This window comes from Pinus tabuliformis, chromosome 7 (assembly GCF_031772625.1).
Source record: "Pinus tabuliformis cultivar Carrire ecotype Pingquan chromosome 7, CPIR1, whole genome shotgun sequence".
Classification (NCBI taxonomy): domain Eukaryota; kingdom Viridiplantae; phylum Streptophyta; class Pinopsida; order Pinales; family Pinaceae; genus Pinus; species Pinus tabuliformis.
This window is the reverse complement of record NC_142293.1, coordinates 630,472,204-630,760,561: the sequence shown is the minus strand read 5'-3', so window position 1 is coordinate 630,760,561 and position 288,358 is coordinate 630,472,204. Positions and strand designations below refer to the sequence as shown.

The 288,358-nt window shown below is 34.8% G+C and overlaps 2 protein-coding genes across 2 annotated transcripts; both read left to right on the top strand.

The window, feature by feature from the left end:
* The first annotated feature begins 229,417 nt into the window (after positions 1-229,417).
* LOC149249018 (uncharacterized) lies at positions 229,418-230,185 on the top strand. The gene has a single exon (XM_089451672.1). It carries the CDS (start codon positions 229,418-229,420, stop codon positions 230,183-230,185), a length of 768 nt encoding a protein of 255 aa, XP_089307798.1.
* Positions 230,186-245,280: 15,095 nt separating this feature from the next.
* LOC149249017 (uncharacterized) lies at positions 245,281-249,158 on the top strand. The gene is made up of 3 exons (XM_089456157.1): positions 245,281-245,571; positions 247,285-247,414; positions 247,541-249,158. The coding sequence occupies exons 1-3, from the start codon at positions 245,409-245,411 to the stop codon at positions 248,871-248,873; spliced, it is 1,626 nt and encodes a 541-aa protein (XP_089312283.1). The 5' UTR covers positions 245,281-245,408; the 3' UTR covers positions 248,874-249,158.
* The last annotated feature ends 39,200 nt before the right edge of the window (positions 249,159-288,358 follow it).

Below are 288,358 nucleotides of genomic sequence, written 5' to 3'. Positions count from 1 at the left end.
CAAGCCAACCACGCTCGACGTGCAAATGACATTGGATTTGGAGGAGCCCAGGTCGGTTGATTGAGATTGCGCCTGATAGATAGAAGTAGAATCGACAAGGGATTAAGCCGTGATTTAAGGGGATTTGGAATCCATTGACCACCATGGTGGAGAAAGCAACGAATCGACAGGCAGGCTAGTGCAGTTTTGATGGGGACGCGTGTCTACTTCTCGAGCATTCATGTTGATGCTGAACAAGGAATTCCAAGCACACAGGCGGCAGGCGAATCGACATAGGCAGGAGAGGAACTGAATAGGCATTGAGGTCGAAGGGCTAAAGCCATGAACAGAGATAGTGAACAGGGATTCAAAGAGAGAGAATGAAGAGTCCAAGCGACCAAGAGAGACAGTGAACAGTGAACCCTGAGAGGAGGACTATGCACAGAGAGTAGTAAAGCCAAACAGAGGAGACAGAGGGCCAGGCTGACCATAGGCAGAATTGAGCACCAGAGAGCTTGAAGAATCAAGCCTTCCCATAGAGGAATCTGTCTGGATTGAGCATCACAGTTGGCTCTTTCCACTGTAGACCAAGGGTCACAGAGCTAGTAGGAAGAACAAGAGTCTGTGTACTCCGAGTGGCTTGGGGAATCCAGGAACCACCCTACCAAGCAAACTTTGCTTCAGGAGAAGTCATATTGAGTCCCTGCATTGTAATTTCTCTGTTGAAAGACACAATAAAAGAAGGCCACCATTGAAGCTAGACTAGAGACGTAGCCCTGGAGAATAGGGTGAACTCCTTATTAAAATTGTTTGTGTCTCTGTGCTGCTTACTGTATTTCTCTGTTGTCTTTCCATTTATTGTCTGTGTATTGGAAATCTGATCAATCCATTGTTTCAATAACATAGAACACACACCAGCACATGGGTTTGTAATACCTTTTGTTTAATAAATCTTCACTGAGGTCACTCATAGGGTGATTATCAGATCAAGTGGTATCAGAGCTCAAATTAGGAGAAGGAGAGTTGGTGGAAACTAATCCTGAAATTGGGAGAGTCTATTCTCGGAAGACAATGGCAGAAGAAGGTTGTGTAGGGCCAGACTCTCAATTCATAGAAAGTTTCCTAGCTAGAAAGTCCATGGTGGAAGAAATGTATAGGGAATTTAGAAAGCATAAGGGTGAAGATTCATCAGGCTCTAAGAAAGATAAAGAAGAAGATGAATCTCATTCCCATGACCACTCCAAAGGAAAGGGGAAAGAAGAAAGCTTCCCTACACCTCCTAGTAGCCCTGTGCATAATAAGAAAGCATCTTTGATTAAGTTAGATGTTAAATTTGATTTGCCTATATATGATGGACAACTAAATGCTGAAAAGTTGGACAATTGGATAAGACAAATTGATGTGTATTGCAGAGTGCAAAATATAGACTCAGACAAGAGTAAGATTCAGCTAGCAAGCCTTCGCCTAGGGGGCACTGCCTTGGTATGGTGGGAAGGCAGAACCCAAGCTGATATGAGGAAGCATGGTAAGACCATATCTGTCTGGAGTGAATTTTTTATTGCAATCAAAAAGCAGTTCTATCCATTGGCTTACATGCAACAAGCCATGATGAGATGGCAAACTCTTCGGCAGTTGAAAGGGAAAAGTGTACAAGGGTATACTCAAGAGTTCCGAAAGAGAGAATTGATGTTGGGTATTTCATTAGACTCACCAGAAACTCTTTTGAAGTACATTGGTGGTCTACATAGCTACATGAGGCATACCATCCTCATGTTTAATCCCACTAGTATAGATGAGGTATCTACACAAGCTACTCATATAGAAGTTAGAGGAAGGAATGGAAATCCAAAGTTTGGGGACCATCCCAACCCACTGTAAGCAAGAGCAAGGATAAAAGAAAGTAAAAGTGGAAAGAAAGGAAGGCTAACACTGCACGGAAAGGCAAAGCCTCATGCACCCATTGTAAAAAGGAGGGGCATGATGATGAGCACTGTTGGATTCTCCATCCAGAGCTGAGACCTAAGAAGTCCGAGGGCGAGAAGAAGAAGACTGCTACAGCTATTCAGAAAGATTTGGGTTCAGACTTGGGAGATGAAACAATCGTTGCAGCCACAGGTATAAAAGGTTATCTGCTTTAGAGAATGCTGAAATCAGGAAGCGGGTGCAGGAGTTGCTCGAGAAAGGGTTCATCAGGAATAGCACATCACCATGTGGGTCACCAATTTTTTTGGTGAGAAAGAAAGATGGCTCGTGGAGAATGTGCATTGATTATCGAGCACTAAATAAAATAATGATCAAAAATTGTTATCCCCTTCCTCGCATAGATGATCTTTTAGATCAATTGAAGGAAGTTGTTTATTTCACCAAGTTGGATTTGCACAGTGGATACCATCAGGTCAGAGTTGCAGAGCAAGATGCATGGAAGACTGCTTTCAAAACAAAGAAGGGATTGTATAAATGGTTGGTTATGCCTTTTGGCTTGACCAATGCCCCTGCTACTTTCATGAGATTAATAAATGATGTACTCAGACCTTTTCTTAATGATTTTGTTATTGTGTATCTGGATGACATTCTGATTTTTAATAAAACGTGGCAAGAACATTTAAATCATGTTAAGCAGACATTAGATGTTTTGAAAAGAGAGAAACTTTATGTTAAACTCTCCAAATGTGAATTTGGCAAAACCTCTCTAAATTATTTGGGTCATATAGTAGGGGGGTGAATTGGAAATAGATCCCTCTAAGGTGGCAGTCATTGTAAACTGGCCTAAACCCAAGTCTACTATAGAAGTGAGAAGCTTCTTAGGAGCATCACAATATTGGAGGAAGTTCATTTCAAATTTTTCCTCAATTGCAGCTCCCTTGCATGCTTTGACAGGATTGAACAAGGTGTTTCAGTGGGGAGGCAAACAACAGGAAGCCTTCGACACCTTGAAAGAAAAAATTAGTACAGCACCTGTACTAGCACTGCCAGATCTACAAAGACCATTTGATATCCAAACTGATGCCAATGACTATGCCATGGGAGCAGTGTTGACACAACACGGTAAACCCATATGTTATCATTCTGAGACTTTTAATCCTACAGTAGTTAACTATCCTACATATGATAAAGAATTGTATGCATTAGTTCAGAGTGTGAAAAAGTGGAAACATTACTTAATTGGCAAAGAAATAGTAATACATACTGATCATCTGCCACTTCAATATCTACACTCCCAAACTAAGTTGCAACAATCAAGACATTATAGATGGATGGGTTTTCTACAATCAGATATAAAAAGGGCATACATAACAATGTTGCAGACATGTTATCTAGACCCATTATAAATGCATCTACCATACTTAAGCATAATTCTGTGCTACATGAAGGCTACATAGAACAATATTCTCCAGATATGGAGTTTAAAGATGTATATGCAACTTTGAGTCAAGGAAAAAGAGTATAAGAATTGGACTATCATGTGAAGGACCGACACTTATATCATTGTGGGAAACTCTGCATTCCACAAACTGAGAAAGCAAAGATAATTAGGGAAGCACACACTTCTCTAATATCAGGTCACTTTGGGGTAAGTAAAACAGTTGCACAGCTGCAAAGGTTTTGTTATTGGCCAAGAATGAGTGAGACAGTTTCTAGATATGTAAAGGGGTGTGCTATGTGTGCTGAAAGCAAGCCCAACAACAGAAAACTAGGCTTGTACACTCCATTGCCAGTTCCTTCTCACCCTTGGGAAAGAATTTCCATGGATTTTGTAGGAGGACTGCCCAAATCTAGGAAACGTCATGATTATCTATATGCTCTTGTGGATAGGTTCAGCAAAATGTGTATTTTGATACCCTATAGTAAACAGATTATAGCTAAACAAACTACAAAATTATTCTTTGAACATGTATGTGTTCATTTTGGATTACCCACTTCCATTATATCTGATCGAGACAATCGATTTGTGGGAAATTTTTGGTCCAATTTTTGGGAACTAATGGACACCAAATTAAAGAAAAGAACATATTTTCATCCACAAACAAATGGCCAGACAGAAGTAGTTAACAGGACAATGATCTAGTTACTAAGAGGATATTACTGCAAACACCCTAAGCTTTTGGATGAACACTTGTGTTATGTGCAACATGCTTACAATAGAGCCAAACACTCCTCTACCCAGAGATCTCCTTTTGAGACCTGCTTTGGTTTCATACCAAGGTCTCCCTTGGATTTTGTCTTTGGTAAAGATACCATGGTTGATGGACACAGTGATGTGGACAAAGCAACTAGGTTCATTGAATAGATCCAGGAGATCCATCGGGCAGTATAGGAACAACTGGAAAAGAGCCAGGCCAAGTACAAGGCTAGGCATGATAAGCATCGGATGGAGCATAGTTTTCAAGTTGGAGACCAATTCTAGCTGTATATCAACAAGGATAGGATGCAAGATGAAGGTAAGAAGCTAAAACCTATCAGGTATTGACCCTTTAGGATACTTGAGAAGATTGGTGAAAATGCTTTTCACCTTGATCTGCTAGCTTACATGCACATCTACTCAGTCGTGATCGTAGATTGCTTGAGGTTGTTTGAACCATCAATGATTGAGGGCCCTAAAGAGCAGAGTCAATTGCCTTCTGTTGATGACCTTCTACCTGGATATCTTAATGAGTTGTAGGAAGATACAACTGGACAGAAAGGTAAGGACGATGAGCAGTGAGTAGGTGGAATACCTCAGAATTGGGCTTAAAGGTTCAAAACTGAGTAATGCGAAGTGGATTGGGATTGGACAAGTGAGACACAAGTATCCTCACTTAGTCGATGCTTGAAGAAACCAACTTTTGGTGGTCCAAAAGCTTTCTAGTTTGGAGGCCGTGATCCGAATCAGATCCATAAACAACTGTCATAGAACCATGACTATATCTAGATGAAACAAATCCTTGAAGAATCTAAAATAGTAATCGAAAACACCCTGAACCAGTGGCCATGGCAGCTGGTGCGGAAGGACAAGGACCTTGGTCAAAGCACATTGACCGAGGTGCATGGAGACTACGCAGCAGGTCAAAATAGCCCCTGGGAACCCCAGTCAGGAAAAGGAGATAATTTTCAATGCGCGTTAGCATCACCAGGCAAATAGGGCTAAAAAGGAGGAGCCTTAAGCACAAGGTTGCGTGGATGATCCAGAGGACCGCGGGTGGAAAAAGGTAAAGGCGCTAAAGTACAAAGGCAGGACCCACACCCTGGAAACCGGCGGTATTGATCAGGGCACCTTTGAATGGTAAGCAGTTTTGGAGGAAGCGGAGCAATCACACTCAGCGATCCACACGTGGCAGCAGAGGTGAGATAAAAACCACCGGGATCGTGTGTTATCGGTCAAGCAAGTCAACCGTGCTCGACGTACGAATGACGTTGGATCTGGAGGAGCCCAGATCGGATGACTGAGGTTGCACCCGATAGACAGAAGCAGAATCGACAGGGGATTAAGCCGTGATTTAAGGGCATTTGGAATCCATTGACCGCCATGGTGGAGAAAGCAACGAATCGAGGAGCAGGCTGGCACAATTCTGATGGGGATGCATGGCTACTTCTCAAGCATTCATGCTGACACCAAACAGGAAATTCCAAGCACACAGGCGGAAGGTGAATCAACGTAGGCGGGAGACGAATTGAACAGGCATGGAGGTCGAATGGCTAAAGCCATGAATAGAGATAGTGAACAGGGATTCGAAGAGAGAGAACGAAGAGTTCAAGCGACCAAGAGAGACAGTGAATAGTGAATCGTGAGAGGAGGACTAAGTACAAAAAGCAGTAAAGCCAAGCAGAGGAGACAGAGGGTCGGGCTGACCATAGGTGGCGTCGAGCACCAGAGAGCTTGAGGAATCAAGCCTTTCCATAGAGGAATCTATCTGGATTGAGCATCACAGTTGGCTCTTTCCACTGTAGACCAAGGGTCACAGAGCTATTAGGAAGAACAAGAGTCTATGTACTCAGAGTGGCTTGGGGAATCCAAGAACCACCCTACCAAGCAAACTCTAATTCAGGAGAACTCATATTAAGTCCCTGCATTGTAATTTCTCTGCTGAAAGACACAATAAAATAAGGCCACCATTGAAGCTGGACTGGAGACGTAGCCCTGGGGAATAAAGTGAACTCCTTATTAAAATTGTTTGTGTCTTTATGTTGCTTATTGTATTTCTCTATTTTCTTTGCATTTATTGTCTGTGTGTTGGCAATCTGGTCGATCCGTTGTTTCAATAACACAGAACACACACCAGCACATGGGTCTGTAATACCTTTTGTTTAATAAATCTTCATTGAGGTCACTCATAGGGTGATTATCAGGTCACCCTTGCAAGCTGCTCTTCTTCTGAGACACATGCTCCAGCTGAAACCACGAGTAAACACTCTAGCAACTCCTCAACTCCAATCTCCCCCATGAAAAACCCCAACGTCAGCCTCTAGGGGCTACATCAGCCTTTTCTGCCCTTTGCATCAGCATTCCCGGTAGTTTCGGTAGTTCCCGGTAGTTCTAGCTATTCTTTAGTTCTAGCTTCTGCCATCTGTGTTAGCTTTCCTGGTAGTTCCGATGGTTCCTGGCAGTTCTCGTTGTTCCCGACAGTCCCAACTTTTACCCTCTACATAAGCTTTCCTGCAAGTTCTCGATAGTTCTGGCTGTTCCCGATAATTTCGGCTTTTGCCCTCTGCGTCAACATTCCTGGTGGTTCCAACAGTGCCTGGTAGTTCCAGTTTCTACCCTTTAGATTAGGGCAGCGTTATCCCTTAGGATCTCTCCTTCTACTAAAACCTAAAGACAAGTACAGAGGATGATATCCCAAGTGTGTTGAAATGACTTGAAGGCCACCTCTATTTATACTAAAATGTTGAGCAGAAGAGGGGTTTAACTGGTTGTTGGCTGACCTTGGCGAATTGTCGCATAACACAAATAAATTCATATCTCCAAGAATACTTATTGGAATCAGATGATCTTTATATCAATCCTACACCTCTTGATGAGAGGGATGCAATACAAATATTAGCTTCCACTAGTAATATGACGCACATGGAGTTCGGCTCTAGTTGCCAATTTTAACACTCCCTCTCAACTAGGGAGAACTCCATTCGTTGATCCATATCTCTGACTGTACTATCTCTGCCATCAGTGCCCTATACAGCTCTAGTCTGCTCTACCAGGATCTTCTCTACTCTACTGAGCTTTTCTTTTCTTTGCTTTGTTGAGCTCTGCTAAGTTCTGCTGAACCATGAAGAAGAAGAATTGATCAAGAATTTCTCATATCATTCTCTACTGACCCGAAGCCAGTTTCATTTGAAGAGAGTGTGTCATATCACTCTTACTGACCTGAAGTCAATTTTATTGATCCTAGATCAATATCACAAGAGAGTGTCTCAAACCACTCATACTGATCTCAGATTAGTTTCATTGATATTTGATCAATGGAGGTCATCCTAGCACAGGGAGTATGGTAAATACAATGAAGCATCCATCAATTGTAATACTACGTTCCCTAACCCCATTTCCCTGTTAATTGATCACATGATGTTACTTCCCATGACTCCCAGACTGCATGGGTAGGATGCCTTGACCAGATAACTAATCATCCTGTCCACAAGAGAATGAGTCATCCTGTCCCATAGTTACCACGGGAGAAATAATCATCCCATCCCATAGGAGAACTAATTGTGCTGCTTCATAGTTTCCATGGGAGAAATAATCATCCCGGCCCACATGAGAACTAATCATCCTGTTCCATAGTTTCCATGGGATAACTAATCATCCTGGCCCATAGGGGAACTAATCATCCCCTTCCACATTTGCCATGGGGTATCACAGGGGAAGGTTGAATCTGTCACCCTATACATAGCGCACCACTAGGGGAGGGTGAATTGCCCTGTGGTCGTATGTCGCTCCTAGAAGTATCCTGTTCCCCCTTGGAGCTCCCAGAGCTCAATGTGTGTATCATACATGACCCTCATAAGAGGGTCCCTGAACGACACCAAGTCATTCTCAGAGATTCAAGAATTTAACCTTTGCACAGGGATTTGAGAAACTGTTTGTGACCTGTACATTAGTCTCAATGCGATGGAGCCTCCTTGCTCATCGTCATACCATAGGGCAGTATCTGATGACTATCTGCTAGAGCAATCATCGAATACAAGATTTCTCAACAATCGAATCCCCCCCCTGTTGTCAAAGAGGATCACGGTGGTATTCATCATATATAAAAACAAATCACTAAAGAGCTTGCACAACTAGGCAACTTCATATGAGATCATAATCGTAGCTATGTATTCATTCTCGATGGTGCTTATAGCAACCGACTTCTGCTTCCTGCTCATCCATGATATCGAAGCAGAACCCAAAGACAACGAACACTGGGAAGTTCTCTAGTGATCCTCCACACTGCCTGCCCAGTCAACATTCGAATAATAATGTAGGTTCTTATATCTAGTAGTGTATCTCAATCCATGAGAGATTGTGCCCCGAAAATATCTCAGAAGATTCTTGTCACCATTCTAGTGAGGCTCAACCAAATATGAGCTCGCCATGCTAACTACAAAACATATGTCTAGATAGAAGTTCACCAAGAACATTAATGCAAATGATTTTATGAAACTCAGAGGCATTTCCCAAATCTGGTCTGACATCATCACCATATAACTTTTGAAAGTTAAGATCCTCAAGGCAGTCATGGGCTTGTAGTTTGCCATTCCACATCTGGAATCTAGCTCCCTCTTACTTCTACAAGTGAGAGGGTTTGAACTTGTTTGAAATAGGTTGTCCTCATAAGGTGCTGGTATGAGAGGTCTATCATCCACAACCTTCAAACCATTATTTGGATCAACTTCACTCTTAGTGAATCTTAGCTTCATCTGACACCTATCAACCCTCTCATACTATGCCAGGGGATTTGTGCTTCAAGCCATAGAGGGCTTTCTTCCACCTGCATACATGAGATTCTTGATCATGAATCTCAAACCCCTTGGGTTGTTCCAAGTCTATGGACCTACTACATGAGGGGAATGGTCCCCTTGTAAGATTTTCCTTTGGTACATCTCAGACATGTACTTTCATGCTCGCTTTGAATTTAAGCATCCCTATGCCATATGACTGATAGACCTCCAGTGTTTTGTGTAAATGGACATGGTCCCTAGTGGACTTCCTGCAACTTCATACAACCCTAAACTCAAAAATATCTTTGAAAATTCTATTTTTAAACACGCACCTTTCCATCGATGAGTGCCACCCTGTAACCTATGACTTCCATTGCCGAAATGGACATCAGGTTCTTCTTGTGATCAGGTAAATAAAAGAGATTTTGTAAATCAATCGAGTTACCCTCATTCAATTGAGGGGTAACATTCCCTACACCCTTTCTGGGATAGGTGGCATCAGCTCCAAGTATAATCCCACGATTGTTTCCATCTCTACTAAATTATAGAGTGCACCCTTCTATCCAATTGAGTGCATTGAAGCACTACAATCAATAAGCCATATTCCCAAAAAATCTAAAGGAGAGGGCGAATACAAGATAATTCTTCTTTATCTTGTCAAAAACAACATTTGATTCTTCAAACCTCGGGTTCCTTGCTTTCTTTGAAGAGTTGGCCATTTCCTTGATGACCAAATTACCTATCATTCCTTTGATCATTGAAGATGTCCCTGGAATGATTTTTATCTTCATCAAGAGATGTGTCTCTGCCATTCAGACACTCCTTCGCATAATGGCCAAACTTATTGCAACCAAGGAATCTGCCTTTCCTTCCACCCTTAAATCCGGACTTCCCATTGAAGTGATCTATAGGTAGGCCATCAGAAACTTTTGCTGCGCCATTCTAATAATATTCTCTACTTTGAATTCACCATCAGTGAATTTGAAGGGGGATGAGGAATCCACTAATCCTTTTGTCCTTTCCAAACTATCTTCGGTGATTGCTATTTAACTCTTTCTTGGGCATTGTCTTCACCTCACCTTTGATACACTGTTAATTTTAGGTATATTCTATGATTAGAGCAATTTATTTCAATTTTCATAGTTAGCTCAATACCTTTTCCATATTAGCAAACACATCAGCATTAAAGTAAACTGTAGATAGAACATAAACATAAATCGTATAAGACAAGCCAAGAGAAGAGGACACTAGATGTGGCGCTATCCAGGGAAAAACCGCAATGTGGGGAAACCCTTGATCAATTCTTCTTATATGTTCTTCAATATTTTAGTAGAGAGAGAGAGAGAGTTAGTATGTTTACAACAAAAGTCAACACTTTGACTTATCTAGATAAGAGCATATATCATCTCTAAGAAGATGATACATGAGATCAGTTGAAGACATGTTGCCTCAACTAATTCTCCAAGGTGACTCCACCTATCATTGTGTTGCATTTCATCATCATGTTGCACCTCACCATGTTGCACCATGTTGCACCCATCATCACTATGCTGCATCTCATCATGCTTCATTAATCAAGATTGTACCCATCACTGTACTGCATTATCTGCCATTGTTGCACCATGTTGCCATACTGACCTATGTGCTGGCTGTAACTTACTTTCTTGTTGTCCCTTGCTTGCTTGTTTTCCCTAGCATGCTTGTTTTCCTTCGCATGCTTGTTGTCCTTAGCACACTTTTTGTTGCATGCTAGTTGTACCAATACATGCTTGTTGCATTAAGTATCATGCTGTTGTCCCAATATTAGTTTGTTGTCCCTTGCATGCTTGTTGTAAGATTGCATGCTTGGTGTACTTTCTGCTAAGTACCATACATATTTCCTATTGTTAGTTAGTTTTCCCTTTCATTCCACTCTCCTTCCTAGGCAAATGCTCTGGCTGAAACCCCAGATAAACACTCTGATAGCTCCTCAGCTCCAATCCACCCCATGAAAAACCCCAGCATCAGCCTCTAGGGACTGTGTCAACCTTTTCTACCCTCTACGTTGGCTTTTCCAGTAGTTCTGGTAGTTCCTATTAGTTCTGACTATTCTCGACAGTTCTAGCTTCTGCCCTTTGTGTCAACTTTCCCAACAGTTCTAGTTGTTCCAGATAGTCCCAACATCTGCCCTCTATGTCAGCCTTCCTGGTAGTTCTCAACAGTTCCAGCTATTCCCGGCAGTTCTGGCTTCTACCCTCTCCGTTAGCATTCTTGGCTATTTCACCAGTTCCTGGCAGTTTCGGCTTTCTCCCTCTAGATTAGGGCATAATTATCCCTTAGGATCTCTCCTCCAACTAAAACCCAAAGAAAAGTAGAGAGGAAGAGATCCCAAGTGTGTTGAAATGACTTGAATGCCACCTCTATTTATACTAAAATGTTGAGCACAAGTGGGGTTTAATTGGTTGTTGGCTGACCTTGACGAATTGTCCCATAACAAAAATAAATTAATATCTCCATGAATACTTATTATAATCGGATGATCTTTAGATCAATCCTATGCCTCTCGATGAGAGGGATCGAAGAAAAGTATCAGCTTCCATTAATAAGATGATCCACATGGATTTTGGCCCCAGTTGCCAATTTTAATAGTATTACATTATATTGGCTATTTATTTGGTATTTGCCACTATAAATAGGTTGCTTTTATTTGGTTGCTGCATGCTATTCATGTTCTGTAGGTGTAGGATTTATTTGCTAACAAAATTTAGAGTTGATTTTCCTCCCAAACAGATTATTGTTTGTGTAAATTTTTTGATTTGTTGATCTTCTATGTCTTTCCATAATATTACAAGTGTCTACAATTAATTAAACTTTGTGATTTCTTGTTGTGGTTGCACATTCTCTAAGCATGCTCCTATTTGGATCACAAGAAAATCAAGATTATGGTCTTGAATACCAACATTATTGAGACAATAACAAGATTTCATATCATTTTCAGCTTTAAAGGTTTTAGTTAAGTTGTTGGTTTCTCCATTTATCTTGGCTTACAATTGTTTGGACCAAGAAAGAATAATGTATATCTAACAATAGACCTTAGGCATCAGATAGGACACACCTCTTTATCACACCTAGAGATACAATGAATTTATGTGTCTCTGCAAATTTTGAAATAATTGTAAGGTGGACAAAATTGTATAATTTTACAAGCCCTTAGTGTGGGGGATGAGAGGCTTCTTCACATGCTATCTCATGGCTTGCTTTCTATCACTATTCAATGTATTGAGGATCTTCCATTGCAAACTCCAACCCATAAGTGGCATCAAATGTGGAATGGGTGGGCATAAACTAAAACATTGCCAAATATTGAGTTTGTGATCACTAATCAGTGTGCGATACTCCCTTTTTAAACGCCAAATTCAACAAGTTTTGAATCCACTGTATTTTGAGCTTGGATTTCACTAGAGGTTGGAAATAGATCTAATTTCCCTTCTACCTTAAATACAAGTCAGTTGAGTAATGTGGCACATTAGTGAGTAATGTCGAAAACATAGTTAAATCAAAGTGAGTGGAGGGTTGGGCCTTCTCTTTTAATCTTGATGCATTACCAAGAACTTTTAACTATCTTAGAGGGTTGAAATGTTACAAATGGAGTATAACCCTTGACTACTTCAGAGTCCAGAATTTATGACATATGGAGAGCCACATGCAAATGTGTTCAACCATTAAAAGAATAAAATAAGCTATAATCCCATAAGCCCTTTCAAAGTTTGTGTGCTTGCAAAATCCTTTAAAGTTCCTTAAGGCCATACTTGATTTTAGAGAGAACATTGAATTATTTTTTTGCTACTAACTATTAATGCGAATATTGGTCAGTCTACCGAAGATATATATGCTATGTAGAATTGTAATTAGAAAAGGATCCATAAAGAATAGAGCTTGGCTTCAAATGGTCCTTCTCGCACCCAATCCTTGCTCTTCTTCAATTAGTTGTCATCAAAATTTCATCAAGAAGATACAAAGTACAAAATCTCATGAATCAAGCCTCCTAGATGTGAATCAGGCTTGTTCACAACTTCGTTTGTGAACAAGACTGCTGCATAACATTGTCTCGGTTAAACTCATTGTAACACAGTTATATCACTGGTTCAGGATTTTAACTATATATATTTGAAAAGTATCCAAACTTATTTATACAAAATTACAAGTGCGGTGAGACTATATGCAATGCTAACTAGCCAAAGGCTAAACCTAACAGTGATGACACCTTCAATAAGGTCACTGAGTTGTCATACCATCGTGATAACTAATTCACTAAGATGCCAATGTGCTGAAGTACGAATATCAATACTTTAGTTTGGGATTACAATGATGCCACTGTCCTAAATAGAAAGCTAGACCAACATATATAGTGACAAAAATTATTTAGAAGAAACCAGATAGTGGATATGGAGATTCCATACATCAAATAATGTCAAATGTAGGGATGACAAATCATAATATCGAAAATCACTATCATAAAGCAGAGAATACCCAAAATGTATGGTAGATATACATTGCAATTATAGATCCTAGGGATAAGCAAAATAAGCACTAGATGGCAGTCTAGTCCATAGAGATTTAGTCTATCATCTGCAATGAGAATGATTCCAAAAAATCTCTTCGAACTCGATAGAATATCTAATGTGACTTTTGTTGATCCAAAAGACCCATAATACCCACAAAAAGTCGTTTATCATTCAAAAATTGAACACATAGTGAAGGGAATTAGAAAGATGGAACCTGATTGTTTTATAGTGGTCCACTATAAGTAACGTCTTAGAGTATGTTTATGAAATATAATGCCCAGAAATTGATACATAGACACAACACAACACTTCATAACAGTGTTTGTATCACCATCAAACCCTAAACCCCATAAGCTGAGTGGTCAGAGCAACCAGATCTTGTTTATGACTACATTGAGAAAATGTCCTCTTACTGGTTTCAAGATCATTTTGACCTATATCATCGATCATTCCAGAGTGCACCTTTTCTAGGCCCCAAAATTGTCCCTCAGCATTGACTTCATGTGGATTTGTTAGAGGTTTGTTGTCTACATTTCCTTTTGAAAATCTAGTGCAAGAATTATTGTCCACATGTTCATGGAGAAGAGAACATATTTGCATTTGATGTGGTCCAGAGAGAATATTTTTATTTGGTCAACACTGTATTATTCATCAATGATTTTCTTGACATCATTTTCATTCTCAACATTATAGTTGTATATGTCATCAACGGTTTCATTACAGGTTTAATCAATCTTTTGGGGCTATCCAACATTGTTATTGTCAACAATAGAGCTATCTATAGGTGGAAATGGATTTGTATGACTGAAAGCTTCAATAATTGTGTGTTTATAACATACCCTTTGTTTCTCTATCAAGGAATATCCATCACATAGGTCAATAAATTTAGCTTCCAGATGAGTATTGACAGTAAAAGGAAGAGACTTCCCTATCCCATCTGGCTTGAGGAATAAATTTAGATCATAGGCATAAGAAATAGCAGGACTATCGGATTCCATGATATAGGATATTTTAGGATTGAACTATAAAATTAATTGTTTCTTCACTCATATAATCATAATGGTTTACATTATTGCTTTGCTGGCTTTGAAAAAGTTTATTGACCTCAAACTCTAGGAAGCCATGATTACTTCCATTTATTTCTCACACAATCATGATTAACATCAATGTGCAACATGGGGGTTACATTACTCCTACTCAAACTCACAAAGAAATGTTGAGGTGCCAAGTGTATTACCATGAAATTCTATAGCTCCCTTACTTTCAGTGTCTGTGAAAATAGGATTAGTTTATTGAACTATATTTCTGTGACCTCAAAATTTTATTCAGGATTTAAATTATCAACAAGGAAAGCATGATCTTCATCATACTTTTCATATTGTTGATATTTTGGGGTAGAAACATGGTTTCTACCTGCCTAGAACTACATATGGGTTGTATCAATGGTGGGAATATTCAAAAAATATTCATTTCCACTATTTATAACTTTGTCATGTAGGAAAACATAGTACAGGAATATGGGTTAGTCTGCCTCATAATTGTATAGTTGTTGAGTCTCAATTGTGATTATGTGATCTTGGAAGGTTTTGAGAGTATATAAACTCTTCTCAATGTATGTCCTTTCCTTGTAAGACTTGGAGAGGGGGATATAGAGTCTTCTTATTGGAATGTAGAGGTTGTTTGACTTTGTATAGTTGCTTATTATCTAATCATATGAAGAAAAATAGAGTTACAAGAATACAATTTTAAATGCCTCACAACTGTACATTTGTTGAGGCTCAGCGACAACTCTGAGAACATGGAATATTTTGTGTGGAGTATTTAGACTCTTCTCAATCAATGCCCTTACATTGCAAGACCTTGATAGGGGTATATAGATTTTATCAATAGGACACATATGGCATGAGAGTCATGTGGTATTATCCTATGACCATCTTAGTAGCTTTTATGTTAAGTGAATGGGAGTATTAAGACTCCTCCATTCATTATTTAAATCATGGAAATAATACTAGTAGATTTGAGTGAGATTCTGGGTGAGGTCAAATAAATTAGACATATCCAGCTGACTGTGCTATTATTTGTTCTCAAGCAGCCGAGGATATGATTCCTAAGGGATGGAAATAATAACTTGTGAATTTATTAAAATTAGTCTCCCAGACAAGCCTTCTTCTACTTATGTTTTGGAGAACACATATCACCTGATCATTCTAAACATCAAAACCCAATATCCAAACTTATTCCTATACCTCTTTAATATTTATCCTTTCCCAATATGTTGAATGTTCCTAAATTCAGAGGCAAAGTACTGACCTTCTCTTCATGCAATCTCAAAACAACTCTGAGGGCCAACCCACCTTAATTGGATGAATGGAAGGTATTAGCACATCTATTCAAGGTGCATCTTTATGTGCATTTGTGGCTTCTTCAGCACAAGCATACACCAGAGTGATGATTTGATTTTGTGCTTGTGCTGAGGTGAGAAATGGAATTTTATGAACAATGCTACTTAGTGTTCCTTCAACAGTGTTTAGATTGTTATAATCCTTGTTGGCATGTGAATGTTTGTCAGACCTTGTGTATTCTCATGGTGTACATGTCTTGATTAAGTTAGTGAAACTAGCACATCCCTATTGACATATTTTCATTACCAAATTTCCAAATGCTATAAAAAAAGGTAGAACAAGGTTGCATTGAGTAAACTCCAATGTGTTTTCTGAGGCAGAAGCCATGCTTCCTTCAAATCAAATTTTTAGTGCTACGTTTCTTAGGGTATTTCAGGAATTGTGCTCTCTTTCTTCCTCACTTAACGAGGGAAAGGATGATTAGGTACCAACTTACATATATCATGACTAAAGTGTTATTATAATCACGAGTCTAAATTTAGTTGTTGAACTTCTATGGAAACAACTGGGTCTTTGAATCAGTGAGATTCTAGGTGAGGGTCTGTAAATTAGACCTGCTTGTCCATCTGTCTGTGCTATTATTTATTCTCAAGCACCTGAGGAAGTGATTCCTAATAGATCGAAATAATACCTTGTGAATTTATTAAAATCAGTCTCCCAGACGGACCTTCTTCGACTTATGTTTTGGAGAACACATATCACCTGATCATTCTAAACAACAAAACCAAATAGCCAAACTCATTCCTATACCTCTTTAATGTTTATCCTTTCCAAATATGCTGAATGATCCTAAATTCAAAGGCAAAGTGCCAGCCTTCTCTTCATGCAATCTCAAAACAACTTTGAGGGCCAACCCACCTTCACTGAATGAACGAAAGGTATTAGCACATCAATTTAGGGCGCATCTTTATGTGCACTTGTGGCTTCTTCAGCACAAGTGTACACCAAAGAGATGATTCATTTTTTTGCTTGTGTTAAGGTGAGAAATGACATTTTATGAACAATGCTGCTCAGTGTTTCTTGAACAGAGTTTATATTGTTATAATCCTTTTTAGCATGTGAAGGGTTGTTAGATCTTGTATATTATCATGATGTAGATGTATTGATTAAGTTAGTGAAACTGGAACCTCCCTGTTGACATATTTTCATAACTAAACTGCAAAATGATATAAAAAATGGTTGAGCAAGGTTGCAGTGAATGAACTCAAGTGTTTTTGCTGAGGCAGAAGCCATGCTTCTTTCAAGTCAAATTTATATTGCTACATTTCTAAGGGTAATTTAGGACTTGTTCTCTCTTTCTTCCTCACTTAACAGGGGAAAGGATGATTAGGTACCAACTTATAGATATCATGACGAAAGTGTTATTATAATCATGAGTCTAAATTTAGTTGTTGAACTTCTATGGAAACAACTGGGTCTCTGCATCAATAAGATAGAAAAACCGGTCATCTTCATTGTCTACTATACCTTGTGTCTTCTTATGCTAATGGATTTTTACTCCCTCTACTACTAGGCACAAAAAATATCTTGCCATATATTGACATATTTCTGTAACATGTGAAAAGTTGCAACCTCATTAAATGACACTTACACAGCTAAAATACATCAGTGCTACCTCTAGAGAGATAAAATTGACTGCAAGTTCATCTGATTCCTCAGTGCTCAAGATACTGGCCCATTGTAAGAGATACCTCCCTTAGAGCCTAGATTTGTCTTAGGCTGAAAAGACAAGGTTCTAGGTCCACATCAAACCATGCTCAGCCTCGTAACTAGCCCTACAAGGACAGGAGAGGGCTCTCTCTAGGTCAATCTCAGTGAAAGATACTCAATGGGCTAGAGATGACTAATTTAGCAACTGATCTTAGGCTAGGTATTAAGTGCAAGGATTTGATTTGGATTTTTTAGGGTTTTGTTGAAAAATGGGAAAGGAAAATTTGGGCTTGGGGATGAGGCACAGTTTCTGCAGAGGTCTGATTGGGGCAAGGAAGGAAATTGTTTTGATGCTTTAAAGAAAGTGAGATGGATAGATCAGATAGGTGAGGAGCTAAGGAGAGCAAGAGAGTCTCAGGAATTCTCCTTAAACTGAAGAAAACATGTAAATTTAAACAAATTCAAAGGCAGAGCATAACAATTATGGATTCCACCTTAACCACTCATTTGTTTCAAAATCAGAAGAAGAAACATGAAAATGATACACATAATATTAGATAAACTTACAATTACTCAGAGAAGCACACCATCAAAACATAAACCCACATGGATCCTAAACAGTGTTGCAAAACCCTGGTCTTTCCTTAGCCAAAAATGCAGAAGTGAATGTACAATAGAGTGCCAGGCTTTTCCCAAGAGTCCAACCCTGAAAATGATATAGACTAGCCCAACCCATTCCCTTGCCTCTAGGGGTCGAGCGCATCATTCTAGGAGCTGTTTCAACCAATTCTAAACAAAGCACTAAAATCTAGGCAATCAAAACAATTTGCCTCTATAAGGTAGGAAACTGATTCATTCATTAAATTTTCACTCTTTGGTGAATGAATCCTCTAGAACAAGTAACTAAGTGTCAAAATTACATCATGTCCATTCAATTACATCAAGATAGGTCAAAAATAACATGACAAAGCAAAACTAGTCAAAATGGCCGAATTTCTGAGCTGGAAGGTGAAAAATTGGGCAAAAAACCTTTGTGCGCCGCGCCAAAATCTATATGCATCATGCCACTTTGGAGCCGATTTTGAGGCACTTTCTAAAGTCAAAATTGAGCCCAAGTGTGCTTGTTGGAAATCCTTGCCTGTCTACTTTCCAACCCAAGTGGAATTTCTGAATTTGGAGCCCATATGCCCCTCCAAAACCTCAATCTCCCAAGACTGCTTCCTGTGTGTGAAATTAGGGGCAAAGAGGTCATTTTTAGGGTGTTTTTGACCTCCCGAGGACTCAAAACTTGCCCAAAATTCTTGGCCAAGCACCAATAGTCATAATTTTCCATGACAAATCCAAAAATATAAACGTTTTGGCATTTGGAGCCTCCTATTGTAAGCGCGTGCCATGTGGCGCGGCGCACAGGGAGAAAAACCATGGTTTTTGCACAAAAATTTCCAAAAATACCAAAAATGCCCCAAATTTCTTGAAATTTGGGCTGGAGCTTCCTTATCAAGTGTTATGCTGGGCTAAAGAGGCCTCAACAAATATCTAAAGATGATCGAGCTCCATTTGCCTCTTTTGCTTCTTGATTGCCTTCCTCAATTTCGCCTCCAAATTCCTGATTCAGGCCTTTGCACACTTTGTTGCGCTCCATGTAATAAAAAACCATGTGTCTTAGTAGTTCATGGTCTTTTTTGGCCTTGTCCAATAGCCTCTCTAAGTGCATGTTCACTCTCTCAAGATTGGCCTCCCGATCCTCATTAATTTCTTGCTCCAATGATGTGAGCTCAACTCTTCTCCTTTGTGCAGCTTGGCGATGCTCACGAATGTTTTGTAGCTCCATGATCACTTGCTGATCCTCAATCTACTTGTTTCTCTGCTCCAAGTATTTCATGGTCCACTTAGCCCTCTCCAAGTCAAGGGATAAGGATTCGATCTCTGATTGCTGCTCCTGGATGAACTCTCTAAGTTTGTCGCTTTGTGGACCCGTATCTGCATCATCATCATGAAGGAGAATGAACTCGGTCTCTCGTTCATCGGATGTCTCACCTGAAGGCCCCTCATCTTGAATTGGCTCCTTGCCTTTGTCCTGTACCTGTGATGTTGATGGAGGAAGCGAGGCCCGTTCCACCCCAAGTGGAGATAACACTCGCTTTGCCGCTACAAACAAATGTTTAGTGCACCTCTGATATGTGATAAAAACCGGCACATTAGCAGTCTCATGGTGCTCATACTGATGAGAAGGTTCACCCTCATGCTTAACCTCTGATACTCTCGGTGAAGCTCTGAAGAAGTCACGAGAGATGAAATCATTCCAAGTGATGCCCTGCAATCCAAGTTGATGAACCACCAAAATCTTAATAAGAGGAAAATGATATACACTCTTAAGTTGCTGCTGAGGGGTTTTATGTTGTATAAAAGTGGTCACCTCTCAATGTTCTGGCAAATGAAATATGGAATGTTCATCATCTGTACCCTGGTGAAATTCATTAGCAACCTGATGTGATAAGCATAAAGGTGAGAGAACTGTCCCTCACGGCTGAAATATTTCATGATCAATCTCATTAGTGGAGCATATTCATCTTTCAGATACTAGAACGGGAACACTCTCTTGAGCTACCTCAAGCAACTGGTTTTAATGTATGGCTCATAATGCTGCCAATCAATCTTTTGTTTCTTGTGTCATGATTCCCCAATGTTCAGTATAACAGTTGCTAATGAGACAGATTCTTGTGTAAGTGTGAAGGTGGCACCAGCCAAGATAGCTTGATCTCCATGCAAGTGCAGCACAAAAAGATGAGCCAACTCAAGATGAAATTGGACACTAGCCACCTTTTGACAAAACTCATAACATGACTGATGCTGAAAACACTGCATTTCAAGAGAGCAAGCCTGCAATTCTGTGATGGTGATTGGCTCTTCCCTAACATGTCTGCCACTTTTATGCGGTCTCCAGGGTGCCTGTTCTTCCAAGGGAGAGTCACTTTGGGTTTCTACCTCATAGTCCGACAAATGCTCAGATGGCATGACTGCTGGACAAACTATCTCAAAGACAAAATTACTATTGTGTATAAACTGTGCTTGAACTGCTCTTTTGGTGTTGTATTTCAATTTATGCCACCAAGGGAAAAAAAAATGCAACAGGGACTATTAGGGATTATTAGGAAGGGGAAACAATATTGAGGAATGGGAATTATTGGGAGAAATTTAATAGGGAAATATGGGAGAGGGTTTGAGGGATTGATGTATGGGAATACGGTTTAGGGTTTGGGATTAGTTGTATAGGTTTTGAGGTGTGACGTTAGAGGATTTGAGATAGAGTATGTAGGAGAAGGGAGTAATGAATTTAGGTGATAGGAATTTAAGGATTAGTGAAAATAAAGGAACAATGGGAGGGAGACAAAATCTTGGTGGGAAAATAGTGAGTTTTAAACCCTAGCAGCGATTGGCTTGAGGATCTTTAGAAGTAGGTTTTGAGACATCTAGTTGCAACCACTATCACCCATAAACCACCCTCTGATATCATAAAACTTGATGCAATAGCAAGATAGAAAGCCTACCTGGCAAATCTAGGTCAAGTATGAGCAATTTGGTGAAGTTTCCAACAATTTTCAGGCTTGAGGTTATATGTGCCGCGCTCAGAACCCAGTGCGCCGTGCTCTCTGTGTGCTTCACGCCCATTAAAATTTACACTAGGTGGAAATCCCCAGTGCGCCGTGTGCTCTATGTGCGCTGCGCCACCTATTGTATGCGCCATGCCGGTTAGCTGCAAGCCAATTCTCCCCAAAACATGCGCTGCTCTCACAAATTCGCGTTGAAATGCTTTTCTCCCACCTTGGCATGCAAAATAACTATCATCTTCATGGAAAAACCTTTATATAGACATCAATTTGATTTTTGTCTCTCCAAAACCCATTTTGTAATGTTTTGCAATTGACACTTTTTCACAATTAATAGAACACTGACCTTTTTTGTTTCCTCCTTGATTTTTGGTTGAAATAATGAATTTCTTGGTAATTTTTTGCAGGGATAGATGACATGGAATTTGGAAAAGGAGACCAGGGTTGCGCCTGGAGAATTCAAGAACTGAAAATTTTGAAAAATTATTACAAAAAACGAAATGTCAACTTATCTTCGAAACAGAGTTTTGAAGGGAAGTCATAATCCATCCATATGACGATAAGAATATTTTGAAATAGCAACCTATCAAGGACCTCCCTCTAGCCTGCTGGCTTTATTAGACTTTATCGAAGACCAAATTGACTAGCCCTAGACCTAATGACTAAAATCACTGTTATGACCTATAAACTGCAACAGGACTGCAAATGAATTTAAGATTCAATTTTGATGGACAAACCTAAGCCAGCAGTGCAAAGCATGAGGGGGATGAGTGACAAAAGCCCTTCCATCATATTTATGGCATGCTCCTAACGAAATGCAACTGATCAAAAGTGATGGGACACCTAAACATGAAATGCAAAAAGAGTTTTGATCTTTGACGGAGGGATGACCAGACCGACTCTAACAACCTCAACAAGTGAAAACTCAATCCATGGAAAATTGAAGAGTTAGATATAACATTCATTATTGTAATGAGAATATATGAAATACAACAATCTTATCTATGAATTCAGAAGCAACATCTGACAAACACATTTGGCAACTAGCCTTTAGTTTTTACTAGAGATGCATGAGAATATATGAAATACACCAATCTTATCTATGCATTCATAAGCAACATCTGACAAACACATTTGGCATCTAGCCTTTAGTTTTTACTAGAGATGCATGAAGCATTACATAAACACAATGCAATATTTTGGGAAGTCCATTCAAATGTGGAACATTACTATGTAAGCCAAGTTAAGCATTAATTTTAGACCTTGCATGCACATTTCATGGATTGTTGTAGTAGTGACATAAAAATGGACTAGGTTAGTTATATCATATATGTCAAAGATAGTTTAACTCGGAGAATGAAACTGCCATTTGAGCTATAAACCTGACTAAATGGTTCAAACCTGAAACTATGACCCTTCCTTGCAAATTGCATGTGCTACCAATTAATCATAGTTAAATGGTTTTAGATTCAATACGAGAGTAATCTTATGGAGGAGCTATTGGGTTTGGAAAGTCACCACAGAAAAAAGGCTAGTGGGTTAATCTCCTAAAACAAGGTGTTAACGTAGTCTATCGAGAGGCATTTTCCATCAAGATATCCCCTAGACTAATATCTCTTTATGAGGAAGCAAAAACAAGGAAAATTTTTGGTTAGGTAGGAATACAACTTGTCAATTTGGTCTAGCTTGAGTGATTAAAAGAGAAGGTTGTTAGGCTCTCCACAATTTCATGGATTGATATAGAGATGAGACAAAAGAGGCTCTCTCTTGAGACTTGACTAGGTCATTCATAACAGTTGTGGTGTTGGTGCCTTAACTTAGCCAGAAAATGCCAAAACTCTATTGATGCACAAAATTTATTACTGAATCTACATCAGAGTATGTCATAGTCACTGAATATGACATGCATGGTTTTACCAACAAGGCCCTAAAATTTTGAACAATGAAACTTTACATTGGTATGGTCAACCTACATGGGAAGAAATGAAACTTTTTTTAATAAGATGCTAGCAAAACCTGGACACTGCTGTGTGGGATTATTGTTTGGTACCTATAGATCGCACAACAACCTATGTTGGTTGACCCAACAGGAATTGATTTCTTCAGGTGGATCTTCTCGATACAAATGTTCCTTTCCTTGTAAGACCTTGATAGGGGTATATAGATTCTAGTCAATAGAATGCATATTTGTCTGTATAGTTGTTTATTACATAATCATCTAAAGGAAAACTGATTTCATGAATATAGGTTAGGTTGCCTCATAAATGTATAGTTTTTTTGGCTCAATTGTGATTACGTGATCTTGGAAGATTTTGAGAGTATATAAGCCCTTCATGTGTTATGATTTCTCTGCAAATGTTCTCAAGCCAACTGTTCAAAAAATAACAAAAAATATATATTTTGTCATTAAACAAAGATTGTTTTCCTTTAGAAACGGAGAGAGATTGTCTTTACAATACCTTTTTTTTGTGGCATCTAAGGATATCTTGAGAGTAATCTAGAATAAGAAAACTATTTGGTCAGCTTGTGATAAAGGTGAGTAATTTCTTGGACACTAACTTTCAAGCCTGCCACATTCTTCTAAGAACATTGGACCTGGAAATCTCGAAGGCTTCAACTATATTGATTATGTCATAGAAGTTGGAAGAACCATAGATGCCATGGATTTGTAACTGTTAACATTATGAAGATGATAGCACATGTGTATTTAAATCTACATTACCAATCATAGTGCAAACAACAAATTTTACCACTCATATAGTTCATCAAGCATGGATATTAATCAGGACTAGTTAGCCTTACTTTCTTGGTAAGGAGATGAGGCATCATGTTTTCCACCCTATTTTCCCCAAAGAAATTTATTCTAGAAGAAAACATTATTCATTAATTTCCCCTTTTACAAGCAAACACTTGGCAAAAAAAGGATTTCACACCTGGGAGTTTTTTGTAGGATAAAGTGAAAGGTGAGTGGGTATCCTGGTAGTAGTTGCATTGGTCTTATTAGAATTATGTCACTTTTCATATGGGCCTTCAGAATAGAGAATCACCATTAAACTTTGTTGATTTGTTTCAAAAATAAACATAACATGTAATAGATTTCTTTTGGCATGCAATGTTTTTGTTGGTAGTATGATTGTATTTGTGCCACATGTAAAGCTAACACGCGTTAAATTTCTTTCACATTGCAATATTTTTATTGGAAATGTTCTTGTGTTTGGGCTAGAAACTATGCTAGATTTCTTTTTCTTTTCAATATTGTTGTTTTCAATTTGGTTGTTTATGATAAAAGGAAATCTAGAAAGTGTTATATTTCCATTACCTTGGCAATGTTATTGGAAATGTTGTGCTTGTGTTTGAGCTAGAAGTTGTGCTAGATTTCTTTTGCTATGCAATATTGTTGTTTTCAATTTGGTTGTTCATTATAGAAGGAAATCTAACACATGTTAGATCTCCTTCACCTTGGTAATGTGCTTTTGTTTGTGTTAGAAGTAAATATAGCATGCACTAGATTTCTTCTGGCATGAAATGTTGTTTTCGGTAGTATGATTGTATTTATGCTACATGTAAAGCTAGCATGTGTTAAATTTATTTTACGTTGAGACGTTGTTATTGGAAATGTGATTGTGATGTGGTCGAAGTTCTTGGATTTTCTTGGATTTTTTTTTCCCTATAATGTTATTGTTGGCAATGTGCTTTTGTTTGTGCTAGAAGTAAATCAAGCATATGCTAGATATCTTCTACACTGCAATGTTGTTTTTGGAAATGTGATTGTGTTTGTGCCACAATAAAATCTAGAATGTGTAAGATTTATTTTACTTTGAAATGCTTTTGTGAGTAATATGCTCCTATTTACGTTAGAAGGAAATTTAGCATGTGGTGGATTTCCTTTGCCTTAGAATATTGTTATTGGCAATGTGTTTGTGTTTGTGCTAGAAGGAAATCTAGCATGTGCTAGATTTATTTGACCATGTAATGTTGCTTCTAACAATAAGCTTATGTTTGTAGTAGAAGAAATGATATTGATTTTTAGCTTTCATTTGAGGAAACAATGTTTCATTACATACAATATGACTACCATACTAGTTTAATTTTTGCATCTATATTAATTTTTCGTAAGTTGTGTGTTTTTGGGAAAATATAAAGTGACACTTTACACAGTTCATCCTTTTAATTACAAGTTACAATTTAATTTTTTTTACAGAATTGATACAAGCTACAATGGAAAATATAATTTTGGCAAAAGGGGACTATGTTGATCTCCTTATTAATGATCAAGTCATTAGGCTAGGAAGGTTTGAATCTGTAGAGTCTGGAACTTATTATGTTGGAGAAAGGGTTAATGTTGGTTATGTTGAAATTTTGATAATTGATGTCACTCAACCACATTTGATTGATGGCGATGTTAATGAAGGGGACATACATCCATGGAATATTTTGGATTTGAGACACAACATAGGTAAATCAAAATATTGTAGCATGCATTATATATTATTGATACTATAATAAATGTTTTTTTTTTGCAAATACTAAACTTATTTACATTCGTTTATAGGTACGAGTGTTTCTTCTACATTTTCTATTAGAGACGAGGTAAATCTTCTACAACATGGAGTGAAGGTAGATGAGGGATACATATTCAATACAGGGCTTGGGCATAAAGTGCATGGAAAGATGGTAAAGAAACGATGCATAGTGGTTAAAATTGAGAAGGTGTTAGAGCATAATGCTCCTCTACCACATCCAATGGGATTTGAGCATACACTTGGGGGTGCATTAGAATCTTATGAAATTTTGCCAGAATAAGATTTGGAGCCTCACTGTCATGATCATGCAATAAATATTCCCCAATATAGGGTTAGATTCCTATGTGCAAAGGTTTCTCTTACACATGAATTGCATGGGAACAAGCATGTGCATTGCCAAAGGAATGCTAGTTAATGTCCGCGAGGATAACATTGTTGAGGGTGAAACACTAGGTGAAATGGATTTTGGTGTTTTTCTAGAAGAGATAGATGGAAATTGTGAGATATGCAAAATTGGGGATAAGTCTATACACTACTTGGTTAGATGGCCAATAAATAAGTTGGTGGACAACAAAGGTGTCATATTAAGGGTCAAAGAAAAGTTCAAGGAGCCACCAAAATAAATGGTGCTATGGGATGTTATAGAGGACACAAATCCCTTAAACAAATGGGATGGGTACCTTTGTAATGAAAAAGATAGAAACTCAATTGATATGCATGTAACAAGGCCATATAAAAGGATTAAATGAGTTATGGCTACAAAAAAAATTGCAAAACGTCAAACAAAAATAGATGAAGAGAAAGAAATTCAAATTTGGCAGTGGATGTATGTTGTAGAAAAGATTGCCTTGAACATGTGGATAGGAAGGCAATTGCAAGAGCTAGAAGGGGATTTTGGTGTTTTTCTAGAAGAGATAGATGGAAATTGTGAGATATGAAAAATTGGGGATAAGTCTATACACTACTTGGTTAGATGGCTAATAAATAAGTTGGTGGACAACAAAGGTGTCATATTAAGGGTCAAAGAAAAGTTCAAGGAGCCACCAAAATAAATGGTGCTATGGGATGTTATAGAGGACACAAATCCCTTAAACAAATGGGATGGGTACCTTTGTAATGAAAAAGATAGAAACTCAATTGATATGCATGTAACAAGGCCATATAAAAGGATTAAATGAGTTATGGCTACAAAAAAAATTGCAAAACGTCAAACAAAAATAGATGAAGAGAAAGAAATTCAAATTTGGCAGCAGATGTATGTTGTAGAAAAGATTGTCTTGAACATGTGGTAGGAAGGCCATTGCAAGAGCTAGAAGGGGTATGAGACAAATAAATACAAATTGTATTAGAGAATTTGTCTTGAATTCAGTCATGTCAAAGGACCATGACCATGACCATGGCCTACCAGCTATTGCTAGAAATGTAAAGGAGATGAGATTTAATGGGAATATTATTTGTAAGAAAGCATGGTATAAGATACATAAAAATACTCAAAACACATTCTATAACTACCAGCATTATTCCCAACATGGACATATCAATGCTATTCATGGTAACAAACATATGCAAAGCATGAGCTCACACAGTGGCAACCATAGAAATATTGCAGAAAATTGTAATGGATAATTCATAATTTTCACCATATTGGGGTGTGGAGCATGATTATTTAGAGGTTTTTGTTTCAGCCGGATGTATACCCCAGGAAGTTTGTACACCCCTCCACGCAGGGTGGTACGGGGGTGACTTGTTCCCCCTACGGGAGTTTTTCTTTTTGGGGGGGGGGGGGGGGGGGGGGGGGAATCCCCCTCGACTGGGGGGTCCAGGGGCCAGCGGACCCTCGGTGGGGGTTTCAGGGGCAACACCCCTGAAGCTAAAAACAGATGTAAAATTTCCTTGTAAAAGTATAGTAATTTCTAGTCAATCTAGGCTATTCATTAGGTGGATGATCTGACGGTAGAATTTATGTTTAGTTTACAGTTTTTGGCCCTAGAAGGAAACCCGTCTCTTTGTATGAGGGAATTGTATTGAGGCTGTGTAATAGATGTGTATTCTCTGAGCAAGAAATAGAGAGGTGAGATTGTGAGAGAAAACAGAGGATATTACAGCGGATCTACTGTAGGTTGTGTCTCTTCATTTTGCTGGATAACAGAAAGGAAGGACTGGTTGTTTGGGGTGGACATAGCCCAAACTAGGTGAACCACGTATATCTATGTCTCTCTGGTTTTATGCATTTTCTGTGTTTATATTTCTGCTATATTCTATGTGTTCCATTGCTCTGTAATTTATAATTTTCTAACATTCATCACTATTGAGGTTGGGTTCTTGCTTATGGCAAACACCCATGAAGACATAGATGGAACCTATGGAAGAATGTCTCCCAACCTGAAAAGTAAAGATATTTATTTGTTACCTAAAATGATGGATACATATCACATAATCGAAGAAAATTGAGTGTCTCCACCTACACTTATTAACAAGGTCTATGAGCTCAAAAGTTTCCTTAATGGATACAATGAGGGAAAAAATGCACTAGTTGGACACCTTAATGTCCAATACTTCCAATTTCTTGTACTCAATGATATTCCAATACTAAAGTACAAAGAATCAATTAGAGATGTCGAGTGGTTAGAACCAGTTGAGTTAAGAAATATAGATGATGAAGGCTGACCTATAATTCCCATAAGGAAGCCATCTTTCTTAGCTTTGAAACAAAATGGTGTCTATTTAAAGGAACTAAAGGAAGGGATAACATCATACATAAAAATGTGGAAAGATGCTATTGGGAGTGAGGATTCACCAATTGTCACAGAGGAATGGAAAAATAAAGTTGTGTATTGGGAAAAAGTTCTTGATAGATTAGATGGAATCTATAATGATCATAAAATAATAGATGGAAGTGATTCATCTTCTGAGGATTTCTGGCCGAAGACAAGGCACATTGTTGATGTTGATGATAATGCACTCTAAGTAATCTCAAGTATCATAGATGGAGATTTTGATAATGTGATAGATCAACTAATATATATTGGACCCAAATGCAACAAGCCAAAGCCAACATTCAATCCGATGATTGATGTTGATAAAGGAAAGATGTTGCTAGTTATATCAACAAATGAGGATGCAAGAGAGATGATTTGGATGTCAAAATCCATCTTAGATATCTTTAGGGATAACGAAAGTGACAATCTTCATGTAAAGGTTGACTAGTGGAAGCCTATGTCAGTGAAATACAATGGAAAATTTTTAGAGCAATATTGGGTACCAAATCCTAATGACACAGAACTTGGCTCTATTCCAATTAATACCATAGTGTGGGCATGGATGCCAAAGAAAGAAAATTGAAAGAAGACCAAGATAAATAAATATGTTGTAGAATCCATTCCTGATCTACTGAGGAAATATCTTAAGAGTAGGTTTATATGATTCATGAATGTAATTTTTTTTTTAAGGATCTACTAATATACATTCAGAAACACTTTTCCATATTTGATGTATATCAAATATTCTCTTCATATTATTTTTGAAACAGTTTTATATTATTTAATATTTCAATGTAATCATGTGTTATACAAATTACATGACAATGCCATAAAATATTTAAGTTTTAAAAGCTTTATTTGACCCAAATGACTTCTCACCATATCAAATATGCATAATCAAATTCAATAATGCACCTAAAAACATCTTCTAAACTTTTTCTATTAAAACAACATTGGAGTACCTAATTAGTATTATATTTAATATAAACCATTTAAACACATAATGAATAAATGCTAGACACTTGATATAATGTTTGAGGTGAGTTTTCCTTAATTTTCCTTATTATAATTGATATAAATCAAATTCGCTATTTTGTTGCACTTTAATTTATAAAAAAAAATATTTTGATCATTGAACAACACAACTAGAATTATAATATATTTCCTCTTATTGATTTTGAAGTGGTGCCAACATTGTACTAGTATAATTAATTTGTACTCAACTTAGGAAAAGTAGTTAGTGTCAATTAAAAATGGTCAATAATAGTAAGAAAAACAATATTAATATATTGTTAAATAACTTTATAGGTAAGATTTTTGTTACAAAATCTAGCATTCACGAGTCAAATATAATATATAAATATATATGTTACTGATAATAGAAATAACGTAAGGAATCTAAGTTTTAGATGAATGTTAATATGTTATTTTCAATATAATATCCTTAAACATTATAGGAATAAAAACTAAACATTTGTAATAAATATCGTAGTCAATCTTCTCTCTTTCTTGTTGTATTTGAAAATAATCAAATTGCACTACTTTGTTACTATTCTAATTCATGATTGATTTTGATGATTAAAATGATTAGTAATTTAGACAAGGGGATCATTTTACAGCCCAATATGGTGTAACAGTCGGGACGGAGTTCCTTAAAGTGGGAGAGTATGTAATATCCCTCCCCTTAATAATAAATGAAAATAATAAAAATAATAATTAATAATTAATAATATAAATTATAAATAATAATAAATAAATCACTTAATAATAATAAAAAATAATAAATCATAAATGTTAAATAATAAATAAGGTTAAAAATATATACAAAGAAAAAAAAAAGTAATAACCATACTAAAGCTCTAGATAAGAATAAGGAAACTATCAAAAAGAAAGAAATCAAAAGAAAGTTGCATGAGACACATGGAGTGTGTGCATGTGGTTCCTCTTCCAATGTTTGTTCTATTTAATAGATCACGAGGAAGATGAGAGGATTCCTGCATTCCATCTTTCTGAGATTCTGTCTTTCATTCTCTTGGGAGAATGGTATACTAAGACCTAAGAGTCACTGGCAGTAGTATGTTGACTGAGGGCTCGGGAGTGGCTAGTTGTAGCAAGACGTTGCATAATTGAGCCTACGGTTGGGTGGAGAGTCGTCCCCAAAACCTTGTTGTGGTAAGCCTACTTAGACCACAAGCAAACAGGTAAGCACTATTCATTCAATTGGAATTTAGTTAATTAATTACATGCTTATTGGGCTAGGTAAGTGCCACTCTCATTTAAATTAATGTTAAATTAGATATTTATTTTTTGGACTGTTACATATGGTATCAGAGCTTAGGTTCAACTCTTAGGGCCTATAGACATTTTAATGTAGACAACTTCAAAAAAAAAAAATTCAATTGTTTTATCGACAAAGAAAACTTTCTAGTGTACTAAGACTTAGGAGTCACTGGCAGTAGTACGTTGATTGACGGCTCGGGGATGGCCAGTGGTAGCAAAGCCTTGCGCAATTGAGCCTACGGTTGGGTGGAGAGTCGTCCCCAAAACCTTGTTGTCATCTGGGAGACATCGATCACAGGTAATATAGGTATGTACTTATTTGTTGATTCTGATTTCAATTAGGAAATTAATTTTATATTTACTTTGGGCTGTTACATATGGTATCAGAGCGATTTGTTCGAACTTTCATCACAAGTTCAAAAGACAAATGGGTCGAGTGGAACTTTGATCGTATTGCTTGGCCAGTTTCTACGACGGACGGAAGTGACAAAATAATATTTAATTATTTTTAATCTTATTTATTATTTAACATTTATGATTTATTATTTTTTATTATTATTAAGTGATTTATTTATTATTATTTATAATTTATATTATTAATTATTATTTTTGTATTATTTATTATTTATTATTTTTATTATTTTCATTTATTATTAAGGGGAGGGATATTACATATGGGGGGATGTGTAAGCTTGTCTGTCCATCTATGCCCCTTTAAAATAAAAATTATGTTCTAAATAGAAAAATATAAAAATGAATATTTTGTAACATAATTAGAAGTAAAAAAAAATGTGTGAATTAGATGTCTAAATCTTATACTTTTCAAAAATATTTTAGCTAGAGATACAGAGAAACTATTTGAAGATTTATGTTAACTAATTTATGTAAATATCAACTTCATATATATATCTATATATATATATATATATATATATATATATATATATATATATATATATATATATATATATATATCTAGTTTTTTATGGTTAAAATTTTTATTTAGTCATATATATACTCTATTTAGCATTCAAAAATAGAGTTTCAACAATTAAAAATAACACATTCTATCTTTCACTCTAAAAATGTTTGCACATGAAGAAATTTTATCCCTACATCTGCACTTAAAATGGATCTATGATGCTATATATTGGACACATTACTATGATCATTTGTCATTAAATAAATTTATACTTAATATATAGCTTGCATATTAATCTACTATTCATTAAGTAAGCCTCAACCAACTTCGTCTTTAACATAAAAGTACAAATAATAAATAAAAATAAATTATGCTAATACTAGCATTCAACATTTAATTTGATCCTAAAAAAATATTTTCTCCTTAACTCTAAAATGGTGCAAGCTTCCTATAATAGTATGTAATGATGATGGTGATAATGATGATTATCATCCACTATGACCAAATATGGTATATAAGAAGATGAAAAGATATCAATAAAAGTTATTTCGAATTTTATTGTTATGCTAAAAAAGCATTAAAATAAGTGTTTCAAGATCATCATAATTTTGTTTAGTTAAACAATCAAGGAGGTTGGTAGCATCACAAACATTTTGAATTTTAATTCCAATATTTTAAATTGTGCCAACATTGTCTTAGTAATAATCGTAACTTAAACACACATTTAGCAGCTAGACTATGATCAAATACCATTTAAGTGCAAGGTATGTCACGAGTATGGCCATTTTTCAAATAGGTATCTTAAAAAAGTAGAGCATGAAAATGTAGAAGAGCAAGAACCTACATGGGAATAAGTGAAAAGGAAAAAACCTACCAACAAGTAGATAGCATCAAATATGGATCAGTCCCAAGAAGCAAATGACACAACCTCTCAGCACCCAGTGAAGGTTACTCCTCCTGATCACACAACTCCGAATCCTTTTGAGCCTCTAGAAAACTCCTTTGATCCACCCTCTCCCAAATCCCCTCCCTCAAACCCTACCTCTTTAGCTATCATATCCACCCCCAACCCTATATCCTCCCCACCTCTACCCTCAATGGACCACATATTCACTAGAAACAAAGTCAAAGAAATTCCCCAAGCCTCGGATCAGCAAAAAAAAGTGGGAAGGAAATCCAATAAAGAAATCAGAGATGAGGCAGCAGCTAAAGAAATGACCCTAGGAACACAATAGCCAATGGATTCATTCCTTGGGAAACAAACAAGAAGTCATGGAAAAACTCAGCAAAGAGGAAAGGAAGGATCACACCAACACAATAGTAAATAATGATAGTGGTCTCTTGGAATTGTTGCGGCCCCGGCACCTCCTTCAAAGTCAATGCAGCTAGAGCCATTTTAGTCAAGGAACAACTAGAAATATATATGATCCAGTAGACCAAACTAAACAGCAAGAAAATCAAAAAATTATCCAAAAACTAAAAAATTATGAAGAAGTAGCATTAGAAGCCACAGGAGCATCAGGAAGAATCAACACTATCTAGGATAAAATAAAATGGGAACTAATGACCCAAAAAATCAGAAGACACTAGAGTAGAACAGAGTTGAGGAATATCAAAACAAAAGAACAGTATAACATTTTAAATGTGTATTCCCGAAATGACTATAGAGAGAAAGAACAACGCTGGAAATCAGTTAAAGAAGAAATAGCATAGAGACAAAGTGGGCACCTAATCCTAGGAGGAGACTTAAATCTAATAAGGAATACCAAAGAAAAATTTGGTGGAATCTTCCACAATGATCCATCAAGAGAAGCACTTGAAGGAATAATAGAAGAACACAAATTAATAAACATTTCACCAAGCAACGGAAAATACACTTGGAACAACAAAAGAATTGGAAAAAATAACATAAAAGAAAGGTTGGACATAATTCTTATTCATGAAAGCATATCAGATACTTACCCCCTTGTGAAAAGTAAAATTGGTCACAACTCAGCTTCAGATCATAAGTCGGTGGTGTTAACCTTGGGGAAATTGGAAAATCAATGACCCCTTCCCTTTAGATATAATTCAATTTGGGATAGTAAGGAAGATTTTGAAAAAAAATAAAGGATAGCTGGAAACAAAGTGTCACAGGATCTCCATAGTATGTTTGGGAAACTAAGCTAAAGAACCTAAGGATACACCTAAAAAATTGGGCAAGAGGAAATGATCTCCAGGACAAAGCCAGAAAAATCAAATTGCAAAAAAAAATGGATAACCTTTGCAAGGAAAAAGAGAACAAGGAAGAAATCCGGAAAGATCATATACAAGGAAAGGAAATATATTTGGAAATATATAAGCAAAATAGGCAAGAAGAAGAGGAGAGTAGATTGAAATCAAGATGCCTCTAGCTAAAATCCAGAGACAAAAATACAGCCTTCTTTCATAATACAATGAAAATAAGGAGGTCAAAAAATCAGATCGAACAAATTCAAATAAATGGTCAAGAAATAAAAGGAGTTGAAGTAGTAAAAAAATGTAGCCCATAAACACTTTAAACAACTCCTCTCAACAAGTGACCAGTACACAGCTAATGAAGAAATTTTGTAGCACATAACAATAAAAAAAAGCGACTAGAAAAATAGGGAATTAGACAAAGAAATTCTAAGGAAGAAGTCAGAGAAGCTATGTGGAATCTCCACCTTGATAAGGCACCAGGTCTAAATGGGTTTACAATGGCCCTTTACGGACAACATTGGGAAATTATCAAAAAATACCTAATGAGAATGCTCAAAAATGCTTTCCAGCAAAAAAAAAAAGGATTGGAGGAAATACTAAATCCTCCTTCCTAGCCCTTATTCCTAAAGAACCCAATCCTAAAAATTTCAATAGATAAAGTCCAATATCCCTTTACAACTCGTCTTATCAGATACTTACCAAAATCCTAGCAAACAGAATGAAAAAATTACTCCTGGAAATAATTTCAGGGAACCAAGGAGGATTTGTCCCTAAGAGGCAAATCATAGAAAATGTGATAATTATACAAGAGGCTATACACAGTAGTATCCAAGGAAAGGAAAGAGGAATGATTGTGAAGTTAGATATGGCTAATTCTTTTGGTAAAGTTAACCATAACTTTCTTGCAACAACTCTTAAAAGGTTTGGCCTCTCAACAAATTTCATAGAAATTATCTAGGAATGTATTTCAAATCCTTGGATAGCTCCCTTAATCAATGGTCGGCCCAGTAAATTCTTCCAAAGCACACGAGGGCTGAGGCAAGGTTGTCTGCTCTCTCCATTCCTGTACATCATCATGGCTGAGTCGCTGAGTGCTATGATAGAAAATCAGAGACAAGAGAAAAAAAAATAGGGATCCACATTTTGAGACGAGTGAAAGATATAAACTACTCTATCTTTGCTGATGACAACCTTCTCATAGGTGGGGCATCCTACATTATTGGAAAACATTTCAAAAAAGTCTTGGATGAATTTTTCCTAGCCTCAGGAGGGACTTTAAACAACTTCAAATGCATAATTTATTGCTAGAACACCCCAACAACAAAAATGCAGTGTAGCTCACAAATTCTGGAAATACCCCTACAAATAAATTGGACCCACTTCACCTATCTTGGGCTGCCCTTAGCAAAGGAGGTGGTAAAATTAGAATTCTGGAACAGGCAACTGGAGAAAATGAGGGGAAAAATTCAGAACTGGGGAGCGATGTGGCTCAACCTGGCAGGAAGAGTGACACTAATTAAAGAACTTCTCTCGGACTTATCTATATATCAGTGTGCAATCATTATGGCTTTGGCAAGCACCCACAAGTAAATGGAACTGATAATTGGAAGATTCCTCTGGAAAGGAGGAAAACAAGATAATAAAAAATTTAGCATTGTTAAATGGGAGCAAGTTACCCCACCCTATGAAAAAGGAGGTATAGCAAAAATATTGCTAGGACTAATGAACATTGCCCTAGAGACTAAAATTATCTAGAGAATGATAAATGGGAATAGTCACTGGTGGGAAAAATTACTAACAATGAAATACCTAAATGGTCATAGAATAAAGCTACTCACTGATACTATTCCAAATAGGCCATGCATCCAAATCTGGAAATTGGTTAAAAGGATAATTCCTATTATTAGAGATCAAATATCCAAAATTTGAGGGAATGGCAAAACTATTTCTATCTGGGAGGTTAGAATAATGGGGAAAGCCCCCTTAAATCAGCAACAAAATTTAAGGGGCCTTCAGAGCTGGATGGAAGAGCAAAGTTTTAACACACTTTATTCTATTTCGATCTGGGATCAAAACAACTGGGTTAGATGGAAAACGCTGGTCACTCCATCACGACTTAAAAGTCAGTGGGAAATTTTAAAAGTCCATTTGGCTAGGGCTGCGCCCATCAACAAAGCAAAGCAGGATGACTTTTTTTGGGACCCAAATGGAGGGGATTACATAGTGAAATCGGGGTACATCCTCCTCTAAAATCTCCACAATCAAAATGACTACAGTATTTGGAAGGTAGCATGGAAATCAAAAAGTCTGCCTAAAATTAAATTCTTCACCTGGACCCTTCTCAAAGGTAAAATTCTTACCTCTGAAAATTAAAAAAAAAGGGAATACAAGGAACCTCAAAATGCGTCATGCATCAAAAGGAGGAAGAAACTATCAAACACCTCTTTGTTAACTGTATGGTGGCGAGAGAGTGCTGGAAACAGGAAACAAGTCCCTTGGAAATAAACATAAATTCAACAATCTAGTTGACAATTCTTCATAAAAAGTGGGATAAAAGCTACCCATATACAAAGAAAAAAATGCATAAAATGGATATGGAAATTTCCCCTTCAATCCTATGTTGGCAAATTTGGTTAGCTCAAAACAAATGCATTTTCAAATAACAAAAGCCAAATCTAGGCAATATCTTAGCAAAAACTTGGGGCCAAGTTGCAGAGATAATTAGTACAAATGGTATTTCAAAAATGGACTAGAATAATTTACAATAAGAAGAGAAAGACCGGTACAGTACAGCAATGTTAGAAAACAAAGCAAAAGTAGCGGTTACAACACATAATAAAGAATCCCACACAAATGAGAATTGGAAATTAAGATTGGAGGACAAAGAATTTGTAGAATGGATAAAATATCAGAAGAGACACATTCTCTTTTTTGACAGATATGAAAAAAATAACCCAGGCAAAGCAAGGGCAAGAGGAGTTATACTAGACCCAAATGGACAAAAAATAATATTCTATGAATGGAACTTGGGAGAATGAAAAATAACAGGGCTGAAGCATACAGTCTTCTCCTAGGCACAAGGCTTTTAAACAAAAACAGATTTAGAAACCCTATAATAATAGGGGACTCTGCTATCATAATAGCTGCTCTAGATGCCAATAGGGTCTTCAAAAGCATAGCCATCAGTAAAATTTATCGAAGGATGAGAGGAAGTTTTGAAAGTCTTGGAAATATAACCTTAAAGCACGTCTTGAGAAAGGATGCAGATAGCTATGCTAACAAAACAACTAACAGATGAGTGGGCATAGTCAAAGACAACAATGAACTTTATGAAGAATCTATCCCTTGAGCCCCTGTCCCAGTATAAAGAATGAGAATGTATACCATGATCTGCATGTATTAGTGTAGGCTCCTAGGTGACCCGAGACAGTATGGCATCCAACAACAGAAGGTTTCCTCACAACAGAGATCAATAACTCAGGAGCAGAAATTACAAATTAGTGAAGAAAGGTTGCAATGTAGGAGTGCAGAGACTGATGAAGATCCACAACACAGGTATCATGGGACTATAAAGATCAATTGCCGAGGTCTAAATTTAGTTGCAACGGAAGAGGAACTCGAAAATGTCATCGCAACTGTCAATGATGGTAGATCAATGGCCATGGGGCACTCTCTTGCACGAGAGTTAAACAATAAGAAAAGGAAAGATTGTAAATCGGAATGGTATTTCGGGTAGATTTTTAGCGGTAAGTGGTTTCGAGAGGTAACCACCTGATTCCACTCACTGATGGACACATATCATGTGGGCGGTGTGAGAATACCATCTTATCGGGCAGGTACTCTCTGCACATTTTTCCCACCCGATATTCTTGCCAACCATTGGATCTATCATCCGTGGATTGATGGTGGAAGTGGAACGTGCAAGTTGTCTGACTGGTCAGATCTGACGGAGGATTTTCTATGGTGGAGATTGAGTCTTATAAAGGTAAGCTTTGAAGATCTTGCCAAGGCTTCGGGAAAGCGGAATTCTTTAATTATCAGGTGTCATGTATATGCATATTTTTCGAGGATAATGGTCTTTGACTTTATCCACCTTTTCAAAGGTTAAGTCATTTTTTGGAGTACAAGTCATCTTTTGGAGAGTTAACCCACATCTCAGAACCACGAAACCAGCTCATATGTTTTGAAGTTTATGTATTCTAAGCGACAAAAGTAGTTGCGTGGACTGTGCTCCCATTTACGCACTACTTTTGAACTTTCCCTCCCATGATTGTACAAGGAACTAGCTTCCTTTCCCTCTTTTTTGCAATATATGAAAAGGTAACCGACTGTGTTAAAAAAAATATAATCTTAACTTAACATTTACATGATATTTACTATATTGGAATATAATTAAATGGGTTAATAATAGCTACATACACATCATTATTTTCATAAAATAACCTTAACAAACTTATCTTTTAATATAAACCATAAAAATATTAAAGTAGATAATGTAAGGAATCCAAGATTAAGATGTGAAAGATTTTCTTTTTCAATTTTATATGAATTTGTTTTATAAAGTTTATCATGATAATTTTTACACAAAAAATGGTGAATATCTACATTAAAATTAGTGAACTAAGTGACTTTCTAGTTCCTCATTTTGAAAAAACTTAATCTAGTTAAAGTTCTAAATAATAGTATATATTGGACACATTACTAAGATCATTTGTCATTAAATAACTTTATACTTAATTTATATATTTCATATTAATCTATTATTCATAAAGAGAGCCTCAATCAACTTCTTTATTAACATAAACATACAAATAAAAAATAAAAATAAATTATGCTACTACTCACATTCAACATTTGTTTTGATCCTAAATTTATTTTTCTCCTCAACTCTAAAATGGTGCAAACTTCCTACAATAGTATGTAATTATGATGGTGATAATGATGATTATCATCCACTAAGACCAAATATGGTAAATAAGAAGGTAAAACGATATTACTAAAAGTTATTTCGAATTTTATTGCTATGCTGAAAAAGCATTAAAAGAAGTGTTTCAAGATCATCATAATTTTGTTTAGTTAAACAATCAAGAAGGTCGGTAGCATCAAAAATATTTTGAAATTTAATTCCAATATGAGTATAAATTGGAATATCTATGAGAGTTTTTTAATCTTCAACCATATTACTAGTGTTGCAAAGGTGATAGACTTTTAAATTGTGCCAACACTGTCTTAGTGATAATCGTAACTTAACAGCCCATGGGGCTTTGGATTGATGGTGAATGGGTGCACTGTCAAGGCACTTCTTGCGATAGGTCACTGGTTTAAATCCCCTTGGGTGCTTACCTGCCAAAAAAAATAATCATAACTTAACACATACATGATATTTACTATATCAGATTATAATTAAATGGGTTAATAATAGTAACATACACAACATTATTTTCATAAAATAACATTAACAAACTTATCTTTTACTATAAACCATAAAAAATATTAAAATAGATAATGTAAGGGATCCAAGATTAAAATTTGAAAGATTTGATTTAGCAAGTTTATATAAATTTGTTTTGTAAAGTTTATCATGATAATTTATACACAAAAAATGGTGAATACCTACATGAAAATTAGTGAACTAAGTGGCCTTCTAATTCCTCATTTTGAAAGAACTTAATCTAGTTAAAGTTCTAAATTCTAGATCCACTGAATACTTCCAAATTTAATAAAGTATGTGTTCTAGGTAAATTGAGCTATTGAAAGAATTATTATCACAATGTTAAATGAAGAAATAAAATGAAATGGGTAAATCTAGTGTTTAATGGTATGGGTAGCATTTTATGTCGAGTAGAAAAATGAATCTTTTAGCCAATAATCTTTGTGAGCAATCACCTTAGATTCGAACCCTAATAAAAAGGAAATGATTAGTAAACCAATACTTTTTGAGAAACAATAATATGAACTTAGACTGAAATGATCTAATAAATGTGGAAATTTACCTGATGAGGGTTCAATGTATAATGATCCAATAGGGTAAGCATGGATAGTGTACCCAATCCTTCCACTACGAGAATGAAAGTTCCATTCCTACAAACCAGAAGCACAAAAAAAAATTAACCTTGGTGTTGTAGTAGCTACAACCGCCCTCCAAATTTTTTCTTATCTTCGTTTTGGAGCCTCCCTACCAACCTTTCATAGTAGCATGTCTTGCTTCGTCAAGTACACAAGCCTCGATGATTTTCTTGCAGAAAGACAACCTGTCTATCAAAGCTTGTTGCATTCCCCTTACAACCTATTTCTCCATACTTGCTCCAACTACAGGTGGAGCAACTCCCTCAATAAATTACACAATTCTGGAGAGAAACCAACCTCCCCTCTAGAAATTGTGCAATTCTTTCTGGTAGCCTGTTGGGCTCCAAAATTGCATAAATCTGTCAGTCAAGCTTCATTGAGAAATTTGTGCAATTCCTCCCAACAGGGCTGCTCAGCCCACGAATTGCACAATCCTGGGTAGCATTCATATTCTCTACCCATAAATTGAGAAAATCTCCTAGGTAACTAGCCCAGCTCCCTTCCAAAAATGCGCATTCTTTTCCTAGCAGTTGAGAAAGCTCTTGCATGTCTAGTTGGGTTGACTAATTCCACTCGGGATCAAGGAAACTTGACTTGCATGCATGGTTTGCTTTTTCCTTGAATAGAAAAAGGAAACATGAAAAAAGAATCCCTTGATTCAGGGAGATATTTTTAGCAACTAGAGGTTACATGCAAGGATCATTTTAGAATATTTCCTCCAAGTGTTGCTCTTTACTAGATTTGTGGCATGCGCGTCATGAGCTTCAAACTTATTTATTTGACACTTCAAAGCTCACTTCTTCACATCAATCTTGGAGCTCTGACATCCCACAACACAACCAAGACTCTTCGACACATCCAGCTCAGCTATTCATGGGTAAGTGGTCTCAACTTGTATTTTGTAGCATTTCTATCGCTTTTTTTATTTTTTCTTGTGTGAGTGTTGTTTGCTTGATTTATTTGAACGCTTGCTATTGCTTACATATGTACTAGCTTGTACTAACACCATTCCACTTTTCATTGGTATCTCACTATTGTAGCATGCATGAAACTATTTTTCACGAATGGTCGATGTTTCGGTGACACACTTCACTCACAAGCATGTTTTTCTGTTTTATGAGTCTTTCATTCGCTATTTGCAAGCATGATAATTTTCTTCTGATTACACTCAGTATTGCCATGCATTCACTTTAACATTTTCCTTCAGTTGCCCGTCGGCGGGTCTGAGCAGCCTTGGCCTAGACTCTGCCTCACCAAGACAACATTTCACAATATTAAGAGGGAAGGCTTTGTCTTCCCCTAAGAAAATTTGCATTTCTCCACAATAACTATCCTCTAGGCCTGCTTTGTTTAATTCTGATGGACAACAACTGCTAGCCCATAAAATTGCGTAATGCAGTTACTAAACTTACAACCATTGCTAGCTTAAATTGCGCAGTGTGCAATTCCAGCAGTTAGCATTCAACCTGGATTGCACATTGCATAATTCCAACAGCCAGTCATGCCTCCTAGATAACCCAAAATTCTTTTTCGCAAGTCTAGCAGCCAGTCTACCATCCTTCGAGAGGGAATTGCACAATTCTTTCCAGTCAATCCCCATGTGTGTGTTATACCATTTCTGAATTTTCTTTGGCTTTCGCTAATAGACTACTTTCCATGCATGTCACTTTGTATCCAGATCTTGTAGGTGTTTGTCCACCTCTTTGCAGTGTAGGACCAATGGCCTCCAAGAGAGTAGGATCAAAATACACTAATGGAAGCGTAACTTCAGCAACAGTTGAGAAAGTGTCTGCAATTCTACTAATCTATGAAGATACCGAGCTCATTCTAGACAGGGACATCAAGCTAAAATGACAAGAGGTCAATGATGAATTTGTAGGCACATTTGGGGGAGACCTTGAAGACTTCCAGGTATACGTGAACATCCACAAGTCTAGCTTGTACTGGATTGCATGTCGACACCTCACGTTCCCATTTGCATACATGATACATTGGATAATCTCACACATTGTTCCTGAAACAATGATTTTGAACAGTGTCAGTGAAATGAAGATCGCAACCTTCAAGGCATGGGATTATGATGAGATGTATCAGACGTTGGAGCCTATGACTACTTACCTAGCAACAATGCTAACTCCAAAGACACTCTAGAGAACTGGGTAAAGGAGCCGGCTAGGTTCAAGATGACACCCAACGAGATCTACAAGGTGAAGATATTGCAGAAGGTGTATCAATACTTGGTCATATTTGCATGTCAAATATATGGCCAAGAAAGAACGAAAACCTTACCATAGAGTTGGGTCGTCACACTGGACCATCTGGCCAAAGAAGGAAAAGTATGCAATTGGTCTGGCATGTTGGCTCATCAGCTGAAGGAACAAGTAACAAGGGCTCAACAGCCTCCCAAGGGTATGCAAGCAAAAATCTACATGTTCGCCTACATCTTGGATGTAGTCTATGCTTAACAGGAGTTCCCAAGCTTGAAGTGGGCATGGTCACCAGTAGAGATTGTTGTGAACACTTATTGTAAGATGTTGTATGAATGCAACTTCATAGGAGTTATCACATGGTTGTATGATCATTTTTTCACCCCAGTTTACAAGATGATATTCGAACAAGATCCACCCTACATTTTGAAGGCACCAATGGAGGCACTGATAGACATAGTTGATTTGTATGCCTCACCGTCTAGCACCTTCATATGGATGCACAGTGTGATAAACCTCCACATGTTCTACCGAAGTTTTCCTTGGAAGTACTCGTCATGCACGAAGTAGCATATCACATGTTGGCAGGATTAATAGTTAGGCTGCACCGGAAGAAGAAGGGACCTTGGCCTGCTCTTCCACTACCCATTGGGTTATACAAGATCTGGAGTCTCAAGCATATGGATTCTGAGGTAGAGGAAATGAAGAAGTATCCATTTGACCTCTGAAGTTATAATCCATCTGACATGTATTATCTTGTGAAAGACCACTGCACGAGAGTACATTTTAGTGGGATCCATAGGGCATGTCATTGGGTGGAGGAGGACCCATGGAGATATTGTTACAACTGCTACAGACTCAATGAACCAGTCAGCTTTGCTGTGGAATTGTTAGTGAAGCAACATGAAGTAGCATCCCAAAGAGCACCAGAAGCAACAACAACAATAGAGGTTAGCATACCACTACGTGAGAAGGGAAAGAGGAATATTGTTGATCGCATGGAGGAAGAGAAAACCTGCAAGTTTCGAGAAGATCCACTTGTGGAGAAAGAATCTATAGCCATAGAGGCAATGAGGCAACAACATGACAAGCGAAATGCACAAAGGCAGAGAGATAAATGGAGAATGCGGGAAATAGAGAAGGAGTTTCATGAGTTGAAGGAGCAACTCCAAAAGGAACAAGAGTTGCGCAAATAGTAGAGGGAAGCTCAGAAGCAACAGGCACAACAAGGCACACAACATGTGTAGATGGATGAAACAGTGCCTGTAGGTAGTGGACTCATCAGAATAGCTGGCATTAGGAAAATAGGGTAAACCATTATAGGAGCAGGACTTCGCTCAGGAGATAGAGCGAGCACTTGAACAAATGGATACAGACATGGAGTAGCAGGAGTTAGAGCAGGACATCGACCTCATGCCTCACCACTAAGAGTTCAACCCACCAGCTTCACCGCATCCAGAAGATGAGCAAGTCCCAAGTGACCAAGGGGACACTGAGATCATTGGAGATAAGTCGAAAGGAGAGATGCACAACATCTCATTCAATGAGTCTCAATATAGAGTTGAGCAATTCTGCAGAGTGTCAACTCCAGAAGACCATACATCCCCTGAATAGTATGAGGAACGAGTGATCATGTCTGACATGCATAAACATCCAGCAGCCTTGGCTGATGCCACTAGAGCATATGCTAAAGCCACTAGCTCAAGTGTCTAATTTCTGATAGTTAAGAATGAGTGAATGGATAAGGAGCTACAGACATCCAAATAAGGAGGAGAGTTGGTGACAACTTCTTCCCAACCAGAATTGATGAAGTAAATCCTAGATGAAGTATTGTCCCTAGACACAGTTATGTGGGTTTTGTATTCCAAGTTTGGTACCGTGCATAAGGCAGTTGTCGATCTCAACAGATGGAAACAATGATGTGCTATAAGAACACTTGTCTTGTTGAACGTGCATGCTATTGTTGATTACATGCAAAATTGGATGATGAGATACAAGGGAGCCCTACTTCACTTGCCTAAGATGATGAAGCCCAGAGTTCTCGAGTTGAAGGCACACATCTGGAGCCAGATCCGAAACTATGAAGAGCTCCCGCAGCTCATCACTAGTCTACATGCTTCCCATGCTCATGTATTCAAGAGTATGGATGTTGTGGTGATCCCATCTATTGGGACTCTCACCCAGGTGAAGACAAAGGCATTGGTCTAACTAGAGCTTGACTTGTATTTTAACGAGTTGATTCGCGTAGCCACCAGCGCAGACTTGTCCATCAGTGGAGACTTGATGCATAAGTATGTTGCTAGCCTGATTTCGTTGAATACAATGATGTGCATGCTTTCAAATGAGTTGGAAAAAGGAGGCCAAGCAGTGTACCCAAATGCTATGGAGGCAAACGTGAGGTTCCAGAAATATGTCACCTTGGAGTACAAAGACACCATCACAGACTACCGATCTTGGCAGCAGTTCGCTACTATTGATCATTTTGTGGATGTTGAAGAGTTGGACTTCCCACAGTTGTTCGAGTCATAGTGATGTCTTGCATGGATTCCTCAAGCCATTTTTTTCTCACATGGGTCTATGTGCATTGCAATGTAACGTCTTGTCAAGTGTAAGTTCAAGTGTCAATAGTTGGATGTAACAGTGATAGAGTAGATGAAGAGTCATGAGGGTAGATGAACTGTCACAAAGGGGAATGTCAAGGGTCACCCCATCCTTTTCTATATATATTCCCTCATAACTCATTGTAAAGGCTTTTGGTTAGTCAAGCTTCTAATAGTACTATCTTAGAGAGAGCATGGACAATATTGTAACGAGCCTTGGCTTCTCCATTGCGTAGAGCTAGTACATCTCTTTGGGGGAGCAAGAGGTTGTGGCTGTACCATTCTGTATCGAAACCAGTGGTTGGACATGAATGTATTGTATGAATCAAACTTACACTTCTTAATATAACAATAGCCAACACGGTTCATGCATATGTTGTATTATATTTCATTTATCTATTTACTCTATATGATATATGTATTTTTTTGCTTACGCATGCACGTATAACTATTTTTGTGTATGTATGTATGAATATTTCTAAAAACTGTTGTTGGTTTAACCATCACTTTGGATTACTATCTAACTTGCCTTCCATGATGTGATGCATCCTTGCTCGTGTGTTGCCTTCTTAACTCCATGCTATCAAAGGTTTCTAAGGGGCGCACTCATCTCAACCCCTGTGTGTTAGAATCTCTCATGCACCTTCCTTGGCTTACAGCATGTGTCACGCCATTGCTACCAACAGAGTTATCTTAATTGCCTCTTTGTGAAATTGCAGTCAAGGTATTACCACACAACCCACTGGTGGGAATCCTACACCAAATGGTCTGATGACTAATTGGGACTTCTTACCAGGGAGATCCCCTAACATGTTGGTGGGTCTAGCACCCTTAGCACCTGGTTATACTCAACCACCAAAAATTTAAAAACAAATTGTTTTGTAAGAACTAACATTGTTTCACTATACCTTTGGCTGCGTTGATGACACTAAAATGAAAATATGAATGGATTATAACCTAAAACAATGTTTGATATCAGTTCTAGATGTCGGGCATCTCTATCCTCCATAGAACAATGCTTTAATGCAATACACCTGACAATGAAAACAAAATCATCAAAATCAAATTTGTGTTACCCCAAAAAAAAATATAGGGTTTGTATCATACATTGACCACCATTGGATCTCGTTAATAAACCTAGATTGTACATCTCAGTAGCTCATGGAGGCACATGAATATCACATGGCTCGTGAATTCATGGCAAGTTTTAATTCAACACACTTATTTCAAGAAAAACCATTCCTTCCCATTTCGTTGACTCCTTACATTTCACTCCATGGGAGTTGAATACAATATCCCAACTATTAACGTCGACCAAACTTCTGGTGCAAGGAGTGGTTCCAATCATCATTATAAAATAATGACCAACATAAATTCCTATGAAGCTCAAGTAAATACTGACAATGAAACTCCATTTCATAAGTTATATGTGAAATTCGGTAATATCATTACACAAGAACATAACAAATATGTTTAGCTATGTAAATATATATCGAACATTGAAATGCATATTTATAGTAAGGGATTCTATTGTATAAACTTTGGTTGGGGAACAACATGACAATTAATTATTGGAATGTGGATAACATTGTGGAGTATATTTAGAAATGGGAAAATTGTATGCTTATCCATATTGTTGTACAGACAAATATTAAGTAACCAATATTATATTTTATAATAAAAAAAGGAAAAAAAATGGTAAAGTGGTATGTGACATATGATATCAAAGCCCAAGTTTCAAAACTGGGCCTATAGGGAATCACCACACTTAAGAAGTAGATATGAATTAGATTTTAAAATTAAGTAAAATAGTTATCGTAACATTGAATTGTGTTGAGTCATAAGGGACTCCAGCAAAGGAAAGACAGAGTAAGAAATTGCAGAAGACACCAACCCACCTATGATGGAGGGTGAGGGAATTTATGTGGAATTGGGAGGAGGAAATACTCCACCAACCACTCAATTGATGGAAAATTTGATAATATTACAATAGGAGCTAGTATATCTTAGAACCACTAATGAGTGGTAGTTGAAGGCAAGTGAATTTAAAGAACAAATGACCATAGATTTAATTGAGAAGTCCAATCATAAAATAATAGAAACTAGAGAGGAGGGAGGAAAGACAAAACCGATAAAAATAAGGAATGTTGAGGTTGAAATCGACAAATGTGAGAGTGGGGATGATTCAGACAAAACCTATTGAATGAAAAAGAGATAGAAGAAAAAAGTGGAGCTCCAAGGGGTGTTCAAGAAAATAAAACCCCCTACATTTGATGTTCAAAAGGAGGAGGAATTTGAATCATGGCTCCTCAATATGACCAAGTATTTTTAGGTGTATAGGTATGAGAGTAATTTAAAGGTGAGATTGGCCATTTATCAGTTACAAGGGATGGTATTCCTCTAGTGGGAGGAAGTTAAAATTGTGCATACATTAGAGGAAAAGACATTTTTCTATGATGAATTCCATAAACAAATCAATTCCATATAGCTGAACAACTAATATTATGATGATCGATCCAAGGCATTGCATGAGTTAAAATTGGGACAGTTAACTATGGCTGAGTTTGTGGCTAAATTCACCAATTTTCATTGATTTGTCCCTTATATTAGGGAATCAAAGGGAAAGGTACAAAGATTCTTAAATTATCTACCAGCATCTTATAAAGAAAGAATTGAGTTTGACAATCCTAAAACAATGGATGAAGCAATAAGGAAGGCAAGGTTATCTTATCAAAAGTTCAAAAATATGGGAAAAGGTGCAAAACCTTGGAAAGGTAAAGACAGAAATAAATGTACAGGGTGAGTAAAGAGACAAGAACCTACATAATTAAGGAAATTTGGAGGGTATCATCACCAGAATAAAATTAATAAGGGAAATATAGCTCAACTAACTCAATCTCAAACTCAGTCTAAGCCCATAGAATTAAATAATAGAAATACATGAGTGGTTTAGAGAGAACGAACCTTTAAAGTGTTGGGGATGTGGGGAACCTCATTTGCTAAGGGATTTCCTACATAACCCTAGGTTGATTCAAAATATAAAAACCATACATGAAGCAATGACCATAAATGATATTGGAATAACTATTCCAAAGATCTGTGCAGCATTGAAGGATAGACAAGTGGAGCACCAATATACTATGATGGAGATCGAAGGTACTATTTTGAACCACCTTGTCTCTATGTTAATTGGCCCTAGGGCTAGCCCGAGTTATGTTAGTACTCAAATTTTGGAGAAATGTAAGATTAAAACTAAAAAATTTAAGAAAACATGGCTAGTACAACTAGCTATTGGCACAAAAATGAAGGTAACTAGCCATGTCGGAATGTGTCCCATAAATTTAAACACTTGTCTCATTGAGGTAATACTAAATGTACATACATTATGATCTTATGATGTAATGATAGGTATGAATTGGCTAGAGAAACATGCAACTATGATAAATTGCTTAGAAAAAATAATGGTTAGTGCAAATCATAAAGGAGAATCTTAGTTAATAAAAGGTATATTGAAAAAAATATCAGTTAGATGGATTTCATCTTTGCAATTGAAAAATAATGCAAGAAAAGGGTGTCCGATATTTGTAGTGCATGTTGAAGTAAATGAACAAAAAAATATATATATATAAATTAGAAGAACTACCAATAATTAAGGAATTCCAGGATGTGCTTTCAGAAGAGATTCTAGGTTTGCCTCCCTGAACAGATATAGATTTTTCCATTGATATGGTTCTAGGAGCAACCATTGTGTCCAGAGCACCTTATTGAATGAGTATTGTACAATTATTGGAATTGAAGATGCAAGATCTACTTGATAAAATATTACATTAGACCCAACATTTCACTGTGGGGGCTTGAGTATTATTTGTGAAAAACAAGGATGGGACATTTAGGATGTGCATATACTACTAAAAATTAAATAAATTGACCATTAAAAATTAATACTTGTTGCCTATAATTGATGACTTATTTCATCAAGGAAGACGGGCAACCAATTTCCTCAAAAGTTGATTTGAGAATTAGGTATCACTAGTTGAGAATACACGATAAAGACATTCATAAGATAGGTTTCTGAACTAGATATGGACATTACAGGTTTGTAGTGTTACCATTTGGCCTTACTAATGCACCAACAACATTTATGTGTTTAATGAACAACATGCTTAATAATTATATTAATAAATTTATGTTTCTACTTATAGATAATATTTTAATGTATTCCAAAAGTGGAGAAGAGTATAAGGAACATCTGAGATTAGTACTGGAAACCTTGAGAGAGCATAAGACTATATTCTAAACTTAGAAATGAGAGTTTTACAAGGAAAAAATACAATATTTGGGTCATGTAATTTCGAAGGAAGGAATATCTTTGGGTCTTGAAAACGTTAAGGCCATTTTAAATTTACCCATACCTAAGGATGTGTCATATGTCCAATCATTTATGGGAATTATCAGGTATTACAAACGATTTATTGAAGTTTTTCCTAGGTTGGCTTATCCTATTACTTCCTTACAAAAGAAATGAACAAAATTTGAATGGACAGGAAAGTGTCAGGAACGTTTCGATAAACTAAAACATTTCTTAATGGTAGCACCCATTCAAAAAATTGCATATCTTGAAAAGGAGTTCATTGTATGTATTGATGCGTGTCAAGAAGGTTTAGGAGGAGTTTTTATTCAAGAAACTTTAGTAGTCACCTATGAGTCTAGGAAATTAAATCCACATCAAAAAAACTATGAGGTGTATGACTTACAATTGGTTGTTGTAATACATTCTTTAAAAATGTGGAAACACTATCTATTAGGAAATAAATTCACCTTGATAACAGATCATATTAGTTTAAAATATTTTTTCAGCAAACTAGATCTTAATGCTAGACAAGCTAGGTGGATGGCTTTCCTTAGAGAATTCAAATTTGATATAAAGCATATTAAAGGCAAAGAAAATAAACTAACAGATGCCTTAAGTAGACATGAAAATACTGTAGTGGAAATTTTTGTTAGCCATGTCACTTCATATTTTATTGAGAAGATTAGAAATTTAATACAAGAGGATTCCACTTATCAACAAATTCAACGGAAATAGAAATGGGTGGAAATTCTAGTTTATTCTGAAAATTTAGAAAAGTTTTTAGTTGACAACCATAGATTGTATGTCCCCAATGTAAGTACTATGAAACAAATAATATTATATGAATATCATATGAAACCATATCGTGGACACCTTGGGCATCTACATGAGAAGGTTAAGGCCATCATGAATTGGCCTATACCAAAATACATATCAACAGTATGTTCATTTATGGGAATTGCAGGGTACTATCGCAGATTTATAGAAGGCCTTTCTAAACTATCCTATCCTATCACCTCTCTGTAGAAAAAGGGTATAAAATTTGAATGGGAAGCCAAGTGTTAGGAAAGCTTCGATAAGCTAAAGAAATTATTAACCACGAGTCCTATACTAAAATTTGTAGACACGAATAAACAATTCATTATGTGTAGAAATTCCTGTTTAGAGGGAATTGGAGGAGTACTAATGCAAGACAATGTGGTAATAGCCTATTGGTCAAGAAATATGAAATTATATGAACATATTTATGCAGTGTATGATTTAGAATTGGCAGTGGTAATACATGCACTTAAAATTTGCAAACATTATCTTCTATGGAAAAAGTTTACTTTGGTGACTAATCACATTAGTCTAAAATATTTTTGCAGCTAACTCGACTTAAATGCATGACAAGCAAGGTGGTTGACATTCCTTAGTGACTTCGAGTTTGAAATAGAACATATCAATGGGAAGGAAAATAAACTTGTCAATGCTCTGAGAATACATGTGCATATTGTGTTGGGAATGTCCATTAGTAAGGTAAGTACATATTTTATAGAACAGGTTAAGTATTCAATACCCTAAGACACTTAATATGAGGAACTTCAACAAAAATTACAGCAAAAGGAAATTTTAGGATATGTAGAGACTACATAAAAATTACTCAGATACCGAAATAAGATATATATCCCTAATGTTAGTACATTGAATCAGACAATATTAGCTAAATATCATAATAAACCTTATGTAGGCCACCCTGGATACCAGAAAATGATCATTGCACTAAAAAGATAATTTATTTTGGCTAGGTATGAAAAGTGATGTGGTAGAATATGTAGTGAAATGCATAGAATGCCACGAGGTTAAAGTAGAGAATCAACACCCTACTGGATTGCTCAACCCCCTACCTATACCTGAGTGGAAGTAGGAAACAATTGCAATAAATTTAATTTTCGGGCTACCATGAAAAAAATGTCAACATGACTCTTTCATGGTGGTAGTAGATGTTTTAACTAAAGAAACACACTTATACCAGTATAGTCCACCTTAGGGATTCCTCAAATTGCTAGTACCTAAAGTAATTGTGTCATATATAGATGCTAAGCTTACCTCCAAGTTTTGGAAAGCATTGTTTGGGGGCATGGGAACATAGTTGAATTTCATTGCTACATATCACCGACAAACTTATGGGAAAATAGAAAGGACAAATTAGATTCTTGAAGATATATTAAGAATGTATGTTACCCACCATCCCACAAAATGGGAGGATTTTTTTCACTTAGCATAGTTTTTCTATAACAATAGCTATCAAGATACTATTAAAATGAGTCCTTTCAAAGCATTGTATGGCGGAAAATGTCATACACCCCTTAGCTAGAGTCAACTAGAAGATAAACTTATATTGGGACCAGATGATTTACATGAAATGGAACAAATAGCGTGGAAGGTACGTGAGAATATCAAAACATATCAATACTAACAAAAGAGTTATGCAAACAAGAAAAGGATTAATAAAGAATTCAACATTGGGGACTATGTATTCTGTAGGTAAGACATAGGAAAATCACTCGACAAATAGGAACGTGTGCCAAGTTGGCACCACAATTCTATGGGCCTTTTGAAATCTTGGACATAATTGGGGCAGTAGCATATCAACTAGCTCTTCCCAATCATATTAAAGAGCATAATGTATTCCATGTATCCTTATTAAACAAATATTTCCATGACAATTCTCATGTCATTGAATAGAATGTGATACGGGTGGAACCCAAAGGAGATTTCCTACTAGAGCCACTCTGTATTATGGATTAGAAAGAGACTGTGCACCGAAATCGAGTCATCCATCATGTTAGAGTGCAATGGAAGCACTTCAACCCTAAGGAGGCTACATGGGAGTGAGAGGATGCTATGAAGGAAGTGTACCCAATATTATTTTAGTAGGAAACAATTGAATAAATAAAAACACCGACAACGATGTTATTTTGAGAGGGGGTAGTTGTAACACCCCTTTGCTATTATGTAAATATTTTCTTTGTTGCTTATTATTAGAATATTATAGTTGGTGGCCAGTAAGCCACGTGAAAAAGAAGGATGTTGAAATAATATTTTGAATAAATAAAATTAGGAGTTAAATCTAGAAAATGTTGGGAGAGATATGTATTAGAGAAAACTGCCAAATCTGATAAATATTCAAATGATAATAAATTCCATTTTTTTTAAATAAAAGTAAAAAGAAAAAGGAAAAACACTTGGTTGAAGATAAACATTGAGGGAAAAGATCTGTAGGAGACAAAAAAAAAAATTGAAGGAAAAAAAAACAAACAACCTAGGATAAGGGGTAAGAAGAAACCTGAAAGGTGGGACGCTTCCAAGGAAACATTTGTTGAGGATCAATGTATATAATATGAGATGGGAATCATCAAGAGGTGGTTGATTCCAAGAAAAATTCCTCTACTCGGGGGGGAACTAAAGGATATTGGTTCAAGGTTGAGAGGAAAAATTCTTTCCTAGAAGCATTTTCCAGCTAGGAGAATCACTCCAGCCAAGACTTCGGGTAGAGGTTCTACTGTTTACTTTTAGATATGAATTTTTTGTTCTATTGATTAATCAATTACAAGTATGGGATTTTTTTTATTACTTCATAAATGAACTTGTTGCTCTATTAATTGATATGTTATGGGAAAACTATATGTAATACATAGTGATAAATTAATTAAGAGATGTTTGGTTGATTAATTATACCCGAGAGGTTATGTATGATTATTTTGGACAATACTAAATTCTTGAAAATATGTTGCAATAGTTTTATGAGGGATGTGATTTGAGGACCTAAGTAGATGAAGCATCTCTCAAAAGAGGTTATGTCTGTTAAGTTTAGATAGTAGTATAATGCACGAAAATATGGTCTAATAGTTTTAAAAGAGATGTGATTTGAAGAAATGAATAGATGGCGCATTTCCCAAAATGGTATAAATGATCGTTTAGTTAAGATTATTATGAACGCATTACTATAGGAAATAAAAAGAAGAAAACCAAAAGGGGCATGATTAAATTACTCTTGAGAAAGGAAATGGAGACCATTGTGTGTTTCTTTTAAGTTAGCAAACTTGAGGATGAAATAGAAGAAGAAAATAAGAGACAATGATGTACATGATGCATGCATGAGAAGAGTCCCATTATTATGATTGTAGAGAGGGAATATGAAACTCTTAAACTAGTAATATTACTTAACATAAATATGTTAGATAGGAGTTATCAGGTATAAGGGTAGAATCAGTCTGTAGAGGGTTGACATAGATGGATAGTCACTTTAGAATCTATTAATATGTATTAGGAGGAGGCCTGTACACAATTAGCACTAGTTGAAAAATTGCTAGGTTGACTATGTGAATTTATATGGTGGGCTAGTTAATGTTTGGACATCAATTTGGGGCATTGGTAACACTTGAAACCTGTATGGGTAGTGGAATAACTTAAGGTGAGTGGTAGAAGATATAATAAATTAGTGACATATTTCTAGTAAGTGTTCAACAACCATCATTATAGTTTGAAGTTGCTAACAAAGAGTGTGAAAATGGCCAGTGGATTTAAGAAAACGATGGGGTTATCGTAACCTCCACTAGTATAACAAGGGAAGTTGGAGCAATATTCTTAGTTAAGGACAAATAAAGTTGGCATAAGAAAGAGCTGGAACCAATTGTATCAAATGATTTCAATCTAACAATTTGTGTTGTCTTTATTCTTAGATAGGAATAAGAAGAAACTTTGTTAGCTGAAGGACTCAAAAAATAGTAGATGTGGAAAGGGGTGGTGGAATTGAATTTATTTGTTCTACAAATCTGAAACTTATACGGTAACACACTTATGCCCTTCTACAATAACTTGTAACTTCTAAACATGTACACGGTCATAGAATAATTTATACTCTGTAAAGGAGGAAAAGGTACTCAGAGATCCGTTAAATTGGTTAAGGGAAAATGATATGGAACCCAAATTATTTGGGCATGATTACAATATAGACACCTCATAGGCTACCCTTTAGTGAGTAGAAGGGATAATTAAAGAATTATTCTATTATTTGAATGACCTACAGAAAGAGATGTACATATAATTAAAAGTGTTGTTTGGTATTGTTTCAGATTTATAGATCCATCGTATGGAAACAAGAACTCAAAATTGGAACATTTACCAGTTTCATTATTAGAAGAGTTAAGAGTAAAAGACTAGATATATTCACAGCTCCATCGTTATATAAACTAGAGTAAAAAGCTACAATGGTTCACCATAATAGTAACAAAAATAAAATCTGGAAACATTTACAGTCCCATCATTATAGAAGTGGGCATAGTTGGAAAAAAACCAAACACCAAAATATCTTTTAAGAGACAAGAATAACACTAAAATATTTATAGTTCATCATTATAGGGTCGAACTCAAAAACTAAGAAAAAATCTACATTGAGGGGGATTGACACTTGCACCCTCCCTCTTAACCAAGTTATAGCACATCCTATGATTCTATCGTACTACCTAAAACCTACAAATCTGGAAAATTCCAATTGGTGAAGCGTCACACTAATTAGAACCTCAAATGCACACAGGGTTAGGCTCCCTAGTGGGAGTTCTAAGCCAAGACGAATACAAGGCACAACAAAAGGGACAACCAACCAAATTAAAAACCGTAGAGAGTTTAATGTAGGAGTTACCCACCTGTAGAATCAAAGAGGTGGGGGGGGCATTTAACCTTACACCCAAATTTGAGACAAAGCCACAAAGATGGGGAACTATATTGAAGGTAAGTGATAGAGAATAAAAAATGAATAAGTTAAATTTGAAAAATAACTACAAAAGATAAAGAACCCATAAATCACAAAATAGTTAAGAAGAAAAAGCACTGAAATTTAACTATACTAAAGTGTTTGTAAAGTTGGTCACCATCCAGCTACCTAAAGAAAGAATAAAAGAATTTAAACACAACTAAGAAAATTCAAAAAGGGTAGAGATACTATCATGGAGTGATGTAAGAGCATGGTCATTCCCAGCAAATGAAAATGCAACTTACCCTTGCTGGGAAATTGATGGTGAAACTCTCCTCTGATAGAATCGCCATTCAAAATGAGTGGAAGCCTTAAAATGGCAAGCACCTACGTGTATACCTGAAGCCATAGGGAGAAACGAGAGAAGATTAATTCTTGAAGCCATCGCAATGGAATAAACAAGGGTTTGAAGCCTTAAAACATTTGTGCAAAATAGCCATACATGTAGGAGGAGCGAAGGGCTTAAGTCATCATCTAGAAGGATGACAATCGTATCTGAAGCTTATACCCACAAAACAGTGAAATCCTTCAGGTATATGCTAGAAATCGTAACGAAAGAGAAGACATGAGGGTTTTATCAGGTTGTACTTTTATTTGGTAAGGCATAGCTACTGCGAGAGTGCTAGAGAGTTAGCCAATGAGGGAAGGTGCCACCATAGAAATAATGATGGATAGATCCATGTAGAACCCTCACAAAACTCCATGCATTGCAGTGAAAGAATTACCAAGAAAAAAGTATGTGATGGATGTAGGCTTAGGGTGAATGCAAAAACATGATCACCATAGATTTCCTTGCACATATATCCACCCTTAATTATTGGTCCCTCAAGAATTGAGTAGGTGCGTGACAAGCTTGATAGCCATGTGAATGGGGTAGAGGTGTAAGAAGGAGAGTGGTGGAGCTGGGAGGTAGTACCACCACAAGTAATGTATAGTTAGCCTCCTCACTATAGACACATAGTAAGCACAATTAAGATATGGTTGCACCCTATGGATGTCTGTTATGAAACCAACTCAAGAAAAGATAGAAAAGATAGTTCAACGCCTTAGAATTCAGCCTCTTTGAGGGGGAAACCTCCTTTACATTACATAAATGAACAATTCTTGGATGATACAAATGACAAAACCTCCTTTCTATATATAGGAGTCTAAGGAGTCACAATATAATCCAGCCGACCTAACAATAATAATATAAAGCCACAAAAATAACAATAGGGGGATTCTATGGGGCACAGAAATAACAATATGGGGGTAATAGGGGCACAACAATATAAATAAGGGGTATAACTACAATAGTAATGGGGTAATCACTAGTATTATAGGGACCCAACATGCCCCTCTCCTTCAAAAAAGTGTTGTCCTCAACGCTTGAGTAGTTCTGGATACTTCTGCATAAAATTCTCATCCTCCCATGTGGAATCTTCAGCGGATAAGTTCTTCCACTTGATAAGATACTCTGAAATTGATCGATTTCGTAGCTGTCGAGTTCTTGTTTCTGTGACTGCTTCTGGTTCCAATATAATTTTTCCTTCCTCATCAAGTTCTGGCAATATTGTTTGAATTGGGAGCTTGTCACCTATAACCTTCTTTAAACATGAAACATGGAAAACTGGGTGCAATCGAGAAGCTGCAGGAAGCTCCAATTTGTATGCCATAGTACCAATCTTTTGCAACACCTTGTACGGACCATAATACTTTGGTGATAATTTATTATCCTTCTTAGCTTGCTTTAGGGACATTTGCTTATATGGTTGTAGCCGTAGGAATACCCAATCACCTACATCAAAACTTCTTTCACTGCGATGTTGATCTGCCTGTTGTTTCATTCTATTTTGTGCCAACACGAGGTTATCCTTTAAGAGTTGGAGGACTTGTTGTTGATGTTCGATGTGATGTTCCACTGCCTGAACCTTAGAATTTTCTCTTAAATATGATGTGATGGATGGTGGTTGATACCCATAAAGTGCCATAAATGGGGTCATTTTTGTTGCTGTATGGAAGGAAGTGTTATACCACCATTCAGCCAGAGGCAACCATTTGACCCATTGTGTCTGTTTATCAGATACAAAGCAACGAAGATATCCTTCCAAACATTTGTTTACTATCTCAGTTTGCCCATCAGATTGAGGATGATAAGATGAGCTATGAGCTAACTGAGTACCAAGACAAGAAAATAATTCTGTCCAAAAATTTCCAGTGAAAATGGGATCTCTGTCACTTACAATAATCTTTGGGTTTCCATGTAGCTTTTGAACTGTTTCCATAAATGCAGTAGAAACTGTACTGGCTTTAAATGGATGTGATAATGCACAAAAGTGTGCATACTTGGTAAGTCTGTCAACTACCACCATGATGACACTCTTTCCCTCAGACTTGGGTAAACCTGTGATAAAATCCATTGAAACCTCCTCCCAACGTTGGCTTGGAATGGATAAAGGTTGTAATAGACCCGGTGTCTTAATTGTTTCAACTTTATTTTGCTGGCAAACCAAACATTCCGCCACAAACTTTTGAATATCTGATTTAAGGCCATCCCAAAAAAATTCCTTCTTAACCCTGTGGTAAGTTTTTAAAAATCCTGAGTGCCCTCCTAAGGGAGAAGTGTGCAATTCCATAAGAATCTTTTGTTTTAGCTGGGAATTCTTACAGAGGTATAAGCGATCTTTGTACCATAACGAATCATTTTTCCAGCTAAATGTATCAGAAGTACTGGAATCTTGTTGTAGCTTTCGAATAAGTGCCCACACTTCTTCGTCATTCTTCCATTCCTCCCTTGCTTCGTTTATCCAATCTGGTTGGATAATAGAAATGGCACACAACAATGCTTCCACATCCTCATCCTTTCTTGAGAGTGCATCTGCCACCACATTTTGCTTCCCTTTTTTGTAGATGATTTCAAAGTCATAACCCAACATCTTTGTGACCCACTTTTGTTGCTCTTCAGAGGATAATCTTTGTTCTAAAAAGTATTTAAGGCTATCATGATCCGTTTTTACCTTGAAGTGTCTTCCCATTAGGTAGGGTCGCCATTTCTTAAGTGCATGGAGTATTGCCAACATTTCCTTCTCATAAATAGCTTTGCTTAAAAACTTTCCCTTGATTGGACGACTTTCAAAAGCAATGGGTCTTTCATCTTGCATTAGAACAACACCAATTCCATTTCCTGAAGCATCACATTCCACAATAAAGGTTTTTGTGAAGTCCGGTGTAGCTAAGACCGGTGCTTGGCACATTGCCTCTTTAAGATGTTCAAAGGCCTTTGTTGCTTCCGGAGTCCATGAAAATGAATCTTTCTTCAATAATGTTGTTAGAGGTGCTGCTATTCTCCCATAATTCTTAACAAACTTGCGATAATACCCTGTCAACCCAAGAAATCCTCGCAGATGCTTTATGGATGTGGGGATTTTCCATTCCTTAATGGCTTTAATTTTGCTAGGGTCTACCTTAACTCCTTCATGAGATACAATATGACCCAAATATTCCACCTCCTGGACTCCAAAGAAACATTTGGATCTTTTTGCATATAATTGTTTCTCCTCCAATAGTTGTAGCACCCTGTCAACATGTTCAACATGATCCTTCCAAGACTTGCTGTAGATTAGTATATCATCAAAAAATACTAACACAAATTTTCTAAGGAATGGTTTGAAAATTGAATTCATCAAACCTTGAAATGTTGAAGGTGCATTGGTAAGGCCAAAAGGCATGACCAAAAATTCATAATGACCCTCATGAGTTCTAAATGTCGTTTTTGGAATGTCTTCAATCTTCATTCTGATTTGATGATATCCCGAACGAAGATCCAACTTGGTGAAGTAAATTGATCCATGCAATTCATCCAGTAATTCATCAATAACAGGAATGGGGAACTTATCTTTAATAGTGAGCTTGTTGAGCTCCCTATAATCTGGACACATGCGCCATGATCCATCCTTCTTGTGCACCAATACTACTGGAGCTGAGAAAGAACTTTGACTCGGTTGAATTATACCAGCCTCTAGCATTTCTGCAACCATACGTTCAATTTCACTTTTTTGGACATAGGGATATCTGTACGGCCTGATGTTTGGAGGAACACTTCCTGGAATCAGATGAATAGCATGATCATGATCACGCATAGGTGGGAGACCTTTGGGAGTCTCAAATACCTTGGAATGATTGTCCAAGACTTTTTGGAGATCTGGAGAAATAGATGATTCCAATGTGGAAACATCTAGCGAACATAATTGTGCAATTACACCTCTTTGCTCCTTTTTTAGAAGCTTTGTCATACCATTAGAGCTGATTATCTTTCCTGGTTTCCCTGCAATACCCCTTAATTCAACTTCCTTTCCTTCCGAAGAAAATTTGATGAAAAGTTCTTGAAAATTAAAAGCTATTGTACCCAAGGATTGTAGCCATTGGACTCCTAGTACAACATCACACCTCCCATTGGAATGGAAAGCATTGGGCTAGTCAATACATATTCTCCCATGGATAGCTTGATATTATGGCACTTTCCAGAGCAATTTATTGTTCCTCCATTTGCAATCATCACTTGACACTCTGGTGCTGGATATAGGAAGCAATTCAATTCTTTTGCTACCCTACAATGAATAAAATTGTGGGTGCTTCCTGAATCAATCAACACTATTACCTTTTTCTTCTTGATTTGTCCTTCTATCTTGATGGTTTGAGGAGTGGTAATTCCCGCCAATGCATTACAAGATATGGTCGGATTTATTTTTTCTTCATCTAGGCTTTGTTCCTGGAATATATCCTCTTCTTTTGACCTTTCTTGCTCCTTTTCTTCTTCCTCTTCACAATCTATGTAGAATAATTTCTTCTCAGCACACTTATGACCTTTTGTGTATTTGCTATCACAATTGTAACAAAGCCCTTTTGCTCTTTTTTCTTCCAATTGTTGTGGTGTCAACCTTGTAGGTTGTGGAAGACTATGGGCAACAACACTTCCATCTTTATAGTTGTGAGTGGTATGCTTCCTAGTTGCCATAATTTTGCTTTCCATTTTTCTTGCTAACCTGAATGCCTTCTCTAATGAATCAGGTTCCCAAAGGCGCACATCATGTTGGATATTATCCTTTAAAGACCCTATGAACACATCAATCCTATGCTCCTCTGGAATATCTTTTACCCTTATGTTCAATTTTTGGAACTCCTCAATGTGCTCCATTATTGAACCCTTTTGTTTGAGACTTATCAATTGGCTAAAAAAAGTGTTGCTTTTTGTATCCTCATAATGTGCTATCAATTCTTCCGTAAAAATTGCCCAAGTGATAAATTGTTTACGAGAACAAAGCCATTGATACCATACAAACTGATTTGGTTCCAAATATAAAGTTGCCATACGTACCTTTTGTGTGTTTTGCACATTATTGAGATCGAAGAATTGCTCCATCTGTAATATCCATGTGGCGGGATCCTTGCCATCAAACTTCCTCATATCGATTTTTGGAACATGGTGAGTCTTCGATCCAACATTAGAGTCTATGGAATCATGATTAACATTTCTTTTGTTCTCATCATGAGTTTCCTTTACTACCTTTTCACCATTAGTGACCCTTTCTTGTAGCAAGTTCTTCAATTCTTCCATGTCTGTCTTCAAATCTATCTTCAAATTTACCATCGAATCCTCCACCTTAGTTTCCATGCCCTTTATCTTAGATTCCACGCCATTTATCTTAGATTCCACGCCACTTATCTTAGCTTCTGTTAGCTTTTGTGAGCGTGACATTTGTTGCACTTGTTCTTGTAATTTTGATATATCATGTAGCATTTCTTCCTCTTCTTCATGAGTCATGCTAGAGCTTTCAGGTTCCTTACTAGGTGTTTGCATTTTCTTTCCTCGGGGCATCAGTTACCGATAATAATGCTTTACTATGCCCTTTGAATTCCGTTAAACCAAGCTTACATAAAAATTAAAAAAAAAACTACACACCTTTTTTCACTTTATAGAAGCCTGATATTGAATCTGATGTATCTCTGTAATTTCGGATCATCCAGTTCTGAAATTGCTACCTGTAGTAGCCTTCTGCGTCCTCTTTCCAATGCCACAAGTCTGAGCCAAATTGGATTCTCCAAGGAAGAGTTATGTGAAATCTCCCACAGTGACTTGCTTTTAGACTGGTTCAGTAGAGCGAACTTGTACGACGTGCCACGAGTCACTGTTTCAACCTTTGAATCTGAAACACACATACAAGAAACTACAGTCCTTTCTCTTTCTGTACCTTTTTACGAAATTTCAATCCGATCCTCAGAGAGAGAGTTATGACGATTTTCCCCAGGTCACCTGTTTTGAATGTAATTCAGGAGTCTGCAAAAAGACCAACTTCCTCAGATCATATCTCCGAAAATATCACGCAAAAAGCTCTGAAATTGGACCCAAGGTTCAGCGCCAATTCTTCTCAAATGGGTTTTTTTTGCGACTTCTGAAACGTCACAGAAAAAAGTTATAGCGAAAATGCCACGATGACCTGTTTGGAGCAGCGAAACCCTAGAATCCAAAGCTCTGATACCAAATGTTATGAAACCAACTCAAGAAAAGATAGAAAAGATAGATCAACGCCTTAGAATTCAGCCTCTTCGAGGGGGCAACCTCCTTTACATTACATAAATGAACAATTCTTGGATGATACAAATGACAAAACCTCCTTTCTATATATAGGAGTCTAAGGAGTCACAATATAATCCAGCCGACCTAACAATAATAATATAAAGCCACACAAATAACAATAGGGGGATTCTATGGGGCACAGAAATAACAATATGGGGGGTAATAGGGGCACAACAATATAAATAAGGGGTATAACTACAATATTAATGGGGTAATCACTAGTATTATAGGGACCCAACAATGTCAGTGGGTTAAGATACAAGTATAGCGTTAGTATTTAAACAACCAACCTAGCTAAGTATAACATTGGAAGGGGGAGGGGAGGGGCTAATAAATGAATCATAAACTCCCATATAGCACATAGTTGGAAAGGGTGGAATATTACGAAGGCTTCGTACTATTAAACCATTCATTTTGAATTCAATCACAAATATAATTTAATGGTTGTGTGTGATAAGGTCGACATGAGCCTTGTCTCTTTTCACATTAACTAAAAGCACATTAAAGAAAGCTTTATTATTGTATTGGAAGAAAAAAAATCTCTCTTAGTGAATATGATGAAGGTACATTCTACAACATGTTATCGTAGGTGTATGACATGGCTAGGTATGCTGACCAATGCAAAAATATTTGTTGAGAAATGAAAAATATGTTAATATGTTGTTGTTGCCAAAATGACCCTCAGAACTAGTTTTCCTATGAAGGTGTTGCTTCATGTTTCCTCACCATTTGACTCTCTTTCATCTTCTTATGATTCAAGTCACTCACCTTCATCTTGATATCAAAATATCCTCGCCTTATATTAGAACTATTATTATTATAACAATTATAATTCATAATCACTAATATATTAAATAAAATATTTTTTTTATCATAAATAAAAACTATTAAAACAATATATTATAAATTATAATTGTTTTTATTTAATTGAAGTAACAAATTAATTTAAATATGATTATTTAACTAATTATAAAAATTAAAATTTAAAATTTAAATCTAATAATCCAATTATAAAATAAAAATGATAAATTAAATTAATATATAAAATAAAATGGACTAAATTACAATAATAAACTAAATAAAACCAATAAAATAAGATAAGATAATAATAAAAAAAATAAGTAAACTATTCACCTAACTAAACTCACTACCTCATACTCAACTGCTCTTCACAATTTTAAAGGCAAATTCACATAATTAACATATTCTTTTAAAAAGGCATGCATACAAATTCGAATGAAGGGATAAGAACACGATCCATTATTTAAGTAAGAAAACGAAAAAAGCCTCCACGCACATGTTATAAAGCCTATTGTTTCAATGTTTTAAGGAAATGAGGTAATTGCCGTTGATCACATTTATTTGATGGTTGATATTCATCTGGCCTAGAATGGCTCTGAACTTCCCCTTTCCCCTCTCTTTGCGGACCATACAAGGTTATGAACTATCTTTAAAAGATTTATTATTTTTTAAATACTAAAAGTCTAATAAATATGATTTTAATACATTTAAGTTGTATTATTTCATTCAAATAAATAAAAATACGTTTAAACCCCTCTTTTCTATCTCTATATATATATATTTATTTATTGATTGATTTAGACACTACAATGATATATATATATATAAAATTTCGATTTCCATTTTTACATTATATATTATGTTATTAATTACCTTATATATTATGTTATTAACATTTTAGATAAGAATATATTATTAATGATAATTAAAAATTATTTAAATCTTATATTAAAATTGAAGCTTCACACTTTTACTAGAATATTTTATTTATACTCAAAATTATTTATTTATATATATATAGATTTTATATTTTATTACAAATTATTTTTTTTATAGTTGATGAATAGAAAATGTGTAGGTATGAGTTTAACGTGGAAGAACATTGGAAAGAGAATTATTCAAATTCAAATTTTATATTGAAATAGAAATATATAATTTATTATATATTTATTTTGAATTGCATTTCAACTTAAAATTTTATTTCTAATGGGTGAGCATACGTTATATATATATATATATATATATATATATATATATATAGATATACTAATTTTTACGGTTCTCTATTAATGCAATAATTTTATCATGGGAAATTTAATAATTAATTGAGTGAATATTTGAACGAGAGATTAATGGGAGTAATAAATATATGTTTCATTTACTTATAATAACAATTATTTGTGTAATTTTATTGGAATTTATGAGAACTATAAGTAAAACAAACTTCTACAACATTAAAAGAGGTTGTAGAAGATCGCTCCATACACCTATTTTGGGCAGAACTTTAGGGCAAATTGCAGGATGGTGGTGCATCAAAGAAGAAGATTTATTCTTTTTATTGTCATCATGTACTTACTACAGTGGAAATATATGTTTCATTTAGTTATAATAACAATTATTTATGTAATTTTACTAGAAGTTATGAGAATTAAAAGTGAAACAAACTTCCAAAACATTAAAAGAGGATGTAGAAGATTGTTCTATGGACCTTTTTAAGATGGAACTTTAGGGCAGATTGAAGGATGGTGGTGCATTAGACATAAAGATTTATTCTTTTTAATGTCAACATGTATTTTCTATAGTGGTGTTGTTCATTATGACTATGAGGATCATTATTTAATAATATCTATTTCTTTTTTTCTTTATGTGCAGTATTTTTATGTGAGGTTTTATTTACTGGTTCATTATGTAGGTGATTAATATGACATGATTATTCAATAATATTGCATTCTATAATGATTTAAATACTTCAATATGTGTTATTTAAAGCTTTCAAATTATATTTGAATTGTTGGTTGCAAAACAAAACTTTAACAATAAATGTTATTTAGGGTTTTATTTGCATACAAATTTAAATACCATAAAATGAGTCCTCTTATTTTATTTTTTATTATTAATTGTTTTTTACATTTTTTTATTTTACTAGTAGTATGTGGTGATTAGCAATGCTTTGACATGATTAGATTGGTTAATCTCCCACACAGTAAAATTGGTCTAGTTTTTCTACTATTTAGAAAAGTTAAGTCAAATAATTTATATGTTTCGTTGTAGGATGAATAATAATACCACTTAATTCCATATTGCTTCAACTACAACATTTCTATTAAATTCATTCAAACTAGTTTCTCCTATATTTTTTGTTTTTTATTTTATTTTATTTTTTATTTTTACTAAGCTTTATGTTTTGTAAGAGATATCATAGATTCATTTAAAATTCTCTTAGTCATAGCGATATTTTATTTTTAATAAGTTTTCACATGTTATACGCCTACTAGTTCTATTTCCTTAAAAGATACTATTTATATAAAATACTCTTTATTTAGTAGTCTCACCTATCTATTTGTTTAATTAGAAAATACATTTAATTTACATTATTCTACAATGACTATTTAATTTACATTATCACCAGAGATTATCCGCTGTGGTGAAAGGGAGATCAGGCCCTATCACCTAAAGCACGAGGATCAAAGATCCTCAGTGATATGGTCTTAGGTTGTCCTCAGTTACCGGGACAATATGTGCATTAACAAATGCCAAAGGGATAAATCATAGTGTAGGTCTATATTGACCATTTTCAATCTAATGTAGGTAATAAAATTTAGCAAGTATGGATTTTGTATTGGGGTTTCCCAGAATAAAATGACATAATGATTCCATTTATGTTGTTGTTGGTCGATTCTGAAAAGTGTAACATTTTACAGCTTGTATAAAAACCAATGGTGCAACCAATATTGCAAATTTATTCTTTAAAAGAATATTAAGGTTGTATGGATTGCCTAAAAACTTTATTTTTTTTATAGAAATATAAGGTTTTAGGTATTTTTTCGAGAAAATTATGGAAGAATGTAGGTACTAACATGAATTTTAGCTCATCATACCACCCACATGGCAGTGGAAAAATATATTTGTTAAATGTAAGTTTAGGAAATATTTTAAGAAGTTTGGTAAATGAGAATCCAAAGCAATTGTATCAAGTACGTGCTCACGAAGAATTTTCATACAAAGATACACCTAATAGAAGCACAAGGATGAGTCCATTTCAAAGTTTGTATGGAAAATATCCAAAATGAGCCGATGGATTAAGGAGTTTAGAAAAACAAGAGTCGAATACCACTAACGGTGAGTATTTTACAACAAATATACATGAATTATATGAAAGATAATATTTTTTTTAAGAAAGTAGTACAAGTATAAACAAAGAGCAAACATGAGAATGAGATAGATTAATTTAGAAGTTCGTGATCCATTTGTGGAACACTTGGGAAAAAAAGTTTTCTTATAGGTACATATAACAAGCTAAAGCTCAACAAGATTTGACTATGTAAAATTTTAAGAAAGTTTTTACTATTTTAATGGTTATTAAATAGAACTCCCAAGTAGATTTGTATCCCTTCAAGGACACACAAAATGTTTCAGTAGATCAACCTTTTAGTGATGAAAATCAAAACATGTGAGGAAGGAACAACATCTTAAAAATAGCTCAGAAGGAAACTAAAGCAATCTTGTACCAACATACAAAAAAAAATAATGAAGGTAAATTAATACTTTTAGTATTTAATTAAGTGGAAGAGTAAACCATTATCTGATGCTATTTGGATTACAATAACGAAACTTTCCAAACATGGTATTGAAGATCTTATGAAAAGTTATTTTCTTCCCTAGGAGTCTCATTTAGGTGCATCTTATTAGTTAAACTAATGATTGACTTTCATAAGTCGAAATATTTACTAAAAGATGTTTGATTTCTCAAATTCTCATCTAAATTTGTAATATTAAAAAAATTTAGATTATAATATTTTTAGAAAATATCTAGATAGTTAGGAGGTTTTAATAAGTGTCATTTAGTTTCTATGCAATAATACAAACTTGGTTAAATTTGGGAAGTTGTTAGATAATGTGGGCAAACGATTGAGTTTTTATATATTGTATAAGAGAATTTTATGTATGAGATCTCAATGTAATCACAAGGGAAATGAGAGAGGGGAGATCATATAGAATAGAGGGTGTGAAGAGGTCCATGTTAAATCAAGAGTATGGTCGTGCAAATAACATTACAAAACCTATCGTCTTCCATCCTTTCTTTTGATCAATGAAAAGATATTAGAGTTGCATATTTTTCTTTTGACTAATCAAATTGCGTATATGTGTGATGGTTTGTGTTCCATGTTATTCCATTGAATAAACATGATTTCAACAAGGATCAAATCATATTGGATTCCTAGTATACATAGAGAAAATACACTAGTGATTGTACTAACTATTCAAAGTTCCACTATGAAATGTTTCCACAATGATATCCTTATTGAACTAGAACATAAAAAATTTATATTAAAATTCCCTTCACAATCAAATTTTAATGTAAATTATTTTCTACCAAACTAGTGACCTCTAGTAGAAAGGTTCCATCATGAGGTTCCACAACTTGACATCTGATCTTCTAGTATTACACTTGTGTTGTGGGGCGTCATAATATCCCTCGATGTTTTGGCTATTATTTAATTTTTTTTCTCATTTTTACGAATACCCAGTATTTCAATCTTCGCCTATATTAGCTATCAGGCCTATGTAATATAAATATTGTCGTCTAACAACCTTCTATCATATTATAACCATACCATTCAAAGACACTGATAAACCATTATTCCAATATTAATTGATTGTTGAAATCCATATAGGTCAAGCCTTGATGCTGTTAAGTGAAAGTGAATTGGTCATCAACTATTTTCATCATATTAGGATAAACTAAACTGTTATTTTGTGAAAACACTGATATTCCTAGTAATCATTACGCTATAACACTTGGTTCTATGCAATGTTCAGTTGTAAGACCTATATTCTAAGGTTCTAAACCTTTGGTGATATTGTCTGAGTTTTGTGTTACACACTCAATAGCATACAACTGGGATTTAAGTGCTCAATTAACAATTCGCTCCTAGAGAGAAAAAATGATAGTGATAAAATGAAATGTTAGTCAGGATCCATCATCACAGACACACACACACATATGTGTGTGTGTGCACGCTCAACATCAAATTTCTACATAGTACACTTAAGCACATATATATAAAGAATCAACAAATATTAATCTTAACCCAAAATCTACTAAATATAGAGAATGATAAGTCTCTTTAAACACAAATCTTTTTCCAAATTTTCAGTCTAAAAAAATTTGTATCTTAAAAAATATGATCTCTCCCTTTAATAAATAAAAAATTAAAAAAAATCTATAGTATCATACATTTTACCTTTTTTCCTGATAATTTAGGATAATAATAAAAGTAATTAATCACCACTAAAAATCAATAGCTAAAACCAACGAAATTTCCTTCTACTAAAAAAATCAAAACGTATTAATAGAATTTTTGGTTTTCCCTTTCATTTTTCCCAAACTTTACGTTTAAAATTTTGAATCCTTAAATCACAACCAATCTCATAATTAGAAGTTGTTACATTAATTATTTTTATTTTTTCTTAACATTGTGTGTGAATTTTATCGAAATTACTAGAATTTCAAGGTATCAACATATTTACATCGAAAGTGTTTCTATGATGGGCTGATCTTTAAATTTTGATCGTGATCTATCTAATAACCATGTGGAAATTTGAATAATTATTTTACATCAAAAGTATTTCTATGATGGACTGATCTTGCTTTATCCAATAGCCATGTGGCTATCTGAATAATTACTTTACATCAAAATAATTTCTATGATGGGCTGATCTTTCAATTTTCGTCGTATTCGATCACATAACCAGGCGGCAATTTGAATAATTATTTTCTAGGACTCATAAAGCCCCGACCGAACAACAGGCCAAAAAAAGTCACGAGATTCGTCGTTTTAACCCTGTCGACAACTGAAATTGGGATTTCAGCAAGAAATATACAGCCAAATTGGCCATGACACCTCCCATGCATCCCTGCAAGCCACTATGGAAAATTCACGTTCTGCGCCTTAGCCTGTGACTGTCAATCTCTTCCAACAATTTCCCACCAAACTCCAATAAGGTCGAATAATGGCCAAGAAATACTACGTGTTCTGTTTCTTATCATGGATCTCTACAATCTTCTCCTTGTAACCTGGTAAACTATTGTGAATATAATGCATTTTTTATCCACAATTTTCTGGATTAAGGAAAACAAGACGTCAATTAAGGGCTATCCAAGCGTAGAAATGAGCCCTAAGCAGATTGGAAACGCGACTTGAATCAACAGAAAATTATAAATAAACTTATTGAATGTTCATCCTGAATGGGGATATTATTATGAATCTTTGTAATTCCTTTTTAAGAGGTCAAGGATGAGGGAATATCAAAATCAGAAAAGAGAAATATTGGTGATAAATAAATCCTTCCATCGAATCGCTAGGTGCAATTGACAATTTTAGTGAATACAAGGCCTGCTCGAGGACTTCATGTGCTGTATTTTTCTTTCCCTCCTAAGTTCTTCTATTATAATTCTTACTTTTTGAATTTTTCACCAAAGAAAGAATTATCAATTCTTTGAATTTTCACAAGTTGTTTAGAATTTATGAGATGTGGAAGCAAGTTGCAACTGATATCAAATTTTGTTGTTGCATTTTCCTGTAATTGTAGGATCTGGCTGATACGATGAAATTTAGCAATAATGGAGGAGCAAGGTGGGTGAATAATTTAAGTTACTCGATTATTCCGCTTCTCATGGTGAAGTAGCAGAACCCCCTGGATTATATTCACGGGAGAACTACCATGGTAAGGAAAAAAAAATTATCTCTAGAGGTATCTTTTACTTATGCCAATGGAAAACTAGCAGGTGTCAAGATATGAAAATTTATACATGCCTTCATACAATTACTGTATACTATTACTATTAAAACTTAGGTTTAATGATGATAATGGCAGACAGACAACCACTACTGTGATATACAAAATGATCTCACAGACAAGTATTTCATTCTCTACCATAGTTGGCCAATTGGAGGTGGTGGAACTTTTCTGTCACTCCACAGTTCATCTAATTCCAACACTTTTTGGACATCCTCATGTATGACATATGGAGAATAAGTATTTTTAACAATTTAATTTAATTTTCTCGCCTGTATTGAATGCAAATGATAAGAACAAGAGAAAGCATCTAACTGGTCTAATAGAGATAGGATGTGGTGGGTTTATAGTCCATAACTATACACTTCCAAAGTTACATGGAAACAGTGGTACCAGTGATAACCGTGGCTTCATAATTGATAAGGACCCAAGAATGCTGTGTATCGATTGTGTAGATGTTTTCGACAAGATGAAGTAGGATGCCATTGCAAGCCTTCAAATTTAAACTAATTTTCATTTTTCGTTGGAGTATCTGAAAAAAAAGTAAGTGTAGAAACAACTTTACCGTTCAAAAAATGAGAGTTCAAACTACATAAGGGCATGGAATCTAAGTTTATTTATAATAGCTACTTCAGGAAAATGAAAAATTAATAGCTAATCCAAGAAAATGAATTAAGGAAAATCTCCAAAAGTACACTAATATGTTGGTGAGCTCCAACATTAGCATTCCCAACATTAATAGGTAACCAGCTCCAACATCGGCACTCCGAACACCCCAAATATAATATAGATGTCACTTTATTGGTTCACTTAGAGGTTGGAGCGTGTAGGAATACTCTGCACATTCACGTTTATAAACAAAGTAACTGATTCAAATAGGAAAAATAAAACAAATTACATTCATTAATAAAATATTCACAATAGAAGAAGCAATTCCTTCAATAAAGATAAGAAAAAACTATAAAAAATGTAGTATACTCTAGAGTACACACCAATATTTATGAAAACCCTAATATGAATATCAAGTTCAGATTTAAGCAATTAGTGCAAACTCTAGACTTCAATTATAATTGCACGTAATTTGATCAAACAATTGTAATAAAAATATCATGTCATTTTCCCCCTATCAGGGTCGCTTCTCGAGGAAATGGACCAGATATGGCTATCAAGCAAATACCAGGATGGGTATAGCCCACTGCAGCCCAAACGCTCATGGCGATGGATGCGGTGGCGTCCTACATGAGAAAGTACAGGCTGGAAGGGAGAAGTAGCAACCAGTGCCAAGGTAGTGATGGAGGTGGGAAGGACAAGACAGGAGGATGGACAGAGTAAAGGACGAAGGAGGGGGAGTACGAAGGAATGAAGGGTGATGGGAACATTATTGTTGTGAAGGAGAGATATGGGACAGACAAGGAAGATCAACTTAAGAACCTGCAATGACACCTTCGAAGCAGCACCAGGTATGTAATCTGTCCATATTCGTTAATTGAAACGCTACCTATGTGTTTACATGGAAGGGGAATGAGAGGTTCAAACAGAGAGGAGGGAAGGGATAAAAGAGGGAGAGATTTGGACATGTAGGGAGGGAAGGGGTGTGAGGTTGAACCTGTAAATGATATCACGAGGGACCACCAGAGATCAGAATATGAGGGAGGCCAGACCATTAATTTAGCCAGCCAAACCCATAACGTGTAAGGAGAGAAGGGAGATAAGAAAGTGAGAGGCGGGGCAATTGCGAGGTACAGAGAAGAGCAAAAGGCACTCAGGCTAAAGGGGAGGGAGAAGGGAAAGGAATTGAGAGTAGTAATTACATGGTTCGAGGGATGGGAGGGTAAGGCTAAAAGTATCATAGGAATTGAGCACCAGTACTCTGACCCTAGGAATAGACCAGGGAGAGGACATTTATTGCAGAAAGGGTCAGGAACTACTAGGGGAAGACTAACTCAATTTAAGCAGACTCTATACCTTTACTCGCTCATGAAGGGCCTAATGGGGAAGGCCATTGAGCAATTATCAATGGGATGGCAATGACCCTACAGGACATGCCAAACTACAAGAAGGACTTGTAGGCCATAGAATTTAAGTTGTGCAAATAGGACATCCTCCTAGATTGAATCCAAAGGCATATCCCTTCTATCATCGAGCTAACAGATGTAGTAGGAGATTCCGCTGACGACCTAGCCCTAGTCGACTTAGCCTCAGAGGACCAAAATGAATAGTCAGGTTTGTGACAGTTTTTATGTTTTTAGGGGATAGCATTTACTTTTATAATGTATGCTTATGATAGACAGAAGCTCAAACTCGTATTATGATATATATGTATATATAGCTTGTGTAGATCTCCTTAAACTATATGATTTTTGGATGGCAAATAACGTGGATAGGTGGCCAACAGACTTGGTTTCCCACTGGGCAAGTTGAGGCCACCTAGCTCATCTAAGTGGTGTAAGCTTGTTTTTCATAAATAGAAAATAAAAGGTCCTACCAAGCATTACAAAAAAAAATATCATGTCATTTCATGAAATGAATATACCAAAAATGGCATATACATTAAATATTCATATTATTGCAAATAATCAATAAAAATTAGTTTAACAACTATGCATATGCGATGATTGAGTGGAGAGGCTCATTTTACACTAGGATATGTAACTTTGTCTATCCCTGTCTATTTAAAATAAAAAAATAAAAATTATGTTTTAAATAGAAAAACAATGTCGACCTATAACTAAAAAAAAAATGAATACTCTGTAAAGTAATTAGAAGTAAAAAAAATGTGTGAATGAGGCTTAAATCTTATGCTTTTCAAAAATATTTTAACAAGATATGTAAATAAAATATTTGAAGATTTACGTTAACTAATTTATGTCGACATCAACTTCATATATATCTAAAAAAACATATTAAATTTTTATGATTAAAATTTATATTTGGTCACATACATATATATATATATATATATATTATTTGGCATTGAAAAATACAATTTAAAAAATGGAAAATAACATATTGTATTTTGTACTTTACAAAAATTTAATCCCTCTCCACTCATGTTAAATGCATACTCATACTCTCCCTTTCCATAATATTAGCTCGCCTATCATACCCAAACACAGTGAAATTATAAGTAATAACTAAATTTTAATTATAGTTAGACTCCCCAGATTCGCATGATTTTACTTAATGGGACAGAATGGAAATAAGCAAGAAAAAAAATGCTGGTCATTTTTATTGATTGATATGGAATGGACAAATCCCAAATGTTAAACTAAAAGCAAATTATTCATCGTGTGTGTCTGGGTGGTGTAGAGAGGATAACCATAAACACGAGTGGTGGAACTCTCGTCATTGGAGTGGGGCCTGCTAGTGTTTTTCAAATGTGTTTCTCTTTTAGCTTTGTATGTCGGATATACGATTGCTTCACACATTTATTTTCATGTTAGTTTCATATACTATATATATTCGCGGAGGCTAAACAATAACGTATTAGCAGATCTGTCCATCTTTAATTTGTATTTCAAATTGACATTTAAGGGAAAAAAAAAAGAAGTTGTGGATGTAAAGTGTTTTTTCTTTAATTATATTATAGTTTAAATCTAAAATTTCTACTTTTACATTAAAAATTTAACCTTTTTAAAATTAAATTAAATAGAGCAAGTTTCCCGGAGCAATTATGGATTTGATAAGACGGATATCTCACCTCCTTAGAAAAAAATAATCTGACCCTTTATAATATTGTGATGATATTTATTATTATATTAGTTTGTGATTATTTGAGCGAAAAGAAGATTGCAAACCCTCCTTTATTATAATAATTTAATTTTTTAATTTCTAAACTTATATAGAAGATTTATTTTATTTTATTTTATATAATATTAAAATATATATTTAATTTATTATTAAAATAAAGTTAGAAAAACTTTGAACTTATTTTTTATTTTCAAATAATAAAACAATATAAATGTGAAAAACGTATACCTTCTCTATATTATTATAATTCATATTTTTAATGGTTTATTTCTAACACCTTTTTAAAATATAAAATGCCTTTCTCACCCTCGATATTCTTGAATATAAGGTTGAAAACTTTTTCTCTATTTTCCTAATTTTTAATCAGAAAGAATAAATATTAGCGATTGTCTCTAAAGTTACAAAGGTTTCTAAAGGGAAACATGGGCCATGGCTGCCAACGTCAAGGACGAGTAAGGGACTTCGAAATTGAATGGTGAGGGTTTTGAACTTAGGAATCTGGTATGTATTAGTTTGATTAAGTGATGTGTTCTTGTTTGCAATGGTCTTATTTACTTAATTTGGTTTTCATTCAACATATGTTCTTGGGATAGGAAAATAGGGATGGAATATGGTCAAGGGTAAGGAGAAGAAAACTATCTATGAAACCACCTCTTCCTCCTTGTCTCCCACATCTGACCACTATGGAGAATCAAAGCCTAGGTGCCTCTGCACAATCATGAGTTCATTTTTGCGAGTTCAATCCAAGTCAAAGTGAGTTCCAGATCTATTATCATGTGTCTTTTGTTTACCTTCTACTTTGTTTTTCAATTTCATTATTATTAACTAAAATATGTCTATTTCCTTAGAAATTGGACAATCCGTTTCTAAGCGAGTTTTGAGTAACACAAGTCAAGGCGAAGAGAGAAGCATCTGGTGAAACCACTCATTCAGTGAAACTTTATGCATCATCTACTGCTACCCCGAGGCGTAAAAGTGTATGAGACTTTATCTATATATATATATATATATATATATACATATATTTTGATGAATTTAAGAAATCTTCTTGCCAATGTATTATGAAAAATAAAATGCTTTTGACATTAGGAATCCAAAATCATCCCAGGGAATGTCAACGCGAGCTTAGATACATATTGGGGAAGAAGAATAACATGACCTAATAGTATAAACTTGTCATTGTAACAATTCTACGATAGATAAATTTTTCAGGTATTTTAAAGGTCATCCTATAGGTCTTTGTTAACGATCTCCGCTTTAAGTATATATGGGTTTAGGTTGTGGATAACATTGCGATCTCAAAATATTGTCTTTACATACAAAATTACAAAAATGTGCTTCTAGGTAGCCTACACCTCTATTTCAAAATAAACATACACAAGTGAGTAGGAAGCGCTTCCAAAACATAATAATTATCACAACTACCTGTCTAAATGGATTTATTATGGGCCATTGTACTTGGATTAAGAGTAAAACCGAAAGATTAGCCCAACACTTTGTATGTAAGAATTCCAGCCATCATAAGTATGAAAGAGAGTCTTCAATACTTAACAACTTCTTATGTTACGTTTTTCTCATTGATTTGAGGAAGCATATTGATGATTGTTTATCTATAATTTAAAATATAAATGCTACTTTCTTATAGTTGAATGCACCTACAATTGTAAAATTATTCACAAAAGGAATTTCAAGTGGTAGGCATCTATTGGAAGTTGTGGTTCTTATTCTACAAATTTATATTCAAATATTGTGCACCTTGTATATGTGGATATTAGCCCACTAATTTTTGTTCTTCAATGTATTAGCATTTTCCCCCTTGTTGTATACTAAGACAATGGGAATTTGAGGATTTCCTAGATCCTGAACACCGTGGTTGATTTTGGGGCAATGTTTACATTATATCTAATTTGCAAATACCGATTCTTATTTCAAACTTGAACTCAACTTGATGTTTAGAAAACAAAACAAAATCACACAAATTCATATGCAAATTTAGACCAATGGTTTATGATAATTTTGGTTTGTCATCCCAAGAAGGAATTTTAGTGAATCCAGGAAAGTATCTTTCCATTTAAACTATAACAAATGAAGAATATCAAGGTCCAAGGTTTCAAGATTTAAGTTTGATTAGCAAAGTATTGTTTTATAAAGAACTATGAGTGTGATTTTGTAACTCACAGCTATCACAAGTTCAATTTTTGTCACTTTTATTATGCATGTTCTTGTGTTCTAGTTAGAGTATACATGAATTTATCATCATATCTCATGATAGTTTATTTGGAACTGAGTATCTTCATTTAAAAAATTTCACTTTAGAGTTATTTAATCTAATTAAGTTTCTTTAGTAAAAGTTAAGCGTGATTTACTAAAATATGATATTTTATGCTAACAATATATATATGCATGCAATATTAACTTTCATTATTTAAATTCATGTGCTCCTCTACATCAACCAAATATTCTTTAGTTGAGAATGTTGAAACTATGCTAATAAATTCATTGAATTCCCAAAGGGTTTGGAAGAAGATATAACATTTCTTAAATTAAAAAATTTCATCATGTCTTTGTTTTATCATTTAGAAAACTTCTCTATGTTCTTGGATAAAACAATGTCAATTTTGAAGTCCTTTAATACAAATTTATTTCCTTCGTTGACCAATATATTTGAAGGATTATAAAGGCTAAATAATTTTGAAAAAATAGATGTAGTTACAAGAGACACTTAACATGACATCTGAAATGGTAGTTCATGACCACTATTCACTTGTAGTGAAGGTGGAACTATGCAACTTTTAAGTTCATTGCATCATTTATTTCATTTTAATTAATATTCACTTATCTATTGAGATGTGAGAATATTTATTTTATTTTAATTAATATTCACTAATTTATTATAGTTGGTGAAATATTTGTTTTATTCTAATTAATATTCAATAATTCACTATTATCAAATATCACCAAATATTTTCTTATTTTAATCAAAATTCACTATTTTTTCATATTTCGTGATTTAATTTTTTAGAATGACCTTCCAAAATCTTCTACTCTTTGGGTTCTCATTTTCACCTTTAGGGGAACTTGCTAGTTTAAGTTATAGTTAGTTCAAAAATGCAAGAACTAAGCACCTTAATCAATTTTATTTCTGTTAAGTTTATCATAATTATCAGAAGTAGACGAAGAACTAAAACAAAGAATAGTGAAGTGTTATCTAATGATTGGACATTTTGATTGGAATTGGGATATTTTTTAAGTTTTGTCAAATCAAAATTTGTGTTGTTTAAATTATATTTTTTATTACTAAATGTATTTAGAAAAATGAAAACTCTCTGTGCCACTTCAATTGCACAAAAATCATAACTCAAACAAAAAATATCATAACTCAAACTTGTAATTCAAACAAATTTTAATTGTAAACTGCATCCCTTTGAATGGTATAAAACATACCGTTCCAACTCAATTTATAGTGTTAAATATGGGGCTGCAACTGTAGTTAAGCTTTCACAATTTTCTTTAGTGTTGCTCCATTCAATACTTCCTTTTTAAAAACACAACCCATGAATCATGAAATAAAACATACGCTGCTGCATGCCTTTGAATGGTGTAAAACATAACTTTCCAACTCAATTTATAGTGTTAAATATGGAGCTGCAACTGTAGTTAAGCTTTCCCCATTTTCTTTAATGTTGCTCCACTCAAAATATAGTAGACTATATTAAAATATTTTTAAAATATTGTTAAAATATTTTATTTAAAACATTACACTGTATAAAAGATTTTAAAACAACGGTGGGCAGAACTCTTGTAACTCTCCACTTTACATGATTTTATTCTTTTAAAAGTTTAGAATATTATGATAATCAGTATTACGTGAATTTCTTCTTCGATTAGCTAGTCAATGTAGGGCTCAGCCTTATTGTAATTGCTATCTCCAAATCCTTCTATTCCACCATGTTTCTCCACCATCAACACATATTTATTGGTTAGGCTTGTAGTTTTATTAGGGATGGAATTTTTTAGAATGTTAATTTTATTAATTTTTTTTTATAGGTACATTTTATATAGATCTGTAATTTTTAAAGTGTTCAATTTTATATAAAATTCATATATATTTTTTAGAGAAGAATAAAAGTATTTTTAAATAAAAAATAAATATAATTAAAATTATTATAAAACATCAGTAATTTTAGTTTCATTATATTTTGTTTGTTAATATTACAACACATTATAAAAAATATGTGATAAAAATACCTTACTTATATTCCCAAAGTTATAAGTAAAATGTTATATATATATATATATATATATATATATATATATATATATATATATATATATAAATATCTATATTCCGAAAGAAAAATCAATTTAAAATAAATCTATTAAATTATTTTTTAACAAAAATTATTTTTTTTTTGTCATTTTTAAGTATACTTTTTATCAAATTTTCTTAAAATATAAAAAAAATTATTGTATATATATATATCATATATTTATCAATTATTAAAAAAAATTAATATTTTAAAATACAAACGTTTTCCAAGTTTAATAAGTTTAATCTTAATTTAATAAATAAATAATTAAAAATAAATATATACTAACTTATAATTTAAAAATAAAATTATATAATAAACCAAAACAAAACTTTATAATTTCTAAACAAATATTTGAAACCACTAAAAATATGCGTTAAAAAAAAAACAAAAAAAAAACAAAGCTAAACAAAATTCAAAAACCTTAAAAATCACTCAACAAATTGAGAAAATTGAAGTAATATAATGATTACTGTGTGAGATATATATAGTTTTTGTATGTTATATATTAGTATTGATGGATACACGATGTTACAAAAATCAAGTTAAGTGAAAGTATTAGGTAATGGTTTGTAAGGAAATAGTTTTACTTATTTGAAATACGTCTAACTCACCATTAACCTATCTCTCTTTTTATATATATATATATATATATATATATATATATATATATAATTATATATACATATATATAAAAACAAATCATTTTATTTTTCAATTGAAAATAAAATTTCACCTTGAATATTGTTTTATCTTTTTCTTTTTGACATTGTATTTCACTACTTTTAAAATATCTTCGACCATTATATCTCTCTAGCGGAAATTTCATCCTTTTCCATATTTGACATCTCAGTCATCATTGTGTGTTGGTGCTAGAAACAAATTTAAAAAGATTCCTCTTCCTTAAAAGAAAATGTGGTACATCCTGAACCATATTTTAAAAAGTTACCTTGCATTAGAAGTATTTCGTGTAAGTTGTGGATCCGCATTTGCTCCGCATTAAGGATGATGTGTGGTCGTGCCACAGGGGTGGATCAACTTATTCAAGAAATCTTATTTGATTTCATGCTCCCACATATGGTTGACTCGCAATAGAGGCATATATAAACAATGCTTGATGAACCTCAAAGGATCGATTTGCTAGGTAGAGGCTATGTTTTTGCAATAAAATAATGTAAATTTTCAGTACGATGTTGAGGAATTATTTTGAAATTTCTGGAATTTAAGTATTTTGTGTTTTTGATGGTGTGGAATCTATTTACACTATAAAAAAAAGTAATTTAAACACTTCTACTATCAAATATTTTTCATTTTTAAAGACTAGATTCTAGCTAGAAAGGACATTCCAAACTAAATTGATTCCTTGGTATACAACACCTTAATGTGCTCCATGACTATTGATGTAACATCCTCACAGTAGAGCTCATGTAAAAATACATAGGATTAGAAAACTTTTAGTGGATTTACTAGCATGTAGTATTCCCTATAACTTATTCCATATTCCTTCATTGACCATTTAGATAAAATTATTGCCTTTGCATAAAGTAACTTCAGAATTGGAATAAAAAGCCACATAACATAACAACCATTGTTGTAGCATATTAACATAAATCTTCCTCTTATGGCTTTACATCATTACCATTGTTCATTTAATTAGGCCAGTTAATCAAATATTTGATGATGTGAATGTCAACATCATACAAGGAAGAAACATCATTAGAATGAGATAATATCCAAACACATAATTGGACAGTTGGAAACCTGAAAGGAAAACTCAACAAATGTTTATTTTATTAAACATTTCGTGAGGGTGTTAACACCTCACTAAATGGCTATAAAGGATTCCATCCCTTGACCAATGTTAGAAATTTTACAAAGAAATCTCGTCTTAAATTCAAGCATAACAAGATAAAGGTCATTACATTAATCATGATATCATTTACCCAACCATTTCTTGAGCACTCTGTCTTTGTAGCCTGGTTGTTCCCTGTAGTGGATTATCATGCGTTTGATGATCTCTGAATCTACATCAACCATTAGTTCATTTCTTTCCAAAACGTTAATTATAATGTGTCTTTCGAATAAGTCACACCTTTCCTGTAATTATTATCGTCAAAAAACTCAGACATCGTGGATTATATAAAATGTTCATTTATCAAACTCAAATAATCAATGTTTACTAGTTAGGCTTTAAACACCTTTTCATGTTCCACTTTCTTGCACATGCATAATAAAGTTAAAACATGTCTTTTATAATTTATTTTGCATGTACCGTTGAGTGTGCAACTAATTTATAACACATACGTAAATAAAATGTCTGAAGAGTATAGAGGCATCCCTTTTATTGACACTACACATGTGTTGATAAAAAACATACAATCATAAAACACATCTATTTATCCAAGCATGTGTATGGTTATAAAACATGTCTAACCATTCAAAACCCATAGGCCTAAATTAAAATGCGTAAAGATCAGGAAGGCATGCTCATTTATCCCTACTTCACATATATCATGAAAAAGGAAAATAGTTACATTTTACTTATCCCCACAGGAACATCGTAATATTTACAAGAATCACCATGGTAATCACTATCTCTTCATGTGTGAAGAGAGAAATATTTCCAAAAGATAAACACTATATCAACTATTATTTACAACTATTATTTATTTGCACAATAAATATTCATTTAAAAAAGAATAACCACCACAAATACCCACATTTTTATAGGAAAACTAAAAATTAGGTTTGATCTTTTCGAATGTAAATAAATAATTTTTTTCAAAATAACTTAGACTAAAGGATATTATATTAGTGCATATAGACATATATTCTTTTAACACAATAGTTATTCCTTTTGTACATGTAAATACATATTTCCTTTCCAAGAAATCTGACATAATAGTTATTATTTTTGTACATGCAAATACATATTCTTTTCCAAAGAATGTAGCACAATAGCTATTTGTTTTGTACATGCAAATATGTATTTCTTTTACAAGAAATTCTAGTATGATAGTTATTATTTTTGACCATGGGAATACATGTTTCTTTTACAAGAAATTATAACACAATAATTGTTATTTTTGTGCATGAAAAAAAATATTTATTTTTCAAGAAATTTTTACATCATCTTTATCTCTTTATCTTTTTATGAGTATGGTTCACATATATTCTACTTCAAGAAAATATCTTATATTATTTATCTTTTAATGTACATGGTTCACATGCATTCTTTTTTAAGAAAACAACAAAGCTAACTTATCTTTTATGCACAAGATTCATATGTAGTCTTCTTCCAAATAACAAAGCTAACTTCACTTTTTAATCTTCTTAATGAAATTAATCAAGTTAACATAAATTATATTCCATTCCATTCGATGAATGGAATTTGTTGTGCGGCCTCTTCTAAAACAACTCCTCAACTTCTTTCTCCAAATTTAAATTGAAAATAATAGTTAACACCAAGTTTTTAAAAAGATCTTAGAGGTTATTAGCTTGTAAATATTTTTACACAACAGACGCACAGGAGAACTCAACCATCAATGAGCATCTTGTTCACACATCATGGTCAGTGAGCATCTTGTTCACACATCACGGATGACATAAATTTATTTTCATGGTTTTATCATCTCTATGCATAGCAAAAAATTACACCACGAATATCTTGAATAAGTGCAAACTATGGTTACTTGACTACCCCACACAACAAAAAGGACTAAAATGAAGAATTCAAACTGTATGTCTCTCTGCTACGTTTCTTCACGTTATTTACATTTGTAAATAGCCAAACCAAAACAAACAAACATTACATATGGTCGTTCTACGCTCAGCACAAAGGTTCACCAAATTTTATGATAATCACACCCCTTTTTCTAGAGCATGTACCTACGGTGGCAAAAAAAAAAAAGAGATGGTTATCAAGAACTGTTTAATTTTAGCTGATTCTTGATACTCAATATTCATTATTCACGTTAAATTAATAATATTTTCACAATATGTAAATACATGAGTTTAAAGTTTCACTATAGTAATAATATTAGTCTTAATTACATTAAAATTAATGTTAATTGACATTATTTGAGATAAAATGTGAACAGAATTGAAAAGAAAGAGTTGTAGCTCTCAGGTGTGGCCTGCACCTGGAGACTACACTCACAAAACTTGAGAGATCACTCTCGTCCACTCTATATCTCAATCAATCAAAGATTACATCAATAAATACAATACTAGGAAATAGGAAGTTGCACCCAAACCCCATAATTATAGGAACTAATCCTAATCTAGGGAGAAAGTTACAACAACGTAACTATTTTCTCCATTAATAAGAAAATAATATTAATTATTCTCAACTCCCCCCCTTAATGGAGAAAGGGTTCTCCTGAACTCCTAGCATCTTTCTAAACAATTCAAATTTCACTCGTGCAAGAGGCTTTGTAAAAATATCTGCTGCATTGTCACAAGTTTTACAATATTCAACAGCAATTTCTTTAGACTGTATTTTCTCTCTAACAAAATGGAACTGAGTGCCTATATGTTTGGTGTTTTTGTGAAACACTGGATTGTATGCTAATTTGATGGTGCTCTGGTTGTCTCTTTTGATAGAAGTGGGTTGCTTCTGTTCTTTCCCTGCATCTATGAGAAGTCTCCTCAACCAGATCGCTTCACATGTTGCTGCACACAATGCTTGATACTCAGCTTCACATGACGACAATGCTACAGTACTCTGTTTCTTGCTGCTCCAAGTTATGACCCCGGAACCTATGTTGAATGCATAACCTGTGATGGACCTCCGATCATCCAGGTTACCTGCCTAGTCTGAGTCTGAAAAACCTGCTAGAGTAACATCAGATACATCAGTGTATAAAATACCAAAATGAACAGTACCACAAAGATACCTCAACACGCTTTTTGTTGTTGTCCAGTGACTTTCACGCGGTTTCGACATGAATTGGCTCAACACACTAACTGAGTATGCCAAGTCAGGTCTGGTTGTTGTAAGATATATCAGGCTGCCAACCAGTTGTCTGTACATTGTGGCATCTACCTCCTTAGTGCCATCGTCACTGCTCAATTTCAGATTTTGCTGCAAAGGTGTCGCTGCTGATCTACACCGATCCATACCAAACTTTTCCAACAGATTTTTAGCATACTTCCCTTGGGTAAGAAAAGTTTGCCCAGTATCTCTGAATACTTCTAATCCCAGACAATAGTTAAGGCTTCCGAGATTTTTCATCTCAAAAACTTGTGCCATTAGCCTTTTGATTCCTCTAATTAAATCCTCTGCATTTCCTGTTAAAATCATATCATCCACATATAGAGAAATCAAAATAATCTGCCCCTTATTATTGTACTTGGTATACAAATTTGGGTCATTTAAGCTTCTATGGAAACCATACTCTATAAAGAAAAAATCAACCTTTTCGTACCAAGACCTCGGTGCTTGCTTTAAACCATATAAAGCCTTTTTCAATCTGCAAACAAGATGTTCCTGCCCCTGCTTTACATATCCTTCTGGCTGTACTAAGTAAATTTCTTCTTTTAAATCACCATTTAAAAATGCAGATTTAACATCAAGGTGGTGTAATTCCCAATTACATTTAGTAGCTAAAGCAATAAGCATTATAATTGTATTTAGCTTTGCTATAGGTGCAAAAGTATCATCAAAATCTATACCTTCCTTCTGTGAATATCCTTTTGCAACCAACCTAGCTTTTAACTTATCTATACTTCCGTCTGCATTCATTTTTGGTTTAAACAGCCACTTGCTTCCTATAGGTGTTTTATTTTTAGGCAGCTCTACTAATTCCCAAGTATTATTTCTAAGAATTGATTCCATCTCCTCATTCATTGCAGCTCTCCATTCCTCAAATTGACTAGCTTCTTTGTAATTAGAGGGTTCTACAATGTTCAAAACTTTTGACATCAAAGCATAGTTTCTCAACTTCAATGGTAATTGAGTCTTCCTACCTGACCTTCTTGGTAGGGGACTTACCTCAAATTTGTTTTCTTCTGCAATAACTGGGCCTGCTCTTTCACCTTCTTGCTGTTCTTCTTCAATGTCTTCTTTCTGCTCCTGTTCCTGCTCCCTTTCATCCTTGCTGCTTTCCTCCAACAGCAATGGAATGTGCCAATCATCTCCAACATCAGCTTTCCTTTCCTGTACCTGTTCATGAAAGACTACATCTCTACTTGCAAATGTCTTACGAGACTCAGGATTGAACAGTTTGTATGCTTTAAACTCTGTGCCATAACCAACAAAGATGCATTTGACTGCCTTAGGGTCTAGTTTCTTTCTATCAGCTTTGGGTACATGTGCAAATGCCTTTGACCCAAAGACTCTTAAGTGATTTACTGCTGGTTTAAATACATACAAGGCTTCAAAAGGGGTTTTGAAGCCAAGAAACCTAGTAGGACTTCTATTTTTCAAATATACAGCAGTATTTATCGCTTCTACCCAAAAAGTATTAGATAGACCATTACCTTGCAGCATGCTCCTTGCGCACTCTACCAGGGTTTACGCTCTGCAACCCCGTTTTGTTGTGGTGTGTGCGGCACTGTATACTGCTGAACAATCCTGTGAGATTTGCAGTATTTCATGAATTCCTTTGATTTGTATTCTCCTCCTTGATCAGATCGGAGAATTTTAATACTTTTTCCAAACTTTCTTTCCACCAGGGTTTTGAAATCTATGAAACATTGGAAAGTCTGACTTTTCTTGTTTAAACAATAAACCCATGAATACCTAGTGCAGTCATCAGTAAACAACAAAAAATAGTATGCTCCCCCTAGAGACCTTGTCTGCATGGGACCACATACATCAGTGTGCACTAGCTCTAAGATTTCTGTTTGCCTCCTCCTATCATGCACAGGGAATTGTTCTCTATGCATCTTTCCTAAGGCACAACCTTCACAGTTTAACTGAATGTTACGAAAGATGGGGAGACCTTCGACCATACCTTTCTTCTGTAACAACATGAGATCCTACAGATTTAGATGACCAAACCTCTGATGCCAAAGTTGTTCAGCTGTCGACTCTCCTGCAACCATGGCTTGCTTTGATATACTTTTTGCATCCAATCTATATAGGCTTCCAACTCGCATGCCTGTTGCAACAATTTCATTCCTGCAATCCTTTATCACATAGTGAGTCTTGAAGAATTCGACATGCATATCTTGATCAACCATCATGGATACAGATATCAGGTTTTTCTTTATTCCAGGTACATATAAAACATTTGAAAGGTGACTAATTTTTCCATTTGGTAACTTAACTGAAATCACCCCATGACCTTTAATCTGATATCCATTATCATCCCCTAGATATATTTTTGATCCATTTATAATTTCTTCAAGACTGTCAAAAAATTCTTTATTACCTGTCATGTGAGAGGATGCTCCGGAATCGACATACCAGATATCATCTTCATTTGATGCAGAAAGGGCACAGTCGACTCTGAATAGTCGAAATTCATGACTGAAGTCTTCTTCTTCAACAAAATATCCTCTGTGTTTTGGATTTTCCTGTCTCCTCCTTGCCTCATCAGCCTGCCTCTTATGATAACAATCTCTCTGTATATGACCCTTCTTTCCACAATAAAAACATTTCTTTTCAGAATGATTTGCAAGCATACCTTTATGACAGTGATGTTTATGTGTTGTTCCTCCTTTCTGGACTGATTGCTGCTGTGACTACTTCCCTTTAGATAGTCGTCGTTTTTCCACCAGCGCGAGGTCGTCACTTTGGGGGTTCAGATTCAGGTTCTGTCGTCGCTCTTCCTCTTGCTGCAAGATCGCAGTGAGATCATCAAACGTGGGTGTTTTCTCCCTTGCCGAGACTCCAGTGATGAAGGTTTGGAAATCATCACGCATCCCATTCATTGTGATTGCAACAAGATCTTCATCAGCCACAGCCACTCCAATGGCCACCAATCTGTCTTTAACATCCTTAATTCGCGCGACAAATGCAGTAGCAGACTCCCTTTCGTCCATCCTCATTGAAAATATCTTGCTTTTCAAAGCCAAAACTCTGTTTGTATTCTGGGTTTCATACAGATTCTTGATTTTCATCCAAATCTCTGCGAACGTTTTACAGTCTCTGATGTGTGCAATGACATTGTCTTTCACAAACAACTTTAACAGGACTTTGGCCTTGTTTTCTCGTTTTTCCCAGTCTTCCTTCTGCGTGCTCGCAGTCGGCTTCTGCTCATCACCTGTCACTATAGTCCAAGCGTTCACACCTTCGAGCAGGGTCTAGATCTTAAACTTCCAATTCGTGAAGTTAGACCCGTTGAGTTTACCAGACTCGTTAAGGTAAGATTCCATCGTATTACTCATTGTGAATCTACTTAACAACAACAAAAACAATACCTGTCAGATCGATCTGTCACCTCTGCCACCGATCTGCAGTGTCTGGCACTCCCGCTCCAATGAGCAAATTCGGCGTTTTCAACACAGCCGAAACAATGATCTGATCACTATTGATCCGATCCACCTCTCCCGGATTGATCTGCCACTTCGCCGATCCTGCTCTCCCTGCAGATCGCCAAACGAAGTCGAGGTTTCCCGCAGATCTCCTCTGGCGCTTTCCCAATCTGTCTCTCCCAGACGGATCTACAACTCCGCCGATCTGCACCATTTGCAGACCGCCAAACGAAGTTCACGCTATTCACAGATCCCCTTGGCGCTACCCCGAGCGAAAAATCCATGCTAATTCAAAATCGCTTAGAGTATTTTAATTGGCGCGACTTTCCCGGTAAAATCCCGCGCTAATCAGGCTTTTTGGCACTCTCGCGTAGTTTATTCCTCAAAATCCGCACTAATTCCTCTTCTGGCGCGACTGTCAGCGCAAAATCCGTGCCAATCCGTGAAAAATCCGTGCCAAAATTTTCGAGTCCGAGCCAGGTGTTCTGCAGTCCACCTGCTCAATCGAGCACACACCTCTCATGTACAGACAGCCACAAAGGCACTTCAAGCCACACAGGCTATTCCAGCCACACAGGCAAGCTAGCTACTACAGGCACTTCAGCCTCACAGGTGACAAAAGATCAAGCTCACTCACTCTGAGCTCTGATACCAAGATAAAATGTGAACAGAATTGAAAAGAAAGAGTTGTAGCTCTCAGGTGTGGCCTGCACCTGGAGACTACACTCACAAAACTTGAGAGATCACTCTCATCCACTCTATATCTCAATCAATCAAAGATTACATCAATAAATACAATACTAGGAAATAGGAAGTTGCACCCAAACCCCATAATTATAGGAACTAATCCTAATCTAGGGAGAAAGTTACAACAACGTAACTATTTTCTCCATTAATAACAAAATAATATTAATTATTCTCAACTATTTGATGATAATGGTGATGATGGTTAATCAGTCAGACCACACTTTTGTCTATTGGACCTAAAGAAATGAATTATTTAGTTTGATTTAAGATTTTATTCTTATGCTCAAAAAGCTTGGAGAGAAGCCCCCCGAGCTCACTATAATTTTGAGAACGTAAAGGGCTAGGAAAGTTAGTATTGTAACAAAGATTTTGAAACTGAAACCTAATAACACTAATGATAATGATGTTAATATTAACACTAATGTTATGATTAATATAAATACCAATTATATCAATGTTATTAATAAACACTAATATTAACATTAATGTTAATAAACATAATATTAACATTAATGTAACACCCAAACACTATATTCAATAATTATAAATAAGTAAAACCCATAATAAATATAAATTGACTAAAGATTATACCTCACATTATTTTGATTTAAAATATAGTTTATAATAGTAAGTTTATAATATTAAGATTTAATTTTAATATTTATAATATAACACTTCATATTTTTAATATTAAAGTTAGTTTTATATATATATATATATATATATATATATATATATATATATGCTAGCGATTATAATATTTGATAGAGAAATAAATAACTATTATTAATAATAGCCAAATGCTATTATAAATTAATTATGATGTAATTTGAAATTTAATTATTAATATATTAATATAATATCATATCATTTTTTAACATAATATTATGTTAATATATAATATAATATTAATATAATAACTAACATACATATATATAATCATAAATATTTAATATTTATTTTTACACTATATTCTTAGTAATTATTAATGTTGTTAATATATATCGTTTTGGATATATCAATTATATTAGTAAATATAATTATATTAGAATATATATAAATAACATTTTTATAATCAATTTTATATATCAATATTATTTAATAAAAATATAAATAAATACCACTAATCATAAGCAAATTTTCCAAAAAATTATGATATATAATAATATTTGCAAAGCTTTTAAATTAATAAGCATAACATGATATTTTTAATATGAACTTTAAGTAAACGGAAAAATACAAATTATATTCACAAGATTGTACTTAGCTATCAGTATCCAAAACATATAATTGGTTTAAGGTGGAAAAAGTAACCTCGGATCGATCTTATATCTAAGATTTATCCTCTTTCGAAGAAGCAGGTGAAATATATTGCATTGATGGTAAAATAATTTTTATGTATTTTTTTTAATAAATGGTCTACGACATTAACTATTGATATCATGTAGAGTTTAAACGTAGGTTCATCATTAGAGAAGTTAATATGCAATGCGTTGATATTTAGTTCTAATATCCAGGTGGTACATTTAATGTTTATGACTCATGGATACAGACATTTGTACATCTTTCCCCTTCAATGATTCTTGGTCGAAGATTTGCTAATATAACTTCTGGAGTTTTATAATATTCAGTTGTTATGATTGTCAAGTTTTTCTTGTTTGGTTGCATTATGTCATTAATTTAATTACATACGACACCATTTTAATTTTGAATTGTTATATTGACATCCGTTTTTGACACAAAAAGCCTGTTCTCAGAGCTGAACTTAAAGTCATACAACTTCCGTTAATGGTAACACTAAGGGTGCTGTATGGATTAAGGTTTATTTAAATAAGAATTTAACATGAGTTTAGAGGGATACGGATTGAACGGATTTAATTTTTTCAGGTGTCAATTTTTTTTATTATCTTATATTATTTAAATATTTTGTATAGTTATTTAATTTATTTTTTTTAGATTTTTTATAATTTTTACTTTAGTGAAAGTGAATAAAATTTCAATTCAATTTTGATTTGATGACGAACTAATAGCGTTACAGATCATACACATTATACACATCATACTGATAGCGTTACAGATCATACACATTATACACATCATATTGCGTTGTAGAGTGAGCCTCTCGGCTCAACCTCAACCTTTGACAAGTCAACTTAATAAACTTATGACCATTCACTTCTAACCCTAGTTCCACTTTATGGTATTAAATTTTCAGCCAACACAATTCTTACTATTGTTTTATAGGATATGGGATTTAATTTGTCTCTTGAATATGATCTCTTAACTTCCTTATTGAGAAAGTTTGTTAAATCTATTTATTATTGTTTTTATTTGTAACTGAATAAATCCACTTATATTTAACTAAATTGGTTTAATGAACTTAAACTCAAAACTTGGAACCTACCTACCGTATTATTTTAAAACTAAATAAACTATATAAATATTTGTAATATTATAGGCATTCATAAAAAAGAATAATCAATTAGTTAGTTAATTAGTTAACTCATTTACTAAGTTTATGTATTTCTCTATATATGTAATTAAATAAGTGTTAATTCTATGAAGTATTATGAGTTAAATTGTTAATAATTAATTAGTTAATTTGCTTATTAAATTTATTTATTTTCATTTACTAAAATATAATGAGATAATTAGAGATTAAACCTAAATATTTATTAATTAATCAATTAATTAATTTGGTTTTATGTGTATGTTATATATATATATATATATATATATATATATATATATATATAATAAGATGAATAATAAAAATTAGATAAAACCTGAACTTAATCTAAAAAAAATTTAACCAAAAAATAAAATGAAATGAGAAACTTTATTAACCCCTTATTTTTAATTTAAAAATGAAATATAAGAGAACTAATATAAATAAAATATTAATTATTAATTAATTAATTAATATTTCTTTTCCTATTTTTAGTCTAGTTAATCTCTTAGTCGACCTAAATGTAGATGTTGCCCTTTGTAACAGTTTCCTTGGTTAATAATAATTGTTTCTTTCTAGCAGTTGAATCATCGGTCTCTCGAGTATAATTAAGCTAACCCCTCTCGATTACAAATAATTTCATGTGTATTCTCTCGAAGACGTTATCCAGGTTGGTTTGTAATGCTAATGCTATTCACTTCATTTCCTTTAGTTCTTAACTCTCGATCACGTATCGGAGAACTTATTCCGTGCCAATGAGTTCAATCTCGATGGGAAAATTAATACAAAACCTGAACATTGATTGCAGGTTTACAGTATGATTAAACATTCTGGAGGTGCTGGCTTTCTGGAAGAGGGCTTCACGATTTTTGCGATATGATACACTGAACGCATGTGTAAAAAGTGGTTTTGACATATGGTATGCCAGTTATGTTATCAAATACATGAGGAAGATTCTATACTAATTAGATAAGGAAGATTCTATACTAATACGAACTAGCAGAGAGGAACATTGAAAATCTGGTCTACTGTAGTGCAAGGTTATGATACTGATGGTTGAGTACTCTCCAACAACGAGGTTTCCAAACTATTTCAATGCAGCGATGGAAGCAATCATTTGTATATTATCTACTAAGGTTATTCGCTTATACCACCAATTTTTATATACCAAGTTTTACCACCAATTTTTATCATAAATTTTTATATACCACGCTATACACATTCAAAAAATTTTAATTGAAGTCAGACAAACAATGTTCGATATTACATCCAGTTTTGGCAAAAGCGTTACATTTTCAACAACCGAATGTCTTCTTCGCTGATATATCAACTGGGCAAATGAGTATGGCTTAAACTTTTCAAATCATAGTATATATATACATTTTTAGAATTTAAATAATTTTAGAGAATGTACATGTAATGTAAATATGTAAAAAAAAAAAATATGGGTTTAATTAAAAATAATGAAAAGTTAAAAGTGATATGAGAGATGACTGTAAATATTTAAATATTAACTCAATTTATAATCAAAAAGTTAAAGTAATAAAAATAAATATTCAATTTGATATATTCTCATTTTGGTATTAATTTTTGAATAGACTTTGTTACAATATCATAGGTCAATACCATGGTTTATCAATACCACATGCCCAAAAACTATAACTTATTTCACAATCAAAATAGTTTATAAGAATATAACAAGATTTTTAACCATGGATATTCACCCCCATTTTACTATGGATATTATTAACTTGTAAATAGGTTATTACAATACCATGTGCCTATACCATGGCTTATCTATACCACATGTTTAAAAAACATAACTTATTTCATAATCAAATATTGTATAACAATATGACAAGATTCTTAACCATGAATATTTATCCCCATTTTAACATGAATATTGAAATTGACCTATAAATAGGTTTTGTTACAATACCACTGGACAATACAACATCTTATCAATACCACATGCCCAAAAAACATAACTTATTCCACAATCAAAATATTTTATGACAAGATTCTTAACCATGGATGGCTATTATTAACTTGTAAATATGATTTGTTACAATCCCATGGGCCAAAACCATAGCTTATCAATACCATATGCCCAAAAAAACACTATTTATTTCCGAATCAAAATATTTTATAAATATTTTATTTTAATTTTATTTTATTACATCTTGTCAGTTAAATCCAAGATGTAAAAGGTTATAATTATTTTTGAGATATATCTAAACCCTCTATCCTCACAACTACTAAAATTATTCTCGTAGAAATTAACTCATGATTTTAATAATATTATTAAGAACCAACATAGATCTATTTTAGCCAAAGATCAAAGTGATAAGCGCAAGCAAAGTCACTAACAATGATAAAGGAAAGATACTACATGATTCTTTTAAGTTTTTCATTAATAGTTTTTCTTTGATATTATTGGTCCTAAATATAGGTTTAAGTTTTTACAACCCATTGAGTTTTTCTAATTTAGATACTTTATTAAACACAATACAATAGGATCAAATTTAAGAAAGGGAAATAAGGGGAAAGAGAGGGGGAGAGACGGAGAGGGAGATAGTCACATAGTTTTAGGGTGGAGAGAGGGAAGGAGAGAGCGAGAGATAGATGGAGTTGTAGGGGTAGAGAGAGGGAGGAAAGAATAGAGACATAGATAGATAGGGTGGAGAGAGAGAGGGAGTGACAAGGGAGATTTGGAGGGAGAGTGAATCAAAGAGGAGAGTAGGGAAGAGAGAGAAGACGAGAGGAGACAAATAACGAGAGAAGGGGAAGAGAGAGAGAGAGAGAGAGAGAGAGAGAGAGAGAGAGAGGGAGACACAAAGATGGAGGGGATATAAAGAAGTAGAGTGGGAGGGAGATAATGACAGAGTTAGAGAGAGAGGGATTGATGGTGGGGGGAAGAGACAATGGGAGGTGGGAGAGAGAGGGAGAGACAAGGCTCACGAGAGAGAAGAAGAAGGGGAGAGAGGGAGAGAGAGAAGAAGTTGGAAGGGGAGAGAGACAGAGAGACAGAGAAAGATAGAGATATATTGAGAGAGAGATGGAGTTGGAGGGAGAGAGAGAGGGAGAAATGTGGAGAGAGAAGAGTGACAAGGGAGAGATGGACAGAGAGTGAGGTAGAGAGGAGAGTGGGAGAAAAGGGGAAGATAGAGAGAGGGAATAAGAAAGAGACACATAGATATAGATATCAATATTATATAGTATTATATAACCAACCTAGAACCATCTTAACCCCGGATCTATCAAGCGCTGATACATAAATCTCTGGAGGTGGAAACATTTCCTCAAATTTTGCACTCAAAAATGTGGTTTGCATATCGAGATACTTGATCCCTCTCAACGCTTGAGAGAGCTGGTATTAAAATGAATCTATATTGGTTATTCATTATTTCAACATCTATGTATTATAAAATAACGTGGAAATTGTTATCATAGAAAATAGTGTAAGAATTAAAGTTGTATATACCAATAACAAACAATTAATTGATTAACAATGAGAATGAAGGACATTCACATGAAAAGAAAATATAAATAATTAATGGGTATGAAGAATTGTTGCAAATATAAATAATTAATGAGTATGAAGAATTGTTGCATGAATCAAGCTATATATTTTAGGTAACATGGTATAGTATAATTTGTTAACATTGATAATGAATAATGTTTACATGAGAAATAAATATACATAATTAACGAGTATGATGAATATATATTTTAGGTAACATGGTATAGTATAATTTGTTAACATTGATAATGAATAATGTTTACATGAGAAATAAATATACATAATTAACGAGTATGATGAATTTTTTAATATAGAGTAAAATGGTATTTTTCACTATGAGACATAATACTTTGAATATTATAATTCTTTTGTTTAATATTCTACATTTTTATTTTCTAGTAATCTTATGGAACATTGTTGACTCATTAGTGAACTACTCTCGAGCAATTTTCTTCTTTGCGAATCTTATTACTACAACGGGGATATAGTAGGAATGGATATCTCTAAAAATAATTAGAAATATAATTTCTACTTAACTTAATTGTGATGCCAAACGATGATTATAAAAGATACCTTCCAGAATTAATGAGGGGGTTGATTTAGAGGCAATCATATCTCAGCTCAGGGGGAACTAGTGGCTCAGTTCATGGTTGGGAGGATAGTGTTTCTACCAAATATAGTTCCAACAAGGAATACAATTAGAATTTTCTATGTACATATAAGTTTCTGATTTGATTACTTGATTACTAGTGCATATAAACAATGTATTTATGTCCATGTCAAGGATTATGTTATAATAGAGAAAAGGTCTCCATGAGCCATATGAGTATATTTGATATTTTAACATAGAAATCTATTATCTGTGTATTTAATTGAAATATTTGTGTGTGTTTGTGTGTGTATGTATTCATCCTTATTTAAGTATGAAGGTAATTTTTTTATGTTCTATGCATATTTTTTTGCAAGTGTGAAGGGTTGACCTAAAGTGAAAACACTTGGAGGTGAGTTATGAGTATAATGATAGATTAGTTAGACCACTCACCCTCATTTATTATGCTAGGATTGGAACAGGTTAGGGTACAAACTCACTCTGAGTCATATAAATTTTCCCAAGACACTGTAACATTGTACAATGTGCTTAACAAGAGTAGTAGGTCAAAATAGATATACTTAGTTACAGTGAGTCAAGCTTAAATACAACTTGTGTTGTCGATAGAAACAAATTATTTGGGTTTATTTCATAAAATTTTTATATGATAAGTGAAAGGAAAAAACACACAACACGAAATGCTAGAAGATAACTAATGGGATGAGACATGTGTAGAAAAAAATATTATTGTGAGGAATTTTGAAAACGTAAATTAAACAACATAAATTTTCTACCCTATTAAGAAAGATATTATTACACATAGTAATTTATCCCCTCTGGTAGATTTGTGGGGTGCAATATTAAAAATATGCACGTAGAGGAAAAATGTGGACAACGAAATTTTTAACAAGAGTGGAGAAAAGTTAAACCCATGTATACCTACTTATCATAGCATCATTTACAATGCTCTGGAACTACAAAGAAGGAAGAATGTAACAGCCCTTGTGAAAAGTTCATGTAATAAAAGTTGATAAAAGAAAAATAAGACCATAGTTGAGGAACATGTATTCGAAGCTGAATGTTGGGAAAATACATCCTAGTGAACATCACTAGATCTGTGTTTTGGCTAAGTAAACTGTCAAAGGCTAAGGAAAATGAATTAATAGGGGAAAAGACCCTTTTAGCACATTCATTTATGAAAATAAAGGAAATTAGGAGAAAAGGTCGGTAAAAGGTCATAGGTTGCATGTGAGGAGGAAATTGAAAGAAAATAATGGAAATGAAGAAATTATAAGCCTCATGCATAAAAAGGCTTCCGAGGATTAGTTCCTGGCTTTTGTCAAGTTCAAGTTCAAATTTCTCCCATTATTCTCTCTCTCTCTCTCTCTCTCTCTCTCTTTTGGTCACTTATAGTTTTCTTGGAGCACTCTAGTTTGGATCAAGGAAAGGAAAAGCAATCAAGGATCAAGGAAATGAAAGCAGGATCAAGCAGCTTCAATAGGAATACTTGTAGGTAACCTTTTTCATGTTTGATTTCCTAGCTGGTTTGGACATGCATGACTTTGCATGTTGGTGTATGGTTCTATTGTTGTCAGTGGCATGGTCTTACCAAGTTATGATAGTGGATTTTAGCCTAGCCTAGCATTTTTCTAGCTGCCATGGTTTGTTGGGATGTTTAGTTTGGTTTTACACCTTTTGAATGCCCAGATGGATTTCGAAATCTGGGGCACAGTTGGTCTCAAGGTTCACTCCAAAGGTCTAGGAATCCGTTGAGCGATTTTCATGGGATAAATGGTAGAGCCTAAGGGAGTAGTCTCAGTTTAGGGCCTAGTGGTCCAGGTTTCGATTGCGATAAAGCATGAGAGACAAGGAGACAAAAAATTCCTATAGAATAATGATGGATTTTATATGGAATTCCAATTTCTATTCTATTGTGATTGGAGCATTGGTTTTGGTGTGATCATAGTTTGGTGAGGGTGGAGGTGGTTTAACCTTTCGATTCCCTTGGTTTTTCTATGAGATCCCATATTGATGCTTGGAATATGGCACAGGGGTGACTAGCTAAAAGAGATATTTCATTTAGCCATGTCTATGGTTAGGTGGTACGTGGAAGTCTGGAACTTGGTCAGATTTGCCTATGATTAATAAAACATAAATTATCTTACTTTTGAATTGATTTATATGTGGATTTAATGCCTTTCATATTTCTTATGTTTATATGGTTTTATGTTAGTTATAAGCATGGTTAAATGACTCGTTCATGTCATGGTTATTTCATATATTTACTTGTAATTGTTAAATGGATGGATGTAACACCTAATTGATGATGTATTATTTCAATGGGGAAGGAGGTGATCCTTTTCATTATGTTTCATAAGTTGTTTCAATCATTTATGCTATGTCTTGTATCCTAGACCCGTAGGTTGCATTGATGTCAAGTGCTTGACAGAATGTTAGTCCTAGTTGAAGATTCTTAGGCCTTATTGTGAGGGTGATGTTTGATTCATCAGCATCATTAAAATGTTTTTAATGAATTCTGGAAGTTGAAACAAGTTCTGGGTAGAGGCTAAGATTTTGGGATAGAAAAGTGGCTTAAATCCCGAGGTCGTTGTCACAAAACTAACAATTTTGGTCCATAATCATTGGTAGGCAGGCATCTGAGAGTGACTTTAGCTTGATGGCTACTCTCTTGCCCATAAAGTGAGAGTGACTATGGCCTGAAAGTTGTAGAATAGTAGTGGGATCTAAGGACATGTTTTCTGAGTGGCTGACTTTTGTCCCGAGGGTTCTATTAATGATGTTGGATGACTGTATGTGATGTTTTGTTCATTCCACTTCTTTAACGTGACATAGGAGGTCGAATTTTATTGTAGTAGAATCTCACCTCATGTTTACCGGTTGGCATGGATACTTTGGGTAGACCTAGGAGGGGGTATTATAGATTGGTTTCAGAGCATGGTTGTGCTCTCCTTGGGTGAATGTGTTGGTCGTGAATGCATGTTAGTTGCATGTGTGTCTCTTACACTTGTATTTCATGTGCTTGCTGCATTGCATATTGATTGATAATCATTGTAGTAAGGTTGTCATGAGGAAGTTGATGTGATTTTGTGGAATGCATCGTCATAAGTATATGACTATTTATATGATTATATGAAACCTGATTACATCCTTGTATGTTAGGTTGAATTCTTTTATGTTTGATTACATGTATCAGTCTTGTAGGTTGATTACAAGAATTGATATCTTATGCTCAACTACATACGTTCATACGTATGTAGAGTTGAATAGGCATTGCTTATGCATGTTAATGGTTGCATGTGGCAATGTGTGCAATGGAGTAATCGCTGTGGTCATGCATGTATGGTCTTTGTTATATTTATGCGTGAATAGTAGGTCAAATATTCCTTGTGATGCCATGGTATGCAACTCGGGTCATCATGGCGCTATTGATTTTTGTGATGCTAATGTGTTGGCTAAGATATAGGAGCAGATGTAGAACATCATAATTAGGTTGCAGCATTGGACTTTAGGGTAAGAGAAGATCATGATACAGTTATCATATGTTTGGCATGCAGGTATGTAAGTCAATGATTGTTATTTGCATTAGGTTTATATACATTAGGGTTATTTATATGTCTTTTGATGTCATGGTTACATTCATGATAGATGTTAGTTGATTAGTGTTCTTTTATGCACATGTGTTAGATAGCTAAGAATTATTGTAACATGTAGTTGTATGCATTTCTATTTTTTTTTATATTAGATAACTTGATAATTATGTTATATGTTGTTGATAATTATGTTATAGGTTAACTTATTGTTGTTATATGACACTTATCTTGACGATTAGGCTATATGTTGTTGATGAGAATGATAGTTAGCTTGATGATTAGGGTTATATCATTTATACCTTGATGTTATATGTATCATGCTAAATTGCATTGGCCTATGCAGATGGTTATGGTTACGACCATCAGGTATGAGCTGACATAATTGTGATATGGTGTTGTACTAATATAGATTGACTTTTCATATGTGTGAATGATAGTTGTGTATGAGTTATGATGTAAACATGTTAGTTAGTCACTATTTTGTATGGCATGATCTTATTTATTTTTGAGTTGATATGTTATGAAGTAATATTGTACTAACTAGATTGATTGTGTAGACAAGATAGCCTCCCCTAAGACACAGTAAGGTACAAGTTTGCTTATGTTGTATATTTGGTTCTTGACTGTTTGATTTTAGTTTATTCATTTAACATCGTATGTTGAAAGATGGTTGAATGTTTAACGAATTTCATAATATGAGTATGTGCTCAAACGAGCTTGTTTTAAGATGATTATGCTAATACATATGAGTTAAGATAGAAGACATGTACTTGATTCTGATAGGTGATAGTTGTATCATTATGTATTATAACTTATGACTATGAGTTTACTATGGATTATAACATGGTTGTTAGTCCCGGTAAAGGTTGATTTTGAATTCATAGATATTATTGACTTGATATGTGGAACATGTGGTTGACATGTCGGAGAAGTTGTAGGAAACATGTTTGGTATTAATGTGACAAGGTAATAGTTGATTTGTTTATATAACTAACAGTTGGGTGATGCAACAGTGCATACTAAGCCTCAATTGTAGCACGGAAAAAGGTAAAAGAAGGGCATTGGGCAAGAATTTATCTGGCTAGGTTTGAAAACCCTAATTCTAAAAAAATGAGTTCTTTACATACAGGGAGTCTACTTAACCTTGATTTTGTTGACATTATGTGGATATGTGTTAAATTCATGAACATGTACCTGACAGGTGTATTAGCTAGTCTCTAGTTACAGGTGGATCTGTCAAGATAATTGGAATCCCTTGAGAGATGGTGCTGATATGCTTAATTGCAAGGCAAAAATCTTGGCATGAAAAGAAAAGGTAATTGATGTATTGCTATTTTTACTTATGCATTAACATTATGTGTTTATGTAAGTGTAGTGCAAGGAGTTGGATGGTAAGAGAAATTTCCATGAATCTTGAAGAGAGCTCAGGTTGAACTTTCCTTTGAAGCACTGGGAACCGTGGGGATTGAGTGATGGTGTATGTTGCTAGTCTTGTGCTATTGATATTTTGTGATTTTCTCAATTCATTTGTGATTTTACGTGTGTCTCACACATAGTTATGCCACTTTATTTCCATGTCATATTGTTGTTATGGGTTTTTGTGATCTTCTTCTCGTTTGTTTTTTAGGTTGCCTTTTAAGTTTTGAGTCTTGGGAATTGGTTGGGAAAGAGGAAAGTTAGTGGAGATTGGGGAGAGCCATGTGGTACACAACAAGTAAGGTAAGACTCAAATGAAGCTCTGTGCATGAGTAAGAAGAGTGGAAGCTAAGACTATGACGTTCGGTTGGACTGGTTGGTCCATAATGATAAATGGATGGTGGCAGTACATCCATGTGAAATGTAACTAGAAAAGATAAATTAAATAGATCTAAGTTGTCAGAAACCTTGGCTATGTTGGGAATGATTGCTCTCAATGTTGTACATGGATAAAGGAAGTTCTCTAACCTAGACTTTATGTTATCTGGTAATTATTTCATGATCATGATTATGATGATGTTTATATATGTATGCATGTTGTTGTCTGGCAAGATGATGATTATTTTATGCTAATGATTATATATGTATGTATGTATGTTGACACTATCTGACAGAGTTATCAGGGTTCATTCTTGTGGAGGAATAATTTCTTATGCAGATGAATGACATGGAGAGATTCTTGGTTCATGAGGAATCAAGTGGGAAAAGTAGTCACGACAAATATAAAAGGTAAATATCATGTGGATATGAATTGATATTGTTTAGTTGTATTATGCATATGTTTATGACATGTAATGTGGAATGATACATCAACAAAATGAAATCAGTGTGGCCTATGACACACTGGGACAAGCATAGATAAGACACTGGGAGCAAGGTTTCTTGGTAGAAATAGTGTACTTTTGGATGTGAGGTACTATTGTTGTGCATATGATGTATATGTTGTACATGTTTCATCTATGATGTTGTGAGCATGTAGTGTTGTGTATACATAGCATGTGTACATGTTGTTTATGCAATGCTATGTACAAGATGGTACAGATAGTGTTGTACGAATATTGCATATGTAGTGTTGGGTATAGGTGGTGTTATGTACATGATGGATATGCGGTGTTGTGTGCATATGGTGTTGTGCACATCTTGGATCTGTAGTGCTATGTACAGATGATTTTATGTACATGTTGCATATGTAGTGTTATGGACATACGGTGTTCTATGCATGTTGTACATATGGTGCTATGTACATATGGTGTTGTGTGCATGATTGTACAAGTGGTGATGTGAGCTTGTGGTGCCGTGTACATCTTGTACATGTGGTGTTCTGTGCATGTCATGTTGTGTACATGTCATGCATGTGATGGTATGTACATGTGGTGTCACACACATCTCATGCATGTGACGCTGTGTACATTTGGTATTGTGTACATGTTGTACAATGGTGCAATGTACATGTGGCATTGTGTACATGTTGTGTAGCTCGTACCATATACATGTGTTATTGTGGACACATTGTGAAGGTGGTTGTAGTCTACATGCAGTACATATGAAACTGGTGTAGATGCATGTATTGCATGGTGTTGTATGACATGTGTAGTTGTATGTATGTGTTGCACGCTACATGTATGTGCAGATGGTTGAGGAGAAGGAACTAGGTATTTTCTAGTGTGGCAACCGATCTAGAGTGTGTACATAATAATGACAAAGGTGGAAGCTAAGGATTGGTTAAAGGATAAGTATCAATATTTAATTTCAGTTTTAGTATGTGTGTGAATTATGATTATGGTCTATGATGATTACGTGTGATCTATGATTTGGTTTATGATGGTTACACGTGATTTATGATTTTTATGGTTATGTTTTGAGCTAACTTAATGTGATATTTTTATACATTCTGATTTGGTCAAATATACTAGTTTGACTTGTTGTGACAGGCAGCAAACAAGATCGCAAGTGTACCTTATTGAAAAAATACCAATGAAATATGATTTGTGATTATTTCAATCTATTTGAATCTAATGGAAATTATGTGCTTGGAAGAGGAATGCATGAACATTCCCGGTTGGGCGGTTGAAATTGTTTTCAAAAATCGACAGCAACAATGAAATAAATTGGAACATTCAGCAATACGCTAGTAAGACAGTTTAGGATTAGGGCCGTTGCGGGACACTAGTACCCAATATTTGCCATCGATTTCCAGGAGAATGCTATGACTAATATGATGGTTTTGAGGTAGGTATATGCCTTTGTTTTGTATCTTCTGATGTGAGTAAGCCTTGATAAGGGATGGATCACCCAGGATAGGGGATTCTGGAGAACTTAGAAGGTGAGTGACTTCATGGAAGGGGGCGACAAGATTTCTCGAGGGACTTTAGTTCAAAACTAGAGAATTACTGCCTCCCTCTCTCTACTGTAGGGGTAGACAGAGGGAGGAAAGAATAAAGACATAGATAGATAGGGTGGAGAGAGAGAGGGAGTGACAAGGGAGATATGGAGGGAGAGTGAATCAGAGAGGAGAGTAGGGAAGAGAGAGAAGACGAGAGGAGACAAATAACGAGAGAAGGGGAAGAGAGAGAGAGAGAGTGAGGGAGACACAAAGATGGAGGGGATATAAAGAAGTAGAGTGGGAGGGAGATAATGACAAAGTTAGAGAGAGAGGGATTGATGGTGGGGGGAAGAGACAATGGGAGGTGGGAGAGAGAGGGAGAAACAAGGCTCACGAGAGAGAAGGAGAAGGAGAGAGAGGGAGAGAGAGAAGAAGTTGGAAGGGGAGAGAGACAGAGAGACAGAGAAAGATAGAGATATATAGAGAGAGAGATGGAGTTGGAGGGAGAGAGAGAGGGAGAAATGTGGAGAGAGAGGAGTGACAAGGGAGAGATGGACAGAGAGTGAGGTAGAGAGGAGGGTGGGAGAAAAGGGGAAGATAGAGAGAGGGAATAAGAAAGAGACACATAGATATAGATATCAATATTATATAGTATTATATAACCAACCTAGAACCATCTTAACCCCGGATCTATCAAGCACTGATACATATCAAATCTCTTGAGGTGGAAACATTTCCTCAAGTTTTGCACTCAAAAATGTGGTTTGCATATTGAGATACTTGATCCCTCTCGATGCTTGAGAGAGCTCGTATTAAAATGAATCTATATTGGTTATTCATTATTTCAACAAATAACGTGGAAATTGTTGTCATAGAAAATAGTGTAAGAATTAAATTTGTATATCAAATAACAAAAAATTAATTGATTAACAATGAGAATGAAGGACATTCACATGAAAAGAAAATATAAATAATTAATGGGTATGAAGAATTGCTGCAAATATAAATAATTAATGAGTATGAAGAATTGTTGCATGAATCAAGCTATATATTTTAGGTAACATGGTATAGTATAATTTGTTAACATTGATAATGAATAACATTTACATGAGAAATAAATATACATAATTAACGAGTATGATGAATTTTTTAATATAGAGTAAAATGGTATTTTTCACTGTGAGACATAATACTTTGAATATTATAATTCTTTTGTTTAATATTCTACATTTTTCTTTTCTAGTAATTTTATGGAACATTGTTGACTCATTAGTGAACTACTCTCGAGCAATTTTCTTCTTTGCAAATCTTATTACTACAATGGGGATATAGTAGGAATGGATATCTCTAAAGATAATTAGAAATATAATTTCTACTTAACTTAATTGTGATGCCAAAGGATGATTATAAAAGATACCTTCCAGAATCAATGAGGGGGTTGATTTAGATGCAATCATATCTCAGCTCAGGGGGAACTAGTGGCTCAGTTCATGGTTGGGAGGATAGTGTTTCTACCAAGTATAGTTCCAACAAGGAATACAATTAGAATTTTCTATGTACATATAAGTTTCTGATTTGATTACTTGATTATTGGTGCATATAAACAATGTATTTATGTCCATGTCAAGGATTATGTTATAATAGAGAAAAGGTCTCCATGAGCCATATGAGTATATTTGATATTTTAACATAGAAATCTATTATCTGTGTATTTAGTTGAAATATATGTGTGTGTTTGTGTGTGTATGTATTCATCCTTATTTAAGTATGAAGGTAATTTTGTTATGATCTATGCATATTTTTTTGCAAGTGTGAAGGGTTGAACTAAAGTGAAAACACTTGGAAGTGAGGTATGAGTATAATGAGTAGTTAGACCACTGGCACTCATCCTCATTTATTATGCTAGGATTGGAACAGGTTAGGGTACAAACTCACTCTGAGTCGTATAAATTTTCCCAAGACACCGTAACATTGTGCAATGTGCTTAACAAGAGTAGTAGGTCAAAATAGATGTACTTAGTTACAGTGAGTCAAGCTTAAATACAACTTGTGTTATCGATAGAAACAAATTATTTGGGTTTATTTCATAAATTTGTTATATGATAAGTGAAAGGAAAAAACACGCAACACGAAATGCTAGAAGATAACTAATGGGATGAGACATGTGTAGAAAAATCATTATTGTGAGGAATTTTGAAAAAGTAAATTAAACAACATAAATTTTCTACCCTATTAAGAAAGATATTATTACACATAGTAATTTATCCCCTCTAGTAGATTTGTGGGGTGCAATATTAAAAATATGCATGTAGAGGAAGAATGTGGACAACGAAATTTTTAACAAGAGTGGAGAAAAGTTAAACCCAGTATACCTACTGATCATAGCATCATTTACAAAGCTCTGGAACTACAAAGTAGGAGTAATGTAACAGCCCTCGTGAAAAGTTCATGTAATAAAATTTGATAAAAGAAAAATAAGACCATAGTTGAGGAACATGTATTCGAAGCTGAATGTTGGGAAAATACATCCTAGTGAACATCACTAGATCTGTGTTTTGGCTAAGTAAACTGTCAAAGGCTAAGGAAAAGGCATTAATAGGAGAAAAGACCCTTTTAGCACATTCATTTATGAAAATAAAGGAAATTAGGAGAAAAGGAAGGTAAAAGGTCATAGGTTGCATGTGAGGAGGAAATTGAAAAAAAATAATGGAAATGAAGAAATTATAAGCCTCATGCATAAAAAGGCTTCCGAGGATTAGTTCCTGGCTTTTGTCAAGTTCAAGTTCAAAGCTCTCCCATTATTCTCTCTCTCTCTCTCTCTCTCTCTCTCTCTTTTGGTCACTTAGAGTTTCCTTGGAGCACTCTAGTTTGGATCAAGGAAAGGAAAAGCAATCCAGGATCAAGGAAATGAATGCAGGATCAAGCAGCTTCAGTAGGAATACTTGCATGTAACCTTTTTCATGTTTGATTTCCTAGTTGGTTTGGACATGCATGACTTTGCATGTTGGTGTATGGTTCTCTTGTTGTCAGTGGCATGGTCTTACCAAGTTATGATAGTGGATTTCAGCCTAGCCTATCATTTTTCTAGCTGCCATGGTTTGTTGGGATGTTTAGTTTGGTTTTATACCTTTGGAATGCCCAGATGGATTTCGAAATCTGGGGCATAGTTGGTCTCAAGGTTCACTCCAAAGGTCTAGGAATCCGTTGAGAGATTTGCTTGGGATAAATGGTAGAGCCTAAGGGAGTAGTCTCGGTTTAGGGCCTAGTGGTCCAGGTTTCGATTGCGATAAAGCATGAGAGACAAGGAGACAAAAAGTTCCTCTAGAATAATGATGGATGTTATATGGCATTCCAATTTCTGTTCTATTGTGATCGGAGCATTGGTTTTGTTGTGATCATGGTTTGGTGAGGGTGGAGGTGGTTTAACCTTTCGATTCCATTGGTTTTTCTATGAGATTCCATTTTGATGCTTGGAATATGGCACAGGGGTGACTAGCTAAAAGAGATATTTCGTTTAGCCATGTCTATGGTTAGGTGGTGCGTGGAAGTCCAGAACTTGGTCAGATTTGCCTATGATTAATAAAACATAAATTATCTTACTTTTGAATTGATTTATATGTGGATTTAATGCCTTTCATATTTCTTATGTTTATATGGTTTTATGTTAGTTATAAGCATGGTTAAATGACTCGTTCATGTCATGGTTATTTCATATATTTACTTGTAATTGTTAAATGGATGGATGTAACACCTAATTGATGATGTATTATTTCAATGGGGAAGGAGGTGATCCTTTTCATTATGTTTCATAAGTTGTTTCAATCATTTATGCTATGTCTTGTATCCTAGACCTGTAGGTTGCATTGATGTCAACTGCTTGACAGAATGTCAGTCCCAGTTGAAGATTCTTAGGCCTTGTTGTGAGGGTGATGTTTGATTCATCAGCATCATTAAAATGTTTTTAATGAATTGTGGAAGTTGAAATAAGTTCTGGGTAAAGGCTAATATTTTGGGATAGAAAAGTGGCTTAAATCCCGAGGTAGTCGTCACAAAACTAATAATTTTGGTCCATAATCATTGGTAGGCAGGCATCTGAGAGCGAATTTAGCTTGATGGCTACTCTCTTGCCCATAAAGTGAGAGTGACTATGGCCTGAAAGCTGTAGAATAGTAGTGGGATCTAGGGACATGTTTTCTGAGTGGTTGACTTTTGTCCTAAGGGTTCTATTAATGATGTTGGGTGATTGTATGTGATGTTTTTTACATTCCACTTCTTTAACGTGACATAGGAGGTCGAAATTTATTGTAGTAGAATCTCACCTCATGTTTACCAGTTGGCATGGATACTTTGGGTAGACGTAGGAGGGGGTATTATAGATTGGTTTCAGAGCATGGTTGTGCTCTCCTTGGGTGAATGTGTTGGTCGTGAATGCATGTCAGTTGCATGTGTGTCTCTTACACTTGTATTTCATGTGCTTGCTGCATTGCATATTGATTGAGTAGTAAGGTTGTCATGAGGAAATTGATGTGATTTTGTGGAATGCATCGTCATAAGTATATGAGTATTTATATGATTATATGAAACTTGATTACATCCTTGTATGTTAGGTTGCATTCTTTTATGTTTGATTACATGTATCAATCTTGTAGGTTGATTACAAGAATTGATATCTTATGCTCAACTACATGCGTTCATACGTATGTATAGTTGATTAGGCATTGCTTATGCATGTTAATGGTCGCATGTGGCAATGTGTACAACGGAGTAATCGTTGTGGTCATGCATGTATGGTCTTTGTTATATTTATGCGTGAATAGTAGGTCAAATATTCCTTGTGATGCCATGGTATGCAACTTGGGTCATCATGGCGCTATTGATTTTTGTGATGCTAATGTGTTGGCTAAGATATAGGAGGAGAAGTAGAACATCATAATTAGGTTGCAACATTGGACTTTAGGGTAATAGAAGATCATGATACAGTTATCATATGTTTGGCATGCAGGTATGTAAGTCAATGATTGTTATTTGCATTAGGTTTATATACATTATTGTTATTTACATGTCTTTTGATGTCATGGTTACATTCATGATAGATGTTAGTTGATTAGGGTTCTTTTATGCACATGTGTTAGATAGTGAAGAATTATTGTAACATGTAGTTGTATGCATTTCTATTTTTTTATATATTAGATAACTTGATAATTATGTTATATGTTGTTGATAATTATGTTATAGGTTAACTTGTTGTTGTTATATGACACTTATCTTGATGATTAGGCTATATGTTGTTGATGAGAATGATAGTTAGCTTGATGATTAGGGTTATATCATTTATACCTTGATGTTATATGTATCATGCTAAATTGCATTGGCCTATGCAAATGGTTATGGTTACAACCATCAGGTATGAGCTAACATAATTGTGATATGGTGTTGTACTAATATAGATTGACTTTTCATATGTGTGAATGATAGTTGTGTATGAGTTATGATGTAAACATGTTAGCTAGTCACTTTTCTATATGGCATGATCTTAACTATTTTTGAGTTGATAGGTTATGAAGTAATATTGTACTAACTAGATTGATTGTGTAGACAAGATAGCCTCCCCTAAGACACAGTAAGGTACAAGTTTGCTTATGTTGTATATTTGGTTCTTGACTGTTTGATTTTAGTTTATTCATTTAATATCGTATGTTGAAAGATGGTTGAATGTTTGATGAATTGCATAATATGAGTATGTGCTCAAATGATCTTGTTTTAAGATGATTATGCTAATACATATGAGTTAAGATAGAAGACATGTACTTGATTCTGATAGGTGATAGTTGTATCATTATGTATTATAACTTATGACTATGAGTTTACTATGTATTATAGCATGACTGTTAGTCCCGGTAAAGGTTGATTTTTAATTGATAGATATGATTGACTTGATATGTGGAACATGTGGTTGACATGTGGGAGAAGTTGTAGGAAACATGTTTGTTATTAATGTGACAAGGTAATAGTTGATTTGTTTATATAACTAACAGTTGGGTGATGCAACAGTGCATACTAAGCCTCAATTGTAGCACGGAAAAAGGTAAAAGAAGGGCATTGGGCAAGAATTTATCTGGCTAGGTTTGAAAACCCTAATTCTAAAAAAATGAGTTATTTACATACAGGGAGTCTACTTAACCTTGATTTTGTTGAGATTATGTGGATATGTGTTAAATTCATGAACATGTACCTGACAGGTGTATTAGCCAGTCTCTAGTTACAGGTGGATCTGTCAAGATAATTGGAATCCCTTGAGAGATGGTGTTGATATGCTTAATTGCAAGGCAAAAATCTTGGCATGAAAAGAAAAGGTAATTGATGTATTGCTATTTTTATTTATGCATTAACATTATGTGTTTATGGAAGTGTAGTGCAGGGAGTTGGATGGTAAGAGAAATTTCTATGAATCTTGAAGAAAGCTCAGGTTGAACTTTCCTTTGAAGCACTGGGAACCATGGGGATTGAGTGATGGTATATGTTGCTAGTCTTGTGCTACTGGTATTTTGTGATTGTCTCAATTCATTTGTGATTTTACGTGTGTCTCACACATAGTTATGCCACTTTATTTCCATGTCATATTGTCGTTATAGGTTTTTGTGATCTTCTTCTCGTTTGTTTTTTGGCTTGCCTTTTAAGTTTTGAGTCTTGGGAATTGGTTGGGAAAGAGGAAAGTTAGTGGAGATTGGGGAGAGTCATGTGGTACACAACAAGTAAGGTAAGACTCAAATGAAGCTCTGTGCATGAGTAAGAAGAGTGGAAGGTAAGACTATGACATTCGGTTGGACTAGTTGGTCCATAATGATAAATGGATGGTGGCAATACATCCATTTGAAATGTAACTTGAAAAGATAAATTAAATAGATCTAAGTTGTCAGAAACCTTGGCTATGTTGGGAATGGTTGCTCTCAATATTGTACATGGATAAAGGAAGTTCTCTAGCCTAGACTTTATGTTATCTGGTAATTATTTCATGATCATGATTATGATGATGTTTATATATGTATGCATGTTGTTGTCTGGCAAGATGATGATTATTTTATGCTAATGATTGTATATGTATGTATGTATGTATGTTGACACTATCTGACAGAGTTTTCAGGGTTCATTCTTGTGGAGGAATAATTTCTTATGCAGATGAATGACATGGAGAGATTCTTGGTTCATGAGGAATCAAGTGGGAAGAGTAGTCACGACAAATATACAAGGTCAATATCATGTGGATATGAATTGATATTGTATAATTGTATTATGCATATGTTTATGACATGTAATGTGGAATGATACATCAACAAAATGAAATCAGTGTGGCGTATGACACACTGGGACAAGCATAGATAAGACACTGGGAGCAAGGTTTCTTGGTAGAAACAGTGTGCTTTTGGATGTGAGGTACTATTGTTGTGCATATGATGTATATGTTGTACATGTTTCATCTATGATGTTGTGAGCATGTAGTGTTGTGTATACATAGCATGTGAACATGTTGTTTATGCAATGTTATGTACGAGATGGTACAAATAGTGTTGTACGAATATTGCATATGTAGTGTTGGGTATAGGTGGTGTTATGTACATGATGGATATGCGGTATTGTGTGCATATGGTGTTGTGCACATCTTGGATCTGCAGTGCTATGTACGGATGATTTTATGTACATGTTGCATATGTAGTGTTATGGACATATGGTGTTCTATGCATGTTGTACATATGGTGTTGTGTGCTTGATTGTACAAGTGGTGATGTGAGCTTGTGGTGCCGTGTACATCTTGTACATGTGGTGTTCTGTGCATGTAATGTTGTGTACATGCAATGCATGTGATGGTAGGTACATGTGGTGTCACACACATCTCATGCATGTGATGCTGTGTACATTTGGTATTGTGTACACGTTGTACAATGGTGCAATGTACATGTGGCATTGTGTACATGTTGTGTAGCTCGTACCATATACATGTGTTGTTGTGCACACATTGTGAAGGTGGTTGTAGTGTACATCCAGTACATATGAAACTGGTGTAGATGCATGTATTTCATGGTGTTGTATATCAAGTGTAGTTGTATGTATGTGATGCACACTACATGTATGTGCAGATGGTTGACGAGAAGGAACTAGGTATTTTTCTAGTGTGGCAACCGATCCAGAGTGTGTACATAGTAATTACAAAGGTGGAAGCTAAGGATTGTTTAAAGGATAAGTATCAATATTTAATTTCAGTTTTAGTATGTGTGTGAATTCTGATTATGTTCTATGATGATTACGTGTGATCTATGATTTGGTTTATGATGGTTACACATGATTTATGATTTTTATGGTTATGTTTTGAGCTAACTTGATGTGATATTTTTATACATTTTGATTTGGTCGAATATACTAGTTTGACTTGTTGTGACAGGAAGCAAACAAGATCGCAAGTTTACCTTATTGAAAAAATACCAATGAAATATTATTTGTGATTATTTCAATCTATTTGAATCTAATGGAAATTATGTGCTTGGAAGAGGAATGCATGAACATGCCTGGTTGGGTGGTTGAAATTGTTTTCAAGAATCGACAGCAACAATGAAATAAATTGGAACATTCAGCAATATGCTAGTAAGACAGTTCAGGAGTAGGGCCGTTGCGGGACACTAGTACCCAATATTTGCCACCGATTTCCAGCAGAATGCTATGACCAATATGATGGTTTTGGGGTAGGTATATGACTTTGTTTTGTATCTTCTGAAGTGAGGAAGCCTTGATAAGGGATGGATCACACATGATAGGGGATTTTGGGGAATTTAGAAGGTGAGTGACTTCATGGAAGGGGGCGACAAGATTTCTCGAGGGACTATGTAGCAGAGAAGGGAAGGTAGCAAATATATTGGTTTTGATTATTAGCATTGCTATATGGAGTCAAATACACATTGGGAGTGTGCCCTGAAAGAATGAACCAATAAATGTTCACTGAGAGGACAAGTGGCACTAGATTGTAGCATTACGCATTGGATGCAACTTTCACTATGACAGTGGATTCTGGACTTCTTGGTGTTGAGGGCCAAAAATGTCTGCCTCAACACTGGGGGGTAACCATCCGGTCCGGACCTTAAAGTAGCTCCTTTTCTGTTTGGAGTAGTGGCTCTGACTGGTTTAACAAGGTCCAGTTACCTTTTCCCTATCGCTATTCTTTTACAATGTTTCTTTAACTACTAGTAGATAGGGATATCAGATCACTTCTTCTTGCTGATCGGGCTAGAGAATGACCCTTAAGCTGATTTGGGTTCAGCGAAGCCACAACTATAATTTTTCCTCTTTGAGAGGAGGACTTAAAAGAATGTAGAACTTAATCTAAATGCAAATTTATTCTATAATGCAAGCAAAAGAAATGTATGCTAATTCTATCTCGATCAGGTAGATATAGATCTAACCCAACTAAGAGCAAGATAATTAAATGAAATCAGATTTCTGAGTAAATAGTTACTCAGAAATCATAATTTAATCCATAAAACCAGAGATACATAATAACAACATTGAGATAGATTACCCATATCAACACAAGTGCACAAACATGAATAAAATGACACATTCTTTTTATGATAAAAATGAAACTAGTATTTGAAATAGTAGTATTAGAAATACCAATTTATTGAATCCATTTCTCTGACCCTGGTCTCCAACATTCCTTTACATGGCCTAAACTTCTGCTTTCAAAACTAGAGCTTCAGTAGTGCAAACTCTGCCCATCATACATAATTCAAGATACAAAGGAAAAATCCTCAATAATCATAAGATCTGAGATTTTCTCTCCTCCCTCCTACAACTCTAAATTCCTATTGCGGAAGTTCTTTTAGAAGTCCAAAATTTCAGAGGAGAGCAGCCTCTTATTACATTCTGGAATCTGCTATTTATAATATTTCCAAAGGTATTTCTGAGAAGAAAGTTTTTTTTGAAGAATAAATCTTCCCAATCAATCTTTGTTTGCTCAAAATTCCAATATTTAATTGTTGGAGCATTCTCATTGACTGAGATCTTTTTCTCCATATCTCTTCTACTATTTTTCTGCAAAAAGAAATCAAAATAGATTAAGATGCAACAATAAAATCAAGATGCTATTTTCGGCATTAAAACAGATCCAATCAAATGAAGTTAATTAATTGAAAATGAAATCTGAGCATTCTATTGATGCATATGATGATTCTAATTGGATAAGGACATTATTGACAAATGAATCTATACTTAGAAGAGGCTTGGGCAAATGAAAATGAAGAAAATAAAACTCAGAAAATTGATTTTGTTTAAAAATTTAGAGCTTGATTTTCTCCTTGATTTTAGACACAATAAATGACTAAATATGTTAGTGAAACCTCCTCAGAAATGTTCTCCTTGATTTTATCTATCCAATGAGCTATCATGGGCCTCATTTGGCCAAGTAAAACTCAATCTATCAGCTTCCAAGGCTGATGAGTCAAATGTGGCATAATTCTAGAAATTCTATATTTGGGCTAAGAAAAATTAGAAGTTTTAATTAAATTCTAATCCTAAATTAAATTTTAATTATCTAATAATTAGTTTTAATCTAACTATAAAACAAATTAATTATTTATAAACTAATTAAATAATTAATATTAATCTAATTAATAATTAATTTAATTAAATTAAATTAATTATATATATATATTATATATTAATTAATTAATTTATATTAAAATTAATTTATATTTTATAACATAAGTTAATGTACATAAGCCATTTACTAATCAATTTAAAACAACAAATGTGAGAATGGCTTCAAAATGAAAGCCAAGGTTTGACTTAATATCGCATCGGATGAAACCTTGGATCGGGGTTTGTAAAATTTGTGTCGTTGAGAACTTGTGATGTGATAGATGAAACCTTGGATCGGGGTTTGCAAAATTTGTTTCTTCGAGAACTTGCGATGCAATGGAGTGATCAAGTTATAAATTTTTATTATTTACATATATATATTTTTTTATATTATTTTATTTGTGGTCCAAATTTAATAAGGTTTGGTTAAGTTTTAAAATGAAATTAAGTGGGATCTATTTATCGTTAGATTTCCTGTTATAAACTATAGTCATTTTGGTATTTGATAATCTTAAAAATGAACTACAATTTGTCTTATTTATTTAGAGAAAAAATAAAAAATTCATAAAGATTCAAATAAAGAGTAATATTTACAATAAACACATTTTTTCAACCCAGTCATCATAATTGATTAAACTTCAAAGGAGTGTCATTTACAAACCAGTTGACCAAATGAGGTAAAACAAGTATCAATGGAAAGCTTATAAAAATCAATCTCAACAAAGTAATCAAAACAAGAATCTAAAGAGAATGAAAAATTAAGAAAATTGTAGGATAATAAAAGTTTTAAAAGGCGTTTAACTAAAAACTTTGTAGAAAGGGTGCCCATTGTTTGAATTAAACAGGTCAATAATGGGGGATTCTGTTTTACTAGAACAATGGCGACACACAGGAGAAGAACCAGTTATCTCTGTTTGATATGAATGATATTTTCCTAAAATCAAAGTAAAAATAATTAAAGAAGAGAGAATTATTTTTGAAATGTTTGACTAGGTTCATTAGTTTGAATAAAAGCAAGAATGATGTTACTGTAATTTTTCTTAAAATTTCTCATAAATTAAAATATTTCAAAACTCTATATCAGTCTTTAATTAGTTGTAGAGATAATGCAGGGGTCACTTTACAGCTTAACTTTTAAAATATACTCATTTGTCATAGGTAGAGCCACTGCTACTAGCAAACATCTATAGTCTTGACAAGGTTACCTTTCAATCAACAATGATTCAGAATCCCATCTATTTAAGAATTGTTGACCTAGAGATAAATCCATTTATATATGTTTATATTTCTTTGTATTTTTATTTTTATTTTTTAAGTTCTTAAAAGCCATTGTCCTGGTTTGGTAGCCAGATAGTTGACAATGCCATTCATTGGTTATAATTGGACTGAACAAGTTGGCTCATGATGAGACCCCTTGTATTATAATTGTTTGCAATCATAAGCCATTACCCTAGTTTGTTTAGCAGTTTTGGTAATGTCAGCGTATTTTTCCTCTATGATCATGGTAAGTAGGCTCATGATGAGACCTCTTACCTTTTAAGTTTAAATATATTTTTGGATTGCACTCTAAAAAAAAAAAAAAAAATTGGATAGGGAGAATTATTGACTCCTTAAGAGTTAAGAATGACAATTTTAGAGTTAAAGCTGCTTTGCTGTAAAGTGTCTTTACTTGGTTAAACATAACTTTTCTTCACTGATAATAAAATTTTGAAAGATCTTAATAAATGATTGAAATCTCAAAATAATTACAATTTTGATGACAGAAATTTTATGATACTTTGTCAACTTCTCTTCTTTTGTAATCTCTTCCCTAAGTATGTCTACCTTTATAATAAGAAAAATAAACTTTATTAAGAGATTTAAGAAAAATCCAATGGTTGACTATTAATCATCCTTTTACTGCGTATGCCAACCATTGTTAGGTAACAAAAAGGCCTTTCATATAAATTATGGTAGAATTACCAAAATCAGAACTAAAAAAGAAAAATAAAAAAGGAAAAGAATTCCTAATATGAAAAAGAAATCAACAAACAAAAATACAAAATGAAAAAATGTAAGAGCAGAAAGGAAAATCCAAGTTTTAAAAGATAAACTCTAACAAGAATGTTTATACCAATGTGTCAACAAAATGAAGTAAAAGAAAATAATCATGTAATCATTCCTTCTTATGTCGAGATTTAGATAAATTATACCTTGCAGGGTTGTAAGTGTTTTAGGCTTTAGATAACAGTGATGATAAAATTTAACCACAATGAAAAATTTATGTCTGATGTCAATCTTCTTGTTTCAAAGCATCATCTTAATCATTTTCTAATAAAAGGAATGCTTAAAGAAACAGACTAAAGGTTCAAAAACTTCTTAGTGTAGCTATTTCAACGAGGATTATTGCTGCTTCTTGAAATAAAACCAGGAAAAGAGTATAGGACTTCAAAATATGATGTGGCAGAGGATTGAAAACTTTTGTGAAGAGCTGCAAAATAGATTTATATATCAACAGAATTTAAAAACAAAACTAAAACTAAAGTAATGAAATGAAAATTAATGAAAGTGGGTATATGAATTTTACCATTGGATAATTACATTTAATCTTACCTGAGAGGTATTAGTTTCTCCAATACTAATTGACTTCTTCTTTTAGTTAACATTAAAAACATGAAGAAGTCAAACTAACCAAAATTTTATAACCCAAAATCATTATTTATTTTATTTAAACTAAAGCAAGAAGTAAAATGTAAAAAATGGAATGCTTTGTGTTCAAGGGAATCAAAATTAAAACAAATGCATCAGAAATGAGAATGAGAATATGCAGTGATGAATGTTCTCAAAATATTATAAATTTCATATAAACTCCATGATTTTTATAAATTGTCAAGAATTAAGACCAAATCCAAGATAATGAAATTTAAATGTGAAGATAGATAGGTCTTGAATTTCATATTAACTATGGAATTATATATTTAAAATTGAAATATATGAGAAATCGAAATGATTTAAATATGCTACAAATTTGTTATCAATTTCTTTAGTACCATAGTGTGTTGGCATTATGACACAGGTTTGGCTCTATGACATAAGTGTTGTCCTTGATGGCAACTCACTCAAATGGCAGATCACAGTTCAGGCTCTCAAAATGAAAGAAAATGAGGTATACGTAGGTTCCTCGTAACAAAGTCACGTAAACACGTGGGAGTACTGATCACAAGGCATGTATATGTATGCACGCACTTTCATGCCAAGAAAAGCGCGTACATGTGGGAAAACTTATGGTTGGTCCAAGGTATTTAGTCCGACACACTTGAACCTATGGTTTTTGTCCTTGGTATAGCATTTAAAGTGTTGAAGCCAAGTATTGGGTCCCTAGTATTAGTTCTCAATGGTTTCGGACTATGGTTTGAGTAAGGCCTAAGACTATAAAAAGGGAAGGAGATCATTTGGAAAGGGTATTGACTTATGTGTTGAATATCTTGTGAGGGGCAAGATCTGGAATACTGGTGATTGGTTGGTGAGTCACAGCTGGATCTAAATCAAGGAGGAACCTGAGCATTACACGATGGTTAAAATCTATTGATGGGTTGAGATCTCAAGGCTTGAATACTAGTATCATTGTGTGATTTTGATCTATTATATTTGGTGCATGATTAGATCTATAAATATGATAATCTGGGTATAACTGACATCTGATTAAGTAAAAGGATAAATTATCATTTATAGATTTGTACGCAGGTTCGACACGGTAGAGGCACGTATACACGCAGGTTAAGCAAGTAAAGACTGCGTATACGTTGGTTGGTTTTGGCATATCTACGTATGTGCAGGTTTATATTGGTGAAGTAGTGTACATCTCTTGAAATATGTTTTAGTTGCTTCTGTTTATTGTTGCAGTGTTCTAGGTTCAGCATTGGTGTCTAGTTACTGGTACTACTTTCTGGTTACAACATTCTGAGAAGTTATTGGTTGATTCAGTATTTGTACAAAGGAGATTGGTTGTTGCAGATCTACTTGATGTTTGATTGATATTTATGGATCTAGTCTGAAAATTTATGAAACGTGGTCCCTGGAAGAAAAGTGAAGGTTGAAGCCTTCTGTAGGTCAGCACCTACGTACTAGTACCTCAGCTAGTACAAGAGCTAAGGGGGTTGTATCTCCCTTCCAGGAGAAGCTAGAGAACGAGAGAAGCTTGTAGCCTTCTGTAGGTAGAAGCCTGCGTGCTGGTATAAGACTGCACCAGTACAGAATCATTGTAAAAAGAAGTTTCTAATTGAAAGAAGATAGAGACACATTGCAACAGGTGGTTTTCACCCACATTGGGTTTCCACCTTATATCTTGTGTTCTTTTGTGTGACTGTCTGCTCTACTTTTCTATTCCTGCTTATTATTATATGGTTCTGAAACACAGATTAATGATCAACATATGAAGAATAAATTAAATTAGAAGTCTGGAAGTTATACGCGAGTTTCATTAGTCAGAGTTGCATATACACGCTGTTTTCATTAATTGAAGTAACATATACAAATCTTTGTATAAATTAAAAAAGAATTTGATTTAATAATATTGATTCACCCCCCCTCTCAGTATTATTTTCAACAATTGGTATCAGAGCAGGTCCTTCAGGAGAAGCTTGATCGCTTGAACGAAGATCTATCATCATGGGCAACTACGAAAAGGAAGCATCAATCAGGCCACCAATTTTTGATGGGAGCAACTTCGTCTATTGGAAGGTAAGAATCACTACCTATCTTCAATCTCTTGGTACAGAAATTTGAGATATTGTGGAAACAGAATACACATTTCCTTTAGTAACTCCTATAGATACGGCTGGTAAGAAGCAGTATGAAACAAATGCAAAGGCTGTCAATACCCTATTAGGGAGTCTATCTCAATCAGAATTTGTCAAGGTTATGTAGCCCAAAACCGCAAAAGAAATATGGGACAAGATCATTCTGAGCTATGAAGGATATGATTAGGTAAAATGAGCAAGACTTCAAACTCTCAGAATTCAGTATGAAAATATCAGAATGTACAATGATGAAAGCGTGGCTAACTATTTCCTTCGTATAGATGAGATTGTTAATTGTATGAAAAACTTGGGTGAAGAAAAAAAAGAAGTTTTTTTGGTTAAAAAGGTTCTAAGATCTTTGTCTCCTAAGTTTGATTCAAAAGTTTTTGCCATAGAAGAAAAGTAGAATCTACAGAGCCTTACCATGTCACAACTGCACAGAATCCTAACCGCTTATGAAATGAGAAAAGGTGGACCATCAGATAGGAGAGATGCTGCATTCAAAGCCTCAGGAAAAGGAGATTACAATGAGTCAAAAGAAGAGGAAGAATCTAATTTTGTCAAGAACCTTCAATGGGGAACTGGAAGATTCAGGGGTAAGCTGCCTTTCAAATGCTTTGCTTGTGGGAGAGTCGGTCATTATGCTGCCAAATGTCCTCATAAAGATAAGCTTGACAAAGGTAAGGAACTAGTTAGATGGAACAGGAAACAGAATGTAAGTAAGAAGAGCTATTACACACATGAAGACAGTGATGGACTTTCAAATAACGATGAAGATGAACAAGGTAATGATTATAGAATTTTTATGGATTTTGAAGATGATGATTTATTGGATGCTATAGATGAAGAAAGTCTTTACGAAGAAATTTCTAAACACAAAATTTTCTTAGAGGAGAAAAATATGATTATAGATACTCTGACATCCCAACTTGCTGAAATGGAGAAGCACAATGAAAAGTTAGAATGTGAAATTGTAAGACTTAGAAAGGACATTGAGAAAATGAAAGCTCTTAATCTTAGATTTGCTAAAGGATCTGAAACTTTAGATGAGATTATCAAAGTTCAACATTCTCCTCTAATCAAGACAGGTCTTGGGTATACCAAAGAAACATCTCAAGCACCGAAGCCCTCTAGCTCCAAAAGTTATCTTGAAGCTGCAAGGAAAAGTGAGCAGGTTGACAATTGACAGCAAAGGCCCAATGGAGATCATCAGGTAAATCAAGGACAATTTACCTCAAGAATGAACAAATACTACCAGGTAAATCGGGGCAATCTCTTTCAATGATGAATAGAAGCTACAACCAACCACAGGTAAATCATTCTCAATTTGCCTTAAGAATGGATGTCAATAGAAACTACAATCATTTGGTTGGTAGATTTGATAATCGCAGGAGTTTCTTCAATGGCCAATGTTTCTCTTTTCATAACTTTGGTCACAAAGCAACTCAATGTGTTTCCTATAAGACAATCATGACTAAAGAAGCTCAAAAACAAAGGAGTATGACTGAGATCATGAAAAGGACCTACAACAACGTTTCTGCTCTTGAAAATGAAATAGAATGTTCTATTTGTAACAACTTTGGTCATGAAGATTCTGAATGTAGGAGTAGGTTTCAACAAATAACTTAGAAGGAGAAAGCTTCATTAAGTCCCAAAACATGGAGAAAGAAAGAACCGCTACCAGAAATATGTGGGATAGCCTTATATGCAGAAGGATAGGAGAATCAGTGGTACATCGACAATGGATGCTCAAAACATATGACAGGTGATAAAGGTAAACTTCGGTCATATAGTGCCTTAGAAAAGGAAAAGAAGGTCTCATTTGGAAATGACACCCCTACACTCATAAAAGGTAAAGGTTCTGTTCTTTTGAAGGAAAAGGTCAAGGCTAGAAATTTTATGTCTGTTGATGGCTTAAAGCATAATTTATTAAGTGTCAGTCAAATGTGTGATCGAGGAAATTAAGTAATATTTCGATCAAATGGATGCATTGTTCGTGAGCTTGATATAGGAGAAACAATGATCAAAGACATAAGAACTCCAAATAATTTATATATACTCAAGGGAGGACAATAACAATGCTATCTAAGCAAGAATGATGAACACCGGCTATGGCACAGAAGATTGTGGCATCTAAGCTTCTCACAGATAAGGAAAGCATGCAAATATCAGGTGGTTCGTGATCTACCTCACATCAGAATTCCAAACAATACAATATGTAAATCATGTCAATTTGGTAAGCAAACCAGAACTAATTTCCCTAAAAAGGAAGGATCAGCTAGCAGGCCACTTGAACTTGTCCATACTAATATATGTGGTCCATCTAGGAAAAGGTCACCTCGAGGAGAAGAATACTTTATATTGTTCATTGACAAATTTTCCAGGATGTGTTGGATAGGACTTATGAAGCATAAAGATGAAGCTTTCAAAAAGTTCAAGTCATTCAAAGCCTTGGTGGAAAACGAATCAAATATTAGAATCAAATGCCTCATGTCTGATCAAGGAGGGGAATTTACCTCGAATGAGTTTTTCGATTTTTGTGAAGAACATGGAATAAGAAGGGAATTCTCTACTGCTAAAACTCCTAAGCAAAATGGAGTAGTGGAAGGGATGAATAGAATGGTTCCACAAATGGCTCATGCTATGCTTGATGAGTCTAGAACTCCCGCAACCTTCTGGGGTGAAGCCACATTTGCTGCAGTTACTATTCTCAACAAAACAAATATTCGGGTAAACAACACTCAGACTCCTTGTGAACTTTGGTATGGTAAGAATCCCATGGTAAAATACTTCAAAATTTTTGGAAGCAAATGCTACATCAAGAAGACTGATGAAAGTCTTGGCAAGTTTGAACCTAGAGCAGATGAAGGCATTCTCCTTGGTTACTCTCCCCACAGCAAGGCATACAAGTGTTACAATAAAAGAATTGGAAAAATTGTTGAAAGTATTGATGTAGAGGTTGGTGAAGAAGGAAACACTCCTAGGCAGGTAAAATCTGAAGATTTCGAAGATGATGAGGACTATCCATCAACATCAAATCAAATTCATGATGAAGAAGAAACCCATGAGGCACCAGAAGAACAAATAAGGATAGAAGAAAAGACTCCATCTAGGTACGTTCAGAAGAATCATCCAGAATCTCAAATTTTGGGGCAGAAAGAGGCAGGTGTACAGACAAGAAGAACCATTTCAAAAGCTTCAAGCTATCTAGCATTGCTCTCCTCCACTGAAGCACAAAATGTAAGAGAGGCATGCAAAGATGAATGCTGGGTCAAGGCCATGGAGGAAGAACTTGAGCAGATTGAAAATAATAACACTTGGGAGTTGGTTCCTAGACCAAAAGATAAGAATGTCATAGGAACAAAATGGATATTCAAAAATAAGTTGAATGAAAATGGAGATGTGATTAGAAGCAAGGCCAAACTTTTTTGCAAAGGGTATGCTCAACAAGAAGGGATAGACTTTGAAGAAACTTTTGCACCAGTTGCTAGACTTGAGGCCATAAGAATGTTCCTTGCTCTTTCTAGCTTTTAGAAGTTCAAAGTATTTCAAATGGCCGTGAAGTCTGCCTTCCTGAATGGAGACTTGGATGAGAAAGTATATATTGAACAACCAGATGAGTTTATTCTTGGGAATGATCCAAAACTTGTATTCAAACTGAAAAAGGCTCTCTGTGGCCTTAAACAAGCTCCAAGGGCTTGGTATTATTGGCTGGATAAGTACCTTCATCAAGAAGGTTTTATAAAAGGGTCAACTGATAGCAATCTATATATAAAAATTGACAATGATAAGTTGCTAATACTTGTTGTGTATGTTGATGATATCATCTTTGGTAGCAATGAAGAAGACATGAGTCAAAATTTTGCCTTGGTGATGCAAAAAGAGTTTGAAATGTCCATGGTTGGTGAGCTCACATATTTTCTTGGTTTACAAGTCCAACAAAGCAAAGACGACATTTTTCTATCACAAACCAAGTATCTCAAGCAGATCTTGAAGAAATATGGGATGGAGGATTCGAAACCAGTATGTACCCCTATGGTGATAGGACGCAACCTCAGCGCAAATGATGAATCCGCAGTAGTACATCAACCAACCTATAGATCCATGATTCGTAGTCTGCTCTATCTAACAGGTACCCAACCAGACATTATGCATGCAGTGGGAATAGTTGGAAGGTTTCAGGAAAATCCAAAGGAAACTCATCTTCAAGCAGTTAAGAGAATTTTCAAGTATCTTCAAGGAACTCAAAACTATGGCTTATGGTATCCTAGAGGCACAGATCTCACGCTTCATGCATATACAAATGTGGATTGGGCAAGAAGCATGGATGATAGAAAAAGCACTAGTGGTGGTGCATTCTTCATGGGTCCTAGATTACTATCTTGGTTCAGCAAGAAACAAAGTTCTATTGCATTATCTACAGCTGAAGCAGAATATGTAGCTGTTGCATCTTGCTGCACACAACTCCTTTGGATGATTCAAACATTGTAAGACCTTCAAATCACTTGTAGTCTGCCTATCTCCATTTTTTGTGATAATACAAGTGCAATTGATCAGTATTTCAAAGAATCTTGTCATGCATTCAAAGACTAATCACATACTGATCAAGTATCATTTTCACAGGGAACAAGTGCATGAACAAAAGGTCAAATTGGAGTATGTTCCCTCTAAGGAACAAGTTGTTGATATCCTCACCAAACCACTGCCCAGGGAGACATTTGAATACCTCAGACAGAAGTCGGGGTAGTTGATGCATCATTTTCCTGTTGAATCTCCTCTGTTGCAGAGAAAAGTGGTGGTACGCGAGTTGAATAAGGAGGATCCACATACATATGCCATTTTATCAAGGTACAGTCCCGTATATGTTGGTTTGAAGAAAAGTAGTGGGGCCAGGCTCAGGATGAAAAGTGTCTGATATGGGTCTGACAGAGACCATCTGGCACAGGTTCAGGGGGAGCATATATTCTTCTAATAATGCATTGTTGGCATTATCTTAGAAGATCTTGGTTCAAATTCACAGTTGGTTTAATTTCAGGTGGAACAGGTGTAGAAGGAGAACATGGGTGCTGGTCTGAATAATGATTGACAAATGCTGCTGATGTTTGTTTTTGATAACTGTCATAATCTTGTTGTAGATATTTTGTCTCTATGTCTTATATTTCTTTTATCAAGGTCATGTAACGGCCTACTTTGGTTTCCCCACTATGCCTAGGATGAATGATGTAATGTTCTTATTTTATCATGTATCCCCACTTGGTTGGGTGGATGAGTCAATACTGGTATATTCCCATTTGGATGGGAGATGGATGTATGTATGAGTCTTTGGTGATAGGAAGGTCATTTATAATGTATAAAGTCATGTTTCTTTTATAGAACATCTTCTTGCAGACCTTGCCTATATGTCAGGGGGGAGCTTGGACAGCTCAGCAAAGCAGAGATTTCAGCATGGACTCAGGGGGAGCATAACCCTTTGCCCTTGATGTCAAAGGGGGAGAATGACTTTGAGTGACTTTGGGTTGCCATCAAGTCCAAAGGGGGAGATTGTTGGCATTATGACACAGGTTTGGAACAGGTTTGGCTCTATGACATAAGTGTTGTCCTTGATGGCAACTCACTCAAATGGCAGATCACAGTTCAGGCTCTCAGAATGAAAGAAAATGAGGTATATGCAGGTTCCTCATAACAAAGTCGCATATACATGTGGGTGTACCGATCAGAAGGCACGTATATGTATGCACGCACTTTCATGCAAAGAAAAGCGCGTACATGTGGGAAAACTTATGGTTGGTCCATGGTATTTAGTTCGACATATTTGAGCCTATGGTTTTGCTCTTTGGTATTGCATTTAAAGTTTTGAACCCAAGTATTGGGTCCCTAGTATTAGTTCTCAATGGTTTTGGACCATGGTTTGAGTAAGGCCTAAGACTATAAAAAGGGAAGGAGATCATTTGGCAAGGGTATTGACTTATGTGTTGAATATCTTGTCATGGGAAAGATTTAGAATACTAGTGACTGGTTGGTGAGTCACAGCTAGATCTAAATCAAGGAGGAACCTAAGCATTACACGATGGTTAAGATCTATTGATGGGTCTAGATCTCAAGGCTTGAATAGTAGTATCATTGTGTGATTTTGATCTATTATATTTTCCGCATGATTAGATCTATAAATCTGATAATCTGGGTATAATTGATATCTGATTAATTAAAAGGATAAATTATCTTTTATAGATCTGTATCCAGGTTCAACATGGCAGAGGCGCGTATACACGCAGTTTAAGCAAGTGAAGACTGTGTATACGCTGGTTGGCTTTGGCATATCTGCGTATGTAAGCAGGTTTATAATGGTGAAGTAGAGTACATCTCTTGGAATATGTTTTAGTTGCTTCTGTTTATTGCTGCAGTGTTCTAGGTTCAGAATTGGTGTCTGGTTACTGGTACAAATTTCTGGTTACAACATTCTGAGAAGTTATTGGTTGATTCAGTATTTGTACAAAGGAGATTGGTTGTTGCAGATCTACTTGATGTTTGATTGGTATTCATGGATCCATTTTGAAAATTCATGAAACGTGGTCCCTGGAAGAAAAGAGAAGGTTGAAGCCTTCTGTAGGTCAGCACCTACGTACTAGTACCTCAGCTAGTACAAGAGCTAAGGGGTTTGTATCTCCCTTCCAGGAGAAGCTAGAGAATGATAGAAGGTTGTATCCTGCTGCAACTAGAAGCCTGCACGCTGGTATAAGAATGCACCAATACAATATCATTGTAAAAAGAAGTTTCTAATTGAAAGAAGATAGAGACACATTGCAGTAGGTGGTTTTCACCCACATTGGGTTTCCACCTTATATCTTGTGTTCTTTTGTGTGACTGTTTGCTCTACTTTTCTGTTCCTTCTTACTGTTATATGGTTTTGACACACAGATTAATGATCAACATCTGAAGAATAAATTAAATTAGAATACTGGAAGTTATACGCGAGTTTCATTAGTCAGAGTTGTGTATACATGTTGTTTTCATTAACTGAAGTAGCATATAAAAATCTTTGTATAAATTGAAAAAGAATTTGACTTAATAGTACTGATTCACCCCCCCTTTAAGTATTATTTTCAACATAGTGGTTACCCAAGATTTCTTTAAAATATTTCATACAACACAACGCTTTATCGAATGATTTGCAATGCATGTTTCTTCACCATGTTTAAAGTTCAATCTGCAAAATTTCACCTTTGTTGATATGTTGTATATCAATTAAATGTTAATGGCATAGAGGCATGCATTGGAGTCTATCACATCAAAAAATCTTAAGATAAGGTTTCATTTAATTTTGTGATGTGATATATTTGTTGCAATGGCAAATTTGCGATATGAGAACATGCGATGAGAATATATGCGATGAGATGTAGCGATCACAATATTGAAGAATTGTTATATTGAGGATCAGGGAATAGTCAAATCGTGCTTTGTACTTTGCACATCGCACATCGTACATCGCACACCGTAGACTCAGAATGATATGAGCATAAATAAAAATGCAAAGAAGCAATTGCGATATCGGCATATTGGAATATTGGAAAATAGTCATGTTGGAAATGCCAATATGATTCTTACGATAGTGAGAATGCAATGGATGAGGTGGCTCTTAGGTGGGACCGGCTTTGGATCTCAAAAGAAACCGGCGATTGGCAAACTTAAGTATAGGATGTAATATTTTTGATATGTTGATATGCAAAGAAGAATGGACTCGATAAATTTATTATGAGAATTTTAATATCATATTGGCTTCGGGTCATCGATACTTTTAAAATTATGACCCTAACATTATTGTGACTGAATGGATGCAATAGTTTCGATGGACTTGATTTAAATTTCATATCAGGTCTAGAATTGTGGGAACATCACAATATTGGTAAAGTTATTTAATCAGAGAATGATCGAAAAGGAACATCAGAGATGTATGGACTTTGTATTATCGGCGATATGAGATGTTCCAATATGAATTTTCCGATACTGTTTTAAATTTCTATTTGGTTTTCTAATGAATGAAAGCAAAGTTAAAGAATGCTCAAATTCTAATGAACAACAAATAAAATTTCCTTGAACCTCTTGCAAATTTGAAATGGGTTTGTTGCTTACTTCAAGTTTCGAAAACAAATGAAAACCTGAAAATGAAATAGAACAAGAATCAGAAATAAACTAAAGAAAAGGGAAATTAAATGAAAATGAACTTGTAAGTGCGTACCTGGAAGGAAATTTTCTGTAAATTTTACCTCATGAATTTTCATATTTTTCCTTGGATTTATCAAAATTCTGACTTTGTTTAAAATCATCTCATTATTTATTCTAAATTAGAGTGGGCAATCAAGCTAAAGGAAATCAATTATTCATGTTCAGAAAATTTGAAATTCATAGAATTCACCAAAAACATAAATGAGAATATGCTCCCTTTTGAATTGCAACAACAATTTATTACCTCTGCTCATTCCGAATTAACTTGAGAAAATTTGTATTGTTATAGTGACTGTTCAATAATGCCTTTAGTAAATAAATATGATGCGTATTGTAACACTAGATAATAAACTAAAGATTAGTATAGGATAAATCCACTCATTATGAAACAATATAATTACAGATTCAAATGTGTGCACATAATAGCATGGACACCCTTAAGGTCATTTTAACCAATTTTGAGGAAAATAACATAAACTTCATGTGATTATAGTGAAAAGTTAGACTGATTAATAATAATCAAATTGGTATTAAGCTTTTGAGCTCAGACAATTATATTTTTCACGGGATAATGATGTCAAGAAGTTTTGTATCATCGAAACCTTCGATATATAAATTTCAAAAGAAAATCTTAGAAGGAAATCTCAAAATGAAGAAAAGTGGCTTTGAGGTGATCGGTGCCAAGTGCAAACTCAATTGAATTTAGTCAAGACATTATTCAAAATAGGCAGAGATATAGTCATGAGTAGAGGTATTGTTGCAATAGATTTTGATTTAAAAATGGGAAGCAAGAATCAAAAAGTTTCCGATGAGGAGAAAATGTTTCACTAAACATGTATGAGAAGGGTTGACTTCTTTACTTTATTTTTTTATCTGTGGAACTATTAAGAATAAATTAACTATATAAAACAAACTAACTAAATTAATTCGATTGCTATTCTAACCATATACATGAAAATGACTAGGTATAGTCATATTTTCAATGTAACGATTCTTTTATTTTAATTCCTTCGTATATATACAGTTCAAATGTTAGTAATAAAAATACAAATCTAATTAAACTAAGAAAAATAAATCTGTAAGTAGAATTCATAGTTATTGTTAGCAACTTAATTAAAATTTCCTTCTCTTGAAATTTCCTTTGCAATTGAATACCAATTGGATCATAGAAATTTGGATGGATTTCTATTAATGATTGGAAAGGTTTGAAAAGAGAAGATAACAGGCTAGATTGTGGAGTTGAGCTTTTAGATCCAAAGGCCTGAAAAAAATTGTTAGTGTTATTTGCAAATGTTAAACTATTAAAAATCTTCCTTGAAGGAAAAATTTCCAAATAGTTTTTGAATAGGCCAAAAAATGGATGGAAATCTGTTAAATAAAATGAAAAATTATTAATTGAATTAGATTGCTGGTCGGGTTGTGAAAATTGGCTCTCTTGTTGACCTTGCCTTTGAGAACTAAGATGTAATTGATAAGAGATGAATATCGATTGAAATTGAAATGTTAATAGCTTTTGATGTTCATGGTTATAATATGAAACTTCGATTGCAATGCATCAATTGAGTGTTCACTAGTAAAGCACTCAATATGCCAGTGTAAAGTGTTAAAAATTTGGAAAATAAAATCAGAAAATAAATCTAAATTTAAACAAAATAAGTGAAAAAGAAAAAATAAAATGAAATCACTATTGGTACAACTAATGTTACCACACAATTGGGATTGTTTTGAAATAATTTATTTTTCACAAGGATTGACCAGAATAATGGAATTTGAATAATTGCCAATTCCAACTTGTGAATTAGAAAGAGAATTATGATTATGAGTAGGAATGAGAGCTTGATCATTGATCTAGATTTAAATAGGAACACACCAAAATACAAAGATAACAATAAGCACAAAGATGCAGCGGAAATAATACTTCATTTCATTAATGTAAAATACTGAGATATGCTTCCAAACAGAAAATGGAAATAAACAGCTAGGGCGATGATAGCTTATCTCTGAGAAGAGATGTGGTGGCCACATGCCTCTGAACTATGTTACAATGAGGCTCGAAGGTATATTTATTGTTAAAAAACAATGGAAAACCCTAAACATCCAAAAACTTAACCCTAGAAGATGAAACGCTAAACTGTGGGCCTCCTTTGGGAAATTGGTACATCAACTTCTCGGGGTCATAACTTTGGCATACGATCTTCGTTTGACGTGTACGATATCTAGTTAGAAATATCTATTTGAGAACTACAACTTTGGGAAGAGAAACATCGGTCCAAGGACACATTTTGCTCATATTTTTCCCAAAAAATGTCATTTAGGGCCTCAAAATGGCTCCAGAAGTTTAGGACCCGAAAAACTGCTAAAAGTAGTAACCTATGCTATAATTAAGGAAACTGAAAAGCTAAAACAAACAGTGGTGGGGGTCCAAGTGGACATGGTGAGTGGCCACCAATGTCCACCTAGATTATTTGTCCCCCATTAGGAAGCAATGGTCGCCATTTCGTTGAGTTTCTCCATGAGATGAGGAAACTTCTACTGAACTTGGTCCCTGGTGAGCCACTTGCACTGGTGAAGGAGTTGGCTTACTTTGACAACTCAATACAGTTGGATGTTCTATTAGCGAGTGTGCTTGATCTGTGTGTCCATGTTCTGATAAGTTGCAGTGTGTTCCATGCAATCTGTATTTAACTCTATGGGTGTGAGTTGTTCTGCAATGTCGGATGTGTCTAGTAATGGTGGAAAGTATGGCCAAAGGTGGTCCACATTGAACACTGGGTGGAGGCCAAGGAATGGGGGAATGTTGAGCTCAAATGCATTCTCTCCCATAGCCTTGGTAATGATGTAAAGACCATATCAGAGTGGTCTGAGTTTTCTATAGGCTCTGGTAAGGCATTCCTTTTGCAAATGAAACTAGACTTTATCGTCCACCTGAAACTTGTCTGGCAATCCGATGTTGATCATGTTGCTTCTTGTACTTGGCATTTGATTTCTCCATAATTTCATGGACTTGCTGGAAAATATGATGGATGTGCTCAACGAAGTTTTTTTCCTTATCTGTTTCAAACTGGACATGACCCAAATTGGCGTGAGTAGTTGTAAATGGCGTGGCCACATCAATGGGACATAGTGGCTAGAACCCCAAGCACACCTAAAAAGGGTTGTGGCCAGTCGAGCTGTGGAGAGCCCAGTTGTAGCTGTCATGAACATAGGGGAGGCTCTCATCCCATGTTCATGGAGGCTTTGAGTTGTACATGTGCAGGATGTGTACAATCATCCTGTTGACAACCTCTTTCTGGCCATCAGTTTGAGCATGGAAGGCTATGGACTTAGTGAGTTTGGTGTCTAGCATCAACCAGAGATTGGACCAAAATGTAATGAGGAACCTACTACCCAAATCTGAGATGATAGACTATGGGATCCCAAAGTGCACCCACACTCATTCAAAGAAGAGTTTAGCAGTGGCTTCTGTTGTGATATTCTTCTTGCAGGCCACCATAATAGCCATCTTCGAGAACCTGTCAACGATCACAAAAACACAGTCGTTTCCATGCTTAGTGGAAGGAAGGCCTAACATGTAATCCATGGATCTGGATTCCCAAGGTTGACTAGGGGTAGGCAGTGGGGTATAGAGGTCTTGCTTCTTAATTGTTGGTTTGGCAATGGCGCAGGTAGTGCATGATCTGATGTACTTCCCGACATCCTATCGAACATTCGGCCAGTATAAATATTTTTGTAGTACTACCACCATTTTCTCAACCCCGAAATGCCCAACAGCCCGACTGTAGTGTGCTTCCCAAATCATCTTGGCACGCTCTCTTGGAGGAACACAAAGGTGACCCAGGTGGCATAATAGGGCATCGATGGAGTGCTTGACCTGACAGTGTAGAGGAACCCCTGCGGGGGAGGTGAAGATGTCCTCATACTCCTCCATGACCTTGTCCGTCTGTAGTTGTCGTGTGGAGGGGCCCTATCTGGAGGTCGTGGCCACCATCTTATTCTTTCCTTGAGGGTGTATCAACAGGAAAACAAATTTTCTAGTTTTGGAAATGAAGCTACTACTTTTTTTTGCAGTAACCAAAGAGATGGCGGTAGGTCGTGCTACCTTCAATATCTTGTACAACTTATTTCCGAAAGTAATAATAACAAAACAGGGCCTTGATTCATACATAGCATGTTTCTTCCACAAGCATGGTTGTCCTAATAATAGATCACAAACTTCAAGGGGAGCAATGTCAGACAATACCTCATCTGTGAAGGGCTTGATGTTGTATTGAAGGCGACACTGTTGGCTCATGCAAAGATCCTGTCCTTAGTGAAGCCACCTGATGGTGTACAATTGTGGATGTGCTATGGTCAGTAAGCCTAGCCGCTTCACGACCTCTTCCGAAATGAGGTTCTTTTGGCTCCCACTATCGACAATGAACTGTAGCAGGGATCCCTTTACCCACATCTGGGAGTGTAAGAGATGCTCCTCCTCCTCTGGATCTTGGGGTTCCTCCTTCTAGGTCTTAGTAGTGGGAACGGTGGCGTTGGGCTGTGCATTGATAATCTGCTTCCCTTTGTCATTCCCTTTGTCAGGTTCTGACTCAGAGTCGGAACATGCATCTGAGTCTGAAACCTTTAGCTCAGCCACCAGTGACTGCTTGGCCCGACGCTCACTTGCCATATGAGTGGAGCTCTTATGGAGCTCACACCACTTTCCCGTGTCCTTTTTGGGCTTCGCGACACTGTTATTTGCTTGCAGCTTTGGCAGGTTGTCTTGGGCCATGCTGACTTGGATTTGTCCTTTGTTTTGCGCTTTGAGGGAACCTTTCCCTTGCTTTGGATTTGCAGATCCAAAGCCTCACTTCCTCTCTTTAAACTTTTGCTCGACCTTGTCGGCATATCAGTGTGCTGTGCTAAGCGAGGAGATGTTCAGGAATTCTATTTCTTCCTGGATGTACTTGCACAGGTAGTCGCGGTATTTGAGTATCAAACGTTACTCTGAATACTTGATATCCAACTTTGTGCAAAGGGTATGAAAAATATTTGTAAACTCCGGCACGTCATGGTCCCTTCCTTGTCGCAGTGTGATCCACTTTATGTTTTGATCCTCATAGCTTCCGACATGGTAGTACTGCTCCTTGATGGCATCCCAGAATGAATTCCAGGTGGGTGCGACTGAAAATGGTGAGTCAGTGCTTTCATCCTTCTACTCGAGGTAGGTTTCCCACTAGTCCTTGACGTGGGGAGTTGCTCTGAGAAGAGCGAAAATAATCTTTTCCCGACTAGAAAAATCAAGAACAGAAAAATAACCCTCTAGCAAATTTAACAATTTATCGATTGCATTTGCATCTATCTAACCCTCGAATATGGGGATTTCAAAATTAGCTTCTGGAAGGATCTAGGCAAAATTGTCCATCATCACGTTCCTTTGTCGCTCAAGGGCTTCTTCAAGCAAGAGTTTGATAGGATCTCCTGGTCCCTTGTCCTTTTTTTCATTCGCCATGGGAGGCCATCGGGTTTTGCGAGGCTGGTCTTGCAAAGGTTCGACCAGTTCAAGCCCTAACTCCTTATATACCGACCTTATTGGGGACATGCAAAGAAAAATAGAGAAAGAGTAGATCGCTCTGATACTACTGACCCGGATTTAAACAAGAATGCAACAAATTATAGAGATAACCATAAGCACAAAGATGCAACAGAAATAATACTTCATTTCACTAATGTAAAATACTGAGATATGCTTACAAACAGAAAATGGAAATAAACAGCTAGGGCGATGGTAGCTTATCTCTGAGAAGAGATGTGGTGGCTACATGCCTCTGAACTATGTTACAATGAGTCTCAAAGGCCTATTTACTGCTTAGAAACAATGGAAAACCCTAAACATCTAAAAACCTAACCCTAGAAGATGAAACGCCAACCTGTGGGCCCCGTTTGGGTAAATTGGTACATCAACTTCCTGGGGTCATAACTTTGGCATACGATCTCTATTTGATGTGTACAATATCTCATTAGAAAGATCTATCCAAGAACTACCACTTTGGGAAAAGCAACATCAGTCCATGGACCCATGTTGCTCCCAGTTTTCCAAAAAAATGTTTTTAGGGCCTTAAAACGGCTTCAGAAGTTTAGGACCCGAAAAAGTGCTAAAAATAGTAAATTGTGCTACAATTAAGGAAACTGAAAAGCTAAAAGAAACAATGGTGGGGGTCCAGGTGGACTTGCTCGGTGGTCACCAACATCCTCCTAGATCAATCATGATATGAATCATAAATTGGAATGTTTTCTCGAATGCTGAAATCATGAAGATAATTTGATGCTTTAGAATGAGGATTGGTTGGAATAATTTCTAAATTAAAATGTTCCTCACTCTTAGATGTTATTTGAAATTTCTCATGAGGATAGAAATAAAAATCCTCAATGTTAGAGTAATTATCATAAACGACTTCACAATATTCTCTAGAATTTCCTTCGATCTTATCCAATATATCAAGATAAGGAGGAATAAAAATTCCATGTTCATTAATGACAAAAAAATGATCAAAAATTGTTTCTCTATCTTGATAAAAACTTATTGGTAATTCATTTAGATCAACCTCTTTATTTTTTGAAATATTATTACTAACAAGATGAGGAAAATTACCATCAGTAAAAATATCAGGATAAAGGGAAAATGTGAATATGAAACAATGCATTTAAAAATGTCTCTATTTGAGAACTCTTGCACATTATGCTCATTGTGAATACCGGATTGTAGATCATTCCTTTGTCCATTCGTGCTTTATTGAAGAATTTTGCTTTGTTTCTCTGAATTTGGCATTTGTTGATCATAAAAAAATTCAAAAATTTGTACAACAGTTTGCGTGTTATTATTTACTTTGATTGCTTCTTGTACTTGATGATTTGCGATCTGATTTTCTGAATTCACTGCAGAGTAACTTTCAGATTTCAAGGTAGCTCTTTCTCCAAAATTGCTGTTGTTATCTTCTTGCATTTGGTTAGAAATATTTTCTAAGCTTTGTGAGACCACTTCATCATAATTTATTTTCACATCCATATTGGAATTCTCATTTATGGTGGAAGGGGATGGAACAAAGCTTGAACTAATTTCATATGGATTGGGAATGGGAGGAAGAGAGCAAATATGTTCAAACCAATCTAGTGATTCTTCTTCTGTAGGTTTATCTTCGACTTTAAATTTTAAATAATTCAAATGAAATCGAATATTAAAATCTCTAACAGACTCATTTTCAAATCTTCGTAGATATTCCATTTCATCACATACCTGTTCATAATCTTAGCCGTCAAATATACAAATGAAAATTGTAACAAATTCAGCCCAGCTATGAATTGAGGCAACTGGAAGAGTTCTACACTAGTTTCTAGCTTTTGCCTTGAATATGAGAGGAAAAATTCTGCATAAAATGTATTCATCAATTCCTTGAAAATAATAATTTGAAACTTTTGGAATAAATTGAAAGACATTATTAAAAGTAGAAGAATTTATCTTACCATTAAACTTTACCTGAGACAAGAGTCTAACCACTTCAGGTGGAGTATTGTAAGATGTACGTCCATGGATACAACTCCAAATTGGAAGTTTAAGAGGATCCATCGTGATTAAAGAAAATTTTAAAATTGAAAAGATATCAATAGACAACAAGTTTCACGCCCTCCTTCTAGTGCCAAAAATGTTGAGGGCCAAAAATGTCTGCCTCAATTTTGGGGATAACCACCAGGTCCAGACCTTAAAGCAACTCCTTTTCCTTTTTGGGGGATAATCACCAGGTCCGGACCTTAAAGCAACTCCTTTTCCATTTGGAGTAGTGGCTCTGACCAGTTTAACTAGGTCGAGTTACCTTTTCCCTATTGCTATTGGTTTATGATGTATCTTTAACTACCAATAGATAGGGATATCGGATCACTTCTTCTTTCTAATTGGGCCAGAGAATGACCCTTAAGCTGATTTGGGTTCAGCCATGCCACAACTACAATCTTGCCTCTTTGAGAGGAGGACTTAAAATAGTGTAGAAATTAATCTAAATTCAAATTTATTCTATAATGCAAGCAAAAGAAACTAATCCTAGTCTTATCTCAATCAGGTAGATATAGATCTAACCCAACTAAGAGAAAGATAATTAAATGATTGGGATTTAAATATGTCTAGATTTTAGTTAATATCAAGCTAATGAAGTAGTTCAATTAACTGTTATTTGTGAATACTGAAACACATCTTATTGAGACCTCTTAACTGAAATAATAAACCAAAAAACTTGAGCGAGTAGTTCACAAAATGATATTAATTTTCAAATCAGTAAATCCAATAATTAAACAATAATATGCAGAAATAGTTCACAACACATCACTATTTAATAAATTAGTTTTATAAGACAGATTTCTCAGTAAATAGTTACTTAAAAATCAGAATTTAATCCATAAGAGCATAGATACATAATAACAGCATTGAGACAAATTACCCATATCAACACAAGTGCACATACATGAATAAAATGACACATTATTTTTATCATAAAAAAGAAACTAGTATTTGAAATAGTAGTATTAGAAATACCAATTTATTGAATCCATTTCTCTAACCCTATTATCCAGCATTCATTTACATTGCTTAAACTTTTGCTTTCAAAACTAGAGCTTCAATAGTGCAAACTCTGCCCATCATACATAATTCAATATACAAAGGAAAAATCCTTAATAATCCTCAGATCTGACATTTTCTCTCCTCCCACCTACAACTCTAAAATCCTATTGCAGAAGTGCTTTTAGAAGTCCAAAATTACAAAGGAGAGCAACCCCTTATTACATTCTGGAATTTGCTATTTATAATATTCCCAAAGCTATTTTTGAGAAGAATTTTTTTTTGAAGAATAAATCTTTCAATCAATCTTTAATTGCTCAAAATTCCAATCTTTAATTGCTGGAGCATTCTCATTGATTGAGATCTTTTTCTCCATATCTCTTCTACTATTTTCTTGCAAAAATAAATCAAAATAGATTAAGATGCAACAATAAAATCAAGATGCCATTTCTAGCATTAAAACAAATCAAATCAAATGCAATTAATTAATTGAAAAGGAAATATGAGCTTTCTATTGATGCATATGATGATTTTAATTGGCCAAGGATATTATTGACGAATGAATCTACACTTAGAAGAGGCTTGGGCAAATGAAAATGAAGAAAATAAAACTCAGAAAATTGATTTTGTTTAAAAATTCAGAGCTTAATCTTCTGCCTTCTTTTAGACTCAATAAATATCTAAATCTATTAGTGAAACTCCTCAGAAATATTCTCCTTAATTTTATCTTTCTAATGAGCCATCCTGGGCCTCATTTGGCTAAGCAAAACTCAATCTATGAGCTTCCAAGGTTGATGAGTCAAATTTGGCATAATTCTGGAAATTCTGTTGCTGGGCTAAAAAATTGAGAATTTTTAATTAAATTCTAATCCTAAATTAGATTTTAATTATCTAATAATTAATTTTAATCTAACTATAAAACAAATTAATGATTTATAAACTAATTAAATAATTAATATCGGTCTAATTCATAATTAATTTTAATTAAATTAAATTATATATATATATATATATATATAAATTAATTAATTAATTTATATTAAAATTAATTTATATTTTATAACATAAGTTAATGTACATAAGTCATTTACTAATCAATTTAAAACAACGAATGAAGCCATTTACTAATGAATTTCAAATCAACTTAAAACAATGAATATGAGAATGGCTTCAAAATGAAGGTCAAGGTTTGACATAATATCGCATCAGATGAAACCTTGGATTGGGGTTTGTAAAATTTGTTTCATTGAGAACTTACGATGGACGAAACCTTGGATCGGGGTTTATAAAATTTGTTTCATTGAGAACTTGCGATGCGATGGAGTGATCATGTTATCAATTTTTATTTTATATATATATATATATAAATTTATTTCTAGTTCAAATTTAATAAGGTTTGGTTAAGTTTTAAAATGAAATTAAATGGGATCTATTTATAGTTAGATTTCCTATTATAAACTATAGTCATATTGGTATTTGATCATCCTAAAAATGAACTACAATTTGGCTTAGTTATTTAGATAAAAATTAAAAAGTAATAAAGATTCAACTAAAAACTATTATTTACAATAAATGTATTTTTTTATCCTAGATGAAACAATTGATTAAACTTCAAAGGAGTGTCATTTACAAACTAGTTGATCAAATGAGGTAAAACAAGTATCAATGGAAAGCTTATAAAAAATCGATCTCAATGAAGCAATCAAATCAAGAATCTAAAGAAAATGATAAATTAAGAAAATCGTAGGATAATAAAAGTCCTAAAAGGAGTTTAGCTAAAAAATTTGTGGAAAGGATCCCCATTATTTGAAGTGAACAATTCAATAATGGGGGTGTTGTGTTTTACCACAACACTTGGGAAGGAGGTGAATCCTAGTATTACTTTGAGGGTGGAGGTGTGATCTTCTAGATTCCCCTATTGGTCGATATGGGAATTACATCCTTTTATTTGATGGTTTAGCAAATGTGAATATGTGTATATGTGGTTATTGTAAATACCTTAATGAGCTCTGTTATAAAGCTCCAGTATGGGGTATGATTTTTATCTACTCATGTTGTCATGATGTTTTGCTTTTGAGCAGGTCCTTCATTGTAAATATTGCAACGAGCTATGTTATAAAGCTCCATGGGCAGTATTTTTTCTTTTCAATAGCTTTGTTGAGGTCTTGGTGTGGTTTAACATCGAGGAAATTGTTCCCCGAAGGGGAGGGTTCTCTAACAACCCTGGTGAAAAGTTTTTGTAATAAAAGTTAATAAATGCAAAATAAGACCATGGTTAAGGGACACATATTCCAAGTTGAATGTTGGGAAATATATCCTAGTTGACATCAATGAATGTGTGTTTTGGCTCAAGAAATTGGCAAAGGCTAAGAAAAATGAATTACAAGGATAAGCGACATTTTTGGCACATTCATTTATCAAAAGAAGGGTAATTAGGAGAAAAGGAAGGTAAAAGGTCACAATTTACATGTGAGGAGGAAAATGAAGGAAAATAATGGAAAATGAATAAATTACAGGCCTCATGCATGGAAAGGCTTCTAAGGATTAGTTCATGGCTTTTGTAAAGTTCAAGTTTGGAGCTCTCTCATTATTCTATATATATCTCTCTCTCTCACTCTCTTGGTCACCTAGATTTTTCTTGAAGCACTCTAGTTTGGAGCAACGAAAGGAAAAGAAAGAAAGGATCAAGGAAAGAAAAGTAGGATCAAGAGCCTTCAACGAGAATACTTGTAGGTAACCTTTTGCATATGTGATTTCCTAGTTGGTTTTGACATGCATGGCTTTTCATGTTGGTGTGTGGTTCTCTCGTTGTCAGCGGCATGGACTTGCCGGCTTATGATAGTGGAATTCAACCTAGCCTATCCTTTTTCTGGATGCCATGATATGATGGGATATTTATCTTCGTTTTTAAGCTTTGGAAGAGCCAGATGGATTTTGGGATTAGAGGAAGAGGTGATCTCAACTTTAATTCACAGAGGCCTAAGAATCCCTCGACTGGTTTTGGCAGGATACACGTAAATCCTGAGGGAGCAGACTTTGTCTACGGCATAGTGATCTTGGATTGGATCGCGGTAAAGCCTGAGAGACAAGGAGATGTAAAATTCCTTAAGGATAGTGATAGATTCTGAATGACATTCCAAGTTCTATTTAGTTGTGATCAGAGCACTAGTTTTGTTATGATCACAATTTGGTGAGGGTGGAGCTGGTTTAACCTCTAGATTCCCTTATTTGTTCTTAGATTGGTTGTTCTATGAGGTCCCACATTCATGCTTGGAAAATGGCACTAGGGTGATTGGCTGAAAGAGAGATTTGGTTTAGCCATACCTATGGTCGAGTGGTATATGTAAGTCTTGAACCTCGTCGTATTTGCATATGACTAATAAAATCTAAGTTGTCTTACTTTTACATTTATTTATATCTGGATTTAATGGTTTTCATATCTCTGATGTTTATATGGTTTTATGCTGGTTATAAGCATGGTTGAATGATTTGTTCATGTCATCGTTATCTCATATATTTTACTTGTAACTGTCTAATGGATGGATGCAATACCTAATTGACGATGTAATAATTCAATGGGGAAGGAGGTGATTATTCTGGTTATGTTTCATAAGCTTTTTTACTCATTTATGCCATGCCTTTCATCCTAGACCTGTAGGTTTCTTTGATGCCAAGTGTTTAACAGAATGTCAATTAGGGTTGGGGATGCTCAATCCTAGTCCTGAGGGTGATGTTTGATTGATCAACACTGTTATTATTTTTTTAATGAATTTTGAAAGTTACAACAAGTTTTGGGCGGAGGCCACGATTATGGGTTATAAAAGTAGCTTAAATCTCGGGGTTACGGGCACAAAACTCGTAATTATGATCCACATTTGCTAGCATCCAGGCATGTGAGAGGGACTTTAGGTTGTTGGCCACTCCCCTGCCCATAACAAGAGAGAAAATATGGCCTAAGAGGTCCAGAATAGAAGCGAGACCTAGGGACAAGTTGTCTGAGTGGTTGACATGTGTCCTAAGAGCTCTGTTGATGATGTTGGATGACTGTATGTGATGTTCTATTGATTCCACTTCGTTAAGGTGACATAGGAGGTAGAATTTGATTATAGTAGCATACCTCCTCATGTTTCCCTCAGTTGGCATTGTTACTTTGGGTAGACCTCGAAGGGGGTGTTACAAAGAAAATTTGAACAACTAACATTTACTATTTTATAACGAAAGATTTTTATTTATTTTTACCGGGATAAGAATATGAATTAAGAATAAATATGAGGAAATAAGGAATTGTTATTTGCAATTCAAAAATTACATATTAGACACACTGTATGAGAAGCGACACCTTGAATCACTAAACTCTGTACTAAAATGTATATGATAATCATATGGGAAAAAAGAAGATGTGAAATACCTATTTTATTTTCAATTAATAGCACCATATCTTATAGAATTGAGACTTCAGATAAGCACAATGAAAATAGAGACTAATATTAAAAAAAATAAAAAAATAAAATCTATGAGAATTCCAGGAAAGAAAATATCACAAGAATGAAATTCATCAAGAAAAACAGTATGATGAAGGTGGACATAGTCAGCAGAATAATATACTCACTTATACACTATATAAATTATCATTTCAGAAGTAAATAAAGTGAGCATAAAGCAAAATGCCCAAGAGGGTTTATGTTAAATATATCATTCTGCAGTGCATTAGGAATTTCCTTAGATTTCATGCATAATATCAATCAACGGCTATAGGCCTAGTGGTGAGTTTCCACTTATGATTGCCTCTCAACAAAGTAACATCAAAAGGAAAAGAATTACAATCCCTCGAATAACATAATACTATATTTATCCTCAATGTAACAATTAATGCCAAGGTCATTGTGCCGTAAGAAGGACCCTAATATTATGCGTGGAACATCGAGTTGTAGGAATATAAGGGTAGCGGTTAGATGCTAGTTGTGGATCTCGTTAGCAAGAAATTCAATGAACCTGACTGCCATCATACCTGTACTCATTAACTTTGGAAAAAACTATGAGTCTTAGATATTTGGAATATAAATACAGAGCACCTTATATTAAGGAGGAAAGGTAGAGTATATAGAATGGTGACTTATACCTGTGTAAGGGAGAAGAACTGATTTCCCCGCTCCTGTAACATGGTGATGTAAACTTAGGGCCAACAATGCATGCATGGGGTGGTAAGAAATTTGAAAAAGGACACAGTGGGTAAATAACAAATGATCCATAAGGGTTGAACTCTGAAATAATCATAACCATCAACTAGATTGAGCAACAACTTAAAGTTTAGTAGAAAAAAAGAGAGGTTGTAGGTTAAAATTACTCGCCCTTGATGCCTGTAGGAAGGATTGTTTCCAAAAATATCAACCTTGCTCCATGGTGGTAAAGGACGAAATTAGGAGGCACTAAAAGCCTTGGAATCAAGGAAGCCAACAAATTAAATTAACAATGTTCAAACTAGAACCACTGTACAAAAAAATTAGTAAAACCCTTCTCATAGCGACTATTACCAGAGGTGGTTACTTACCGTTCATCCAAAGGATATTTATGAGTATCGATTCAAGCTTTACCATGTCCTGTTATCTTCTCTCCATGACATCTAGAATAATAAGGAGAAAAAGGAAATGTATAACTAATGAAGTGAAGAAAAAAAAATTAAATGCAAAGGAATATAGTAAGTACATGAAGGTTGATTTTAACCCTTACAAGGCTTCGGTGAGAAATTCATGAGATTCAAGAGAATTTTCACTTGCTGTGGAACTCTGGTGAAATGTCCAATTGCAACAAGGATAGATAGTGTTCTTGGTAGCAACCTCCCAACATGACACATTTTAGAGTAATTTGCAGACCAAATGAGGAAAAAATGGAAGTACACTGATAAGTTTGGGTTATGCAAGTAAATTTCCAACATTGGATCTTAGGGACACATTTTGATTCATGCATATCTTTATAGTACCATTTAGCATGCAAATTTCACGTGACCACCAAGAATTGGTGAAATTGGGATGGTCATAGTGTTGAAGAATTTGTGCATCAACAATTGGTGAAATCAAAAGGGTCACGCCAAAAGCATCATATAAAATAAAGGTGGATGAGGACCTCTTCTATAGGTTTTGACATTTATTTCAAAATTGGTGAAATCAAAAGGGTCACGCCAAAAGCATCATATAAAATAAAGGTGGATGAGGACCTCTTCTATAGGTTTTGACATTTATTTCAAAAGTTTAGGTGAATAGATATATTGATTATACATATAGTCAATAGAATGTGACCACAGTCAAAAGAAAGGGAATTATATAAATTCCCTTTTCCTTTAATAAGATCATAATGCTTATAGGATATTGATTGATTTCAAACTCAATTGTTTAAAGAGAGTAACAAGTGAAGTTACCTAAGGATAATTTTCATAGTGTTGTTATGAAATCAAAATAAAAGACTTAAATTATGAAGAGAATATATAGTTTGATAAATTATTATTCACCTCTGTGCAAATAAGGAATAGGTTGGGAAGCTATATTTTAAGACAAATGATTAATAGGAAAAACAATGGGATTTCAACTTTCATTAGAGTGTTTATGTACAATTTATATCTCAAAAATAAATAAAAAGAAAAAATTGAAGAACACGGTTTCAAAAGTGGTCTTGAAAAGAACCACCACATTAATAAGTAGAGATGTACAAAATATAAATGTTGACTTAAGTCTAGAATTGCTAATACTTGTTTGTGTTGACTATAAGGTATTGTAGTGAATCAGGCTATGATAGAATGGTAGAGGATCCATCTCCACCTATAGCAATAGGAGTGGAATTATATGTAGATTTGGGGAATGGAAGCACCCCACCAATAAATCAGTTCATGAATATTATCAGGAATTTTCAGCAAAAGTTGGCCCACCTCAAGAACAACAATGAACATGTGTTAAAGGCTAGTAAGGAACAAGAGAGGATGATAAGGGATTTGACTAAAAACTCTAGTCATAGAACAATAGAGCTAGAAGCACCAAAAATAAAAATTATGGAGATGGAAACATAGAATTATGAAAGTGGAAGTGAATCAGATAAGACTTATCCAAAAACAAAAAATATAAATAAGAATATGGAGCTGTAGGGAGAGTTTGGGAAAATAAAACCCCCTAATTTTAAGGGGGAAAAGGAAGAGGATGCAGAGGCTTGGCTCCACAACATGAGTAAGTGTTTTCAAGTTTATGACTATGAGAGCAACTTGAAGGAAGGACTAGCCATTTATCAACTACAAAAAAAATCTACTCTCTAGTGGGAAGAGATCAAAATAGTACATACCTTGGAATAGAAGACATTGTGCTAGGATGAATTATAAAAAAAATTTAAGTCCCGATATCTGAATGAACAATATTGTGATGATAGATCAAAGGATTTTCATGAGTTAAGGTTGGCATTTAACTCTTGATGAGTTTGTGGTGAAATTCACCAATTTAGTGCATTATTTCCCTTATATTCAAGAGGATAAATCCAAGGTACAATGATTTTTGAACTGCCTACCAACCCCTTACAAGGAAAGGGTTGAGTTTGAAAATCCTAAAATAATGAATGAGGTGGTAAGGAAAGAAAGACTATGCTATGAACACTTTAAGAATAAGGGTGAAGGATCAAAGCCTTGGGAAGGTAAGTACATAAGAAAATCTTTAATGGGGTCAAAAAGACAAAAAAAAAATTATGTTAAAATTTTTGGAAAGGATCATCAAATGAAGAAATTCAGTTAGGGAAATTTGAGTAAGCTGACACAACCTCAAACTAGGTCCAAACCCATGGATCTGGACAATAAAAAGACTAGTGGGGTTAAGGAGAGAGAACCGCTAAAGCTATCGTGGTGTGGTGAACCCCATCTATTCAGAGACTCCACCCATAATCCCATATCTATTCAAAATATTCAAGTTGTCTACAAGACAACCCTTTGAATGATATTTCCGGAAACATCCCAAGAATAAGTGCATCACTAGAGGATAGACAAGTGGAGCACCAATCTACAATAATGAGATTGAAGGTAATATTTTTCACCAATCTATTTCTATCTTAATTGATCCAAAGGCTAGTTTAAGTTACATTAGTTCTCAGATTATGTAAAAATAAAAACTAAAAATTGAAAAATTTAGGATTGCATGGCTGGTGCACCTAGCAACTGGCACAAAGAGGAAGGTAATGGGAGATAATGTCATATCAATTGAAATGGTTGTTCCAAAAAAATTGAATTTAAATATAATTCCCTTAGCATCCTATGGTGTGTTAATAAACATGTACTAGTTGGTAAAATGTGGAGTTGTCATAAAATTTTTAGGAAAAACAATAAGTGTGTGAGTTAATATAGACAAACCCAATTAATCAAAGGAATACTTAAACACATATCAATTAGACAGATTTTAGTGTTAGAAGTGAAAAATTGTGCAAGAATTTTTTTTTAGTTGTTTATGGTGCATGTGGAAACAAATGAAAAACAAACATAAGAGAAAAATCTAGATACCCTTCAAATCATTAAATAACTTTGGGATGTTTTTCTAGAGGAAATATCAGGCTTACCTGCTCACAAATATATATATTTATCCATTGATTTGGTACCGGGTGCAACCCCGGTATCTAGAGCTCCCTATAGAATGAGTATACCTTAGTTGTTAAAGTCGAAGATGCAGCTATATGAAATAATAGATAAGGGATATATTAGACCAGGTGTCTCACGTTGGGTGACTCCTATGTTATTCTTCAAGAAGAAATATGGCACATTTATAATGTTCATCGATTATTGACAATTAAGCAAGTTAAGCATTAAAAATAAATACTTGGTGCCCTGTATTGACGATATTTTCGATTAAGTGAGGGGGGAAACCATGTCTAAAAAATATTATTTCAGAAATGGATATCACCAGCTGAGAATAGAGGATGAAAATATTCATAAAAAGGCTTTCTGGACGATATATGGTCACTACCAATTTGTAGTGTTACCATTTGGTGTTACAAATGTACCAAAAAAAATTATGTGCTTAATGAATAGTGTACTTAATAAGTACCGAGATAAATTCATGTTGGTATTTATAAATGACATTCTGGTGTATTCCAATAACGAAGAACACAAGGAACATCTCATAATGGTGCTACAAACTTTAAGAGAGCATCAATTATATGGTAAGTAGAGTAAATGTGAGTTTTACAAGGACAAAATATAATATTTGGGACATGCTATTTCGAATCAAGGATTGTATGTGGACCCTGAAAAGGTTAGAGATATTTTGAATTGGCCCATTCCTAAGCCTGTGTCAGATTCCCAATCATTTATGGGAATCACAGGATATTACTAAAGGTTCATAGAAGGGTTCCCTAAATTGACCTACCATATTACTTACAAAAGAAAGGAGCAAAATTTGAATGGAAAACAAAATGTTAGGAAAAATTTGACAAATTGAAATAGTTTCTTACAGTAGCCCCTATTTTAAAAATTGCAGATAGGAATTAAAAAATTATTGTTTGCACAGATGCTTGTTTGCAAGGTCTAGGCGCAGTTTTGATGGAGGAAAATTCAGTAGTGACTTATGAGTCTAGGAAGCTGAAAATACATGAAAATAATTATGCATTATATGATTTAGAGATAGTTACGGTAATACATGCTTTAAATATGTGGAGAAACTACCTATTGGGATGAAGTTTACCTTGGTAATAGATCATATCATGTTTACGAGAGATTTTTCGGCGTAAATCACATGATATTTCATTTATCAACGCATTTCGAACCAACCAGTGTGGTTCATCGCCAGGACAAGTCGAAGAATCAGATCAAGCTTTGCATGTTAAATATTCAGAGCAAAACCTCCAAAGATCTGACTATTTAACATGCAAAGCTTGATTTGATTCTTCAACTTGTCCTAACAATGAACCACACTGGCTGGTTTGAAACGCATCGACAAATGAAATATCATGTGATTTATGTCGAAAAATCTCTCGTAAACTTGATATGGATCACAAAAGTCTCAATTCCACAAGATCATATCATCTTGAAATATTCCTTCAACCAACCAAATCTTAATGCTAGACAAGCTAAGTGGATGCCTTTTCTTAGTGAATTCGAATTTGATATTAAACACATAAAAGGAAAAGAAAATAAAATAGAGGATTATTTAGGAAGATGTGGACATTCCCTAATGGAGATATCTCTTAGCATTATTAATATATATTTTGTAGAACAAATTAAAAATTCAATACAGAAAGGTGATGAATACCTAGAAATTCGATGAAAATTGCAACAAACAGAATTCCAGGTTATGCTGGAAACTCTAAAAATTTGTTAATCTATAGAAATAGATTGTATATTGCAAATTTAAAGGTGTTGAAACAAACTATATTATATGAATATCATAAGAAACCATATGCGGGACATCCCTAATGTCAAAATTTGATAACAACATTAAGAAAATCTTGTTTTTGTCTAGGGATGGAAAAGGAGGTGGCAGAATACTTGTTAATATGCCTAGAAGGTCATCAAGTGAAGGTGGAACATCAACACATCAATGGATTGTTAAATCCACTGCCCATTCTTGAATGAAAATGGAAGTGATTTCATTGTATTTTATTATAGGATTGCCAAAGACAAAATGACAACATGATTCCATTATGGTGATGGTAGACACCTTAGGTAAAGTAGAAAATGTATAGTCTACCTATGTAACAATACAAGTTCCAAACATTTTCATGGATATTTTCCAATGACATGGACTTCCAAAGAAGATATTGTCTGACAAGGATGCTAAATTCACTTCCAAATTTTGGAAAACCTTATTGGATGCATGGGTACACAGCTAAACTTTAGCACTTCATATCACACCTAAAATAATGGGAAGATGCAGAGAACCAATCGATTTTGGAGGGCATTTTAAGGATGTACGATATGGATGAACCTACAAAATGGGAAGATTTTATGCACTTAGAAGAATTTGCGTACAATAACAACTTCCAAAATTCAATAAAAATAAGTCCTTTCGAAGCGTTGTATGGAATAAATTGCCACACACCTCTCAACTAGAGTAAGCCTGAGGAAAAACTAATATTGGGGCTAGATGCATTGCAAGAAATGTAACATGTGGTGAAGAAACTTATAAAAAATATAAAAATTGCACAGGATAGGTAGAAACGTTAAGCTAGAAAAGGGATAACTCACAAGGAATTTAAGTTTGGAGACCACGTATATTTAAGAGTGAAATCGAGGAAAATTACCTTAAGAACCGAAACTTGTACAAAAATGGCACCATGATTCTGTATGCCTTTTGATATTTTGGATAGAATTTGATCAGTAGCATATCAGCTGACATTACCGAGCCATATTAAAGTGCACAATTTTTTTCATATCTTTGCTAAAAAAATATGTCCATGATAATTCTCACATAATTGATTGGAATTTGATACGGATACTAGTAATTTTTCCCCTATTGTATATTTTTTGGGTGTAAGCTTAAAAATATTCGAGTAGAGGAAAACTATGGACAACGCCATTCTTAACAGGGAAAAGTTAAACCCACATATACCTACTTATAGTTGCATCATGTACAAAACTCTGGAACTACATATTAGGAAGATAAATTTGAACAATTAACATTTACCATTTTATGACACAAGAAAATTTCTTTTGACCAATATAACAATACAAATTAAGAATAAATATCAAGAAACGAGTAGTTGTTCTGTGCAATTCAAAAATTACATATTAGACAAATTGTATGATAAGTGATACCCTGAAACACCAAACACTCTACAAAGATGTATATGATAATCATATGAAAAAATAAAATTTAATAGTTAAGTACCTATTTTCTTTTCAATTAATAGCACCATATCTTATAGAATTGAGATTTCAGATAAGAACAATGGAAATAGAGACTAATACTAAAAAAAAAGGAATTTATATGATAATTCGAGAAAACAAATATAACAAGAGTGCAATTCATTAAGAAAAGAATGATGCTAAAGGTGACCACAGTGAGAAGAATCACATACTCTTTTCTACACTATATAAATTATCAATTCAGAAGTTAAGCAAGTGAAAGAAAAAACAAAATACCTAAGAGGGTTTATGTTAAATATGTTATTTTGTGCCCCCCTTGGAATTTACATAGATTTCATACACAATAGAAATCATAAGCTACATGCCTAATGGAGACTTTCCACTTATAATCACCTCTCAACATAGTAACATCAAAGGGAAAAAAATTACAATCCCTTCAATAAGATTTAAGACAAGATTTATCATCAATGTAACAGTTAATGCTAGGGTCATTATGCTGTAAGAAGGACCATAACATTATGCGTGGAACATAGAACTATAGGAATATAATGGTAGTGGTTAAACACCTCTTGTGGATCTCATTATCATGAAATTCAATGAACCCAACTATCATCATACCTGTAGTCATTAAATTTGGACAAAACCATTAGTCTTAGATATTCATAATATAAATACAAGCACCTTACATTAAGGAGGAAAGGCAAAGTACATATAGTGGTGAATGATACTTGTCTAAAGAGAAGGAAGAGATTTACTTTCACTTATAACCTGGTGATGTAAAATTAGGGTCAGTAGTGCACCCACGGGGTGGTAAGAGATTCCACAAACGAAATAGTGGGTAAATAGAAAATGTTACATAAGGGTTGAACTTTGAAATAGACATAGCCATGGGCTAAACTCAGGTGCAACTTCAAGTTCAGTTGAAAAGAGAAGAACAGGGGTTATAGGTTCAAATTTCTTTCTCTTGACACCTATAAGGAGGTGTATGTTTCCAGAAATCTCACCCATGCTCCACGGCAGTCAAGGACAACACTAGAAGGAACCAAAAGAATTGGAATTGAACAAGCGATGAAATTAAGTTAATAATGTTTAAACGAGAATCACTCTACAAAAAATTTAGTAAAACCCTTCTCCCAACAACTATTTCCAGAGTTGGGTACTACATTTTGTCCAAAGGAGCTTTATGTGTCCTAGATTCCTACTTACCACCTCGTTGTTAGCTTCACACCATGGTGCCTGAAATAGCTAGAAGAGAAACGAAATGTATAAGTACGTAAACAAAAAAAATGAAATGCAAAGGCATAGGGTGTAATTGCATGAATATTTATTTAATACCTTACCAGGATTCATTGAAAAATTCACGAGAGTCAAGAGAATTTTCTCTTTCCATGGAATTCTTGTGAAAGGTCCAACTGAAACAAGGATAGATAGTGTTATTGGCCATAGCCTCTTGGCATGACACTCTTGAGAGAAATTTGCAAGCCAAATGAGGTAGAAAGCAAGGCATTGTGATAGGTTGGGGTTACGCAAGTAAATCTCCACCATTGGATCTTAGGTAAACATATGATCCATCCATCTCTCCATAGTACTTGTTACCATGTGAATTTCACGTGACCACCAAGCCTTGGTAGAATTCGGATGCTCACATTGTTCAAGAATTTATACATCGATGTGGGGAAAGAAAAACACTTGGAAATCCATGATGGGTGAAATCAAAAGGGTCATGCCAAAAAAAACATATAATATGGATGTGGACGATGAGATCTTCTAGATGTTTCAACCTTTAGTTTAAAATTTTAAGTATATCGATATATCGGTTATAAATATAGTCAATAGAGTGTGACCATGGTATAAAGCAAGGGAATTATATAAATTCCCTTATCCTTCAATAAGCTCATAGTGCTTAGGGGATGTTGATGAAACTCAAACTCAAGTAGTTAGGGGGAGGAAAAAGTGAAGTTACCTAAGGAAAATTTCCATAGTGGTGTTATGAAATCAAAATAAAAGAGTTAAATTACAAACATAAGATATACTTGGATAAATTATTCTTCACCTCTGGGAAAATAAGAAATAGGTGGTGATAGTTATATTTTAAGACAACTGATTAGGAGGAGAAAACCATGGCATATCCACCTTCATGAGAGTGTTTATATTTATGTTATATGCGAAAAAGAAAAGACGGGGTATATGACAGTCTAGTTGGTGGAGGAATTCTCTCCAACTGCTTAGCCTCCTAAATTTGTGTCTGGTTGAGATATTCACTCAACCAAGAGATGGTATGTCCAAGTTAGATTATCTATCGCTAGACATAGATCCTTTTATTAATATTATATTATTATTTTGATGTGAATTGAATTTTTAGTTTGTTGTGGAAATTTAACTTGGTATCAAAGGCCGTATGGGCCTGGGCCTTGGCCCCTCCATGTAGAGGAAAATAGAGAGCATGTGTATTTGTTTTAGAAGTGTATTGTGGTTATTTTTTGTGTAGTGTGTTTTTTCTTTCTAAATTTGTTGTCAATAAAATATACATGTTGTACTTATATGCTCTCTCACTTCTGACGGGAGCTGAGTTGGAGTTAAATTTTTTGTGTGATCCATTGTTTTTGCATGAGATATCATTGAGCGATTGATGAGAACTACTATTGTATTTTCTATTGTCTATATACTTTTGTGTAGAGTGATGCCCTACAGAGGTTGAGGATAGTGAGGCATCATGTTAGAGCTTATAGAAGCTAACAACAAACCATTAAGTTGAGTGACCGTTAGTATGCCACAAAGATTGTTTCTCGTGTCCCATTATTTCGTGGAGTCCACTTTTTTGGAGTCAGTAACCGTTTTGGGTATGACTTTAATCAAAATAATTGATCACCTAGCTATTTATGCATCTAAGATATCACGCTATAGAACACACTATTAATTTGAACTCTTGCCCTTTTGAGAGGGACTTTTCAACCAGATCGCTTAGTTGCAAACATTTCAGAGCATTATCAAACAATCTATAGCCATTGTGACTAGACTGATACTCGTGTGGTGAGCATGGATTTTTTATTGCTAGTTGGAACCTTCCAAGATTTGTTTGAGTTCAATTTTTCTAAAGAGTTAGGACTGACTAGAGTCATTGTTGGGTGGGCATTAAGGGTTTCCTTCTGCATAGTAGTATTGAAGAAGAGTAATGGAAAGGAAAAAAAAATTAGCTTTACCTTCTGGGAATCAAATGTTCCATTATGATAACAATATGATATAGGAGATTCAACCTTATTTGATTTGAGACTATCCACCCATGGTAAGAAAAGTTATGTTGGTTGTAAATGCCACATGGGAGGCCAGGAGAGCTCTTATTTGTGTTCTTAGGAATGCTCTTCTTAAGCTTGATAGGATGACCTTTTTACATGTTGTGTCACTTCCTCCATATGTTTCGAAAGAGAAGTGACATATTTTTTCTTTCAAAGTGTTTTGTGCATAGGGAAGAATAGGGGTGGAGGTAGAAGTGATGATTGCAGGAAGAAAGGAAAAAGGACTCATCATACTTTACAATTCTCATCTCCACCTATGAAATAACTTCTCTAATAAATCATATATGAATCCAAGACAACAATTAAACCAGGGGAGAAAAAAGTAGACCAAATATACTACTCTGTGGTGGATAATAAGTTTCAACTGAAACACATATTGGTTGGTGTGATAACAACAATAGAAATAGGATGATGATGGAAAACTAATTCAAAGTTTGTGTAAGTTTGTGGAATATACTCATGAACATTGTGTATTATGTGTCACATACATGTATTTGTAAGAAATTTTATGATATTTTGTAGTGGTTATTCAAAAGTTTGTAATGTTATGTACCTAAAGTTGTGCTGTAAGCCCTGTAAGGCAGGTGTAGCCTAATGATGTTAGTGGTAATATGAAAACAACTTTGTAAGCATAGATTTGTTGTGTGCTAGAAACCACAAGTGCGAGAGTGAAGTAGACATGGATTCTTGTTGCATGGCTTAGCGTCAGCTGAAAAAACCATTTTCATGGTTTAGGGTAAGCCAATAAAACCAAGAGCATGGTTATGTGTAATCTGAGAAAACCAATGGTGATAATTCTAGTGGGGGCCTTATAGGTATAGGTATGTGTACATGTATGCAAATATAATTGTTGACTATACAATGTACATGAAGGACATCCTAGTAGACTCGCGGTTGTAGCGCTTGGTACCCATGCATTCAGGTAGATGGCTTTTCCTTTATTTGGATATCAACATATTCATTTTTGCAAACACCAGAACCACAACTAGACTTTCATAATTGAGATTGAGACATGTGGTCATCAGGCGGCAGACATGGAAAATATAATTATTACTTGTCTTAGTTGTGATGATTTCTATGTATAGTATTTTTTTCTAGTGTTTAAGAGTTTGTTAAGGTCTAGTTGGTGGAGAGACTCTCTCCAACTAGTTAGCCTCCTTGATTGTTGTGTGGTTGATATTCTCCCAACCAGGAGAACAGATGTCCAAGATAGATTAGATATATACATACATCGCTCCCTGTATTTATATTGTATTATTATTTTTATGTGAAATGAATTTTGAGTGTGTTATGCAAATTTAACTAAAGTTGGAGAAGATTCCCTAGATAGTCACTTAATAGAAAATTATACATTAAGACAATCTCTAATATTACATAGAAAGTGAGTCTTTTTTAGGGAAAATTTGTTGAAATATGTAACTAGGTTAGGTCTTCATAGTAATAAATGCAATTATTATTTTATGTGTTTAATGAAAGGAGAAAAGTACATTTATTATTGTGAATCTTGAGGCATGGGTTTGATGCTTAAGAGAATTTATTTTTATAGGTCAAAGAACCCATCGAGTGCTTGTAGGTTTGTCATAAGGATACTGAGTCATTTTCATGTATGAACGATCCATTTGGTCATGTTACATATTGTAAGGAAAACTATTTGAGACAAACTAGAGTGAAAATACCCTCCATGGCCATGACAAATGTGCAAGCATCGAGTTTTCCTCATTTAGAATCCTATTAGTAGAGCCACTGACCTCATTTGAAGACACACACTTCACACACTCAAGTTCAATCACAAGAAACAATAGGAAGGTGAAGAAGAAAAAGACGAAGAAGGAAGAGAAGGTTAAGTTTTTGGGTTTTTCTTGTGCTAATTCTCTCCACACATGTGAAGGAATTAGGGTTCTTGCTACTGCAGAAAAGCTGATTTGCAAAAGTGGTGTTAGGTCATGAAAAGGAGCTATATTTGAAGTGGAATTCCATAGGAGAAAGAATCCACTCAGGTAAAGGAGAAAGGATGAAAATCTAGGGTTTCTCCAGAAGATTTTTATGGGCAAGTCGAAGTTGCAAATTCTTTTGTTTTGGCAGATCGAAATTGCAGAAGAATCTACTGGGTAGGTCAAAGTTGCAAAATAATTTGCTAGCTAGGTCAAAGTTGTAGAAGAATCAGTTAGGGAGATCGATATTGTAGAAGAAACTGTTGGAACTTAGAATTTGGAGAAGCTACTAGAAGCAGGTGTCACTTGTTCTTGGAGGGTCTTGGTCAAGGGTCTGGATCTTGGAATTCGTCAGTTGAAGATTTTATAAGAAGAAGAATTTCTTAGGTTTTCCTATCAATATTGAAGAGGTTTTGGCAATGTTGTCTGATCGCCTATATCTGGTGTCCTTTGTCACATTGTTCTTTATGTTTTGGTAGTTGTTTTATGATAGAGAACACTAATTATAATAAGAGAAATAAGAAGTAAATCAATAAAAGTAAAAATACATCATAAGCAATTATCAAAGTAAGAAAAATATCATATACTTGCTTACCCTAGATTTCTCAACAAAATTTTAGGGGCAAAATTTCGCAAATGGGCTGTTCTTTGGACATTTTCTAAAAAAAGATATTCACCAATTTTGTTAAAAATTTGTCTTTTTTTTACATACATATGGTTAAATGGATTATATTTTCCCAAAAAATATTGATTTTAGTAGTAAATTACATGTTTTTTATTGAATATTCACCTACATTCTATATGTCTAAATTTTCAAACCAGGATAGTAGCCTATGATATTATATATAGGAAAAACAGTAAATCCTTAAAAAGTACCTTTGTCTTTTTTAGTTTGATTTTTTTACAATATTTTTCATTATTTCCACTTATACTCTCATTAAAAATTATTGATTTCTTTATTTTCATCATTCTTATTGTCTACCTATGCATGTCTCAAGTTTTTACCAAGACTCTCATGGCTTTCTATTTCTTATTTTATTTAAATATACTATTTTCCCTCACCGCAAACATGCTTGATATATTTTCTCTTAACCCTAACCGATTTCAAGTTCTCATACCTTGCCACTTTAGTTTACTTTTTTCCTCATGTGTTTCTTTATCTCAAGTTAACTATTAGGTCAATTTCCCATACCTTTCCACTCGGACTTATTTTTGTGTTCATGTGTTTCTTTAACTTAGGTTAACTATTAGGTGTCAAATTAGGTCTCTAAACTCACCATTTTTACATAATTACAAACCATGTTTAGAGATTCTATTTATATGTTTCTTCCACATGGAGTTTTTTCATGAATATTATTTTCTTATTTTTATGTATAATTTATGGACACCTTCTCTACAGTGTTAATATTAAATGAATTTTATTTTATAATTTTACATAATCAAAATATCTTCCCCATATGATTTATTATAACTAAACTTTAATTTATTTAAATTTTCTTAATTTGATATTATTCCACTACCATGACACTTGTTTCCCAAACTATCTAGAATATAACAATTTCACTTTCATTCACTTTTTCAAATTAAATTTATATATTTATTATATTGAATTCTAATTACATTTTTATTTCCCTAATACCAAGGATTCTAAGTTATCTGTACCTTTCAAATATTACCTCACATAATTTCTACCTATCTACATTATAATGCCTCATCTCTGAGATTATTTCCATCTAAAAAATACCATTTTGGCATATTGTATTCAAAGATACCTCAAAAAAATGTTTCAACACCTTCATCAACTACTATTTTTTTTATTTGAATGAATAGCTTAGTAAAGATTAATTCCTACAAGAAAAAAGTGGAGTCTTCCCAAAATGGATTCCTACTAAGATAATGGAGTCTTCCCAACTATGAAATAAAGTAAGGTAACACCGATTAACCATATATGAACCTTACAACATTGGTGGAAAATTTTGTGATATAAAACATGTCATCTCGATACATTTTTCATGAGCACAAAACATAATCCACAAAGCCTAAGATTCAAAAAAAAATTCCGCTAATGGAAATAGTACTTGTACAGGGATTTTATTGTGATTGAGGGCATGCATAACACATAGGCCCTATAAGGTATAACTTCGAAGGAAATGTAATTTTAGATTGAATCATCTATTTGGTGCTATAATCCATCACTCATATGCTAAAACATTATTTTTTTCTTATATTTCATTTAGAGAAAAATTAGATGGCCAATAGCTTTATCTTGAAGATTCTCATGTGATCTAAAGCTTTATGCAAGCCCTGTGTACCTTATATAAGGAATTTAGGACCATAATCCATTAATCTTAATGTGTTTATTTCGATAAGGGATACATCCTTACAGAGTCAAATCTTCTTCCCTAAAGATTTCTCCTATTTAACTTTCAGTGGGATTTCTTCTCTTTAACTTTTAATTGCTTCTCTTTAGATTAGTTGGCTTCCTAATTAACAAGAGTAGTTGAAGTTTTTTTTTGTTAAGCTTGGTAGGACCTCATTTTTCTATAGTTTCTAATAGCAAGTTACGACTAGTTCTAATTTTTTTTAGGTGGCCTCAACTTCCCTTGTGGGAAAACAAGTTTCTTGGCCACCTAACAGCATGGTTTCCATCCAAAAACAATACATTTTGGGTCTTTCTATCCAAGCTACATATGACTGTATGTCCATATTTATCCCTCTATCTACTTTCCTACTAACATAACTGTAATTACAAGTAAAAGTAAATGCTATCTGCATCAAAATCTACAAAAAGATAGAGACATCATTTCACTGATCTACTTCTTATGCTGAGGAAGATTCAACTAGAGTCAGGTCTTTTGCATTCAACTCCAGGAGTTTGTCTGCTAGAAGTATGCATGCCAAATGATTTTCAATTCGCTAGAGGCACGCATCTTGCATATACATTTCAAACATGATCTTCTGGAAGACCTTTTTGTAGTCAGGGGATGTCTGAACTGCGGCAAGCATATTGAAATAATTTTTTTCCAGTGTCTTAGTGAGGATTCCCTTCATCGACCAATAGAGGAAAAGGTTGTGTTTTAACTACGTCACTTGGCCTCGGGTGTGCCCTGCGTAAGGCAATAAGTACCACCATTCGTCACCTTCGATCTTCATAGAGACTACCTAACAGTTAAGATCTTCCTCAACCTTCTCTATTAGATTTCATATTTCCTCATCTATGCCTTCATGATAGGTATTTGTTTCTTCATTGATGATATTAATAGTCACTTTACGACCTCTCAGATTTCCCCCATGGTTTTTGGGTTCCCCTTCCTCTTTCTTGCCATTTGTTTTACAACCTCGGCCTCGATCAGGCGGGGTTGGGCTACAAGAGTTAGATGTCGCATGAACCATCTTATCCCATTTCATGCAATGTTTTCTATGGCAGTGGATGCTCAGAATACCCATAACTATTTCCAACCTACTTACCTGTACAGAGAGAAACAAGCATACATAAAACCTGAAATAATTTCTTACCAACCATCTGAGGTTCAGAACATATTTTAATGTAATTTCTAGAAGCGACACATGCCAATTCAAACTCAGAATTGTGGTTGTCAGGTGCTTTGCTCCATATATTCCACCTCACTTGAGTGTGACTCGAGGGAATAACCTCCCCATGCTAACAGGAGGTTACAGTGACAACAATATCCTCATGTACCTAATTACCCTATTGTCCCTCAGCCCAATCTCCCACAAACTTCTAGCAGCAATCATACTTAGGCTTCGCTATACTTACCGAGTTGTTTGTTGGGTCAAGGCCACTCAGTTGTGGAGCTGAAGCCATAGATTTAACGAGAATGATACTCTTTATGGCTACGTCGATTTTCTTGTCTCCCCTAACATAAACCATTGCCCAAGGCCATTCGGTTAGAAACCGAGTGGGTAACATGGATGTAATTCCCCAACCTTTCCTACCCTCCCTACAAACCCTCCATGCATTCCAGGCTAACAAAATCCGCTGGAAGAATATCGATATACCAAATTGCATAGAAATAGTGGCACCTCCTAGCCAATTCCATATATAGACTATCCGACTCAACGCAAACCCAAACAATGCAAGACTTGGACTCTCAAAACCCCAATGAATTATACTCGACCAGCCAAGAATGTAAATCAAGTATACTTTCAGCATTGTGAAAAGGGAGATGGAGCAGACAACATACCAATTCACCCACGCAGTGCCTATTCAAGCTCGCCCCTGGTCCGTCCACTCTCGACAACTATGAATGCCTTGCAACCTCCAAGTTTCTAACCTCATGCAATCACCCAACACCTCATAGTGGAATTTGACACACCTCGTGCAGCCACCCACATACATATTTCTCTTCCATATGCTTGACGGGCCCCTTCTAGCCTTGCCATGCATGTGGAGGGTGGTGGGTTGTTCTTTGAGGCCCTTCCCATTAAAACATTTGATTATGTCGATATTCTCACTCTGATTGAGAAGAAGAGTAGTTGAATTTCAGATTAAAAAACATAAAATAAAATTCTAATAGTTTAATTTTTATTTTACTTCGAAATAATATGTACATGTCATTAAAATATATAATGCAGATGTTCATTTCTTTACTTTTTTAAAATATCAATATTTTATTTTCATAAAATTACGTAACGACTGAAATCTTGAATGTGAATGTCTTATTCGTCCTTGCCTCATCAAGCACTATACCATTAACATCTTGGTCAAATTGGATGGATTCTGCATAATTCATTACGTTTTTTTCACTTTTAACCAAAGTTTCATGAAAATGCTCAATATTTCAAGTTTCTTGTAAATTCAAAATTTATTTTGCAATATTCTAGAAATCTTATTTCTATTTTTAAATTTTCTCAATGAGCTTTTATGGTACATAATTCCCTTGCTGGAGAGCATTTTATTTTTTATTTTTATCAGTTTGTGACAATTCATTTTAAAAAAAAAATCTCATTTTCTAAATGGCTAGCCCATCTGTGATTGCTATGAAACTGATATTGTTATGCCTAGTGATGCTATTAAGGGGGTGGGGAAAATATTTCACACTGCAGAAGAGTGAAGCTCTGCACACTGGATTACAGCACATTACGATTCTCTGCACAAACTAGTTTCAAACAACTTTTGCATGGCCACACAATATCATCCTCTGAACTCTCAAGTTTGCATGAAGGAATATCAATAATTAAAATCTTTCAAAAATCTATTAACTTGGAACAAAATTATTGCACACATCAACTTCCTGCACATTACGCTTAAAAAACATATATTTAAAATATTAAAAATGTAATTGTAACTCAATCTAGCATTAAACTATATATTCAAATTATTAAAAATTTAATTGCACAATGAGTGAATGGTTGTGCAGGATTGTAGAGAAAACACATTTATCTGCTCAATCGACTTCTCTACACTACTACTGCAAACTATATCTTATCCTTTATGATGTTTTCTTGTTTCAAAAACATAAAGAAAAAGCTATATTCAAATTATTAAAAATTTAATTATAACTCAACGCAGCTTTAAACTATATATTTAAGTTATTAATCCTTTATGATTTTTTTTAATTTTGAAATCTAAATAAATCTATATATTCAAATTATTAAAAATGTATTTTTTTTTTAATTTCAAAAGAAAAATTAAAACTATATATTCAAATTATTAAAAATATAATTCTAACTCAATCCAACTTTAAACTATATAGTCAAATTATTAAAAATTTAATTGCACAACAAGTGAATGCTTATGCGGTAGTGTAGAGAAAACACATTTCTCTGTACAATCAACTTTTATGTACTACTATTCCAAACAATATGTTATCCTTTATTATCTCAATGTTTGATGTGAAAAAATGTTCCTTTATGATGTTTTTTAATTTCAAAAACATGAATAAAACTATATATTGAAATTATTAAAAACATAATTATTTTTTAATTTCGAAAACATAAACAAAACTATGTATTCAAATGATTAAAAACCATAATTGTAACTCAATCCAACTTTAAACTATATAATAAAATTATTAAAAACTTAATTGCACATCATGAGTGAATGGTTGTGTGGGAGTGAGGAGAAAACACATTTCTTTGGACTATCACCTTCTCTACACTACTATTGGAAACTATATCTCTAAGACTATCGCAATTGCCAAAAGCATAACCCTCCAAAATTTCATAGAAATTTCATGTCAATTAATCTATTGTTGAAGCTTGTGCAAAGAGCTTTGTGTGGAAATATTTCACTATCTAGAGAGCATTATGGAGAAATATTTCATTGCGTAGAGAGATGCCTATGCTTTACATGATTGAATTTTTAAATTGGTTATTTCTATTTCAACCATTTTATTAGTGCCTCCTCACAATGAAAATGAAAGAAAAAGTCTATGCACAAAGACTTAACGATAACAATATAAATGAAAGGATAAAGAAAAGCTAATATTAGCTTTCTAGAGTTAATTATGATGCTTTAAATGATAGCCAACACTCTACAAGTAGTGTGTGGATTTTAGTCAACATCCATTATGTGCAGTGGCATGACACTGTGAAGGGGGGCTCGGATTCCCCCTCCTTTTATGAAATCGTCACAGGCAAAGGCAAGGAGCCTGAGCCCTTTTTATTCATAAGTCTCACCACCTATAACATCTACAACGTCTTCATGAAATCGGCCACCAGTCACATTGGAGAGGGAGAGGTAGGAAAAAGTTCTAACCAAAAAACCATCTCGTAGTAGGCAAATGCAAGTGGTAAGACCTAGACTCTGCCACATTCGACCAATAATTGTAAGCCAAAAATGAGGGAAAACCCATTTTTGGAGATACAAGACCCAAATGTAGAGACACATAGAGATTTCATGTAAGAAACACAATTATTTGCAAATTTATGGGCATTGGCCATGAGAGAAAAACCTTAAAATGAAGGATACAAAATAAGTGGCACCCCAAGTGGGAGATTAGGATTCATCTAGGCTCCAAAGCATTCTTCATGGTGATGTTTGATCTCCTAGGGGACCGGGATCACATTTTTGAGAGAGACCCATACTCCCTCAACTTAACAAGGCTCTACCTGCATTATTAGAAAGAGATAATTTCATACCTGAAATAGAGGATTTCACACGGGTTCATATTTGGTTAAGGCTATACTCCCTGCCCACGGAATATTGGTCACCATTAGTTCTCAATGGAATTGGAGATGAAATAGGAGAGTACATAAAAATGTTAGAAGGAACAAGAGCATACCAGTATGTCTAATATACTTTTGTTTACGTTTATCTAGATGCTTTGGGTGTGCTTTCTAAGGTAATTAAACTAGTGTTCAAGGATGAAGTGTGGGTTGAGAAAATAGAGTATGAACACATAACCTTTAGGTGTAGGAAGTGCAGTGAACACAAGAACCTCTTTAGAGACTACCCCTAGAATATTTTCCAGCCTCCCAACCCTCAAGCTTAGAAAAAGACTGATGATCAAGGTTTCACAAGAGTAGCCACCTGAAATAGGAATGACAAAAGAACTCAAGGAAAAAAAGGTCAGGTATCCCAATCCAATAGAAATAAATTGAAAGCCCTAGGAGAGGAACAAGAGGAACAAAAAACACAATAAATGAGAGTAGAGGAAGGTGATGTCATACATCAACAACCCATCCACCAAGTAGAACCATGCGGGCACTCTGAGCCAAAGCTTCAGTGACAACGAACAACACTCAGAGGACGTAGACATGGACCAAGAAAATAATGGTGATTTCGAAGATGAACAAGTAATAAAAGAGGCTATATGGGGAGTGGATATTAACACCGTAGAAAAAGTATGGGAAAAGTACAACCTAGATGCCATCATGGAGGAGTACATATAAAAAATAGAGGGAAAATACCTAATCGAAGAGGAGATCAAACATACCAAAGTCAAGAGGCAACATGGAGATTAAAAGACTTATGGGATAATTTCCAACATTCCAGCCAACCAATACAATCCCAAAGGACCGAGTAGGAAATGAGGTAAGAAAGCAACAACTCGACTCCTACAAGAACTTGGGGCAAAACTAATCAACAGGGGAAAGGTATGAACCCTCACCCTAACTTCAAATATTTCTCAATGAATTTCATCTAATGGAACAAAAGAGGCCTAAATGACCGTATGAAAAAAATATATATCTAAAGTAGAATATAATGACAAATAATTTATAAATAGTGCTCTTCAAGAAACCAAATTAGTTATGGAAGACCTAACAACCCTTCAGAAATAGTGATGCAAAAGTTACAACTAGATAACCAATGAGGTATGGCAAGAAGACAATTGATTCTTTGGAAGGACCCACTTTTTATGCTCATTACCTCAATAGCCACCATGAGCTCAATCACAATAGTCCTAAAAGTTATAGGAATGTTTAAAATAATATGTGTTATGAATATTTATGGAGCACACAAAGTAGAGGAAAGAATTCATATGATGAAATCCTTAAGGAAAATCACTGAGGATCTACTACACCCACAAAAAATAATAGGAGGATAATTTAATATGATCCTCATCCTCTGAATGAAAAAAGGAGCACTTAGGAGATTGGACATGGATAAAAAGGCTTTTCTAGAAGCCACAGACCTAATGAGACTAGTGGATGTGGAGACTGTCAATGTAATCTACACTCAAAATAATAGATGGGCAGGGTGGACAGACAAATAAATTATTCACTAGATAGATTTATCATCTCATAATCTATTTTCCTTTCCTCTATTGAAACTAAAAGTCCAATTCTATGCCAATCAAGATCATAATACTAACATATAGCCCTAAACATTCACCTCTCTACAACCCCTAGGAATAGATCCTTCAGGTTTGAAGCTTTCTTGTTGGATCTTCCTCATTTCCAAAACAACCTTAAAGATAGGTGGACCAAATCCCTTACTGAGAGAGGTTCCCAAATGTACCAATTTCAATAGAAGCTAAATCATATAAAGAACAAGGTCAAACAATGAAACACAGAGGTTTTTGGAAACATAATTATGGATACAAATTATATGGAGAAGAGGGTAGATGAACTTTAGAAAAAAATCATTCATTGGGGCATCAATGATCATATGAAGCAAGTGGAAAAATACCTTCAAAGGATATGGGTAGAAAGAGATAAACAAGAAGAAAAATGTGGCAACATAAATCAATTGTGCAATGGCTAAAGTGTGGTGAATGAAACACCAAGTTATTCCATCATTCCATGATTCAACATAGGAAGACAAACAAAATTCTTAGCCTAAAAATAGATGATGTAGAAATGGAAAGTACTCAAGACAAGATCTCATAACAATTGAGCAACTTATATAAAAGACTCCCAGAGGAACCCTACATAGATAGATCCAAATACATGAGACAAATTATTACCAGTATTCCCGCCATCTTGAATCAGGACCACAAAACCATGCTTCTCACAGAGGTTTCCATGCAAGAAGTAGAGGAAGTAGTAATGGCGTTTCCATTTGGAAAATCCCCTGTGTCTGATTGCTTCATCACCAATTTATTTAAGTTCATCTGGTCTATAATAAAAGAACAAGTTCATACTATTATGGAAGACTCAAAGAAAACAAAAAGCGTGCTTGGAGGCTTCAACACAACCTTCCTCACGCTTATCCCTAAGGAAGAGGGAGAAAACACTTCAACTAAATTCCAACCCATCACCCTTTGCAATGTAATCTACAATATCATATCTAAGGTCCTGGAAAAAAACATTAAATCATTGTTACCACTTCTAATATCAGCCTATCAACTAAGGTGGTTGGAAGGGAGGAAAATTCTAGACATTCTCATCCTTTCTCGTGAGACCATATACTCTCTCCAAACCATGAAGAATTTTAGGATGATAATGCAACTTGATATGTCGAAGGATTTCTATAAGATAAGTTGGAATTATATGCAATAGGTCCTCAAGGCCTTCATATTCAACATGGATTGTACTAACTGGATAATGGCCCTAGGCTAGAGAGCTTTCTTTTCCATCCTCCATAATGGAGATCCTACCCAACCCTTTATACCTTCAAGAGGAATCTAACAAGGTGGCCCACTTTACCCCTTCTTCTTCATTTTCATGGCAGAGGGTCTAGGGAGATACCTACAAGATTCCCTTAATAACCATCACCTAGCTAGTCTAAAGCTCCATGCCTCTTCTCTTGCTTCTACCCACTAGTAATTTGTTGATGACACCCTTCTCATAGGTACCCTGACTATTGAATAAGATGAAACTTTCAAACATATTCTTAACCTCTTCTCTGAGGCACTTGGAACCACTATCAAACTTCATAAATGTAAAAAAAAAAATCTTCAATACCCTTGTCCCTATCTAAAGAAGCATCACATGAATCTTGGGCTTCTAGAGTCACTCTCTACCCCTAAAATAGCTAGGTGTACCCACCATAGACAAATCCCTTAGAAAATAAACTTGGGAGGATCTCCTCAATCGGTTGCACAAAAAAACATCAAACTAGAGGTTTTGGTCCTTGGTCAAATTTTCGTCCACGCCATGTCCTTATATAATTTTTTCCTCTCTTTCCACCCCAAACATTGTTCTAAATGGCATCCACAACATCCAAAGGAACTTCCTCTAGTGAAGATCTGAAAAAAATTGAAATGATCCCTTATCGAATGGGATTAACTTTGCAAGCCAAAAAATGCAGGTGGGCTTAATCTTAGAGATCCAAAAATCATGAGGAATACCCTAGGGGAAAAAACTTGGTGGAGGTGCGTGGACACCCCTAACACCCATTAGGCTCAGCTTTGCAAATCCAAATATTCTCCCAACCATAACCAGAAATATCTCATGAGACTCTCAAGTCAAGCTTTGGGGTTAGCCATTTCAAACCACACATGGAAGAATAAAGAAGTGATAGAGGGATATAGTTTCTCGGAGATCTTAAATGGGGAAAGTGTCTTATTTTTGGAGGATTCCTGGAAGAATCTCCTGACCCTGGGTGAGAAGCATTATGACCCCCTCGAAAGGTCTATGCAGGCTAAAGGGAAAACTCAAGTGGCTCATTATTTGAAACCCACCACTCAAGGTAGTAGATGGTGACAATGGATTAGTAGGTAGGATTGGAAGCCTTTTTCTAAAAATATGGACTGGGACTCCTTTTATGGGCTTCTTCAGGAACATCAAATCCTAGTGGAAGATGAGGAGGAAAAGCTAAGGTGTGGAAAAGGTTGATAGGACTCTTCAACCTCAAGGAGGGTTACGTGTACCTCAAAAATTTCAAGTAGATGGAGTAGAACCAATGATGGATTACTTTATGGGATAGACAGAAATGGATGAAAATAACTCTCTTCTTCTAACTCATTCTCCATATAAAAATCATAATCTTGGATAATATCTAGGGAAGAGGCTTCTATTTACCATCTATATGTTTTTTCTGTGGAAATCAAGAAAGAGTCCATTAATTATATACTGAATACCTATGATTATGTTTCCAAGCTCTAGGAATCAGGGGAAGAAATATTTGAAATGACTAACATGAATAGAAATTCTATCCAAAACACCCGAGACAGTTGGTGGCCTAACGTTTTCTTTGACCCAGTGGTTAGCTAAGGCTAGAACCTCCTCATAGGGGCCATTTTTTGGGTCACTTGGAAAGAGAAAAATGTGAGAATATTCTTAAATGTGAAAACTACAAGGGATCATATTCTTACTATACTTAGGAAGATAATTCGTGAATTTTTTTCCATATCCAAGCTACCACCATTGCTATGCACTCCTCATGTTGTTAATCTATGCATCCTCCAACTCTTGGACCTTCAAAAAATATCCATTTCCACTCCCATCCCTCCACCACCTTCCCCTGAATCCCAGACACCTAGTCTCCTCTAAAAGGAAACATGATAAAGCTAAATTATGATGGGGAATCCAAAGGAAACCCAGGCACAACTGCATCAGAGATGTCTTTAGTAATCATAAGGGTGACATTCTATGTTCCTTTCATGGAAAATTGGGGATCGGAACCAACAATGTGGTGAAGCTCCAGGTCATGGATGTTATGCAACGAACTCACAAAATAGAAGAAAAGATAGATCAATGACTTCAAAATCAGCTTGTTCGATGAGGAAAACTCCTTTACATTACATAAATGAACAATTCTTGGATGATATAAATGACAAGACCTCATTTCTCTATAGAGGATTCTAAGGGGTCAAAATATAATCAGATTCAACATAACAATAATAATTTAAGGGCACAAAAATAACAATGGTTGGTTTTTATGGTGCACAATAATAACAATACGAGGCAACATGGGCACAACAATAACAATAAGGGGCTACAATGACACTACTATTAAGGGAATACACTAGTATTATAGGGACCTAATGTTTAGTCAATTTAATGTCTTAAATTACTAACATAAATCATCGACCGAGGCTAGTAAACTGATGAAGTGTGGTGCACAATATGTGCTTAGTTAACCTTGTTTCTTACTTCGTTGAGTATGTTTTTATGTTGTTTTTGGGTTTCATTTCTTATGCCTAATGTAATTAATCTAAGAAATGAAATTTATGCTTCTAGATGAAATATTTAAATGTTAATGGACAAAATCTAATGAATTATAAATGAAAGAAAACATGATCTAGGAAAGCATAAAGAAATCATGTAAAAGAAAATATGTAAAAACTTGCAATGACTGTGTAATCTAATGTTTTTAAGAAATCAATTTCGGAAGGGTTACCTTCTTGAAATGTTGAACATGATATGACACAATAGATAAGAAATGTAATCTAAAAAGCATGGTAAAAGCATGAAAGAGAAAACTTAATCATTGTCTATTCTAAATGCCTCAAGCAATCAATTTTGGAAGAACTACGTTCTTGAAATGCTCTAAATAAGATTAAACAATGAATGCAAAACTTAATCCTAAGAAAGCATTGTAAAAACATGTAAAGGAAAACTAGCATCACTATATGCTCCAATGCTTCAAACACAATCTAATTTTGGAAAATAGAAAAATATTTTCTTGAGATGATTTTATTAGCATAAGATTACACAGTAATTAAGAAAGTAATAAATCTTAATCTATGAAAACAAATAAATCTCACACATTGTATATGGCCAGTCCAAAAGTATGAGGATGGAAAGTTGAGAAGCTCCAAATGCAAGCCTTCTTCTTTATTCAAAACATGAGCAATTACCCAACTTTACACATAAAATGGTAGGAGAAAAATTCCCCTATTTATACAAAAATATGAGAAGCTATGTCATTAATGAGAGTCCATGAATCTCTCCCTATATCTCTAGAGTTACAATCAAAATAGGAAATGATAAGACACATGTCTTCTTAGAGTTTTAATACAAATAGGAAATGAGACACATATCATTATGATCCCGTGATATTCTCTACTCAAATTCGAATTTGAGTTTTGGGAGGCTACATAAAGGACTTTTAGAAGCTTCGTTTTGACCTACACATGTCAACAATCTCATCCCACTTGTTAGGTATAAGCATATGCACATTATTTTCTAATTTTTAACAATAAATTCATTTAAAAATGCTAAGAATTAATAAAATTTGGAAAAACATAAATGTGACCCAATAATGATAATAGAAAGGTAAATGTAATGAGATGGAGGTAAATGTAATGAAATAGAGGTGAAGTGAAGGTGACAATATGGAAATATAAATGAAAATGCAATGGAAGTGAATGACAATTTCAAGGCCCAACATACCCCCCAACTGAAGCTATTGTGTGTCCTCATGCAATCTATTACATTAATTCCTTTTTATCCTTGAGCTTTGGTTTAACTTTGCATGATATTATTTGATAACATCATACTTCTGCAAAGTCTTTTAGTTGAATTGCAACATGGTTGCTTCTTGTGTTACAACCATATTTTGTTGTTGCATTCATTTTGATCTTTGAACTTTGCATAATGATAATTTGATTATTGTTGCATAGTATATCTTTATTGGATTGCATCATAGTTGGTTCTTGTGTGACAACCATGATTGTGTTTGTATCCAATTATCTTTTTAGTACTTTTAACAAGCCTTTGTATGCTCATAGCAATAGTGTAATAGTTAATATCTTTGGAAAGTATGTGGGCTTTTGAATATGATATGAATATGGAAAAATATGAATATGAATGTATCCCCCCAACTGATGATATTGGAAATTTTATGAGATGACGAAGAGAAATGTTGTTTTCAAAAAATTATCATTCTAGATTTTCAAGGAATTTTATGGTAAAAGGTTAGAAAATGACATACCTTAACTTACCCTTTGGAAATGAATGAGCTGCATGTGTGGTGGCTGCAAAATTCTAATCATAATATTCTTCAAGTGGCTGGACAAGTCATGGAGAAAAGATTCAAGATGACTTTTTATTTCTTTTATTAAGAATTGTTGAATCTACTACTGCCATCTAATTCTGCAGTGGTTATTTGTTTCTGTAGTTGTTATTGGATTTTGTAGCTGTCAGTTGATTCCGTAGTTGCATGTCTTCTACATTTGCTCCAAAATGCTGAAACTGATAGTCTTCATGTCTTCAAAACTCATTGGAACAATTCTTGCTAGGTGAATAGATGTTTCGATGTTGAATATACAAAGAAATTGTTGATTTCCTGGCCATTAATGGATGCCACTAGTCAACAAGAGAATCTCACCATTGATGACAATGAGAGTCAAGATGCCCAAACACATCTTGCTAAGTACGAATAATTTTGTTGTTGTCGAGTACCTAAAAGATCCGATGAACAAAGGACATTGATGTATTCCCATTGTTTGTCAACATGAGGATTTGCCATTAAGGCATGCAAGCCTCAAGGTTTTTTTGCAAGGATTTTAGACTTAAAGAACTATGGACTCAATAACTTGAATTGGAGGGTTTAATTTCAAAATGAAAAGGATAGGAAAAGAAAAATGAAAATGGAAGACGACAATGGAAAATAGTAATGAAAATGGGTAATAAGCATGAAAGTAAGCTTCTTGCTTTTATTTGTGGAGTAGACGGAAAGTGCATGTGAATGAAGGAAAATGAATAACTGACTCTTGCTGGGAAAAATGATTGTGGCTTGCTTTGAATTTCTTGGTTGGATTTATAATTCAAAAGGGAGGAAAGGTAATGGTTTTGATGGATATGGACATTGACTTGTTCTTATGTTAATCATGGAATCAGTCCTTTGAAGACCAATTGTGCACACAATTAGCTTTCTTCAATGATCATTTGATCATCCCAAACCTAAAAATAACTTGACATAAAAAACATAAGTGCATTCAAAAATAAATGATCGGTTCCTTTCTGATTCTTACACAAAATGTCAAATGAAACAGACTAAGGAAAGCCAAAAGTGTTATATGCAGTCCAATTCATGATATCGATAACAATCCATTTTTAAGAAATAACCATGAAAAATAAATTAACTCCCTATTGTTGGATGACTTCATGCACCGTGCTCAGTAAAAGGATTGGCATCATAAAGATTCATTGTGTCCTGCAAGTTAAAACTTCATAAAAAAATACACGGCAACAATATTAATGCCAAATGTTCAAAAATCACTTAAATAATTTTCCAACTGTTCCACAAGCCATTACTGAACATCGTAAAAGAACTAGAGAACTAAGGTAGAGTGTTCAACTGTCCACGTGCAATCCTGGATATATAAGATGGCACAAGAGTAATAGCTAATCTGATTCCAAATCCATCAAGTAGACGAGCCAATACAATTAACAATACAATTGCATCACACAATTGAGAGTCAAGATCAACAAACTGCATAGAGGATGAAAGAGATGGAAGTTTAAATTGATTTGGATTATTTGATCACGTATCATATGGATTAAATGCCACAACAAAATTTCATTTTGAGTTGCATTCTTCCACCTTGCTGAAAACCATTCACTGTGTATATATAAAAATCATTTTTTTCTTTCCACGCAGACAGCAAAATAGGGCTTTGAAGAACCACAAAATTATCTCAATTGGTTGCAAAATCTAGAAAATGGTTTCTGGGTTACCTAACTGCCCTTGTTCTAGAAAAAACCCACATCTTGGATTTTGCTAATTCTCCCTGTTTTATTCATAAAATGCATTTTAAAATCGTCTGTCAAAACAATTACGTTTTCTAGAAATGTTCCGGCAACCAAAATCAATTTTTGGTGGTTGGATTTTTTATTTGCAGGTTTTGAAGGTTGGGCTTGTGGCTGCGTGGATGTCTTCTAGCAAAGGAAAAGGGAAGATATAACTATATCAATCGTCCTATGAACAATTTTGGGGGAAATTTCATGGCTAGATATTAATAGAATAGATTGGAAAGTGGCATTTTTTACAACATTCCAAAGCTGGCTATTTTGATTTCAAGCAAGAGGTATGCTTAAAACGAAACTCATTAGCTCTGAACCTGCTAATGATGTTCACTGTAAAAAAAAACTTCAACTTTCCCTTCCAAGGCATGCTAGTTTTCATCTGTCCCAAATGGCATAGAGTTTTCTATGTTCCACTTAACATGACTGTGCAACCCCCAGAGTTATAGCGAAGTGTAAACATATGGTACGTAGCAAAAATTCCAAGCATGTTTAAAGAAACTCGTGTCACCTGAGTAAATCCATCCAACTGTCCAATTCATCATGAGGTTCGAATTGTCTTTGTAGTGAAGCTGACAAAGGAGGAACAAGATTTTTTGCCCTCCTATGAGGGGAGGTAATACTTTCATGACCCATTGTACCCAACTTCACAATAACAAAATTGTAGCACAGAGGAAATTAACAAGGCCAACGCATAGTGGATGACTTGGCACAAGCGATTGGGGCACCCAAACTCAAAGTGTTTTCTCCAACTGTCTCAAGCTAGAATTTAGCCAGGGAAATCGGATTTGGGTGGATATTTCTCCTGAAGATCAGAGAAATCGGATCATGGCCACAACTGTGCATTAAATCTGAGAAATCTATTTTTCTCACATAATCTGGAAACTAAGGCTCCGAAGAACCATAAAATTCGCTCAAACAGTTGTGAAATTCGAAAAACCATTTTTGGATTACCTAACTCGCCCTGTTCCTCGACAAACCCATGCCTTGAATTTTTCTAATTTGGCTACGTTTGCTCAGAAAATGCATTTTAAAAATGTGTGTCTAAACTAGTGCGACTCTACAATTCTATGGCAACAAAAATCGATTGCTATGGAGATTTGTCAAGATTTCTTCCTCATTTCAAGAACAAAATGCCCAATTTTTTCATGGATATATGGGTTTCCAAGATTTTCAGTGATCTCCTACCAAACTTTAGCAAAGCTCTGAACTGGTATTGAGGTGGAAGAAGTGATCTGCTTATAGATGAAGTCATGTATCCCAAAAAAAAAAGAAACAAACCAACTCCTATAGATGATGTAAAAGAAGAGCGTCCAAACTGGTTTGTGCACCTTCGCAAAGGCATTAGAGAGCCCTCAAGTTGGTTGTTTCAAGCCTAGTTGAATGCGTGTTTTGGAGTTGACTTTGATAGCAGACGTAATCACCGATAATAAATAGGAGATAAAATATAGCTAGATTTCTTATTCATTCAATGTCTTCAGCTATTGAGCTTGCTCCCATTTCCAAGTTATTTAGGAATCTATATATACGGAAGAACTCAAGTTCCGTTGGGCCCTGAGATCACCATAATCATCACAAGCGTGCTGACTAGCCATCAAAATGTTAATCATTTTGTCTCTCCGTGCCATCATTGTATTCGTTTATGCATTCTCTTCCTTTAGCCTTTCAATGATTTATGAACGGTTTATTTCAAATTTTTTTTTTTTTCTTATGCTTTGTTTTTATTTTTTGTGATTTGTTTTGTTCTATGTGTTTCATTTGTTTTTTTATATTTTTTATTTTTTGGTATATATTTTAAATGAATATTTTTATGCATTCTTTTTTTGTTCTTTTTAAACAAAGAAAAATAATTTGTTTTAAGAAGATTTGACACAGGAGAAATTTAGATGGACATCAAAATTTAGGTAATTTTTTTTTTCTTACAAGGAATAGGGAATTTATATATCCTAGTCATTTTTCAGATTTATGAATTTTATTACAAAATTGCAAAGCTAAATTATTCAATTTCGTTTTTGATATTCCACGTCGCACAAGGCGCAAGAAGGGAGCATACTTAGGAGTTTTTTTTTAATGTAAGAAATAAGGTCTCCTAATTACAATTCCCCATCAACGGTGCCAAAATGTTCAGTCAAGTTAATCTCTTAAATTGCTATCATAAATTATCGACCGGGGTTAGTAAATTGATGAAGTGTCGTGCACAATATGTGCTTAGTTAACCTTGTTTCTTACTTCGTTGAGTATGTTTTTATGTTGTTTTGTTGTTTTGTTTCTTATGCCTAAGGAAATTAATCTAAGAAATGACATTTATGCTTCAACATGAAATATTTAAATGTTAATGGGCAAAATCTAATGAATTTTAAATGAAATAAAACATGATCTAGGAAAGCATAAAGAAATCATGTAAAAGAAAACAAGTAAAAACATGCAATTACTGTGTAACCTAATGTTTTTAAGCAATCAATTTTGGAAGGGTTACCTTCTTGAAATGTTGAACATGAGATGACACAATATATAAGAAATTTAATCTAAAATGCATTACAAAAGCATGAGAGAGGAAACTAAATCACTATCTGTTCTAAACGCCTCAAGCAATCAATTTTGGAAGAACTACCTTCTTGAAATGCTCTACATAAGATTAAACAGTGAATGTAAAACTTAATCCTAAGAAAGCATTGTAAAGACATGTAAAGGAAAACTAAGATCACTGTATGCTCCAATGCTTCAAACACAATCCAATTTTGGAAAGGAGAAAATTATTTTCTTGAGATGCTTTGATTAACATAAGATTACATAGTAATTAAGAAAGTAATAAATCTTAATCTATGAAAACAAATAAATCTCACACATTGTAGATGGCCAATCCAAAAGTATGAGGATGGAAATTTGAGAATCTCCAAATGCAAGCCTTATTCTTTATTCAAAACATGAGAAATTCCCCAACTTTACACATAAAATGAGAGGAGAAAACTTTCCCTATTTATACAAAAAGATGAGAAGCTACCTGATTAATGAGAGTCCATGAATCTCTCCCTATATCTCTAAAGTTACAATCAAAATAGGAAATGATAAGACACGTGTCTTCTCAGAGTTTCAATACAAAAAGGAAATGGGACACATATCCTTATGATCCCATAATCTTCTCCACTCAAATTTGAATTTGGTTTTGGGAGGCCACATAAAGGTCTTTTAGAAGCTTCCTTCTGACCTACACATTTCAACAATCTCATCCAACTTGTTAGATATAGGCATATGCACATTATTTTCTAATTTTTAACCATAAATTGATTTTAAAATGCTAACAATCAATAAAGTCTGGAAAAACGTAAATGTCACCCAATAATGATAATAGTAAGTTAAATGTAATGAGATGCAGGTAAATGTAATGAGATGCAGGTAAATGTAATGAAATAGAGGTGGAGTGAAAGTGACAATATGGAAATATAAGTGAAACTGTAATGGAAGTGAATGGCAATTTCAAGGCCCAACACCTAACATGCCCCTCTCCTTCAAAAAAGTGTTGTCCTCAATACTTGAGTAGTTATGGATGCTTTTGTATAATTTGTCATCCTCCCATGTGGAATCTTCAGTGGGTAGGTTTTTCCACTTGGTGAGATGCTCTAAAATTGTTCGATTTCATAATTGTCGAGTTCTTGTTTATGTGACTACTTCAAGTTCCAATATGATTTTTCCTTCCTCGTCAAGTTCTGGAAATATTATTTGAATTGGGAGCTTATCACCTATAACCTTCTTTAAGCATGAAACATGGAAAACTGGGAGTACTCGGGAAGCTGCAAGAAGTTCCAATTTGTATGCCATAGTACCAATATTTTGAAACACCTTGTACGAACCATAATACTTTCGTGATAACTTATTATCCTTCTTAGCTTTCCCGATAGACATTTGTTTGTATGGTTGTATCCGTAGAAATACCTAGTCACCTACATCAAAACTTCTTTCACTATGATGTTGATCTGCCTGTTGTTTAATGTTATTCTGCGCCAAAGTGAGGTGATCCTTTAAGAGTTGGAGAACTTGTTGTTGATGCTCGATGTGATCTTCCAATGTTTGAACCTTACAATTTTATATTAAATAAGATGTTATGGATGTTGGATGATATCCATAAAGTGTCATAAATGGGGTCATTTTTCTTGCAATATAGAAGGAAGTATTATACCACCATTCATCAAGAGGCAACCATTTGACGCATTCTATCTGTTTATCAAATACAAAGCAATGAAGATATCCTTCCAAACATTTGTTTACTATATCAGTTTTCCCATCATATTGAGGATGATAAGATGACATATGAGCTAACTAAGTGCCCAGATAAGAAAATAATTATGTCCAAAAATTTCCAGCAAAAATGGAATCTTTGTCGTTTACAGTAATCTTTGGTTTTCCATGTAGCTTTTGAATTATTTCCATAAATGCAGCAGCAATTGTACTTTCTTTAAATGGATGAGATAATGCACAAAAGTGTGCATACTTGGTAATTCTATGAACTATCACCAAGATGACACTCTTTCCTCCCAACTTGGGTAATTCTGTGATAAAATCCATTGAAACCTCCTCCAAATGTTGAATTGGAATGGATAAAGGTTGTAATAGACTCGAGGTCTTAATTGTTTCAATTTTATTTGGTTGGCAAACCAAACATTTTGCCACAAAATTTTCAATATCAAATTTAAGGCCATCCCAAAAAAAATCCTTCTTAACCTTGTGGTAAGTTTTTAAAAATCCTAATTTCCCTCCTAAGGGAGAAGTGTGCAATTCCATAAGAATATTTTGTTTGAATTGGGAATTCTTACAAAGTTATAAGCGATATTTGTACCATAAGAAATCATTTTTCTAGCTAAATGTATCAGATGTACCGGGATCTTGATGTATCCTTTGAATGAGTGCCCACACTTCTTCATCATCTTTCCATTCATCCCTTGCTTCGTTTATCCAACCTAGTTGGATAATTGAAATGGCACAAAGCAATGCTTCCACATCATCATCCTTCCTTGAGAGTGCATCTGCAACAACGTTTTTCTTCCCTTTTTCGTATATGATTTCAAAGTCATAACGCGACATCTTTGTGATGCATTTTTGCTGGTCTTATGAAGATAATATTTGTTCTAAAAAGTATTTAAGACTATCATGATCCATTTTTACCTTGAAGTTTCTCCTCATTAGGTAAGGTTTCCATTTCTTAAGTTCATGTAGTATTTCCAACATTTCCTTCTCATAAATAGCTTTGTGTTAATATTTTCCTTTGATTAGATTAATTTCAAAAGAAATGGGTCTCTCTTCTTGCATTAAAACAATACTAATTCCATTTCCTGAGGCATCACACTCGACAATAAAGGTTTTTTTGAAGTCGGACGTAGCTAATACCAGTGCTTGGCACACTATCTCTTTAAGATGTTCAAATGCCTTCATTGCTTTTGGAGTCCATGAAAATGTATATTTATTCAATAACCTTGTTAGAGGTGTTGTTATTCTCCCATAATCCTTAACAAAATCTCGATAATACCCTGTCAAGCCAAGAAATCCTCGCAGATGGTTTATGCATGTGGGAATTTTCCACTCCTTAATGGCTTTAATTTTTCTTGGGTCTACCATAACACCTCCATGAGATAGAATATGACCTAGGTATTCAAGCTCTTGTACTCCAAAGAAACATTTGGAGGATTTTTCATATAATTGTTTCTCCTCCAATAGTTTGAGCACCCTGTCAACATGTTGAACATGATCCTTCCAAGACTTGTTGTAGATTAGTATATCATCAAAAACTAATAACACAAATTTTCTAAGGAAGGGTTTGAAAATGGAAAACCTTGAAATGTAGAAGGTGCATTACTAAAGCCAAAAGGCATGAAAAAAAATCATAATGACCCTCATGAGTTCTAAATGTTATTTTTGGAATGTCTTCAGTCTTCATTATGATTTGATGATACCCTAAATGAAAATCCAACTTGGTGAAGTAAATTGATCCATGCAATTCATCCAATCATTCACTAATGACAAGAATGGGAAATTTATCTTTCATAGTGAGCTGTTTGAGCTCCCTATAATCTTGACACATGTGCCATGATCCATCCTTCTTATGCACCAATACTACTAGAGCAGAGAAATAACTTTGACTAGGTTGAATTATACTAGAGTCTAGCATTTTTGCAACCATACAGTGAATTTCACTCTTTTGGGATAGGAATATCTGTAAGGCCTGATATTTGGAGGAATATTTCCAAGAATAAAGTGAATAGCATGATCATGATCACGAATAGGTGGGAGACGTTTTGGAGTCTCAACTACCTTTGAATGATTGTCCAAGAATTTTTGGAGATCTAGAGAAATAGATGATTTCGATGTGGGAACCTCTAGCGAACATAATTGTGCAATTACACCTCGTTGTTATGTCTTTAGAAGATTTTTCATGTCATTAGAGCTGACTATATTTCCCCATTTCCCTTCGATACCCCTTAATTCAACTTCCTTTCGTTTTGAAAAAAAATTCAAGAAAAGTTCTTGAAACTTAAAATGTATCATACCCAAAGATTGTAGCCATTGGACTCCTAGTACAACATCAACACTACCCATTGGAATGGAAAGCATTAGTCTATTCAATACATATTCTACCATGGATAGCTTGATATTATGGCACTTACTAGAGAAATTTATGATTCCTCGATTTGCAACCATTAATTGACACTCTCATGCTGGATATAGGAAGCAATTCAATTCCTTAGCTATCTTAAAATGAATAAAATTATGGGTACTGCATGAATCAATCAAAATTATTACCTTTTTCTTCTTGATATGTCCTTCTATCTTGAGAGTTTGAGGAGTGGTAATTCCTACCAATGCATTACAAGATATCGTCAGATTCATTTTTTCTTTCTCTACGGTTTGTTCCTAGTGTATATCCTCTTATTTTGATGTTTCTTGTTCCTTTCCTTCCTCCTATTCCCAATCTATGTAAAATAATTTCTTCTGAGCACATTTATGACCTTTAGTGTATTTTCTATCACAACTGTAACAAAGCCTTTTTTCTCTTTTTTCTTCCCATTATCATGTTGTCAACCTTGTAGGTTGTGGAAGGCTAGGGGAAAAAACACTTCCATGTTTATAGTTGTGAGTGGTAGGCTTCCTTATTGCCATAATTTTTCTTTCAATTTTTCTTGCCAAATTGAATGCGTTCTCCAATGAATCAGGTTCCCAAAGGCGAACCTCATGTTGGACGTTATCTTTTAAAGTCCCTATTAGCACAACAATCCTATGCTCCTCTAGACTATCTTTTACCCTTATATTAAATTTTTGAAAGTCCTCAATGTGCTCCACCATTGAACCCTTTTGATTGAGATTTATCAATTGGCTAAAAAAGGTGTTGCTTTTTGTATCCTCATAATGTGCTTTCATTTCTTTCGTAAACATTTCCCAAGTGACAATTTTTTTATGAGAGAAAATCCATTGATACCATACAAACTGATTGGGTTGCAAATATAAAGTTGCGATTCATACCTTTTGTGTGTTTTGCACATTATGGAGATCGGAATATTGTTCCATCTGTAGTATTCATGTTATGGGATCCTTACCATCAAACTTCCTCATATCAATATTTGGAACATGGTGGATCTTCAATCCAACATAAGAGTCTATGAGATCATGATTAAAATTTCTTTTCTTCTCATCATGAGTTTCCTTTGCTACCCTTTCACCATTAGCAAGCATTTCTTATAGCAACCTTGTCAAAATTATCTTCAAATATTCCATGTTTCCTTTAAGTTTTTCTTCTATACCATCCATCTTAGCTTCCATGGCATCCATATTACTTCCATGCCTCTCTTTAAACCATCCATCTTAGCTTTTGTTACCTTTTGGTGAGTGAAAATTGTTGCACTTTGTCTCGTAATTTTGATATATCATGTTGCATTTCTTCCTCTTCTTCATGGGTCATGGTAGAACTTTTAGGTTACTTACTAGGTGTTTCCAGTTTATTTCTTAGGGGCATTAATTAATAATAATTATGCCTCACTATGCCATTTGAATCACTTCAAACTAATTTTTCAAACCAAACTTATGCAAATTTAAAAAAAAAACTACACAACTTTTTTCACTTTGTAGGAGCTCGATATTGAATTTGTTGTATATTTGTAGTTTTATATCTTTGAAGTCTGAAATTATGTCTTGCGGTATCCCTCTAAGTCCTCTTTATAACCTTACCAGTCTAATCAATATTGGATTCTTCAAGAAAGAGTTATGCCAAATCTCTCATGATGACCTGATTATAGACTGGTTCAGTAGAGTGGACTTGTACGACTTGCCACGTGTCACTGTTTTGACCTTCAGATCTAAAAACGATACACAAAAAACTATAGTCTGTCCTATTTCTGTAAATTCTTACAAAATTTCAATTTGATGCTCAGAGCAATAACTATGAGGATTTTCCCAAGGTCACCTATTTGGGATGTAGTTTGGGACCATGCAAAAACACTAGTTTCCTTGGATCGTATCTCTAATAATATAGTGAGAAAAGCTTTGAAATGTGGACCCATGTTCATGAATATTTTGGCTCAACTGGGTTTTAATTAAAGCTTCTGAAATGACGTAAAAAAAATTATATTGAGAATTCCACAATGATCTGTTTGGAGCAGTGAAACCCTAGAATCCAAAGCTCTGATACCAAATGTCATTCAACGAGATCAGAAAATAGAAAAAAGATATATGAACGACTTCAAAATCAACCCCTTCAAGGGGGAAACCTCCTTTACATTACACAAATGAAAAATTATTGGATGATACAAATGACAAGACCACCTTTCTATATATAGGACTCTAAGGGGTCACAATATAATTAGAGTCGGCATAACAATAATAATCTAAGGGCACAAAAATAACAATAGTGGGATTCTATGGGGCACAATAATAACAATACGGGGACAACATGGGCACAACAATAACAATAAGGGGCTACAATGTCAGTGCTAAAAAGGGAATACACTAGTATTATAGGGACTTAACAATGGAGCACAGGCTCCCAATCAAAAGAGACCATCATTTCTTCCCATTGATCATTAATGGTGACTCTATGATGGCCACTCTTGTTGCCTACAAGCTCTAGCATGGTTCATTGGTCAACAAAGTAATTGACAATTGGAGGTTGATGAAAACCTTACACGCCATCCAACAACACATTAGCCATTTGGGAGGAGTCCTCTTCCAAGACATCTGAAGGAAGGCCAACATCATGGGAGACTATCTAGCCCATGAAGGGACAACTGGAATGGACATGATAGTCTTCCTAGCATGGCAAGATATAATGCAATTCCCCCTTTTCCATGATTGCGAGGAAATCAATCAAAAGGATAGTGAAGGAGGAAACATTAATGAGCCTTTCACTATTTCGTAGAGTACCTGTGCACAACTCATACAAGCCCTCTAATTTCATGTGATATGCTCCTCTTTGAGCATAATGTTCTATGATTTTTCCAAGGTCCCTCTGATATTAAACATGCCTCGATTTTTTAATCGTCGCCTTCCTATTTCAGTGGCCAGTAATGTTCATCGCTCATCCACAATTATTGATATGATCGATCATGTTGTATTTCATGGTTTTAATACCCTCATTATTATGTTTAGCCTCTTCAATTCCTAGACACCCTATGAATACCCCTGCCTCATGGTCTCCTCTCCCATTCCTTTTCTCCTATCTCGCCAACCCTTCTCTAATTCTCATTCCCTCACATTTTCTCTCGCTCAACTTGAAGCAACCCTTTGCATATTTTTCCTTACCACCCACCTAACAGTATGGTCCACATCCCATGTCCCTATAGTGACCCATCAACCAATCGACGCAGAGGTCAGAACATGGACCATTGTAATGAAGCCAACATCAGGCCAAGAACTAGAGTTGAATTAGCTGCTCCAGAAGCCACCTTCAATTTTCACAATTTCGTCCCTCAAGAGACCCAATACCAATTGCTAAAATGGAGAATCAAGCCATGAATATCATAAAATAGACCATTACAGAATATGTTGATGCCCAATTCAGATGGATTCTTGTTCTGGGTCTAATGAGAGCTCGAGAAAATATGTACAACTGAACCATCGAGCTTTCCTAGAACATGAATACAATTCTAGGTGTGGTGATGCAAGAGAGCATCCAGAACATAAAGAATATGTAGGATAACTTTGGTAAGTTGAACAAGAAATTAAAAATATAAGTCAAAATAGTTCACTATATGAGATTTTTTACTAGGGACTCCCAGCACATTGCTCTACTCAAGCACATGGTGGCAACTAGTCAGGACAAAAGTTTGATAGCACCTAGAATCAAGAAGGAGCCTAGAGGTACCTCTATCAGCCAATCGACCAATGATGGTGCTCCCATTTGTGGTATGGTAGAGAAGCCCATCATTATTGATGACAACCAATTTGTTTGATATGTATATGATCTGGTTTGTACGTACCTAGTTTTGGCTCTTTTCTGAGTGGGTTTATGATTTGTATCTTTCTACTAAGCGTTCTTAGGGTAAAATGAATTGCAAAAGTTATTGTAGGTCCTGCAAGGGGTGGTTTAACACTTATTTTTGTATATTTTGACACTGATAATGCTAGTAGGGAAAACATAGACACATTCTAGAAAGGAGTTACTATGTCAGTGGTCAGGCTTTCAATCTACCCAACTGTGCTCATCTGTTGCTTTATGTCATTCTATAATTTTGAAAATATAATTTAGCTCTCCCTTACTTACAAAAAGAAGAAGTTAGAAATGATAACAACACAATAGTAATAGAAAAATGAATAGCGACATGAATTATAACTATTAATAATTGTAATAATTAAACGACAACAACGGTTTCCTAAAACTATTATATTGTTATAATTCTATATCTATTAGAAGGAAACCTAATAACCTATAATTCTATAGCCACTAACTATTTTTATTAATAGTTAAAAAGTAATGAGCTAAACTCCACACTACAATATCTGTTACATTTAACTATTATTAAATTGACTATTAATAGACTATTGTGCATTTAATTATAGCTATTAATTATTTCTCATTAATGCTTTCTTTTGATGATTCTTTTATATGGACGGTGGATGGCTTTTTGTGTTGGAGAGTGAGGAGCAGGAAGCGGACAGAAAAATCGTTTAAAGTTTCTAAGATACACAGAATGTGACTCTAATGGATGCCCGCGGAGGAGGGAGCTCCATTCCCTCCTACAAAGATGCTATGGCTAGCAGAGGCAAGTGACATTGGAGTAGTGCCAGAGGTTCAGAGAAGGAAGAAAGTAGAGATAAGGAAAAGGAGACAGAGGGGGCAAAATCCAAGGAAAAGAGTAACACAAAGGACAAAGTAGAAGAAGACAAAAGATAGGAAGAAAAAAAGAGGATGTTAGAGAAAAGGGACCATGTAGACCCAGATCGAAAATCACTCCGAGAGTAGTTTTAAATAATCTAGCACTGCAAGACTACAAGGAACATATGGAGACTTACGCCATCATTTGCAAATTCATGGGAGTATGGCCCACTGAAAAATCCTTGCAAACCTGGATCAAATATCACTGGAAACCTAAGGGTAGCATAAATTTACACCTTGGGTCAAAGGGTTTCTTCACAGTGGTGTTTACAAGCATCGAAGACAAAGATAGAATATTTGAAGGATGGCCCTACATTTTTGCAGCAGCAGGCCTCTATATGCGGCCCTGGGTGATGCACTTTGTTCCAGAGTGGTAAACTTTCACTTCAGTTCCTGTCTGGGTAAGGCTTTTTTCTCTACCCCTAGATTATTGGCAAAATGAATCACCTGTGGCTATAGGCAATAAACTAGGTCATTTTATCAAAGCCTCGAAAGCTACCAGAAGGGGTAAATACACTTCCTGTGCAAGGATTTGTGTGGATATGTATCGTTCAGGAGCTCTTCCGGACGAAATTATCTTGGAAGTTTTAGATGCGGAATGGGTGCAAATGATCAACTATGAGCATATCCCATTCAGATGCCCTAAATTCGATGAACATGGACACTTGATTAGAGACTGCGCTCTCAGTAAAGCAGAAGACAAAAGTAAACTAAAAACAAAGAAGGACACTGAAAACTTTCAGAAAGTATCAAACAGGGGAAAAGGAAGTAAAAAGGAAACAAAACAACAACATAATGAGGGGCAAAAGGCCATTCAAAATAAATTCCAAGCTCTGGAAGAGATGGAAGACATGCCAAATGAAGTCCAGTCTATGGAGAAAGACCCTAAGGAAAAGGAGAAAGAGGAAAACTACACTCTAGTACAAAATACTAGGGATAAGAAAGAAACTATGATGAATGAAACAGAGCTAGAGATGGACCAGGAAATGACCCAGAATGAAACAGATCTAGATGATCATGAACTTCAGGAACTTCTAGATAAATAAAGAGTAGATCTGGAAGGATTTCTGCAGTAGGGAACGATGGCAGGGATAGATTCATTACCGCAAGATGAATGCAATAGAATAAAACAATTGTTTTTTTGGAAAACGCAGGAAAAGGGGGCAGTTAAAGGAAGAAACTTCAACCTGTAGGAATGAAGAGGTGTGAAAACAATGAAATCAAATCCAGGATTAGAAACCAGAAATGCTGGCAAGAAAGGGGTAGAAAAAAGCAGAAGGAGCTATTAATGGAGTGTGGAAAGTTGATGATAGACTAAGGTAAGATGAAAAACCTGACTAGTTACTCCACAAATATTTAATTATGAAGTTTACATCTTGGAATATAAGAGATCTAGGTAGTAAAAGAAAGCAATGAATGCTTAGTTTTAGAATGAAACAAGATATTCTGGATATGATCTTCATTCAGGAAACAAAGTGTTCCATCCAGAAATTAAAAACAATCCATAGCAAATGGCTTCATAGATTTGAGTTTTTAGAAGTTAAAGCAGATAACACAGCGGGGGGCATTCTCACTCTCTGGAACCCCCAAAAAGTCAGAGTATTAGATGTAGAGGCATCCAGAAACTACTTATCAGTAGTCATTCAACCAGTAGGGGTTTCTGAAACCTTCCTAGTCACTAATGTTTATGGTCCTCAAAGAATAGAGGATAAGCTCAGATTGTTAGAATCCCTCACTGATCTCAGGGACAGGAAAAATCGTATCCCTCGGATCATGGGAGGGGATTTTAACATGATAAAATCTCTTTTGGAAAATAAAGGAGGTACCAGAGTGCTAAACAAAGACTCATTGGCATTTCAATCGTTTACAGAGAAATTGAAATTGGTTGACTCAGACTCAAATAATGGACTCTTTACATGGAACAACAAGAGAGGAGAGGAAGCTCAGGTGGCCTCTAGGTTAGACACGTTCATGATATCAAAGGAACTTATGCTTATAAATAATGAAATTATAGCAAAACTTCTTCCCTTTGGAGGCTCATATCACTGGCCGATTCAATTGGAAATTAAGGGTTTGGATGCTCCAAGGAATAGACCCTTCAGATTCGAAAATATATGGCTCTCACACCCAGATTTCTTGACTAATATCAAAAAATGGTGGATTGATGACTTGCAGATCTAAGGATCTAAAATGTTTTTCCTGCATAAAAGACTAAAGCATATTAAGTTTAAAATCAAAGAATGGAATAAGAAAGATTTCAGTAACATTTTTGTGAATAAAAAATCAGTGGAAAACAAAATTCAGGAACTCAACCAGGAGTTGATCCAAGAAGGCTTTAACTATGACAAAAATGAACAGTCTGACAAACTCCACCATGAATGGGAAAACCTATGTAAACAAGAGGAAATATTCTGGAGACAAAAATCTAGAGTGCAATGGCTCAAAGAAGGAGAGCGCAATACAAGATTTTTTCATAGATCCACCATGGCCAATAGAGCATTCAATAGAATCTTGGAAATAAAGGATAAGAAGGGAGAGACTCAAAACACACATAAGGATATTGAAAAGGTGCTTGTTCAGCATTTTCGAAACATTTCACGAGAAAACAATCCAGACAGGGAAGAATCAATCAAGGAAATCACAAGATATATCCCTAAGCTGGTGTCTAGAGAGAACAATATTAACCTAAACAGACCTGTAACTGAAGGGGAAGTTAGCGAAGTTCTCAAAGAAACATAGAATGGAAAAGCACTAGGCCCAGATGGTTTTAATGTGGATTTCTTCAAAGCTTATTGGGATATAGTTAAACTGGATATATTAAATGTTGTTTAGGATTCAAAGGGTAGTAAATCTATCGTAAAATCCCTCAAAACCTCCTTCATCGCCCCGATTCCCAAACAGGACTCAGCTGAGATAGCTGATAAGTATAGACCCATAGCTTTATGTAATGTAGTATACAAGATAATATCTAAAGTAGTGGCTAACAGACTCAAACCTCTCCTCCCTACATTAGTATCAGAGGAGCAATTTGGTTATGTGGAGGGTAGGCAAATTTTGAACAACATTATTCAAGCCCAGGAGGTGGTTCACTCTCTCACAAGCAAAAAGCAAGCTGGGATGATCATGCAACTAGATATCGCCAAAGATTATGATAAGGTCAATTGGTTATATATCAAAAAGATACTCACAGCCTTTGGGTTTGATCACAATTGGGTCAGATGGGTAATGGCTCTGGTAACTACATCCAGCTTTTCAATTTTTGTTAATGGCTCTCCCTCGAATATCTTCACTCCTTCGAGAGGCCTTAGATAGGGAGACCCATTCTCTCCCTTTCTCTTCATCCTTATGATGGAAGGACTTGGCAGGGCTATCAAGCAGGTTAAAGACTTGGGAAAAATTAAGGGTCTTCAAGTAACTAAGAATGGATAGACACTTACTCACCAACAATTTGTCGATGACACCATGTTGCAAGGAATTACCATAGTCAAGGAAGTTCTTGACTACAATCAAATCCTCAATGTTTTTGCAAGGGCAACAGGTATGGAAGTTAATATTTCAAAATCAAAAATTTTCTTCTTTAATACTAACATTGTTATTCAAAGAAATATCTCAAGGATCCTTGGCTTCCAAAGGGACTCCCTCCCCTCAAAATATCTGGGAGTTCCTCTCTCGGATAGACCAATGCTTAAAAGTATTTAGGAACCTATGCTAAATAAGTTACAAGATAAAGTTAAAAAATGAACCTTCAGAACCTTAAACTTGGCTTGCAGGCTTGTTCTAACTAAGGTAGTTCTACAATCCATCCTAGTTTTCATGTTATCAGCCCTTCCGGTGCCCAAAGGAGTATTAGAGTAGATTAGAAATATTCAAAGAGATTTTCTATGGGGTAAGGAGGAAACAAGGAAGAAATGGGCCCTGGTTTCCTCGGATAAAATCTGAAAATCCAAAAGTCATGGGGGTCTAGGCTTAGATGATCAAGAAATTCTTAGTAAAGTGTTAGGTGCCAAGCTTTGGTGGCGATGGGTGAAAGAGCCAAAAGCCCATTGGGCAAGGATCTGGAAAGAAAAATATGCCAGCTCTTGGCACACAAATGATCTCATAAGAATGTCTGGAAACATAAGGGGCTCTCACAGCTGGAACAGGGCCTGGGAGAATAGAAGCATAGTGCAACATCATAGTTTCTGGGAAATTAGAGAAGGTGATCAAGCACTATTTTGGGACAACAAATGGCAACAAGAACCAGTGCTATTAAAAGAGGACTTCTTAAGTCTCAAATAGGAAACAGATTCCCAAGGGTTAAACAAAGTAAGAGATTTCTGGGATATCTCTCAGGTACAGGAAAAGTGGAGAAGATGGAGTAACATTGACTGCAGGAATAACAGCCTCATAACAACAAAGGTAGAGGCACTGAGAAGCATATTAAAACAAAGAATGATCTTGGTTATTGAGGGGCAAGATCAATTGAGATGGGGTAACAACAACAAAGGAACCTTTAATCTCAAAGAGGCAAAGAATATTCTCCTGGGGCTGGAGTCTAGTGTTCTAGAAAAATCCTGGAAGCAACTCTGGACTTACCGAGGATGGATGAAGATCAAGCCTTTCATGTGGCTGGTTCACCATAGGAAAATTTTGACATGGGACAATATTAGAAAAAGGGGTGTCTTGGGGCTATCTAGATGTTAGCTTTGTGAAGAGCAATAGGAGACTATGGAGCACATTCTCAATGGCTGCTCTTACACCACCTGGCTTTGGAATTATTTTTCCAACATTTTCCAGCAAATAGATAGGGACAGAGGGAGTATCACTAATACCCTAAATAAATGGAGAAGGATCTTTTTGGAGAATGAGGCTCTTAATTTGGCCTAGGCTTTCACACCAGGATTCATTATCTAGAATGTGTGGAAAGAAAGAAACAAAAGAATCTTCAAGAGTGAAAAGGCCAACCCTCAGAAGCTATATGATTTGATTTTGAAGCAGATCAGGGAAACAATCAGTACCACAATGCGCAATAGCCCAGAGAGTCCTCTCTCAAAAAAGGAGTTGAGAGCTCTCAAATTGTTGGGATTGCAAGTGATCACTCCACAAGGGATTAGGAAAAAGGATACAGCAATGAATAAAGAGAAATATTTCTGGCACCCCCTACGAAAAACTTCCTGAAATTTAATATTGATGGAGCCTCAAAAGGTAATCCGGGAACAACTGGTTTTGGAGGGGTTTTAAGAAATGAAGAGGGCAGAATCATCTTAATATTCCATAGCCATTTAGGTAAAGCAACCAATAACATGGCGGAATTAATGGCTCTGGAGCAATGCCTAGAGATCTTGATTCAAATTCGCAGCCCAAATGTAATCATAGAGGCAGACTCCGAAATTACCATCAACTCTGTAAAAAGAATTAGCGGTGGTTCTAAACTAGAGAAAGTCTAAAATCATTGCAAACTAGTCCAGGTTTATCAATGGATTCAAGCACACCTTCAGAGGCTTGGTACTGTTAGTTTCAATCATGTGCATAGAAATGCTAATAAGCTTGCGGACATGCAGGCCAACCAGGGTGTGAACAATGAGGATTGCAGGATGGTGAAGAAGTGGCAGGAAATGCCCCAGAACGATTTAAAGGTACTCTGTAATGAGCAAGCGGCAGAGGATATTGAAGTGGTCTGAAATCGTGGAGGGGTTTCATGCAGGAATGAAGTTTCCCCAGACAATGATTCCTCTGCCTCTTAGTTTTCCCTTTCGGCATCACTAGTTCTCGGAAGGATTCGAGATGGTGCTTTTAGCTTCATTAGGGCACTCTCGGATTTTGGATCCATGATTAGAGTGGAAGCGGCAGGAGGTAAGTTCCCTCAGTAACCGGATTAGATTTCCTTGATGGGTTCATGTGGATTAATGTGCATTGGTGGTTTTCTGATGTTCGCACAGAGCTTACTTGGTAATCGGTTTTATTTTTTTGGTCGTGATTCCATTGAATTGTCAACACATGGCTTTGGCCAGTTTCGCTTTCCACCCTTCATCGTGGCTTAAAGTTCGGTTGTGTAGGGGGGAGTGATATGGCTCTTGACCATTGGATCCAGGCGTCTGGATCAATGGTCGAGAATGCGTCAATTGTTTGGTGGGGTCAGAAGTTCAGGCAAACCCTTTGGCGGGATTTTTGAGGCAGATATTTTTTGAATACAACTCTTGAGGGGGCCCCCACTGATCGAGTGGACCTAAGGATGGTTTTGTGGGTTGTGTAAGGAAATGATTGTCCAAAGCTCTTGGTTTTGGATGGCTTATGTATACTATGTAACCATATTTTGATTTAATGATATAGATGGTTTTGCTCTTGCTTCAGCAGAAAAAAGATAATTATTTTATATGGACAACTTTTCCGAATTCATTATGGATTATAGAAGCCTGAATACAAAAAAAATCCTATAGTTATTGATTTTTTTAATTAAATATTTAATAATTAATGAGTTAAACTTTACATTCCAATAGCTATTACATTTAATATTATTAACTTGACTATTAATAGACTATTGTGCATTTAATTATAGTTATTAATTCTCTCTCTTTCTTATTTTGATAATTATTTTATGTGCACAAATTTTCCGCACATTAAAAATATAAATATACTATTAAACAAAAATGTTCACACTTCTATTAATAGTTAATAATTTATGAGTTAAACTCCAAAAGCTATTACATTTAACTATTATTAACTTGACTATAAATAGACTATTGTGCATTTAATTATAGTTATTAGTTGTCGGTCATTAAAACTTTCTTTTGATAATTATTTCACATTGACAAAGTTTATAATACTATAGTTATTAAACTTTTTTTTATTAGTATTTAATAATTAATGAGCTAAACACCACACTCTATAGCTATTACATTTGATATTATTAGATTGTCTATTAATAGACTGTTGTGCAATTAATTATAGCTATTAATTTTGTAACATTAATGCTTTCTTATTTTCATATTATTTTACGTGGAGAACTTTTCCGCACAACGATAACAAAAATATTACTATTAAACCAAAATGTTCACACCTTCATTAAGTAGTTAATAATTTATGAGTTAAAATATGCGCTGCAATAGCTATTACATTTAACTATTATTAATTTAACTATTAATAGATTATTGTGCATTTAATTATAATTATTAATTATCCCACAATAATGTTCTATGGTTTTGATAAAGTGGTGACAAACTAGCTTAAATTTAACTATTATTAATTTGACTATTAGTAGACTATTATGCATTTAATTATAATTATTATTTCTCGCACAATAATGTTCTATGATTTTGATAAAGTGGTGATAAACTACCTCTTGTGTAAAGCTTTGCTTGTGTAGAGATTTCCTTGTGTGAAAAACTTTGCACAAGCAATGCTCTGCACACTGCTAACTCTATGGTTGTTTTCTATGCAAACAGACACCCAGACACCCTTCATCCATTTGACTTTTTAAATGGCTTATTTCGATTTCCACCATTTTATCAATATCTCCCCACAATGAAAATGAAAGAAAAAATTAACCATAAAATATAAATGAAAGCATAAAGAATAGATAATAGCCGCTAATTAATTAGTTTTTCATGGTTAATTATGAAGATATAAATGATAGCAAGACAATAGTACTACTAAAATGAACTATAACTATTAATAACTATAATAATTAAACAACCACAATAGTTTCATGAAACTATTACTTTGTTATAATACTATAAGTATTACAAGGAAACCTACTAACCTATAACCTATAATACTATAGCGATTAACTATTTTCAATAGCTATTACATAAAAAATGTAATTATGTTTTAATCTCAAAAACATAAATAAAAGTATATATTCAAATTATTAAAAATATAATCGTAACTCAATCCAACTTTAAACTATGTATTCAAATTATTAATATGTTATGATGTTTTTTAATTTCGGAAAATGTAAATAAAGCTATATATTCAAATTATAAAAAACGTAATTTTTTATTTTTTATTTGAAAACATAAATAAAATTATATATTCAAATTATTAAAAACTTAATTGCACAACGAGTGAATGGTTGTGCAGGAGTGTAGAGATCCGCAGTACTAGTACAAATGATATCTTATCCTTTATTATGATTCTGCTTGATGCCCTTTATGATGTTTTATAATTTTAAAAATATGAATAAAACTATATATTCATATATTATTAAAACATATAATTGTAATTCAACTCCAACATTAAATTATATGTTCAAATTATTAAAAATTTAATTGCACAGCATGAGTGAATCATTGTGAAGAACATTTCTCAAAACCAAATTCACATTTATTCATGCAACCAACTTCTTATCTTAATTTTCAAAGGCATACTCCCCCTCGAAAATTTCATAGAACATTTCATGTCAACTAACTATTGTTTAGGCTTGTGGGAAGAGATTTGTGAGGATTTTTTTCATTATGCACAAAGATTTGTGCAGAAATATTTAACTATTAGAGAGATGTTTATGATTAAGGTGTTTTAATTTTTTAGATTGGCTATTTTGATTTCAAATGTTTTAGGAGTGCCTCCAAATTGAAAGAAAAAATCTTGGCACATAGTAGTAATGATAAAAATATAAATGAAAGTGTAAATAACAGTTAATAGTTATTATTTAATTAGTTGTTCAGAGTTAATTATGAAGCTATAAATGGTGACAACACAATAGTAATAGAAAAATGAATACCAAAATAAATTCTAACTATTAATAACCATAATAATTAAATAACAACAGTTTCGTAAAATATTACATTTTTATAATACTATAATATTACATGGATCCTACTAACCTATAATATTAGTGATTAAATATTTTCATTAATAATTAATGAGTTAAACTCCACACTACAATAACTATTACATTTAACTAATATTAACTTGACTATTAATAGAATATTGTGCATTTAATTATAAGTATTAATTATCCATCATTAAATATTTCTTTTGATAATTATTTTACATGGAAAACTTTTTTAATACTATAGATATTAATTTTTTATTAATAGTTAATAATTAATGAATTAAACTGTGCACTGCAATAGTTATTATATTTAATATTATTAACTTTACTATTAGTACACTATTCTTCATTTAATTATAGCTATTATTTATCTAGCATTAATGCTTTTTGCTTTTGATAATTATTTACATGGATAGCTTTTTTGCACAACAAAAACACAAATATTACTATTAAGCAAAAAATATCACACTTTCATCAATAATTACTAATTAATGAGTTAAACTAACAACTATTACATTTAACTATTATTATCTTGATTATTAATAAAATGTTGTGCATTTAATTATAATTATTAATTATCCTGCATTATTTTCTTCTCCTTTTGATAAAGTAGCAACAAATCACGTTTTGTGAGGATCTTATCTTGTCCATAGTTTTCTATGTGTGGAAAGCCTTCCACAAAAAGTGCTCCACATAATTGTTCTTTTAATTTTGAAAACAACGATAAACATATATATTAAAATTATTAAAAAAATGTAATTGTACCTATTGGTGCCAGAATTGGAATTCAATTCCTCAACACTTAATTTTCAAACTAGGGCTACAAAAGCTTTGGGACGTAGCACATGAAATGCCAAAGATTATGGATTTAACATTGCAGACCATACATCTTTTCATACAACTAAATCATTCAGAATCTAAAAGAATAAATTACAAGAGAACATTTCAATCCTTGTGCTTGCAAACAAAATGACACCACTCCACTCTGGAAACTGGATTCACTGAGAAATAAAAATGAAAGACTATGCTGGAAGAAATGAAGCATGCAACTCAAATAAAACTTGAAAGAATTCAGAAAGAAAATTAGCTCTTGTATCTAAATTCTAGTACTGAGAAGACAAAGTAAGTATGTGTTTTTTTTTATTAACTCTGCTTCATGTACCATAGAGATAGTATTCTTGTACTAGAACGATCCTATTCTCATACCTAAAACAAGCCTATTCCTGCACTCAAATGGTGTTATTCTCGTAACCAGAATAAGGTTATTCTTGCACTAGAATGTTGCTATTATCGTACTCAGAACAAGTTTGTTCTTGTACTGGTATGACTAAGTTACTCTACCAAAATAGATCTACACTTCAAAACCTTGCATCACTTAATTTGTAAATCAAAATGTTGTGTTATTAAGCATAAAATCGACAACTACAGAAAGGAAAAGTTCAACTGAAGCGATAACAAAGGAAATCCTACATCAAATGAAAATTACAATTCAAGAGTATTGATTAGAGTATGCTTGTTGTAAAGAAATAAATATTTAAACACAAACTAAATAATCAAACCCTACAACCCTAAACATTACTCCAGAAATGACTAAGGAGGAAGCTTCTCAGATAAAAGACATATTGTTGTGTTGAGAATATATACAAAACATGTTTTGAAAGAAATAAAGACACTTGACACACACACATAAGCCCTCAGATTTGAGATCATAGAGCGAAAAAGAAAGGAACACAAGAGCATTACCAATCCTGCACTCTCACCATTAAAACGAAACCTTCACACCAGTCATTCCTATACCTAATATGCACACAACTGTAAAACTAGGAAAATGAGCTGGGTTTGTTGGGCCATAGTCAACCAAGTCGTTTTCCTCTTAAGGAAACATTGAAGTTATATGAACAGAGTTACCATTATAAAAAAATAACATGAAAAATATATGAAAACATGCACTTAGTCCTTTTTATTATAGAAATAGAAAGTCTCTACAAGTATAGATTACAAAACGATTGATCCATCCCCTAGAGGGTTGTGGTGATACAAATATTCAAAAATACAAGAGTGCCAAAGTCTTCAAAAGTATCGCTAACCTATGTTATTGCATAATCCTAACTTATACATGTTTACATCGACTCTCGATCATATTGAATAGCTAACAGAAAAACACAATAGCTGATATTTGACCTCCATATTTAGAAACTTCGTAATGCTCCAAACCCTATACAAGAAATGAAGAAAATCTTCAATGGCAGGTGCATGCCATTTCCTCTTAAAAATTGTAATGCACTCGGAGTTAATCCTCATCAAATCAATCGATTGTCCAATTCTGTTACAGGAACTGTAGAGAGTACAGGAATATCACAATCTCGTACCAACTAGTTTGACTTTGATTAATGATCATTACCTGTCAAGCCATAAGGTAATGTAAATAATAAGTTACATGAAAAAAGACATAAACTATTTAACCCTTTTAGTCAATGATAAGATTTCCAATAATTCATTAGAAGGAACCAGAAACAAATGTGAAAGGCTTAGTTGAGGTTGTAAAACAAAGGTTAAAGTAAGATAACTGAGGGAAAGGATATGATAAAATAAGACAATTTCAATGACCAACATTCCCCCTACCTAATCTTGTTTTGTGTCGTCACACAACCACTAACCTCTACAAAAAACAAAAATAGAAATAATTATCCTCACTTCTTAATTTGGATATTAATCCCTAGCACTATTTCTTTCATTTTCTTCACATGAACATTCCTTATGTGCTTGACCGATTTCTTCACACGAACTCTTAGGTTGGCCATGTGGAACTTCAATTGTTAATTTTTGGAACTTTACTAAAATCTCACCTTGGATAGCTCAATGACTGAGATGATTATTTCATTAGATTCCTCTTTTTGAGGGGACCAAAATCAACCTAAGCATCTCCCAATTTGGTCAAGCATAAGTTGAGTTATGAATTATTTTATTCATACATGTATTAGGGAATGGGTCAGCCCTAACCATATGAGTAACTCCTTGGGTCAATCTTAACCCCAAGTGAACCCTAAGGAAAATCTATAAATATAAGACCTCAAGATCATTTGGACACATCTTTTGCTCCCTTTTGTCTTGGTTCACATAGGTTTGATGGAAGGAATTCGCTTAAGGGTCTGAAATCACAGGCAAAAGGTTTGCTTTGGGTTAGGATCTTCGGGATCTTGGTCATTGGCAAAGAACATGGCATTGTGGTCCTTAGACACTGACACACAAGCCTATGGGAGTGACCATAGACCCATATTAACTAGCACAAATGATTATGTAAGAGACTATGGCTTCAAAGGTACATTTGGGGGTATCAGTCCCTGGTCTCTTGCACAAAGTGGTCCTGAAAGAAACCAGGACATCTCAGTTGCTTGCACAACAACAATAAGGGAGAGACTCTTAGTTTTAAGTGTATTGCACCATAATTGCATATATAAAGGACTCCTGAGAGTGACCATGCAGTGGCAGTCACCCACATAGAGTGACTGAGAGAGCAACCAAGGAGTTTTGGTCACACAGATAATTTTGATGAGAGCAACCCAAGTTTAGATCTAGGGTTTGACATCTTGACTTCATTTTACTTTAGTGATATGGTAGATTTGTGTTTCTCTCTACTATTATATAGATCTATAGATCTGTAGAGAGGATTTATTAGTATCCAATACAAACATATGTATTAGGCTCTTTGACAGTGAGAACAGTTCTCAGTAGTGTTTGGTAGACTAAGAGAAGTATACGGTAGTTGACATTAGTTTGTAATAGCACATTACAACCATTAGTATGAGGATTCTAATTCATAGCATGATTAGATTTGTTTCATATATATCATTATTGTTTTTCTACATATATAAAGTTATGGATCATTGTACTCTCTTTAGCTACATCATTTGATGACGATCTAAGAAGAAGAAGATTTGTAAGGATTTCCCCATAGTGGGTTTTTCCCAAGTCTTGGACCAATCTTGGTGTCTCTATTTGTGTGCATGCTTTTCTTCTACTGTTCCTTTTATGTTTTGTTGCATTGATGATGATGGTGATGTTGTTTCTTTCTATGTAATTGCATTTTTTGATGTATAATGGTGTATATATGAATAATGTAATGATGATATGTGGTGAACTTAATGAATTAAATATTAAATGAAATCATCAAAGCAAAGAAAAATGACGCCCTAATAAAATTTAACATCCATTTCCTTGTATTTTCAATTTGAACACTGTCACTATCAATTCTCCATTCCTACTCTTCAATGCAATGTTGTGTTCTAGTATGCATATGTTTAAGGGTTCCAATTCATAAGCCTGTTGCTTCAATTTTTATGTTTGACTCATCCTCTTACTAGGGAAAGAATCCTCCACTATTTCTTTTCCTTCGGCCTCTTCTTGCATTGTTATCTCTTTTGCCACTGATGTAGAGGGGACATCATCATTCCTCTCTTCCTTCCCCAGTTCCTGAGTTTGTTCATCTGGACCCATGGGGATATTGTCCTCATGTTTTCATATGTTTTCTCTTTCATCACCTCTTTCTCCACCTCTGGTCAATGAGTTACTTTCTTCCTTTTGACCTTATTCACCAAAAATTCTAGAGGAACATCATTCTCATCCTCTTTATATCCAACGCTAAAAAATGAAGCACCCAATGCTTCTGCCTTTGCCAACATCAAAAGGTTATCTTGTAATGATATATGTTCTACAAAACTATCCATTGGAGGGTTCTCAAAAGAGACATAGCCTTTCTGAGAAGACTCAAAGCTTCAATTAATTTGACTGAAATAGCCATTGTAACTACATTTGTGCTTGAAGAAGCATGGTGACCCTTCAACATACCTCGTGTAAACCACCAAGATGTTTTTGGCATTTCGACTTTATCCTCTTCGTCCTTTTTTGTTTTTTTCTTCTTGAACTGGGGTTCACTATTCTTATATTTCATCCTCTACTTCATGGGCTGGGGTTTAGTGGTTTTTGACTTCTCATCCTTGTCACCTCCTCATGGTGACAACTTCTTCTTTTGACATTGGGTATCCTTAGATTTAGCGGCCCCTTTACATCCCCTCTCTTGTTGACTCTTTTCGTGAGCCCTCTTTATAGTGTTCCCCCTTCGGAATGACTCCAGAAATTCTTTCCACACAGTTCCCCTATTTTTTAGCTCTTTATTAACTAGGATTTTAATAAATCCATAATGACAAATATTAAAGCCTATTTGATCTTTTTAGCTTTTCAGCTTTTTTGTATGCTCTTGGACATTTTACCTAAACTCTTCAAGAGAAAGTAAGGAAATTTGACTAATTTACCTTATTCATAATGTGTCATCAATCAGATGTGGTATAGGTGGTTTAAATAATACCTCGCTTCACAGACAAGAAATTTTTGGAGAATATACAAAAGTTTTTGCCGCTTCTCAATCACTTCATATATTTGTGCCCGTACCTTCCAATCCACCACACAATCTTCCTCTGTATAAAATTTGCACCATGCCCCCTTCTCTACCTAACCTTTCTTAAAAATCTTTTCCCCTGTGGTTGGTAGCTCAGTAGCTTGTGACATAAAGCGCTCCATTACTTGGAATTGTAGAGAGCCCATAGTGGCCATTATCCCATCAAAGCTTAGTAAAAGTTTTTGAGCAATGCCAGAATTGTAGCCATCAAATTTATATAGAAAAGAGAAAAAACCAGTTTCCTGTATCATGGGTAAGTTACCTTGATATTCCACAATCCCCTCTAATTCTTTCACAAGCTAGGCACTGATTTGAATTGGCGCCATGACATTCAAAAAATATCACCACTTACAATCCCCTAACATATTCAAGACTTCAATCAGAAAATTCTGAAGAAACCCCTCACAACATATAATCTTTGGTGTTTGGGAAGTGCAGGATGATAGTTTTTTTAATGCCCCATGATTTTTGCATTAACTGATAATTCGAATCGCATGCATTCAACTACTCAGTTCTCACTCCAACAACATCTCATCAAACTATGTCACCCATTAAAGTAACTTCCATTCTAACAGTACAAAAATTCGGTGAGGAGGGTCATGGATTTAGCATATTCTTCAAGGCAGGTGGGTAAATATGATTAGGAGTGGCGGCTATGATGGTTATAATTTAAAGGAATCGACAGAAAAATCACACATGTTGGAGGTAAAATTATTTTAAGGATAGCAAAGGCTTGGATATAAATAATAAGGGGTGGAATGACCTTCACACGTGCATCATGCCTTTGCCATGAAATTTATTGGAAATGGTAGTGCTTGTGATAATAAGGTTTCCTAGGTCTATATTTATTCCTACACTTTAATGAATCATTCCTTTCAAGATAAAACAATAATGTCATTTTATATAAACATAAATACAGAAGTCATACGTATGACCATCACCTTTTAAAAAATAATTGAATTCAATTTAGTCCTTGAAACATCATAATAAAATTCTCGCACTGCAACACGATTCATGTACTTGAACAAGGCTTCCTATAATGGAAAACTAGGATTCCTACTCTACAACACTATAGTTCCTACACTACGATTCATGTACAGTATGAGAGGATTCCTTTACTTATGATAAAATTATTCTGTTATGAAATTATCAATCAGATTTTCTTTGTTAAGAACAAGATGGATTACATACAAATGGATTACATAATTTCAAGATTTCTTTTATCGCTAGGTTTAGGTGTTACCCTGTTTCCAGATATGATCAAATAATATTTCCAAGAATTTATTAGATCCTTAAAAATATATGAGGGAAAGAATAAGTGCGACATGGGTATTTGTAAAGAAAGGGAAGGAAAATCATTAGGGATTCTTAGAATAGGATAAATTGACAGAGGAACATAGGAAAAAGGGAATAAGGGAACAAATCTCATGGGTAAGTGAGAAAAAAATAAATCAAGATAGGAATTTATATGAAGAATAGGAGGGACATTCAATTTAGGAAATAAGATAAGATATAGAGTGAAAATTAAGAAAAGGGAATGAGAAGAAAGATAGAGCATTTACCATATATGGTAAATTTCTTTGCTAAATAATGTTGTACCCTAGATGAATTAGCTATAGCGGGAGTCCAACGTTACTTAAATAAAAAATTTCATACAATTTGCCCTGAACTTGGTACGGGCTCAATCTCTTCCAATTTATTCTGTTGCCACCAGAAGTCCTTGGGAAATCTACCTCTTCTCAGTGAAAAATTATTCATCTATCATGATAAGGTGACATCCCATTTTACTTTAAAAAAATTGATCCACCTAACAACGAGCTGGTTTTCAAGCAGGCCCCTATATGATTGTGCCAACAAGCTTATTTTCATAGTCATGTGTTTATATGTGTGTGTGTGTGTGTGTGTGTGTGTGTGTGTGTGTGTGTGTGTGTGTGTGTGTGTGTGTGTGTGTGTGTGTGTGTGTGTGTGTGTGTGTGTGTGTGTGTGTGTGTGTATGTGTGTGTGTGTGTGTGTGTGTGTGTGTGTGTGTTTTCATTTATTAGGAAAAGAGGAAATCAAAATTCACAATAGGCTGGTATCCCCACCTACCATCTTCAAATTCACTTGTTGTTGAACTTGTTGTATCAAATCTTCCCTAGTGGTGGGATGCAAATATATTAAAAGTCTATTCCCATTCACGGGGTAAACAACTTCCTGTCAATCAATGGTCTTAATTTCTAGCACTCCATTATCAAAAAAATCAGCTACCCCATATGGCCCTATCCAACGTTCGCAGAATTTCACCTTAAAATTTTTAAACTTCCAATAATAAAGGAGTACACAGTTACCTGGGTGGAATTGATTCTTTTTCATTAACCTGTCGTGCCACTTACTGTGTTTCTGTTGTATCAATATAGTTTATTAAAAAAAAAATCTACTAATTTCATCAAGTTTATTCAATTGCAGAAGACGTTGTTGTTGTACTTATGAAACATCCAAACCCAGTTGGACTATAGTTCTAAAAGTTTTAATATGGAATTCAATTGGTAACTGGACTTGCTTCTCATACACCAGCTCATAAGGCATGTGACCTGTGCTATTCCTCTAGATAGTTCTGCAAGCCCACAGTTATTCTCATAATGTAGTTGTCCAATATTTCTTATGAAGATTCATAGTTTTTGTAAGAATGGACTTGATCACCTTATTGGTGGATTCTACCTACCAATTTTCCCGTGGGTGGTATAGTGTTAATTTCCTATGCCGAATCATGTACTGATCGATAATTCCTTTCACCATATTAGAAATAAACTGAGGTCCATTGTAGGTAATAATTTCCCTTGGAAAAATGAATCACGTAAAAATTTCATTAAATAAAAAATCAACAAAAACATTTTTTGTAACAAAAGGAACAACTCTAGCTTCTACCCATTTCGTTACAAAATTTGTGCAAAGTAGGATATGTATTTCGTTTAAGGATATTGAAGTTATAGGTCCTACAAAATCAATGGCCCATTTTTAAAAGGGTTCTAACATGTCTTGGGGACACAAAGGCATTTCATCGGTTATACTGGGTTGGTCCAGTCACTGACAACTACCACAATGCTTAACATACAGTTTGGCATCTCTAAATAAGGAAGGCCAAAAGTAGTCAGCACAAAGAATTTTTGTATGTTGTTCATTTCTCGAAAGTAAATCCCCCCACAAGGTTCATCATCGGCAACTTTCAAAATATCCAGCACTTCCTCTTCTCTCAACATCTACAGATAATAAGGTTGGGTCATGTGTAGAATAGGTCTCCCTAAATCCAGGAATATGAAGCGCTTTTACGAATTATTTTTTTCCTCAATTGAGAGGATAGGTGTGGTGGTGTTTTTCCTGTGACAAGATAATTATCTATATTAGAAAAACAATGGGACTTTGTTGAAAAAACAAAAATATGTTTGTCAGGAAATGAATCATCTACAGAAATTACTTCTCCAGGATTAACTAATCTGGAAAGCTAATCAACTACCACATTTGATTTTCCTGACCTATGGATTATAGTAATATTGAATTCCTATAGGAAAAGAAGCCACCTAGTTGTCCTACTTCTAGTCAAAGCTTTTTTCATCAAATATTTTATGGTAGAAGTATCATTATGTATAAATACTTTGTAACCTGTAATGTAGTGTCTAAATTTATTAATAGAAAAAACTATGGCTAGAAACTCTTTCTTAATTACTGTATAATTCAATTCAACGGATGACAGGTTTCTACTAATGAAGTAAATAGTATAGGATTGTTGGTTTTCTTCTTGTCCTAAGGCTATGCCAATAACACTGTCTATGACATCTGAGGAAATATGAAATGGAAGGGACCAATTAGCCCCCCTCAAGACTGGTGCTTGTACTAATTTTTCCTTCAAATTCTCAGAATTCCTTTGGTAAGCCTTAGTCCAAGAGAAATTTCTATTCTTAGCTAATAATTGAAAAGGAGGGGTGGCTATCCTAGAAAGTTTTTCAATGAATCTCTGGTAATAATCCACATTTCCAAGGAATCCTCTCACTTCCCTTTGTGTTTTAGGTGTAGGAATCTGTAAAACAACTTCTATTTTGGTTGGATCTACTTGGATACCCTTATCAGAAATAAGATTGCCAAGAAGCACGTCTTCTTTGCACATTAATATACATTTTTTATCACTCAAAGTGAGGCATACTTCTTTAGACCGAGTGAGTACTTTCTTTAAATTTTGAAGGGCTTGCTCAAAAGAATCACCAAATGTTGAAAAACCATCCATGTAAACTACTACACACTAAAGGTTACCAAAAAGGGCCAAGACTACCCTCTGAAAGGTAGCTAGAGAATTACAAAAAGCAAAAGGGAGTACTCGATACGTGAATGTCCCCCATGGAAAAGTGAAGGTGGTCTTGTCCTGATCCTCATGTGAGATTTGTGTTTGGTTATAACCATTGAAGCCATCTAAAAATGAAAAGTACCTTTTACCGGCAAGGGTATCTAGCACCTGATCGATGAAGGGAAGAGGGAAGTAGTCCTTTAGGGCGGCCTTGTTTAATTATCTATAATCAATACAAATGCACATTTTGCCTTATTTCTTTGGGACTATCACTAATGGAAAGACCCAATGACTATCAGATATAGGATAGGTAAGACCAACATCTAAGAGTTTTCGTAATTCTTCATTGATGATTTCTCTTAGTATAGGATTAATTAGTCTTTAGGGTTGTCTGATGAGTTGGGCACATTCTTGAATATAGATATCATGAGTACAGGTTTCAGGAGGGATGCCTCACATGTCTTAATAACTCCTTGCAAAGGAATTAAGATGTTCTCGTAATAAGATCACAAGTTTCTCTTGTTGGGATGGGTCCAGCTATGAACTAATGTGTAAACATTTTCATGGACTAATCTCAACAAGAGCGGTATCTCACTTGATAATACTTGTGGTGGATACTAGAATTTGTAGTTATGAGGACAAGGATTACGGATCACATTTTTCCTGAAAGCCTAGACTAAAGGTTTGATGAAGTGACTCAAAAGTCTACATACTGTCTAGGTTTCTGAGGACATCTTGGATCTCACCCTCTTTAGTCGACTCTAAATATTGATGGATCAAAGAAAGTGACCAAGTCTCTTCATCACTACTATCATAATCCAACCATAAAATATCTCAAAGTTCCTGGATAGATCTCGTAGGTTGCCATAAGGTGACCTTTTGCCTAGCATCCCCTTGGGAAATATACATATCATATAAGCGACATCTTATATATGCATCTTTGGTGGCAAGCCATGGTCATCCCAAGATCAAAGGGTTCCGCACAATAGGATTCTTTGATTGTAACACAATAAAGTCCTTGGGGTACTCCCATGAATCAATCAAGACAACTACATCATCTACCACACCACCTGGCTTAATTTTAGATCTATCAGCAAGTTCAAGCAGAGTTGGGTAGGAAAATGTGAGTCAATAAAAGTTGCTCCATGGTTTGCCTAGTGATAACATTGATGCTCGCTCCAAGATCTATCAACAGAGTGGGAACCAAGACATCACCTATCTAAACAAAGACAACTGGGTTTCTAGGATTACTTTATTTTTCAATTTGAACACATCTAGACATCACCTCAATTACTCTCCCAACAAACTGGACAGTATGAGATTCAACTATATTCATCCCTGGTTTTTTTAGGAAGACTTCCTTAGCAATCTTGGTACATGTGGGAATCCCTTTAATACGTTGTAGCAGAGGGATTGGTATGAAAATATTCCTTAGCTCCAAATCTAGGTCATACTTAGCGGTGGGCTCAACTTTCTCAATAACTGGCCTCTATTCAAAGGGAGGTTGTTTTGACGAGGAAGGTAAAGGCTCTGAGTGTGTGGGACTGGGTTGTATGGTGACATTATTGTTTGAAATATTAAGGGTTTCCTCTTTAATTTTCTACTTAATGACCACTGTGGGTTGCTTCTTCTTTTTTTCTAAGCTTACTACCCTTCTTGATCTCAGCTGGAGGTCATTGACCCCAACTGGCACATTCTGATAAATATGGAAAGGAAGCAGTTCGATAGAATGAATCATTTTCACCATTTGATTGTTTTGGTTGGTCAGTGGATGTGTAGGAAATTGAGGTGGTCGAAAAGGTGGTGGTAATGGAAATGGTGCATAGACTGAGTCTGGTGATGAAAGGCTACTAGTAATGTAGGTTGTCATGGGATATAGAGCATATGGTGTAGGATATGAATGTGTAGGCATGGGATAGGTATAATGAGAGTGTGGTGGTCCCCTCCATCCTTTTTTCCAAGGAGGCAGAGATTTCCCATAATGGAAATGATTCCCATGTTTTCATGATTGAGGATAATTTGTGTTCTGATAGGAATAATGTGATGCATTATAACTAGAAAAATATGGTGCAAGTTTAGGAAACATATATGTACCTACTTGTGACCATGATTTCTATGCTCCCATAGCATACAATGGCTTAGATTCTGAATTCTATTATTCAATTGTTGCTTGTAGTCCTAATATAGAGGGGCATTCTATGGTAGGATGCTTCCCTACACATAGTATAAAATTATTAACACTCTTAACATCTATACGACATTCATGTAGAAGATGCTTTTTCCTACATTTTGGACAATAAATGGATAATGTTTCTTTCTCATCTGTTACTTTCTGCTAAAATTTTAAGGAATCTATCTCTTTACTATGTGTATTCATAATTTTAGTTTTCATATTATCCATTTTATTTTCCAAACCTTTAATCATAACATATGTAGATCCAAATCTACTATTTTTAGAATTTCTATTGATTCCCTTACAAGATCTAGATTGATTTCGTGAAAATTTCCTGCACAAGTCACAAATTTGATCAAAGGTCTTTTGAGCAATATCTCCTTGTCCTAACAAATTCAAATTATTTCTAGATTCATCTATAAGCCCTCATAGAAACAAGGTTCTAATAGTGCTTATATCAAATTTATATTTTGACATTAGAAGGATATATAAAAACCTTTCCAAATAATCTTCCAAGGTCTCATCATCTCCTTGTGCAATAGTGAAAATTCCATCATGCATCTCTCTTGTCTTACAATATTTATGATATTTGTTTAAAAACATCATCTTCATTTATTCCCAAGACACTATAGTATTTATTCCTATTCCCATGAACCAACGTAAACTCGAGTCCTTGAGATTTGCAGGGAAATTTTTTAGTTTTTGGGCATCTGGAGAATAATCGTAACTCCTACATAGTATATCAAATTCAAATAAAAAGGAATCTAGATATTCATGCACTTTACCATGAAATTTTGGAAGAACAAATGGTGGGATATTATTCATTTGGACTACTACATGTGGATCCAGAATCAAAAACTTGAAAGTAGTATGTTCGTCCACTGGTTGATTCTCACCAGTCCACTCTGCATGGTCTTCATGATTTTCCACTTTCCTCCCTCTAAATAGGCCACCTCCCATAAATTGAAAATTTTAATTATGGTTTAAGTTTTTCTTTGCAACATGAGTAGTCTCATTATTCCCTCCCACTGGTTGTGAATTTCCTGCACTTTTGTCTCCAAAGTCCAAGGAGATAGCGTGTGCGAGATGCATCTACATCTGTTTGGACTTCCTGTCTACAATAGAAGGCCCAAAGTTAGAAAATATTTCCAATTTAAGGGTATTTTGTTTTCCCTTATTAGGCTTCAATCCCTTACCTCTCTTGGTCTACGTTTTTAAAGAAATCAACCAGAAATAAAAATTGGATTGAAAAACTCTTGCTAAAATAAATTGAATCCAATGTTGTAGCTAAAAAAAATTCTTCTACAGCACACAATCAATTCCAAAGAAATCCCTTCAAGAAATAAAGGCACACTACACTTAAACAAATAAAGCAAAATTACCCCTACTGTAGAAAAAAATGAAAACTCGAAGCCTAACCAACATTCTTTCAACACATCCCCAACAACGATGCCAAAATGTTAGGTGCCAAAATTGTAATTCAATTCCTCAACACTTAATTATCAAAACGGGGCTATGTAATATTTGAGGCTTAGCACAAGAAATTCCATGTATTCTAGATTTAACCCTGCAAAACATACTTCTTTTCCTACAACTAAATCATGCAGAATCTAAAAGATAAAATTACAAGAAAATGTTCAAATCCTTACTTGTGCTTGCAAAAAAAATGAAACAATCCACTCTGGAAGCTAGATTCACTCAAAAACAACAACCAAAGAATTTGCTGGAAGAAATGAATGATGCCACTCAACTACAACTCGAAACGATTCAAAAAGCAAAGTTATTCTTGTATCAAAGTTCTAGTACTGAGAAGACATAGTAAGTATGTGTTATGTGTTTTATTAATTTTGCTTCCTATACAAGAGAGACCCTATTCCTATACTAGAACGATCCTATTCTCATACCCAGAAAAGGTTTGTTCTTGCACTGGAATAATCCTATTCTCATACTAGAAACAAGATTGTTCCTGAATTAGAACGGTCCTATTCTCGTACTCACAACAAATATGTTCTTGTACTGGTATGACCTTGTTCCTGTATCACAATAGATCTACACTTCACAACCTTGCATCCCTTAATTTCTAAATCAAAATCTTGTGTTATCAAGCATGAAATCGACAAGTGCAAAAAGGAAAACTTCAATTAAGGTGATAATAAAAGAAATCCCAAATAAAATTCAAATTACAATTCAATAGTATTAATTGCGAAAGTCAAAGGGAAATTTCATTAATCCTAATACAAGCAGTAAACTCTTTTGATTGAATGAAAGATCAACATAAAAAATATTCTTTACTCATATCCTCTCAGAACATTTATCATTATGTTGAATATGTCCTATGTATAAACCAATTCAATCATTAAATAAAAGATATATCTTATAGTCTCGAATCTGAAAGTGATAACCAACGATTCTTGTACTTAAAATTCAATTTACAAATATTTATCAAAACAAGGAATACCATTTAAACTTAATGATTTACACAACGGGATTAATATAATTACAGTGTTACTATATTTATTCTTTGATTAGAGTATGATTTTTGTAAAGAAATATAAATCTTTAAACAAAACTTAAATAATCAAACCTGCAACCCTAAGCATTACTCTAGAAATGATTCAAGAAGAAGCTTCTTAGATAAAAGAGATATTTATGTGTGGAGAAACTATACAAAACATGCATTGACAAAAATAAATACACTCGATACACACACAAGCCCTCATATCTTAGATCACTCAGTGAAAAAGAAAGGAATGCAAGAGAATTACCCATCCTGCACTCTCACCATTAAAAAGAATCCTTCACACGAGTCATTCGTGTACCTAATATGCACACAACTATAAAACTAGGAGAATGATTTGGGTTGGTTGGGTCCTAGCCAACCATGTCGTTTCTCTCTTAAGGAAACATTGAAATTATATGAACAAAGTTACCATTACAAAAAAATAATAGGAACGATATATGAAAAATTGCATTAACTCCTTTTGATTATAGAAATATAAAGTCTCTACAAGTATACATTATAGAAATATGGATCCATCCCCCATAGGGTTGTGGCAATACAGATCTTAAAAAATACAAGAGAACCAAAGTCTTCAACAATATCGCTAAACTATGCTATTGCAGAATCCTAACTTCTACATGTTTTCATCGTCTCTTGGCCATATTTAATAGCTAATATAAAAAAACAAAAGCTGGTATTCGACTTCCAGCTTTGGAAACTTATTAACGCTCCAGACCCTATACAGGACATGAAACAAATCTTTAAAGGCAAGTGTGTACCATTTCCTCTTGACAACTATAATTCACTTGGAGCTAATCCTCCTCAAATCTGTTGGTTGTCTAATTCTAGTGCAGGAACTACAAAAGGTAAAGGAATATTGGGATCTTGTACCAACCACTTTAACTTTTATTAATCTCCATTACTTCTCAAGCCATAAGGTAATGCAAATAATAAGTTACATGAAAAAAATATAAACCTATTTAACATTTTTAGTCAATGATAAGCTTACATAACCAATATCCAAGAATTCATTAAAAGGAATGAGAAATGTATGTGAAAGGCTTAGCTGAGGTTGTAAAATGGAGTTTAAAGTATGATAATTGAAGATAACGATAAGGTAAAACAAGACAATTGTGATGGCCAACAATACCTCAATCTAGCTTTAAACTATATATTCAAATTATTAATAACTTAATTACACAACATGAATGAATGGTTGTGCAGGAGTGAGAATAAAACACATTTCTCTACACTTCTATCGCAGATGATATATCTAAGACTACCAAAATTCCCAAAATCATACTCCTCCAAAATTTCATAGAACATTTGATTTAAATTAAACTATTGTTGAAACTTATGCGGAGAACTTTGTGTGGCAAGCTTTCATTGTGTAGAGAGATGTCTATGTTGACATGTTTGACCTTTTAAATTTGTTATTTTGATTTCAATCATCTTAGCAGTGTCTCCACATAATGAAAATGAAAGCAAAAATGTCACACAAAGAATTACGGATAAAAATATAAATGAAAGCATAAACAATAGCCAATAACGATGAATTAATTAGCTGGATGGAGTTAGTTATGAAGCTATAAATGATAGCAACACAATTGTATTAGAAAAATTAATAGCAAAATGAAATATAACTATTAATAACTGTAATAATTAAATAACCACAATACTTTCTTGAAACTATTACATTTTTATAATACTATAACTATTTCATGGAAACCAGCTGACGTATAATACTATTGTGATTAACTATTTTCATTAATAGTTAATAATTCCTCACTACAATAATTGCTACATTTAACTATTATCAATTTGACCATTAATAGACTATTGTGCATTTGATTATAACTATTAATTCTCTGTCCTTAACGCTTTCTTCTGATATTTTTTTTATATACACAACTTTTATAATACTATAGCTACTAACTTTTTTTATTAATAGCTAATAATTAATGAGTTAAACTCCACACTACAATAACTATAACATTTAATATTGTTAACTTGAGTATTAATGGACTATTGTTCAATAATAGCTATTAATTATTTCACATTAATGCTTTCTACCTTTGATAATTATTTTACATGGACAACTTCTTTGCACACAGAAAACACAAATATAATTATTAAACAAAAATGTTCACACTCTCATTAATAGTTAATAATTAATGAGTTAGACTCTGCAGTGAAATAGCTATTACATTTTACTATTATTAACTAGATTATTAATAGACTATTTTGCATTTAATTATAGCTATTAATTCTCATGTTTTGGTTTGGATAAAGTGGTGACAAACTACCTCTTGTGTTGAGCTTTCCATGTGCAAAAAGATTTTCCTAAGCAATGCTTTGAACACTGCTAACTCTACACCCGTTTTAAATGCCAAAAAATACTCTTCAACCATTTCACATTTAGAATTGGTTATTTCTATTTCAATCGCTTTAGCAATGCCTCCCCAAGATAAAAATGAAAGAAAAAATTAATGATAAAATTATAAATGAAAGAATAAATAACAGCTAATAGCTATATATTAATAAGATTTGGAATTAATAATGTAGCTATAAATAATATAAGAACAATAGTAATAGAAAAATAAACTATAACTATTAATAATTGTAATAATTAAACAAAAAAAATAGTTTTTCAAAACTGATACCTTTTTATAATACTATATCTTCTGAGAAATCTTTTTTCGGTGAAAAGCACATAAAGATTCATTTTTTGACACGTTTCGAACCAACCAGTGAGTCATTTGTCGACCCCTTTCGAACCAGCCAGTGTGGTTCATCATCAAGACAAGATGAGAATCAAATCAAGATTCAAGTCATTCCAATGGCTAAATTGAGACAACTACATTTGACTGGGTCACAAATTCGGCAAAGGATTAATTATATAGTAATACCATTAATCAAATAAAATATATTTAATATATTATTTTAATATATAAATTATGTTTGCATTAGACTAAGGGATAGGAAAAAAACTAATAACCCAAAAAAAAAGATTAAAAATAATGACGAGATACAATAAAAGGAAATATATTTAATATATTATTTTAATATACCAATTATGAAATATTTGGACTAAGGGATAGGAAGAAATTAATAACATACAATAAGTATAATACTATAACTATGGACTATTTTCATTAATAGTTAATATTTGATCAGTTAAACTATGTGTTGCAATAGCTATAACATTTAACTATTAATAACTTGATTATTTATAGTTTATTGTGCATTTAATTAAAACTATTAATTCTCCATCATTAATGGTTTCTTTTGATAATTATTTTACATGAAAATTATTATAATACCATAGCTATTATCTTTTCTTATTAATAGTTAATAACTAATGAGTTAAACTTTGCATTACAATAGTTGTTACATTTAACTATTGGTAACTTCACTATTAATAGACTATTTTCCATTTAATTATAGCTTTGAATTATATTGCATGAATTCTCTCACATTATGCTTTACATGCTATGAATTATGTTACATGGGCAACTTTTTTGCACAAGGAAAGCACAAATATTACTTTGAAAGATAAAAATTCACAAAAAATACTACTAAAAAAAAATATTCACACTTTCCGCACCAAAAAAACACAAATATTACTATCAAACAAATTCTTTCACACTTCTGCACAAAATTTCCAATTCATATAAACTATAAATTGGGCTCTACAGAGCTATTCATTTTATTTTATTATTGGAAAACAAATATGTTATTACCATGAAAACACATTGTACTCGATAAATGTGAGACTTATAACCCATGACCCCACACATTTCAATAGAAAATCTCCACTCAATGACCTAATTTCCTCACAAATATTGCTTTTATTTTATTTTATTAATGGAAATCAAATACATCATTACCCCCAAAACTACTAATAACTTGTCCAAAAACCTTAGACTATTGTAACGAAGCCACAAAATTAGCATATGGTGTGGAACTTAGTTCCTTGTGGGAAGCTATTTTTTTTGTTTTTCTATTGGAAAAAAATGCATCATTAGCGAGAAAACACTATGCAAAAATAATCAATTAAATAATAGTATAAACAGGGACTATATTGCATAGTAGCTATTCCTCTTGTTTACTAATACATAAAATAACACAATAATAACACAATATTTGATGTGCCTTGAAAACTAATTTCTTAATAAACTAAACATATTTGTGTTTATTTTTTTATTTATAATTCTTTTGGCATCGCTTAAATTATTAATTTTACATTTTAATAGGTAAATAATTGAAAGCAATTTTTTCCTTTTTAATTAACATTCTATCACTTAGTATAAGAGATATGTCTGATTATGTCTCTTCACAATATGGAGTTGACAAATGTTACTTTTAAAATAAAATAAATTATTCCCTAAATAAAAGTATGGTTGTCATAAAACATAATAATGGATGTAAATGGTGGTTTACTTTTAATTATCTCACTATACCCACTCAATGAGTTGATATTATAACCCAATATGAAGGAGGCTCTTCACTCTCAATAAAATATTTCAATATCCATGTGAAGTAATAGTATATAAAAGGTTCCCAAGAGACATAGAATGGATGATGACATGTTCTACTAAGGTAGGTCATGGTGAAAAGGTCAATGGTGACAAGATGTTCTATTAAGGTAGTTCATGGTGAAAAGGTCATTGATTCAAAATTATGTGTGAAAAAATCAAGTAATGCTAACTACTAATGTGACTACATGGTAATTTTTACAGCTGTAATGCCCCAGGAAAAAAGAATGTAAATCTCTAATTTACTATGGTAAATATAAACTGAACTTGTTATTAGTATTTGATTAAAAGTTAAATGTAATTTGTTTCATTATGAAATGTAAGAAGTGTTTCCTTAAAGGATAGTAAATTCTCAAGGAGGAAGTTGTCCTCTTCAGGTGGAAAGATAGTTGCTGTGGAAGCAACCCTAACTACCTCCCCTAACTAGAAAAGCTTCCAAAGAAAAGGAGGGGAGGAGAGAAAAAATATGCGCTGTAGCGACAGGCAGAGGACAAATCCAGAGGGAAAGAAAAGGGGCTAAGTCTGGTGATGACCAGACAGCCCTGCTCGCTGTATGAGCAACTTACTGAAGACTGTGGTCTAGCAAGAAGCAAGGGGGGAGATTTTGGTCCTGAAGGACAAATCTCATGGTCAAGCAGTTTGAGAGACAGCAGACCCAGATTCAGGTGACTTTCAAGAATGACTTTTCAGCCGGAGAATTCCAGGTACGTAAAGAAACCCTTGGGTTAGGACTGTTTTGGGAAGCTTTATAATGTTATTTTTTTTATATTGTGAAAAGGGAGTGAGAGGATCTTTTGACAGGGAACCATAGAGGAAAGCTAAGAAAAAATATGGTTGTCCTCCTAAAGAAACCTTTAATGATGCAAGAGTTTAGTAGTTTGTGAGGAGTTTAGTATCTTGCTTTTTCATTTTTTAATTCTAGGAGTTAAATGCAAGAGTGGTCTGCTGGGAAAATCTTATCCAAAGATTATAGAAATAATGGAAAAACAAAAAATCAGAGACTTACCATAGATTCAGAGTTTCAGAAAGACTGTCATTATAGTAAACCAAATACATTCAATAAACAACAGAAAGACCAACAGGGGTCTTTTCTTTACTCTCTATGCATGAATTAATATAAATAAAAGCAGGAAAGTTTAGCATCTAAAATTCGAACCCCGGAAACATTAGTGGGATGAAACAAAATACTTATACTTTAAAGAGAACCCTGAGGAGAAAAGTCGCATCCGCGAGGGTATGCAGACTTCAAAACCGGAGTCTGTTTGCTCCTATTTGCATACAGATAAGAACTTAAATGACAGCAACGCAACACACAAATATACATGTATAATGGCAGAAGAGAAATCTTGAAAATCGTGACACCATAAAGAAGCTAGTAAAACAGAGAGATTGAATGATAGTATAAACCTAGGCTCTGAGGAGCGAATTCATGTAAAGAAACTGTAAGATACTACGAACAAGAATCTAGTAGTGAGAAGAGCTAGACTATAGCGACTGTCAAAACGCATAAACTTACTACGCATAAATCCTTTTTCATCATGCAGTGAAAAATACACAGTATATCATACATTATGAATTGAAAAACCTACTGACAAACAGAGAAAGATTCAGAATGATACATATATTTACAAAAATTTGCACTGTCACAGCCATAAATTATAATTCAACAACTCATGAAACCCTAATGAGGGTTAATGTATTATAGAGTATCAAGGAGCATTGTAATGCATAGCAGAGAAGGCGCCCATCTATACATTTAAGAGAACTCAGGTCGTAAAGACCTAGACCAACAAAAGAAAATTGAAGCATATTTAAATAAATGTGCACGGTCAGCCTTAAAACCGTAGTAAGCCACAAAATATCAATCGAGGGAAACAACCCAAGTAGACTATCCATCAGTGGATCAATTACACAACAAATGGTTAAGAGAGCTCGAGGGCTCATCAAAATGCATGGTTAACAGTTCGGAAAAAGCATTTCGAGGGAAGGATTCCCAATCCCGAAAGGAGGTGGGAAAACCTGCCCAGGCATAAATCATGCCATAACTTTGTACAATAAGAAAAGAGGAGAATCTGTAAGGGGTAAGTCGAAAGGGCCATTACTAACCAAAGAAGAAAAGAACCCTTCATTTCATGCAAAGAAACCTTCATTTCTTGCAACAGAACGATCAAGCTAACAAAGAGAATGTGTAAATAATAGGAACTTACCCATTAGCTGAGCATTGAGAGGTTAGGATCTGGAAGTTGGGCAGCTCCACCTGCACCCACATGTAACTCACTATAGTACAACCCATAATCCACATCCAAAAAATCAAAGACAAACCTGTAGCATGTTAGAGTCTCAGAGTGAACAAAAAGGATGTGGAAAATAAAAATAAAAACTCAAAGATGGCATAGAGAATTCTTACCCCAAGGCAGCCACTGCTAAAAACTAGGTCCAAATCAATCCGAAGGTCGACAATGCATTAGAGTCATCACCATTCATCGACAAGAGGAGGTTTTGAACATGTTCAGTGCTAGGAAGGAGGATGGAGCTGTGGCAAGGCCGAAGACAAATGTTTTGGATAACCTCAATGGAACGAGTAATCGGGATGATGCATATCGAGTTAGCTCCACCATCGGATGGGCTACCTTGCATCCACACCATCGATGTGGGGATGAGCTTGAGAGCGCTGTAGCAGGGGGTACGTAGATCATGCCCCATCACTTGACAGAGCCAGAAAAAAGTAAATGCCAAGGCCAGGTGTAAGGAGCCAGTGGTACCAGCAATAAATCCGGCAGATATTACTCTGTCCTCCAAGGCAATATTTCCATTTGCACACATAGATGATGAGATATTATTATTCTTAGCTATAACCATTGTGATGCATGCATGTTAGAAAGTATTAAGGTTTACACGTTTGCGATGAGAAGCATGTAAGGGTAGTATAGCATATGCAAACATTGTAAAGAAAAAATCATTTTTATTATTACACGTAAATTAATTCCTGGGTATATGGAAAGTGGTATCAGAGCCCAGTTATCAAAAACTGTGGCCTCTGGGAATTGGAACTGATATACAGATTGAATATAATTTATTTCCATCTCTAATGAGCAGTTAAAGAAACATAAAAAAGGTTGATGCGTGACTACTCATCTGTTATTTTTTTTTATGTTTAAGTCTAGGAGAAAGATTGACAATATGAGGAGAGCAGACAGTGCATCACAAAGATTTGTAGTGGGTTAGGGACCTGCAGAGAATAACCCCAAATTATGGGTACAGCTTGGAAAGGAGGCTCGCAATACAAACCTTGCAATTTTGGAGATAGTGCAGGAATTGAAAAATGAAATGGCCCGATTGCGGGGGGATAATGCAAGGTTAACAATGGAACAGGAGAGAATTATAAAGAGCCTATCTGACAAGCAAAATCAGAAACCACTGAATCCCAGTGCTGAGCAACAAAGGATGTCAGGGGAACAGAATCAAAACACAAAACCCAAAGAGTCAAAAGGAAGGGAGGAGGAACGATCTGATAATGCCTCCAAACAGCAAACATTAAAAAGACAATATATAGAGCTACAAGGGGAATTTCACAAGATCAAACTGCCACACTTTGATGGAGAATAGGAGGAGACAGCCGAGGCGTGGTTGATTAATATGAAAAAATACTTTTAGCTGTATGATTACGATCACAATCTTAAGGCAAGGTTGGCCATTTTCCAATTACAAGGGAAAGCCACCCTGTGGTGGGAAGAAGTTAAGATGGTAAGAGGAGTGAGTGAATAGACTATCACTTGGGAAAAATTTCAAAAATAGTTTAAAGAAAGATACTTGACCGAACGCTTCTATGACGTAATGGCAAGAGAGTTCCATGATGTGGAATTGGGACAGCAAACTATGGATGAATTTATCACTCATTTTACTTCATTACTCCATTATGTGCCTTATATTTAGGAGGAAAAGGCTAAAGTACAGAGGTTCGTCAATAGTTTACCTTTGAGCATGAGGGAAAGAATCAAATTTTGAAAACCCAAAGATGATGGACGAGGCCATACGTCAACCCCAAATTTGCTACCAGCAAGGCAAGCAGAAGGGAGAAATCCTGGGCAAGAAATGGGTTGACAAGAAAAGCAGCAAGCTGACTAGAAATAATAAAGGTAATCGAGGTGGTGGTAACAAAGTGTTTCCCAAGGGACAAAACAGCAAAAACATACAGAAGAACTCACTCCGAGTAAAGCCCCCCATTGAGTCCAGAACCAATGAACAACCTAGCAAAATAGACAACGAAGGGACAGCAAGGCCTCCAATGCAATGTTGGGGCTGTGGTGGACCCCATTACATTAAAAATTGTCCAAAACGAAAAGGAATTGAACAAGTTTCCCAAGTCTATGAAGCTTCTACGATTAGCGATATAGGTCGGAGTCTACCGAAGATTAATGCTACTTTGGAGGATCGTCAGGTGGAGTACTAGCCAACCATGGTGGAATTTGAAGGTAAACTCTTAGACCTTGCATAGATAGCTTTATTAATTGATCCTCGTGCAACGTTAATTTATATTAGTCCTAAAATTGTGGAGCATTGTAAGTTGCAACCTGTTAAGTTTAAGGACACTTGGCTAGTACAGTTGGCAACAGGGGAAAAAAGATGGGTACTTGCTAAGGTCAAAAACCACCCTTTAAAAATAGTAGAACAGTCAGTTACAGCAGATTTAAATGTGCTTCCCCTTAGCTCGTATGATATATTGATTGGTATGGACTGGTTAGAAAAACACTGGTCCATAATTAATTGTAAAACCAAGACTATCAGTTATAAGGATGAGCTTGGAATAAAGCAAGAGATGCAGGGAATCAAGCGGCCACAGATTCGGCCCATAACCGCCTCACAGTTAGCAAAATGCATTAGGAAAGGATGTTAGATTTATGCCGTCCAAGTAAGCTATGCCAATTCGAAAGATAAAACAGCTGCATTAGAGAACATTCCTGTGATACAAGAATTTGTTGAGGTGTTTCCGGAGGAGATTCCCGGACTGTCACCTAAAATAGATATGGATTTTACCATTAAATTGGTGCCAGGAGCACCCTACAAAATGAGCATACCAGAATTGACGGAGTTAAAAATGCAATTAGAGGAGCTGTTGGACAAAACCTACATTTGCCTGAGTGTGTCACCTTGGGGAGCCCCAGTTTTATTCATTAAAAAGAAAGACGGGACCCTTCACATTTGTATGGATTATCGTCAATTAAACAAATTGACGATCAAGAATAAGTATCATCTACCCCGTATCGATGAACTGTTTGATCAAGTAAAGGGAGCAACAATTTTCTCAAAGATTGACTTGTGATCAAGGTATCACCAAATCAAGATTAAAGAGGAATACATAGCTAAGACAGCTTTTAGAACACAATATGGCCATTATGAATTTGTGGTGTTACCCTTTGGGTTGACCAACGCCCCCACAAATTTTATGTGTCTAATGAATAGCATATTTCACCAGTATTTGGATAAGTTCATGCTGATTCTCATTAACGATATACTGATTTATTCTCGGACTATGGAGGAGCACCTGGAGCACCTCAGATTAGTATTGTAAACCCTCCGAGAACACCAACTATATGCTAAGTTCAACAAATGTGAATTTTTCAAAGAACGAATACAATATTTGGGGCATATAATTACTAAGGAAGGAATCGTAGTGGATCCCGAAAAGATAAGGAAGATAATGGAATGGCCGATACCTAAAGATGTGGCAGACATCCAATCCTTCATGGGGTTAATAGGCTATTACAGATGGTTTTTGGAAGGATTTTCGAGAGTAGCTTATCCCATCACTTCCTTATAAAAAAGGGAAGGTCCTTTAGGTGGACCCCTGAATGTCAAAAAGGTTTCTAGCAACTTAAATATCTGCTCACCACCGCACCCATTTTAAGCATAGACGATCCCAGCAAGGATTATGTGGTGTGCACGGACTCAAGTAAAGAAGGAGTAGGACATGTGTTGATGCAGGAAGGAAAGGTAATAGCATACGAATCAAGAAAATTAAAAGAGCATGAGCAGAAATATTCCGCTTATTATCTAGAGTTGGCAGCCGTCATTCACACCTTGAAAATGTGGCGGCATTATCTTATGGGAAGGAAACTTTTATTACTAACAGACCACCACAGTCTGACCAACTATTTCAACCAGCCCACTTTAAATGCTAGGCAAGCATGGTAGGTAGATTTCTTAAATGGTTTTGATTTTGATATCAAGTGTTTGAAAGGGAAAGAGAACCGAGTGGCGGATGCTTTAAGTAGGAAGTTACAATGTTTATATCAGGTTTCTTGCAGTGAGTTGGAGAACCCCTTGGGAGAAATGATTAAAAGAGCAGCAGGACAAGATGCTACTTATCAGCAAATAAAATAGCAAGTTCAGCACCCAACCCGTAAGGAAGAACAACCAGATTATGTTCTAGATGCTGCTAGAATGTTGTATTACAAGAAAAGGTTGTACATGCCTAATCAGAACCACATTAAAAATCTGATTTTGGATGAATATCACAAGATTCATTATGCTGGACACCCAAGTTATCAGAAAATGATCACTGCACTTTGAAAATAATATTATTGGCAGGGCATGAAAAGAGACGTGGTTGGATACTTGGCACGTTGTCTAGAACGCCAACAAATTAAAGCAGAACTCCAACACCCTGCAGAGTTATTACAACCATTACCTATTTCGGAATGGAAATGGGAAACCATCTCTATGGATTTTATAACAGGCTTGCCTAAGTCAAGGAAAAATAATGACTCCATCATGGTGGTGGTGGACAAGCTAAGTAAGTCAACACATTTTATATGAGTACAATCTACTTACAGAGTGGTGCACATCACCCACGTCTTCATGCAGAATATATTTAAGCTGCATGGGTTACCAAATACCATAATCTCAAAATCGCGATGTAAAATTTACATCGATTTTTTGGAGAACACTGTTCGAGGAATTGGGGACTCAGCTGAACTTCATTACGGATTATCACCCACAAACTAACGAGTAAACAGAACGGGTAAACCAGGTGGTGGAAGACATGCTAAGAGCATATGTGATGCAGCAACTAACCAAGTGGGAGGACTACCTGCACTTGGTTGAGTTTGCGTACAATAATGGCTATCATGCATCACTATAAATGAGCCTATTTGAAGCACTATACAGGCAGAAGTGCCACACCCCTTCAAGCTGGGGTGGAGCAGATGATAGATTGATGTTAGGTCTCGAAATGCTTAAGAAAATGGAGCAAATGGTTAAAAAAGTATGCTCTAATATGAAGGCAGCCCAAGATAGGCAAAAGAGTTTCGCTGACCGAAAAAGGAGATTTAAGGAGTATCAAGTCAGCAATCATGTGTATGTAAGAATTTAAGCACAAAAGATCATGTTACAATGGAATGGGTGCGCTAAGTTGGCACCCCGATTCTGTGGACCCTTTCAGATCTTGGCCAGGATCGGGCCAGTGGCATACCAGCTCACCCTCTCAAGACAAGCAGGGAGAAAGCCCTGCCCAACAACAAAAAAGTGAACTCGACAACCCCTCAAGCATCAATAGTTATGAGGATTTGAATACTGCACAAAATAAATCTTCATTTAACAACAAAGCAGATCTCCTAGACCAAACTTCTTCTCTGACTACCTTCAAAAGGACAAACACAATGGATCGCGAAGCTAAGACACCAATGTCCCAAGAACCAGAGGAGATGAAGGAGATGCAAGATAAAGGAAGTTGGAAGACTGTAGAGAAAAAAAAGAAAGCTACAGCAGTAATCTCGCCAAGAAAGACAAGGAGCTAGATAATTAAAAACTAAGAAAATTATAGGTCCGATAAACCAATTTGGTCTCAGTGGATGTTAACCATCATCATCATCATCATCATCATATGGGTCCACAAAGTTTTTCATGTTTCTGTGTTGAAAAAATATGTTTATGATCCTAAGCATGTAATCAGCTGGTAGGATATACAGATCAAACCAGAAGGAGAAATCTTGGTTGAACCGCTGAACATCCTCGACCGGAGCGAAGTAATGCTGTGGAAACGGGTTATTACTCAAATTAAAGTGCAGTGGTAGCACTTTGGGCCTGATCAGGCCACTTGGGAATATGAAGAACTTATGAAAAAGACTTATCTAGGGTTGTTCATGGCTGAAAGGCATCGGAATGATGTCCAATCTTAGGGGGGAAAGATGTAATGCCCCGGGAAAAAAGAATGTAAATATCTGATTTACTGTGTTCAATATAAGCTGAACTTGTTATTAGTATTTGATTAAGAGTTAAATGTAATTTGTCTCATTATGAGATGTAAGAAGTGTTTCCTTAAAGGATGGTAAATTCTCAAGGAGGAAGTTGTCCTCTTCAGGTGGAAAGACAGTTGTTGTGGAAGAAACACTAACTACCTCCCCTAACTGGAAAAGTTTCTGGAGAAAACGAGAGGAGGAAAGGAAAAATATGCATTGTAGGGATAGGCAGAGGAGAAATACAAAAGGAAAGAAAATGGGCTAAGTCTGGTGATGACCATATAACCCTGCTCGTTGTACGAGCAACTTGCAGAAAACTGTGGTCTAGCAAGAAGCAAGGAGGAGAATCTCATGGTCGGGCGGTTTGAGAAACAGCAGACCCAAATTTGGGTGACTTTCAAGAACGACTTTTCAGCCGGAGAATTCCAGGTATGTAAAGAAACCCTTGGGTTGAGACTGTTTTGGGAAGCTTTATAATGTTATATTGTTTTACATTGTGAAAAAGGAGTGAGAGGATCTTCCGACAGGGAACCATGGAGGAAAACTGAGAAGAGAGATGGTTGTCCTCCTAAAGAAACCTTTAATGATGCAAGAGTTTAGTACTTTGTGAGGAGTTTAGTATCTTGCCTTTTTTTTAATTCTAGGAGTTAAATGCAAGAGTGGTCTGCTGGGAAAGTCTTATCCAAATATTATAGAAATAATGGAAAAAAAGAAACTCAAAGACTTACCACAGATTCAGAGTTTCAAAAAGACTGTCATTATAGTAAACTGAATACATCCAATAAACAACAAAAAGACCAACAGGGGTCTTTTCTTTACTCTCTACGCATGCCTTAATATAAAGAAAAGCAGGAAAGTTTAGCATCTAAAATTAGAACCCCAGAAACATTAGTGGGATGAAAAAAAATACTTAGACTTTAAAGATAACCCTAAGGAGCAAAGTCACATCCGCGAGGGTATGAAAACTTCAAAACCGGAGTCTGTTTGCTCCTATTTGCATACAGATAAGAACTTAAATGACAACAATGCAACACACAAATAAAAATGTATAATGACAGAAGAACAATTTTGAAAATCTCGGCACCATACAGAACCTAGTAAAATAGAGAGATTGAATGATAGTATAAACCTGGGCTCTGATGAGCAAATTCATGTAAAGAAACTGTAAGATACTATGAACCAGAATCTAGTAGTGAAAAGAGCCAGACTATAGTGTGTTGGAAATAATACTGAGAGGGGGGGTGAATCAGTATTATACAATTCTTTTAATAAATCTTCTTTATTTGTTCTTTGAATTATTTTTGCATGTCAGTACCATAAAATAATGAGCATGAACAAAAGAAAATAGATAGTCACACAAAAGAACACAAGATGTAAGGTGGAAACCCAATGTGGGTGAAAACCACCTGCTGCAATATGTCTCTATCTTCTTTCAAATTAGAAACTCCTTTTACAATGGTTTTGTACTGGTGCAGTCCTTTACCAGTACGCAGGCTGCAACCTGCAGAGAGCTACAACTCTCTCTCGTTTTCCAGTCTCTCCTGGAAGGGAACTACAACCCCCTACTTCTTTTCTTACAAGGACCACTTTTCATAAATTTTCAAACTGGATCCATAAGCATCAAATGATCATCAAGTATAAGAGAATCACCCAGTCAACTGTAGTAACTAGATCAACAATAATAGGACCAAACCCAGAACACAGCAATGATAAACAAAGATTTTAAGAGAAGTAAGCACCTTGCTCAACTGCTTGCCTGCTTACGTAAGCACCCTGCTCAACTGCTGGCCTGCTTACTGTACTCACCCTGCTCAACTGCTGGCCTGCTTACAGTACGCACCCTGCTCAACTGCTAGCCTGCGTACAGTACGCACCCTGCTCAACTGCTAGCCTGCGTACCTCGCTCTGAGTCCATTGAACTGCCTGCGTACCGGCGCACCTGAACCCTTCTGTGCCTGCGTACCGGCGCACCTGAACCCTTCTGTGCCTGTGTACCGGCGCACCTGAAACGCTTCGTTCCTGCGTACGTACGCACTTTTCTCTTACTGCACCTGCGTACCTCCGGGCATAGATGATTTCAAGACTTCAGAAGTAACCCAGACAGTCAGATCTACAGATCTGAACATGCGCCGAAGAGATCTCGGTCCATCAGTAGATTCGCCTTGTTTAGATCTAGACCAGATCTAGCCCTCATAAGATATTCAACCCAAAACATACTAAAGCCAAATGATCTCCTTTGCTTTATATAGGAAAGCTCTTCCTTAAATCATGGATCAATACCACGAGCCGACACCATAATAACACAATACCGTCGGCTAAATACCAAGAGTAAAACATAAGAAAACCCCACATGTGAATTTCTTTGCCTTGAAATGTGTGCGCTGGGGGTACGCACCTCTTGAACGGGATAACTGCGGGTATGTACGCACTTTATGTAACACTGACCTGCGTGTACGCACCTTATGCAAGGTGTACCTGCGTACCCCTTATTTTCTTCAATATTTGATAGCTGATCATCAATCTCTGCTGCTGACTTGAAGTACTGTGATCTATCAACTGAATGGGTTGCCATCAAGGACAACACTTTAGCCATAATGCCAACAATCTCCCCCTTTGGACTTGATGGCAACCTCGAAGCTTCAGCTTCATTCTCCCCCTTTGACATCAAGGGCAAAGGGTTATGCTCCCCCTAAGAACATGCTCCCCCTGAATATGAACCAGATTTGCAACGAAGAACCATAATCCACCATGAAAGAGATAGAGACATATTGCAGCTACTTCCAAGATCTCCTTCTGCACATCCTCCATAATGCCAACAATGCATTATATGCTCCCCCTGAACCTGTACCATCAATCAGAAGAGGTTCAGCAATAAGATGATGCATCAACAACCCCCAGCTTTTGCTTAAGGTATTCAAAAGTGTCCCTGGGCAATGGTTTGGTGAGAATATCAGCAACTTGTTCCTTAGAAGGAACATACTCCAACTTGACCTTCTGTTCAAGCACTTGTTCCCGGAGAAAATGATACTTGATTGGTATGTGCTTGGTTTTTGAATGCATAACAGGATTCTTTGACATGCTGATTGCACTTGTGTTATCACATAAGATGGGGATTGGTGGTGTACAAGTGATTTGAAAATCCTGCAAAGTCTGCATCATCCAAAGGAGTTGGGTGCAACAAGATGCAGCAGCAACATATTCCACTTCAGCTGTAGACAAGGCAATCGAACTCTGTTTCTTGCTGAACCAAGATACCAGTCTGGAACCCATAAAGAACACACCACCACTTGTGCTTTTCCTGTCATCCACGCTTCCGGCCCAATCTGCATCTGTATAAGCATGAAGTGTAAGATCTGTATCTCTAGGATACCATAAGCCATAATTTTGAGTCCCTTGAAGATATTTGAAAATTCTCTTCACTGCCTGAAGATGAGTCTCCTTCGGATTTGCCTAAAATCTTCCAACTATTCCAACTGCATGCATGATGTCTGGTCGGGTACCTGTCAAATAAAGTAAACTTCCAATCATAGATCTGTACGTTGGTTGATGTACTGCTGCAGATTCATCATTTGCACTGAGGCTACATCCTGTGACCATGGGTGTACATACTGGTTTTGCATCTTCCATACCATATTTCTTCAAAATCTGTTTGAGATACTTGGTTTGAGATAAAAAAATTCCTCCTTCTTTTTGTTGGATTTGCAAACCAAGGAAATATGTCAGTTCTCCTAGCAATGACATTTCAAATTCTTTCTGCATGACCGAGGCAAAGCTTTGACTCATAGCTTCTTCATTGCTCCCAAAAATAATGTCATCTACATACACAACAAGTATTAGCAATTTGTCATTTTCAACTTTTATATAAAGATTGTTATCTGCCGATCCTTTTGAAAAGCCTTGTTGATGAAGATATTTGTCCAAACGGTAATACCAAGCCCTTGGAGCTTGTTTGAGACCATAGAGAGCCTTTTTCAATCTGCATACAAGATTTGGATCATTTCCAAGAATGAACCCATCTGGCTGTTCAATGTACACTTCTTCTTCCAAGTCTCCATTCAGAAAGGCTGATTTCACGTCCATTTGAAATACTTTGAAGTTTTGAAAACTTGAGAGAGCAAGGAACATTCGGATGGCCTCAAGTCTTGCAACAGGAGCAAAGGTTTCTTCAAAGTCTATTCCTTCTTGCTGCGCATACCCTTTACACACAAGTCTGGCTTTGTTTCTAATTACTTCTCCATTTTAATTCAATTTGTTTTTGAAGACCCATTTTGTCCCGATAACATTCTTATCTTTTGGTCTAGGAACCAGCTCCCAAGTGTTGTTCTTTTCGATCTGCTCAAGTTCTTCATCCATTGCTTTCACCCAACATTCATCTTTGCATGCCTCTTTCACATTTTGTGGTTTAGTAGAGGAGAGTAATGCCAAATAGCTTGAAGCTTCTGCAACTGTTCTTCTTGTTTGTACACCTGCTTCTTTCTGCCCCATAATCTGAGATTCTGGATGATTCTTCTGAACATATCTGGATGGAGTCTTTTCTTCTATTCTTGTTTGCTCCTCTGGTTCTTCTTGAGGTTCTTCTTGAGGTTCTTCTTCTTCATCATTCTGTCGTTGGGGGTAGCCTTCATCTTCTTCGATGTCTTCATGATGTACTTGCCTAGGAATGTATCCCTTCTCATCAACCACTACATCAATGCTGTCAACAATTCTGCCAAGTCTTTTATTGTAGCATTTGTATGCTTTGCTATGTGGAGAGTAACCAAGAAGAATGCCTTCATCTGCTCTAGGTTCAAGTTTGCCAAGATGCTCATCCGTATTCTTGATATAGCATTTGCTCCCAAAGATTTTGAAGTGCTTTACCGAAGGAGTCCTACCACTCCAGAGCTCATGAGGAGTTTGAGTGCTGTTCACCCGGACATTTGTTTTGTTGAGAATAACAACCGCAGCATGTGCAGCTTCACCCCAGAATGTTGCGGGAGTTCCTGACTCATCAAGCATAGCACGAGCCATTTGTTGGATTGTTCTGTTCATCCTTTCCACAACTCCATTTTGCTGAGGAGTTCTTGCTGTAGAGAATTCTCTTCTTATCCCATGTTCTTCACAGAAATCGAAAAATTCATTTGAAGTAAATTCCCCACCTCTATCGGATCTGAGGCACTTAATTTTGTGACCTGATTCATTTTCAACCAAGGCTTTGAAGGATTTGAATTTTTCGAATGCTTCATCTTTGTGCTTCATAAGTCCTAACCAGACAAACCTGGAGAAATCGTCAATGAATAATATCAAGTATTCTTCTCCTCGAGGTGTTCTTTTCCTGAAAGGACCGCATGTATCTGTATGTACTAGCTCAAGAGGCATGCTAGCTGATCCTTCTTTCTCTGGAAAGTTAGTTCTGGTTTGTTTTCCAAACTGACATGATTTGCATATGGTGTTGTCAGGAATTTTGATATCTGGAAGATCGCGAACTGCCTGATATTTGCATGCTTTCCTTATTTGTGAAAAGCTTAGATGTTCCAACCTCCGATGCCATAACCAGTGCTCATCATCCTTGCTCAGATAGCATTGTTGTTGTCCTTCTTCAAATATGTACAGATTATTTGGAGTTCTTTTGCCTTTGATCACTGTTTTACTTGTATCAAGATCACGAACAAGACATCCATTTGATCTGAATATAACCTCGGTTCTTTGATCACACATCTGGCTGACACTTAGAAGATTATGCTTCAATCCATCAACATACAAAACATTTCCAGCCTTGACCTTTTCTTTTAACTGAGCAATTCCTTTTCCTTTTATAGTTGCAGGAGTATCATTTCCAAAAGAGACTTTCTTTCCCTTTTCTAGAGTAAAATAAGACTCAAGTTTTTCTTTATCACCTGTCATATGCTTCGAACATCCACTGTCAATGTACCATAGATTTTCCTGTCCCTCTGCATAAAATGCTATCCCACATCTTTCTATTTGAGGTTCCTTTATTCTCCATGTTTTGGTGCTTGAGGCTTGTTCCTTTTTCTGCTGAAACCTGCTCCTGCATTCAGAGTCTTCATGACCAAAGTTATTGCAAATAGAACATTCAACTTCATTTTCAAGAACCGAAAAGTTGTTATAGGTCCTTTTTGTAATCCCCGTCATACTTCTTTGTTTTTGAGCTTCCCTAGTCATGATCGTTTTATATGCAACACATTGAGCTGCTTTGTGACCAAAGTTATGGCAAGAAAAGCATTGTCCATTGAAGAAACTTCTGCGGTTATCGAATCTACCAGCCAATTGATTGTAATTTCTATTGTCATCTATTCTTGAACCAAATTGAGAAGATTTTACCTGTGGCTAGTTGTAGCTTTTGTTCACCCTTAAGATGGATTGCCCCTGATAGTTTCTGTTTGTAATTTATCCCTGCTTTACCTGATGATCTTCATTGTGCTTTTGCTCATTTCTTCTTGCTGCATCAAGATAACTTTTTGAGGTGGATGCTTGAGAATTTTCTCCATTATAGCCCAGACCTGTCTTGTTTAGAGGAGACCGCTGCACATTGATAATCTCATCCAAAGTTTCAGATCCTTTGACAAACTTGAGATTAATAGCTTTTGTTTTCTCAATCTCTTTTCTAAGACCAACAATTTCACCTTCTAATTTTTCAAGATGTTTTTCCTTTTCATCAATTTGAAATTGTAGAGTATCAATGATCATGTTCTTTTCTTCTATACATCTCTTGAGTCTAGTAATTTCATCATAAAGGTTATCCACATCTATAGCATCCATATAATCATCATCTTCAAATGCCATTAACAACTTATATTCATTACCTTGTTCATCTTCATCACTGTTTGATAGACCATCACTATCTTCATGAGTGTAGTAGCTTTTCTTATTTGCATTCTGTTTCTTGTTCCATCTAGCAGGTTCCTTTCCTTTATCCTTATAAGGACATTTTGCAGCATAATGACCTACTCTTCCACAAGCAAAGCATTTAAAAGGTAACTTACCTCTGAACCTTCCAGAACCCCTTTGAAGATTTCTGACAAAATTTGATTCTTCTTCCTCTTCTTCTGGGACGTGGCTCGCTTCATAATAATCTCCTTTGCCTGATGCCTTGAAAGCAGCTTCTCTTCTGTCTGATGGACCTCCCTTTCTCATTTCATAAGCAGTTAGAATTCCATGTAGCTGAGACATAGTAAGAATTCGTAGATTTTCCTTTTCTTCTATTGCAGATACTTTAGATTCAAACTTGGGGGACAATGATCTTAGAACTTTTTCAACCACAACAGCCTCTTTTATTTCTTCACCCAAATTTTTCATACAGTTAACAACCTCATCTACCCGAAGAAAATAGTTAGCCACACTTTCATCATTATACATTTTGAGAGTCTCATACTGAATTCTGAGAGTTTGAAGTTTAGCACGCTTTACCTGTTCATCTCCTTCATAGCTCGTGACAATTTTGTCCCATATCTCTTTTGCGGATTTATAGTGCATTACCTTCATGAATTCTGATTGAGATATACATCCTAATAGAGTACTGACTGCTTTCGCATTTGTTTCATACTTCTTTTTCTCGGCTGCATCTGTAGGAGTAGCTGAAGGAAAAGCGTAGCCTGTCTCTACGATGTCCCAAATTTCTGTACCAAGAGATTGAAGATAGGCAGTAACTCTTACCTTCCAATAATTGAAGTTTGTCCCATCAAAAACTGGTGGCCTGATTGATGCTTCTCTCTCGTAGTTGCTCATGATGAACGATCTACCTTCAAGCGATCAAGCTTCTCTGAAGGACCTGCTCTGATACCAATTGTTGGAAATAATACTGAGAGGGGGGGTGAATCAGTATTATACAATTCTTTTAATAAATCTTCTTTATTTGTTCTTTGAATTATTTTTGCATGTCAGTACCATAAAATAATGAGCATGAAAAAAAGAAAACAGATAGTCACACCAAAGAACACAAGATGTAAGGTGGAAACCCAATGTGGGTGAAAACCACCTGCTGCAATATGTCTCTATCTTCTTTCAAATTAGAAACTCCTTTTACAATGGTTTTGTACTGGTGCAGTCCTTTACCAGTACGCAGGCTGCAACCTGCAGAGAGCTACAACTCTCTCTCGTTTTCCAGTCTCTCCTGGAAGGGAGCTACAACCCCCTACTTCTTTTCTTACAAGGACCACTTTTCATAAATTTTCAAACTGGATCCATAAGCATCAAATGATCATCAAGTATAAGAGAATCACCCAGTCAACTGTAGTAACTAGATCAACAATAATAGGACCAAACCCAGAACACAGCAATGATAAACAAAGATTTTAAGAGAAGTAAGCACCCTGCTCAACTGCTTGCCTGCTTACGTAAGCACCCTGCTCAACTGTTGGCCTGCTTACTGTACTCACCCTGCTCAACTGCTGGCCTGCTTACAGTACGCACCCTGCTCAACTGCTAGCCTGCGTACAGTACGCACCCTGCTCAACTGCTAGCATGCGTACCTCACTCTGAGTCCATTGAACTGCCTGCGTACCGGCGCACCTGAACCCTTCTGTGCCTGCGTACCGGCGCACCTGAACCCTTCTGTGCCTGCGTACCGGCGCACCTGAAATGCTTCGTTCCTGCGTACGTACGCACTTTTCTCTTACTGCACCTGCGTACCTCCGGGCATAGATGATTTCAAGACTTCAGAAGTAACCCAGACAGTCAGATCTACAGATCTGAACATGCGCCGAAGAGATCTCGGTCCATCAGTAGATTCGCCTTGTTTAGATCTAGACCAGATCTAGCCCTCATAAGATATTCAACCCAAAACATACTAAAGCCAAATGATCTCCTTTGCTTTATATAGGAAAGCTCTTCCTTAAATCATGGATCAATGCCACGAGCGGACACCATAATAACACAATACCGTCGGCTAAATACCAAGAGTAAAACATAAGAAAACCCCACGTGTGAATTTCTTTGCCTTGAAATGTGTGCGCTGGGGGTACGCACCTCCTGAACGGGATAACTGCAGGTATGTACGCACTTTATGTAACACTGACCTGCGTGTACGCACCTTATGCAAGGTGTACCTGCGTACCCCTTATTTTCTTCAATATTTGATAGCTGATCATCAATCTCTACTGCTGACTTGAAGTACTGTGATCTATCACCTGAATGGGTTGCCATCAAGGGCAACACTTTAGCCATAATGCCAACATAGTGACTGTCAAAACACATAAACCTGCTAAGCATAAATCATTTTTCATTATGCAATGAACAATACGCAGTATACCATACATTATGAATTGAAAAACCCGCTAACAAACAAAGGAATATTCAGAATGATACATATATTTACAAAAAAATTTCACTGTCACAGCCATAAATTATAATTCAACAGCTCATGAAACCCTATTGAAGATTAATGTATTATAGAGTATCAAGGAGCATCATAATGCGCAATAGATAAGGTGCCCATCCCTACATTTAATAGAACTCAGGTCGTAAAGACCTAGACCAACAAAAGAAAATTGAAGCATATTTAAATAAATGTGCACAGTCAGCCTTGAAACCGTAGTAAGCCACAAAATATTAATCAAGGGAAACAACCCAAGTAGACTATCCATCAGTCGATCAATTACACAGCAAATGCTTAAGAGATCTCGAGGGCTCATGAAAATGCATGGTTAACAGTTCGGAAAAACCATTTCGAGGGAAGGATTCCCAATCCCGAAAGGAGCCGGGCAAACCTGCCCAGGCATAAATCTTTCCATAACTCTATACAATAAGCAAAGAGGAGAATCCATAAGGGGCTGGACCAAAGGGCCATTACTAACTAAAAAAGAAAAGAACCCTTCATTTCATGCAAAGAACCCTTCATTTCTTGCAACAAAACGATCAAGTTAACAAAGAGAATGCATAAATCATAGGAACTTACATGTTAGCCAAACACTGAGAGGTTAGGACCTAGAAGCTGGGCAGCTCCACCCACACCCACATGTAACTCGCTGGAGTACAACTCATAATGTGCATCCACAGAAGCAAAGACAAGCCTGTAGCATGTTAGAGTCTCGGACCGAACAAAAAAGGTGTGGAAAATTAAAAAAAACTCAAAGATGGCATAGAGAATTCTTACCCCAAGGCAACCACTGCTAAAAACTAGGTCCAAATCGATTCGGAGCTCAGCAATGCATTAGAGTCATCACCATTCATCGATAATAGGAGGTTATAAACATGTTCGGTGCCAGGAAGGAGGATGGAGTTGTGGCAAGGCCGAAGACAAATGTTTTGGATAACCTCAATGGAACGAGTAACCAGGAAGATGCATATCGAGTCAGCTCCGCCCTCAGATGGGCTACCTTGCATCCACACTGTCGATGTGGGGAGGAGCCCAAGACTGCGGTAGCAGAGGGTACGTAGATCATGCCCCATCACATGACAGAGCCAGCAAAAGGTAAATTCCAAGGCCAGGTGTAAGGAACCAGCGGTACTAGCAATAAATCCAGCAGATACCACTCTATCCTCCAAGGAGATATTTCCATTTGCACACATAGATGATGAGATATTATTATTCTTAGCTATAACCATTGTGATGCATGCATGTTAGAAAGTATTAAGGTTGACACGTTTGTGATGAGAAGCATGTAGGGGTAGTATAGGGTATGTAAACATTGTAAAAAAAAAAAACATTTTTATTATTACACGTAAGTTAATTCCTAGGTATATGACAACCGCCTAAATTTCCTTAGGTCACAACTATTTAAGCCACAAGCCACATGTTAGATGCACTAGTAAAAAAAAACATTATATAGAAAATTACATAATTAAAAATATGATAAAATATCTAATATTTTATCTTTAGAATATTAAAAAGATATAATTTTTTTATTTATTTTTTAAAATATTTCCGTTAAACTTAAATAAATTATTTGAATATCAATCCAAATTTATTTATTTTCACATCAATTTCATATATATATATATATATTCTATGATATGATATGATGTTGACTACAATAAAATATTTCAAACATTAAAGAGAATAAGTAATTGAAAGTAAAATGTTCAATTATTCAAGGGAGATGTGTAATTTATTCAAATTTTTAATATAAATTTATATGTGCATTTAAAATAATAATAATAATAATAATAATGAAAATTTAACATAAATTATAAACAAAATATTTGACTACTCATATTAATTTAAATATATATATATATATTAATTTTGAGTAAAATCCAAAAAAATTATTTATCAAAATATGACTAAAAATATTTCATTACATTAAATTCATTTATATCTTTAAAAATACAATTTAATATATATAAAATAAAATTTATTAAACACCCTGATATAAATTCTTTTTAAAAATTTTACACTATAATGATCTCAGAAGAAAAAAAAAATAAAAAAATCCTTATCAATACATGATGTTACGATTACGACATCATCAAGAAATATTTAATTTGTTTTATTCATATTGAAATTTCTAATTTGCATCGATTGTCCTTGTCGAAATAGATCCGAGAGCTCTCCGGGAACAGGGCCACGTGCGAAGCAGGGAACTAGGGTTACAGCTATCTGAGCGGGTTCTTCATGGCGGAGCGCAAGGGAGGGAGCTCCACTCCCTCCTTCAAGCAGATAGTGACTAACAGAGGCAAGAAACCCGTTGAGGAGGATAGAGATCCCTCTGAAGAAGTAAGGCAAAAAGACAAAGAAGAGGGGCAGAATGGCACCAAAACCAGGGAAAGAAACTACACTAAAGACAACAAGGAAGAAGACAAAGAACAGAATATAAAAGACAAAAAACCAAAGGGACCATGCAAGCCCAAATCCTCAATCGTGCCCAGAGTAGTGTTGAATGACCCTGCGCTTTGGGCGCATAGGGACCACATGCAGACGTATGCAATAATTTGTAAGTTCATGGGCTTATGGCCCACTGAAAAAGCTTTACAAACATGGATTAAATACAACTGGAAACCAAAAGGTAGCATAGAAATTCACCTGCGATCAAAAGGTTTCTTTACTATAGTTTTTGCAAATATTGAAGACAAGGACAGAGTGATTGGAGGGCCCTACTTTTACGCAGCTGCAGGCCTATATATGCGACCATGGGTGGTGAATTTTGTCCCAGAACGCAAAACCTTCACCTCAGTTCCGGTTTGGGTAAGACTCTTCTCTTTGCCTTTGGATTATTGGCAACTGGAATCCTTATCTACCATAGGAAACAAGCTAGGGCATTTTGTCAAAGCCTTGAGGCAACTAGAAGAGGAAGATACACATCCTTTGCAAGGATATGTGTGGAGATGGACCTCTTTGGAGCACTGCCAGATGAAGTAATATTGGAAGTGCTGGATGAAGAATGGGTACAAACAGTGGATTACGAACATATCCCTTTCAGATGCCGTAAATGCCATGAGCATGGTCACCTATTCAGAGACTGCCCTCTCAGTAAAATAGGAAACATAGGTAAAACCAACACCATGAAGGATTCAGAAAGCTTCCATAAGGTGGTCCAGAAAGGAAAAGGGAGCAAACGAGGACCGAAACTATCTCAGACAGATAAGCATCAGGCCAGTCAAAATAGGTTTCAAGCTCTAGAAGAGGAAGAAATAGCGGAACAAGCAGATCAGGTCCAAGTAGGCAGTCCAGTGGAGGAAGAAAAAGAGGACAATGTGGAGCAAACACAAAATAGAAATAAACAGAAAGAAGATATAATGAGTGATATGGAGATGGAGGATCATGAGCTATAGGAAATTCTGGAGAAAGAAAATCTAGATCTAGAAGGCTTCCTGAAACAAGGAACCAAAGAGGGAGTGGATTCACTACCTCAAGAGGAGTTCCATAGAGTTCAACAGCTGTTCATCTGGAAAACTCAGAACAAAGGATTTGAAAAGCTAAGGAAAAATGAAAAACAGGGCAAGGAGGGGGTGAAAGCTATGAAAGCCACACCAGGATTAGCACCAAGAATCCCAGGAAAGAAAAGAGGCCAGAAAAAATAGAACGAGCTGCTGATGGAATGTGGAAAGCTAATGATAGATTCAAGTAAGATGAAAGAGCTTTCCAGCTACTCCTTTACAAATCTTTGATAATGAAGTTCACATCTTGGAATATAAGAGGTCTAGGTAGTAAAAGAAAACAAAGACTATTAAGTAACAGAATGAAACAAGAAGCCTCGGATGTGATCTTCATTCAGGAAACTAAATGTTCCATTCAAAAAGTAAAAGAGATTCACAGTAAATGGCTCAACAGATTTGAATTCCTGGAGGTCAAAGCAGAGAATACAACAGGAGGAATTCTCACGCTTTGGAACCCCCAAAAGATCGATATGATAGATGTTGAAGCATCTAGAGATTATCTTTCAGTGATCATTCAGCCAGTGGGAGATAAGGAATTGTACCTGGCTACGAATGTGTATGGCCCACAAAGGCCGGAGGGTAAACTCTTGTTTCTAGATTCATTGCAGAAGCTCAGAGAATGGCATGCAAATATCCCCTGGATCCTAGGGGGTGATTTCAATATGATAAAAACGCTATCGGAGAAAAAAGGAGGAACCAGAATTCTAACCAAAGATTCTTGGGCTTTTCAATCCTTCATAGATAGTATGAGGCTCGTGGATATTGTTATGAATAATGGTACTTTCACCTGGAACAATAAAAGAGGAGGAGAGTCTCAAGTAGCCTCCAAATTGGATAGATTTATAATTTCAGAAGATCTGATAACCAAGGACAAGGACATAGTTGCGAGTATTCTTCCCTTTGGAGGCTCGGATCATTGGCCGGTTCAACTGGACATTCAGGGCATTGGCAAACCTAAGAATAGACCTTTCAGATTCGAGAATATCTGGCTCTCCCACCCAGATTTCCATAATAACATAGCCATCTGGTGGTCTGAAGATTTAGAAGTTCAAGGCACCAGAATGTTCCTTCTGCAAAAAAGACTCAAACACATTAAACTCCGGCTCAAGGAGTGGAACAAGAAGGAATATGGCAACATTTTTGAAGCAAAAAAAATTGTGGAAAGGAAAATGCAGAACCTCAACCAAACCCTGATTATAGAGGGTTTTGATAAGGAGCAAAATGAACTGGCAAATAAATATCATCAAGACTGGGAGAACCTCTATAAACAAGAGGAGATTTTCTGGAGGCAGAAATCCAGAGTGCAATGGCTAAAAGAAGGAGATCGCAACACCGGATTCTTCCACAAATCCACTATGGCGAATAGAGCTCACAACAGGATTTCTTCTATTAAGGACAAGAAAGGCAATATGCTCAGCAAGCAAGAAGAAATCGAAGCAGTACTGGTCCAGCACTTTCGAGGCATTGCTCAGGAGACCTGCTCCAACAGAGATCAATCCATCAGGGATATAGCTAGACATATACCTAAGCTGGTTTCCAAAGAAGACAATATCAACCTCAACAGACCAGTATCAGAAGGGGAGGTCAGTGAGGTCCTTAAAGAGATGCAAAATGGCAAGGCTCCTGGTCCGGATGGGTTCAATGTAGACTTCTTCAAAGCCTGCTGGACTATAGTAAAACAGGACATTCTGAACGTGGTGGAAGACTCAAGAAGGGATAAAACTATCCTGAAGGTGCTTAACTCCACCTTTATCGCCCTGATCCCCAAACAGGAGGTTTCCCAAACACCAGAAAGATTCAGACCCATAGCCCTATGCAATGTTGTCTACAAAATTATTTCCAAAGTGGTTGCCAATAGACTCAAACCCCTTCTTCCCTCCCTGGTATCTGCAGAACAATCAAGATATGTGGAAGGTAGACAAATCCTTGACAACATCATTCAAGCTCATGAGGTGGTTCACTTGTTGACAAGCAACAAGAAAGCTGGAATGATCATGCAACTGGACATAGCCAAAGCCTATGATAAGCTAAACTAGACATATATCAGAAAAGTTCTCACTGCTTTTGGGTTTGATCATAACTGGGTCAGATGGGTCATGGCCCTAGTTACTTCACCCAGTTTTTCAATCCTGGTTAATGGATCACCCTCGGAGACTTTCACTCCTTCAAGAGGCTTAAGGCAGGGAGATCCACTCTCTCCCTTTCTTTTTATACTCATGATGGAAGGGCTGGGACAAATGATCAGACATGCCAAGGTAGAGGGTGCAGTCAAAGGTCTCCAACTTTCTGAAGAGGGTCGTGCCTTAACCCATCAACAATTTGTGGATGATACCATGCTGCAAGGAATCCCTACGGTCAAGGAAGCTCTTGCATATAAGCAAATCTTGAGAGACTTTGCAATGGCTTCAGGTTTGGAGGTAAATCTTTCTAAATCTAAGATTTTTTTCTTTAACACTCACATTGCCATTCAAAGAAATATAGCCAGAATCCTGGGCTTCCAAAGAGAGCTCCTCCCCTCGAAATATTTGGGTGTTCCTCTTACGGCCAAACCCTTACACAAGAGTATATGGGAACCTGTAATTAACAAGTTGCAAGACAAAATCAGGAAGTGGACTTTTAGATCTCTAACTTTGGCAAGTAGATTAGCGCTGACCAAAGTTGTCCTTCAATCCATCCCTGTCTTTATGCTATCTATTCTCCCAGCTCCTCAAAGTGTCCTACATCAGCTCAGATCCATTCAAAGGGACTTCATGTGGGGTAAGGGGGAGGATCATAAGAAATGGGCCTTGGTGGCTTGGGATAAGATCTCCAAACCCAAGAGCTTTGGTGGGCTAGGTTTGGATGACCCTGACATACTCTGTAAGGCTCTAGGAGCCAAATTATGGTGGTAATGGGTTAAAGAGCTAGAGGCACAGTGGGCAACTGTTTGGAAAGAAAAATATGCCAGCACATGGCACAAGCAGGATCTAATAAGAATGTCTGGTCACAGAAAGGGCTCGCACATTTGGAACAAGGCCTGGGATAACTGGAGTTTGGTACAAGGAAATAGCTTTTGGGAAATAAGAGATGGAAATCTCGGCCTATTCTGGGAGGATAGATGGCAACAAGAATCTATTTTATTAAACGAAGACCTTAAGGATCTAAAGGAAAACACTGATAACAATGGACTTTCTAAGGTCAAAGACTTTTGGGAGCAAACCAATAATAATGACAAATGGAGACTCTGGAGGAATCTTGACTTTAGGGACAACAGCACCCTGAAGGCTAAAGCAGAAACTCTCAAGGAAATGTTAGATCAGAGGAAGATTCTGAAATTTGAGGGCTACAATCAGCTGAGATGGGGCAACAATAATGAGGGGGCTTTTAACCTCAAGGAAGCAAAGCTCATTCTCCTTGAGATTAACTCTAAAATTCTGAATAAAACCTGGCTTAACCTTTGGAGACACAAGGGCTGGATGAAAATTAGACTATTCATGTGGTTGGTTCAGCATGGGAAAATCTTGACCTGGGACAACATGAGGAAGAGGGGTATTTTGGGACCCTCCAGATGCCAGCTCTGTGAGCCTCATGAGGAAACTATGGAGCACCTCCTCAACAGCTATATGTTCTCCTCTAGTCTGTGGGATTCTTTTGCCATTATTTTCTATCAAACGGATAGAGACGAAAATAATATCTGCAGCACCCTAACCAACTGGAGGAGAGATTTTTCAGACAACTTAGTTCTCGCCACTGCTTGGACTCTCTTTCCGGGCTTCATTGTTTGGAACGTTTGGAAAGAGAGGAACGACCGAATCTTCAAAGATGACAAGAGGACTTCCCATTGCTTTTTTGAGCTGATCTTAAAACAACTCAAGGAAATGGTCAGCACCTCAGTGCGAAATTTCCCTAAGAACCCCACTTCGGTTACCGACTTGAAAATTCTCTATGAGCTAGGCCTGCAAAACATATCTCCTCAGGGTTTGGATAGAAACCTCATCTCCATAAAGAATACTAACGATATTTGGCATCCTCCCCCAAAGGGTTATCTGAAATTCAACATAGATGGAGCTTCAAAAGGCAATCCGAGTACCGTTGGTTATGGAGGGGTGTTAAGAGATGAGAAAGGTAGTGTCCTTTTCATTTTCCACTATCATCTAGGGCAAGCTACTAATAACTTGGTGGAATTGATGGCTATGGAGCAATGTTTGGATTTCTTGAATCAGGAAAACAGGCAAAATGTAATAGTGGAGGTAGACTCTGAACTTATCATCAATACAGTCAAGAAAATCAGCGGGGGCACTAAACCAGTAAGAGCCTCAAAAAATTGGACACTGATTCAGGGATTTCAGCGGATACAACACCACTAACAGAGCCTTCGTACAATGGACTTTAGGCATGTTCGAAGGTCGACGAACAAGTTGGCAGACTTGCTTGCCAACCAAGGTGTTATCAGCACAGAGGACAAAGTGGCTTCAAATTGGAATGAGTTGCTGCGGAGCAAGATTAAGGAGAGTTTACATGAACAGGGGGAAAGTGATAGGTCGGAATTTTGTGGCAGAGCCTTGGACCATGAACCAAGTTGACTCGACCTTAGGGATGTATAGCCTGTCGAGGGGTCGTGTTTCTTTTCCAACCAGCTTTGTGGTGGACGGTTCCTCCGTCATTAGCTCGGGTAGGGCAGGAGTCTAGATTGGCACTTCCGGCAGACGCTTTTCTGGAAGTCGGCAAACCGGGTATGAAGAGATTTCCTGGTGATCGCACACCCTGAAGGTAGAAAGTGGTATTCTTAATTTTGGCAGTGATTCCTATCAGGAGGAGACACGTGGCGGTGGGGCTGGTTTGAATACCGCCCTCATCGCTGGCTAAAGCTCGACTTTCTTTGTGGTTGCGATATGAATCCTGTCCATCCGATACATTTTAGAAAATCAACGGTGGCAAAAGATCGTGCACGTTGGGAGATTGGCCAGTTAAGTGGAGTGCTTCTTCCCTCCGCGTTTTTGTCTGGGGACATTGATTTGGGCCCGCTGGATATTCTTTGTAGTTTAAGGAGTACACCTTGTTTGGTAGTGGGGTTTGTGTGGACCCACCTTAGATGTTTAGATGCTTAGGGGCACGGTTCTATCCATGGCCCGGGGGCCGGTGGGGTCCTTTTTTATTTTTGATCAGTTCCACTACTCTGATTCCTCTTTAGCCTCTTCCTATTCTGCTTTGCTTGGTGGAAAAGCTTGTTTTTTGAGAGGGTCTCTCTCTTTTGCCACCTGTCTGGGTGGTTTTTTGTAAATTTGTATTTTATTAATGATTAAAGAAGGTCCCACTCTTGCTTCAGCAAAAAAAGAAATTTCTAATTTACATCTCCCTTTTATACAGTTTAGGCTACCGGTTCATAAACTCAAGGTTCAGATTTGGAGAAGATGAGGGTATACACCCCTAAAGGATACAAAACACGAAACGTAAACTCGTAGTTTAACGGGGTTTCGAATTTAGTTGGAAAGTAATGATTTTTTTTAATAATTTTGTTAATATAGAGATAATACTTTTGGAAATCTTAATTATAACGGTCAAGGTAGAAGATTTTGGGTATCTAAATTTTTTTACGGTGCTAATCCATTGGTTATCCATAAAAACAAGATTCAGACATTCAAAATTTTTCTTTCAAGATTTTGGCCAGTTTTAATTCCCAAGGAAAATTTGCCAACTCAGTGAACAACGCCCTGGTTCAAAACTAAATAGCACAATAATTTTAAATCATTTTCATAACGAATATATTTATCTATTACAAATATTCTTTATAATGAATATATTTAGTCTTTGCTTATAATATTATTTATTGTTTTCTTCAAACCCTATTTGAATCACCAGCCCCTGTACGTTTTAGTGAGTAGTGATAAATAGACATATGGTCGGGCTTTCAGGATCCAAGAGGACTGAGACTTGTTGCGCTCACATTCGATGTCAGTAGAAGGGCGCCTCCATTGATGTATCACTTACAACTACAGTGATGTTCGACAACTCAATGCGCATGGTGCTTTTCTGGCCCATGAAGCATGGACGCTATTGTTTCGCTGACATTTGTCCAAGCCGCAGGACGAAGTACAGGTTCAGCTGGGTTTGATTTATTACTCACAGATATAACTGTAATTAATGTATATAATTTTTTATAAATAAATTTAAACAAAATATGTTTTTAGTATAATAATATTTTTTTAAAAATGTTTTTAGTATAATAATATTTTTTTTTTAAATTGAAAATATGGATAAAAAAAATAAAACTCAAACTCAGAAATGAATAAAAAATAAAAATAAATAAAAATCAGAAAGTTAAATAAAAAGTAAATAAATTAAAAACAAAAAATTTAGTAACTAATGGAAAAAGAAGTTATTAAAGATAATAACCAATGCTCTTATAAATAAATAGATTTAAATAATAATAAAAAATATGAAAAACTAAATTTCTAATGTTTAATTATGAATAAGCAACATAAATTTTTGCTAAAAACAAATTAATACACTGTCAAAAACAAAACTAAATGTTTAATAGCATATCTACTACAAATATCATAATAAACATAAAAATATCTAACTTTGAGTAATACAATACTAAAAATATATAATATTTTCACTTTCTTTCTTTAAAATTTAACCAAAAAAAATTAAACAAAGGTCTGAATTAGATTTTCCCAACCTAACGCGTTATTATAACCTGGCACATTGTCCAGAATAGTAAAAGTTTAAAATTGATTAATTTAAGGTTATAATAAATTTAGTGAAAGGTGATGATAGATATTATGTAATTTATTTTGTTAATATTTTTAATAAAGATGTAATATTTTACCATGTAAAATGTTAAATATTATGTGAAATCTGACTAGTTAAAACTAATAATTATGTATATGTTATTCAAATTCAAGTTTCTGTGATCTATATCATATTGTATAAGAATTTTTTTGGAAGAAATCGCATTGAAGATTTCGATCAACGCACACGATGAACAACAGATTTAGGAAGAGGGTTAAATAGATAAACAAGTCAAACTAACAGCGACAAGATAACGGCTATATTTGACTGCGGGAGATAACCACTATATTTGACTTAGGGAGATAACGACTATATTTAACTTGGGGAAGGAAAGATGGCATTTTTTTTTTAAATGATAATAAAAGATTAAAAGAATTTAATAGACATTATGCCATTATGTTATGTCCAATTGATATGTTATATTTATATTATAAATATCTAAATGTACAAGGTAAAAGTATCTAAATATGTAATATGGTTATAAAAAATATATTTATCCTTGTCTTCTTATATTAAACTTAATTTATATGATAATCAAAGAAAAATAATAACTAATTTATATGTTATATTCAATATATTAATAAATAATATATATATTTAATATATAAATATAATATAATAACTAATATCCATATATATAAATATGTGTAGAATGGTTATTTATGTAATAATAGATTAATAGATATAATTAAAATTAATTATTTATAACAATCTAAATATATAAAGAAACTAAAGATTAGGGTTTTAGATCTATTTAATCCATTTTAATTTGTTAAAACGAAATATATTAGACTACCAAAAGATTAGACTATTAATAAGGAATTAGATGTGAAAAAAAAAAGGGGGCCTAAACAAAGACTAAGACGAGAGGGTTGGAATACAACAACTACTAATTTTCCATCTGTCATCCCTGTTATTACTGAAAGACTTCTCAATTTCAATGGCTTCCCTAAACTTGCGATGGTGGAAATGAGGAATCTTAGCCATAACCCTAGCCTCTTCAATGCATATATGATGCTTGGTATTCTCCGCATGTTCGGCTAAAGCGGAAGATATGGTCCTTCCATGCTTGACATCAGCAGCATGTTCCTTAATCCTCTGGTTAATAGAACGACCAGTTTCACCTATATATGAGGTTCCACAGGAAAAACGGATGATTTAAATGTCTTTCATATCTATAGGGTTTACATGGTCTTTAACAGACTTAAGGGAACTTCTAATAGTGCTGAGGGGTCTAAAGGTCGAAGGAATGCTATGCTTCTTCGGGATTGCATTTCAAGAGTCCACCTCACCTTCATCCAAGCGACGAAAAATAAGATTGTCCACCTCACCTTCATCCAAGGGATGACAGATTAGATTGCTAGGATCTTGAAGAAGCATAACATTCCTTCAACCTTTAGACCCCTCAGCACTATTAGAAGTTCCCTTAAGTCTGTTAAATACCGTAAATAAAAAGTAGTCTTACTAAAGCTTATCCTAGGAACTTGGAACGTGAATAGGAGTTGGGAAATAATAGTGGCAACTCCTGCACATGAGATTAAATACCTTAGAATTATGGTTCAGAAACAACAATGAAGACGAAACTATTATAAAATTGGTTTCTCTAAACAAATCATTGGATTGTAAATCAAATTTGATAGGACATGGTATATGTAGATTTGCCAGGAATTGGGACATGGAGAGGGAACATAGTAAAGTTCTACCAAAAAGTTGAATTTTTTTTATGGCCATTCCTTTCGCAAAAAAGTTCAAATATACAATTTAGACAACATAATAGAAAGAATTTTGGTGGGGTTAATATAAAGACCACCTATAACATTTTCGTGGGGAATGTTGAAGATAGGAATCAACTTAGCTCCTTAAATTAATAATAGACACATATATGAAGGAGTGCTCACAGTGAAGGATCAATTTGATCTTCCTTAATAACCTTCGAAGCAGGGTTCAGAAAACTAAATAGGCTAGTTAAAGGAGAAAAATATATATCTGAAATTGGGTAGCTATAATGATATTAATGGTATCATGGACTGAAGTACTATAGAAGTAAATAAAAAGGAAAATTCATACCCAAAATCATGTGGTTGAGGAAATATATCAAGGGACTAAGGTTGAAATCATTTTCATCAAAGTCCATTTTAGGATACCCGTCCAGTTTTGTACAAAGTATTGACCTCTTCACTATCAATTGAATTGTTGCATGTCAATATTAGGAGGAAAAGTTAACTATGATTCAAGAGATATTATGGGAAATCGACTAGGTTTTATCTCCATAATTGGAGGAAGGCCTATAAATGAAATCTTTTAGGATATTTGTAGAGATAAGTTTGAAAGTATATGAATTAATTACAATAAAAAAGAGAGATACATATTGGACTTAGGGGAAAACAGAATCAAACATGTGTCTAATTATAAATGTGATGGGGAATGTTGCACATACAACTTCTTGTGTTTGTATATCAAACCCCAAAGGGTGATATCATTACTCTTTTTGACCTGGATATGGTTGTGTTTAATCTAATAACACGATATATTTTGTATATGAATAAGGATTGATCTGAGAAAATATGTTGACATCAATGTCATGGTATTAAGGCTAAGGTATTTATGTGACATTGTTCTATATATAAAATAAATTCATGGAATTTTTATTTAAATTGACCAAAAGTGTAAGCATCATGCTAAGTATAGAACACCTATAGTCTCGAGTAATGTTGAGATGATCAATTTGAAATAAGGGTGTAAAGCACGTAAGGCTAAAGAGTGGAGAGAGTCACTCAAATCAGTGACATGTGCTGTGGAAAAATATGCACTATAAAGAGAAAAGTGTGCTAGATATATGTCTGCAAGAGGAATGAAGGTTGGAATATGCCTTGAATGCATAATAACATTACCAGATACATGAACCATCATAAATTAAGGGAAGAGGAAGATTAAAATAATAGTATCAATACTGAGAACCTAAGGTGGGTAATAAATGACAAGGAAAATAATAATCTTATACAGTCAATATGCATGATTAAGAGTAACACATAAAACAAACTATAGCTTCTCACAAGGAAATAAAGTAAGAACTTGAATTAGAAGTTAACAATACTAAGTATAGTTATGAACAAATTGACTAAGAAATTCTATGTTGTTAGAAAGGAAGGAGAATGCAGTGTGCCCATAAGATACAAGTCATTGGAATATATATAAAGATAGATAGAAAAGAGAGTAAAAGAAGGATTCAAAACTAGTAACCTATCAATAACATACAACAAGTACGGAAAAAGTAATATTTCTTGAGCATAGTTAATATTTCTCTTGATACAACTAAAGTATTGTTATCAAGAAACCAAATTCTAAATAGCATAAGTAGTCTAAATATTACACCTTTATGATTGAGAATTAAATTGCCAAGGATGTTTTGAATGGAATTGTGTTGAGGAAGTTAGAAAGATTCCTTGTAGATTAAGTTCCAATGTCTGAGTACCCATAATAATAAGAGTGCAGAGGGTAACCAATGAAAGAGTCTACACAAGAAAGCAAGTGGCAACACTATAAGAATGGACTAGATTAAGCCATCTTTGGACAAAATTAACAAGATATAAGAACCATGAGTAGGATCTTCTACATCCAAATAGACAAGACATTTGTGTAGTTGACATAAGAGTATCAAAATAATAATTATAAGCTGCATTAGCTTCTAACAAAAGCTAAGAAACTTGGAATTAGTAACAGTGTTAAGAAGGAAACGATCTCAAAAAGGTAGGAATTGGAAGTTGTATTTTTGTAAGAAAAATAAAAAATAAATTAAATCCACACACACAAAAGATTGAAATAAAGGGAATAAGGTGTAGCACATTTCTAAGTACATTATGTTGAGTCAATCAGGAAAATTGGTAAATGGTGAAATATTTTAACTACCAACATCGGAGACTATGAATAGATAGGAAAAATAGTCAAGGGTAGACATAGATAAGTCCATTAGAAGGCTATTTTAATCATAACATAGTAGCTATAAAAATGGTTAAAATAGTATATGCACAATTGATACGATATGCTACAAACAACCCTTGATAATTGTTATCTTTATACTAGCAACGTGAGAATCAATGTACAATTCTATATATTGAAGTATATAAGTAAACAATATTCATGTTAATGGGCATAGACATTGGGTCTATTGTAGTAATATATTGATAGTGTTGACTTTGTGGAATGCATGTGAAAATTATGTTGAGTGCAGGTGAAAATTAAGAAGCACATATTCAACATATATACCAATGTGCTAGAGGAGGAACAATGCATAAAAGTAAGAATATGTATGCTTCAGAATTGAGTCATCAAGATGAAACAAAGTGTTGATTGAAAACATGCAAGACAGGAAGTATTTTCCTTTCAGTTTTGAGAAAAGATGGAATTCTCCAACAACACGAAGAGTGTAGTAAAATACTAAAACTACACAAAACCAATAGAATGGGAAACGTAGTTTATCAATTAGCATTTCTTAGTCATATCAAAAATAAATAAATAAATCTAATGTTTTCATGTACTGTTATCCAAGAGATAGGTACATAATAACTTGCATCTAATTGAGTGGAAAATGATGCAGGTAGAGTCAAAGGAGATTGTCTAGTAGAAACCATTGTATCTTAAAAGAAATCTAGCTTCAGAATCGACTGTCACCTAGGATAAAAGTACAATGATACATGGAAGCAAGAAGATGCAAAGAATAAAAGTTATCTAGCAAGAATTCAGGAAAAAAAATTGGACAACGAACACTAAGGACGGTGTTAATAAAAGGGGAGGAGAATGTAATATACCTCCATTGTTGTAATCTTATTTTGGTTAGAGTGAGTTACAATAGAAATAATGGCGAAAAATCCATGAAAAATATCAGAATATGTATGTAAATGAATATTTTATTAAATTAATGAATGGAATGTAAGTACTGGGAATGAGACACCTAGAAAATGAGATTCTTGCCAAATAAGTATAAACAAATATCTCATTAAAAAATGAGATTGGAATATTCTTTCATGATAATAATTCTAGATGAAATTCTAGATAAAATTAATGGATGAGAGAGAAAAATCCATTAAGTTGCTTAGTTGGAGAAAGATGCTAAGCTTGGATAAAGCATAAAAGCGTCGCATGAGAGAAAGACTAGTTTTTATGGAAAAGTTTGGTCAAGTGGATAGAAAGGTCCACAAAAGCGAGACACCACTAAAGGAAACCTTATCATGAAGAAAGGTATTAAATACCTATAGAGGGGATCAAGTAGGGGAGTTGATTCTATGGTAACATTATCTTAGCTCAGAGGTGAACTAGAGAAACTCAGTTCATGGTTGGGTGGTTAAACCAGTGTTCTATTCTCAAGCGAATTTATGTGAAAATATCTATGATGTATGTGTTTGTTTTTAAGTTAGTATATTATTTATGATGTATGTGTTTGTTTTTAAGTTAGTATATTATTTATGAATTCTTTAAACCTCTGGTTAATATTGATCTATTTATTATAGTATATTACTCTTTTGCGAACTCTATTAACTTTACTCTTGAGACCTGCATAATTGTTGGAAGTTAGAGTAGATCCAGAAATAGATTAGATATTCAAAAGAAGCACTAATTAAATGACATAGGGGAGGAGAAAGAAAAAGTGATTATATTATAGAAATGGTTAGAGTCTACCTATCTTATGGCAACATATAACGTGATATGTTCATGAATATTCCCAAGCGTTAAGAAGTGATTGTATTATATAAATTGTTAGAGTCTACCTATCATATGAAAACATATAGCGCGATATGTTCATGAATATTTCCTAAGCGTTTCGTCACGGTTAAGAAATACTTATCTTCTATTTCATGTGGTATTAAATTCGGTCAATGTTAAAATAGTAGAGTGAAGATGAAATGTATAAAAATAGTTGCACAAGTACTGGTTGAATGCATATAGTAAATTGTTACAATAGCATGTCTATTTTTGGGTTTGTATGCATGTAGGAATTACATCTTTATGTGTTATTTTAAGATATAATTCAATTGCAACGATTAAATACTGAAACATAATAAATGCTTCTCCGTAATAAATAAATGAAGTTACACACATAAATTGATTTAGTTATCAAATTATATAAGCAATGTTTTATTTGATTTATTGTTAATTTAAAAGCATGCTAACCATCGAAAACGATGGGAATTTAATTACTAAGTGATATGTCATGGGATGTAAACTAAATCAACCCTGGAATGACCATGTTATGATTCGATAGTAAATAAATGATTGTTCCGTTTGCGAACAAATCTTAACAAACAAGCAAACTATACGCGGAACTGTTTGAACGGATTTTATTTAACCTTGGATGGCAAGTAGGGGTGTTTTAATTAATAATATTATTATATACTATTATAACGCTTACGAGAGTACTATAGGACTTGTAAATCTACTCTAAAAAGCCTAAAGCATAAGAAAAATATATAAAAAAATTAAAAATTAAAAATTAAATTTAAGCACATCATAGTGAAAGTCAAGACTATACAATTTTACACTAGGTGGCCTAAGTTATATACTATTCTGGGAGATCTGTTAACAAAGGACTTTGATTTCAATTTTATTACCAGTAAGTAATGTGGAATACATAGTGCACACCAGTAAATCAAAACTCGAATTTGATTGCATAGTAAATATGGTTTAAATTAATGTAAAAGTAACTCGTAAATTAACCAAAGATTCATCTTGTTGGAGAGACTAGAAAAAAGACGAAGGGGTTGATGGAAAAAAATAATTATTTTTATTTAGAATTAAAAACTGTTATATTTTCAGTAAATAGTAAATTGAGATGTTATATAAGAGTAATAATTGGATTTAAAAGTTATCATAATTTTGTAAAGAACTTAAATTTTTATTATTATTTTTTAATTCATTTCAATAATCAAGTTATCATATTTTTGTAAATAACTTAAAGAATTTGTATTATTTCTTAATCAATTCTAATAATTAATTTAACTATTTTAAATTTAATAACTAGTAAGAACCAGAGAAGTGGTTAGCATTGTTGTTCTGAACCTTAATGAAATTTTAGATTGATAGAACTATTTTAAATTTAATAACTAGTAAGAACAAGAGAAGTGGTTAGCATTGTTGTTCTGAACCTTAATGAAATTTTAGCTTGATAAGACAATTTTGTCAAAATATGTATACATTATAAAAAAGAATTTCTCAAAAAATTAACAAATATACTAAACTTAGTTTGGTCTGCAAACACTAGTACTCGTGGTTATTAAAATAAATTGATTAAGAGTTATAGAAATACAGAACAAAAATAGAAATGTCATATATAAAAATGTATAAAATTTACAGAAAATTATATTAGTAAAATCATATATTTACACTGTAAGAAGAAAAAAAAAAAAAAAATTATAATAATAAAATCTTATATTTACACTGTGAGAGAAAGAAAAAGATTTATTTTTTTGACTTTTTAAAATTTAATAAAATCCTGATTCAATTACATCCAAAATTCATAAGTAAGAAAGCGAAGATTTTTTTGTTGAATTTTTAAATTTAATAAAATCCTGATTCAATTACATCAGAAGTTTATAGGTAAGAAAGAGACCACAAGGGAAACACTCCATTATTATCATGGTATAGACCACCATTTAAAATCATAAAAAATTATGTAGTTGGTAAAGTCCCAACCGGAAAAACGCAATTCATATTAGTTGGTAAAGTATAACCCTCATTTAGATGACGACCATATCATCAAATTACGGCGATACATCATGAAACTTCATAAAATGTGAAAACGTGGAATGCCGACCTGTTGACCTAAAATGCCATAAAATTATCTTTTGAGAAGTGTAAAAGTCATAATTTATATACCACTAGTTACAGCATACCTGTATCCATGGTTGTTATCTTTTGGGAAGTGTAAAAGTCATAATTTATATTCCACTAGTTATAGCATACCTGTATCCATGGTTGCTTAGTATAAATTTCAAAGAGGGATTGCAGTGAATATTGAAGAATGACATGAGAACAAGAATTATACCTGCTATTGGAAAATAGAGATGCATTTTTTATTATTTAGAAAATAAAATTCCAAATTCAAAAATTATAAATGTGAAGAGATGTTATAAAATAAAATCATAAATATGAAGAGATGTTATAAAATAAAATCATAAATATGAAGAGATGTTATAAAATAAAATAAAAAAGATTGTAGAAGGATTTATATTAATAAAAATGATTTGAATTTTTTATTCTAGGTATAGTAGCAAAATTATAAAATAAAGAAAGTGAAAATTTAATGAAATCTTAATGTGTATTTTGAGTTTTTTTTTTATAAAATTTGAAATAAGTTTTACAATTTAAATTTCTAAAATAAGAAGACAAGCAAAAATTTATTTTCAATAATATAATTGTCAAAATTTCTAATTAAAAATTCATTATAAAAATAATAAAATAAATGTATGAAAGACGAGGAAAATTTGTACTCGAAATATGATTATAATGATGCATGGAAGGTTTGGGGTGGCTCTCATTTAGAACTTGAAACCAAACAAAGATATAATTAGTAAACTTTTAAAATTGCAAAATTCAATAATCTCTTGTATGCATATAATCCATTACAAGTTTGTATATAAACTTGGTGGACCTTTAGTAGCATATGTTCCCGAATTAAATAATATAATATTATGTTTGGAAAAGGCATATAATATGTTACCCTTTTGAAGGAGTTCAATGAATTACTTATGAAGAAAAAGAACTATCATGAATAGAGGCTAATCCTAACACATATATATGAGAGTTGAGTTTGTAGAACCTACCATGTGGGTAATTTGTATTAAGAGTAATTTACTGAGATGTTAAAAGCATTCAACTATATCATAAGAGAGTCTATTCTGGATTATAAGGGATCATCAATAAGTTAAAGGAGAATATAACTAAGTATCATTATAATTTATGATAGAAATGTATAAGAATACATTTATGAGGTTTTAAGGGTAATTATAGCCACCATTATAATAATAAAAAAATGAGGTGTAAAGAAGGTGTTTTACAGTACATGGGTATTTAATTAGGCCTCTTGTTAGACTGATTCTTTGTTTTATTTTTTCTTTAATTACTCCCTATGTTTTTCTTAAGGGGGGTTTTGGATTTTGTCTTTTCCAATGCTTCATTTCCCTATGAGCTAAGTATAGTGAGTTGTAAGCTCACATAAGGACTTGTATCTCTCTATTTGCTATATAATAGAGGTCCTTCTATGCACTTTAATATAAGCTTGTGGGTAACAAAATACTCTTTCATTTAGTTAATAATAAATTTTCTTTTCTTTTGAATTTTATCTTATATAAATGATCAAATTTAGAATGATAAAACAATTGGAATTGAAATTATATTAATACAATCACTTCATCTATGTTAATCCATTATGATGATCAAAGAAAGAAGTTATTTTGGATGTTGTAATGTGAAAGAAAACATAATATCAACTGCATCTAGGATTCATGGATTAACTTCAAAATCATGCTCTCTAATTCCATGTGCTCTAGTAAGAAATCTAGGAAAAAACTATTTTGGATGTTATAATGTGAAAGCAAACACAATATGAACTACATCTAGGATTCATGGATTAACTTCAAAAACATGCTCTCCACTTCCATGCACTCTAATGAGAAGGCTAGAGATCATTGAGTTGCTCCACCTACCAATAAAAAAATATATACAACTATCCAAATGACTTGCATCATTAGAACACCATGAGTAATAACACTCACTATATATTATCATTCTTCTTATTAGTAGCTAAATAAAAAAGGTAACATCCTTCCTAAATTTTATTCTCACCATTACTTTAAGTAAACAATAACACTCACTATTATCATTCTCCTTATTGGTAACTAAATAAAAAAGGTCACATCCTTCTTAGGTTTTATTCTCACCATTACTCTAAATAGACTAATATGAAAAAGGAAAAAAAAAACACAAATAATATAAGTATTTTCCAACTAATTTAAATAAATAATTATCTATATTATATTTCTACTCCTCACAATACTCTCTTACTTCCTCTCATGAAAAATGACTAAATAAAATATTACATTTTCTATTCCATGTAATTATTACTCCTATCTTTTCTGCCATTAATCCTAGCCCTAGGCCATCCACATCAATGCCCTACCATATTTCCATTCCACTCCCCACTATCATGTTAATTACCCATATGTTAACCCACATTATTTTCCTAAATAATATTACACTCTCATCAGAATATTTCCATTCCACATGTTAATTACCCATATGTTAGCCCACATTATTTTCCTAAATAATATTACACTCTTATCACTCTTATGATTAATTCTAGCTCTAATCCTAGCCCATAATAGTACAATAATGATAATCATATGTAGGTCTTCAGAAAGTTCCGCAAACGACTCAAATTTGTATTTTATATTCATCTTAACGGTCATTTACGTTGTAATAATAGATTTGGCTATCCAAATGATCGACACCGTCATTTCAAAAAATAACAATAATATTATTTGGAAAAATTATACACCAAATAGAAATAGGAAGCAAAAATTAAATTTGATATGTATACTGAAATGAAATTAATGTTTATATGCATTCTAAAATCAACAAGTGTGTATACATATACTTGATAGAAATAAAAATTGATATATACATTAAAATCAATCCATTAAAAATTGAAATGAAAATAAAAATTAGTATATATATTAAAATCAATACAATGCATATTAAAATGTATTGAAAATTGATGTGTATATTGATCAATGTACATTAAAATACATTGAAAACTCATGTGTATATTGAAATCAACATATATATATTAAATATATAGTAAAATCAATGCATTAGAAATTGAAAAAATGAAATAGAAATAGAAATTAATATTTATATTCAAATCAATCTATTAAAATTTTACATATATAGTTAAGGAAAATTTTCCAATTCAACATATTTGAACCCTCTAGCACTTGAATCTAGGACTGACAATTCTATAAAACAGTGGTATAGATTCATCTTAACTTGCATCTACCAAGTGCCAAGAGATGAATCTAAGACTAACGATTCTATAAAATATTGGCATAGATCCATCTTAACTCTGCACCTACCAAGTGCGAAGAGGGATCAAATCTATTTTTCAATGTAAAAGAGGTTTTCATATCAAGAGATTTGATCACTCTTAGTAGCACTTGGTAGATCCAAAGTTAAAATGGATTTAGGTTGGTTGGCTATTAAAACCTAGAGCCCAAGGTTTGCATATCAAGAGATATGATCCCTCTTAGTAGCACTTGGTAGATCCAAAGTTAAGATGGATTTAGGTTAGTTGGCTATCAAAACCTAGCGTCGAAAAACTACTGACTATAAATTGATTATTTTGCATCAATTTTATTTTAATTGTTACTTTTATTTTATTTTTTAGTTGAATAATATTCTTATTTTTAATTTTATATAATTTAACTAAATCAAAATATTTAGTTAACATAACACAACCTTACAACATCTTTTCTATACTAAATTGAATAACACTTCTTAACAAAATAAATTTAATTTTTTTATACTTAATTTTATAATATTAAAAAAAAATTAAACCTATAAAATAATACAATATAAAAATTAAATAAATTTAAACCTATAAAATAATATAATATAAAAAATAAATAAATTTAAACATTAAATAAAATAATAATAATTTTATAATACTGTACACTAAAAAAATATTTTTAATTTAAAATATCTATATTTTAAAATATATTTTAAATTGTATTTATTTTAAAATATTTTTTAAAAATAATAATTTTATTAATTTCTATTTAAATATGCAAAATGAACTTTTTTAATTCTCTTTTAATTTTGACATTCTGACGTTATGATTACACCCTAAAATATCAGACACATAATCGGATGAGAAAAGAATTCAAGAATGAGAATCTGCATAGTTCAAATAATTAGATTTTTAGTATCGGTAAACGGTTAGGTATTGATCTGCAGCTGGTACGTGTTTTCGGTGAGGATATGATCAACTTAATTTCCGAACATGAATATGTACACCTTACAGATCCAAAAACAATTTGTTAATAACTAAAAACATACAAAGTTAAAATAATTAATTTGTTGATGGAATATATGTATCAAGTTAGGTATTTGCTTATAAAGGTTTTTTCTGCTTTATTCAATCCTCCCGGCTTGAATTCACCTGCCTCTGTACGTTTGGACCGAGAGTGATTAAAATATGTATATGTTAGGTCCGGAATTCAGGTAGTCAAATAGTAGAAGGAGTCCTGTTGCGCTGACATTGGATGTGAGCAAGTGAAGCGGTGACTCATTTGATTTATGACTGACAAACTGCAATGACTTCATGAACGTTCAGCAACTGAATGCGTGTGGTTCTCTTACGTCCTAAGTAGGCTGGACACTATTGCTTTGTTGACATCGGAAAGAGGCCGGGCGAGGGAGTACAAGTTTGGCAGCGTATGATTTATCAATCGCAACTGAACATTTATGAACTTGGTACGCTCCATATCATGCTTTCTAAGTTAAAATGGTGTAAAATAATGCTTAATCAAATCAAAAGGTTGGTCGGTTGTTCACGTCCACGTGCCCAGGAAGAATGCTGGGCTCCATGACCCAATCTTTCTTTTCTGCTTGTGTTTTAAAATCTGTGACGAGCCGAGTTCAAAGCCCAGATGAACCCTTGGCATCCGGGGTTGCGCATTGGTTGGAAAGTACATCACCGAAGATACAAACTCACAGAAAAGGGCACTTGGCAGGCGTTGCGAAAAAATGGGCTGCGCACAAGGTCGGGGCAAAGGACAAGGCGCCATCCTCTCCTCCGGGCCAAAGATGAAGAAAGGTCTCTGGTCTCCTGAGGAAGATGAGAAACTCGTCAATTATATAATGAAGAATGATCTCGGGAGCTCATGGAGCGCTGTGGCTAAGAAAGTTGGTAAGTGACTCACTCCTTTAATTTCAGGTTTACTCTTCAATTCAACCAATGCTGAAACTTAGATTTATTTATGCTGAATTCAAAAAATTGTTTGAACCTTTATCTGACTATCAAATTCTAAGATATTTAATTTGATTATAGATTTTTAGAAATATTCGAAAATATAATATAAATAAGGAAGTCACGTGTATGACCTTGCTTTTATTTCACCCATTCCAAAATATTCTCCCCCACAATAACTAATTCATTCTTTGAATCTTATCTTGTAAATTCCAAAATATTTTCACAGTATGCAATCAAGAAATAAAAATGTCTAGCTCCATCTAATCATGTTAATGAATGCAATGCAATGATACTGGAATAGCCTAGATCCATAAATGGCATAAAAATATCTATCTCCATCTAATCATATTAATGAATGCAATTCAATGAAATGATACTGGAATAGCCTAGATCCATAAATGGCATGAAAATTGACAGACTTAAACCTTGAATCGAAGGTTTACATGGAATGCAATATTTTAAGATGGAACTTTAAGCATTAGAATGATAAAAAACAATTATAGAGGCAAAACCTAGCTCGTAACTGGTATTTTAATAAACATAATGCCATAATTTAATAAACAGAATGTCATAATATAAGGATGGAATAGAGTCGTTTATCTGAGAATTCTAGAAGGATTTGAATTTAGAATTTAATGGTAAATCACAGTTCAAATTGAAATGCCACAGCAACTATAATAAAACGCTGCGATATGCAGATGCTCTCATGAGTGACTGGCTGGATTTTCCCACGGTGGTGAGTAACAAATTTAATAAAAGTTGAAATTAGCATCAGAATAATAAAAATTTAAAAAATTAATGTAGTGTGTTGGTTGAATAATGTTTTTTTTTAGATTTTGAGAATATTTTTTTAATTTAATGGTGAAGAGAAAAGACACATGATTGAATTTTTTGATAATCAGATTCTGAGATACTTTTAAAATTTGATATTAACATAAGAATATTTTACTATTGATACTCCAATATTAACAAATTTAAAATTAAATAAAAAACTTGAAAACTGGTTTTTTTCTCATTTTACTTCATTTTGATAAATTTATTTTAATAATCTTGAGAGAAAGAGCTTCTGCAGGTTATTAATTTGGCCAACCCAGTTCATTAAAAAATAAAACTCAAAATCAAAAGATGTAAAATTGTTATTTTTCAGGTATATATCTTCGTAAATTTAAAATTATATAATAATTTAAGAAATCAGTAGTCCTATCCTAGTTTCTTCTAAATGAAAGGTCTAAAACTTGTTATTTTTCATCTATAGTCATCCTTAAAATTATAAGATTGTTATAAATTTATGTTATTTATCCAGTTAAAAGATGAAGGGATCAAAGAAATTCTTGTAAAACACATCTCTACCTTGGGGCCATTATAAGATTGTAATAAATTTATGTTATTTATCCAGTTAAAAGATGAATGAATAAAAGAAATGTGTAAAAAAGATCTCTACCTTGGGGCCGTTTCTCCCTGATGAGAGGTAGTGTTCAGTTTTCTTGGTCAGTGAACTCTTCTGTTAGTCTAAATAATACGGTAAGGTAGGAGAACAAACAAAAATAGATGGTTGTAAAAAAGCCTGATAATGTGACCATGAATGTAAATACAGGTCTGCAAAGATGGTTGTAAAAAAGCCTGATAATGTGACCATGAATGTAAATACAGGTCTGCAAAGATGTGGAAAGAGCTGCAGGCTGAGATGGATCAACTACTTACGCCCAGGCCTTAAACACGGTGCAATCTCAGACCAAGAAGAGCAACTAATAATAGAGTTACACTCCATTCTTGGCAACAGGTTTCTTCTTTTTCTCCATTCCTACACCTCTTTCCTCCATTCTGATTTTCTCCGATAGTATTTGTTTGCACAGGTTCCTTCTTTTCCATCCATTAACTTAGGGAATGAATGACATTGACGGAACAGGTGGTCTCAAATTGCTTCCCGTTTGCCTGGGCGTACGGACAATGAGATCAAGAATTATTGGCACTCTTGCATCAAGAAGAAGCTCAACAGGCTCCCCTGCTCTTCCTCCTCCACCGAAGTCAACTGCAACAACAATACAAAACCTAACAGCCACATATGCTATAACAGTTCAATGTGTTCACATTCTCATGATGCTTATAAGTTGTTTCAGTCTGCCAAGCCTGAATGGTACCTGCAGTCATATGATAATGCATTTAATGTATTAACCAGTGCAAAGAATCAGAACTCCTGTGTTCAGGGTGTATTGGATATAAAGAATGAACAAGTAAGGGAGCAGAATTTTTTGTTTCGAGTTGATCCAGATTCCACCAACAAGCAGCAAATTTCTTATTCTCAGCTGAGGATTGATGCTATTTCTGACACCAATGAGAGCTTCTCTCAGTCCTTTGCATCTCCAAATCTGCAAGTGCAAGGGAATACTTGTAAGGCTGCAGAACCATCAAGAAGCCAACAATTGAAAGGCTCGTCGACTCCATTCCCACCTCATGAAGCCCCTAGCTCTACCAATAACCCTCTTGGCTGTATCATCACTATGCCTGCTCTCTTTGATATAAGTGACTCATTGAAAGAAAATATTGAAAACGATGGACAGATGATTAATGAAATTGAGAATGAGATCAAGAAGGACTATCCGTTATGCACAGCATCTTCTGGAATAACTTCATGGAGCTCTAATCATTTATATTCAAATGCAGCTCATTTTACTGATGTTTACCCGGGAACTTATACCACTAGTAAGATGGAAAATCCCATGAACCTGAAGGAGAAGATTACCCATCAGCCATGCCCGCCACATAGTTCCTGCCCCCAATTTCGTGCACCAGCAACTATATGGGCAGACATTGATCCATACTTGAACACCCAGGCTCACGGTCAAGATGATTGCAAGGATCTTGTAAATCTAAGATATGATAAAATTAATTTGAGCGTGCCAACGTATATGAATGTTCATAGACAGAAGAACTACCAGTTGGCTAATATCGGCACATTGCAGGATGGTGATCAGCTGGATTGCTTAACAATTCCTAATGATGAAGACAAGGCAACACCAACTCCTACACTATTAGGAAAAGGAGGTGAAAGCAGAACGATCGATTTTCAATGTGAAAATGAATCAGGTCAAGTTAGCTTTTGGGCACATGATGACGATATCTACAGTATCCATAGTGATACAGCAGCCGATCTCCATCAAGTATTTCAGATAACTCATCAAGAAAAGTCTGTTTCAGATAACTCATCAAGAAATGCAATGCCTTATCCAGACTATTCCTAGAATCTGCAATGCCTTATTCACAATACAGAAACTAGGCTAAACCACGGCAGGGTACTTAGCAATCAACCTCACCCATCACTTCATGGTCTTGATCGTGAACGCTTCTGGATTAGTCCGATTCCTAACGCATTCATAAATTTGTGTCTCTGTTTGTTTTCTATCATTTATAACGGTGCTTTCGCAAGCTTTTGATTTCACATGTAAGTACATCTTGATGTGTCAGGTTCCTAACCCATACATATATTTGTGTCATCTATTGGTTTTCATATGAATTATAAGGTTACCTTTCATAAGCTTTGGTTTTTAGATGTAAATAATATTGCATTGAAGAAAGCAGTGAGGAAAAGCTCACGCTTCTCCTAACATTTTATTTATTCTGTTCTGCATTCTCTAAATCATTTTATCTAAGTCGAAAGAAATGTATCGACACTCCCTAAAAGAACCGGATGGCAATGAAATGTGAATTCACAAAATCTAGTGTTTAGGCATTTTGACCATAGCAACAAGAAATGCTAAAAGTAGCATTGCTATAAATAGTATTTCAGAATATATTCCAATTTTAATTTGTATTTGAATTAAAATTGAAAATTAAAATTTGAATTTAGACTCACTAGCTATTTGAAAAATAATTAATTAATTTATCTTGAGTTAATTAGTTGGTAAAATTCAAACATGAAGTCTTTGTGAAGACATGCAACAGCTATCTCTTTGATTGAGAAAGTTATCCTTAATTAAGGAGATAAAGATGAGTTTTATTTGAGTTGTAATTAGTTAGCTCATTTAACTGAGTTAAGTCCAGTTAAATTAGTTCCAAACAGTTGGAGGAACTAATTGCGAGTTCAATCAGTTAATGCATGCATGCATGCAACTATGTTTTCCATATTATCTCATAAATGATTCATGCATGTGAGTTCAGACAAAGACCCAGTTGAGATTAAAGGAAGGGACAATGTACTATCCGTTGCTAAAATATTTTTATGAGAATATCTCTTGCATGCAAAACGAATTCATTCATTGAGGATTGTGCACTTACTATAGAGGTCAGAGCAGTGTATGAGGTGAGAATCACACAGGTTACAATTGGAGGACCGAAGAGAAACTGTGCAAGGAAATAGGAAGCTTGGAGGACAGAGGAGAAGGCATATGTGTTGTTTATTCTATCTGAGCAGCAGTGAGGGATTTTGTTGAGCGCTGGATAGCTTGAGAGCTAGAGCTTTGTATTATCCTGAGATATTTCCACTTGCATGATAATATAGATAACATGGTTTTTAGCTGAGGCTTTCCCCAGAGTATTCTTCTGTGTTCCATGGGTGATTGAATCTTCTTCTCTGTTATATGTGTTCTATTTGATCTTGCTCAAAATCGATTAAGCTTTTGTAAGTTTGATTGTAGAAGTAGATTAAGTATTTTTCTTTAGTACATTGCATAATCAGTTTAATCTACAGTGAGAATTTATACATGGTATCGGAACAAAGTTGATCAATGCGGAGAATAGTATACAAATAAGGGAGAAGTTCAAAGTTTGAAATTCTTGATTGTAGGTACAAAATCAATTTGTCATCACATCTCAAAATTCACCAATAGCATTCAATGGCTTAAGACTCGAGTATGTCTTGGATGGCAATTCGAATTACATAGCATGGAAGGATTGCATGGAAGCTGTATTAGAACACAATAGTATGAAGGACTTCATTGATCAAGAAGTCCCCAAGCCAACAGTAGCTAATGCCCAAGAATTGGCGGAATGGAATAAATGTGTGGCGAGAGCGAGGAGGATTCTTTTGGAGGGAGTTCAAGACCATATTGTCTAGAGTCTCCATGGGAAGGAGACTCTGTTTTCAATGTGAAAGACATTGAAGGACCTATATCAGAACAACAACGACCAGAGGAATTTGGCGCTGAAGGACAAGCTTCAGAAAATCAAGTGTGAAAAGGGCGATATGATCTCTACATATCTGAACAAGCTCACCACTTGAAAGAATGAGCTTGGAAGTTTAAGAATCATGACAGTTGATGATGATATGGTGAGTTTTGCTCTCCTCGGTCTTCCTAAGAGCTGGTATAGCTACTAGGACTCAGTGAATGGAAGAGAGAAACTGTCAGATTGGGAACGACTATGGTATGATCTAATGCAGGAGGAGATTAGAAGAAGCACCAGAGATGGTTCTTCATCTAAGCATGATGATGAAGAAAATCTAGCCTTAACAAGTAAGGCATGGAAAAGGAAAGGGAAGGCTTCCCATTCCAAATTGAGTTCTTCCCGTGGTGGGAAGTAGATTGACAAATCTAAAGTGAGATGCTTTAATTGTCATGAGGTGGACTATTATGCAACTAATTGTCCATTGAAGAAATCCAAGAAGGGATCCTCGAAAGGATTAGATGGTGAAGCACTGGCCTCATAGTTCAAATTGGATTTTACCCTCATCACTTGCATGGTTTCATCGATGGTGGGTTGTGTTTGGTACCTGGACAGTGGAGCCTCATTCCACATGACCAACAATAAGAGTTTAATCAGTACCTTGGAGGAAAATACCTCATGATGCGCATCGAGATGGGCGATGATGGAAAGTACCGTGTTTCAGGTGAAGGTACAGTTCTGTTTTAGAGGGTGCATGGAGCTCTTCTCACCCTGATTGATGTAAAGTATGTGCCTGGACTAAAGAAAAACTTGATATCGGTCGCAATGTTGGAAGACAAAGGTTATGATGTAGTCTTGAGTAAAGGAAAGGCGTTCCTGAGACACATAGCCACGGGTCAGACCAACAGTATTGGGATTTGAGTGAGGAATCTCTACAAGCTCGAGTTAGATGACTTAGCTGCATTGAGTTCCAAAAAAGAATTGGTGCAAAGCCAATACATTGGCGAGTTATGGCATAAAAGGTTGGGCCACTTGCATCATGGGGCCTTGAAGATAATGCAACAGATTGCTACTGGACTTCCCAAAGGTAAACTTGAGCAAGTGGACACATGCAAAGGTTGTACCTTAGGTAAATATGCAAAATCTTCCTTTCATGATCGAGACAGTTGAGCAAAAGCAATTTTGGAGTGAGTTCATACAGATGTGTGTAGACCATTCTCGACATCGTCCACCACTAAACAAAGGTATTTTGTGATTTTCATTGATTATTTTTCTCGTAAATGCTGGATCTATTTCATGCAGAAGAATGATCAAACCTTCTCAAGGTTTTGTGAGTTCAATGCTTTGGTTGAGAAAGAATTTGGAAAGAAGATCAGGGCCTTAAGAAGCGACAATGGTGGAGAGTATGTCTCTCAAGAGTTTAAGGACTTCTGTGCAGCAGAAGGAATTAAACGGGAGTTGATGGTACCTCATAACCCACAACAGAATGGGGTGGCCGAGAGGAAGAATAGAACAATTGTGGGGACAGCTTGGGTGATGCTGCATGACCAAGGCCTACCACTTTATTTATGGGTTGAGGCATACAACATAGCGGCTTACTTGTAGAATAGAACCCTGCATCGCATACTTGGGATGAAGACACCAGAAGAAGATTTATCTGGGAAGAGACTAGATGTGGGTCACTTTAGGATATTTGGCTCATCGGTTTATTGCCATGTGACCAAGGATGCTTGAAAGAAGCTAGAGCTGATAGTAGAGTTGGGGATACTTGTGGGGCAGACAGATACTTCTGACAACTATCAAGTGTATTTGCCTACCTATCAGAGGACAGTGGTTCGCAAAGATCTTAAGTTCAATGAGTTGAAGGCCATGCGAGTTTCCCTTGAGAGGGAGCTCAAGTTGCAGGAAAAGGAGGAACTTTTGATTCCTAAGGAGGAGGAGCCTCAGATTGATGCGGAGCAGCCACATGCAGAGGTTCCAGGAGTGGAGACATCCACTCAAGCAGAGTCTTCAAGAGATGGGCGAAAGCGCTCAAGGGAGGCTGATAAATTGTTGATGGATGCGAGAGAGAATGTGGAAGAGCCTTCTTCTCAGCACAGACAGAGGAGGTCACCTAAGCGGTACACTGATTACATGGCCCTTGTTGGGGAATGTGTAGAGAACGAACCATCTTCCTTTGAGGAAGCAATGCAGCAGCCAATTTGGGTTGATGCTATGGTGGAGGAGTATGACTCTATAGTTTGGAACAATGTTTGGGATGTTGTTCCAAGACCGGAGAACAATTCAGTTGTGAGTTCTCGTTGGCTTTACAAGGTAAAGCATGCCGCTGATGGTAGTTTGGAGAAACATAAGGCAAGGTTTGTTGTCCGTGGTTTCTCACAGATTGAGTAGATCAACTATGATGAGACTTTTGCTCCTGTAGCAAGGTACTCATCTATCAGATTGATGTTGGCACTATTAGCACAAATAAGTTGGAAGATCCATTAGATGGATGTGAAGACTGTATTCCTCAATGGCAAGATTGAGAAATAGGTGTACATAGAGCAACCAGAAGGTTTTGAGACCTTCAATCGTATTTCACATGTGTGTTGACTCAAGAGAGCTTTGTACGGGCTGAAGCAAGCACCTTGTGCTTCGTACACCTGGATCGATAACTACTTCACCAGGTTGGGCTTCACAAAGAATGAAGTGGATGCAAACTTGTACCACATCATGGTGGAAGGTAAGTAGTTGATCATTGTTATTTATGTTTCTGATCTCATATTGACAGGTGATGATCAATTGATCATGTCTTGCAAGGAGGACCTTGCAAGAGAGTTTGAGATGAAAGACATGGGTCTCATGCACTACTTTTTATGCATGGAAGTGTGGCAGAAGGATGGGGAAGTGTTTGTGTCTTAAGGCAATTATGTCAATGAGATACTCAGGAGATTCCACATGGCAAATTGCAAAGCCCATGCAGACTCCTCTAACAGGTAACTAGAGGAAGGAGGATGCTACTTCAGGAGAAGTAGTAGAAGTTACTGTGTATTGGCAGCTTGTGTGTTCACTGATGTACTTAGTGAACACACGACTAGATTTGTGCTATGTGGTGAACCAGCTGAGTCGAGTTATGGTTCAGCCTACCAAGCTGTTTTGGAAGGCATCGAAGCATGTTTTGAGATACCTTAGAGGCACATCTCAGTATGGATTATGGTACAGATGGTCAGATGGAGTGAAGCTAGTCGAATTTAGTCTCACCGGCTATTTGAAAAATAATTAAGAAATTCATCTTGAGTTAATTAGTTGGTAAAATTCAAACATGAAGCCTTTGTGAAGACATACAACATTTATCCCTTTGATTGAGGAATTTATCCCTTCATTAACGAGATAAGGATGAGTTATATTTTATTTGATATTAGTTAGCTCAGCGAACTGAGTTAAGCCTAGTTAAATTAGTTCCAAACCGTGGGAGGAACTAATTATGAGTTCAGTTAGTTAATGCATGCATGCATTCAACTAATATTCTCCAAATAACTGAATATTCTCTCATAAATAACTCATGCATGTCAGTTCAGACAAAGACTTAGTTGAGATTAAAGGCAGGGACAATGTACTAGAATATTCCTATGAGAATATCTCTTGCATGTAGAAGGAATTCATTCCTTGAGGATTGTGCAGTTACTACAGAGGTCAGAGCAATGTATGATTGAGAATCAAATAGGTTACAGTTGGAGAACCCAAGAGAAACTACACAAAAAAATACGAGGCTTGGAAGACAAAGGAGAAGGCATATGTGTTTCCTATTCTATCTATGAGCAGTAGTGAAGGATTGTACTAAGATCTGGATAGCTTGAGAGCTAAAGCTTTGTATTACATTGAGATACTTCCACTTGTATAATAATACATATAGCAAGGATTTTAGCTAAGGCTTTTCCCAGAGTATTCTTTTGTTTCATGTGTGATTGAATCTTCGTCTGTTATATGTGTTATGTTTGATCTTGCTTAAAATTGATTAAGCTTCTGCAAGTTTGATTGTAGAAGTAGATTAAGTATTTTGCATTAGTATATTGCATAATGAGTTTAATCTACAGTAAAAATTTCTACAGTTATAAACAGGTTGGAGTTTATAAACAAGTTATAAACACTCTCTCTCCTCTTTTTAGATTAATCCATGCTGAATGGAAAGTGTTATTTTGAAGTAATCCAATTTTCATGGTTGCATTATATAACTGAGATTACAACATTTTTATTTTTCAAAATTAACTTTGAATAATACCATTACATAGCCAGCCCTCAAATTAATGCAATGGATGGGAGAGACCGTCACGAGTGACAGCATTAATTGTACGCATCCACAAAACGCTAGCAAATCTTTGTGTTTGTATCATGTCCAGTTAACCCTGGTTCGATATCATCACAACCATGTGATGAATGAAATAACTTGAAAAGCATAACCGCCATTGTTGATTGCATTGAATTCCTATTACAAGATAACTAGTCACATCACTTAAAAAATGTCAAGGACGCTGGGAGCACATGGAAAAAATTCAAATTTGTTAGAAACGGAAAAGCTGGATAGAAACATCAAGCAAAGTATCACAAAGATTATGTAAATGAGAGAAGGAAATATTGCAAAATCTAATGTAATATCCAATGCACATATAAATCAGAGAAGTAAAGAGTACAAAATCTAATGTAGTCTCCAATGCACATGTCAAAGGGTGAAACTGCTAATACGGTTGAATTCAAATGCATTAAATTAAACTGTTTGTAGCAATATAAATGACTGAAAAAGGCATGCAATATTAATTAAATTTAATCACGAAGATAGAGTGGTTAAAACTTAAAACGAGCTATGAACCATTTACAATTCGTTAAACACATCCTTTGCATTTACTAAAAACTAGGCTAGCAAGAATTTTGACCTCTTTTTAATTACAAGATTAGGTAAATCCCCACAAATAAACCACAGGCATAATCAAACAGATACAGGATTAGCAACGAATAGACCATGGAAATAATCAATTTGACAAAAAATTATGGAGGAGATTGCATCCTATGGATTAGGAATTTCAAAACCTTTTAAAAATCTAATAAACATGAATTTCAAAATATCTTAAAAATCTAATAAACATGAGCAAAGTAAACGGTTTGACTTTACCATGTCTATAGGATTTTCTACCATTTCAATTAACCCTGACAATAACCTTCTCTCTCTAATTTAACTAGAAATGGTACAATCCTATGAAAATGTAGCGTGTGGAGACGATAGTGTAAGTGATTCTCTAGCCAGCCACTAAAAATATGCTTCATACATGTAACTGTTCTGTTCAGTTTATGCATGCACCTCATCTTTATGACTTTCGCACAACTCATGGTCGTTATGTGCATATTCAGATACTGCAATGTCGCAGCTAGATTCTGACACACTTTTATATACGAGTGTTTGTTGTGTGTTCACTGTTCTAAAATAGGGTTACGGTTGTTAATTTATGTTGTTATAACCCAGGTTTGCCTGGTCGGATGGCTTTTGGGCATATACGAGTTTTTTTGTTTTTTGGGGGTTGGGGGAAGGTCAAGTTTGCTTTCGGGTAAAGGTTTTTTTTGAATCAGATATAATAAGTTTTTGTGCAGTTTATTTTACGCTATTTTGGGTTTTTTTAATAACAAATTCATTTTTATATTGATTTAAAACCTGAAAAGACTTGATCTTTTTAAATATAAATGATTTTTACAATGTAAAATTTGGAAAAAAAAAAAGGCATTTCATTGTTGATTCCTGAGATATTTGGTAAATCTTATTATGATGAACCAATTATTTTTTTATTTTTTTTTTAATTTTATATACTTAAGTATGTATATATTAATTTCATAAAATTATAAGTTTTTTTCCAATTTTTAATAAAATGTTATATATATATATATATATATATATTTTCAACATGTGATAAAATGTTTTACCAATAAAAAAAATATTTTCAATTATATATTTTAATATATTATTAATATAAATATGTATGTATGAGTGGAGATTAATCTTGAAATTACATATCTTTTTAAGAAAAAAAAACAAAAATTCTAAATATCAAGTTGATATAAAATTATTTTATTTAAGATGAGTATTGAAATATATTTGATTTATGATCAGAATTAAATATATAAATATATTTAAATTGATATATAAACATATGTAAAATTGATATTGAAATATGTTAATTAACATGAATATTTAAATATTTTATTTAAAATTTGAATTAAAATATTTTAAAAAGAATATATATATATATATATATATATATATATATATATATATATATATATATATATACACACTAAAAATAAAAGTACAATATCATTTTACTTTCAATCATTTTATTTCTTTACATAAAATTAATATGTACATTTTTATTTTTGAAAGTGAAATATTATATTTGTTATGTTTGAAATTTTTTATTTATAGTTAAGAGTGAAATATTCTTGCTATTATATTTTATTTTATCAATACATGTAAAGAATTACACATCTCTTTAGTATCAAACTATCACATAACATAATAATAAAACATAACATAATAATAAATATCTTACTGTGTATCCATTATAACAATACAAAATTATAATATCCACAGGGTCTTGAATAAACCCCACTCAAATTAATATATTAGAAAAAATAAGATATAATCATGTTAGGCTTTAAAAACATAATACAAATTATACTATTATTAATTTAAAATTTTATCACTATATATTCATAGTAACAATGTAAATTTATAATTATATATTTTTGTTATAGTTTATTTTTTTTTCACTTATACATATTGGTTTTTATTTTTTTTAATAAAATTTATTCTATATAGTACATGGATATCGTATTGTATAGTGTTTTATTAATAAATAAAATATTTAATTAAAGTTAACAATATTATATTTGGAAAAAATACATAATATTGACTTGTGTAATATATGTACCCAATAATCAGCGCATCATATTCAATGTACCAAATATATTATTCAATGTACCAAATATATTACAGCAGGATTAATATATAAAACTCGATTTAAAAAATAAAATAAAAATCAGTGATACTATTCGCTATCCTGTTCATTTTATTAATAAATATAAAATATCAAGTTAAAGCTAGCAATATCATATTTGAAAAAAAGTTGTTCATTTTATTAATAAATATAAAATATCAAGTTAAAGCTAGCAATATCATATTTGAAAAAAAATAACTTTTGCAAACAACGCATTATATTCAATGTACCCAATATAGTACAGCACATATTAGTATATGAAATTCTGCAGTGGATAATTAAGATTATGTCACTGCAAAAAACTTCTACAGAAGCTTAAAATTTAACATATGAAATTTTATTTAAAAAATTAAGAATGTGATTCTATCACATTCATGTATTGAAAGATATAATTTTGTTAAATTTTTAAAAAATAATGTAAATTATAATATTATTAATTTAATCGTACCAATGTAAATTTATAATTCTATATTTTTGTTATAGCTTATTTTTTTCACTTATACATATTAGTTTTTATTTATTTTTTTAATAAAATTTATTCTATATGGATATTGTATTGCAGAGTGTTTTATTAATAAATAAAACATGAAGTTAAAGTTAACAATATTATATTTGAAAAAAATACATAATATGCACTCGTGTAACATATGTACCCAATAATCAGCGTATTATATTCAATGTACCAAATATATTACAGCAGGATTAATATATGAAACTCTATTAAAAAAAATTCAGTGATATTATTTTCTATCATGTTCATTTTATTAATAAATATAAAATATCAAGTTAAAGTTAACCATATCATATTTGAAAAAAAATACATAATATGAACTTTTGCAATATATGTACCCAATAATCAATAAACAGCGCATTATATTCAATGTACCAAATATATTACAGCACAGATTAATATATGAAATTCTATTTAAAAAATAAAAAGTGTGATTCTATCACGTTCAAGTATTGAAAGCTTTGAAATTTTTAAATTCAAAGAGTATTGAAAGCTTTGAAATTTTTTAATTAAATGCTATTTTCTAAATAAAAGTAGAATTATATCAAATGCATCCATTTCATGAATTTTGATTATACATGTGCGTAAAAATATTTCTCAAGATTATATTGAACCATTTATGCGATTTTTTAAATGTTGTCCAATAAAGACTTCAAGCAAAAAATTTGCAATCAAATGCATCCATTTCATGTACTTTGATTATATATGTGGGAAAAAATATTTCCCATCATTGTATTGAAGACATTTATGTGATTTTTTTAATGTTGTCCAATAAAGACTTAAGCAAAAAGCTAGATTTCAAATTATTATGTGATTTTAGCATATAAATATATTCTCCAATTTAGCTATAAGACTCGATGGAACTTAGAACATAAGTGAACGCAAATGTGAATGCGGGCATATGGATTCAGCGAAAAAGACTCGATGGAACTTAGAACATAAGTGAACGCAAATGTGAATGCGGGCATATGGATTCAGCGAAAAAAATTCTATATGAATTATTGTCTATAGCTTCTAATGAATCATAGTATTCCAGAAAACTCAATAAACTTGTATTAAAAGTAATTTGAATAAATGGATTGATAGCTATGAACTATGAAGGTAGGTATTTTATTTTAAAGAAGTTTATTGTTAATTTTGAAAACATTAAATATAAATTGAATAAAAGGATATTAGTTTAGTTTGTTTTGATTTTGTTATAAGTAGCTGATATTATTAAATGTTATGGTCAAAAATTATCTGAAATGGTGTGCTAAAAAGTTTCCGGAAGAGATAAACATTTATAATCCAAAAATAATACATGTAATAAATAGTTACTATTATGAATATAAGATAATTAATATTTAATTAATTATTAGATTTTCTAAAAAGCTAAAATTTGGTATGAAGGTAAATATATGTATTTCTAAAAAACACTCATTTAATGGATAATAATTATCCATAATATAATTATTGTTTCCTACATTTTCAAATGATAAAAAATTATACCTTTTTCATACAAGAATGAGCACATAAAATTGAAAATATATAAAAAAATACTACAATTATCATGAAGAATACATACATAGGTGGCTACCATTTTTCACTAGTAATTTTCAATGCACGAAGGTAATATAACTAGCAAATGTAGGAAGGACTTTCCGCAATTTTGATGTGTAATCTAGCCTTTATTAGAGGTTCTCTCATCCAAATGGAAAGAAAATTAAGGTAGGAAAAATATGAGAAGGATAAAGGATTTCTACTGAAGTACTTTATATGCTAATAAATAATAATTATAATTTAATTCATGTGGCATTAGGTATCATTTCTTTTCTTTGTTATAATGTTATTTTTTTAATATTTATTTAAAAAAATTATTCCAATATCTTTTTTATCCCATTATTACCACATTTATTTATTTATTTATTTTTTATTTTTTATCTCCATAATTTTTATCTATTTCTTGATTGCCTCTATGCTCCCTAAAATTCATTTCTTCTTTTCAAAGTTTAGGCTAATACATTACTATGAATTTTGAAGGCACATGAATCAAGAATAATCATATAAAGTTTCGAAAACAACATTAAGTTGTTAGTTGGAAATTTATTTCAATGAAATAATATCACATACCTTGATGAAAGATTAAAAAGGACAAAATTTCATTAAGCCCATAAAACCCCATAGATTAAATAAATCTAAAATAAACAAAATTTGAGACATGGAATTGCAACACATGGTCTGACGAATATATTAAAATCCTAAAATATGAACCAATGTCAACTATGGGTTGAGAAAAAACATAGTAAACTTACTTGTAAACTCGAGATTACTCCTATTAAAAATCCATGGTAGAGAATTTCTTTGTTCTCGTCTACCAATCCACCTATATAATAATCTATACAAGAATAAATATACCTTATATAGGTACTAAATTAAAAGACTACAATTATAAAGGCTATAATTCCTTAATGCTAAACATACATATCTCTACAATTAAGAGTATTATCTAAATATCTAAACCTTCCCCAAGATTTTGAAGGACATCCATATAACCAAGGTTGACATATCATATGAACTTCACCACATCTTGTAGTGTTTATGTACTTATTGTCCACCATTTCCTCTATATATATGTTTTCCTTTCATGTTGAATTCTATGGTTAATATCTAAAATGACATCCCATAAATGTCTAATAAATTCTTCATTGGATATGTCATAATCATTCTCAACAAGAATTAAATTTCTTGAAGAAGAAGAAATCTTAAAATTGTCATGAGGAGGACCATTCGTTCTTTGTCTTGAAGAAGATTGATGAGTCGAATAAACAATGGGTTTCATGTAATAATAGAGTGAGTGGTTTCTTCAAGTTCATAATTACTTAACTAATACTATAAGAGTATGAATAAGTAGTATTAATTCACTTGTATATGACCAAAGATTATTACAATGTGTTAGGTTTCTTATTAGTCAATCCCGACTAACTTTTATTAGGGAAAACTAATATTTATATTGATAGTATTCATTATACAATTATCATCTACCTTACATATTCATAATATCCATGAAGTATGTAGCTCCAACTAAGGTCTTGACGCCACTTTTTTTAATTCACTTTAAGCCTTATGTATCTTGTTAGGGTCTCTCTATATTTTTTGCTTCAGAGAGTCCATCCTTCACTTATATTTTAGTTACAGAACTCTCCCATATTATATGAGTACATTTCCTAGCTAATCAGGTCACACTTCATCAAAAGTAAACATATTTTGTAAAAAAAAATCCATGTTGACCCCTTTCACTAGCCAATGGATAGGCTCCATGTAATCTATATCTTTTATATAATATAAAAAAAAAATGTTTTTACATCTTATAAATCCTAATTTCCATGTCCTATTGTGATTGGAAAAATCATTCTAATTGTCCCTCATTTTCCTAGTTATGAGTTTGTATGTCCGTTCTATAAAGGGTGTAAGTCGAATGTCTCCTAGCGGACCGAATTCCATAGTTTTTAATTAATTAATCAAATTCTATTTGAATATGACCTAGAGACAAAATATGTTTTCATGATAATATAGGGTTATCCAATAAATTTTTTATGGTACATCACATTCTTGGTTTCAGGCCGTTGTTGTTAAGAATGAACTTTCACATGATTAACACTAGTTTTAGAGTAGTAGTTTGGTGGTAGATGCTCATGATTTAAAATGGTGGTTCCATAGGCCTCAAACATAAAAATAATATTTCCAAACTATATTTTACCACATTAGCTTTCCAACATAGCATTTATCCCTTTCATTATTGGATGACTAACTTAGATTTATCACAACTCTGCAAATCAATTTCAAGAGTGTGGTCTATATAGCTCACCAAATAGACTTTTTAAGAAGTTGACACAATAATTAGTAACCTTACATCACATTTATATTAGGCATTGTAAAATTAATCATCAATAAATTTTCTAGCGATATTGTGGTAATGAAAAATACTCAATTCAAAGAAGAATGGAGCCTTCCAAACAATGAAATAAATTAGGCTAACACCAATGAACTAGATATAAATTATGCAACCTTGGTGTAAAGATGTCAAATATAAAATTTACATGCCTTATTATCGTCTCATACACCCTAAGCATAGTATAAGGCCTAGGCTCCTATTTTTTCATCAATCATACCTTGGATGAAGAGACACATCTCTAGTGTGTCAATCCTAAAATTTGATATCATATATAACTTCTAAGATCAATAATCCATATAGAAGGATATTTTCATGATCAACAGGGTCATGCATAACACATAGGCCCTATAAGTAATGTATAACATCTAAATCAATGGAATCTGGCCATGAACCATGTAATTTGTGTTTTAACCCATCACTCAAATGGTAAAAATTTAAATTGGTCTTGTATCCCATTCTCCAGGAAAAACAGGTGGCCAATGAATTTGTCTAAAGGATTCTCGCATGTTCTAAGACCTTATTCAAGGCATATTTGCCTCATATCATAAATGTAGGGCCCAATAAACACCAAATAATTTATTTGGACATGAGACCTAACCTTAGTATGTAAAACCGTAGAATAAAGTTGGTGTACCACTCTTAAGACAAATTATTGGACCTCCTTTCTATCATCATTTTTCTACAAGGAATAACCCCATTTTGCTCCAATATGAACTCATTTCACCCTCCTTAATCATATATATGACTCATTTCTTACCATTTTCATGGTTTTTCTTAAATATGTGTGTGTGCGTGTGCGTGTGTGTGGTTATCATTTGTATAATTAATTTCTCTTATAACTAAAATATTAAGGTATATTCTAAAGAGTTACTTGTGTTGTTGTATGTCACATATTATGATTACATAAAAAAATTATAACCTAAGAAACACAAATATGAACATCTACAAGTTTGATTATAGGCCAGCATGTGGCTTGGGTATAATATGGCTACAAGTGTAACCATAATGCACAGACACAATTAGAAGGTACCCTAACTTAGCATGATAGGTATGCCAACACGAGTGGAAACCACAAATAAATCATGAGGTATTTCTTATTGGAACAATAAACACTAGATGTTGGTAATAGTTAAAAAAATAGGAATCTCTTGAGCAGGATACAACTTGATATTACTATACTAGTACCCAATGAATATGCATAAGCATGCATGGAAATTAGTCATTATTCCAACTTCTTTCATACCTAGCCAAGTAACTTTCTCAAATAATCTCCTAATTGAATACCTTAATGATGTATTTAAAATTTCTAATAGTTGGAGATAACCCATGAACTACAATTTGAAACAAAATCAACCAACTAGTGTAGGGTATCTCAATGACTTGGTTGGCTAAGGACCAAGCCATGAACTAACTATTAGAACTACTCAATATTGGAACATCTAAATATAATCTTAGGAGAAATAAATAAAATGCATTAGATATTTCCACTCTACATATTATTTTTCCTAAAGGATTTAGCTAATATTGTATTATATCTTGAATCTTACGTGGGGAAAATATGTTTCCCAGATGACATATGATGCAATCTATTATCTATGAAAATAATATTCATGTAGAAATTCAAAATATGGGAGAGGTTCTTGGGATATAATTTCTCAGATATTAATAACATATAGGATAGGAGTTACTAGGTTAAATTAGGGAATTTATGAGAATATTTCAAAATTGATATCTTTATCACCCTTATCTCCCAAATAGATACTCTATAGGAAAACAAGAAGGAAGACGTAGAATTAGCATTAGACATCTTCTACTCAAAATTCCAAAAGGAGAATCCCCTAAAAGAATTCCCATTGAAAACCTAGAGGTATTTTTATATGCGAGTAGAACCATACCACGCAAAGTTGTCCTTCATTGCTAAAAATTATTGTTGTTTATCAAGGGACCAATAATGAAATTGGGAAAATTTGTTTTGTTTCTCATAAACACCCATGTCCACTAAGCACAACATAAGAACTTTCTCAACATTTTTCCTCAGACCAATACCCATCCCAACAGTGGTATCCTCTTATGCATTGGAAATAATGGCCTATTCAAAATCCATCTTTGCCACAAGGAGGATAGAGATCTTCCTCTTTTGGAATTATGGCATTAATATATAAACAATATCCTCCTCAATCACAATTATAGTAGTTTCACTTACAATCCAATCAAATTCCCTAGAAACCACCTTAACTACTTATCCAACCCATGCCTAACATGAATAATAAAGTATTATATACCACCTACAATATTGAACTACATTTTTTCCAACCCATATAATCTCCCCTATGGATTGTCGGGATGTTCATTTACACTCAAGGAAGGCGTTTGATGACCCTATTGTCCTCTTCATTTAAGAATAGGATGATGGAGAAGTCTCCATTGAAGTGGACAATCAAGAGAATAATTCCTCTCTAAATACATGTGTCACTACTCCAGAAAAAGCACATGTAGAGCAATATTTTACAAACAACCTGCATCGAGAAAGATTGTGTATAGAGAAGACTCCTATTCCACCAAAATTTGATTTCTTAGAAGAACTAATAAATTTGTGTGTTAATGCTCCTCTATTTGACTATATTAAGGATGTTAGAATTTTTTCCAATTTCGTTAAGGAAAACTTCTTAAAAATCGAAGAAAGAAAAAGAAATATCCTAAAATTGTCCCTGTAATAGGAAAACTAGTTGATCTAATGTTATGAAATATATTCATGGCCAATTATGAAAATATTGGAAGTTAAATTGTTAGCGTTAATAACAATAATAATTTTTCATTTAACGCTTTAATAGATTTAGGAGCAACAATTAATATTAACGAAAGAAACAATGGAAGATCTTAGATTTCCTTGGCTATGACCTAAACGTAGACTCTTTCAATTACTAGATAGGTCCACTATAAATCTAGAAGGGATGCTTTAGGATATCATTGTTTCCATAAAATAATGGGAATACATTATTTATTTTATGTTTGTACAACCTAAGACCAATATTGATGGATACCCATTGGTTTTTAGCCACAATTAGCAATAGTCGAGGCATATATCAGTTGTAGATCATGAGACATGACTATTTCCCATGGGAATTGTACAAGAAAACCAACTCTCTATCCCCCTACAAAAGCTTCATTTTCTAAAGAGGAACCCCCTTAGAAATAATATAGTGATCAGTAGGCCTCGCATCCTCTCTTGACGTTGGAACAACTAGAAATGTCAAAGGAACATAAGGAGGAGGATATACTATTTACAAGCATGGCATATCCTCACACATTTGTTCTTTTATGATTCATACAAATTTTGGAAGAACATTCCCAAGAGAACTCTTCATTGACTAACTGAGTGCAACAACTTGACATTGAAACCACTCTAGATTTTATATATGATATTCACAACTTATCTATTGAGATCCATCCTAGTAAATATTTAAATATTAAGTTTTATTCAAAATGAAAAATTGATTAACGTGTTGCAAAATAATAGCAATGCATTTTCCTAGGACTCCATTGATATGAATGGAACCCATACAAATTTATATACCCATCATATTTATATTAAGGATGATTCTCAACCTATTAGGAAGCTCTAGAAAAGGATGAATCATATTCTTAAGGATATAGTCAAGGAAGAACTCCATAAGCTACTTAGCAAAAATTTCACTTACCCTATTTCTAATAGTAAGTGGATCTCACCTTTAGTAATTGTACATAAGAAAAAAGGTAAATGGTGTGTGTGCATTGATTACTAAGAGATAGATAAAGTGACCCTAAAATAATATTTTCCTTTACCATTTATCAATCAAGTCCTTGATGCCTTGTCAGGGAAAAAAAATTCTTCTCTTTATTGAAGGATTCAATGGTTACAATTAGATTAAAGTGACCCCTAAAGACTAGGAGAAAACCACCTTTACCTATTCACAGGGAACTTATGCTTATTAAGTACTCCCATTTGGATTATGTAACACCATCCACATTCCATAGAGATTTCCTAGGAATATTCACTAACTTAAATGGTTACTTTGTATAAATTTATATGGATGAATTTAATATATGTGGGGATACCTTTAAGGAGGGCTTGAAAAATATCTAGAAGGTATTGATCATATTCTGAAAAAAGAACCTTTCCATTGGCGATGAGAAATGACAAATGCTCCTCAAGAATGGAATTATGTTAGGACATGATATCTCTCCCATAAGGATCATAATAGACCCCACTAAGTAGAATTTATTTGTAAGTGTCATGTACCCAGTTTCTCATACCCATTTTTTTCTTTCTATATTTTATACATTTGATGGAGTGGTAGTGCCATTCCTTCACCATGTTACTTTTTGCAGTGTCTCGGCTTTGTCCCTAGATGTATATATATATTTTCTAGTATTTTTGGAATATAAATATTAATTTTTCTCAACATTTTTTTGATTGCGTTTAGGGTATGGAGACTTGATATTATTTTATCCCTTGGATTCCTTCTCGCAGTTTACAAGAAATAAAATACTAACCCTTTGGCTTTTAATAATAATTATAATAAACCTCATGTTTCCCATTAAAGTCATAGGCATATATAGTGATAGACCCACATTCTAATGAGACATGTAATTCACCTATTGAATTCTTATTTGATTTATTCCAACTTTTCATTCCTAAGGAATAATTTTCTTCTTCCAATCATAATAATTTTCTTATGTCTTAAGGTTTATGGTTAGTTCTTCTAACCCACAATTCCTTAATATATATTCCCAAATGAAAATGGTAGTTATAGGGTGATGACCAATATTCGTGTTATATTTATTCACTTGCACATTTAATTATGCTTTGGTTATTAGTCCCTACCTCTGGCATAGCAGGGACTATAGCATTCGATTGAGCGTTGAATTCATATTAGTTGTCGTTGACCAAACAATATATTCCTGTACATTTCAGGTTTAACCAATGTTTTAAATAAAATATTCTGCTCAACAAACTTTTATCGAAAGTTTTTGTTTCGACCTCTTATTGCTGGCTCGACTGTATACTTTTCTCAAAACTTAGGATAAAGAGTTTGGGGCTCGACTGTGTACTTTTGTTAAAACTTAGGATAAGCAGTTTGGCAGGCTTGTGTACTTTTGTTAAAACTTAGGATAAGAAGTTTGGCAGGCTTGTGTACTTTTCTTAAAACTTAGGATAAGCAGTTTGGCTCTTTGTGAATTTTAAGCAAAGTTTGCTTCCCACCGCAAAGCTAGCCACCTGCCATCTCTGGTTGCCACCGCAAAGCCAGCAACTCTAGCCACCTACCACCGCAAAGACTTTGGTTCATTTGTGAGTGAATAACCATAGAAGAAAGAACAATCGTGCTCTGAGCATTTCAACCTCTGTGTGCAGAACCACTCACCTCTGTGTGCAAAACCGCCATGAATATAGTTATCAGAAACACTGCCATGCTTGGCTGCTCACAGTAGGTGCTTCACCTCTGTGTGAACAATCACCATGAAAATACCAGCGACTAACAAACAAAGTGATTGTGCTATTCAAATCATGTAAGTCATTCCACATTACATAGCCCATTTATATGTTATTCATGAACAATAACTTCTTAGTAATGAACAAAATCATATTATTTGCAAGTTACAACTTTTATGTGATTTTCCGGACTTCTGCGCAACTCCAAACTTGTGTGTGTTATTACTTGTGTGTTGCAATTGCTGACCAGAGAAGAAATAACGATATGATGCAATTACCAACTACAAAAGAAAGAAAACAAAATCCAAAGGACAAAAAAATTGTGATATTTAAACCTTGTAAGTGATTTCATATTGCATATCCTATTTCATATGCTAGACATGAATATTAGCTTCTGAGCATTGCACCTTTATGAATTTTCTAAGCACTTCACTTTTATGAAATAATTCATGAGACCAGAAATGGGATTTCAAAACATACTATATCTTTTAATTAATTTTTTAATTGTAGTAGAAAATGGTACACGTACTGGAAATGCATACTTGTGAGTGCCACTTGTTTCAATCTTTTGGGCAAGTTGCCACCTCGTTTGTTTAGTTTTTCTACTATGTTAAACACGCTGGGTTAGTTCACTAGACAAACATTTCCAAAGAAAGTTTTGAATAAACTTACACAGCTTATGTGCTTGGGCTCTGGATATCGTTATCTATTGGTATTAATTATTATTGAGTGAAAAGGAGTTTTGTATATGACTAACCGTGTTAAATATATTTATAAGTATAATATTGTTGCAGGCGATAACAAGGCAGGAAAAGAAGGTGGCAAGGAAAGATCAGCATTCATCACGTAGGAAAAGAAGGCAGCTAGGAAATACCAGTATTCACCACAGCCATGATCTTCCGTGTTGGAAAAATTGATGTCTTTCCCAAACATATGATTTCTATCAACATCAACACGTACAACGTTTTCATCTGTGCCATGCTATCCAAATCCTCTGGCTCGGTTATGGAACTCTAACCCTAGGGTTATGGAACGCTAACCTGCAAAGATGAGAACAAATTATGGGAGCCAATAAGGAGGATGAAAGTTCGTACAATCCCCATTGTTCATGCAGAAATTCATTTCTTCAGTTCATTTTCCCACTTGAGTATTCATAGTTCTTGTCTATGTGGTATATTCGTAGATTGCAAGAATATTTGGTGATGGCATCAATCACATAAATTTTGATGGTGAATAGTCTCTGACTCATTGCATGCAAAGGCTAACGAGGAGCAGAAGAATATTGCATGCAGAGGCTAAAAAGGAGCAAAAGAATAGGCTAAAGGGGAGTAGAAGAAGAAGAATACTAGCAAAACAACTAGTGAGAAAAACTCAGAAATTGAGAGACTAAAGGAACAATCACAGGTCCCCAAATCCTTTCACCTTTTTTGTTTCCCTTTAAAATTGAGTGTACTACAATATTGTCCTCAATAATACAGTCATTCATAATATTGCAAATAGAAATTGGCGCAGGGTAGAAAGCCCATATTTTCACCAAATTTTCAACCATAAATTCTATGGAAACCTTTTGGAAACCCCTGAATTATGTGGATGAGAGTTATATTACATTCAGGAACACAAAGTGTCTCTTTAAGATTTATGAGATAACGCTACTCTTTAAGATTTTTGAGAAAGCGCTAAGCTATTTGAAATAAACGGTGTTCTGGAAACAAAAAATAAAAATATTTACAAGGACACTGACATTAACCTGGAGAAGGAGCCACGCGCATTTGTTTGGGCTATATCATGGAGTCTGTGTACCGAATAGAAGAAACAGTGCCATGAACCTTCTGATTAAATGGTTCCATGAACCTTCTGAAATATTCCTTCGTCTCGAATGCCATCTTCAAACATATGCTGAAAGCCCAAACATATGTGGGAAGCCCACTGCAAGCTTGCTCTAATCCAAGAGGCCAGAGGCCATTAACGTCACAGAAATAACTAATGATGAAATTTCAAGTGGTTTAGGGTAGATAAAATTTGCAGCTTTATATTACCGCTACGTGTAACACATGCACATATCATTTTATATTACTCTAGGCACCAAGAAAGCTTATGAGCATAAAATTACATGTTATTTGATTACGGCTATGGGTAACACATGCACATATTGGCCTATGTTTTTATAGGCCAAGTAGTCCAGATGGCCTACATTTATGTTTATGAGAGACAGTTGTAGTGATTTTATTTGTTTTAAAGGAGAAACATCTCCCTTGATGTCATCTTATAACAAAACAGAATCTTGAATGTTCTGTACATGTACATTTGTTTTTTCTTGAGGAGATAATTCTTTTTGACACATCTCCAAAGATAATGTTTTTCGGTCTTCCATATCATTTTCTTGTCTAATGAACATTCTTCATGAAAGAATAGAAATGATAAAAAAACATGTGTGAAATAGATTATATTTCAAACAAAATTATAGAACTCCCCGAATAAACTATAAATTATGCTCTAAGATCTAAATTTATTTATAATAATCTAAAATAAAACATATAATTCCATCCTCATATCTAAATTTATTTATAATAACTTAAAATAAAACATATAATTCATTTCACATTCCTAACCTTAAAATAACAAATTCTTTTGACATTCCTAACTTTTAAATAACAAAATCCAGGCAACATGAGAAACACAAATTATATCTATATATGCGTTCATTTAATATTCTGAAAAGTTAATTCCCAAATTCCCAACGATAATTGCACAGGAATATATGTTAATATCTTTGATTGAGATTATTAGACATTGATCTCATTTTGTGTACGTGCATCACCAAAAGAAGCCTATGTAGGGACATCAACATCTACGTTCTCTCTCCTTTTCCATATAACAAAAATATTGATAACATTTATGAACATTTAACCGCAGGTTTTGCACCGGAGGTTGTGCTGTTATTCCTGATTCTGGACATATAACAAAACTATTGATAACATCTATGAATATTTAACTGCGTGTTCTGTACCGGGGGTTGTGCTGCTATTCTTGATTCTGAAGGTTGTGCTGCTATTCTTGATTCATCGAAAGTTTTGATGCTATTGTAGATTATAGAACTTCTGTTTTACACCTGAAGTTGTGTTGTTACTTTTGATTCTGGAGTTTCTCAACCTCGGCAGGGACTACCTTTACGACAGTGGCTCCCTTGTTTCATTATGAAACATAGATATTATGAAACATAGATATCATATTTAGACTTATATGTATATAAGTCTCATACCCCTCCTATATTTCTTATAGGTATAAAAGTTTTATCATGACCTCGCCTACACATAATACCCTATGTTTTGGCTTGAACATGTTCTTACTTTCCTGAATTATTTTCCGATTCAATTATTATGGTGCGTGGGTCATTAAGGAAGTTGGCCTCGTATTCGACTATGGTGACATATGCTATAATTTTTTAGTTTTGCAAAGGTTGTGTTATGCTAACAATTGTTCATTTCAATTAATACTACCCGTAAGGTGAATATAACCTAAGGAGAGGGCCGTTGTCATACTTAGGTTTATCATAGCATATGCCCAAGTTATAACCAGCCCCCCTCACTCTGAGGTGTACCTTTATAAATTGTCACCTTATGAGAAAGTAACTGCGAATATGGTGATTCTAGCTTATGATTCTACTCATCCCATATTCACATGATGTCCATGCGAACATTCATGTGGTTCTATTGAATGGTGGATTGAGTAGGTACACATCCCACGGCTGTGAATGTTTTGGGAAACCCTAACCCTAACACATCGAGACTTGTGACCCGTTTGGTTTTTCCTGGATTCATTTCTCTTTAAATAGCTCTGTGGATCACCGTCATGGAATTGTGAGTTCCATTCTTTTGCCATTTCTTATGCCTGGCGCATAAAGAATTCAACTTGCTTCCACATGTACCATTCTAAATTTGGCACACTCAATCACCAAAAGGTCATGCACTCACTTTAGTTAAAATTTTGAAGTTATCCCCTCATGTTGTTGTCTTAGACTGATCATCTTGAGCTTGTAACATTAACCCTTTCTCCTTTTCGTTTACTTGGTAGGTGTTTATAAGACCAGCTGTTACAGGTCGTAACAAGTTACCACATTTTCCCGATTTTTTTGAGCTTGATGTCGCGCTATACCAAGGCTTATTTCGTATTTAACACTCTTGAAGATTCTCATACTCGTAAGTTATTCCACATTTTGTTCTCTAGTTAATTATTGGCTTCCTCTTATGTTTTTTGTTTTTTTCCAAAATTTTTCGGGTTGCGGTGAGAACCTCCTTGCGATAGGGAAGGAATCCCCTTCCCGCAACAGTGTCTTAGGTAAGTGCATCACATGTTTGTATGGTCCCTCGATACTGCTAATATTGTATTATTATTATTTATTTTCTTTTTCTTGTGGAATTAATGGGATTAGGCCAGTATTCCATCCCTACTGTGTGCACCAGGTTAATAATTTATGGCTCCCATTTTCTCTTCTTCTACTTCACTATCATGTCGTTATAGTTTTCTGATGGCTTATCTTCATAACTTTTGCAGGAAGTGGTGTTGTTCTCATCTACATTTATATCAGGTATTTCACGCACTTTGATATTAATTGTTTAATTTCTCTTGGTATCTGTAATGAATATGCTCTACCATTTTCCTTCCCTTTGGTTTCCTTGTATAAGGCACGTTCTTCTCTCTCTGGCTCGAATCCTACCTAGAAAGTTTGGAGAAAGAGTTTCTTTTTCTTCAGAGGCTCTGATGATCATAATTTTGTCTCGGGTCTATGGTCTTCACAGTTTCCTTGGCTATTTACTATTAGAGGTGTAGTTTATCATGGCATTCCTATATTAATGATGAGTTGGATTCAAAATCTGGGGCAATTCCCACGTTAGGGCATAACCTTTTGTATTCAACCCCTGTCTTGTGCTATGCTTTTTGTGGAAGTTGATGGTTATGTTTCTCATGAGGACATTCGAATTGGGACTTCCAGTCCCTCCCTGAAACCCTTCGGATTATACTTGTGTTTACCCTTGAAGACTTTAATTGTGATATGTGTGTTAAAGTTCACTAAGCTAAAGCCATCCATAATATATTTATTTTATGATTATGTTGTTACGAATCCCTATTTTTTTTTTAACTTGGGATTTTAAAAAGTTGTATTTATAGTTATGTTTTTATTTTGTAAGGTGAGACTAGCGCCTCAGTGATTACTACGACTAGAATGTAAATTTGGGTTTGGGTCGCCACCCAAGTGCTTACCCATACATTTACACATATTGATTATGGAATGTGAATTATATAATTCTCTATATATATTTTTCTTGTGATATCTATTGCTTCGGTAATTACTATGACTAGAATGTAATTTTGGGTTTGGGTCCCCACCTAGGTGCACATTTACACATCGATTATGGAATGTGAATTATATAGTTCTCTATATATTTTTCTCTTTTGATCTCTATTGCTTCGTGTATTTTAGGAATTGTACTTAATTAAGTTTAGCTCTAAACAAAAATATATGAATAATTTCCTTTCTTGTATTCATTGGTTTTGGAATGGTTTAGGTTTTCTTACTATGATGTAGAATAGTTAATTGGTTAAAAATAGAGATTGTAATATAATTTGAGGAGAAATGCACTTGCTTGCCCTGATTATCTATATTCTTTTTTTTTTCTTTCCTAGGTTTCTCTATTTTTTATTGCAAGATAGAATAGGAATCCCTTTCGTCTTTTTTTGACGTGACCCTAGGCCAATTGTGTATCACTCTACGTATGTGGGAGAGTGCCCATATTTATCTTTTGTGACTAGGTTTTTCTTAATTAGACAACCCCGATTCTGCATGTTGTTGATTCCCTTTAGAAAAATTAAAACCAATTTCTTCCCAGCTCCTCTCACTACAGTTTTGCACATTTACATTCACTTCATGGTAAGCATGAGATATTTAAATTTGTTATGCACTCTCATATTTAATTACAATGAACTCATACACTTGTAAATTCATTTTGTCACCACGACGTCTTATGGAATTGTGAATTATTTGGGATCTCTTTATTGATACCAACCTCATTGTTTATCCATAATTATAATCATTCATGGTTTATTATAAATATATCAATACTATCTCCACATGATCAAGTATTATTGCTTATAATTTGTATAGCCATAAACTTTTCTACCTTACTTGTAATTAAATTCTAACATCCATATTTCTCCATTGCAAAATATTAATTAACTTTCAACATAGTTCAAAAATTCAAAAAATTAAACAATTTAACCCTAAAGAAAGTTACACACATAAATGGGATAATAAACCAAAATGTTACCCAAAATCATTTTCCTACAAAATTCACTGAAGAAAGGATCGGACTGCTCCCATCCATGAACTGAATCCACTAGTTCTCCCCCAAGCTAAAGAATACTTTCCAAGGAATCAACACCCTCTTGATTCCCTTATAATATATTTTATAATTTTGTTTCCCAACAATGTTCTAATTAGTGTCGTGCATTTTGGGTCTACCAACCCAACTACTTAGGCCTTTGTGTTTTTCTTTTTCAAAAAAGGTATCTTCCTTTCTCTTGAAAGTCTGCATTTTTCTCCCGTAGCACTTTATTTACCCTCAGCTTAGTAACTTCCTCTACTAAGTGGTTTATCATGATATTTTTCTCCCATCATAATAAATCTACTATTTCCAATTGTTCTCCTGGGAATTTTAGGAAATTTTTAGGGAATGAAACTACTTGATTTATCCATTCACATTTGTTTACAATTGGCAAGAACTCTTTTGAATCTAGTGCCCTTATCTTGAGTAATTTATCACAGTCCATTTAATTAATAAAATATATGTATTATCATTACATTGATTTATGTTTGATCATATTATTTCACAAGTTCAACATGGAATCCTTAGCCATCAAACCTACTACTAGTTCAATATCTAAAAATAATAAAAGTTTAAAAAATAAAGCAATAGGGGTGTTACATCCCCCCCTGCCTCATTTTTAATAAACACTATCCTTTGTGTTTCCTTAATTCCATTTTATTACTTTTTTTTAAGATGGAAAAGGAATGCATCATGCATTTCTTCTTTCATTGGTACCATCACCTCTTTAGTATAAAGTGCTTGTAGTTCATTTTAATTTAAGAAATGGCTTAATTCCAAAGTAAAATACACTACTCTTATCCTCCTTTCATAAGAAATATATTTCTTGTTTTTATGCATGCTAAAATAGGGGATTCCTATCGTCATTCATGCATTCCACCATAGGATCATCCACCTGCATCCAAACAACACTATCCACATGCACCAACCAAGGTAAGAATATCAATATATATCAACACATAATATAGTGGGTTCTTCGGTTCATTTATTCTCAGCTTAAGCTAGCAACATGGATGCCTTTTAATGTGGGATTCAATTATGGAATATCTACTTTCCTTTCATATCACTTAAACAACGGCAATACTAATCAAGGGACTACTTCTAGCATTCTCTCTTATGTCGTTATTTGATACCATCATCTCAATTATGCATTTGTCATGAATACTTAAGCGTAGAACCACATGCTATCTTTTCCACTTCCATGGCCGCTATATTATTGTCAATTCTGCTTGCTTTATACCTCTCCACAAATACATAGAAATAGGAGAAACATCATTAAAAAAATTACAATATCACTCATAGGTCATTAAAGGTATATCTTGATCTACAAAAAGTGTAACTTTAGTGATCTACCACACATTCTTTTATTTGTTCAATTTGGCTTGCATTATAGATTCTTGATGAAGATTTATCTTTGTATTTTTATAAGCATGGGTTGTCTTAACACCCAACAGGTTGGTGTAACTATTTTCCTCACTTCTTGAAATTTTTACACATACATATGCATGTATGTACATCTATATTAAAACAATACCTTAGTTAGGGAGTTTCCTTCATATAATTCTATAAAAATATGCTGCCACTTTGTTAGGTTATTCCAGGAATTTCTATCGGCATTTTCATTTTATTTGGTGATATTATTGTAATCAAGCCCCTTCTTTTTTGGTTAGTCAATCTTGGTCAAATAAAATCTAATTTATGAAGTTTCTAATGAAACAACAATACTGACCTCTAATCCCATACAATTTTGAAACCCTTTCATTCTTAGTATTGATGCTAATCTAGGGTTTTCTGGCCCTATTTTAGCGTCTATTACACTTTTGCTTAAGGAATTAAATTTTTACACTCTTGACATTTTTCACTCTATATAAGATCGATGGTTTTGGATCATTTTTACATAATATCTAAGTGCCTTCATGTTTATCTAATTATCTTAGGAAATTAAAATGCTACTATTATTATTATTATTTCCTTATTGATAGTCTCAAATTTGTTTCCCTACTTTATTATTTTTCGAAAAATGATTTTATTTATTTATTTTTAAGAACCATAATTTATAGTGGTATTATATCTGATCTTGCGTATATATCATATATTTAGCAGGTCCTTCACGTATTTGACTGTCCACACATTCTTAAGGTATTTTATTGTCAACCAATTCTCATGGTCACAATTTCTTTATCATATATTTTATACACATCCAAGGATTATTTTATCCTCCAACTTCACCAGATCTGGAACTTATGTCCTCTTTTCAGGACCATTACACTTCCCTCTCGGGTATTTTATTTCATATATAATTTTCCATGTTTATCTGTGTTGGGAACGGGTTCCCCCAAGGGAAATTTTGGGGCTAAAAAGCCATGTCTGGGATAATTTTGTAATAAAGTTGTAAAGTATCCACATTTTATGGTCTCGAAGCATGAAGGTGTCAAGAGTCATAAGGGGTTGTCTGCCATTATTTTGTAAAGTGTAAAGTCAGCTGTAAAGATCTACCCACGGTTTTTGGACCATGGGATTGTATAAAAAGGAGCTAAGTAAGCTTGCTCTAAGAGGTGAAGAGTTAGTAAAGAATTGGAGTTTTGGTAGAGAAGTGTAAGTGCTTCGGATCTTAGCGTAGGTAGAGGCTTTGCAACTGAGTGCGTAGAGGCCTAGGGTGGAAGTTCGTAGCTGAGTGTGCGGACCCCTGCAGCTGTGTGCACTGGGCAAATAAAGTCTCTATTAAACTAGAAGATATCAATAAAGAGAATTATTCTCCAATTTTTGTTATTTAGTTCCTGTTAATACATCTGATTATACTACGTTTTGGGTTTAATTTACAATGTTTATTTGATGCTTGAATAAATGTGATTGTATTGGTTAATTGGACAAAAGTAAGGATATTAGTTTACATGGTGCTAACTATGATTGATTAGTAAGATAAGTAAAACACTTGGGATAAGTTCCAAACCGATACAATACATTGTCATAACTATGCGAAAGTACCTGGACCATGGGTTAGGGCTGCATGAAGGTCAATCATACACCTTCACAGAGGTATTGAGGTGCAAAATAAAGGGTAGACTAATAGATTCCTTAGTCTTAGTGACCTGTGTGAAAGTAGGGCTGAGGGTATAGACCGACATCATGATCATCTCAGGGTGTGGAAACTTGGTTCCAGCATCCCCCCATACTACTTCAGGGGAGAATTCTATTCGCACTCCATGGGCTGATGCCGAAAGGGCCATTAGTGTAGGGATATGTTTGGCTAACTAACACTGAAGTTAGGTCAGGCCCCACAAATCCAACAAATGGTTATGTTGATGGGACGAGAATCTGCATAAGAGATGTGTGATGTCGTATCACTAGAATTCAACTAAGAAAGAGGTCAAAGACTGGTTGGATAGGAAGATCCATGAATTTGCGGCGTAGGAGAATAGAATTCCATGGCTGACAAAGGAATAATGGCTAGATAGGTACCTGTATACATAAATCCATGAGATCTTTTTCTGTTTCTTTCCAGTTGAGTTATACGAGTGGATCGCAAAGCTAGCGGATAGCCAAGGAAGGTGGATGCTTGATGGTCCTATTGTCTAGAACTCGAAGTTAATACAGAGGTTGGAAGCTTCTGAGGATAAGATCACCCACATTATCGATCATTTGTTTGATCATATCATAGGGGGGTTTGTGATAGAATTTGCGGTCAATACCTTAGTCAGTTACAACTAGGCGGAGCGGCGTTTTTTTAAAGGTTTGCGAGGTAAGTACTTGAAGTCTTTAAATATTTGAATTAAGATGTTATTGTGCGAAAAATAGGCTATGCAACTACCTTGATGTTCGAAGCTATGAAAAGTGGACAGACTTACAAGAACGAAGAAAGAAAGGGTCCCGAATATAGCCCACTGATTTCAATTCCATTGAGTGATGAAGAGGGAGTAGCACAAGCTTCTCCACAAAGTGTAGTTCAGTTGATAAAACAAGGGTTCTCGCGACTACCACCTCCACCCACACCACCTCCAACTTCACCACCATTGCCCCCTGCGACTTTGTCCACACTGCCACCACCTTAACATGTCGAATTCAATGAAGTTGCTTTTGTTTAAGGGCTTGGGAAATGAGGGCTCAGACTAGTTCTCGTTCATTGTAAAAGTTGTATGGGAAGCTCAAGGCATCACAGACAATCACATGAAGAAGGCAACGTTGGTTAGTGCTTTATAGGATCATGCGCTAACTTGGTACATCAAGTACTCTAATGATAACCCAAACACTAGGTTGGTAGAGATATAAACGGAGTTGAACAAAGAGTTCAGTAGGCCTAAATCTGAGGCGTAGTCAATTGTGCGATTTAAGGAAATCATGATGAAACTAGGTGAGACACCTTGGCAATTGGATCAAAGATTGAAGTGTAAAATCCATGAAGCTAATATGAAATTAATAGACGAACAGCACCGTAAGTGGTTCGTGGATTCGCTCCTGCCTCACCTTAGGGTTGCACTGTCACAAGAAAAGATTACGACTCAAGCATAGGCCTTGGAGATTTCGATAATATTGCATGAAATGTCGATGCAAGATCCGAATATGGGGGTTCAACAGATTCATGCGCAGTTGCAAAATCTTTGCCTCAAAATGAAAAGTTTGAAGTAGGATAGAACAACCTGACCAGAGGCGCGTGAAGAGATATGGTGCCTGAAATGTAAAGGTCAAGAGCATGACAAAGACCACTTACTGGTCTTTGTGAACTATATTGCAGGAGGAGGACCGATGCCTTCGAGGCCGGAAGCCTAAGTAGGTGTTATAGACATATTTGGGCACTATAACCCCAATCACATATGTCCATAAACCAAGGGCTTCTAAGTCTCTAAAAGTGTTGTTTCATACCCTAAAGGAGCAAGGTCAGCTGATTACATCATCTCCCAGAAGTTCTCCATGAAAAACCACTCAGAACTGGTCAAAACAAGACCATACAGACTGCCCAGAGCAAAGGGTGTGATGCATCTCACCTGCCACATGCAAAAAGTCCGATGCATATTGGAAAGCCCTTCTGTAGGGTGTGATGAGCAAGAGCAGACAAATGGCACAAGCAGTTTGCTAGGTGGAGACCCTGAGAATCTTCTAGAAATTGATCATTTGACACTTGCCTCCCTGAATTCGCCCAAGGATGAGTAAGAGAACATGAAATCTCCAAGTGGAACCAAGAACTATCAGAGAGATGACACTAATAAAAATCCCAGAAGCTGACTCACCCCCCTGCAAATATCTATATATGGATCCCTCGTCCCAGAGATCCAGAGGTTGGAATTTGGTAATTTGCAAAGAGGTGCTGCTGGTTTCTCTTTGAAGACATTGTTGGGTGATCTTGCTTTGTATGAGATGAAGAGGGATTTCAAGCTGGGAGGATGGCGTTGGGTCAGACCAAGTGGTTGTAATCCTCTCTTCTACTACTCTTATCAATAAATCCATTTGATTTTTCCTCCATATTCTTGTGTATCTCTGAATATTGTGTTGATATATGCATTTGTATGGTCAATATATATCTGATCCTATATTGTTTACAATGATAGATCTCTATGCTTTGATGGTATTATGCTGTTGTGACTCTACAGGTGCTCTTTGAAGCGGGACAGGTAAGGAAGCAGTGGCGAGATTTTGTCAAAGGGGAAAGGAAACAAGCAAGGAGCCAAACGAAAGACTGAGGTTGGTACTCTCTGCTTCTTTCTCATCTCTCTCTCGTAAAGGAAAAACAAATGACTTTAGTTTTTTTGTTTCTAAGATAGCTACCCATCTTTGTGGGACTAGCAGTTCTGAATAGACACTAGATTTCCCGGTAACAAAATGGAAACTCGACTTAGAAGCTATTAGTTTGATTGCTTGTCTCTATTTGTTTGATTCATAAACCACAGACAAAGCCTAAAGTTAAGCCAGCTAGCCTTCGAACTGCATTTGCTATGCAAGTGCAAAGTAGATCAATGTTGCTTCAATCAATCTCCGGGTTTGTTTATGAACTGAACAATTGACTTGCAAACATCCTAAGTGCCCCAGACGTAGCTCAAGTAACCTCATTAGATCAGCCCCTATACTTTGTATTTACTAACTATCATTAGCTCGGTCTAAATCCCTGAACTAAGTTACAAAATGTGACCAAAAACCTAGTTAAAGTCTCGTCCGTCGACCATCACACCTTCTCTTCTTGGCAATCTGGATGCATCGCACCTCCCGTGTGCAGTAGGTGAGATGCATCCCTGTTTCCCTGTGTTACAAGTGCGATGATCAGATAAGACTATTTCTGCCTCCAGATTTTGTTTTTTTCTTCACCGTCTCCAGCTTTATTCAGGAGTTTTTCTATATGTGATCGGTAGACCACTATTGAAACCCCCTTCATTTGCATTGTCCAACCTCCATTGTACAAAGATTTGTGAATGTTTTTATGTATTTTTCGCCATTCACAATTCTCATTTACAAAATATTACCTTAATCGAACTGTCGTCTTTTGATTTGAAAGTGTTGCAAGTGTCATTTTCAGTCAAAGGAAAGAATCCTTCTCTTCTTGATAGTCGATTACATTGTTACTCTTGTATTTGATCTGAATTAATAGTATTTCAAGTGTCAAAAGTAGTTTTCAATTCAAAATCGTAAAGTGTCGTCTTGTCTCCTTTTCGTTTTTTGAAAATAAAATCGTTAGTATTGTCACTTTGAACGAAGGAGTAATTCAGATTTGTACTTAGCATTCTTTTTTCCATTCACACATTAAGAAAGCAGAAAACAAATACATGCATTTGCATTTAGACTGCTTGTTGATTTTGATTTAGGACAGTGCATCTAGTGTGTGCTCTCTACTCTATGTTGAAAGGATATTGTTTCTCTTTCCTTAGTAGCTAGGATTTTCATTTTAGAAAGACGAGTAAATGACTATTTATCATCTTAGATTGCATATTTAGGAGTTGTATATCTACATCACACGGTGAACCTTAAAGGCAAACTTGTTAAGAAATATCAACTGTAAAATAAATTCAATGAACAAAAACGCTTTGGAACCTAATGCACAACATCTACAAGTCTAGGCTAGAGACGTATTCCGGTGTCGTAAACCTTGTTAACTGTCGCTTTCATCATAGGTTAGGTGATTCCTCCTCTTTGAGATGACAAGTGCCAGTACGGACTTGTGCTCCCACGTACTGTCGAGCATATATTGGGAGACCATAATAGGCTCTATCTTTATCCTTAGGAAGCTGTGACTACCACCCTATCGATCGCAATGCACTAAACACAGCATTTGGGAAGATTGATTGTCGTACCATAAAATGTATTATGTAGTTTGGGGATTGGTTTGGTAATCCCTCTGTCTAGATTTCCAAAGTAGTCTCTTTTGTCCCTTTTCAGACTCCTTAAAGGAAAAGGTCCATCTGAGCACTTGTCACTTTAGGCTCATTAAAAATCGAAGGCGACTAGAGTCATCTTTAGCTTTTTCTCGACTCTTAAAAATTGAAAAAGAAAGTTGTGTCAAAGTGTCTAAAATTTATTTTAATCGGAATAACATCACTATTCCCTCGTTGATCTTAGGTTGAGAAAATGGAGTCCACCAACCAAGGATTTTCCCTTGGGGGAAATCCTAGTCCTTTCTCCTCTTGGGGAGATGTTGGTGCACCTCATATGGCCACATTGTCCCTTCCAAGACTGACAATTGGCCTGCCGGTATGGCTTTTCTCAACCTCTGTCATTCAAAGCACCGTGATTCCTGAGCAATCGAATCAACAACTAGATGATACTAAAGTTATCCCCCAACCTTCTACTTCGTTTGTTTCTCCCTCTCCTTCTTCCTCTTCGCTTGGTGAAGATAGTAAAACTGAAAACCAAGTAACTGAGAAGAAGAAGAAAGGGAAGGAGAAGAAGAAGAAGGAGCCAACGGCAAAAAGGGGAAATCGTACATCGTCTAGCGAAAATCCACACACTGCACCATCCAAACCTAAATATCCATGTATCATCTACAAATGGGACCACTATCATTGAGATTATCTTTGCATCCCATGGATCTTAAGGGTCTGGTCTCCCCACTTGCACAATCCGGTGTCATCAACCTCTGACGATCATGTTGAGAGTACATCGTCAACTAGTGAAAACGAAGTCACCGGACAAAAAGTAAAATCTAAATTTCCTTGTAGGCTGTGTGAAGGCAATCATGCCCTCCACTGTTGTCCCTTCCTAGACGAAGCTAAAAGAGTCTTGGATAACCGTCCTGCATCACCGCATCGACTCCCTCTTGGATACAAGAAACTCTTGCCGAGTCCACTACTAGTTGAAAGTCTGACTGATGCGCCGTTGTTGTCAGTCGAAGCACCTATCATTGAAGATAAACCCTCTGAGTCCACATCAGACCAAAGTCAACAGGTCAAGATGGCAGTCGACCCCATATTGTATTTAGAGGATTTACCTTTAGATGATACAGTCACCAAAGAGAATGAGAACGACACCGTTCAAATTATTTTTGTAAACACAGACTCCGACGAACATGGGGGCAATCTACCCGTTCCTTTACCATAGGAAGGAAGTCCATCAAAGATGTATCTAGCCGTTTATTCGATCCCACCTTCAACCAACCTAGTTGTCTCCTTTGATTGGAATCTACTAGGCAGACACCGTTTACCATCTAATGTACCATTTCGAATCATAGTGCAAACTTACAAAATGGTCATGGTTGGTACCATCATAGATGAAGGGGCTTCTGTGAGTATCCTTTCCTCAACTGCTTGGAAAGCACTTGGTTCGCCATCGCTTTTGCCTGAGATGCAATATCTGACAGGCTTCGACAAAGGAACCAATCGACCGTTAGGGGTCCTTCCAAATTTGCCTATAGCTTTGAGAAGGAAAACCGTTTATCTGAACGTGATGGTAGTCAAAGGACCTTTAGATTAAAATATTCTCCTTGGGTGGGACTACATTTATAGCATGGGAGCTATTGTTTCCTCACTCTTTCGAGTGATGTGTTTTCTGCATGAAGGAAGAGCGGTCCAACTCGTAGACCAGCTTCCATTCCCTCGTTTGCACATAACTAATAGTCAAATGCCACCCCTAACAGGCATTTTTGCGCAAGGAATGCCTCATCAATCTCCAGTCCATCCACATGATGAACGCAAGTGATTCGGTGGTTGTGACTGAAACCGAGGGGGCATGCACCCTGGTCTGCTTCGGCAAGAAAACTTCAAGTATAGGGTAGGTTTCCATGGAGGATATATGATTGGTCTGACACACCCGTCCATTTAGGAAAATGGGATTAGACTAGAATAAGATACCTCCATCAGAAGGTATGCCTTTCCTGACAGAGCAAGTGTTTTGTCTGCAAATTGAAGGGTAACCTGGGTATGCCTTTCCCAATAGAGAAAGTGGTTTGTCTGCAAATTAAAGGATAACCTGGAAACTCTACTTCGCTATACTTGGGGGCATGCAAAACTTTTTGCGTGAAAGTGAAAACCAACCATTTATTTTCCTAGTTTGTAGATTCTTAACCCTTTAAACTCATAGGATTGGTTGTTCCTATCTTACATAATAAAAGGAGTCGGAGCATAGTTTTGAATGGTGCAAGCTCCCTAAAAAATGAACATATCGATGAGACATCCTTATTATATGACTGGCACGAGTAGTTTTATGCAAAGTTCAAGCTTGTTAAAAATTAAACCTAGCAATGAGCATATGTTCCACTAGAGTTTAAGCTCATTAAAAAATGAACCCATTTCCGGTAAATAACCATTGTGAACACATTATCATCAGCTTTAGAGCCTTGGTCGTGTACTTACTATCACCTCCACTCTATTTTAGCTGATCATTCGCCTCCATTTGATTGTTTACCCCTTTTGAGTAACAACTGCAATGAGTGATTCTGTTAGCCATATTCTTAACATTGTCGTGATTGGAAAGTTCCAACCCTCACCTGGAACTAGTAGCTACCCAAAAGATCACTCCTTCCTCAAAAGTGAGTCTCCTTTAAGCTCTTTTCATCTGACTCGTAAAATATGAAAAGATTGCTAAGTAATTGGCCTCTCCAGCTCGTTAAAGTGATTGGGAGTGCCATCCCTCCTCTAGATTTTAATATTTTTGGACGTGAGGGATTATTACACAAGAAGATCGAGCGTTTGTCTTGTTATCACTCAGGTTGTCCTTAAGCTCCAGAAAAGGATACGGCCGAGGTAACCACAGACCAACTTTGGACTGCAGGTTCTAGCGAACCTGCAATGAGAGAGGGCTCTCTCTTTATGATTTAGCTTTGTTGAAAGGATTTTAGGCTAGGTCTTGAGTTCAAAGGGTTTTTGTTTGTTTTTGGTGGGAAAATTGAGGTTTTCAGACAAAGAGGCAAGGCATAGTCTGGAAGTTTCAAACCATTGGGCGTGGAGTCGAGGAGGAGAACTGCTGGTGCATTTCTTCGGTCACAAGAGAGGGAAAGTGGAGCAAGATAGATGAGCATGAAACAATATTTCAGGTTCAAATGATGGAAGGAATGCTAAGTAATGAGAGGCAGTTAAGAATCTCTCAATCAGCTTAACAAAGAAGGCAACAGAGCGCTACGTAGGGGCAGTAAAGAATCCCTAGATAATTGGCAAACACAGGTGAATCGGGGTAAACATGAGGAGGAATTCATATTCATAACCAATTCAATCAGAGGAAAAACATAAAGAAATAGAAGAAATTGAGCATAGAGAGTCTTTAAACTAATTCTAGGCTATTCTTTCTTTCTGCTATTTAGATAGTCGAAAACAATAAAACAGAGGTAAGATGCACTTATTGCTTCAGGCTGCAGCGCAAGAATTCCATCTTCATATCTCCAAAAACATTCATTTACAACAGACGGTTTTCTCTCCAAGCTTTCAGCAATCTTTGATTATAGAAAAAACCAGGTATACAATGCGATTCTCTAGTGAAAATTCTCAATCAACCAACCCTTGAAACAATGTAGAGGGTGGTATATATAGGGAAAAACTATCTACAGAGTTCCTTTATTACATCTTGACCTAATCAGGTCTGAAAGAAAGACAATTACTTAACCTAATCCTATCCCAAAATAAATGCAAAAAATATCTCGGGCTGCGCTCAGGGCCGTCGTATCAAAATTGAGTAAATGATGTTGTCCTTGGTGGCTTGCTACAGTGTATTCTGAAATAAATGTGTATGGGTTTCTGCCTCTTTGCTGTCTGTCTGCATTTAAAGCTTTAACTGTGATTTGAGGGCAAGGATGGGCTTACGCCTCTTGATTTGACTTTCTAGGGGGGCTCATCAATGTTCAGGTGCTTCGAACCCCTAAAAAATCTTCGGCTGATACTCTTTGGCTTTTCTTATTCCTCTGATACTCTTTGGCAATAAACCGATGCTGTTCTGACATGCTGTGGGTCTTAATCATCATTTAATGGCCGTTGTTCGGCCTCTACTTCCTTCAAAACTGTTTTCTTTTCCTCTCGGAAAGCTTCGCAAAGAAAAATGGGTCTTTCGGTGCCTTTCAGGCTTCCTGGGGGCTGTAAAACGAAAAGATTCCCCATTCTGGCCCAAAAAATATAGCAATGAGCGATAGGCGCAAATCGCTCATCAAAAACTGCCTCAGAATCTGATTCCGGGGCTCCGAAGTGCGATTTTTGCCCTTCACGCCAAAAAAGTGCTGATGACGTCAGCATGACGTGACGTTGTACGGCGGGTGACGTCAGCGATGACATCAGCATGATGACATGGCGGGATGATGTTAGCATGACGTCATCATGTACGGACGGTGACGTGGCATGACACATGGCAAGGGGCCACGCAGGCAGATGACTCGACATGTGACTGGGTAGAGGGGGGTGACGTAAGAGGTGACGTCACCGGGCAGGAGGCGGTAAGTGGTTTTGTGGCGCACCACCTTTGGGGGGGAGCGGTTTTGTCAGAGGGGGCTCTGCCACAACCCAGGAGCTGACGTGTGGCGGGAGGTACGGCGGTAATACCGCCCATCTCCCAAACGTTAAACCTCAGGCGTTTTGGAGATGGGACGACCCGCCCACCGTCGTTCTACGGGGTGGACGATCGGACGGCTGGCGGGAAGGATGAAGCGACGGCTGGTTAGGGTGGGGAATATGCGTAGAATATTCCCTTTTAAATATAGCGCGCGGTGGGGTTTAGACTTAGGGAATGGGGGTTTTGGGTTAAAAATGCGCGGGGTTTAATGTATTTATGCAGAAACTTTGGGTTAGGGGCGGAAAGAGGGTTTTTGAGGATTTTTTAGGGCTAGGGAAGAGGTTATTAATCCGGCCAGGTGTCAGATTAATGCCTTTTAAGACACGGATGGGCTAAAAACAACCCCGGATGGACCGTTTTTTCCCGGACTTATAAAAATATGGCTATATTGCCAGGGAGGGGATATTTACATAGGGGAATTTTATATACAACGTTTTAGTAGGGGAAAGGGGAAAAATGATAGGGAGTTATATAATACTATTAGTAGTTAATATGAAGGTGATAAGCAGGCACCAAGGTCAGGGACCTTAGGCTAATTAGGGAAAAGACCTTGAAAAAGAAATAAATTTCCTTGAGTGAAGCAGATCTTCACCAAGGCAACTGATATGGATGATGATGAAACTAAGAGGAATCAAGTAGATCTTGACCTCTTTGGGAAGTTAGTAAGTGACTTGGGGAATTAGAAGAAGGGGGAGTTAGGTATGTCCACCTCTGAGCTCCTTTGCATGAAAACTGCCTGCGCTGTGATCTGTAAGGTAAAGCACTTTGTAACACAAAATTGATCATAAATTATCATTCTGCAACCACACAGCTACCTACCCGACCTACTCACCTAACATTTTTTTCTTCTTTTTGGTTTGGGTGCACTTAGACCTGCAGACCCAGATTTAAAAATTTTCTTTTGAATTTTTCCTATCTAAATCTACACTTATTTCTGCCAGGGCCCAGATTAAACAGTTGGGTCCCTATGATTCTCTACCTATCTACAGATTTGTCAAGATTAAACTGTTTGGACAGATATCACCTCTATATTCTAAAACAGGAAATTGAAACCTAGGGAGACCAAGATTAAACAGTTTGGACCTCCCTTAACTGAAAACTCTTCAAAACTGGAACAACATCATCAAAAATGGAATCAGCAGTGGCATTTGGACCAAGCATATGTTGGGTCCCTATAATACTAGTGATTACCCCATTACTATTGTAGTTATACCCCTTATTTATATTGTTGTGCCCCCATTGGCCCCATATTGTTATTAATGTGCCCATAGAATCCCTCTATTGTTATTTTTGTGGCTTTATATTATTATTGTTAGGTCGGCTGGATTATATTGTGACTCCTTAGACTCCTATATATAGAAAGGAGGTTTTGTCATTTGAATCATCCAAGAATTGTTCATTTATGTAATGTAAAGGAGGTTGCCCCCTCGAAGAGGCTGAATTCTAAGGCGTTGATCTATCTTTTCTATCTTTTCTTGAGCTGGTTTCATAACATTTGGTATCAGAGCTTTGGATTCTAGGGTTTCGCTGCTCCAAACAGGTCATCGTGGCATTTTCGCTATAACGTTTTTTCTGTGATGTTTCAGAAGTCGCAAAAAAAAAACCATTTGAGAAGAAATCGCGCTGAACCTTGGGTCCGAATTTCAGAGCTTTTCGCGTGATATTTTCGGAGATATGATCTGAGGAAGTTGGTCTTTTTGCAGACTCCTGAATTACATTCAAAACAGGTGACCTGGGGAAAATCGTCATAACTTTCTTTCTGAGCATCGGATTGAAATTTCGTAAGAAGGTACAGAAAGAGGATAGACTGTAGTTTTCGTTTATATATTTTTTAGAGTTAAAGGTTGAAACAGTGACACGTGGCACTTCATACAAGTTCGCTCTACTGAACTAGTCTATAATCAGGTCACTGTGGGAGATTGTGCATAACTCTTTCTTGGAGAATCCAATTTGGATCAGACTAGTGGCATTGGAAAGAGGACATAGAAGGCTACTACAGGTCACAATTTCAGAACTGGATGATTCGAAATTACAGAGATACATCAGATTCAATATCAGGCTTCTACAAAGTAAAAAAAGGTGTGTAGTTTTTTTTTTTATTTTTGCATAAGCTTGGTTTGAAGGAATTCAAAGGGCATAGTAAAGCATTATTATCGGTAACTGATGCCCCGAGGAAAGAAAATGCAAACACCTAGTAAGGAACCTGAAAGCTCTAGCATGACTCATGAAGAAGAGGAAGAAATGCTACATGATATATCAAAATTACAAGAACAAGTGCAACAAATGTCACGCTCACAAAAGCTAACAGATGCTAAGATAAATGGCGTGGAATCTAAGATAAAGGACGTGGAAGCTAAGATGGATGATTTGAAGACAGAT

Coding starts and splice junctions, on each gene's coding strand:
- LOC149249017 (XM_089456157.1), top strand. CDS start 245,409: ATGGGCTGCGCACAAGGTCGGGGCAAAGGACAAGGCGCCATCCTCTCC. Junction 245,572..247,284: donor CGCTGTGGCTAAGAAAGTTG/GTAAGTGACTCA, acceptor ATGTAAATACAG/GTCTGCAAAGATGTGGAAAG. Junction 247,415..247,540: donor CACTCCATTCTTGGCAACAG/GTTTCTTCTTTT, acceptor TTGACGGAACAG/GTGGTCTCAAATTGCTTCCC.
- LOC149249018 (XM_089451672.1), top strand. CDS start 229,418: ATGGAGCACCTCCTCAACAGCTATATGTTCTCCTCTAGTCTGTGGGAT.